Below are 224,445 nucleotides of genomic sequence, written 5' to 3'. Positions count from 1 at the left end.
CCGAGGAGGCCGAGGACTACTCCAGGGTCTGTGACCCCGGCGCTTTCCGCTCGTTCCAGCTGGCGACGGCTTACTGCCTCACCTGCTCTGAGGACTCCAGCGAGGGGATTACTATCCCGCCCGGGAGTGCTTCATGGTCCAGCTCGCGGACGGGCAAGACGACAACACCCCGGTTGATGACGGGAACGGCGGGGCAGACGCGCAGGCGAACCAACCGGTGGTGCCGCCTGCGCCCCCTTCTTCTTTGTCAAGCTCGGCGGCGCGGCAAGCACAGCTGGCGCAGCTCAAGGAGCTTCAAGCCAAGCTCGACGAGCAGCGTCGGCAGACTCAGGAGCTGCGCACCGCACTCGAGCAGCAGCGTACTGCGCGTGGTGCACACACCCTGGCGGCGGGACGCGTTGCCCGGGTGCGGATCCTAGCCGACGACAATGTCGACAAACCTCCGAAATTGAAAACAGCCGGCGAAAAACTTATTGCTGCGGCCTACCTACTCCAAGCGATGCCCGAGCCGTCGACGACTTCTGGTCGCAACCTGCGCCGCGAGGCATAGGCGCTCATCGAGCAAGCTGCCATGCAGCAGGCCGAGAGCTCTGCGTCTCGCATGCGCTCAATAGCCCCGAAGCCGCCCGGTGGGACTGCACGTCAGGACCACGAGGCCTCGGTGCACACTCCGCCAGGGGGGAAAGGAAAGGCAGCCGTAGCACATGACGCGAAGGCACCCTCGGTGCACGACCGCATCAGAAAGGCTCCCGCAAGGGAGCGACTCCATGACACGCGCGGGCTTGACAGCGACGCCCGCTACATCATCAACAGCAGGAAGTACACCCCTCATCAAGGCCTATTAAGAGCAACAGAACCAGCGAGCCCGTGAGGACTCGCTGGATCAAGTGGATGAGGCTCGAGACGTGACACTCCTGCACTCTGCGCACTATCAGCAGTCTTTGCGAAGATATCAAGCACAGAGAGTCCGGCGCCGAGACCTCAACAAAGGGGACTTGGTGCTGAGGCTTCGACAAGACAACAGGGGCAACCACAAGCTCTCACCACTGTAGGAAGGCCCATACATCGTTGCCGAGGTGCTCAAGCCCGGCACGTACAAGCTGGCGAACGAAAACGTACAACAGGGGCCACCACAAGCTCTCACCAACGCTTGGAACATACAGCAGCTACGTCGCTTTTATCCTTAGAGTTCCGAGCTATTTGTACATCGTTTGTACTCGCATTTTCGATTTCCCGAAATAATAAAGAAGTACGCTTTACTTGTTTATTTTTGGGAACCTTCCGGACCCTCGAGGGCTCGGATGCGCACGAACACTGAGGTATGTTTGGCTTTACCCTCGGCAAAGCCAATCCTCCCTCGGGGGCTACTATGGGGGGAACCCCCGAACGTCCCAAAAAATTGCCAACGTTTTTTCGAAAAATTTCCGTCTCTAAGTTTCTCGTACACTTGGAAAAAACGGACGTGAGACATAAGCAACTACGGTACGAGGCCGGCCGAGTCGTGGGGCCGCCTACGCCTCCGGGATACGGCACCCCCCTCACCACCCCACGCCTACGTTGCTTATGAACGCGAAATTCCTCACAGAAGTTTACCTAAGTCGCGTACGAGAACACGGAAGTAGAGTAAAGAAAACGCGGGCTCGAACGCACAAGGCCTCGACGGGCCACACTGTCGATTTCAATGATAACGAATTTCTTATATTCATAAATACAAAGTGCGATTACAACGAATACTAATTCATTACATGGGCTTCGAGGCCCAGTCTATCTATAGGTTATCATCCCCCCTCTGTGGATCTGCAACAGCATCGAACTAGGCTATCGGGGGGATGTCAGCTTCGAGCTTCTCGGCTAAGGCAGTGGCGAACTCCTCGGCGGCTGCGTTGGCGTCGTCCATGATAGCTGACGCGGCGTTCGCATCAGTGTCATTGGGAATGACGTACCCCGACGACACCCTCTGGAGATCCATGATGTAGTGCGTCGAGGCCACGGCGAGGGCCCGCAGGACACCGAGACGGAAGGTGCTCTTGGCATGCTCGGCGATCCGGCCACATAGCGCTCGCAGGCGGCTGATCACCGAGCTACCAGAGACGCCCCCCTCGAGCTCCTGGCACACGCTCACGGCGGTTCGCTCCAAGTCAGCGTACTCCGCCTGCGCCGCCATGAGCGCGGTGTTGACCGCCTCCTTCGCCGCAGTCTCGTCTGCCACTTGCTGCCCCAGCTCTGATCAAAGAAACGAAGATAAGCTACGAAAAACTAGAATCCAACAACGTCGAAATTTCAAACACTTACCTGCGATGTTCTTCCGTGCCTCTTCTCGTTGGACCCGGGCGGCCTCCTCGAGGGAAGACAAGGAGTTCTCCTTCTCCTTGAGGGCAGCCTCCGCATTCCGGAGGGCCTCCTCCCTTTCCTCGAGGGCTTTGCCCTTCTCCTCGAGGGTCCCGGTGAGCGTGGCGACGGTTGCCTTCTCGCGCTGGAGCTCGGCCTCCTTGCGCTGGAGTTCGGCTTCCTTCAGCTCGAACTTCGTCCTAATGCGCTGCAGCTCGGCGGCTTACGCCTCGGCTTCCTGAGCCTTCTGCTCCGCTGTAGCTCTCTGGATGTCGCGCTCACCGACGGTCCGCGCCAACTCCTCCACCAGCGCCTGCCGACACGCCTCCAGATCCGTCATCTTCGTGTTGGCGTCGACAATCTGGAGCACTAGGCCAGCGTTGTGCTACCCAAGCCAGCGTACCTGGGAGTACAGCCGGGTCATCTCGACGCTTTTCTTGCGCGAGATGTCCCTCAGCCGCTGCAAGAGGAAAGGCGTGGGTAAAACAAATATAATCATGGCCAAAATACAAACAATTCTCGGGGAGGAGCCGCTTACCTGGCTGATCTGGTAATCCGTCATCCGATGGAGCTCCAGGGCATGATCGAGGTGGTTTTGAATCTGAGAACCTGCCTCGATCTGCGCCTGCCATACGGCCTCCTCCTGTCGCTCATCGTGGAGAAACTCCGGGGGGGACCACGGACTGGATGATTGCCCCGTGTTGGGACCCCTCGGATGTCCCCTCGTCGACCACCTCCGCGCAGGCCGACGTGAACTCGGCGATCTTGTCGGCGGCACTTGCTGCAGCAGCGGGGTCAATGTCCCCCGAATCCCCAAAATCCTCGCTGCTGTCTGGCAGCTGCACCACCAGGATCACGCTGTCCGTCGCCGCTTGCGCCGTCACCGTCTGCGCCGTCATCGCCGCAACGACACCCTCGCCCTGGCCCTCTGCGGGCACCGGGACGTGGGCTTCCTCCACCGTCGGCGCCCTCAGCGCCAACTCCTCCTCTACGACTCCCTCGACCCCAACCCTCGGGGGCTCGGGGACGAGGGTCTCCACCTCCACTTGGCTGGCAGGGTGCTTCTGCGCATCCCCACCAGCTCCCTCCTCTACGACCGGCCGGGCGGCGCAATCCGCGCCGCTCCGACCGACCTCAACTTCGACGTCCGGCCGGGCGGCATCATCTGCGCCGCCCCGGCCGGCCTCCCCCACGGCGTCGGCCGAAGCGGCTGCTTCAGCACCGCTCTGGCCGGCGTCACCCCCGTTCCTCGGCGCTCGAGCCTGTTGGGCCACCTGGGCCTCGCGAGCCATCGCCTCCCGCAGCTTCGCGGCCTCCGCCACGATATCCACAACGAGCGGGGGCTGTGGCGCTGAGTGCAGTGTAGCTCGCGCCCCGGTCTTGAGGGCTTTGGTCGGCGCGAGCGGGGCTGCGTCCTTGGCAACGGCCCCGGAGCTAGAAATTGGGGATGGAAAGCTAAGGTTAGTAGGACTAGGGGATCGATCAAATGAACACAATGAACAAAACCAAAAATACTTACCCGGACCGGGCACTCATGCTACGTTTGCCCGTGCCTCTCCTTCGGGCCCGCGGCACGCCGACGCCCCTCGACGCCTGATCCGAGGGTGTCACCCTCGGAGCAGGCTGAGGCCTCGAGGCCGTCTGCGTGGACGTCTCTGCGCTCGCCGCGGACCCGTCGCCGCCCATCGATATCGCGGGTGCGGGAATCCCCTCACCCGTCGCTGGCAGGGACAACCCCCGCTCCGCCTCGGGCGCAGACGATCCTCCACCCACTGCCGGCATGGGTGACCCTCGACCCGCCGCCGACGTGGGCGACCTTTGCTCCGTCCCCGCGAGGGGCGGGTCCGCCAACGACCCTGGTGCGGGCCTCGCCTCATGCGGTGTCGCTGGCGCGTCCTCGTCGCCAGCCTCTTGATACACCAGCGGGGAATCCGCGCCTGCTGCCGCCTCGACATCACCGGGGAGGTTGGCCTCGGCATCCGAGGCGTCCTCCTCCTCGTCCGTGGACTCGGGCGTGGCGGGCCGCGGTTTCCCCGCACGTTCTCGACGAAGAGCTCGCCACGGAAGAGGTGGATCCACATATCCCAGTGGGCTTCGATCCCCAGGTACCCCTCGCAGACGACAACGAAGACTGCTACCTACGAGATGGAATTGGGGCCGAAGTTGTGCAGCTCTGCTCCGTAGTGCTCGCACAAGGCCCGCATGAACCTACTGACGGGGACGCCGAATCCCCGCTCGTGCAGACGCACGAGGCTCACGACGAAGCCCTCGGGGGGGGGGGGGTTGGTTTGGTCTCCTCCGGCCGCGGGGCAATCCACGCCGGCCGCTCCGGGCGGATGTTCATTGGTAGCAGCCGGTCGGCCGCCAGCTGCTCCAGAACCGCCTCCGTGGTGGTGGACTTCCCCCACGGCACCGGCTCCCGGATATCCGACATGGCTTTGAACTACGGGGAGGTGTGGGAAGACGAGCTTTGTGGCGGCAAAGGTACGCTCTCACTCTCTTCTTCTTCTTCCTCTCGCTCTTGGCTGTGGGCTCAGGATGCAGGGGAGGTGAAGAAGGCAAGGGAGATGAAGGCAAATGGCCAGGTGAGCCCAAACAGTCCTCCCTCTCTCGCTTTTATTCCACTACGGCGCGCGGATATGCCGCCACGGCCCGAATCCACTGCATTCAATGCGGTAGATCTTATCATCGCTGACGGATGGGTCCCATGACCGCGGAGTCTCCCATGCGCACACTCGGCAATAATTACGGCGCGGAAACCGATTGGCGCAGCGCGACTGTTGCGTTGTTCCATCCGTCAGCCGCCACCCACGCTGCTTCGTCTACCCGAGGCAGCCGCCTGAAAAGGCGCGCCTGCACTGCACCGCACGAATCAGGCCACATTGCCCACGACCAGCGGAAGACCCGCGCACATGACTAGCGACTCCGCGCTGTTTGCGAACCGTGACGGAATATTCCCTTCGGGGGCTTCACCCTCGAGGGAACCTTATTTCGAGGCCTTACTGATCAGGGGTTCGAAGCCTAGCCCATCGAGGGTTTGACAGGTGCCCCAGATCACCAGAGTCAGGGACTGCATGGATGTGCCGTACAAGCTACCCTCGAATGCGGAGTTCGAGATGTCCTACATAGTGTTCAAGACCAGTCGAGGGTGCCTAGCAGGGGGATCCCATCGAGGGAGAGCATCGAGCCCTCGGACCCTATCGAACGGGTCCGGGCCCCGCCTAGCGAACCTTCACGAGCGCTTTATGTGATGTGTCCACAGACCACGAGCCGACCCTTATCGAACGGGGCATGGACGTCCACTTGAACTATCCGATAACAGCTCACCGAAGCAGCCATAGCTCGCGGCCCGGGCATGGGTAGCATGGTGCGCTTCACCCCTCCTCCCTGCGGAAGGGCGACGAGGGCCGTAACCAAAGTCGAGGGTTCCCTGAACGCCTTTACGTAGGCCTGGGCTCGGGGGCTCCTCGCACACCGCGGCTCAGGCCTCACCCTCGAATAGGTCGACAACCGTCGATTGTGAAGTTCCGAGTGTCTAACCAAAACCCCTACTATTGACGCACGACTGCCTGATGGTTAAGCTGGATACTGGGTCACTGTGCCAGCACTGAGAAAGCCGAAGGCGGCTGAAAGAGTGCCGATGCCAGCTGAAAAAGACGCTGGACGGCCACCCCAGTGAAGCAACCAAGTGGGGCGACGTTTATAGCCCTTGGAAGAGTACAAACACTCCTCCAAGGCCTCGGGGGCAACACCCGCGGGTGCGCTGACGCGCCCCCACAGAGGAAACTTCACACATTCGAGGACCGAAGTTGTAACACCCCTGTGTTAATCGTGCTCGCTAATCACGTGTTTAATCGCTAATCATGGCTTAAGCGCGTCATTAGCGTTAACCGAGTTTGCGTGTTAAACATCGTTTTAGCCGTGTTCGACTACATTTTTCTCCTTGATCCGAGCCTCAAATCAACTTTCGCCCAAAATGAAAGTTGTAGCTCTCCTTTTGCTCTACAACTTCTGTTTTGGCCAAATTTCGGGTGCCAATATCAAATTTTGAGTTTCCGATGGTCAAACGCGAGTCAAAAACGGTCAAACTCAAACCCTGTGCTTCGCTGTGCTCCACTGTGCTCGGCGCCCATACTGCGACGACCGCCGGCGACTCCACGCGCCTTGACGCTTCTCGCCCATCCCCTTTCTTATTCCTTCGAGCTCGCGTGCACGTCGAGCCGAGCAGAGTGAGCAGAGCCGCCGCCGGCGTTGCTCCGGCCACCCCTCGCCGCCCCCGATCGATTTCCTCGCGCCCCGACCTCCCTAGCCTCACCCCGAAGATCCACCACCCCTCCTTGAGCTCGATTGAGCCGCTCCCCAGCCGAATCGGCCTCCAGACCGTTGGCCGCCATTGCCATTCCCATCGAGCTCCGCCCCGCACGTCGAACTTCCCTCTCCGGTCTCCCTCCGCCCAAATCGAATGCGTGGTGAGCTTCCTCGCGCTCTCCTCCTCCTCCCAGACCTCTTTCCCCCTTGATTCCGCGGCTGCTGATGCCGGGAACGTGCCGCCCCGCCGCGACCGCCCGAGCGCCGCCGCTGTGCCCGCCGTGCGCACGACGCGGAGCCGCCCTGCGCGCGCTGGCGGAGCGCTGCCGTGCGCCCCACCGCCGCCCAGCCACCCTGGCCGCGACCGCGCCCCGCTCCTCCATCGCCCTGCGCCACGCCAGCCGAGAACACATCGCGCCGCCATAGCTGCCGCGTTGCCGCCGCCCGCTCGTGGCCCGCCTCCCTGTGATGGGCTCTTGCGCCATGGCCGAGCGCACGGGGGCCGCTTGCCTCCGCTGGCACCACCCCCGCCCTTCCTTGCTGCCGCCCTAAGCCCCGCCGGCGAGGATGCCGCCACTGCCGCCCTGCTGGCCGCCGCGCCGGCCACGGCCGTGGCGTGCGGGCGCAAAATAGAGGAGGGGGGTGTGCCGTGGCGTGCGGCCGGCTGTCAACCCCCCTTTTTATGTTTTCCTTTATGGTTATTTCGGCTGCATACTTTTAAAATGTGTAGAAAAAGATAGAAAAATGTGAAAAATATAAAATAAATTTTGTTAGGTTTCTAAAATCAAGATCTTCAGAGGAAAAATACTGAAGCATGTGAAATGTCACTTTTGCCCCTGCTAAAATTTTGGTTTGCGTTTAAGCTAGTTTATTTGTAGCTGTTGTTCTGTTTGTCTAAAAATCCTGAAAATTTTGTGGTAGCTTACTCTTTGTATGTGTAGTCCACTAAAAAAATTTCAGGTGCATAGCCTATGTGCATCTTTGTGGATCTGTTAGTGTTTGATTTCCTTTCCTAGGGCTAAAAGAAATGCTTTTCTATTGCAATAATTGTTGGTATTTTTATTTATGCACTCCTTATCATTAGTTTTTCATGATAGAAAGGTTGTGCTACTAGATCCTTGTGGCGTGTTAAGTTTTGATCTTTAATTAGTTCCTAGCTTCGGTTTTTATCCCCGATTCTCGTGATTAGTTAAAATTTAAGCCCGTAGTTTATGTTCTCCTTGTGCTCTAGAGGTGCGATTAGTCGTCCTAGGTAAATTCAATAGCCTTGCTTGAAAGGAAACACTTCAGGCTAAAAGGAATTAGCAACTGAAACCCCATCTCAGCACTACACCATTCCTTGGACCGTAGTTTTGAGAGTGTTGTTTATCGGTCATGCCTATGCTTTTATTTGTGTGTGGTACATTGCATCATTTCATGAGTCTCATGCATGGCATATTTTATTCGTATAGACGCCGAAACCGAAGTCGCCTACAAGCTGATTGCCGAGCCGGTCCAGGAGCCTTCCGCAGGAGAACCGCAGCCAGGAGAAGTCGTTGATCAAGCTCCCGAAGAAGTCACTAACCCTGCTGACCTGCAAGGCAAGCCCCGGAGCATAACCCCTACTTTCAGTATTCAATGTTATTATTTAAGTATTGTGCATTAAGTTTTCTAGGAGTTGAATGAAATCCTAGTATGCATGTCTCTCCCCAGGTACCTATGAGTCTGTTGGCGCTCCTTAAGTACCCCTTTTATCCCTTGTTTATCCTTGATAATGGCATGAATTTAATATCAAAATCACTAACTATCCTAACCCCAGCCTAATTATTGGTCATTTTCACACTTGCACATATATTTTGGAGGAACTTCGTTTTTGCAGGTTTTTGGCCTATTTTGGAGCTTGAAATGATGAGGCCCGTGATCGAGCACTAACACGGAGAAAGACGAAGGCCAAAGCCCAAAAAAAGGACCAAAGCCCTTGTTGATTCGAAGCCCATTCATGCACATCCATCCTCCAAGAGAGCCCAAAGGACCAAGCCTACGAAGATGAGATCAAGATACTTTGGGATTAAGCAAAGCAAATGAAGATTTAAGGAAGGATTCCCTATCCTATCCTTTCCTCGAAGATATCTCCAAGATAACGACGTCAAAAGGGGTGCAAAAGTGAAGGACATAAACTCTAAAAGATGCGAGGAGTCTGCACGCGAAAGGAGGACACGAGATGGCGAAAGAATGAGCCAGGCCGGCTGGCCTAGGCCCATTGGGCCGGCCGGCCCAGCCCTTTTTTAGGTCGGTTCGACCTCCCCTTCGACCGGTGGCTTCCTCGGCTTATAAATAGCTCGCACCTTATTCAACTCGAGGCATCCATCCACCCAGAACTCGACGAAAACCTAGGGTCAAGACCGGAGGGAGACGACAGCCGCCGCAAGTCTTCGAAGTTGTCTAGGAGATGGCTTAGGCCGACCCTAGCCGCCGTGGCCTCCCTGCGTGGTTGTGCCATGGCGGAGTTCAAGAGCTAGTTGGATTCATCGATGGTGTGCACATGGTGGTGATAATCCAAACGAATATATTATGTGAGTAATGATAATCATGTCTTCCGGATCTATTAGCGATCATGTTCTCTCTTTCGATTTCATTCTTCTCTTTGGGTTTGCTTCATCTTAGATCTATTATCGAGATAGATCGCTTAGCATGATCTTGTAGTCATGGTGGCTAGAGGTTCATGGCGGAACTACCAAAGGGGGTTCGACTTGCTTCAGGGTATCTTGTTGAAAGGGGTGGCGTCGTGACAGGCCGTTGCCACTTAGTAGGTGGGGTATCGAGGGATCGGATTGGAGATTTTGAGTTTAAAAATGCTTTTGATTGAGATGCATGATTTATCCGCTCGTTAGCTTGAACTACAACTAGATGACGATAGGCCTAGTCATATCTTTGGTTTTGCTATGATTAAGCCTATGTTCATGGATGAGATCAACCTTCACATATCACTCATATCTATTAAAGGTTTACCCTTTATATGCAATCAGTGCTTCATGTTAGGATAGATCCATTAGATTAGATGGAAAACCTTAGGTAGTTCTTTGTCGATCCACGGATTAATAAACCTTGGGGGGAATACTCTAAGGGAAAAGCTACACGAACCGTGCGCTTGCAGTATACAAATCGGGGCGCTAATGAGCGTCAACAAGCTTTTCTGGCGCCGTTGCCGCGGATCGGCAACACGAACCCTAGGGCGATCTATCTAGTTTTTGGACTAACCCTAATTTTATTATTGCATATATCCTGTGTTTCTTGTTTGTGTCCATGAATGCAGGTAAAACCCTAGACACAAAGTGATTGAGAAGTTCTCAATGTCTGTACTTTGACAAGTCCAATCTCACTCAAGCAAGTTGATGGCTACGTGAAGACCCGCTCTTTAGTGGTAGGTGCTAACTTTTGTTAGTGGCCCAGCATCCGCTATCGAGTCCACACTCCCCAAAGCAAACGATGATAAATAAGGTACGCCGCTGTGTCAATTGATTTTAAAGACTAATGTTTTTGGGAAAAATTGTTTGTTCAAGCAATTGGTATGAAGCATGCCTGCGAAGAAAATCGTGCGATCGGATCATCATCATCTCCAAAGTGTTACTGTTGTAATGAGTTTTTCATCCAAGATCAGAGAAGTACCATGAGCAAATAATAGATTATTTTGAAGCTCCATAAAGTCTACTTTCTAACGCATCAAGAATCATGAATTTTGGAGATCGGTGTGAAGAGTTATGGTAAAATTTTTCATCGCTGCGCGTTCTGAAATGCCTCGGGACAAAGCGTAGTGCCGGAGTAAAACGACCATAACTTCTTCATCCGGAGTCCGTTTGGGATCAATGACCAATCGTTGAAAAGATAATTTCATAAGGCTTTCCATGGAGTAGAATTTTAGTACATGTTCTGTGCAGGATGATCAAGGAATTCAACGAAGAAGAGGCAGCAACAAACAATGGAGAAAGTGATGACGATGTCGCAAGATGTTTGGAGAACCTTATGCACAAAAGTTGATGATTTGAAGTTGACCAATGCTAGAGGCAACAAGATTAGAGGAACCATGATGCCACCCATCTTCTCCATGGGATGCTCAAGAAGCTTCTAGTCGTGTGCAATCAAAGAAAGAGACCGCTCTGATCATCGACACAAAGCATGGGAGCCTCCTTCGATCCCGACACCTTAGGAAAAGCAAGAACCATGGAGACAGACCATTGGAGCCATGCTACTCGCTGGTGAATCAATGGTGATGACCTTGAAGCCAAGGATGCACAACAAGACGCTCTGAAGACCACAAGATCAAGATCATCGATATCTTCGGATCGATTCGTAAGAAGTCATTGTTATCATCAATATTATGCTCAACCTCAGAAGCAAATAGCAGCATATTTTTAGATATTCAAAAGCTCCACGAAGTTCCCGTCCCAACGAATCAAGAACCAAGTCAATCGGAGATTCCTACAAGCGGGTATGGCCAAAACATTGAAGGTTGTGCACTCTAAACTTTTCTGGACAGCACGCAGCACTAAAGTAAAACAATCATAACTCTCTCGTTTGGACTCCGTTTAAAGCGAATGACCACTCGTTGGAAAGGTAATTTCACAAAATTTTCAATAGAGCTATATTTTGGTATATGTTCTGTTGAGTATACAGGAGAGATTCCATGCAGAAGAGGTAGGAGCAACGCGATGAGAACAAGATAGAAAAGATGACGATGACAACAATGAAGAGGAGCTTGGGCGATGTTTTCATCAAGCGTACATGATAAAATTCAGAAGCTTGGAGCAGACGAAGAACCCCAATGATATTGGCAAATGAAGGCACAAGCGGTCGACCTTCGACAAATGAGGATGTTGCAAATAAACCACGACGGATTACAAGAGCGCAACCCTCAACACATGGAGACGTGAGAAGCAAATCACGACGGACCACGAGGAGTGCTTCAAGATGACATCTCGCACAAAGCACCACGACTCCGATGAGTATGAAAAAGCTCCGAAGCTAAGGTATATAGTGAATTCTCAAGCTTCTATTGGTTTTGTTGATAATATTTAAAAATCTCATGCTCGAACTGATAGTCGGAATGAAAGTTTAAATTCTATGCCTTATTCTTTTCATGATGATAGGCTAGAGTTTCTTGAGAAGGTTGATTTCATGCTTAAAGAACCTCTGACTAATAATGAGTTCCGCGCTATGCAAGAAACACATGCTGCATTTAATTACACCATGTCTTGTTGATGAAATTTAATTGAGGATGTGATTATGTTGCATATGTTTACAAATAATTGCAAATCTCGATCTTGCTTTGCGTTTGGTCAAGCTCATGACCCTAAAAGAGCACATGTCGGGAGAAGCCCCGAATTTCACTAACCATGCAGGACATGAAACTCAAATGATGAGGAGGGAAACTGTACCCAAAATTTTGAACACCATCATCAACATCTTCAACTTTCAAGAATGGACGTCGCTAAGCCTCATCAATTTTGTGCGCAAGTCCAGAGATTTACAATGCAAGAAAGTTGAATATTCAGGATCTCCATCAAGTCCTCGGTTCAACGCATCCATGATTGATACAATTGAAGACCCACTGGAGGAGCTATGTCTCAAACATCGGAGATGCACGTGCTGAAATCAGCACGGAGCAGATTGCAGTGACGGAAAAAAGGGGCATAACTCTCTCAATTGGAATGTGTTTTGGGCAAATGAAGACTTGTTGGAAAGAAGATTTCGTGCACCTTGCATTGGATCAGTTGTTTGGAGCAATTCCCTATCTGGACAGAGAGGAAAATCCGTGAAAAGAAAGGTAGCGACAAAGGACAACAAAGAAGGAGGTGACCATGATGTGAGAGACGATTGGGCAAGTTTTCCATTAAGCGTGATTGATCATGTCCAACATGGGAAGTGGAATAAGAGCTGCATGGAACACCTTCACCTCTTGCATGAAGGACCATGGCTTCGCATCAATGAGAAGGTATGTAAGAAAGTCGAGCTCTATGACTCTAAATGAAGCGCTTTGCGGGAGGCAAACCGATCTTTTATTTTATATATATTAATATGACCGTCTACATTGCACTCTTTAATCGGAATATCAAGTAACATTGTACCATTGCTCTAATAAAAACCACAACTTCATATTGTTCATTCTAAATGTTATTGAGGGAGCACTTTGTTATTTGATCTTGGGAAACTTGTAGACCTTTTTGTGTGCCTATTAGTGTTTAGAGTCTTTTTCTTTGTGTCCCTTTTAGAGAGATTTATGAAGCATTGTACCACCCTTTGATTCTAAACTTGTGGCTAGTTAACTTAGGCTAACTTTTTGTTTTGTTTTAGACCACCTCATCATGTCATATCATTTTGTTCACCCACCCCGTGTTGCATTGCATACCATGTTGTCCGTCTCACCCTTGCATTGCATTGCATGTTGCATTTAAAAAAAACCTTTTCTAAAAACATTGACTAGCCTCGCTTTTGAGATCCTAAAACCCTTAGGAAAACCACTCAGAACAATCCCAAAACCATAGGGTATGTTTTTTATTCAAAAAAAAATCTAACTTTTGTTTCTCTCTAGTTTTTTTGAAACCACCTTAGATAGAATTTCTATACCTAACACTCTCTCTTCAAAATTTTTGTTTTAAGACCAAAATATAGGAAACCCATAAACCTACTTCTAAAACCTTGTTAGCTCGGTTGCTTGATCCTTTTTCGATAAATAACCTTTTCATTGACAAAAGCCTCACTTCTTATGAAGTGTCGCGAAGGCTTTTTGTCACTCTTAGCAATTGTTTTTGAATAAACTAGTTGCGGAACAACATCGAAAGGTCCTTTCAACCTTGCTAACACTTGTTTTTGCTAACTTTGCATTTGCACTTTGCATCCATTCCATTGTTCATGCCCTTATTTTGCTAGCTTGGTCTCAATCTTATTGATGTATGCTTTCCTATCCATGTAATGCTTGTCATGACAGCATTTACCTTTTGCAATCTTGTGTAAACGTGGTGTTTAAACTTGTTTGCGGACTTCCATCTTTAAGCTCTTTTGACCAAGATAACAATCCATTTTGTTCTCACGGTGCATTCGGTTGGTTTATAAGCTTTGCAATGCGCTTTATTTTTTTTTCTTGTGCTATGAAGGCTTTTTGATCTTGGGATAGACATGGTGTTTTGACCTTGGTTAAATAAGTCTTTTTGGCTATGGAGAAGTTCGGCAACCTAGTTGTAAACATGGTGTTTAGAACTAGGTGTAAACATTGTCTTTGTTTATATACCTTCCTCTCATTTGCATTTACACTAGCACACACGTACACTCACTAGGTTTTTATTTTTTTCGCTAAGCTAGCTATGCCACAATTTGAGATCTTAGGAATGGTAGGTTTGTTGGCAATTGTCTCTATTCCCGACTGTCACCTTGGGGGTAGATTGTGCACTTGAATTATTTTGCAGGCATGACAAAGCGTTCCCATGAATTCGTGATCAAAGAAGAAATCAAATTCGTCAACATCTCCAAAGTTCGAGAGCAAGCCCCGCTGTTTTCATCAAATTTTGCACATGGATAGAGATGTACAAGGAAGAAAAAGTTGATATTCATAAGCTCCATGAAATTCCCGTTCTAACGCATCCAAGATCAATGAATTTGAAGACCCGTACAAGGAGATATGGCAAAAACTTTGGACGCTGCGCGTTCTGAAATTCGGAACAGATTGCAGCGCTGGGATAAAATGGACACAACTCTCTTGTTCGGAATCAATTTTGGGCGAATAAGGACTCGTTGGAAAGGAAAATTCGTGCAATTCGCATTGGAGCAATGTTTCAGTACAGGTTCTGTTCTGGAAATTGAAAGAAAAAAATTCATGAAGATGAGGCAGCAATGAGACAACGAGGAATTGAAGGAGGCGACGACGATGTGAAGCAATGATTGGGACCATGACTTAGTACAAGAAGAAGTTGAAGGAAAATTGAGGTAACAAAGGTGAAGACACATTGAAGATGATATTCATACACATAAGGGAAGGACTTCAAGAATTGAAAGATGGTCCATCTTTTCCTTCCACGCCTAGCATCATGCTAAGCATGTGGGAGGATTTCATGGACAAGGAAGAAAGATCTCATGGAGTAAGACAATCACAGTTGCCACAAGATGCTCATGATTCTTCTTCCATGCTTAGCACAATGCTTAAGTATGGGGGAGGCCGCGCTACACTTCATTACGAGCATCGAGAAGGACGGTAATTCTTCCTCAACTCTCTCTTTTTCAAAATGCTTGTACATATATGCCTTCAACCATAGATGCAACCTTTGTATATATCTCTCAACCTATCACATGGCTTCTAGGAGGACAACCTAGTTTTTATTTTCAATAAGTGTAGGATCACCATCACTTTGCGCTCACCACATTGATACATTTTGGCAATGCCTTATGCTTATGGAAAAATGATGAAAGTTGCTGCTTTGTCTTACCTACGCTATGTTGTATATGACTTGACCATTTGCTCTCAATTAAATGGAATTAAAATGATTAAATACCGGCTCTTTTATTTGTGGAGGTTAAATGACTAAATTCTAAACCCACATATTCTATGTTGCTCTTTGATTTAAGTCTACCGATGACCTTACATCTTGTGTTGTTTAATTTGAAAACTTAATTCCTATGCTATCTACATTTATGAATCTCTTGCAAAGTTCTACCTACCAAAGCCTATACATACATATTCTTTCATGATGAAACCTTTAGATTGCAAACTTATATTTTGATGAGTTGGATTAAGATTGATTTCTTTGGTATGAGACTAAGAAGCTGGTCATTCCATTTTTTTGTGTAACCTTCTTTTTGCTAGCCTATTTATCCATGCATTGTGAGTTTCTACTTTGGGAATTTTGCAAACCTCGCTGGATATACACCCTAAACCAAAATTATCTTTTTGTGATTACCTCCTTGACCACAACCCAATTTGAGTATGGATTATCATTTCGACAGAATCAAAAGAATCAAGGGCACCATATAAAGAAAAATTTTGGGAGACAAGGCTCTCCGGAGATTAAAAGAGGTTCTACGAAGAAGAAGGTGAATTTGAGATACTTACCCTAGCTAGTTGGTTCTCCCACTATTCATACTCGAGGAGGAGCATTCGTTCAAACATGGGGGGATGGCTGTGTAAGTATTCTATGCTATCAAAAGTTCTAAGGAGCAAAAAGAAATAGAAAAATGAAAAAAAGGCGAAAAGAAAAGAAAAATGAAAAAAAAGAGAAGAATAAAATGCTCCTTAGTTCTTTTTGGCTTCATTAATTTTCCAAGTTACTTTGAAGAATTATTCCATACTCAAATCTTCCAACCATGTGCAATCCGATAACGAGAACTTCATTTGTGTCTCGGGATCATCCATTTGCCACTTGCACATGTCCACCTATATAAATGTGTGTGTTTCATCTTTCTCCCTCTCCAACATTATTTTCCAATGGCCTTTTTGACTAGTCTCAGTAAATCCAATAGATCTCTCTCTTAGTTTAACAATATTTCAGATATAATGTTCTGCTAGGATTGTTTTTACCTACCAAGCTCCATATAAGCCTTCCACTTTTATATATGAGTAGAATAGGTTGAAAACAATCTAATGTAGGCTTGAGCGACTTGATGAGATGAGTATTTCCATGATCTTTTGCAAGAGAACCTCACTTATGTTTGATATGCATTCTTTTGAAAACTCTTCACGATGAAACAAGGTAAAGGTTTGAAGTTCGCTTAAGTTTGAGAGCATTGTATTTATTTATTATTGTGGCTTGTTCTTTAATTGCTAGTCTATCTTCCATAATGAAAAAGTAGCCGGTCACAACATGAACTTAAATGCTAAATACTTGAGAGAGCAACATGTCTTGTTATGTATGACTAAGTGCAGAGAGGACATTGAGGGGCAACGCTGATTTCTTTATAAGCAAAGCTCTTGGACTTACTCGAGGACGAGCAAGGTTTAAGCATGGGGGGAATGTTGGCGCTCCTTAAGTACCCCTTTTATCCCTTGTTTATCCTTGATAATGGCATGAATTTAATATCAAAATCACTAACCGTCCTAACCCCGGCCTAATTATGGGTCATTTTCACACTTGCACATATATTTTGGAGGAACTTTGTTTTTGCAGATTTTTGGCCTATTTTGGAGCATGAAATGACGAGGCCCGTGATCGAGCGCTAACACAGAGAAAGACGAAGGTCAAAGCCCAAAGAAAGGACCAAAGCCCATGTTGATTCGAAGCCCATTCATGCACATCCATCCTCCAAGAGAGCCCAAATGACCAAGCCTACGAAGATGAGATCAAGATACTTCGGAATTAAGCAAAGCAAATGAAGATTTAAGGAAGGATTCCCTATCCTATCCTTTCCTCGAAGATATCTCCAACATAACGATGTCAAAAGGGGTGCAATCATGAAGGACATAAACTCTAGAAGATGCGAGGAGTCTGGACGCAAAAGGAGGACACGAGACGGCGAAGGAATGAGCCAGGCCGGCCGGCCTAGGCCCATTGGGCCGGCCGGCCCAGCCCTTTTTTAGGTCTGTTCGACCTCCCCTTCGACCGGTGGCTTCCTCGGCTTATAAATAGCTCGCACCTTATTCAACTCGAGTCATCCATCCACCCAGAACTCGACGAAAACCTAGGGTCAAGACCGGAGGGAGACGACGGCCGCCGCAAGTCTTCGAAGTTGTTTAGGAGATGGCTTAGGCCGACCCTAGCCGTCGTGGCCTCCCTGCGTGGTTGTGGCATGGCGGAGTTCAAGAGCTAGTTGGATTCATCGATGGTGTGCACATGTTGGTGATGATCCAAACGAATCTATTATGTGAGTAATGATAATCATGTCTTCGGAATCTATTAGCGATCATGTTCTCTCTTTCGATTTCGTTCTTCTCTTTGGGTTTGCTTCATCTTAGATCTATTATCAAGATAGATCGCTTAGCATGATCTTGTAGTCATGGTGGCTAGAGGTTCATGGCGGAACTACCAAAGGGGGTTCGACTTGCTTCAGGGTATCTTGTTGAAAGGGGTGGCGTCGTGACAGGCCGTTGCCACTTAGTAGGTGGGGTATCGAGGGATCGGATTGGAGATTTTGAGTTTAAAAATGCTTTTGATTGAGATGCATGATTTATACGCTCGTTAGCTTGAACTACAACTAGATGACAATAGGCCTAGTCATATCTTTGGTTTTGCTATGATTAAGCCTATGTTCATGGATGAGATCAACCTTCACATATCACTCATATCTATTAAAGGTTTACCCTTTATATGCAATCAGTGCTTCATGTTAGGATAGATCCATTAGATTAGATGGAAAACCTTAGGTAGTTCTTTGTCGATCCACGGATTAATAAACCTTGGGGGGAATACTCTAAGGGAAAAGCTACACGAACCGTGCGCTTGCAGTATACAAATCGGGGCGCTAATGAGCGTCAACAAGCTTTTCTGGCGCCGTTGCCGCGGATCGGCAACACGAACCCTAGGGCGATCTATCTAGTTTTTGGACTAACCCTAATTTTATTATTGCATATATCCTATGTTTCTTGTTTGTGTCCATGAATGCAGGTAAAACCCTAGACACAAAGTGATTGAGAAGTTCTCAATGTCTGTACTTTGACAAGTCCAATCTCACTCAAGCAAGTTGATGGCTACGTGAAGACCCGCTCTTTAGTGGTAGGTGCTAACTTTTGTTAGTGGCCCAGCATCCGCTATCGAGTCCACACTCCCCAAAGCAAACGATGATAAATAAGGTACGCCGCTGTGTCAATTGATTTTAAAGACTAATGTTTTTGGGAAAAATTGTTTGTTCAAGCAATTGGTATGAAGCATGCCTGCGAAGAAAATCGTGCGATCGGATCATCATCATCTCCAAAGTGTTACTGTTGTAATGAGTTTTTCATCCAAGATCAGAGAAGTACCATGAGCAAATAATAGATTATTTTGAAGCTCCATCAAGTCTACTTTCTAACGCATCAAGAATCATGAATTTTGGAGATCGGTGTGAAGAGTTATGGTAAAATTTTTCATCGCTGCGCGTTCTGAAATGCCTCGGGACAAAGCGTAGTGCCGGAGTAAAACGACCATAACTTCTTCATCCGGAGTCCGTTTGGGATCAATGACCAATCGTTGAAAAGGTAATTTCATAAGGCTTTCCATGGAGTAGAATTTTAGTACATGTTCTGTGCAGGATGATCAAGGAATTCAACGAAGAAGAGGCAGCAACAAACAATGGAGAAAGTGATGACGATGTCGCAAGATGTTTGGAGAACCTTATGCACAAAAGTTGATGATTTGAAGTTGACCAACGCTAGAGGCAACAAGATTAGAGGAACCATGATGCCACCCATCTTCTCCATGGGATGCTCAAGAAGCTTCTAGTCGTGTGCAATCAAAGAAAGAGACCGCTCTGATCATCGACACAAAGCATGGGAGCCTCCTTCGATCCCGACACCTTAGGCAAAGCAACAACCATGGAGACAGACCATTGGAGCCATGCTACTCGCTGGTGAATCAATGGTGATGACCTTGAAGCCAAGGATGCACAACAAGACGCTCTGAAGACCACAAGATCAAGATCATCGATATCTTCGGATCGATTCGTAAGAAGTCATTGTTATCATCAATATTATGCTCAACCTCAGAAGCAAATAGCAGCATATTTTTAGATATTCAAAAGCTCCACGAAGTTCCCGTCCCAACGAATCAAGAACCAAGTCAATCGGAGATTCCTACAAGCGGGTATGGCCAAAACATTGAAGGTTGTGCACTCTAAACTTTTCTGGACAGCACGCAGCACTAAAGTAAAACAATCATAACTCTCTCGTTTGGACTCCGTTTAAAGCGAATGACCACTCGTTGGAAAGGTAATTTCATAAAATTTTCAATAGAGCTATATTTTGGTATATGTTCTGTTGAGTATACAGGAGAGATTCCATGAAGAAGAGGTAGGAGCAACGCGATGAGAACAAGATAGAAAAGATGACGATGACAACAATGAAGAGGAGCTTGGGCGATGTTTTCATCAAGCGTACATGATAAAATTCAGAAGCTTGGAGTAGACGAAGAACCCCAATGATATTGGCAAATGAAGGCACAAGCGGTCGACCTTCGACAAATGAGGATGTTGCAAACAAACCACGACGGATTACAAGAGCGCAACCCTCAACACATGGAGACGTGAGAAGCAAATCACGACGGACCACGAGGAGTGCTTCAAGATGACATCTCGCACAAAGCACCACGACTCCGATGAGTATGAAAAAGCTCCGAAGCTAAGGTATATAGTGAATTCTCAAGCTTCTATTGGTTTTGTTGATAATATTTAAAAATCTCATGCTCGAACTGATAGTCGGAATGAAAGTTTAAATTCTATGCCTTATTCTTTTCATGATGATAGGCTAGAGTTTCTTGAGAAGGTTGATTTCATGCTTAAAGAACCTCTGACTAATAATGAGTTCCGCGCTATGCAAGAAACACATGCTGCATTTAATTACACCATGTCTTGTTGATGAAATTTAATTGAGGATGTGATTATGTTGCATATGTTTACAAATAATTGCAAATCTCGATCTTGCTTTGCGTTTGGTCAAGCTCATGACCCTAAAAGAGCACATGTCGGGAGAAGCCCCGAATTTCACTAACCATGCAGGACATGAAACTCAAATGATGAGGAGGGAAACTGTACCCAAAATTTTGAACACCATCATCAACATCTTCAACTTTCAAGAATGGACGTCGCTAAGCCTCATCAATTTTGTGCGCAAGTCCAGAGATTTACAATGCAAGAAAGTTGAATATTCAGGATCTCCATCAAGTCCTCGGTTCAACGCATCCATGATTGATACAATTGAAGACCCACTGGAGGAGCTATGTCTCAAACATCGGAGATGCACGTGCTGAAATCAGCATGGAGCAGATTGCAGTGACGGAAAAAAGGGGCATAACTCTCTCAATTGGAATGTGTTTTGGGCAAATGAAGACTTGTTGGAAAGAAGATTTCGTGCACCTTGCATTGGATCAGTTGTTTGGAGCAATTCCCTATCTGGACAGAGAGGAAAATCCGTGAAAAGAAAGGTAGCGACAAAGGACAACAAAGAAGGAGGTGACCATGATGTGAGAGACGATTGGGCAAGTTTTCCATTAAGCGTGATTGATCATGTCCAACATGGGAAGTGGAATAAGAGCTGCATGGAACACCTTCACCTCTTGCATGAAGGACCATGGCTTCGCATCAATGAGAAGGTATGTAAGAAAGTCGAGCTCTATGACTCTAAATGAAGCGCTTTGCGGGAGGCAAACCGATCTTTTATTTTATATATATTAATATGACCGTCTACATTGCACTCTTTAATCGGAATATCAAGTAACATTGTACCATTGCTCTAATAAAAACCACAACTTCATATTGTTCATTCTAAATGTTATTGAGGGAGCACTTTGTTATTTGATCTTGGGAAACTTGTAGACCTTTTTGTGTGCCTATTAGTGTTTAGAGTCTTTTTCTTTGTGTCCCTTTTAGAGAGATTTATGAAGCATTGTACCACCCTTTGATTCTAAACTTGTGGCTAGTTAACTTAGGCTAACTTTTTGTTTTGTTTTAGACCACCTCATCATGTCATATCATTTTGTTCACCCACCCCGTGTTGCATTGCATACCATGTTGTCCGTCTCACCCTTGCATTGCATTGCATGTTGCATTTAAAAAAAAAACCTTTTCTAAAAACATTGACTAGCCTCGCTTTTGAGATCCTAAAACCCTTAGGAAAACCACTCAGAACAATCCCAAAACCATAGGGTATGTTTTTTATTCAAAAAAAAATCTAACTTTTGTTTCTCTCTAGTTTTTTTGAAACCACCTTAGATAGAATTTCTATACCTAACACTCTCTCTTCAAAATTTTTGTTTTAAGACCAAAATATAGGAAACCCATAAACCTACTTCTAAAACCTTGTTAGCTCGGTTGCTTGATCCTTTTTCGATAAATAACCTTTTCATTGACAAAAGCCTCACTTCTTATGAAGTGTCGCGAAGGCTTTTTGTCACTCTTAGCAATTGTTTTTGAATAAACTAGTTGCGGAACAACATCGAAAGGTCCTTTCAACCTTGCTAACACTTGTTTTTGCTAACTTTGCATTTGCACTTTGCATCCATTCCATTGTTCATGCCCTTATTTTGCTAGCTTGGTCTCAATCTTATTGATGTATGCTTTCCTATCCATGTAATGCTTGTCATGACAGCATTTACCTTTTGCAATCTTGTGTAAACGTGGTGTTTAAACTTGTTTGCGGACTTCCATCTTTAAGCTCTTTTGACCAAGATAACAATCCATTTTGTTCTCACGGTGCATTCGGTTGGTTTATAAGCTTTGCAATGCGCTTTATTTTTTTTCTTGTGCTATGAAGGCTTTTTGATCTTGGGATAGACATGGTGTTTTGACCTTGGTTAAATAAGTCTTTTTGGCTATGGAGAAGTTCGGCAACCTAGTTGTAAACATGGTGTTTAGAACTAGGTGTAAACATTGTCTTTGTTTATATACCTTCCTCTCATTTGCATTTACACTAGCACACACGTACACTCACTAGGTTTTTATTTTTTTCGCTAAGCTAGCTATGCCACAATTTGAGATCTTAGGAATGGTAGGTTTGTTGGCAATTGTCTCTATTCCCGACTGTCACCTTGGGGGTAGATTGTGCACTTGAATTATTTTGCAGGCATGACAAAGCGTTCCCATGAATTCGTGATCAAAGAAGAAATCAAATTCGTCAACATCTCCAAAGTTCGAGAGCAAGCCCCGCTGTTTTCATCAAATTTTGCACATGGATAGAGATGTACAAGGAAGAAAAAGTTGATATTCAGAAGCTCCATGAAATTCCCGTTCTAACGCATCCAAGATCAATGAATTTGAAGACCCGTACAAGGAGATATGGCAAAAACTTTGGACGCTGCGCGTTCTGAAATTCGGAACAGATTGCAGCGCTGGGATAAAATGGACACAACTCTCTTGTTCGGAATCAATTTTGGGCGAATAAGGACTCGTTGGAAAGGAAAATTCGTGCAATTCGCAATGGAGCAATGTTTCAGTACAGGTTCTGTTCTGGAAATTGAAAGAAAAAAATTCATGAAGATGAGGCAGCAATGAGACAACGAGGAATTGAAGGAGGCGACGACGATGTGAAGCAATGATTGGGACCATGACTTAGTACAAGAAGAAGTTGAAGGAAAATTGAGGTAACAAAGGTGAAGACACATTGAAGATGATATTCATACACATAAGGGAAGGACTTCAAGAATTGAAAGATGGTCCATCTTTTCCTTCCACGCCTAGCATCATGCTAAGCATGTGGGAGGATTTCATGGACAAGGAAGAAAGATCTCATGGAGTAAGACAATCACAGTTGCCACAAGATGCTCATGATTCTTCTTCCATGCTTAGCACAATGCTTAAGTATGGGGGAGGCCGCGCTACACTTCATTACGAGCATCGAGAAGGACGGTAATTCTTCCTCAACTCTCTCTTTTTCAAAATGCTTGTACATATATGCCTTCAACCATAGATGCAACCTTTGTATATATCTCTCAACCTATCACATGGCTTCTAGGAGGACAACCTAGTTTTTATTTTCAATAAGTGTAGGATCACCATCACTTTGCGCTCACCACATTGATACATTTTGGCAATGCCTTATGCTTATGGAAAAATGATGAAAGTTGCTGCTTTGTCTTACCTACGCTATGTTGTATATGACTTGACCATTTGCTCTCAATTAAATGGAATTAAAATGATTAAATACCGGCTCTTTTATTTGTGGAGGTTAAATGACTAAATTCTAAACCCACATATTCTATGTTGCTCTTTGATTTAAGTCTACCGATGACCTTACATCTTGTGTTGTTTAATTTGAAAACTTAATTCCTATGCTATCTACATTTATGAATCTCTTGCAAAGTTCTACCTACCAAAGCCTATACATACATATTCTTTCATGATGAAACCTTTAGATTGCAAACTTATATTTTGATGAGTTGGATTAAGATTGATTTCTTTGGTATGAGACTAAGAAGCTGGTCATTCCATTTTTTTGTGTAACCTTCTTTTTGCTAGCCTATTTATCCATACATTGTGAGTTTCTACTTTGGGAATTTTGCAAACCTCGCTGGATATACACCCTAAACCAAAAATATCTTTTTGTGATTACCTCCTTGACCACAACCCAATTTGAGTATGGATTATCATTTCGACAGAATCAAAAGAATCAAGGGCACCATATAAAGAAAAATTTTGGGAGACAAGGCTCTCCGGAGATTAAAAGAGGTTCTACGAAGAAGAAGGTGAATTTGAGATACTTACCCTAGCTAGTTGGTTCTCCCACTATTCATACTCGAGGAGGAGCATTCGTTCAAACATGGGGGGATGGCTGTGTAAGTATTCTATGCTATCAAAAGTTCTAAGGAGCAAAAAGAAAGAGAAAAATGAAAAAAAGGAGAAAAGAAAAGAAAAATGAAAAAAAAGAAGAATAAAATGCTCCTTAGTTCTTTTTGGCTTCATTAATTTTCCAAGTTACTTTGAAGAATTATTCCATACTCAAATCTTCCAACCATGTGCAATCCGATAACGAGAACTTCATTTGTGTCTCGGGATCATCCATTTGCCACTTGCACATGTCCACCTATATAAATGTGTGTGTTTCATCTTTCTCCCTCTCCAACATTATTTTCCAATGGCCTTTTTGACTAGTCTCAGTAAATCCAATAGATCTCTCTCTTAGTTTAACAATATTTCAGATATAATGTTCTGCTAGGATTGTTTTTACCTACCAAGCTCCATATAAGCCTTCCACTTTTATATATGAGTAGAATAGGTTGAAAACAATCTAATGTAGGCTTGAGCGACTTGATGAGATGAGTATTTCCATGATCTTTTGCAAGAGAACCTCACTTATGTTTGATATGCATTCTTTTGAAAACTCTTCACGATGAAACAAGGTAAAGGTTTGAAGTTCGCTTAAGTTTGAGAGCATTGTATTTATTTATTATTGTGGCTTGTTCTTTAATTGCTAGTCTATCTTCCATAATGAAAAAGTAGCCGGTCACAACATGAACTTAAATGCTAAATACTTGAGAGAGCAACATGTCTTGTTATGTATGACTAAGTGCAGAGAGGACATTGAGGGGCAACGCTGATTTCTTTATAAGCAAAGCTCTTGGACTTACTCGAGGACGAGCAAGGTTTAAGCATAGGGGGAATGTTGGCGCTCCTTAAGTACCCCTTTTATCCCTTGTTTATCCTTGATAATGGCATGAATTTAATATCAAAATCACTAACCATCCTAACCCCGGCCTAATTATTGGTCATTTTCACACTTGCACATATATTTTGGAGGAACTTCGTTTTTGCAGATTTTTGGCCTATTTTGGAGCATGAAATGACGAGGCCCGTGATCGAGCGCTAACACAGAGAAAGACGAAGGTCAAAGCCCATGTTGATTCGAAGCCCATTCATGCACATCCATCCTCCAAGAGAGCCCAAAGGACCAAGCCTACGAAGATGAGATCAAGATACTTCGGAATTAAGCAAAGCAAATGAAGATTTAAGTAAGGATTCCCTATCCTATCCTTTCCTCGAAGATATCTCCAACATAACGATGTCAAAAGGGGTGCAATCATGAAGGGCATAAACTCTAGAAGATGCGAGGAGTCTGGACGCAAAAGGAAGACACGAGACGGCGAAGGAATGAGCCAGGCCGGCCGGCCTAGGCCCATTGGGCCGGCCGGCCCAGCCCTTTTTTAGGTCTGTTCGACCTCCCCTTCGACCGGTGGCTTCCTCGGCTTATAAATAGCTCGCACCTTATTCAACTCGAGTCATCCATCCACCCAGAACTCGACGAAAACCTAGGGTCAAGACCGGAGGGAGACGACGGCCGCCGCAAGTCTTCGAAGTTGTTTAGGAGATGGCTTAGGCCGACCCTAGCCGTCGTGGCCTCCCTGCGTGGTTGTGGCATGGCGGAGTTCAAGAGCTAGTTGGATTCATCGATGGTGTGCACATGTTGGTGATGATCCAAACGAATCTATTATGTGAGTAATGATAATCATGTCTTCGGAATCTATTAGCGATCATGTTCTCTCTTTCGATTTCGTTCTTCTCTTTGGGTTTGCTTCATCTTAGATCTATTATCAAGATAGATCGCTTAGCATGATCTTGTAGTCATGGTGGCTAGAGGTTCATGGCGGAACTACCAAAGGGGGTTCGACTTGCTTCAGGGTATCTTGTTGAAAGGGGTGGCGTCGTGACAGGCTGTTGCCACTTAGTAGGTGGGGTATCGAGGGATCGGATTGGAGATTTTGAGTTTAAAGATGCTTTTGATTGAGATGCATGATTTATCCGCTCGTTAGCTTGAACTACAACTAGATGACGATAGGCCTAGTCATATCTTTGGTTTTGCTATGATTAAGCCTATGTTCATGGATGAGATCAACCTTCACATATCACTCATATCTATTAAAGGTTTACCCTTTATATGCAATCAGTGCTTCATGTTAGGATAGATCCATTAGATTAGATGGAAAACCTTAGGTAGTTCTTTGTCGATCCACGGATTGATAAACCTTGGGGGGGAATACTCTAAGGGAAAAGCTACACGAACTGTGCGCTTGCGGTATACAAATCGAGGCGCTAAGGAGCGTCAACAGAGTCTCTACTAGTGTACAGGTCGTTAGTACTGCAATGCTTAATCAGGATTCGGTAGAAGTCGAGTGATTCCTGTCACTCGCGAGATATAGGTCCTTGTTACTTATGAAAGGGTTGCTAGAGAATGAATCTTTGGGAAAGAAAGGAAAAATGGAGACCGGGCGGAGATAAATTTGGTTATGGATATGGAAGGTATGGAAAGTGAGTCTCCGCATGTGTCGATTGAGGACCGTACCGTTGTGGCACTACTAATCGAGGATTGAACAGTACTAACCACATGCCGGAAGTAGGAGGTAGTCGAAACGGTAAGCTGTGTACCGCTTTACAACGATACTTTGAATCCCTACCTGCTACGCTGGGCGTGGGAGTTGGCGGGTGTTGGATGGATGCCACCTTCGGGTTCTTTGGGAGTTCGCCGTGAGGAGCCCAACACTTGGGTTTTAGCAGGCGTGATTCAGATGTCGTGGTAACGATGGAAACAGTTGATGCGTGTGGCCCGACGGGGTTTACATGTGTCGTGTTGGTTAGGTCTACCTTGCAAGGTCAAATCGAATCGATTCGCCGTGACTCGCGGATATGAGAACCTGGATCTCTCTGTCACATCATAGTAAATGATGGAATTGGGAATGGACAGTTGAGAATATGAGATATGGCTGTGGTACTCTGAAAAGATAATGTGATCAACCATGCGTGCTCTAGATGTTCAGGCAAATCTAGTCAGTATTTGTATAATAAACTTGAGCTAAAATACTGAAAGTAAGGATCCACTATTAGTAGCTTTTCAGCAAAACAACTCCAGAGCCAAACAGCTTTGCATGTCTAGGAGTCGGCTAAGTATATACCATAGTCGGGTAAGACTTGCTGAGTATTAGTATACTCAGGGTTGTTGTTGTAACCCCTTTGAGCAGGTTGTGTCTCCGCTGACTTCGAGGAGGTCTGTGCGTCTTGGATTGGACAACCACTTCCTCCTAGGTGGACTGTCGAGTGGGTCCCGTCTTCTCCGTGAAGGTCGGGCAGGTTGGCATCACATCAGTGGGCAGGATGTGGAGCTCACCTTGTATCGTCGTCGTGGTTGCATTATTGTATTCCGAACTCGGTTTTTAAACTTCCACTATGTATTTAAACTCTGTCGTTTGTTTTCAAACCTTTTATGTAAAATTTGTGTTGTAAATTAATTTGAGGTTTTCTGTATGCTTGTATCACCTGTGCTCGTCTTCGTACGGGTCTACTAGTGCAATTGTGATCCTGGAGTACAGTAGTTTAATCGGGATTTACCCGAAAGCCTGTCAGATTACACCGTTTTAAGTGCACTGTAACTTGATTAAGTATTAAGATGATGCTTAGTGCATTTAAGCCGGTTTAATTTGGGCGGTGCTGCTACAGCTGGCATCAGAGCTAAATTGCATTGGGGGTGATTACTTGCGTGCTTAATTAAGTTAAGCAACTCTTGCTTGCAAAACTTTTGGGTTTTTTGCAAAGTTGACGCTAGATGCGCTAAGGAATAGGATAGATAGTTCGTATGCCCTAATTATGTGTTACAAGTTAGGTGGCATCTAAGTATCTATTTTATTCCAGCACTTCCAGCATTTACTTTCCGTTAAACCTTATTTTTGTGCACAACTACTATTTTGTAACAACGCACCTACGCTGAGGTAAGCATTCTGGTAGTCCTTAGAATAGCCCACGTGTTTCATACGTGCGCGGGTCCCGTATGATGAGCATACGAGGAGGTGATAAGGCTCAATTCAAACGAGCATGTCGCTATCTGCCGTCTGATATGGAGTGTGGATTTCCTACCGTGTGATTGTGATCACGGCCATCTCGTAAGGCAATGTTACGAGATGTAAACCTGTCATGCGGTTGGCCATGACCGTGACCCTTGGGACACGTCTACCCTTGGATGTCCCGTAAGGCGAGTGTACGGGAAGTGAATACGTTGTTATGACGTATGAAGCGCTGCCCATTCAGTGTCGAACGTTTGGGTGCCATCTCTATAGTGGATGGTAATGTATGTGTGAATATGTGGGAAACTGCATATGCGTTACCCATGTGGCGTAGGACACATGGGGGTCATTCGTGTGTGCTGGCACGAAGGGTCCAGAAATGGATATTTATCTCTCTCTTGTTGTCTTGGTTTGTCTGCAGGGACACTAACTACGTAAGCACGTTATGAATCCTTGATCGTAGGAACGACTAGTATATATAGGGAGAGTACGTATTTGTGCCACTAGTCGTCTTCGTATACCATATTTTGGTACTTGTTTGGGTGAGAACGATAGAATGTGCATGCATCTTGCATTTTTGAGTTGGTTGGTCGCTTCGTAGTTAATAGTTGTGCAACCTTAGGACTACAACTTTGAGGCTAGCCGAGTTGCTAACCGGCTGTTCAAATTCGAATAGATATGGTTTCCAATTGAAGCAAGCCATTTTGTTCTCTTGGTGAACCATATCGCGAAGGGAACGATTCATGCTGTGTGTTCATATTAATTATGCACATTCTTTATTGCATGGATTAGTCCCGATAGCGGAATGGCTAACCAAGGGATGGTGCTTTTGCAGATGGGCAATAACAACACTGCTAACCATGGAAATGGGGGTCAAGGAGCACAGCCACCGTCACCTCCCTACTTGGCTCAGGCTATTGCGGCCCTTATCACCGACCGCAATGAGCAGACCGAATTGTTGAGGCGACTAGTGCAAAGCAATGCTGACAGAGGCCGACAAGCACCACTAGCAGAAACTGACTACGTCAGTTTTCTAGGCACCCAACCACCTCTGTTCCACAAGGCAGATGATCCCCTTGAAGCCGATGCCTGGATTCGTACCATTGAGGACAAGTTCAGTATCCTCAACTGCACAGAAGTAGACAAGGCCGCGAAGGAGAAGGAGACTTCATTGCTCTTTACAAACGAAGATTACAAAGGGCTACCGGCTTAAAGCGGTCGAAAAGTACAAACACATTGCCACTTGCGTGGCAATTTTCCCTGTCTTGGGGAGGAGCGAGCGACAAAGAAGAGCACCAAGCCCCTGGCTGGCGCGACGGCCAGGCTGCTGGGGATTGCGAAGAACAGCCCCCAGACCGTACGGGTCCAGCGGGATGCCCTCCTCGCAAGCTTTCTTCTAGCGTCTCCTCCACCGAAGACCATGCGGGGGGTCGAGCTGGCGGACAGCACTCTCCACACCGTCTCCCCGAGAGCAACCTTGTCGCCGGGGGGGACGATGCGAAGAACAGTCACCAAACCTAGTACCAACGCCATGGCCAGGCGTCTCCATCCCCCTTCAAGCTAGGGGACATCACAGAAGCAGGACCCCACGGGCCCAATGCTCTTCTGCTGATCCCACTGAAGCTAAGGGATGGTGCGCACGCCCTCTCCGGCTTTCCCCCGCCGCTCGCAAGCATTCTTCTAGCACCAAAGCCTAAAAAAGCCAGGCCACCCCATCTGGGGGCCGGTCGTGAAAGGCAAAGGAAAACATTACGAGACTTAGGCAATGCTAGAAGAAAAGCAGGGAAGTTGGAGAGGAAGGGGAGTCCCACGACCTCTATTTATAGCTGCGGTGGGCGCCAAGCTTCAAGACTGTCGAAGGGCGAAGGCTTGGACCGCCTGTGATGGCGCGGCACTCCACGAACGAGAGATGCCCTCGGACACCGTGCTGAGATACGACACAACAAAGTAAAGCTGAGCCCTTGGACGCTGAGCGGCGCAGCATCGGCACTGGCCGACTGCCCTCGAACGGCGCGCCGCAAGGCGACCAGGGAGAGCAGGGCCGAGACCCTGAGTGCGGGACAGCATGGCAAACGCAGCAGCTACAGAGCAGCAGGCGCCATCGTGGCCCTGGCCCGCTCGGCGCGCTGACGCGTCTTGTCCCCGGAACAAAACAAGAAGGGGCGCGCGCCTCGAAGTACTTTCTCTGCAAGCACACTACCCCGACCGACGAGTTGTCGCATCCGCTGGGCCGGCACCCAGGTGCGCCTGGCGGAAGCACAGCACCGATCGATCACGTCAAGGGGTAAAATCGCCGAAATACCCTTTGGCTGAATCCCTTGACTCGACCAAAGCCTCGGGGGCTACTGTCGGGTACCACGATTAGGGACACCCTAATCGGGATACTAAGATCACCCTAAAAACGCAAAACACATATTAAGCAACTGCGCCCATGAAGGCCCATGGCCTCCTTCCAATCTGGAAGAAAGGAAAGGACTCAAAGAAGCCCAGCATGCGGCCCATCCGCACCCTCCTCGAACCCGCGGAGCGATCTCCGCCTAGCTCGAGGGCTCCCATCGAGACCCTCGACTGCGCCCCGCATCTCCGCCTCGCTCGAGGGTAGCGAATCTACCCTCGAGCGGGCAAAACATCTCCGCCTCGCTCGAGGGTAGCGAACCTACCCTCGAGCAGGTCGAATCATCTCCGCCTCGCTCGAGGCCACCCGTCGACGTAAAGGACAAACGACCCTTCCGCTCACCCACCCGTCGTACGGGGGCATTAAATGCCAACCACTCCTCCACAGCACCCGGGACAGACGGCGTCAGGCCGCCATTCTCCACAGTGGCTGTGACCGGAGTCCCGTCCACCAACTCCGGTCACTGCTCCGCCATCCCGGACGCTGTGGCAGCACTGTGAAACCCGCAACGCGGGACGAGACGGGCTCGACACTGCTCCCGTTACTATTCTGCCAACTCCGGCCGTCCGGACTCCACCTCATCACACGTATAACCCCAGACCCGCCTCCTGCTCGGGAAGAGGTCCGGTGTCGCCACGCCCCCCCCCCCCCCGAAGAGGGATGCCCAGCATTAGCAGCCGGAGGCCTGGACCTCCCCCCTCGAGGGGTTCGGGATCTCCGTGAGACTCCCGGACCTCCTTAGTGCACACGCCAGCACTCTGTCTAGGGGGTCCGGGACCGCCGCGTGCCCCGCTACCGCTAGTGCATGTGTATATGTACAAGACCCTGACCTGCAGGGTCCATGGAGCGCCATCACGCCACATCTGGAGGACTGTACACCCTACAGCGACGACCACGCCGTTCGCTGGGGCTGGCAGGACGCCGGCGCGATCTCCGCAAGACCAAGGACGATACCCAGGACGACTGCCACGCCCGACGCCATGTCCCACAGTGTACTTCCCACAGTGTTCGATCACTGCACCCCCGCGATTTGGGGGAGAACGACGACTTCCGCGATCCCCTGTGCATGTACACCGTCCCTCCTTGTGACTATAAAAGGAGGAGGCATGCTTCCTTTAAAGGGGATTGTCACCTTTGACGTTCGCAATCATCCTCACACGAGCACAACGCTCAGCACTCGATATTGGCACTCGCCTCAATCGACTTCTCCTCTAGCAGAGACCTGGGAGCTTCCCTCCCTCTCTCGCCACGCCTGTACCCCCCTACTACAGGCACCTCCGGTGCAAGATAATACAGTGCCCTCGCACACCCCTTTGCTGGACGTACGGCCCCGCGGCCGGAACCAGGATAAACTCGTGCGTTACTGTGTTGCCTCTTGCATCAACATCTGGGACGAGGAAACACACAGTATTTACTAGTTGAGATCCGGACCCCCAGGTCAGGACACCGACAGTTGGCGCGCCAGGTAGGGGCTCGCTGCGTGACATTTTCTCCTTTGTTCCCATTTGATCTCTAGGGATGGCGAGCAGATCCAACCCATTCCCCATGGGCATCTCGGATCCGCTCCCAGCAGGATACGTGATCTGGTTCGGGAGCCTCAAGTTCAGAGCAACCGGCAACGGTTACCTCATGGAGCTCCTCTCGCCCAGACGCAACCCGGACATTCCGGCTTCACCAGCCCGGCGCAACAGGCGCTCGGGCCAGCATTCGCGACAAGCGCGCGCAGAGCGGCGCCGGGCCGCCTCACCTCCCCTACGTAGGTTGAGGTTGCCGTGTCGCGGCTCAGCGTCGCGGCTGACGGGGCCACCGCTTCGTCATCACGTGCTTCGGCGTCGGCAGCGCCGACACCATCACCGACTGCAGCTCTAGTGCCTCCCAGGGGGGTGCGACTGCGGCGTCGCCCTTCCCCATTGGGATGCGCAACACTGCGTCCTACGCTTCTTCATCCAGCACCAACTTCGCCGAATACGAGGACCTGCCTGGTCATCACCTCCTGTCGATCCGCAGCCTCATCGCATCATCTCCTAACGACTCCTACCCCGAGCGGACAGGTGACCTACAAATCCTACGGCCACACTGCAATGCAAGAAGTAGGTCGACATGCTCAAGTGGGGTGGAATTATTACCTCTTGTTTCTTGGTATGAAGACTGTTGACGCTCCTTAGCGCCCCAATTTATGTACTGCAAGCGCACGGATCGTGGTAGCTGTTCCCTTAGAGTACTCCCCCAAGGTTTATCAATCCGTGGATCGACAAAGAACTACCTAAGGTTTTCCATCTAATCTAATGGATCTATCCTAACATGAAGCACGAATTGCACATATAGAGTAAACCTTTAATAGATATGAGTGTTGTGTAAAGGTTGATCTCATCCATGAACATAGGCGTAACCATAGCAAAACCAAAGACATGACTAGGCCTATCGTCGTCTAGTTGTAGTTCAAGCTAACGAGCAAATAAATCATGCATCTCAAACAATAGCATCCTTAAATCAAAACCTCCAATCCAACCCCTCGGGAACCCCTCTACTCAGGCCACGCCCTTTCACGACGCTCCCTTTGGACAAAAGCACCCCGAAGCACGCTAGACGTGTCGAACCCCCATGGGTAGATCCGGTATGAACTTCTAGCCACCATAGCTACAAGAACACCCCATGCAATCTTATCTCGAGAATAGATCTAGGAATAAGCGCACCTAAGGCAAGAACAAAATCAAAAAGGAGAGACATGATCGCTAATAGATTCGGAAGACAAGATTATCATTACTCACATAATAGATGTGTTTGGATCATCACCGCTGTGTGCACACCATCAATGAATCCAACTAGCTCATGAACTCCGCCATGGCACAACCACGCAGGGAGGCCATGGTGGCTAGGGGCGGCCTAAGACATCTCCTAGACAACTTCGAAGACTTGCGGCGGCCGTCGTCTCCCTCCGGTCTTGGCCCTAGATTTTCGTCGAGTTCTGGGTGGATGGATGCCGCGAGTTGAATAAGGTGCGAGCTATTTATGAGCCGAGGAAGCCACCGGTCGAAGGGGGGCCGAACCGCCTCGGAAACGGGCTAGGCCAGCCGGCTCATGGGCCTAGGCCGGCCGGTCTACCCTCTTTCGGGCCCGCCTCGGCCTCATCTTTCGCGTGTAGACTCCTCGCATCTTCTAGAGTTTATGTCCTTCACGATTGCACCCCTTTTGATGTCGTTATCTTGGAGATATTTTCGAGGAAAGGATAGGATAGGGAATCCTTCCTTAAATCTTCATTTGCTTTGCTTAATCCCGAAGTATCTTAATCTCATCTTCGTGGGCTTGGTCCTTTAGGCTCTCTTGGAAGATGGATGTGCATGAATTGGCTTCGAATCAACATGGTCTTTGGTCCTTCCTTTGGGCTTTGGCCTTCGTCTTTCTCCGTGTTAGCGCTCAATCACGGGCCTCGTCATTTCATGCTCCAAAATAGGCCAAAAATCTGCAAAAACGAAGTTCCTCCAAAATATATGTGCAAATGTGAAAATGACCAATAATTAGGCCGGGGTTAGGACGGTTAGTGATTTTGATATTAAATTCATGACATTATCAAGGATAAACAAGGGATAAAATGGGTACTTAAGGAGCGCCAACAAAGGCAGGAGAGATTTCCGGGGAGAGACTTGGGATTGGAGTACTTGGTGCACTTGGTACATCTGACTGTGATTGTATATCCTCCTCTACTACTTCCTCTGTCGTTTTCTCCCCCTGTCCACCAACTCTCCGCCTCCTATATACCTTCAATTCCTTATCCACCCATGCTTTCTCCCCCTGTTCACTGACCTTCCGCCTCTCATATACCCTTACTCCCTTGTCTACCTCTCCATTACTTTGTGTTCCAGTCACGTGCCCTTCAATTTGCACGGAACATGGAATGGTTCCTACAACAACTTCCTCCTGGATGTTGCCATCTTCATTCAATTCTTCCCCCTCACTTTCTGCTTTCTCCTGTTCACCATAATTTGGAATTTTCCCCACAACTCCACCATCACCCATGATTACATTCTCCCTTTCTCTCCTGAGATCCTCATCATTAGGAGAGATTTCCTCCCAAAACTGAACAAGATCTTCTTGATTCTTATAATATGGCTCCCACTCACGGAAAGTGACATCCATACTTATATACAACTTCTTTCCAATGGGGTCCCAACATTTGTATCCTTTCTGGTGAGTTCCATATCCAACAAACACACATTTTATTGCATGTGGATCTAGTTTGCCAACCTTTGGCTGAAGATCCTGCACAAAGCACACGCATCCAAACACCTTTGGGGGAACCACAAATTCTCCTTTACCAAATAGAAGTTCAGCTGGAGATTTCATACCAAGTACCCTTGATGGCATACGGTTGATCAAGTATGCTGCAGTCATGACGGCCTCACTCCATAAAAATTTTGGTACATTCATCTGAAACATAAGAGAGCGTGCTACCTCTAGTAAGTGACGGTTCTTTCTTTCAGCAACTCCATTCTGAGAGGGTGTTCCTGGACATGTGGTTTGGTGAAGCATTCCCTGTTCTGAAAGGTACACAGCAAACTCCTTGTTAATATATTCAGTTCCATTGTCAGACCGAAGAATATGGACCTTCTTACCAAATTGGGTGGACACCATCTTGTGAAAATCTTGAAAGCATCTGATCACTTCATTTTTGTTTTTCATCATATAAATCCAAGTCATACGAGTGAAGCAATCAATAAATGTCACAAACCATTTAACTCCACTTAGAGAAGTAACAGGACATGGACCCCCAACATCTGAATGTATTAATATGAATGGTTCACAACTTCGAACACCACTAGGACGATATGAGGATCTTGTATGTTTGCCCAACTCACAAGCATCACACACCAACTTTCTTTTGTCTACTTTATTGAAAAGTTCACCATACATCTTACTCATATTTTGAAAGGATGGATGTCCTAGCCTATGGTGGTGCAGCAAAATACCTTCCTCCACTCCTTTCAGCCCTCCTTCTAGCGCCAAAGCCACATCTTCCTTGCCAATGTACCACAGTCCATTATGCCTGACTCCAGTCCCGATCCTCTTCCCAGTCCTCTTCTCCTGAAAGACACAAGAATCCTCATCAAAAAGGACAGTGCATTTAAACTGGTTGATAATGGAACTGACTGAAAGGAGGTTAACTGGAAAGGATGGGACATGAAGAACAGATCTTAAAGTGATATGTGGAGTGCATCCTACCGACCCTACACCTTTAATGGGTTATGAAGTTCCATCAGCCGTTTGAATAGTTTCTAGGTGTGTGTATGGTGTGTAAGATGCAAAAGTGTCAAATGTGCCTGTCGCATGTTTAGATGCACCAGAATCAATAATCCAATCTAAATGAGGATGATATGATGATGCAAGTACCTGTGCCTGAGTACCTTCGCCTGCACAGGCGTAGTTGGCAAAGTTACCAAAGTTGGTGGCGGGTGCTGTCACAGGTCCTTGTGTGGATATGCTTGTGGAGTTTTTTGAGGTTTTGCTCTTCTGCCAAGCTTCCCATTCTACAGCTTGATCACCAGTTAGAGTGACATGTGAGGTCTCTTCTGTCATGGCTGCATTAGCCCTAGTGCCACCACGACCTCTACCTCGACCACGACCTCCACGACTAGAATCATAGCCACCATGGCCTCCACGGCCACCATCAAAGCCACCACGGCCTCCACGGCCACCATCAAAGCCACCACAGCCCCCGCGGCCACTACGACCGCGTCCGCGACCTCCACGGCCACCATCATAGCCACCATAGTCCTCATAGCTATTGTAATTCTTTGGCTGAGGGCAGTTGTAGCTCAAATGATCTTTCTCACCATAATTGAAACAAATCCTATCATCAGCTATGGTGTAGGCTGATGTCACATGATTGCGGTCACCCATCACCCGCTGTCTAATTTCTTCTTGGACCATGGCTGAAATAGCCTCTTCCAAGCTAGGAAGATTGTCCTAGTGGCAGATAGCAGCTCTCCTATTCTCAAATTCAGGATTCAACCCTTTCAAAAATTGGGTTACCCTTCTGTCCTCCACCCACTTCTTCACAGCTATAGCATCATTTGGAGTTTCCATCCGGAGTGGAGCATAATGATCCAGCTCACCCCATAGGTACTGTAATTCACTTGCATACTGCTCAACTGTCTTTCCTTCTTGCTTCACTACATCGGCCTTGCCCTGAATTTCCATCATCATCATCACATTCCCTTTCCCAGAGTACATGTTACTCAGGGTCTTCCAGATTTTTGCAGCTTTCCTCATTGCTTCAACCATCTTAGCAATAGATGGAGACATAGATGCCATCAGCCATGCAACTATAGTAGAGTTAGTTGCATTCCACACTTTCCACTCAGTACTAGCTTTATCAATTGGCTCTACACAGCTTTCTTCCAAATAATATTCTAGCCCTTTTGCACCAAGGACTTGCACTCTTCTTGACCAGCTTAAATAGTTTCTACTCCCTTCCAACTTCACTTCATTTGGCACAAGCTCCAGCTTCACCTCAGGCAGTCCTGACATAACCTTAGGAGTAAGCAAACCCATTTCCATGAGCCCCTGAATCATACACCTCATCTCACTCATCATCTCTCTTAGTGATTGGTAAATCTCCACCACTGCCACCAGCAGTTCCCTTCTCCTTTTCTGCCTTAGGCTTCTCCATAGCCTCAATTTCTTCGGGGCTCATCATTCCCAGCAGAGCAGTGTCAACCGAACAAGCCAATAGAGTAGTACAGCTTCACCTTTCTCTTTCTTAGTTCTCCTACAAGCAGCTCTGCACCATGCTTCGACCTCCTTCCTGCACAGCCAGCCTCCACCTTACGCTTCATCTCCTCATCCAGAGTCCTCACGACTCGTGAAGCAGAGCAGCAGCCGGGAAGCGACGCATAGCAGCAAGTCGCCTCACGCAGGGGCGCAGCCACGCCTGGGTCCACGCGCGCCGCCCGCAGGCACGCGCCGGCGCCCCCGCCCGCGGGCCCGCGGGCGGCGTCCGACGCCGCACGCCGCCCGTGCACCTGCGCCGGCCGCGCGTCGCTCAAGCCCCTCCGCGCTGCTATGCATGGTGTCCTCGCCCGCATGCCCGGCGGCCGCGACTCGCGCCCACCGGCCGCGACGCCGGAGCTCGATACCCTAGCTCTGTATACCATATTGCAATTTGGGGATTTTCTGGGATCGATGCCCAGTCCCCCTTCCTCCTCTTTTATTATTCCATATGCAAATAGGTCCCTCAAGACTTACATAAATACACTACTGGCCAACAGATGAGAATTATGAGACAAATATACCAGACCCAGAATGAGTTCAATGGGCAAAATCCGGGACCCAGCTTTTCCAACCCAGTCTCCGGGGTTGGAAAAAACAATACTGTATCAAAAACAGCAGAAATAGAGTTCATACCTAAACATTCCTGTACTGCAAACAAAAGAGAGGACATATTCCACACACACACACAACTTTTCTTATGGGAAACCACTTCAGCATTACACTAATCATACAAAGGCTAACATTGTAGTGTACAATGTTTCTGTTTTCAATGTTTTCCGTGGTCAGACAACAACAGTCTAAGGGCCTACATTTCCTTTTCTTTCGTGAAAAGAATATGAATCAAATGAATTTCCATCAGTGGGTCCGTGTTCGTGTTGTACAACAGAGTTAGCATATTAAATAGCTGCATAAAACTGTTACCAACAACAGAACCACGGACTTGTGCCAGTGGAATCTCCATCCGGAGGAGATATTGTGTGAATTGACGGTATATGTTGCGCCTGTCTTGTCATCCTTAATGTTAATGCTCGATGAACCTGAAATTACAAGCAGATAATAAGAAATAAAAGGCAACCCATGAGCAGTGCTTTTTCACAATTCAGAGCAAGCAATGCTTGTACTGACCAACCCTGGCATTTTTCATTTTCCCCTCTCTTTATTTCAAAAAGGATGAAATTATTTTTAACCAGAAAAAGGAAAAAAAGAAAATAATTTAGATGATGTTTTGTCCCAAACCACAGGCAATGGCAATTGATGGGTAGAGAATATAAATTATTCCGTGTGAGCTCCTGGTTCCCAGTTTCATGGAATATAGTTGGAACAATAGTCGGTATTTCCAAAAGGATACTACAGCTGTAAGTTACTATGAAATGAACTTAGAATGAGCAGGTTTGAACATGCTAGCACTTACAGTTGTAGACGGTCCACCCGATGACTTGATTTTCCAAGTCATAGACAACTAACTTGTTTGAAAGAACAAGATCTGGGACAAAACAGACAGGGGCGTCAAAAACATAGCGTTTCAAACAAAAGAGGTTTGCTAATGCAGTCTAACCCTGACCTCCCAAAAGCACAATGTCCTTTCCATCCTTTGATTGTAATGCACCATTTTGAAATCCCACGCAGTATATGTCATTCTGCTCCAGTGAAAGAAAACATGGGATCATAAGAGTCATGGCCACATATTTTTCATGAAGCACTCATAATCACTGTTATTTCAAACCATTGTTGTGGCTAGAATCCAAAAAAAAAAATCAAAAACAGACTTTGATTAACAATCTACTGGAAACAACTCTTGACTATATATCGTAAATTGTAGAGTATGTATGCAGCCCAGGGGCTTTAACTGAATAAGAGTTCAAATGTCATGTATAAAAAAAGGGCATACCCAGTGCCATAGGCTTCCTGCACTGTGCGGGGTCTGGGGAAGGGTTGTTTTTAAGCCCCAAGCCTTACCCACACAAATGTGCAGAGGCTGGGGCTCGAACCCGGGACCTTCCGGTTACAGACGGTAGGCTCTACCGCTGCACCAGGCCCGCCCTTCAAATGTCATGTATCTATTCAAATAATGGCTTGATCTTCCTGAAAGAGAAGAGCTTCCAGCAACAAACATATAATAAAGAAAATGCATACAGATACAAACTAATGCACGATAAGCTAGATGTGCTACATATGTACTTGGGTTTACTTCTTGTACTCTTTGAGACAACTTTACTAATTTTGAAGAAAAACATGGGTGATAACCATGGTTAATTGATTAATTCCAGAGTTCAAGAATCTGGCACTACCATTACTCAAGTTGCACTTTGCCAACATTCCATCTAATGTCTCAATGACATGTGGGACCAGGCTCCCATCTGTCAGTGACAGAACTCAATGGCATTTAGGCAAAGTAGGTTTTACTAGAGGTATTTCAACAAATTTTCCGTAGTTTGATATAGCACCTTTATACAAAAGAATATAGCTCTGGAATTAAACAAAATTCTTTCTCATCAAGGACAAACAGACGATATTAGAAACCAGTCAAAAAGAACCAGCCTGGAGGTTTGATATGGAATGCTTAAGGAATTTTCGGAGAACAGAAACACTAACAAAAATACAGTGCAACTAACAGAAACAGAACCACCAGGAGAGAAATGTCATGTTACCCCATTTGGGAAAAAGTACTCATGTGGATAGACATGCAGTGCGAGATCGTCCTCAAAATGGAAGGTGATAGTTGGGAAACCATCATCAACACTGCAAGAGAAAAGAATATGTCAGTTAGCATCGTAATCATTGCGGGAGAAAATTATCCGTGGGCTGGTGATTCCTCTTTGTGTCAATTTAAATGAAAAAAGAGCAAGTATGATGAAAAGAAGTTGTCCATTCATGAACAAAGTACGAGAGGGCATTATCGCTATCAGAATTTTAATATAATGACTATTTAAGCATATAAGGAATGCAGCCTAGAAGAAATTGTAGGTAATAATTGGCATTCGTCCAACTGTAATTATATTGTGTGTAAAGTGTACCTTCCAGAGTATTGGAAACACATAAAATCTTGAACATTGTGGAATTTTATATCTTGATGCTTCTTAAATACCTACAATCAGTTGAGAAATATAATATGTAAGTATACATATCATCCTCCATTACAAGGGAAGAAAGAGCATGGGATCTTTGTCGTACCGCAAATATTACTTCTTGGAAAACCAATTCTGGAAGGTATGTCAAGGTTGTACCACTGTCAATTATGGTACCTTTTTTCTCTCGTGTTTCGAAAACACGAGCTGGTAGCTGTAATGTAGTACCACCAACATCAATTGATTCAAGGTTCACATTGTAGTGCGGCCTGGAAGGTAAAATTATGACAGGCTGTGAGGACGGTATAGATTAAGTGAAAAAAGCCCGCGGCACTGCATTGCACATCAAGTAGAACTAAGCACTATGTGCCAAGAATTGTGCATTCATAAAAAGTTTACTACAATGCTGCCATCGATGACATCTACCAATTTAAACCCACAAAACACAATGGTGTGTTCAAAAGAGGCCACGGGCAAAAACAAAAAGGAACAGGAAGCGTTACTAGCACAGCGGCATTGGTGAAACATCTGTTTGTAACATGACATGAATGCCAGTGACAGCAGACAGAACATTTGTCTAACAAGCAGATCTATTATACATCTATCTTTCTTTTCTTCGTACATGCTATACTATCAAATTTATTCCAGTTCTCATATCATTTTTTCCTTGTTAGTTGGACACTAAGCAAAGTGGCATGGACCTTCTCTTTAAGTCCCGCTGGAGCTTCTAGTTTGGCAAAATAACAGTGATTGTTCATTTTGTATTATATCATATGCAGGAGCGAAGATGCTTTCCTACCAATAAAAACACAACATGGTGCAAATATTATACTACCACATCTTTTTGGCCTTTAACAGAGAACTGTGTTAAGTCACTTTTCTGTCTCCCTATACAGAAGTGTGATAAACATCCTGAGTTCTGAAGCAAGTTTTAGGAATTGAACACTAACCAATAGAGAATATCAACATAGAACTCAGTTCAGGTTCACCATGAGTGTAACACAACCAAAGTAACAATTAGTATGACAAGGTTAACATACATACATGTCAGCTATCAATGGTGTTGTTTTTACATTTGGCTGCACCACATTTCCAATAGCAAAAATTCCACCTCCATTTATGGTATCCAAGCAATGAGCAAATATCTTCTTAACTTTACCAGCAGCAGCTAGCTGTGATAGCATTGATGTATTTGCTTGGCCAAAACCAAGAATTCCATCGAGGGCTTGATTTGAACTTCCCAAATCTCCACCTTGCTGAGCACCGCACCTACAAAGTAAAGGAGAATCAGTTATCCCCACTGATGTTTTCAGCATTATCAACACAAATTGATGCTTTGGTTGAACCTTGCCTCCTACTTAGTTCCTATACTATAACCTTATTGAGAAAAAGCATGTGATGAATATAGTAAACCCAACAGCAGAGTTAGGTACCTTCCCTGATACCAACTTTTTAATGAAGTAATAGCACAAGCACACAACCAAGATAAAGGGCAAAGAATACAACTTGATTACTCATTACTCCACACTAAGCATTAAAAATTCAAGCTCATGGTGACACAATCATATTAGCTATCTTTGTGGCAACGGTCAAGAATCTTTTGAGACATCAAAACAAGTTTAAATCCTACAACAACAACAACAACAACAACATAGCCTTTTTTCCCAAGCAAGTTGGGGTAGGCTAGAGATGAAACCCGAAAGAAATAAGTTCAAGGTTCAGGCACATTGATAGCTAGTCTCCAAGCGCTCCTATCCAAAGCTATCTCTTTAGAAATATTCCAATTCTTAAGGTCTCTCTTAACCGATTCATCACACGTCAGTTTAGGTCTACCTCTACCCCTCTTTACATTATCGACCCGCTCAAGAACCTCATTACGCACCGGCGCCTCAGGAGGCCTTCGTTGGACATGTCCAAACCATCTCAGCCGATACTGGGTAAGTTTCTCCTCAATTGGTGCCACTCCGACCCTATCCCGAATAACTTCGTTCCGGACTCTATCCCTCCTTATGTGCCCGCAAAACCACCGCAACATCCGCATCTCTGCTACACTCAGTTGCTGGATATGTCGCCTTTTTGTAGGCCAACATTCAGCACCGTATAGCATCGCCGGACGAATTGCTGTCCTATAGAATTTGCCTTTTAGCTTTTATGGCACCCTCTTGTCACAAAGGATGCCAGAAGCTTGTCGCCATTTCAACCAGCCAGCTGAAATTCTATGCCTAACATCTTCATCAATGTCGCCATCCTTTTGTAGCACCGATCCTAAATACCGAAAAGTATCCTTCTGGACCACCACTTGTCCATCTAGACTAACGTCTCCCCCCTCATGCCTAATCGCGCTGAAATCGCACATCATGTACTCGGTCTTGGTCCTACTAAGTCTGAACCCTTTCGACTCTAACGTGCGTCTCCACAGCTCTAACTTCCTATTAACCCCTGCCCTACTCTCGTCAACTAGCACCACATCATCAGCAAAGAGCATACACCAAGGGATCTCACCTTGTATATCCCTTGTGACCTCATCCATCACTAAAGCAAATAAATAAGGGCTCAATGCTGACCCCTGGTGTAGGCCTATATTAATAGGAAAGTCAGTGGTGTTACCATCACATGTCCGGACAAACGTCGTCGCATCTTGTACATGTCCTTAATGAGGGTAATGTACTTAGTTGGGACTTTGTGCTTCTCCAAGGCCCACCACATGACATTTCTCGGTACTTTGTCATATGCCTTCTCAAGGTCAATGAAGACCATGTGCAAGTCCTTCTTCTGCTCCCTATATCTCTCCATCAATTGTCGTATTAAGAAAATCGCCTCCATGGTTGACCTTCCAGGCATGAACCCAAATTGGTTTTGGGTCACACTTGTCACTCTTCTTAGGCGATGCTCGATAACCCTCTCCCAAAACTTCATCGTATGGCTCATCAGCTTAATCCCACGGTAGTTAGTACAATTTTGAACATCGCCCTTGTTTTTGAAGATAGGTACTAATATACTTCTCCTCCATTCTTCCGGCATCTTGTTTGACCGAAAAATGAGATTAAAAAACTTAGTTAACCATACTATTGCTCTATCTCCGAGGCATCTCCACACCTCAATGGGGATACCATCAGGACCCATCGCTTTACCTCCCTTCATCCTCTTCAAAGCCTCCCCGATCTCTACCTCCTGAATTCTCCTCACAAAACGTCTGTTGGTATCGTCAAAAGAGTCATCTAACTCAAGGGTAGGGCCCTCACTCTCCCCATTAAACAACTTGTCGAAGTACTCTCTCCATCTATCCATGATGTCCTCATCCTTCACTAGCAGTCGATCTGTCCCATCTTTAATGCATTTGATTTGGTTGATATCACTTGTCTTCCGCTCGCGGATCCTAGCCATCCTATAAATGTCATTCTCCCCTTCTTTCGTGCCTAGCCGCTGATACAGGTCATCATACGCCTTACCCTTTGCTACACTCATAGCTCGCTTTGCAACCCTCTTCGCTAATTTATAGCCCTCGATGTTGGCTGCACTCTTGTCAAGGTGGAGGCGCTTGAAACACTCCTTCTTCTCCTTAATAGCCCTTTGCACCTCGTCATTCCACCACCAGGTGTCTTTCTCCTCCTGTTTGCCTCCCCTACTCACGCCAAACACCTCTGAGGCCACCTTCCGAACACATGTTGCCATCTTTAGCCACATGTCATCTGTGTCTTCTCCTTCTTCCCAAGGCCCCTCACCTAGCATCCTTTCCTTAAACGCTTGTGCCGCTTCCCCTCTAAGCTTCCACCACTTTGTTCTCGCAATTTTGGCACGTTTGTCCCGGTGGACACGTACCCGAAGACGAAAGTCCGCCACCACAAGCTTGTGTTGAGGGACAACACACTCCCCAGGTATCACCTTACAATATAAGCAATCACGTATATCCTCCCTCCTAGTAAGGATAAAGTCGATCTGGCTCGAGTGTTGTCCACTACGAAACGTCACAAGATGGGATTCCCTCTTCTTAAACACGGTATTCGCTATCAACAAGTCGTAGGCTAACGCGAAGTAGATATATAGAGTAAGTGCGCATTGTTTCCTCACATATTCGTCATGTAATTGATAAAGCTTTTCAGCATAAACATCCAAAGTTGATCATGTATCCAACATCTATGATGACACATGTAGAGCTAATAATAACCGATCCAATATGGGCTGTCCGTTGGTCCAACATTAGATCATATGAAAATGATTGTAATTCGACAAACCGAAACGACGACTCACCCAAATGTGACGCTGGCGTTCCCAGGCTGTGTCTGCCCATTCCCGGTCACCTGGTCGAACTGCAGCACATCGGTGACGAAGAACCCCGTCGTCGAGCTGCCGTCACCATACACGACGCTGTACTCGCAGGGCACATTGGCGCTGCACCCCGGCAGCTTGCCCCTGTAGGTGGCCTCGCAGAACCCCTGGTCGCACGAGACCGGGCTCCCGCTCGAGGACGCCTTGGGATCGTAGAGCGTCAGGTCTAGCTGCACAGCAACGCCCACACCGCAATGTCACATTGAATCGAGCCGATACATCTGCAATTGGGACCCCAGGAGGGAGTGGGGAATGGTCAGTACCCCGAGGCCGCTCTTGCGGGGGCATCGGTCGCAGGTGATGCAATTCACCCAGAGGATGTCGCTGCCGGTGTCGACCTGCACGTAGTAACGCTCGGGCGGCGTCCCGAGCTTGATCTCCGTGAAGTAGAGCCTGCGCGCGGCGGCCCGGCCGACCCAGCAATCCCCACAACCACCGAATCAGCCACCCACCGCGGAGAAATCCACGAAAAATACACTAGCTAGCGAGCGCCGCCGAGCAGGAGGAGCGGCCGTCCGGTGCTCGCACGTACCCGGTGTCGGTGGGGAGGCCGAGGCCGCCGAGCGGGAGGTCGGCAGCCGCGAGGAGCCGGCCGTGCCGGCGCCCGTCGTGGGCGCGGAGCGCGGCGGCGCCTCCCCCGGCCGGGAACCTGCGGCGCACCTGGAAGACGCCGGGGGCCGCGGAGCAGGCCGCCACCAGCAGCAGCAGCGCGAGCGCGGCGTGGAGGAAGAGGGGGAGCGCGGCGCGCGGGGCCATCGGTTATTGGTCGCCGGCAGGGCGAATGGCGAATTCGAAACCGACCTGCGCCTGCGCGCAGCAAATAATTATTGCAGGAGGCAGGGCGAATGACTCCTCCCCGTCCCCGCCGACCAGGCAACAGCCCGATCCCTTCGCTGGAATCGCACCCCGCGCCCGCAGAACCACGAGGGGCCGCGGCGCGGCGCTCGGAACCCGCCTAGCCGAGGAGTGCCGCCGGGGAGGCGGGATGGGGCTCTGGGCGGCGGCGGCGGCGGCGGCGCCGGATTTCGGGTGCGACGAGACGAGCGCTCGTGTCGTGGTCGGAGGCGTTCCATGCCTTCCTTTTATCTCGGGCTTTGTCTAGACCGCCCGCGGCTTTGGGGAATAAAGGCGGTCTCCTGCCGCAAGTTTCCTTGGAATGTGAGGGTTCGTGATTTTTCCTGGCCGTACGATCATGGCGGCGGACGACCGTGATCCATTCGAAATCTTTGCGCCGTTTCTGTCTTGCAGCCTGTCTGATCAAAACGATTTCTGTAGTAGTAGTGCTGACGCCACTTTTGGCAATGCTCGCACTTTTTTTTTCTTTTGGAAATGCCCGTGCTGCTGTAACAGTCTGGTACCCATGGGCATCAAGCAGAACATAAAGTTTGCAGCCTCTCTCGTGTGAACTCACAAAAAAATGTGACGCGCCCTTTATCAAAGGGGAAGTTATAAATGGCTTCAGACTTCCAGTGATCTCTCCATGAAGACGGTTCTGCACTAAGTGTTACTGTAATGGGTGGTTTCAGATTTGGATCCAAGTGAGAGCATCTTCAAGAGAGTAGCAATAATACTAGTTAAATTTAGAGAAAAAGAGACTAGCCAAAAAATAAAAAACTTTATAAACTATATAGGGCAAACCAACAAACTCTCCAAAATCAGACTCTCTAAACCAGCATAGGCTCGTGGACCGCACATATCATCCTCTTTTCTTCTTTCTCTTCCCAACTCCTCCAACGCCGCCTACCATTGTAACATCCCAAAAATCTAGCAAGGCTAAATCACGCGCTAAAATACTTTTTCTCTCCAAAAGCATTTTCATCGTTGAGCTCGAGATTCTTCTAAAACCCTGAACCCCAAATCCCGAGATCATTTCTCTGTCCCGAACACCCGTTATCCCATCCCCCTCTCCGCACGACGCGCGCGTGGCCGACCAGCCGTAGACCACGCCGCGAATCCCGCCGAGCGCACGCGACCGTCGCGCGTGGCCGGCCGGGGCCGCATCGCGTCGGCGCGAAACCCGCCCTTCCTCTCTCTCCATTACCCTCTCCCCTCCTTTTTCTTTTTCCCCTTTCTTTTCTTTTTCCCATTTTCTTTTTCTCTTTTCTTTTCTCTCTCCTTCCCTCTCCCTCTCTCTCCTTTCTCCTACCCCCGCACGCTCGGCCCCCCTCCCTCTCTGCTCTGCCGCTCCCGTGCGCCGCCCGGCCGCGCTGCCCCTCTTGCTCGGCCGCGCGCACGCCGCACGGTCCCCGACCTCGCCCCACAGCCGCACGTGCCGTTCCCCGGCCTGCCCTGCCCCGCACGCGCACGCTCGGCCGCAGCAGCTGCTCGGCGCACCAGCCCGAGCGCCGCGCCGCTCGCCACCGCCTTGCTCCCTGCCCCGCACTCTACGCTCCCCTCCGCGAGCACACGCGCACACAGCGCGCCGAACCGCGCCGCCCGTCCCAGCTCCTGTGCGCGCGCATCGGCCCGACCACGCGCACACGCCACGGCCGTCTGGCCGCGCTCACGCGCGCCCGTACCGGCCACGCCACGCCCTGCACACCGTGCCCCACGCCGCTTGCAGCCCGCCGTTGACGCCCGAACAGCGCCGCCTGCGCCGGTCGCCGCCTCCTCAACGTGTCACATCCCGCCTCGCAGTGCACGCCGTCGCCCTGTGCACGTACGACGCCGGCGACCCTAGCACAGCGCCGCCGTTGACGCCGCCGCTGCCCTGCTCCCACCTCCACCGCCGCTGCCCTGCTCCCACCTCCACCGCCTCACTTGCCCTATAAACGGGACCATCCCGTCGCCCTCGAGCTTCACATCCCAAGCCACCACCGCCCGCAGTCCCCCTGGTTCCCTAGCACCGCCATTCACCATAGCCGCCGCTCCCGAACGCCGGCCATCGCGGGGCACCCCTCTCCGCAGCACCTCGGCTCGAGCCAAGGTAGGCTCTGGGATCCTCGAGATCCCCTCCTCCTTTTCCCCGGGGACCGGTCCGCCGACGAGCTCCGTGGCGCCGCCCCCAAGCTCGCCGTCGCTCGCCGCCGCCCGCCACCGTGGCGCCACCTCCACGGACCTCCCCCGCTCGAATTAAGGAGGGGATTCGACCTCCCACGTCGCCCTCCCCCTTTCCCCCCTACTCCGGCCGTTCCCGAGGCCCAGGGCCGCCGGCTGAGCGCCGCCGACGCCCCCCTGACCGCCTCCCCTGTTTTCCCGTGGAGAGAGGAGGAAGAAAGGGGCCATTTAGCCCAAAACCCCCTCCCTTTCCCTTGATTCAGAAAAGAAACCCCCCACTCCTTGCTATTTTTGCAAAAGAAACCCTGTCCTTTATCTTATTTTAAAATCAGACCCCCACCTCATGAAAACATTTATAAATAAGCCCCGGACCCTTTTAGTATGACCCAAGAAGTTTTTAAAATTCAAACCAAACCCCTGCCTTCTCGAATATAATCACAAATAGGTCCCTGAACCCCTGTTAGGCCCTAAACACCCTTTTGACCTATCATTTCATGCGCCTAAAGACCTCGGATCTACCCAAAACTTTACCACGTCTCTCTTAATATAGTTTTGACCATGCCATTAGAAGCACACCCAAAAATATCACTCCATGCCCTATATTTTATGTGTCCCCGTTTCGAGCTCAACGATAAATCGTTATTTCTTTGTTTTGATTGAGTGTTTTGTATGCGTTGTAGACCACGGAGTGAACGAAGGAGAGCCCGTCGACGAGCAGTACTGTGAGCAGGTGAACGAGGATCAGTTCCGCGACCCCGAGCCCGAAGGACAGGACATCCCAGAAGGCTTTGAAGACGGCAAGTTCAATCCCATCCTTTGATGCATGTTTCAGTCCTAGCTTTTATAAACACAACCCCATGGCCTGCTTTATAAAATTACATATGTTTTGCTTGCATGAAAACACGGTTGGATAGCCACCCCTTGATTTGTGATAACCATTCCTTGACCACCTAGATTAATGTCTGATTTTGCTTGAACGTTAATCGACACTAGAACGCTTAGGACTTTACTCATAATATGATTTATTTGATAAAGAAAATGTGTGTGTGTGGGAAGGGATAAAATGTGGATTTTCGAAAGATGAGTTTGGACGGGATGGACGGCATTTCTATGTGAATTGCCGATTGGTGTGCTTATGCCTGTGTGGCAGGGCAAAGAAGGGAGATATCCATCTTGTCGTGTCTAAGGACCGAGTTGGTGTGTCATCTCACCTAACTCCACTATCGTGCAAACCACTCGACCGTTGAATGGGCAACGGCGTAGCATAAATCCCACTAGTTGGTGTGGTAGCCATCAGGAGAGCTGAGAGCAACGGGTGGCTAAGGAAAAGGGATAAGCCCCAAGAGACGTATGCCCGGTTATACCTAAGTGAACGGACAATGACCCCTTGGTACATCCCGTGATGGCTAGTCAGGCTTAGCTATGGTGGGTAATGGCTATGTTGGGATCTACACCGACACGACGGTGTTCGAGTTGTGGTATCCTACTTGTGGGTAAAGTTGCACACCTCTGCAGAGTTAAGAATCTATTCGAATAGTCTGTGCCCACGGTATTGGGCGAGTTACGGTGTGGTCACATAACTAGTGTTTCATTTGGATGGGCTGGTGTGAGTTGTTTTGGAATTGTGTCCGGCAGTTGTGCCGTGTGCTACGACGGACGGGGAGTCCGGTAGCAGTTTTAAAACCTGAACTCTGTGTTACTGCCAAAAAAAACTGATTTCTAAAAGGTTTTCTTTAAAATAAACCCCTGCATAAAATATCGTTTTTGCTGCAAATTAAACCGTAACCTTATCCTTGATTTACCTATGCATATTACTCTGATGTAACCCCTCCGTGGGTGTGGTTGCACTTCCTGAGTACGTTTGTACTCACCCCACTCTTACTTTTTACAGAAGAAGACCCAGACTTCGTTCCAGACGACGCCGAGTAGGGTTATCGTTCTGCACCCAACTTTGCCTGTGGAACCGGCCCTGTCGAGATGCCTCCACTGTCGCAGTACTCTGAGCCCGTGCTAGACCCCATGTGGTTTGCGGTCTGGTGTTATGTCGTAGCTTGGTTAATTATTATCATTATCTGTATCGAGTGTCCTCCAAGGTTTGTACAGTTTTGAACCATTTGATGTAATAAATGTGGCATCAGCCTCCTGGGACTGGTGCTTTGTATCACATTTAAGTCTTCTCTTATGAGGGGACACTTCAGGTGGTATCAGAGCCATAGGTTGGCCGTAGGACGTGACCCTTGGAGCGAAACCCGTTTTCAGGACCTTTCACCTTAGGACTTTTCTATCTTTAATCCTTTCCTCACACAAACACTTACCTTTGGTTCTTGCCCTGTTCCAGATGGCTGACAATGGATGGATCGGCGGAATCTGTTTCGCAGAGCCCGGCCTTCCTAAGTTGTTGATACTCAGCCTGGAACGCATTGGAGTTGTGGACCCACCAGAGTTTCTCTATCGGGAGTACGACTCCAAGGGCACTCTTCGGTGTGACCTGATGATCTTCATAGCAAGGAGCACCCGCTACCCTGATGTGGACCCTTGGTTCATCTCCACCACTGGATTCCGTTTCCCAGATACCTATCGAAAAGCCGCCCGCAAAGCCCTACGACGTCTACGGGTAATCTACAGGCATCACCTCCAGCGGACTCCTATGGGATTTTTCCCGCCGACTGAAGGAAGAGGACGCACATGGATTGCCCGGATGAGAGGGCTTGGGAGAGAAGAAGAAGACCTGGAAGACACAGTATCCCACCTATCCATCTATCTCACCGGCCTGGATGAGCTCTACCGCGAGCAAGCAGCACAACTGAAGCAGCAAGTCCACAGAGCAGAAAAGGCAACCCAGGAGCTGGATGAACAACGGTCGAGGACCGTACATGCCGAGTATTCCCTAGCCGCCCTCCAAGTCCAAATGGAAGAAAAAGAGGCAGAACTGGAAGAACAACAGGCAAGAGTCACACGCGCCGAGAATTCTCTAGCCGCTCTCCAAGCCCGAATGCGGAGGTACAAGGCTCACTGGGGAATAGGTGGATGGATAGAGGAAGACGAAGAAGAGGAACCCGAAGAGGCTCAATGGGATGTAGACATCCAGACCGAAGAGGAAGAGCCCATGGAAACCCATTGGGATGTTGGAACTCAAACTGAAGAAGAAGAACCTGAAGAAACCCACTGGGATAAAGGAACTCAGACCGAGGATGATATGATGGATCAGTATCTCCCACTGAAGAAGCGCCCTCTCAAGATCGAGAAGAAATCCCCTTGATAGGAGTAGCACCCAAGTTAGAACTTTTGCCCTAATAATCGTGTACCCATGAAGTTGTACCCCACCATGTTGCAATAATAAATGTCATCTACCCCTTTTGTGTACCTCAAATAATTGTGCAAGTTTTTCACCCTATCTTTGTTTTCAGATGGCTGAGGAAGGATGGACCCAGGGCGATTGCCAAGCTGCACCTGGTTTCCCCAGCCTCTTGATCAATGCCCTGGAAAGCCTTGGAGTCACGGAACGCCCAAGGTACTACAGCAGAGAGTATGAGCATCATGGCACTCTCCGCTGCAGGGTGATCCTAGTCGTCGCCAGAAGTGACCGCTACCCCGACATCCTGTCATGGTGAGTGACCGCTACAGGGTTTAGGCACCAGGACACCTATCCCCTAGCCGTCAGGAAAGCACTTCGTTACCTGTGCCGGATTTTCGAAAGACACCTCACCCCCACACCAATAAGGTTCTTTCCACCAGCCATCAGAACTCCAGTTTGGGAAGCTCGAATGAGAAGCCTGGAACGGCGCCGCCATGAAGAAGTCCTCCTGTACCAAGTAGCTACCTATCTAGCCTCCTTGGATCAGCTCTTTGACGAGCAAGCCAACTTGCTGAGGGAACAGACCCGTCGAGCCGAGCAAGCAGAGCTCGCGGTAAGACTGCAGCAGATCCGAGTAGTCCAAGCTGAGGCAAGAGCCGCAGCCACGGTCAGCAGTGAAGCAGTTGCTCAGGAAAGTCTCAGACAAGCCCGGGACCAGCGCATGTTGGAATGGACTAGAAGTGGAACCCCAGTCCCGGCAATAGGAGAAGACCATGTTCTGCTCGGAACGCCCGTCATGGGATGGGGATCACTCGTTGGAAACCCACGAGCCCCACCCGAGAATCTTGGAAGGTCTACGGCCGCCGCCGCAAGAGAAGCCATGACACAACCCCGGGAAAACGGAGACCTAGAGGACGGCGAGCCAGGACCACTCATTTCCCCGGAGGACGTGAGTTCCCTTCCGAGGGAGGAACCCACTCAAGCCGTCGAGTCTGCCTAATGTGCTAGCAACCGTCAAGGAATGAAGCCGTGTGGTCCGAAGAAGTTCTGTACCCCCTTTTCTTTTGAAGTTCTGTACCCGGACGTGTAGTACGCGTTTGGCCTTGCCCCGTGTTGTACCCCCCCTTGCAGTAATGATGTTGTTGTGCTTGTTGTTTGGTATGTTGTGTGCTTGTGTGATTTTCGGCAGTAGAAAGATACTGCCTTTTCAAAAATACGAATTAAACAACTTAAACATCACCTAATCTTAGTCCCAATCCACTTGATCTGCAGATGGTTTCCCGGAGCATCACGAGGGCCTCCCGCGTCAGGGACCCTGCAGCCGCTGATGCAGGAGTACACCCTGACGGGCAAAACCATCCTCAGGAAGAACAAGAAGTGAGTCAGGGCAGAGGAGAAAATCTTGGTGCACAGCTGCCACCACCACCCTTCACGGATCTGGCACAAATAATCCATAACCAGACTCTCATACTGGAGACACTGGCCAATGCTCTAGTGAACAGGCAGCCACGAGAGCAAACCTTTAATGACAAGCTGACAGCTTTTCTGAGGGCAAAGCCACCCACTTTTGCCGGATCCAGCAACCCCTTGGATGCAGATGACTGGCTCCGCGTGATCCAGAGGAAGCTCGAGCCATTTGGGTGCCAGGATCGAGATAAAGTTCTTTTGGCTGCACATCAACTCACCGGGACTGCCTTAGCCTGGTGGGAGAATTACTGCGCTGCTGCCCGAGATGCCTCCACCATCACCTGGAATGAATTCGTGAGGGAATTCTGCCGTTACCACATCCCCTCGGCCACCATGAAGCGCAAGGCGGATGAATTTCGCGCACTTCAGCAGGGGAATATGACGGTGGAAGAGTATACACACCAGTTTATGGAACTGGCTCGCTATGCACCAGAAGAAGTGAACGAAGACGAAAAGAAGCAGGATATATTCAAAAAGGGACTGAACCCAGAACTCAGGACCCTGCTCACTCCTCAGATCTACCCTGATTTCAACACCCTGATGAACAAGGCAATCCTCACAGAGAGGGCCAAGATCGATGAAAGAAAGGATAACAAGCGCAAGTTTTTGGAGAGCAAGGTACACCAGCAGGATCGTTTCCAGAAGCCCAGAAGCTTCAGCTACAACGCACCAAGGTCCCAAGCCCCAATGCAGTACAGAACTCAGTCTCAAGTGACGGGACCACGGGTCCCTAACACCCAGCTCAGAAGCCAGAACACCTTGAGGGCCCCTCAGAGTAATGCAAGCCAGGTCACCAACAACAACAGCAATGTGAGGGCCTGCTTCAACTATCGGGAGACGGGTCATTTCATCGTCGACTGTCCTTATGCCAAGAACAAGCCGGCTACATCAGCTTTCTCCAACACAGTGAACGGACCTAAGCCAGTTCTGACCGGTGCCAACCGAGTGCCCCTCCGCGGCAACAGCAACAACAACAACAACAACCAGCAGAGGCAACCCCAGCAGTCTTTTGGACGAGCCCGCGTCAACCACATCGACGCACAGGAGGCTCAAGGAGCCTAGGGCGTAGTACTCGGTGAGTACCTAGTCAGCTCAACTCTTGCAATAGTACTGTTCGATTCTGGAGCATCACACTCATTCATATCCTCAAGTTTTGTGGAGAAACATAAAATACCTACAGTACTACTAAAAACACCCTTATTAACCCGGACGCCCGGAGGAGACATCAGGTGTCAACTGGGTTGTCTACAGGTAAGGATCAATTTAAGTGGGGTAGAGTTTCTAGCAGACCTAGTAGTACTTAAGTCAGAAGGGATAGATGTGATCCTTGGAATGGACTGGCTAAGCGAACACAATGGCCTCATAGGTTGTACGGACAAGGTAGTGCATCTAACAAACCCAGAGGGAGTCCGAGTGACCTGTCACACCCGGGAAAGCGGAGCAAACCCGATAATATTCAGTATGGAAGGCAAGTCCTTGGAAGAAGTCCCAGTAGTGAACGAGTATCCAGATGTCTTCCCGGAAGAACTTCCTGGTATGCCGCCAGATAGGGATGTAGAGTTTGTTATTGACCTTGTCCCTGGAACTGCCCCCATAGCCAAGAGACCTTATAGGATGGCAGCCTCCGAGTTGGCGGAGTTAAAGAAACAACTAGAGGAGTTGCAACGGATTGGCTTCATCAGGCCAAGTTCGTCACCTTGGGGAGCCCCGGTTTTATTTGTCAAGAAGAAGGATGGAAGTATGAGGTTATGTGTAGACTACCGGGCACTAAACGAAGTCACTATCAAAAACAAGTACCCCCCTCCCCAGGATCGATGATCTTTTTGACCAGTTAAAAGGAGCCAGGTACTTTTCCAAGATTGACCTGAGGTCCGGCTATTTTCAGCTCAAGATCAGGGAGAGCGACATCCCGAAAACAGCTTTTGTCACCCGGTATGGTCAGTTTGAGTTTACGGTGATGTCTTTTGGACTGACAAATGCACCTGCCTATTTCATGAACCTCATGAACAAAGTGTTTATGGACGAGTTAGATAAGTTTGTCGTAGTCTTCATTGACGACATACTTATTTACTCGAAGAGTATTCAGGAGCACGAGCAACACCTGAGGGTAGTTCTGGAGAAACTGAGAATGCATAGGCTATACGCCAAATTTAGCAAGTGTGAGTTCTGGCTAGAGAAAGTAGCTTTCCTTGGTCATATCTTGACCGCGGAAGGAGTAGCAGTGGATCCCGAGAAGGTCGAAGCAGTCTCCAACTGGCAGCAACCAACCAATGTCAGTGAGATCAGAAGTTTTCTCGGATTAGCTGGGTATTATCGGAGATTCATTGAGGGATTTTCTAAGATAGCCCGACCCATGACAGAGCTGCTCAAGAAAGAAAAGAAGTTCACCTGGACGGAGTCGTGTGAAAGGAGCTTCCAGGAGTTGAAGCGAAAATTGACGACAGCCCCAGTGCTAACCCTGCCGGATATTCATCGGGATTTTGTCATCTATTGTGACGCGTCCCGACAAGGATTGGGTTGTGTGCTAATGCAAAACGGGAAAGTCATTGCATATGCTTCCCGTCAGCTCAGGACCCATGAGCAAAACTACCCGACCCATGACTTGGAACTTGCAGCCGTAGTGCACGCACTTAAGATTTGGAGGCATTATTTGATTGGAAATAAGTGCAAAATCTTTACCGACCATAAAAGTCTGAAGTATATCTTCACCCAGCCAGACTTGAACTTGAGACAAAGGAGATGGCTGGAATTAGTCAAAGATTATAATCTGGAAATCCATTATCACCCTGGTAAAGCAAATGTGGTAGCCGATGCCCTAAGTCGGAAATCCTACGGGCCCAAGAATGACCATTTACGAGAGGAAATGGCACGATTAAATGTGCACATTGTCCCTCGGGGCTCCAGTCAAGTGCTGAACGTCCAATCCACTCTGGAAGAAAGAATCAGAAAAGCCCAAAGATCGGACAAAGGACTGATGGAAATCCGGAGGCAGACCGGAGAAAATAAGGCACCAGACTTTAGAGTGGATAAAAGAGGAATGCTATGGTATAAATATAGAATTTGTGTGCCCCAGAAAGGAGATTTCAGGCAAATAATAATGGATGAAGCCCACAATTCGGCCTACTCCATTCACCCAGGCTCCACCAAGATGTATATGGACTTAAGACAGAAATATTGGTGGAATGGGATGAAGGCAGATATTGCACGATTTGTCGCCCGTTGTGATACTTGCCAAAGAATCAAAGCTGAGCACCAGAAGCCGGCAGGATTGTTGCAACCCCTACCTATCCCGGTTTGGAAATGGGATGAAATAGGGATGGATTTTGTGGTAGGACTACCCAGAACACAGAAAGGACATGATTCCATATGGGTAATAGTGGACCGACTCACTAAAGCGGCCCACTTCATACCCGTAAGGACCAACTACGGCGGAGAAAAGCTGGCCAGGCTCTATGTGGAAAACATAGTGAAATTGCATGGTGTGCCCAGCCGAATTGTTTCAGATAGAGGGACCCAGTTCACCTCTAGATTTTGGAAAAGTTTGCATAAAGCTATGGGCACCAAGCTAGACTTTAGCTCCGCTTATCACCCACAGACAGATGGTCAGACAGAAAGAGTGAATCAGATTATGGAAGATATGCTGAGAGCGTGTGTCCTCACTTATGGCAAAGATTGGGAACAAAGCTTACCCTATGCCGAGTTCTCATACAACAATGGGTACCAAGCAAGCTTGGGCATGTCACCGTTTGAAGCTCTCTACGGAAGAAAGTGCAGAACACCGCTGATGTGGTCAGAAGTTGGAGAACGTGCCCTAGTCGGCCCCGCACTCATCAAGGAAGCAGAAGAAAGAGTCGCCGAGATTAGAGGAAAGCTGAAAGCAGCCCAGTCAAGACAAAAGAGCTACGCTGACAAGAAAAGACGCGAAATAAGCTTCAACCTAGGAGATTTCGTGTATCTCAAGGTGTCACCCATTCGAGGAACCCGAAGATTTCAGGTACATGGAAAGTTGGCTCCCCGATACATTGGACCATACCGAGTTCTGAAGAAAGTCGGAGCAGTAGCGTACCGTCTGGAGCTACCAGAAGAAATGTCGAATATACACCCAGTATTCCATGTCTCGCAATTGAGAAGGTGTTTGAGGGTACCCGAGGCAGAGCATGTGCCAATAGAAACGATAGATCTCCAGCCAGACTTGCGATATCAGAAAATACCAGTCAAGATTCTGGATACTGTAACCAGGAGGACCAGAAACTCCGAAGTACGAATTTGCAGAGTTCAGTGGAGCAGACACGGAGTAAAAGAAGCTACGTGGGAACGCGAAGACGCTCTGAAGAAGGAATTTCCCCACCTGTTTAGGAATCAGCCGAATCTCGAGGACGAGATTCATTTTAAGTGGGGTAGGTTTGTAACATCCCAAAAATCAAGCAAGGCTAAATCACGCACTAAAATACTTTTTCTCTCCAAAAGCATTTTCATCGTTGAGCTCGAGATTCTTCTAAAACCCTGAACCCCAAATCCCGAGATCATTTCTCTGTCCCGAACACCCGTTGTCCCATCCCCCTCTCCGCGCGACACGCGCGTGGCCGACCAGCCGTAGACCACGTCGCGAATCCCGCCGAGCGCACGCGACCGTCGCGCGTGGCCGGCCGGGGCCGCATCGCGTCGGCACGAATCCCGCCCTTCCTCTCTCTCCATTACCCTCTTCCCTCCTTTTTCTTTTTCCCCTTTCTTTTCTTTTTCCCATTTTCTTTTTCTCCTTTCTTTTCTCTCTCCTTCCCTCTCCCTCTCTCTCCTTTCTCCTACCCCCGCGCGCTCGGCCCCCCCCCTCCCTCTCTGCTTTGCCGCTCCCGTGCGCCGCCCGGCCGCGCTGCCCCTCTTGCTCGGCTGCGCGCACGCCGCACGGTCCCCGACCTCGCCCCACAGCCGCGCGCGCCGTTCCCCGGCCTGCCCTGCCCCGCTCCCCCTCGCGCGCACGCGCACACTCGGCCGCAGCAGCTGTTCGGCGCACCAGCCCGAGCGCCGCGCCGCTCGCCACCGCCTTGCTCCCTGCCCCGCACTCCGCGCTCCCCTCCGCGAGCACACGCGCACACGGCGCGCCGAACTGCGCCGCCCGTCCCAGCTCCTGTGCGCGCGCATCGGCCCGACCACGCGCACACGCCACGGCCGTCTGGCCGCGCTCACGCGCGCCCGTACCGGCCACGCCACGCCTGCACACCGTGCCCCACGCCGCTTGCAGCCTGCCGTTGACGCCCGAACAGCGCCGCCTACGCCGGTCGCCGCCTCCTCGACGCGTCACATCCCGCCTCGCAGCGCACGCCGTCGCCCTATGCACGTACGACGCCGGCGACCCTAGCACAGCGCCGCCGTTGACGCCGCCGCTGCCCTGCTCCCACCTCCACCGCCTCACTTGCCCTATAAAGGGGACCCTCGCGTCACCCTCGAGCTTCACATCCCAAGCCACCACCGCCCGCAGTCCCCTTGGTTCCCTAGCACCGCCATTCACCATAGCCGCCGCTCCCGAACGCCGGCCATCGCGGGGCACCCCTCTCCGCAGCACCTCGGCTCGAGCCAAGGTAGGCTCTGGGATCCTCGAGATCCCCTCCTCCTTTTCCCCAGGGACCGGTCCGCCGACGAGCTCCGTGGCGCCGCCCCCAAGCTCGCCGTCGCCCGCCGCCGCCCGCCACCGTGGCGCCACCTCCACGGACCTCCCCCGCTCAAATTAAGGAGGGGATTCGACCTCCCACGTCGCCCTCCCCCTTTCGCCCCTACTCCGGCCGTTCCCGAGGCCCAGGGCCGCCGGCTGAGCGCCGCCGACGCCCCCCTGACCGCCTCCCCTGTTTTCCCGTGGAGAGAGGAGGAAGAAAGGGGCCATTTAGCCCAAAACCCCCTCCCTTTCCCTTGATTCAGAAAAGAAACCCCCCACTCCTTGCTATTTTTGCAAAAGAAACCCTGTCCTTTATCTTATTTTAAAATCAGACCCCCACCTCATGAAAACATTTATAAATAAGCCCCGGACCCTTTTAGTATGACCCAAGAAGTTTTTAAAATTCAAACCAAACCCCTGCCTTCTCGAATATAATCACAAACAGGTCCATGAACCCCTGTTAGGCCCTAAACACCCTTTTGACCTATCATTATATGCGCCTAAAGACCTCGGATCTACCCAAAACTTTACCACGTCTCTCTTAATATAGTTTTGACCATGCCATTAGAAGCACACCCAAAAATATCACTCCATGCCCTATATTTTATGTGTCCCCGTTTCGAGCTCAACGATAAATCGTTATTTCTTTGTTTTGATTGAGTGTTTTGTATGCGTTGTAGACCACGGAGTGAACGAAGGAGAGCCCGTCGACGAGCAGTACTATGAGCAGGTGAACGAGGATCAGTTCCGCGACCCCGAGCCCGAAGGACAGGACATCCCAGAAGGCTTTGAAGACGGCAAGTTCAATCCCATCCTTTGATGCATGTTTCAGTCCTAGCTTTTATAAACACAACCCCATGGCCTGCTTTATAAAATTACATATGTTTTGCTTGCATGAAAACACGGTTGGATAGCCACCCCTTGATTTGTGATAACCATTCCTTGACCACCTAGATTAATGTCTGATTTTGCTTGGACGTTAATCGACACTAGAACGCTTAGGACTTTACTCATAATATGATTTATTTGATAAAGAAAATGTGTGTGTGTGTGGGAAGGGATAAAATGTGGATTTTCGAAAGATGAGTTTGGACGGGATGGACGGCATTTCTGTGTGAATTGCCGATTGGTGTGCTTATGCCTGTGTGGCAGGGCAAAGAAGGGAGATATCCATCTTGTCGTGTCTAAGGACCGAGTTGGTGTGTCATCTCACCTAACTCCACTATCGTGCAAACCACTCGACCGTTGAATGGGCAACGGCGTAGCATAAATCCCACTAGTTGGTGTGGTAGCCATCAGGAGAGCTGAGAGCAACGGGTGGCTAAGGAAAAGGGATAAGCCCCGAGAGACTTATGCCCGGTTATACCTAAGTGAACGGTCAATGACCCCTTGGTACATCCCGTGATGGCTAGTCAGGCTTAGCTATGGTGGGTAATGGCTATGTTGGGATCTACACCGATACGACGGTGTTCGAGTTGTGGTATCCTACTTGTGGGTAAAGTTGCACACCTCTGCAGAGTTAAGAATCTATTCGAATAGTCCGTGCCCACGGTATTGGGCGAGTTACGGTGTGGTCACATAACTAGTGTTTTATTGGGATGGGCTGGTGTGAGTTGTTTTGGAATTGTGTCCGGCAGTTGTGCCGTGTGTTACGACGGACGGGGAGTCCGGTAGCAGTTTTAAAACCTGAACTCTGTGTTACTGCCAAAAAAAACTGATTTCTAAAAGGTTTTCTTTAAAATAAACCCCTGCATAAAATATCGTTTTTGCTGCAAATTAAACCGTAACCTTATCCTTGATTTACCTATGCATATTACTCTGATGTAACCCCTCCGTGGGTGTGGTTGGACTTGCTGAGTACGTTTGTACTCACCCCACTCTTAATTTTTACAGAAGAAGACCCAGACTTCGTTCCAGACGACGCCGAGTAGGGTTATCGTTCTGCACCCAACTTTGCCTGTGGAACCGGCCCTGTCGAGATGCCTCCACTGTCGCAGTACTCTGAGCCCGTGCTAGACCCCATGTGGTTTGCGGTCTGGTGTTATGTCGTAGTTTGGTTAATTATTATCATTATCTGTATCGAGTGTCCTCCAAGGTTTGTACGGTTTTGAACCATCTGATGTAATAAATGTGGCATCAGCCTCCTGGGACTGGTGCTTTGTATCACATTTAAGTCTTCTCTTATGAGGGGACGCTTCAACCATCCCCTCCGGCAAATGAGCAGCGCCGCCGCCCCTACCTTCCCCCGACTAGAGCGGCGCTGCCGCCCTCTCTACGCGCCGCCGTGCTCCATACGCGCGGCCATCAGGTCCACCGGAGCTCCCCTCCACCATGGCCCAAGCGGGCCGCTGCAAGAAGAAGAAGCCCCAGGGTAGGGGCGGCGGCGGGGGCCGCATCGAGAGGAGCGACGCCGCCGTGCGAGTTCCGCCGCTCCGCCGCCGTGCGAGTTCCGCCGCTAGCAGAGGGCGGCGGCCGGAGGAGGCCAACGCAGAGGGCCATGGCGGCGAGCCGGCGGAGGGCGAGCAGGAGGTGGGCGGAGGAGCTCCGGGAAGCCACGCACGGGGAACCCGGAGGGGATGGCGAACCGCGCCGCTCGGGAAACAATGCGAGCGGAGGTGGTGGGTTAGCGAGTTGGGTAGCGAGCTCTAGACTTTAGAGAGTCTGTTGGATCCCATTTTTACTATACTTGTGCTATTTTTTGCTAACCAATTCATTTTAAAGAGGCTCTTGGAGATGCTCTTATGTTTAATAACCAAAAGTGCTAAAATTTAACACTAGTTTGGATGCACTAGTTCCATCCAAACAGTAATGCTAATCACTCTATTCAACTGTCTGTAGCTGGTGTGGATTTGGTGCAAGGTAAAAGTACTACTAACTGGCTAAACTTTCAAAAACTTAAAAATATCCGAACAGACTCTAAGTAATATCCATGCAGATCCTAAGTATAGTTATATAAATATGCTACGTGTGGGTTAGCATGTCGTGAAGGTTGTGGTGTTATTCTGTTCAGCTGGTTTGTCAGCCAGCCAGCAGTGTTTTTCTCTCACTAAAAATCAGAATTAGTTACAAGCCAGCAGTATTTTTCTCTTATAACAAATCAGCACTATCTACCAGCCCCAGCCAGCCGAACAGAGCAATTAATGTGTATATTGGAGAGTACCAAACTATAAACTGGGACACTAGGACTGCCACTTCCAGCACAAAAATCATGCTGGAAAACTTAGGTCAATTTCAGTGAGAGTGTCATGAAAGTATCATGAGCATTAAATTTGCTGACATGGCACAAAAGAGAAAATGTTGGATATTATGAGATGTGAGAGAAGTGTCATCACCATAGCACTCCTCCAACTCAATTTACCTAATTTAGAGTCTTGGCAATGGCAATTGTGCGATAACACTTTCCACTAAGACTGCCCTTATATCAACCGGTAAACAAAGCATGATCATCTCAGGCACAACTGATATGCGAAGTCAGGACGGCCTCCGAAACGAAATGATTTGTTCACGTCACATGATAAAATAATCAGTCCAAACCCAACTGTTCGTCAAAGGGACCGTCGCAAAGCCGAAGCATGGAAGCAAATCGTACACAAGGGTCACAATACAACTTTCTAAAACAGTCTAGTCTTTGGAAACTCGGAATGCGGTGTAGAGGGTTCATATGGGGTGTATTCCGGTCTAGATGTCCATGGGAGCGGCGTCCGAGCCCCTTTCCTCCTCCTGCATGGAGCTGGGCTCTGCAGGCGCCTCCTCAACAGCCTCCATGGAGTCGATTATCTCCTGGATCCTCTTTGCATCAATCGTCTCGAATGGCTCGAGGGTGCCGTCGTCCTTCCTGCCGACGATGGCCACGGTGCAGTTGGAGCTGGTCAGCTTCTCGCCTTGCAGAGTCTCCTTAATGGCAGAGAGGGCATCCTTGATGAGTTGCTCTGGGGTGTAGTCGTTGTAGCCCTCGAACCTGCGCTCGAGGAAAGTCTTGGCAGCTTGGGAGCGAGAACCGATGGCAAAAGCCTGGTACTCAAAATAGTTCCCGCTGGGGCAGTTGTAATACAGATGAGCTCCAGACTCATCCAGTCCGGCAACAAGGAGGCCAACACCATAAGGCCTCTTCCATGACCGCTGTGTGCAAACCTGCAACCGCATTTAAGAGAAGGTGACTACACATCCACTTAAAATGTAAAACAATGCATGTATATAACAAATATTGATTCTTGGTTCTCCTAAAGAATATTCTTCCTTACAAGTAATAGATGTTTATTGAAGAGATTATCTGATTCAGCATGGTGTTTGACTATAAAATGACCAGAACTAAGCTGATAACTGCGGGAAGAACAGAACTAGCCTGTACCCCAAAATAAAGCACCATAATCAAGAAAATACAAATACGTTTACATGAGTACATTCAAAATCAAGTGGAGGATGTGCACCAGACAGAGCAGACTTTAGCTTCCACAAGAGACTGTTTCCACTAAGACAAAGCCAAACTCAGGTCTCCTTTGAGAAAAGGATTTCCTTGCCGGTATCCTTGCCGGTACAATCTAGCTATCCTTCAAACGCTAGTTTTGTTAGACTATCCAAACCCCTTGCCCAACTAAGCAACGCTAGAAACATCTTTAGCCTAAGATCCCAATGCACCAGTACATGAGTACCAGACTCCAAATCTCTTTGATGTAGTAAGTTGCTTAAGGGTGAAAAATATAGATCCTAAGGAGACAGTAGCATAATTGAGAGAAACTGTCAGAATGGCTATTTATAAGTTACAATGATCAATGTTATGTAATTAAAATATAGCACATCATGGAAATTATTATTGCATAATAGAAAATGAAAATAACTAGAAGTGCCATGATATGCCACTAATCAGACAAGTGCAAGCAAGTTCAGGTAGTTCATTGTGAATAAGTGCAAAAGAATGATTAAGAAAAAAAATGAGCATATGAAACATAAGTACATAACAGGGAGTATAGATATCAGATTGCTGATTATGTGGTGCTCAATTGGGATTTGCCACTATAAAGGCCATTGCAAGGCAACTGCATCTATGCCATCATTATGTGTATATGCAGTACGGTAAGACCATAGGTTTGCCAAATACACACCGTTTTGAACAAGCAGCAGAAAAAAATAACTTATCATATCCTAAAATTCTTTATAAACAGCAACAAAGTAACAATGGAGAATAAAATGATGACAAGAGAAAGAACAGCTCCTGCTTGTTCGCAGTGAACCACAATACACTCTCATATTTGATGGGCCACAGTCAAAACAATAATTATTAATGCTTGAAACATCTTTCCTAACTAGAACAAGAATTCATTTTGTGATTTTATTTGTGATCTATATCTCCCTCAGTCTGTTGCAAGATATACAGATTAGTGAATTTATGTGAATCATTTTCAGTTGCTCTTAAGTTAAATCCTACCATGTGTGTCCTTAGTTCAACTTAGTGTCAGTGTCTCACAAGCTGCGGTAAAACCATAGAGCAAATTCAACAACATTCGACATAGTGTCAGCTTTTCAGAAGTGGCTGTAACACCAAATTCCACAACATTAGCAAAGCCTAATACCACATCAAGCTGATGTATACAGTTGGATTGAAGCAGTTAAGCACCTCTCGACCTGGAGTCGTGAACACACACAGACAGGACCATACTTAGCAAAGTCCTCAACTACAATCAGAATGTCACCAGGTGAAGATGGGGAGGGAGGAGTTCAGACTTCAGACATGGGGACTGTGACTTTTCAGTACAACCTTGATATACTACTGGGAAAAAAATCTATATCTGGAAAATTCTAATAAATCCCAACATGAAGCGCATCAGGAGAAGACCTTATCAAACTGGACCTCAGATCCTGACTTGCACGGCGAAAAAAACCATGGCAATCCTAATTTTTCACTATCGATGCGGGTTCGCATAAGGAAAAAGGAATGACGAGATGCGCATCGGGAGGAACGGACCTGCGCCTTGTCGGCGAGCCTGAGCGCGAGCCTGGAAACGGGGAGCGGCGACTCGTAGACGAAGGAGTGGTTGATGCACTCGTTCCGGAGGAAACGCGAGAGGACGCGGCCGTCGGCGGTGAGCCCCGCCAGCGCGACCCCGGCGTGGTCGGCGACGCGGAAGACCTTGCGCTGGTAGGACGAAAGCTCGGAGGCGGGCTTGTTGGCGGCGGCGAGGACGGCGTGGGTGCGGGATCGGAGCCCCACGCAGGCGGAGCCCTGCTTGACGGCCTCCATGGCGTACTCCACCTGGAAGAGCCGCCCCTGGGGGCTCCATGTCGTCACGTCGGTGTCGTATTGGTTGCGGAACATCCTCGACGCTCCTCCTTCCTCCTCCTCCCGCTCCTCCTCCTCCTCGGCTCGAGGATCCCGAGTGCGCGCGCGGGCGTGCTTGCGTGAGGTAGGGTTTGCGGATCTCTTCGGGTTCGCGTGGCGATTTTGATGGGGGGCGGCGAGTGCGGCTTCTTCTTCTTCTCCAAGATGGGAGTGGGCGTAGTAGAGAAGGGGGCGGGTTCGGTGGGGCCCGCGTGGCAGTGGAAGGGGTTTTTACATTTTTACTATTATAACGGATGACACTCATCAAATTATCACTCTTATAATGGCACCTACAACTATACCAGTGGAGGAAAGTTTGAGTTACATTTTTACCACATTTGCTGACGTGGCACGCCACGCCAGCCCCACGCACTGGCGCCTTGTCAGCAAACTCGGGTGAAATGTCCTCGTTGCCCCCTGATCTGCTCCTCTCTCTCCCTTCTCTGACAGCTGGGTACCGTAGCTCAACTCACTTCCATGTGGGCCCCACATGGAAGTTCCGTCTCCTACCTCCAGCACCTGAAGACCGACGACCAATGGCCGCTTGAAGCTTGGGCCAGCGAACTTCGGAGAGCGAGTCCCAACACCGGCATGGTGGAGAGCTCGTCGAACTCGCAAATCGCGATTGGCTCCGGCCATCCCGGCTGCGGCCGTCGCGGATCCCGCGCCCGCAAGCGCGGCGTCGCCCCCGATCCCGACCTGTCTGTGCCGCCGCGTACCCGTGCACCAACGCCACCCCGTACAGGATCCCGCACGCCTCTAGCACGTCCCGCCGCTGCCGGTGTCGCGCGCCATCGCCGCCGCGGCGTCCCGCGTCGAGGCCCCGCTCGCGACCGCGCCCGGCACGGACCGCAGCCTACGGAGGCAAGCAAGTCGTCGGTCATGTGTGGCGGCAACAAATACCCCCAGGACAAGGGGTCGCACACCGCGAGGTCCGAGGACAAGCGCCCCTGCTCCCTAATAGTGACAAAGCGCTTGCAGTAGAGGACAAGGCCATCTCGGACATCGCACGGCCACCTGCACCACCTGATGAAGCTCGCCGGCCCGGGCTTCAGGCGGCCATTGGCCCTCGGTCTTCATGCGCCAAAGGTAGGAGACAGAACTTACATGTGCGGTCCACATGGAAGTGAGATGAGCTGCGGGACCCATCCGTCAGAGGGGGAGAGATGATCAGATCAGGGACAAAGAGGACATTTCACCTGAGCCTGCTGACAGGGCGCCTGCGTGTGAGACTAGTGTGGCGTGCCACATCAGCAAATGTGGTAAAATTGTAACTCAAACCTCTCTCTGCTGGTATAGTTGTAGGTGCCATTTTAAGAGTGATAATCTGATGAGTGCCATCCATTATAATGGTAAAAATGTAAATACCCCCAGTGGAAGGAGGGAAGGGCTGCTGCGTCTAGGAGATGGGCTCCTTTTCGGAAAGGAAAACTGTTTACTGGACCGTCTGAGATGGAACTAGACTGGGCTTTAGGCCTCGGGTGATGAAAATTCAATCCGGTCTCGGGTCAATCTTTGCCTTTTTGTATTTGGGATGGAATTCAATCGCAGTTTGGAAGAACCTACAATCTCTAGCATTTGTATTCGAGTCAAAATACATTCAAATTCAAGTGTATGTGTAGATAGATTTCGTGGATCCATGACAGAATCGGTGCAGTAGTACAAGTTTACATCAGATAAATCCAACGCAAAGTTATGAGATGTTGTATATAGGGATATAGTTCTTCGCAAAAAGAAAAAAAGTATAGAGGCATGTAGTTGCAGTGGTATGTTAGAACGGAGTTGCAACGGCGCAGCTACCATTTTGCCAGAAATAGTGAGGACGACGGGGGAGGGAGAGACAGAGACAGGCAGGCCCGCCATGCATGCGTGAACCAAGCAGAGCTTGCGATCACCACCTTTCTTCTTCCTCCCTCCTCCCCCGCCTCCTCCCCTCCCTCCGCAATCTCCCAAGGCCGCCGTCTCCGTGGTAAGCTTCTATCAGATCGGCAACCCATGCGCTGCGGTTGCAATAGTTTCTTTGGTAATTTCTTGATCCTTCCGTATGTATGCATAATGCATTGTTCTTGATCAAAATCCGCTGTTCTTGGCCATTGGATTCTGCAATTATTCAAGGAGCTTCTCGCCTCTTCTTGTTTCGTTTCTGTGTAAAAGGGATTGATCATTAACACCTGTTAAAACCGATTGGTTAATCTGCTAAATGTTCTTTTTAATAAATCTGGAGGATCCCCGGCCGTGTGGGAAAAAAAGGAAATATTTTCTTGGTTGATTATTGATCTCGGCATTGATCGATGTGTTGATGGATCGCCAGGTCGGTGCTAGCTGCAGGGGCGCCCGGCCCGTCCGTAGCAGCCGCCGCTGCTGCAAGGCAGCACCGCGCGAGGATCCTGCATGTCCTCGGCAGCCGTGACGCCCACGGCGGGCGGCGCGATGGACGGCGGCGAGGGCGCGGCGGCGCGCACGCCGTCGCTGCGGCACCGCGCGATGAGCGCGTCGTCGAAGCTGCTGCGGAGCTCGATGAGCCGCAAGTCGATGGGCCGGCGCAGCAGCAAGGTGATGTCGGTGTCCATCGAGGACGTGCGCGACGCGGAGGAGATGAAGCAGGTGGACGCGTTCCGGCAGACGCTGGTGCTGGAGGAGCTCCTCCCCGCCCGCCACGACGACTACCACATGATGCTCCGCTTCCTCCGCGCCCGCAAGTTCGACATCGACAAGTCCAAGCAGATGTGGTCCGACATGCTCCAATGGCGCAAGGAGTTCGGCTCCGACACCATCATGGACGTCCGTGCTCCTCTCTCTCTCTCTCTCTCTCTCTCTCTCTCTCTCTCTCTCTCTCTCTCTCTCTCTCCTCCGGCCACCACCACCTAGCTCTCGCGATCGATGAACCAAACCTAACCAGCAGCAGGGACCTGCGCGCAGGACTTCGTGTTCGAGGAGCTGGACCAGGTGCTGGAGCACTACCCGCAGGGGCACCACGGCGTGGACAAGGACGGCCGGCCGGTGTACATGGAGAAGCTGGGGCAGATCGACACGACCAAGCTCCTGCAGGTCACCAGCATGGACCGCTACGTCCAGTACCACGTCAGGGAGTTCGAGCGCGCCTTCGCCGTCAAGTTCCCCGCCTGCTCCATCGCCGCCAAGAAGCACATCGACCAGAGCACCACCATCCTCGACGTCTCCGGAGTGGTGCGTCTCCGTCTCCGGCGCCGCTGCTGATCGCTTCCTGCCTGTGCCATGGTGTCTGTCTCTCTCGTCAGTTTCATTTCCATCACCGCGATGTGTGCATACGTGCAGGGGTACAAGAACTTCAACAAGGCAGCGAGGGACCTCATCGGCCGCCTCCAGAAGATCGACGGAGACAACTACCCAGAGGTATTGTTAGTTGTTACCACAATTACACTCCTAGTGATCACAAAGCTTGAAGGAATTACTGAAACTAACTGCCAGTGATTTCGAATCGATGCGCAGACGCTGTGCCGGATGTTCATCATCAATGCCGGGCAGGGGTTCAGGCTGCTCTGGAACACTGTCAAGTCCTTCCTTGACCCCAAGACCACAGCCAAGATCCATGTAACCTAACACCTCTGATCACCTCTTGTTTGCATTTGATCAGAGGTGGAGCCACGAAAGCCGTTACATTTTTGCGCCCTGCTCTGATGCAGGTCCTCGGCAACAAGTACCAGAGCAAGCTGCTGGAAGTGATTGATGCCAGGTCAGCATCATTTATACCATTGGAGCTTGTAGTCTACCCATTGTAGTAATGAACAGAGGTAGGCTCACCTGCTCGCTCAATCCTTCTGCACAGCGAATTGCCCGAGTTTTTCGGCGGCACTTGCAACTGCGAAGGAGGCTGCATGCGCTCTGACAAAGGGCCGTGGAAGGACCCTGAAATCCTCAAGGTTCTCATTTACTCCCCCTTTGACTAAGACAGATTAGCAATCACAAATTACAGCGTGTTCATGATTCATGTACTACCAAGTTCTGAAAATGCCCACTCAAAAAAAAAAGAAGATTCTGAAAATGCCTTGAAAGAACAGTAGTAGCAGTCTGAACATTTCTTGTGTTGGTACTGTGCTGTTTTTTGGTTCTTCAGATGGTTCAATGCGGCATGGGGCGGTGCGGGATGAACAGCGCGGACCCTCGCGAGGCCGACGAGAAGATGATCACCGAGGACGAAATAGTGCCCGTTCCCAAGGTGTGCAAGCTTCTTGCAAGCTCTGAACAATTGGCTTCAGCAATGTAGAAAACGATGTCGATTGCTCACCGGCGCAGCTTCTTCCACTTGCAGAAGCAGGAATCCATGCGCCGCGCCGCCGACTCCCCCAAGATCGCGCGCGACAAGATCGAGCACCCGCAGATGTCCCCCCTCCACGAGATGAAAACTGCGGAGCACCCGGTATCTGATTGCTAGTAGTTTCCCACACAGCTCTCACCTGCTGCCATGCTCTCTGTCACTAAGAAGGGACCCTACCAGCGTGCACTGACGCTGGCTGCATTTGCAGGCTCCTCAAGACAACAACCTCTTCCATGGCGTCGACTGGAGCGGCGAGGTCAGCGAGGAGAAGCTTCAGATCGCGCGAGGTTAGTCAGACTCAGCTCGCGTCTTCCTCCTCCCCGGCCCCAAAGCTTACTACCGACACCGGGCTCACCGTGGCGAGTGATCTTGTATCGGTGGCGCAGACATGTACGCGCAGCTGCCGGACGCGTACAAGCAGGGCGACCCGGGCGACCGGCAGGTGGTGTCGGGGTTCATGGCGCTGGTGATGGGGGTGGTGGCCATGTTCCGGGTGGGCAAGATCGCGCCGAAGCGGGCCATGGACGCGGCGATGGGCATCGCGACCATGGAGGCGATGGCCAAGAAGACGCGGCAGATGCAGCAGCAGCTGGCGGGGCCGGACGCGGTGGTGGTGTCGGCGGCGCAGTACCAGGCGCTGGTCAAGCGGCTGGACGACCTGGAGGGGAAGGTGGCCGCGCTGGCGGCGCGCCCGCCGGAGATGCCCCCCGACCAGGAGGAGATGCTCAAGGCCGCCGTCTCCCGCGTCGAGGCCCTCGAGACCGAGCTCGAGAACACCAAGAAGGTAACGGTCGATCTCCACCTTTCTGCCGGCTTGCTTATGACCATCGACACCATGGTGTGGTGTGTGACTGAGCATATTTGTTTTGTGCAACAATGGCTGGCTGCAGCTTCTGGAGACGTCGGTTGGCCAGCAGGAGGAGGTCCTGGCTTACATCGAGAAGAAGAAGAAGAAGCGAGGAATGGTATGTGATCATCTTACATTCTCTCTTACTACTCATCAGTTCTCATTCATGTTGTCTATATACTGATACCATTAAAGTTTTGCCTCCAACAGCAAAACCCGTTCCGCTGGTGAAGGGGGATGATCATCCATCAGCAGTGACCCTGGGGAGTGGTGGATCGCCGCGAGCAACACCCGTGCCTCCTTGTGCTTTGTGCCTCTGTGACTTTGTTACCTGTGTCTGTCTGTGTTCCCTCCTACTAATACGAAAATAGAATGAATATATTCAGTGAAAAAGTACAAGGGAAAAAAGAAGAGGTGTCTCTGAATCCCTAAACACTGCCGGTAGCGTAGAAAAGGATACGTAAATCGTTGAGCATTCTAGTTTAAGCTATCTGCCCATTGGACTGGCAAAAACCTCACGAGATCTGAAAAGGGATTCAACAAAGATCGTATGAGTCGGATCAATCAATGACCGGGGTAGCAAAGTCAATGCTGGAGGATGTCTTAGGCGTACTACTCTGTCAGCTAACGGTCCACCCACCTTGTCATCGGCGACCGACCAACCAACCAACCAACCAATTATTGCTATAACGAAACAAATCAAAACTCGAAACACAACTAATCAATTTGCCAAGTCTCAAGTGGATCCGGAGACAACCATGAACTGAAAGGGCAGAAGTCAAGATGGGGGAAAAGTCATTTTATTTCTGTCAGAATTTTCTCGATTTACAACGGAAACCTGTTGATTCACATGTCAAGAAAACGGACGCACCGCCTGTTACATCTCAATGCCATCTTTGGCATCTCATCTCAGAAGGCAGAAACCCAACAAAGGGTCTCTCTCCAGGTCCTAGTAGCAAAACATTGTTTTCTTCTTTTTCTACATTGGAGGAAGCTACACATTAGAGGCTGATAGAGATGCATGGCATAATGTCCTAAACATTATAACGTCACAAGACAATTTACAAACCTGAGCCTTGGCGATCTCCTTACTGTCGATGTAGGCAAGCAACTCCTCTTGCCTGATAAGAGCCTCATGCAAAGCCTACAGAAAATTCACATATACATATGATGAGTGATTAGTGAACTTTAGCCTAATCTGCTGAATAGAATCACAAGCAACAACTTGTAAAAATGTAGAATAGTGCAGCCCGAAAATTACCTTCTTTGTTACAATTAGTTCGGCTTCCAATGCATCCACACGGCGGACAGCAGCATTCAGTAACTCTTCTTTCTCACAAGGCATTTCAGAAGGCTTCTCTTGAAGCATCTGAACCTTCTCTTCAAGCTCTCCCAGCCTTTGCAAGACTGCGGAAAATAAGTCAGCTTCAGCAAACCCAGGAGTTGGCGAAGGAGGTCGGAATTCCTCTTTCGCAGTGGAGTCTGGATACAGTGTAGAGTAGCTTTCTTCTGAATCGGTTTTATATGGCAATCTCTTTGTAGCCAGATCTTTGACTGATCGAACCAAGACTACAACAGCCATAAGAGAAGCCATAAGAGTTGCAATGATCATATCCCAAGAGCTGTCAGATGGCATGGTTTCAGTTCTCAGAGAAGAGTCTGCTTCAAATAAAACAGCGAATGTCAGGTACTAGCAAGAATCCAGGGAAGTTTAGATTAAAAAATATATTAACAAGAACTAACCTTTGGGTGGTAAAGGTGTCTTTCGAGGTTGCTCTCTCTTCCATGTAGCATCCACGGCCTTGTCAACAACAGGCACATCATATTCAGGGAGACGAGTAGAAAAGCTAGTAGCCCTGACCATTTTGACCTAAAGAGAGAGAAAGACAACTTTAATTCCATCTGGGATAATCCATAGTTGTGCGAAGGGTAATGGGTTTTAGGCTGCAGCTCTGGTGGCATACACCACACACAATACAAGAAAAGATCAAATGCTAACCTCTTCACGAACTGGGGTCAACTTAGGATGTGATATGTAACTTCTGAGAGCTTTGGGGGAGGTAGAATCGTCAGCCTCTGAGCCAGATTCGGCAGTTGATGTGTCACTCCCTCGCATCTGTAATTCCATATTAAAGCAAATATTAATTCTAATGACAGCAAAGTGATGAATTTCTCATACAGATAATAACCTTGGAAACAAAAGCAATAAAGAATGATTCTGAGACATACGTTGTGGAGCTTCGACTTGGCATACGAAATAATTTTTTCCTCGCCATTGGAAATAGTTACAATTTGTCGAGCACACTGGACCTCACCACTTTGGACTATCTGGTGAGGTTAAAACAAAAATGAACTTGTGAGAAGGTTGTTTGCAAAGAACTGATTGCAGGAGGATCAATAACAGGCTCAAACAATGCTTGCCTTGAGTATGTTCGGGTCCTTCCATGGTCCTTTTTCTCCCTTAAGGCAGCCTCCATATTCAGGACATGTACAAGTGCCCCCAAGAAATTCCGGCAATTCACTGAGCAATTTTTACAAATGTAACAGAATTATCACAAGCAACCAATTAAGAAAACAAGCCCTGAAATGAGTACATTGAACATCACTTACCTAGCATCAATTATTTCAAGCAGCTTACTTTGGTATTTGTTTCCAAGAACCTAGAGAAACATAAGCATATCTTAAAATTTAATAACATTATCAAGCAAAAAAAAATAGTATTGTAGTCTACACTTCAGTGGAAACTCACATGTATCTTGGCTGTAGTTTTGGGATCTAGGAAGGACTTCACCGTGCTCCATAGCAGCCGAAAGCCCGGACCAGCATTGACGATAAACATTTGGTATAGAGTCTGGAGATGCAACAGATTAACCCAATATATTCCAAGCAAGAAAATTGGGCAACAAAGAGTGTAGAAGGAATTGAAGCTCGTACCTCTGGGTAGTTATCATTGTCAATTTTCTGCAGTCGCTGAATTAATTCACGTGCAGTTTTGCTGAAATTTTTCAACCCCTACAAAGCATAAGTGTCAAATTAGCTCTCATAAACCATCAAGTTACAGAAAGAGAAGCACCATGGAAGACTAAATCTTCAGTGACATACCACGCCCTGAACATCCAGAATTGTTGTGCTGGAATCAATGTGCCTTTTTGCAGCAATAGAGCAAGCTGGGAATTTGATTGAGAAGCTCCTCTCAAACTCCTTCACATGGTATTTTACATATCGGTCCATCGTTGTGACATTCATAAGCTTGCTAGGGTCAACTTTACCAAGCCTTTCAATATAAACTGGCCTCCCCTCTTTGTCAACTCCGTGATAACCATGAGGATAATATTGCAGAACAGCGTCCAACTCACTGTACTCGAAATCCTATGGAACAAGTATAATTCAAGGTTATTGTTTTGAAGACAGTCATACAGATGTTATATAGCCAAACAAAATTTAAAATGTTTTATGACTTGTGCTCAGCTAACTAACCTCAACAATTGTATCAGTGCCATACTCCTTCCGCCACTGAAGCATATCTGTCCACATTTGCTTTGCTTTCTCGATATCCATTTTCCTTGCTTTCAGAAATCTACAAACAAATTTAGTTACGTTTGAGCTGTGGATTTGTGCTATAAAAATGAGAAAATGCATGACAAGCTATCATAAAAGGCACATCATAATCTATAGGATATACCTCAGCATCATATGATAGTCATCATGCCTTGCAGGCAACAGTTCATCTAAAACCAGTGCCTGCCTAAATGCCTCAACAGCTCGCAGCTCCTCTAGATCGCGCACATCTTCAATAGATACAGAGAGAACCCGACTGCCACTTTTCCTCCTGGTCTTCTTTAAGGAATGCCTAATCTTTGTCGATGCATCTATTGCTTTCTTTTTCAAAGAGCCTATTCTGGTCTTCTTTTCATCTTCAGAGATTTCGAAGTCCGACTTATGGTCTCTACGTTCATCATGGCTTGAGCACCCTTCAAAACCTGAAACATTGCAATGAAAATAAATGAATAAGCCATTGCTGGTGGAACTGAATTGCAAATTGCACATTATTTTGCTGGAAATCCAAGTCAACTCTCGTCCAAAATTACAACACCAAGTTACTTCAACAAAAAAAACTACAGCTCAAGAAAATAAAACATAGCTTCTGGTTCACCTAAAGGTACACAATGCTAGCAGGAGCAGCGGCAGGCCATCTAAGGTACACAATGCTAGAAGGAGCATGGGCTTGCCGGTATTGAAAAGGTCAAAACAAGGCGTTGTCTCATGTGGAAATTGGTTTGAGACCTAGCGGCGGTTCTTCCCCAGGGATAAATCTCGGACACACAAATCAGAGAAGTTTATTTTTCTCAAATCAGACAGCCTAGTGGCTCCTTCATAGGAAGCTACGCGCCCATCCACAGACCATAGAGCGTTCGATGAGACCAAAACAACGCTAGTATTGAACCGGTCAAATAGAACACGCCGGTTGCCGAACTACCCGATACTCCCAATCGCCAGACAGACAAACACGCCGCGTGAAAGCCGCAAAAACGGACCAGCTGGTAGAAACCCGGCGAGCTCGCCGACGCCTCATTGCAGCTAACTGGATGGAGAGAAAAAAATCGAAACGTAAACCGTATCAACGCTGCAGATTACGCTAGCCCCATGCGGGCGGCCGATTCCTAACCCCACCAATCAACCATCCGCGAATCTCGGAGAGGGGTGGATTTGGGGAAGAAGGGCACGCCGACAGCAGAGAAATCTCGAACTCACATGGCCGCGCGAAGCGATCGAGATGGCCCGACATGGGCAGCGACGGGGGCACCGGATCCTCCTCTCCTCCGGGGCTCCGGCTGGGGCTCCTCCTCCTCCTTCCCCCGCCGCCTCCGAAGCCTGAAACGTAACCTGCATTCGCGTCAGGAACCCTAGAACTCCCCCTCCGAGAAAATCCAAAAACAAATATCCCGCGAAACAAGGGGAGCCACGGCTTCCGCAGGAGATCTCCACGCGCGCCGCGCTCCGTACCTCGTCGGCGGGCGGGCACCGGCGACGCGGGGGGCGCGAGGGAATCCGAGGCGAGGGGAATTTTTTGGGGAGCGGCGTCGCGGGGGTACGGGGTGGGATGGGACGGGGCGGGGGCGGGGGCGAGGCGGAGGAGGAAGAGTGGCTGGTAAGTGGGAGTAACTTTAAAGTAATGGAGGAGGGAGGGAGGAGGAGCTGATGGGAGGGAGAGAAAAAAAGGGGGAAGGTGGGGGGCGAGGTGGCTAAGTGTCCTCCGGAAATTCGGTGCGGGTGGAGTATCTTTTATTGCTTCCGATTCGTTTACGTTCAAGCCCCTGGGTTTTGACGCAATTGGAGTTCTTTCCCAGCTGCTGCCGCCTGCCGGACAGGATTACTAGGACAGAACAAAAAAGTTTAACCAATGGTACGATTTGTCGATTTTGATCGCTAGCTTATTTAGATTAATTTTTAGTTTGAAGATATTTTAGTAAATATATGTGTATGATTTTACACGTAAAATGTAATTTCTGTCAATGACGTCTTCGTACTCGTTAGTTTCATAAATGACAACACACGTCCTACAACACCTTGCTTCCAACCAAAGCGAAGGAGATTGAGTAGTGCTAATCCATTTAAGTAGTGCTCTATGCATGATGCGACTCTAGTGTATCACACCCCATAAAGTTTCCGGGTGGTGCTAGGATGGATTCTCGAAGAAATCCGAGCCGTGAAAGAAAAAAAGGTGATAGGAATTTTGAATTTTGGGGACGAAATGATGCTTCCTGCGCCCTTCTTGCGAAATGACTCAAACGCCAATATAGCAGTGCACTAGCAGTTGCACTTAAATATGCTATGTGCCATCGAGCTCTGTCCCCTTGCCAAGCATAAACCCGCATCAAAAAGGTTCCTGACGGCTGACGCTGACGGTGAGCACTAGGAGTGGACTTGAGAGATTCAAATTGGGTGAAGGAATGGCGGTGCAAAGGGCAGTCTTTCGGAACCAGAAGTTGAAAAAAAAAGGGTCTATTTTCAAAAAAAAAAAGGCTTGCCTGTGTGCCGAAAGAAAACAACGCGCGTGCACCGATCTTTCTTTCATTCTTCTTTTTCCTCTTTGGCAAGGATGCCACCCGCTTTCGCTTGGTTCGAACGCGCACCAGGAGCTTTCTTGGAACAACAAAAGTGAGCGAGACATGCACCCAATGAACGAGATCAATTTGCCTCCATCTTTGAGACGGGGATTCTTCCCCCCTGTTCCCGGTGACAAACCACGCCCCGGACGCAGGCGTGGAACGTTGGATTTGAGTGAGCAGCGTGGGAGCCAGATCGCCTTGAGGCTGTCTGCAGCCGTATCCTGAATAGATTCCTTGAGGAGGATTTACAGGACCAACACGTTGCAGCGGGGCATGCTACCGCGTCCGGAAAGCAGCGGACGCCGAGCGCACCTGCTATTCTGAGCGGAATCCCGGAGGCTCGCTACACGCCACGGTGGCACGGGGCCCGCCAGCCCGCGCGCGTCCCAACCGCCCGGCCGCCGGGGACGGCCGCCGCTGCCGCCACAGGGGAAGGAGAGAGGGGCGGAGCGCGACGCCGGGGATGACCGCCCGCGAACTCGTGGCCGGCGAGCCCGAGGCCAACTGAGTTGGGAGCAGGAAGGACGGCGCGAGGTCAGGCCGAGCTCGAGGCGGGCCTCTGCCGCGCCGCCGAGCTTGAGGCCGCCGCCGCCGTGGGGAGCTCGAGAGGGAGGGAGGGATGAGGGAGGAGGAGGGAGGAAGGAGGGGGGGGGCGCGGCGTGGAGGCGCCCAGATCCACCCTCCTCCTCCATGCGCTGCTGCTCCTCGGTGCCGGCGGCGGCAGGAGGGAGTAGGGGCCGTGGCCGAGCCGAGCAGAGCCGCCGCGGCCGGCCTGGTCCCGCCGCCCCGCGCCGGCCAGTGAGGGACGATGCTCGGAAGGAGGGAGGACGCCACCGCCCTCGCGCGCTCCGCCTTCGCGCCACCACCGCTCCGACGCCGGGGAGGAGGGCCGAGGAGGAGTGTCGGGGAGGAGCGTCGGGGAGGAGGGCCGGGGAGGAGGGCCAGGGAGGAGCGTCGCCCCGCGCTGCCGCCCGCACGCGGCGGAGGAGTCGAGGAGGGAGCTCGGCCGCCCAAGACGGCGCGGATCTCGCCCGCCCACGAGCCGCGGCGGCGCGAAGCTCCAAGGCGGCGCGGAGCTCGCCCGCCCACGGGCTGCGGCGGCGCAGAGCTCGCCGGATGAGGCCCAGGGATGGCCGGAGGAGAGGGGCGGAGAGGTCCGGCGGGGGTAGAGAGAGAGTGACGGGAGAGGGGAGTGGGTTGGGGGGCGGATAAGGAAGAAGGGAAACTGACAAGTGGGTCTCGTGACTGGTAGTTGGGATAGAGTAGAAATATAGAGAATCAATGGTTGCAGTAAAACTGAATATAGAGAAGAGAATCATGCTGACTAGGACGGAATATTCTGTTTAGAGGAGGAAAGTAGAGGTCCACCGGTGTCACGCGTGAAAACGACGCCAAGCGTTTCTTCCATTCGGATCCCCCAGCTTTGACCGCCGCCAGCGGCGGAGCCAGCGGGGGGCTGGGGGCCCCAGTCCCCCTACTGGCCGGCTGCCCATGGTGCCTCCAGGTTTCATCATCTTGTCTAGCATTCAAATAACAGTGTTTAGTCCCCCTAAACACAATCTCATGTTGGCTCAGCCACCCCCTAATCCTTCAGCCTAGCTGCGCCCCTGACCGCCGCTGCACGTGGCGCGCCCGCGGGGAGCGGGAGCCCCAGGCCCCACCGGCAGTCGGCTTCTAGACATTGTGGCGATGGGTGGCGCTTTCACGAGTAGGCCCCTGGCGGCGCGCGTAAACGCAGCGCAGGCCACCCCGCGCCATGATGGCGGCATCATGCCCTGCCAGGGCATCGGCGCGGGAAGGCATGCAGGCCCGCGCAGACCGGCAGGCAAGCCCGCAACGCCCTACTCTACTCTACAGTCAGCTACTAGCAGTGCTACGGCGCTAGGCACGCGGGCGCACCACCATTCTGTCGGGGCAGGTGCCCGCCTGTCCGGACGGCGCCTCCTGGGTCGATGCCACGCGGGCCCCGGTCGCGCCAGGGCCCGCACGTCTGTGTGACCGGGAGACGCCGCAGGGCTGCAGGGGCCAGGGGGGCAGGGGGGCGGGCCCGTACGCGGCCGTTACGCAAATGGAAGCGACGGGAACGGCCGCCGGGGTCGGGGTCAGAGCGCAGCTGGCCGAGGCGTGGCGATGCGCGCCTGGGATTCTCTGCGCCGGCCGCCAGGCCGGGCCCTAGGGTGATGGTGGCAGAGGCCCGGTGGTGATGGGACGGGGCAGCAGTGGCAGCGGCAGCGCATGGGGGCGGCGTGAGGCCCCGCGTGCACGGCCGCATGGGCGGTTGACCGAACGGATGGTCTCGGAGGGACAAACGGGGAGGCGCGGCACGGGGGCGGGCTGGCCGCTGGCGTGCAGCGGCGCAGGAGTCGGCGACCGGCCGGCGGCCGGCGGCTTCCAAACCCTGCGCCGCCGCAGGCCGCCGGAGCCTCCCGTGCGCGGCTGGCGGGGCCTTGGGATTCCTGAGACGGCGTGCAGCCAAGTCAAATCGCTTTCCGGTGAGGTGCAGGACGGCGCCAGCATTTCAGCTCCGGAGTTGCAGTTGCAGGGGAGGCGGCGGAAAACAATTCACTGGCCGTTTCGAAATTTCCCATCCTATTTTTATTTCTCTGGTGCAACGGACTGCCTCCCTTTCTTGACCATGCACAAGCTAGTTCACGTCGGGAAACGGGCGCGTCAAGAAGAAGGTTACACGGTGAACTGGTCTTGTTTGTTATTTGGATCACGCTAGAATTCTAGCGCATATGTTTCCCGAAAAAAAATCTCATATGCATGGTGTACTAAATGAAGTCTATTTGCAAAACTTTTTCATGGATGGATGTAACTTTTCGCGACGAATCTAATGACGGTAATTAATTGATGATTTGCTATAGCGATACTACAGTAACCATCCTCTAATCGCGCGGTCAAAATCCTCATTAGACTATTCAGGGTCACTAGCACGGGGTTCTGAAGTTGGTTTTGTAAACTGACTTTATTTGACACCGTAATTAGTGGTCAAAATGACACTATTCCTAGCACGGGGGAGAAACCAAACAAGACCACTGTTCTGCTCCAGTTCTCGGGTCAATACGGCAGTCAGTACTCCATACTACTACTAATACTATATACTGTACGTGCCATGGTGGCGTGTGCGTACAGGAGTCAGGAGTGACTGAGCGAGGACGTTGGAAGTCAATCGCGCCGACTCTTCTCGTTCCAAGCTCTTAGCTGAGATTGTCTGCACCGGGTGCGCTTACGCCTGCTAATGGGTTATAACCCGCCCCAAACCCAACCCCACCCAAACATAAGTAGGGGATTATCCCGACCCAACCCCACCCATTCAATTAGTCTCCTGACCCGACCCAACCCGCCCCATCTCAAATGTGTTCAACCCAACACGGTCTGGGTCTCCTCTATCCTTTATCCTCATCCTCATGGTCTGACGCCGGGAGCAGCATGGTGCCGCCGCCGCGCCCGCCTCGCGGCGCTCTCCAACGCCAACGCCAACGCTTGCGTCGGCGCCCAACAAGCCCAAGGGCAGGACAGTCGCCTCCCGCTACCTGACGCCCTCCCCCAAACCAACCTCCATCTCCTCCTCCGCGTCGGCCCCTGCCTCGAAGCCATCGATGTCGCGGCTTCCTCCGGGAGCGTGCCACCACGACGACGCAGACGCTCGCGGTCGCGTTGCGGAGCCCGGCCTACTCCCTGGAGACCAGCAGGGTGAGGTCCGCGTCGCCCGCCGCGGCGCCGGCGTCCCATCCCCACGTCGTCCTGTAATGGAGGAAAAGAAGAAGTCAGAGCAAGGCGCAGCAGGAAAGCAAAAGGCTCGATAGACCGTAGATGCTAAACAATGGGAAATCAAAGCTTGCAAAGATGTGAGAAAAGATCAAGAAAAGGTAGAAACTAAAGTAACCGGAAGCCGTAAATGTTTCAGAAATTATTATCCTGCTAGAGAACAGAGCATAGCAAGAACGATGGACGCGATGCAACAAAGAGCAGGGAAATGGCAAGCAGTCAGCTACCCGGTGTTGCTGCCCAGGGGTGGGCATGGGCAAGACGGTGGCGGAGTCGGTGACGCCGGCGGGGAGTGGCACGGCGGGGCTGCTGCTGATGAAGTCAGCGCTCGCCGCCCTGGCCTGCGGCCGCCCGACGAGGGCGCGCCCCGCGGGCTCCGCCGCTCGGACGGCAGCCTCGGCGTGCCGTCCGAGCCGGGCTCCGGCGCCGGCGCGGGCGAGGGGCCCAGCGGCGTCGGGCGCGGCGAGAGGTCAGGGACGACCACGGTCATGGGCACCTTCTCCTCCATTGCTCGCCCGGACAATGAGCAGAGCGACAAGGAGGGAGCAGAGCGCCACCAGCGCGACAAGGAGCGCGCGCCGGGGCTGGCGCCGTGTCTCGCCCGGCCGCGAGCCTCCTGCCATTGCTCCGCCTGCGTGGCTGCTCGTGCCGCGCGACGCCTCTTCCGGCCTGCGCTCTCTGCTGCGCACGCCGAGCCGGCGCACCTCCTCGGAGTCTTCTTTCCCCCACCCACCCCAGCCCATCTTATCCTTAACCCCAACCCGCCCCAACCCTTTGACATATAGAATCCGTTTCTACCCATCCACACACACCCGTATCAGAACCCGCCCCAAAAAATCCGTTTCCCCCCAACCCATTAGCACCTGGTACGCCACCATGCAGTACCGGTGTAGCGTAAAAAACGCTGCCCCGGGTACTGCAAAGGGGCACGCCATTTTACCGCAGCGCTGCGCAGACTTTTGCTGATTCCTCTGCTGGCTCCGGCTTCGGTCAACGTACGCTCCGCTCTGACGAACAAATAAACTAGCTCTACCATCTACCTAGACCTGACCAGCGGTTCCAAGGATTAATAGCTACAAGGCTATAACTATAACTAATAACTAATTGTCGCGAGTGGTGTGCAGGGCCCAGGATTATTAGCTACAAGGCAGCTCCATCATCAGCCATCATCATGGAGCCACTTGGGTATGATGCTTGCTGGGTGGTATTGGTCAAACACCCAAACATCGCGCGCAATTGCTTAATCTGCCCTAGCTAGCTAGCTTAGCAGCTTGCCGCAGCTCCGGCCGGCCGCCGGGCTGGCGCGGCGGCGGCGGCGGCGCGGGGCGTTTATTTCTCCGTGTCCCAGCTGGCCGGAGACCACCCAATCCCTGCCAATTGTCTCGCTCCACGGGTTCATCCATGCATACCCCTCCATATCCATCCCAATCACGGATGATGATTCCGATCCCTCCCGATCAAGCTAGCTAGCATTAATTAGCAATGCAAGCTGCTGCTAGCGTTGATCACGGCAGCTTATTTGGTTGGCGCGATCCACCATCCACGGATCCAGCTGCTGCTCCACGGTTCGTTCACACGGCCGTCGTCCTCGGTTTGGTGGTAAAATATAACCAGACACGGCTGCCAATGATTAGTAGGTGTTGGAGCGTAGTTGCTGGTAGGATTAACACATGCATGGATTGCAATGATAATGATACTGCCTAACGTGCCTTTTCTACTTGGAGAAGAAAACGAGTGCATGTCGCGTCAAGTTACATTGCTGAATGCGGCCCCACCCACGAAGGTTCAGAGTCTTCTCGCTAACGCAGCTTGTTTTCTTCTTTGATGGAATGGAATGCGCGTGCAGGATGATAGTTAATGGTACTGCACATGTTATTGTACCTTTCTGTTTGTTTGCCTTGGCCTGTTCCTGTGTCGCACGCAGTGAAGTTCGGACTAACAAAGAAGCCGTTGGGTGGCTTCCTTTGAGACAGTAAAGGAAAGATGTGGAAATCTGTTGGGCCAAATCATTCCCGACCCGTCTAAATCTAGGCCCAACCCAGCATCTCTCTCTTTCTCTCTAGTGGCCAAATCTGTTGGGCCAAATCATTCCCAACCCGTCTAGATCGAGAGATATTCCCTTTCCGTTTCCTTTTCACGGCCCAGTACAGATTTTCTCGCCGCCTGAAAAAGATTTTCTCCCAGATCTTGGTTGACGTCGGAGACGAGCCACAAAAGTTGTTCAAGGCAGAGAGGCAGTCACGACACAAAAACCATCACCACAGAAAGACCCCTCTCCGTATGAACGCTTTTTTTTAATATAATCCTGCACGCGCATCCGCGTCTCGCTGCCAATCTCGTCCAATCCAAGCCTATAAAAGTACTCCGTAGAGTGGATGGCTCCCTCGTGCTTCCGCCTCGTCAGCACTTTAACATGGTAAAAGTATATCATCTCAGTTCACCCTTGTCATCGTGATGGAAGGAGATAAGGGAGTGGCTTGTCGATCGTCGCGAGGAAGAGAAGAGGAGTCGCTTGCTGGGCATCTCACAACAGAGGTGATCGCACCAGCACTTATCAACCATCGCCGCTGAGAGAGCTCGTGTATTTTGAGTGAATTAGCTAAAAAAAGATAAAAAAATTCATATCCAATAGAAACTTCATCTACCTCGTCTTTTATCATTCCCCTGGGCATCTTTGCCTAGCGCTGAGCGCTAGACATTCCTTTTTAGATTTTGGAGAAGCTTTTGGATTTTATCTCCTTTTCGCTAGCTATTTGGTTTTACATAATAGCTAGCTATCCATAGATACAAAAGCTCTTGGAGGTGCTTTAAGGATGGAAAATAAGGAGTTACTCGTTGTCGATATATCTTATTCTTAGATTTTTTTTTTCCTTTTTTTAATAGCAATTTCAAACCCTTTTAGAGGAATTTTGTTAACTTAGTTCAAAATTCGATTTGAAACTTTCAAATCTTCGGTGTGGAGCCTTCCCTGTTACGGAAAAAAACTCGGAGTAATTCGTTTTCCTCACAACTTTTTCCTAGTGTTTTTGTTCGCGGTTGAACGGAGGAGAGGGGAAGCACCGAAGTAGTGACATCGCGAAAAGCGTCACGGTTTGGAAAAAGAACAATTTCTTTTTTCCAATTTGCAACAACAAAAAGGCCGAGCGCGTGGTGCCCGCGAAAAATATCCGACTTCCAGCGCGGCACCTAACCCGAGCAGCTCCCGCGGGCCCCGCGCGCCAGAGACACGCAATACGGGCACGTGCCGCTTTGGAGACAAACGGAAAGCGAACCAACGGCCACCGTTCCGATCCCGCGTGCGGCGTGCCGCCCTGCGTGGCGCAAGCTCCAACCGCACGCGTGGACGTGGCGCGGCAGCAAGTCTTCCAAACTTTGTTCAGAAGTTCCTATCACATTAAGGTGCCGTTTAGTTGCAAACGGAAAAAATTTTGAATGTCACGTCGATAGTTTGACCAGATGTCGGGAGGTTTTTTCGGACATTAATTAAAAAACTAATTTCAGAACTCACTTGGAAACCACGAGACGAATCTTTTGAGGCCTTTGACCGCGTCATTAGCATATGTGGGTTACTGTAGCACTTATAGCTAATCATGTACTAATTAGACTTAAAAGATTCGTCTCGTCATGTACATCCAAACTGTGTAATTAGTTTTGTTATTTAATTATATTTAGTGCTTCATACATGTGTTTAAATGGGAGGTGAAAATTTTTGGAACTAAACGGCCCCTAAAGGAAATCTTACTATTTTATAGTATTAAATAAAATCTGTTTATAAATGTTTTTTGACAGCTGAGTGCCTTTTCGCGAGACGAATCTAATGAGCCTAATTAATTCATAATTTGCTATAGTGATGCTACAGTAACCATTCGCTAATCATGGATTAAGATACCTCATTAAATTCGTCTCGCAATTTAACCCAAAGGTTCTGCAGTTAGTTTTATAATTAATATTTATTTAATACTTCTAAATACTAAAAAGTTCTTGGGACTTTTTTAAGTCCCTATTCCAAAACAGCCCCTAAGTCTCCTCCGCCGCGCCGCCTCCTGTTCCGTCCGCTCCAAGTCCACCGCGGCTGTGTTTAGATGGTGTGAAAAGTTGGGAGAAAAAGTCACATCGATCACTGTAGCACATATAGCACTTTTTGTTTTTTGTGTTAAATATTGTCCTACCATGACCTAATTAGGCTCAAAAGATTCGTCTCGCAACGTACATCAAAACTATGCAATTAGTTTTTTATTTAACTACATTTAGTACTTCATACATGGGTCATTTGATATATTTAATGTTTCGATGTGATAGGAAATGTGATGAAAAATTTGGAAAATTTGGAAATTTTGTGGAAACTAAACACACCCCTCAGGACGAACGGGTCCTTTCCACCTTTACCCCCTTCCGGGTTCCGGCCCCAATCCAACATCGGCGCAGGAACCGCCATCGAAAGCCTTGGCCCTTAAGCTTAGCCCCCCACCGACCCACCTCACCGCCGGGATTTCGAATTTTTCTTACCTCGAAAGGGGAAAATCCTGGTCTTTTCTTTTCTCTCTCGGGGGAGTTGGCGGCGGCGGCGGCGGGGATCGCGATGGGCGCCGCGAGGGAGGAGGGCGGCGAGGCGTACCGGTCGTGGTACCTGAGCCGGGAGGAGATCGAGCGCGACTCGCCGTCGCGGCGGGACGGCGTCAGCGCGGCCAAGGAGGCGGAGCTCCGGGCCACCTACTGCTCCTTCATCCGCGATGTCTGCATCAGGCTCCAATTGTGAGTGGTTTCCTCTCTGTTTTTCGTTTCTCTCTCTCGGCCCTCCTTCCCTGTCCCCTTTCCCCCAATTTCGTTTTGCGTTCCTGTCAAAAAAAAAAAATCGTTTTGCGCTGCTAGGGTAGATGTCGACGGGCCGCATTGCGGTTCGTAAATGCGCGTTCGCTGGAGTTTAATTTTACTGATGAAAGCTGTTTCTTTTCCTCCTCTGTTGTCGCAGGCCGCAGATTACAATCGCCACGGCGATCCTGCTCTGCCACCGCTTCTACCTCCGTCAATCCCATGCTAAGAACGAGTGGCAGGTAAAGATACGCGCAATGCATGCGTACATACCTGCCTGATACAAATCGGTCTCCGGATGAGGATGGTGCTAGAGCTTACTGTTGAACCTAGCATATGTGGGGGGTTGTTGCTCTGTACTTGACCTGATTTTGTGTATTTAGGTAGGATTGGTGAAGGGTATGGTGCTAGCCTTCTCTATCTCTAATTAACAAATTCAGGGGGTCAGACCATGATTTATCACTGATTATGATTTTTTGGCATAGTAATAATTTATTAATGCCTCATTACATGACTGTAGAAACCAGATGCTTGGCCTGGCTTTCACATGTATTGGGATAAGAGGGATGCCGTACTTACCTATCTGTTCCTACAGAGTCCCTAACTAACCATTTTTCCATTGTTTTCTTGAGAGATTAACTAACTTCCTTTTCTTGTGTAGATGCTTTAGAAGTATAAATATTTTTCTTTATGGCCATCAGACCCTAACATTACCTGACTATGTACCTTTGCGGGGTTTAGTCGAGGGTATTGTGTCATAAGAAAATTACACAAGTGTGTGGGTCTACAGATGCACTCAAGATGGCTCCAGGTGAAATATGTCTACGTGTGCACACTTGGGTATGCATTGTGTTGTATCGGTCGCTCGAGTGGCATAAAGCATGGTGGTTTTTTGTTTTTTAGTGAAAGATGTGTTGTAATTGTTCCCGAGGAATTGAACAATTTTTCCATCTTAAACAATGGGTCTGGATGTGAGTTTTAGCTTTTAGCAACTTACCTGGAGCATGTAAAATTGCAATCGTGGACGAAGGTGTGATTCTTTTGGAGCAACTTTATCAAACTTGAAGCAGCACTTACTAATATAATACTCTTGCCAGTAAGTATTAGCAATTTGCTGCACTGCTATCTAATTTCTATGTAGTAATATTTTTGAAATTATGTTTAAATTCTTCCTTCGGTCATGAATATATCTTCCTTTAATCTTGCACAAAGTTGAGTGCCCTAATTATAGCAATACCATTTTTTACTGTTCAATCAGTTCTGTTGATTTGCTAACACTTCAGGTTATTTTTCAATTATTTATTTTTTCAGACTGTTGCAACTGTTTGCATATTTCTTGCTTCAAAGATTGAAGACACACCTTGCTCATTAAAAAGTGTCATCATTGTGGCATATGAAACAATGTATCGGAAAAACACTGATGCTGCTAAGAGAATCCACCAGGAGGTATTTCAAACTTGCCACAATTATTACTCCTGACACTTGACTGTTGCTTTTGTAATGTTTGATTGCGGTGTTGTATAACTTTTTTAATTGAAAAGCAGGAAGTTCTTGCTAAGCAGAAATCCCTAATTTTGGTCGGGGAGACACTATTGCTTTCAACCATTAGGTTTGATTTCAATATACGTCATCCTTACGAACCACTAAAGCTTGCTCTGAAGAATCTGGGGATCTCCCAGAAGGAAGTGAGGCAAGATGCCATGAGTATCGTTAATGATACGTAAGTTGCTTGAGCTATTCTGTTAACTTATTTCTTCTTTTAACTGGCAATTTTTTTTCCTGAGCTGGTTTTACACCTGTACATGCAGGCTTCCGACTACATTAGTTGTGCAGTTCAAACCACACTTCATTGCTGCTGGATCGCTCTTCCTTGCTGCTAAATTTCATAACTTTATACTTCCTTCCCAAAATGGTAGAGTATGGTGGAATGAGTTTGATGTTGCACCAAAGCAGTTGCAAGGTAGTGATTTTTTCTTGGCATTCATTTTAACTTTATTAGTTTATTTCTCAGTTCCATCAGTTTTCTGACATGTCTGACTATCAATTACACTTGCAGATGTTATACAGCAAATGACTGAGTTATTTAAGAAAAGGGACCCACGCTCAATGGGTGCTGTTATCAAGCCAGTGCCAACTTCTACTCCGACAGATAAACATCAGGTCAGGCCGACTCCAAATTTAACTACGACTCGAACAAATAAACAACAGATCAACCTGGCTGTGACTCCGACGAATAAACAGCAGATCAAGCAGACTCCAACTCCGACTCTGACAGATAAACATCAGATCAAGCCATCTCCAGTTCCAACTCCAATAGATAAACAACACATCAAGCTGACTCCAATTCCAACTCCAATGTATAAACAGAAGATCAAGACGATTCCAGCTCCAACTCCAACTCCAACAGATAAACAGCAGATAATAAGCACTCTAGATCCTCCTGTGAGGCATACACAATGTTCAAGGAGAAGTTCTAGCAATAGCAATACAGAAGCTTATGGACACATGCTTTTGGGCAGTTCATTTGATGACAAGTCCACTGGCAGGTCAACAAGGTATGAAGAGAATCAGTGTCGGCGAAGGTATCAGCGAAAATACATAAATCATAACTTGGATCAGAGGTTAGGGGAACAGTCTTACCAGGGCATTCTGAAGACTGCTTGTGTTAATGAAGCAGGAATCAAGTCATTTGAGTATACCAGCAGGCCAGCAAGGCGAACATATGAAGAGATTTCATATCAGCGAACACACATAAATCATAACTTTGATGCTGTTGATACGGATCAGAAGTTAGATGAACGATCTTGCTGGGGGACTCTGAAGGCTGACTGTGTTAATGAAGCAGGAATCAGGGACTTGAAGAAAAGAAGAGTTCAAGAGGGCACAGGGCTGCAAACTATTCATACATATGATTCAAATGCATGGAGGTTTGAGAGGCAAGATAGCTATTTGAAACAAATTCATCTTGGGAGAAACAGAAGGTAGTGAGAAGATATATTATATAATTTCCTTTTATTCGATAATAAAAGACTGGGTTGTCTGCTAGACTGCTAAGTGAGACAAAGGTGTCTTCAAACATAAGATGTGGACGGTCTGTAAATTAAGTTACTCGTGCACATCAAATGCACCCAGCTTGCACTGAAATGCCAACAAATATTTTTGACGCTGTCTAAGGCTTCTTGTTGGTGCGAATGTACATAGATGAAAATAGCAGATTCTGGACTCTAATGTCATTCTTTTTTTTTTTGTGTGTAACCGAGCTGTATGGCTAAAACAAATTTTGTAGACCGATGCTTCGACCTGTATATAAATTTTTGTAGCAATGTTCTTATGTATGTATGTTAGATTGCAGTCACCTCGTAGTTTGAGGTCGGTGTCCCAATACTGCATACTTTGTGAGATCATCTCAGTTTCGTCGCCATTGTATCTGTTCTGTGCCTTGGAAAGTTTTGAAGCAGCTAATGCATTTCTTTTGTCAACGGGGAGATTGACATTCTTTTTTTCCATCGACACAATCTATCCTACACAGCTTATCATCACCTTTTCAATTAGTTTCAACATATTGAAATATATACTGTGGAATTGCTTTACATCTTTTCAATGTCTTTTTTTGTAAGCTTCGTAACGTTGATTGTTTTGGTTTTGTCTTAACTTTAGACGATTGTTTTGGCTTTACAAAACTAAAACGACCCACGCTCCGAATGGATCGAGTACTACTCGGTATGCAGATGGAGTTTCAACTTATACCCACGCTCCGAATGGATCGAGTACTACTCGGTATGCAGATGGAGTTTCAACTTACGCTTCACGGCGACGTTTGCTGCGACCTGTGAAAAGATTGTTCGATTCCTGCTCTGTTCTTGATAGAGGAGATCTTTTCTAGGCGCGCTCACAACACCAGTTGTTAACCGAGAAATTTGGGATTTGGCCATTGTCAAAAGTGGACTTCACCACTTTACCATCGTTCTCGTGGGCTTCGCTCTTTTGCCATCATGAAACGAGTGCACCCCGCTACAATGCATTTTCTTCATTTTCCTATTCATTTTGTATTTTTGTTTTATTTGAGCAATATGACCTGACAATTTTGCCCTTGAGCAAACCCTTACCCTCTCGTGAGTCCTCACGAGCACCAGAACCTCTCATCTCTTTCTTTCTCTGCTGCTCGTGCCCCATGGCCGCCGCCGCCACCCCCTGCACGGCATGGCCCTAGGGCTGGCGCCCCCTCCTATTCTCTGCTGCTTGTGCCTCCTTCCCTCCGCTCTCCACAGCAGCTAGATCTGGGCGTGATAGAGGGAGTTTGCATTGTGGATCTGCAGTGGATGTGTGGTGAGGAGAAGACAACGCCATGAACTGCGATTGGGCAGATCTTGTTGCTGGGTAAGTCCTTTCTTCAATGTCTTACTCGTCATGCTTCCGAGATCGATTAGTTAGTCCATCTAACTTAAGTTCTTCCGAAAGTTCTGCCAAGAACAAAGCCAAGAAAGCAACCAAGACAAATGAAGAAGCTTCCACCAGTTCTTTACCAACCCTGGAAACAAATAATACAAAACAGTCCTGGTAGAGTTACTAGAAGGTATGCTGCTGGGAATTGTTATTCTCATCACATTTTTTTTTCTTCTCATCTCAGTTTTTTGCTCATCTCTTTTTTTTTCTGCAGCCGACTTGCTATGCTGCAGGAGAAGGCACTAGTACCCAGCCCACAGTGGCAGCCTCACTCACCAAGCAAAAGACTGCAGCCAACAAAAGTCCTGCAAGGAAGCTGGCACGGCGGCACCTAAGAGACTGAAGATTAATTGAGCTGTCAACTCCAAGTCTTAGCAATTTATGTACCTGTGAACTTAGTGTTTGTGATCTAAATGTACATGTCAACTAAGTATTTGTGAGCTACTTGTGAACTCAGTATTTGTGAGCTAGCTACTCCTTTGCAACAACAATCAGTGCGACACACTCTGCTCCCTCTCTCTCTTCGAGCCGGGACAAATGGCGGCGGCGACGGCGGCGGTGACATCCAACGGCGGTGCGGCGGCGGCGAACAGGCTGTCGCCCGGGTGGCCGGCCTCCATGTACAGCGAGGTGCAGACGAGCCGCCTCCTGCACGCGCTGCCCCTCCCCTCCGTCCTCCACTCCGACTTCTCCGTCGTCGATAGGCCCGCCAGCTCCGCCGCGGAACTTGCCTGGAAGGACCAGAGGAGCCACGTCGAGTTTGGGGAGGGAACGCCGCCAGCCCGCCGCCGGCGCCGTGCGCAGGGAGAGCGCCGCCCGCCGTCAGCCACGAAAAGAATAGGGGCGAGATGAACGGTGCTCGTTCTGGAGATGGGATCGATGGGGCAGCGGCAGTAATGGAAGTTCCGGTCAAAGAAAGTGTGAAAAACTACAAAATGAATTGGAAAATGAAGAAAAGGCATTGTAGCGGGGTGCACTCGTTTCATAATGGCAAAAGAGCGAAGCCTACAAGAAGAATGACAAAGTGGCGAAGCCTACTTTTGACAATGGTTAAATCCCAAATTTCTCGTTGTTAACCCTTTTACAAGCATCTGCATGACTATCTCCTGGTCCTGGAATGTTTGGATGCTGGTGCTAATTAATTAATTTGAAATTCGGAACATATATAAATGAATTGGGATGATCATACAAATTCACAAAACATGGAATTGTAAAATCTAAATTCATTGGAAAATTAGGCACATTTCTTTTCTTTCACATGCTCCGCATGAATTCGGACCCATTTGGGTCCAGCCAACCCCAACGGCCCATCTCCACATCACCGAGCCGCTCCCACGTTCGCGGCCGCCGGAATCCGCCGCCGCATCACGCACCGGCGGCGGCGGCGTCTTCTCCGACTGCCGGACCGGCACCCATGTGGAAGCGCCTCCTGGAGGCGACCAAGCAGGCCGCCTCCTCCGCCTCCAAGCCGGCCATCCCCACCGCTGCCGTTGCTCCCAAGCCCTCGACCTCCTCCGCCGCCTCCGCGTCCAAGGGCGACACTGCGGTCGCTGCCCCGAAACTCTGCACCCGAAAGAGGCCCTTCTCCGGCCGCCGCGACGCCGTCACCCCAGCCACCACCGTCACGCAGGCCTCGCTCCTGCGGCTCAAGCAGGCTGCGGCCTCGAAGAAGACCACCTTGCCGTCCTCCCTCATCCAAGCTCACGCCCACGCCCTAGGTAACAAGCAATGGGGGAACTACCACCTCCGTCCTCTACCTCTATTCCATATGCACTAGCTTCTGGCTCCACTCTCAGCCTTGTTCCTTCTCCTGGGCAGACGAGGATGATCCCCCTGAGGCTCTCACCAAGGCGCTCATGTCCGTCCTAGATGGTACCATTGCACTTCCATATAACCCTGCAACAATTTCTGTTCCAACTGTGGCTGTGACTGTGAGTTATCATTAGTTCAATGCTCAGGGCCTGATGATGTGGAAGAGGCGATGCTCTCCGAATCACCAGTGGACTTGGAAGATGCTGGGGAGGTTGCTACGAGCAACAAGATACTGGACTTTGAGTGGTTCAAGTCACCGCCATCGAGGGACCCACTGATGCATTGGAGGAGGGAGGTGGCGAGGGAGAAGAAGAAACAGTACATATTCAAGAACGTCGAGAGCCGCCGCTACACGAAGCTGATGTGGTTGTGCGCTAATAAGCTTGGCACAGAGTCGACGATTGAATTTTTCGGAAAGCTGGGGAGGGAAACTGGGGTCAAGGAGTTCAATTCATTGATTAAGCTTTGTCTAGACAAGGCGAGGGCTTGCAAGGATGTTGACTCCGCCGTGGAGTACATTTACAGGGCTTACCACCTTTTTGAGACCATGAGAGATAAGGGCCTTAGTATTGAGCAAGATGTTTATGGCCCATTCCTCTTGTATCTTGTCGACATGGGGTTGTTGGAGGAATTTGAGATGTTCACTGCATTCTTTAAGGATGTGAATCCACAATCCTTCTCTAGAATAGCTTATTATGAGATGTTGCTTTGTATTAGAGTTCAAGATGAAGAAAAAAATTCAAGAACTTTGCCACTCTGTTGAAGATTACAATGAGAAAGCTCACTATGATATAGCAGGTAACCATCCAAATATCGTAATCAGATTCTTCTTTTCTCTTACTCGTTCATGATAATTTGGAAGTGCTAATTCAGATGCATAATGTGTTCAAGCTTGCATACTGACAGATGATTCTCACAAGTGCCCTATCGGACTCGTCTATTTTGCAGAAAGTTACATGTTAGCCTTTGCTGAAAGCGGCAGAAAGGAAGATCTGATCGGCTTGTTGGATTTGCTTGATCTAACGAAAGTTTCAGGCTCAAAATACATATCCAATATATTCAAATCATTGGGTAGGCTGGAACTAGAGAACTATGCTGATAAACTTCTTCAGGGAATGAGGTCAAAAGGTAATAAATGAAGTGCAGGTTTTCTATATTTAGCTCAAATTTCTTCTCATGTCAATAAAATGGAGATGGACACAAGTGCTGAAGTAATATTAGCAGAAAATCTTTTCACTGAAGTTGCATTTACCACTAAATAGTGCCGAGCCTTTTCTTTCTTCTGTTTTGTGGTTTGCCTTAAGACTGTTTTGTTTTGTTTTTTTTGTTTCAAAATCTATCTGCTAATTTTTTGATTTGTGATTTCAGGATGTTCTGATGGAACCATTTCATCCTCAATTTTGGGCTATGTCGCAAATATACCGAACATATTGGTGAGGAATCTTTTATGATGACTACTGGCAGTGGCGGAGCGCCGTGGAGGCGAAACTGGGCCTTGGCCCCCCTTGGCCCAGGAAAAACAATGAGGAGCCGGCCGGCATGAGCTTCTGGCGCGCGTCTCTCGGCAGCTTTCATTTCTTCTTCTTTCTCGAGAGCTCCTTCTAGAGGCTGCTCAGGTAGCCGCTGTACTTGTTCAAGAGGCGGTTCTTCAGCTCCTTGTCTTCCGTGCTCGGCCACTGTAGCACTGGCCCCCCCTTAGATTCAATGCTAGCTCCGCCACTGACTACTGGTAACATTCATAGCTTCTAATATAAAATGAACTATAAGTGCAATTTATTGCATCTGAACGAACCACTAGTTTCCTGTATCATCAATTTAGTAATAACTTTACAATGTAAAAGTTGTATTGTTTTACATTTTCTTCATACAGTAAAAGGATCATGCTAAACTTCGAAATTGAAGCCACTTACCTGTCAAAATACATTGCATTGGGAGTAATTGCTGAGGGTAGTAGAAATTATCCAAAATATTAGTCAAACCATTTAGAAGGATGGCATTTTTCATCATAGATCGCTACTAGGAACCTTGTGTCAGTATCTTGCCAACTGTCGATACACCTTGGGTCCTTGAGGTATCCTTATGTTTGATATTTGTGAAGTGATACACTTATTGAATTATCGTTATACTATGTTAATTGTTTTCCTTTCATGGTTACTACGTTAGGACTTCCTTGCAAAATATATTTTGCTTCCCCTGTTGCCTCCTTGCAAAGAAGAATTTCTCCATGTTTGAAAAAGTGTAGGAGGTTATGAAGTTAATGAAGGCCCTTATACCTAATAAACTTTGTTTCTAGACCACCTTTTAATGATGTTTTTTTCTTGAAGGTTGAAGAAATGTTAGTGGCATTTCATAAATGGCATGAGAAATTTGAGGTAGCACCCTCTATTGCTGCATACAACACAATCATCTCTATCTGTTGCAATTCATCAAAGGTAATGACACATGCATTCACAGCCTTATTGTAATCCTAGTTGAATGGATGATGTGATATGCCGAAGCTTTATCAATCTTTTTTAAAATAGCGGAAGTTGCTAAACTCCTGTCATTTGCCTCCCAGGCATACAAACATTGCTTCAATGTTGCCATATTGGTCATGTTCATAAGTGTTATTTTACCTTTGCTGGCTTGGGTATTACTGAACCAACTTTACGTTTCCAAAATGTGTAGCTTGGAGTGCATGGTTAATACATGTTTCACCTATTATTTCATTTGGCCATCTTCCCAATATTTTCTTTTTGTAATTTATTTAAATTGGGTTGGGTGTCAGAACTTCTACCACCACCACACCGAAGGTAATTTTTCTTCGTGCTTAAATGAATCTGGATTCATTGAAAATCCTTGGTTGCTTGGACCCCTGACTGATCTGGTTCTGGATATTGGGTGAGGTGAGAAAAGTGGTGAATATGTGATACTTGTTAATGCAATTATACGCAGTTCTCTTGCGTATTCAAGAAAATGCTTGATATCAAGTTAAAATACCCTTTTAAATCTAAATTTTCCTTTTGTTGACTCTAAAACATTTCTTGCAGTTGACACACAAAGGTTTGCATCAGTTGATTGCTAAACAATGATATTAACACTAGAACTTATTTATCCCACTTCAAACTGATATCACATATATACATGTGCTATGCTAAATCTGGAATAAGCTTAGCTTCAGTTCTGAGTGTTTGAGTTGAGTTCATCTTTATTTCTCAAAGCAATGTTGTAACTAATTTAAGACTCGTTGCAGATCAGCTTAGCTCTTGATGTAGCTGACAGCATGTGTAAATCCGGTTCCAATGTGACAATTGAATTGTTTCACTCAATCATACATGCTTGTGAACAAGGAGGCGAACTTCACATGGTAAGTACAAGAGCTTGTAAGTGCATCAAGCAGGTATCTGTTACTTGTTAAGAGGACATCTCTGGTAGGTCAGAGGAATCTGTCATTTCGAGGTGCACTTCCCTGTTGTAAATGATTGTATATAAATGAGGCAACAAGCATAAGCACTTATTTGACCACAAGCTTTTCCAGTATGAACTCAGCCTAACCTATTTTAAGTTAAAACACAAGTACTGCCACATTTTCTCAAGCTATTTCAGCATAAATTTGGATTGGAACATCTCTAAAGAGATAGCTTTGGATAGGAGCGCTTGGAGACTAGCTATCAATGTGCCTGAACCTTGAACTTATTTCTTTCGGGTTTCATCTCTAGCCTACCCCAACTTGCTTGGGAAAAAAGGCTATGTTGTTGTTGTTGTTGTTGTTGTTGTATTTCAGCATAAATTTGATTGTTGGTGACATTATGCCACCTATCACAAGTTTATAGCAAACTCCATGATATATGTGTTAGCGAAAACCCAATTTGTATTTCAAAGCCCAAAAGGCCTAGCCCACATGTAATGGGTATGGAAAGCACCCCTTCCACAAGATTCATGATTAAAAACTATTGGTAGTCTGGCACATAGCAAATTTTTTTTTCAAAAACAATCTTTTATGTGATCAAGTGACATCTTACTATGAGCTATAATCAATGTTTGCCCTAATTTTGCAGGCCCGCCCCATGTATGATTTGATCCGTCACCACAATTTGAAATTGAAAAGCGAAACATTCAGAAGCATGATAAGTTTATTTGTAAAAATGAAAGATGTAAGTCATGATGCTGGAAACCTACTATGTTTTTGGCCTTATGTGAAGCTGTTTCTTATCGATCCTTGTTTGCAGTTTGAAGGTGCTTACAATATACTCACAGATGCTGAAGAATCTGGGGAGATATCAACTGTAAGCCTGTATAATGTTATAATGCTCGGATATTATAGGGAGGTAAATTCTTGGATCACCGTTTCTTTCGTTTGTTTATCTTAACATTGCATACATTACTGTATTCATTGATATTCCTGAATGCACAGTGGCCCTATTATTGACCAGTATATTTGTTCAGTCAGTATGATGTGTTTACACCTACGAAATGACACATACTTCGCTTGTTTGCTCAGTGTTACTCGAATCTTTAACATGTATAACAACTCCAATAGTCATACATGCATTTTGCGGATCCTTCTAAAAAATCTGACTAAGTTGCAAATACTGCTGAGAATGACATTCTGAAAAATCTCCCTTTATTTTACCTCTTTTGGCACTTCTCTGTAACTTTGAGATTGTATGTTACGCAGAAAAACTACAATGGAGCACAAATGGTCATGTCTCAAATGCAGATTGCTGGAGTAAAACCAGATTCTGAAACATTCAGTTATTTGATACTGAACTGTGAGTCTGAAGAGAGCATTGCTAAGGTTTGCCACGTCCCAGATCATTTGTTATTGCCACTGTCTCCTTTTATGTTGTGGTTCGTGGAAAGGCACAAGTCTTGGTTCTGGAGAACTTTGTCTTAGCAAAAACGACCTAGTCTAAGCTAAGTAGTACCAGATCAATTCCTTCCGCTCACCTAAGCATATCTCTAGTCAATCAAAATTTCTTTTAATTGGTGAAGTCTGTTTGACCTTGGATAAGCTTCCATCCAGCACAACACATCCTGCACTATCATTACCTATAGTTTCCCACTGTAGTTCCATTGCAAATGATTGTGTGGAACATATATTTTATAAATTTATTTCTATGTATTTTTTCTAATGTTTTAACTGCTTTGACAGTATCATGACCAATTACGGCAAGATGGAATTCAAATGACTAAACATATATATGTGGCACTCATTAATGCATACACAAGACTTGGGAATTTTGATATGGCCAAGCAGGTAGATGATTTTTTGCTGATCAGAAAGTTCTTTCATTTAGCTGCTTTCGTGCTTCAATTCTCCCGTATATATTTTTTTTTTGAAAACTGTACAGCGGGGGAAGCCCCCCGCTGTGGTATGGTATATATATAAATAAGAAGAAAAAAGAGTAGAACTGTACAAAAGGCCGCCAACCACAAAGGGCCCTGGGGACCTAAAAAGGAGGGGTAAACCTCATAGAAAACTCTGAGAAAGGAGAAGAGAAACTTCAACTAAAGTTGGACATTATCAACCCTGCTAAGAAAGGCATGTCGTTTGTCTTCCTTGATTCTATGAGCTTGTAGTCTTGCCTCATCTATAAAGTTTGTAAACCAACCTCGGACTGTTGGTCTTTTCCCTTCAAAGATTAGATTGTTCCTTTGCTTCCATATGTGCCAGGTGGCTATTATGAAAACTTCCATGAAGAACCAGCTCCCGTATATTTCTCAGTATCGCGGAACGAGGGCTATGGTGTTTTTTGTTACATTGGCTATGTTAAACTGTTGTTGCCTCCTTAGGTTCTACTGGATAAGGAAATACCAAGTAAGCTACTCAGTGAAATCAAGAGTGCACTTGTAGGAGCACTGGCATCAAATGGCCAGGTATTGGATGCACTCCGCATGTATACCAATATAAAGCAATCTGGAGGCTCGCTAGAGCCAAAGGCTGCCATTGCCCTGATTGTGACTTTGTGAGTAGATCTGTGAACCATCTTTCCTGTTGAAATAAGCAAATCTGTGTAGTTTAGAATTAATTGTTGTCTCCATTTCTTATAGCATTTCAATTTGCTTCTGCAGGATCATATTCAAACAGAAGGTGAAGTGGATAGAATGCATCAACTTCTGGATGAGCTGAATGACTTAAGCAGCTGGTTTGACGGGTGTGGCAGAGCTGTTCTATACTGTGTTCAGCACAACTACCCTGAGTATGATAGCTGATGTGTTGCCTTTCTACATCATTAAGTCAAACTTATCACAATATGCTTATATTGTTAGGAGCTCAATTCTAACTCTCATTGAGCTGAGAGGATGACAATGAACTTGGGGCAATTTTCTGGTTTTCTCATATTCACAAACTCAAAGCCATGCCAACCCAAGGGGCTGGGGATACATACTTATAGGCAGCCAGGGCAGGCAGCCAAAAGATGCTAAGATGCTAGTCAAAAGAACTAAAGCTAGATGTTGTCCTAGCAAACTGACTGTCCTAGCAAACTGAAAGCAAACTGACTGTCCTAGCAAACTGAAATATGCTAAAGGAATAGATGCTCTGGTCCTTGCAAGGACCCTATGCCTTATCCATCCAGCACAATGACTTATCCATCATTCTCCCCCTAAGTCTTGTGCGTCGTCTTGTGGGAGGATTGGACCATCCCGGTCCTGGAGCAGAGCTCAAGGAACTTGATCCTCCCAAGGGGCTTGGTGAGCAGGTCTGCAAGCTGGTCCTTGGTGTTGATGTAGCTTGCCTTGATGCTCCCGTCCTCCAAGCAGCCTCGGATGAAGTGGTACCTCACCCGGATGTGCTTGCTCCGTTCATGGAAAACGGGGTTCTTCGCCAAGGCCAGGGCGGACTTGCTGTCCACCCTGAGCTCCACCGCTCCAATGTCTCTGCCGAGTAGATCACCAAGCAGTCGAGCGAGCCAGAGCGCCTGAGTCGACGCGGTGGAGGCCGCTATGTACTCGGCCTCGCAACTGGACAAGGCCACCACCTGCTGCTTGACCGACTGCCAGCTAACAAGGCACTCGCCGAGGAAGAAAAGGATCCCGCTCGTGCTCTTGCTGGTGTCGATGTCGCCGGCGTGGTCGCTGTCGCTGTAACCGACGAAGTGTGCCGCTCCAGGGCACCTCGGGTAGTGGAGACCGTGGTCGAGAGTCCCCGCAACATAGCAGATGATCCTCTTCACGGCCTGCTGGTGCTCCGTCGTCGGTCGCTGCATGAACCGACTAACGTAGCCGACGGAGAACGCCAAGTCCGGCCGCGTGTGGGCGAGGTAGCGGAGGCTCCCCACAAGGCGCCGGTACTGAGTAGCGTCCACCTCCTCTGTCGTGCTGTCACGGCTCAGCTTCAGCCTCTCCTCCATTGGAGTGAGAGCTGGGTTGCAGTCGGTGAGCCCGGCGAGCTCGACGACGCGCTTGGCGTAGGCGGTCTGTCGAAGTGTGATCCCGGAGTCGTCCTGGTGCACCTCGATCCCCAGGTAGAAGGAGAGAGGCCCCAGGTCGCTCATCTGAAAGGTGGCCTTCATCTCCTCCTTGAACGCCACCACCTCCTCATCCTTGGTGCCGGTGATCAACAAGTCGTCGACGTAGACACCCACTAGCAGGGCATTGCCTCCATTGCCCCGCCGGTAGATGGCCGCCTCGTGCGGGCTTTGCTCGAAGCCCATCCCCTTGAGCGTGGAGTCCAGCTTGGCGTTCCACGCCCTCGGGGCCTGCCGCAAGCCATAGAGGGCCTTGCGCAGACGTAGCACCTTACCCTCCTTGCCGGGGATCGCAAACCCCGGCGGCTGGTGCACGTAGACCTCCTCCTTCAAGTCGCCGTTGAGAAACGCCGACTTGACGTCCATGTGATGGACGCGCCAGCCCTCCTGGGCAGCCAGCGCAAGGAGAAGTCGCACGGACTCCATCCGTGCCACGGGAGCGAAGGCATCGTCGAAGTCGACTCCCTCCTGCTGCACGAAACCTCGTGCCACCAGGCGAGCCTTGTGCTTGACGACGGTGCCGGCCTCATCCCTCTTCAGCTTGAACACCCACTTAAGGGTGATCGCGCGGTGACCACGAGGGAGATCAGCAAACTCCCAAGTGCGGTTCTTCTCAACCGCGTCCATCTCCGACTACATCGCGGCATGCCATGCCGCGTGTCCCTCGGCCTCTGCGAAAGACCGAGGCTCGCCGTCGTCGCACGCGAGGTGCAACTGCGCCTCCAGGTCATGAGGCACCAGTCCCGGCACCGGCTGATCGCCGAGAAGGTCATCCATCGTACGGTACCGCAGTGGCTCACCGTCGTGGTACGCGTCGATGCGCTCCTCGTCGTGAGAGAGCGGAGTAGCGAACTCCACCGGGCTGTGCTCAGCATGAGCAGGTGCTGTAGTAGGCATGCCCGGAGGAGTGGCTGTCGGTGCTGGAGTGCGCGGCGTCGCCGGCTGTGGTGGTGCAGCCGAGGAACTCGGCGCAGCCGGAGTCGTAGCTGAAGAGCGTGGTGCCGCCAGTGTGGCGGGCGCCGGAGTCGATGGAGGCTCGGGGACCGGGGTAGGCACGCTCAGCGAAGAAGAGCTGCCTACTCCCCCGGCTCCCTCGAAGTGGACGTACTCGACGGTGAAGTCGTCGTACGTCGGAGCTGAGCTGTCGTCCACCGCCTTGCCCCACGCCCATTCTCGCCCTTCGTCGAACACAACGTCGCGCGCCGTGCGCACACGCTGTGTCTCTGGGTCGAGAATGCGGTAGGCCTTCGAACCCTCCGCGTAGCCGATGAACACTCCCGGAGTGCTCCTGTCGTCGAGCTTGCCGATGTGGCCAATCTCCTTGGCGAACGCGAGGCAGCCGAAGACCCGCAGGTGGGAGACCGCCGGCTTACGCCCATGCCAAGCCTCATACGGCGTCATGCCGTCGAGTGCTTTGGTGGGCGAGCGGTTGAGGATGTAGACGGCCGTCACCACCGCCTCTCCCCAGAAGACGGCCGGCATGCCCCTCTGCTTGAGGAGGGCCCGGGCCATCCCCACCACCGTCTGGTTGCGCCGCTCGACGACGCCATTCTGCTGCGGGCTGTACGGCGCAGAGTAGTGGCGCTGGATGCCCTCATCCGCGCAGTACGCCGTGAACTCGGCCGCCGTGAACTCGCCGCCGTTGTCGGTGCGCAGCACGCGCAACTTGCGGCCGCTCTCCGCCTCCGCAGCAGCCTGAGCACGCCTGATGGCGTCCGCAGTCTCTCCCTTGCTACCAAGGATCATCACCCACATGAAGCGGGAGAGGTCGTCGACGAGCAGCAGGAAGTAGCGCCGTCCTCCTGGTGTGACCGGTGTCACCGGGCCACACAAGTCTCCGTGTACGAGCTCGAGCCGCTCCTTGGCTCGGAAGCTCGCCTGCTGGGGGAAGGAGTGCCGCCTCTGCTTCGTCAGCACGCAGACGTCGCAGAGCTGCTCCACGTGGTCGAGGCACGGGAGGCCTCGCACCATCTCCTTGGCGCCGAGCCGCTTCAGGGCCTCAAAGTGGAGGTGCCCAAAGCGCTCGTGCCACTGCCATGCCTCGTCGTCCCTGCGAGCTGCAAGACAAAGAGGCTGGGCCACCCCGACATGGAGGATGTAGAGACGGTTCTTCCCTCGAACCACCCTGGCGAGAAGCTGGCGACGGTGGTCCCAGATGCGGAGGACCCCGCTGTCGATCACCACGCGGGAGCCGCTCTCATCGAGCTGCCCAAGGCTGATGATGGAGTTCCGCAGCGCCGGGATGTAGTAGACTCCGGTGAGCATCCGGTGCTCTCCGGACTTGGCGGTGAAGATCACGGAGCCCACGCTCTTGATCTCCACGGCGGAGGAGTCCCCGAACCTGACGGAGCCACCTACGTTGACGTCCAGGTCGGAGAAGAACTCCCGCCGCCCGGTCATGTGGTGCGTGGCGCCGGAGTCGAGGTACCAGCCATCGACCCTATCGTCGTCGGAGCCGTTGCCGAGGAGAACTCGGGCACGCGGCTCGTCGAGGTGGAGTAGAGCGGTGACAGGTGGTGCCGCCGGATGCGGCTCCATGTCCCCGTGGAGTAGGAACAGAGCCGGCTCGTCATCCGGCTGGGCCTCCGCGACGTGGGCTTGGCCCCCACGCCTTCGCTGCGGGCAGTCCCTGGCCCAGTGGCAGGCGTCGTCTCGTGCCGCCTTGGGCCTGTCAGCGGCGCCGCCCTGAGCATCTCCGCGGGCGCCACCCTCGGCGCGCCCTCGTGCCCCGGCTTGGGCACCTCCGCGCCCCTTTCGCGGCTTGCCGCGCTTGCGGCCGTCAGTCGAGGAAGAGGGCTCCCCCCTCCTCCTGTCACCGCGCCGAGCCTCCCACTGCTCCTGAGTGAGGTGGAGCTTCCCACCGATGGAGATGCCTCCCGAGGGAGGCTGTGGCTCGTCGCTGTCGACGACCTTGAGGCGACCTATCGCCTCCTCGATCGTCATGGTGGAGAGGTCCAGCAGAGACTCGATCGAGCGAGCGGTCTGCCTGTACCTCTCGGGGACGCAGCGGAAGAGCTTCTCGACGGCTCTCTCCTCGTCGTAGGTGTCATCGCCGAACTGCACCACCTTCCGCAGCAGAGTGTTGAGACGGAGGGCGAAGTCATCAACATCCTCACCTGGCTTGAAGGCCAGGTTCTCCCACTCCTTGCGAAGTGCCTGGAGAGTGGTCTTGCGGGCGCGGTCGCTGCCGATACGTGCCGCAGCGATGGAGTCCCAGGCCTCCTTGGCAGCTCGCTTCTTGGAAAGCGTGAACTACATCTCCGGCGGGGCTGCTGCGATGAGAGCATCCAGCGCCCGTCGATCCTCATCGTAGCCGACGTCGCCGTACCGGACTGCCTCCACATGTGCCGCACCTGGAGCTTCACCTCCATGACTGCGGCCCACTCGACGTAGTTGGTCTTGGTGAGGGTGGGCCACCCACCGCCAGGACCGACGTCCCTGACCACCGCCTGGAGGCCGTGGTAGCCGGGGGCGCCGCAGGCGCGCACCCCAGCCAGGAGCTCCGCCACGCCCTGCGCGACGCCGCCAAGGCGCGGGCCGCCGCCAGTGGCGCCGCCTCCGCCCTGCGCGCCGCCGCCGGGTGCGCGTCCCCCTGGACCGTCGCGCGGGCGCGCAGCCGTCCCGGCCCTCCTCCTTTCTCGCTGGCCCCTGTACCGCAGCCGTCGCCTCGTTCCCCTGGACCCTCCTCCTTCTCTCCTCCTTCCCTTCCGCCGCCGCCAGGGGTGGCTGCTGCCACCGCGCGGTCCGTTCCCGCGCTCTCTTCCTCTCCAACTCCTCAAGGTCCGCGTCGGCGGTGGCGTCGCCGGCGATGGAGGCCGCTGAGGCTGCCGCGCAAGGTCTCAACCTCGACCATCCGCCGCACGCGCTGCATCCTCCGCCGCCTCTGCTTCCACCTCCGCCCAGGCCGCCGCCAGCTCCGCTGCAGCCAGCCTGGCCGCCCTCGCCGCTGCTGCAGCGGCTTGTGCCGTCGCTTGCCTGCGCTCCTCTGCCGCGGCGAGCTCGGCATCTCGCTGACGCCGTGCGCTCGAGGCGACCGAGCGCTGAGACGGTGCGTCGGACATGGCGCACCTCCAAGGGGCTGCTGCGTGGAGAAGACGCAACCTCAGACGAGCTGCTGCTCGTCTGCTCGGGTGAGGAAGGTGGAGCGGAGGGTGCAGCAGGTGCTGCTGTGCTAGCTGCTGCTGCTGCGCTAGCTGCTGCTGGTGGCTGAACTGCTGCTTGGGAGGGAGAAGAGCAGGAGATGTCTAACCTACAGGAAAGTACGGCTCTGATACCAGATGTTAGGAGCTCAATTCTAACTCTCATTGAGCTGAGAGGATGACAATGAACTTGGGGCAATTTTCTGGTTTTCTCATATTCACAAACTCAAAGCCATGCCAACCCAAGAGGCTGGGGATACATACTTATAGGCAACCAGGGCAGGCAGCCAAAAGATGCTAAGATGCTAGTCAAAAGAACTAAAGCTAGATGCTGTCCTAGCAAACTGACTGTCCTAGCAAACTGAAAGCAAACTGACTGTCCTAGCAAACTGAAATATGCTAAAGGAATAGATACTCTGGTCCTTGCAAGGACCCTATGCCTTATCCATCCAGCACAAGGACTTATCCATCATATATGCTATGTCTTTTGTTGCCAGTGCTGCGATTGATTTACTTAAGCAGCTCAAGGAGAAAGATGAAATGAGTACTTATATGGTTGTCGATCAGGTATTCTTTTATTGGTCCTTTTGGGCTTTGGGATCCCTGATGACCTCCGATTTCCACAGTTTGATCAAAATCACCCTTGTATAACATACTGATGGCCTCTGATTTCCACAGTTTGATCAATATCTTATTGGTACTTGGTATTGCTTTAATTAGATAGATCTCATTACAAGCTAAAACAACAGTCTTTGTGTGACAAAATTTGAATGCTAAAACAATACTCATTTTGGGACGGAGGGAGTACACCTCTCTTGTGAAACGTGCAACTTCACACCTGTCTCTTGTGAAAACGTGCAATTTTTACCTTTAGTTTGTTGAAGAGTTATTGCATGGTATAAAATGACCAGGTATATCTATAATCACGCTTACAATTGCAATAATTCAGTTCTTTGCAATTGTTCCCTTCTTTCTTTTGCCTAAATACTAGAAATGGAAATCAACAGAAGATCTCGTGTTAATGCTGTTCTTTACTTTCCGAATTGCACACCCTTCTTTTTCCAGTGTGTTGAGAGCACTTTCCCCTTCTGTGCTGCCTGTTCCATTTGGTCTCTGTTTGTTTTCCATGGAACAAACGTTTTTTTTTCTTTTCCCCCCTTTTTTTGGCTTTGGTGAGCATTTCATGTCTTCTTGATGCGATCTCTCTTGTTTTCTGTTAGTTCGAAGAAGTCATTCCATTTGAATTGTGGTGGCAGTTTTTGATTTTAATGAACAATATAATTGTTCTACTGTATTTATTGGTAATGTAGATCCCTCTGAATTGTTTTCCTTAAGGATGCATTAAACGTTCCAAAACACATTTCCCCGTGAGCTACATGTTTCCCTTCCTTTTGGCTTCCGTTGTAACTTAACTTACGTGCTTGAATGGTTTTTCGAAGGTTTTTTGCCAAATATGGGAAATGGAGATCACAAATTTGGATCTTGGAATGGTGCTTCTCCATGCCGTCAAAGAGCTCGGACTTAATGTTTCTCGGACAAGCCTTGATTTTCTTCTCAGTGCATGTGTAAAGTCAAATAATTCACAGCGTGCCCAGCAGATCTGGTCAGAATATAAATCTGCTGGTCTTTCACACAACGTGCTGACTTCCTTGAGGTTGGATCATAATAATATATTTATAGGTTGATTTTTCTCGTGGAGCCATGTAGATTTCTCTGGATGTGATTTTTGTTACATTTGTGCCTGCAGGATGTATCAGGCTATTCTTTCATCCGGGGGACGGAAGGCAGCTAAGAAGGTTCTGAAAAAGATATCAGAGAAGGACGAACATGTGCGCTACATAATAGAAGCTTGTCATAGAACATACTGCAGTAAGGATTTGAAGCCTTCTGCTACCATTAGGTTTGGTGTAAAAAACAGAGCTAGTTCAAAACAAATAGCTGCAAATGAGGGGACGGAGGGTTAAGAGATCTATTTATTTTTACCCCTCCAGTTCCATGAAATACTGAAATGAAATTAAATCGATTCTTTTGCTTAGGCAAATCCGTTCTTTCTTGCTTGCTCCAATCGGCTTGGATCGGATAATTGCTGGCGTTAAACCATATATTTTTAAGGAATTGGTGGAAAATTTCTGAATATATCTTGTATGCATATCAAGGCCAATATGAAGCCTTCAGGCAGGCTGAAAGACAATAGTAATTTCAAATTGTAGCGTTACTGTTTGAAGTTGCTACATGCATTACTGTTTCTAGCTTGAAACATGCAATCATACATCCAAGGCATTGCCAAAAGATCATGAGACCACTAGCCATATTTGAGGCCCCCCTTTGGTGTGACCACAGGCCACCATTCCTGCCAGCCTCCCTTCCCATAGTGCAATCCATGTGACCACAAGAGTTTGGACACTGTGAAACAAGCTAGCAACACTGCCCCACAAGGTCTCAGTGCCTCAACAACCAGGAAAAAGATCTGTTGATTAGTACTGTGTTCCGGAGTGGCAAATTTGCCGTGGAAACCATGATTTGTTCATTTCATTACATGCAACTGCAAGAGAACTTGTGGCTGCAATTGTGTTGCATATGCATTGCATCATGGCTTCCTCATGTCAAGTCCCTGTCTGTGACTAATGGACCAGACACTAGCATTACCTTAAAACGTGCATACATGTCTAGACAGAGCAAACACAAAAGGGGAAGAAAACAACATTGCATTTTGCGATCTCCTTTTTCGCCGTTTCCTTTGAAACCCAGCTGGTACCTTGTATGATTCTGATAGAAACCTCACGGTAGCAGTGTTCAAGAAAATTGTGCACTGGCCCTGGAGACAGCAAGAAAAGCAACACCCACACTTGCACCCTAGCTAGATAAGATGAATGGTCCATACAAATTCAGGGTCTCTGATGATCTGCTTTTCTATGAACGGTGCGCGCATACAATGTGTGTACTTGAAGATACGAAAACATGGTCATGGAGTTTTAGAGATTTGCCGAAAACGCGCGGCCCGTTCGTGTCCCCAGATGAAAATCAGGAACCAGCAAGCTTAAGATGCACGACGGTTTGGCATATACCCTAGACATGCACACTCCTGGTCTTCATCGCAAAAGATTTATTTTATTTGCTTGCTTTGCACCCCTTTTCCTTTACAGAAATGTTTGCACTTTGAAAGGTTTAGGACCAGTGGTGGAGTGGATTGGATGTATCATGTAAGGTATCCATGGAACAGAGCAGGTTGGAACCAGTTAGGCCGTCGTGTCAATCCTTCTCTGATGCTCAATACATCCAAAACTTTAGCATCGCAACAGAATTGCATCTCTTTTTTACATCTTTTTGTGCCCTTTAACGACACTCAGCAATGCAAGACATGCATTTTAGTTGTCCCAAATCAAAACTTTTATATTCTCGACTAAGTTTGTAGAAACAATGTGGCAAATAAATGCACTGCCAAGGCATGTTTCATAATGAACTTAATAAATTTAATTTGATGCTCAAATGCTGATGTATTATTCAACACACCAGCATTCGGTCAAATTTAGAGAAATTTAACTTAGGACGAAACTAAAACGCCTTGTGTTCTGAAACAGAAGCATCACAAAACATTTTATATGCAACTGTGGCATGTCTGAGTTTTACATATGCACCCGAGATGATTAAACAAAATAACCTAGAATGGTTATTTTGTAGTTTGTCTCCCATACCGCTATCTACTGTTGTAGTTGTAAGGATGCCAAGGATTGCACACACAGAGAGAAAACCGCTTACATGCATGGTACAGGTGGTCTGGTATGTGTTAGGTGCGAAACCAGCCAGCACCCAGGTTTTGAAGCAAGCAGCATATGCATGGATGCCATGCACACCACCAGGCACGCCAGGCCGGGCATGCAGTTGATGAGCAGCAGAATGCAGCAGCTTGGCCACTAACCGGTTGACATGCTTAGCTTGCAGGTCGATAGTGCCAAGGCACTCCACTCCCTGCCAAACTAAGGGCATGTTTGGTTTGGCGCCTATGGCGCCACACCGCGCCTAACCTGCGGCGGCCGATTCGGCCGCCACACCTGCGGCGCGGGATGTGTGGCGCGGTGTGGCGCCGTAGGCCACGAACCAAACACGCCCTAAAGGTGCACAAGCACACAAGCTATAGCACACACCTTTCTCCCACCTCTTGAATCTCTGGGAGGAGATTCCACTTTTGCCATGTGGTTGGGTACCCCCACAAGCCATGCATGTAGGAGAGGGGGGGGGAGAGAGAGAGAGAGAGAGAGAGATGCATGTATTCTCCATGGCCATGAGCATTCAGCTAGCCGGCCAATGCAAGTTAGTGGCCAAGATGTGGGGGTCTGGATCAAAAGGACCAGCTCGCTCGATCTCGGCACACATTCTCACTGATCTCCTTTTGACCTGTGCTCATCTTGTTGAAGCCTCCAAACGAATTGATATTTTTCCCAATGTGTTCTTTCTTTGCCGTTCTCTTTGAGAAATTGCCATTACATTTGAAAGGGCAGCATGTCGAGTCGTCTGCACTGTTCATAGAGCAGACACCAGGCATGCATTGGCCCTGCTTGGTTCCCAGCGCTAAGTAGCGCTAGGAACTATAGCTAACTTTGACCGCTAATTACAGTGTCAAACTAAGTCAGTTTACAAAACCAACTCCAGAACCCCTGCGCTAGGAACTCTGAAGAATCTAACGATGCCTTTAATCGCGTAATTAGAGGATGGGCACTGTAGCATCACTGTAGCCAATCATCGATTAATTACCGTCATTAGATTCGTCGCAAAAAATTACCCATCCCTGAAAAGGTTTTGCAAATAGACTTCATTTTGAACTTCATGTATGGAAGATTTTTTTTTCCGGCTTGCGTGCGCTAGGAACAGTGGCTTGAACCAAACAAGGCCCTTGGCACCAACACCAGTATACTGATGAGCACAGTTCATATGCAAGTGCTGCTTACTCAAGCGCAGCACGCACGCACGCACCAACACCATGCATGCATGGAGTTGTCATGTCTCGCCCGTCAGCTGGAGCACCTCCAGCAACAACAGGATTACAGGGAGGCGCACAGCAGCAGGCCGGCGGGCAAAGAAGGCGGCCGGTGAGGTAGGTCAGGTGCTGGATCCTTTGCGTTGTCCTGTGCCCCTGTAGTTATGTATGCCTTGGGTACTAAGCTAAGCTACCTGATCTCCCTGAGCTAGTGGTGTCACCTCATCTCATCACCGGTCGGCACGGCGGGTACGCAGATCGATCGTTGCTCCTGTGGTCACCACATCTATCCATCCATGCCATCAGGATAACGCCCCTCTTTAGTTTCTCTGCCCTTGTTCGTTGTTCCAGAAGAGAAGAGGATATGAGGCGGTACGGTGTAGCTAGCTAGCGCATGCAGCTGGCTCATTGTCGACGACAGAGATGCATGCGTTGCAGTACTGGGGCTGATGGATCGATCTTGTAGTAGGTGATCTTGTATACTGAATAGACAGACTCCCGTGCCGTGTGGCCTCCTGGGGCCACGTATGTGATGATGCAAGAACGTTGATCCAATGGCTAATAAGCGTGCCACGCCATAAAAAAATGGGCGCCGCTAGCACGCTCGGCCCATGGAAAATATCTCTCATCGAACAGTCCATGCAACATCCAAAAACAGCACCTGCAACAAAGAAACTCAACATATGCAACATCGAAAATCAGTGTTTGCAACATTAGAAAAACATATTGAATTTTTTTTGTAGGATCTAAACATGCTTAGAACTTAAAACTTAAACTCATACGGGATCTACATCTACTCAAGTAAGCACAACCCTTAAAAAATACATGAGAGAGTTAGATCTAGACCAGCGAGAAGCGCCATCGGGTTCGTCGTAGACGCGTTGGCCATCTCGGTTGGCGTAGTCGTCGGTGCAGTAGTACTCGCCGGAGTCGTGGAAGTCCGCGGCGGGTACCGACGTCCTTCCGGCCTCCAGCAACACTGTCCTCTCTGCGAGGGGAGGACGAAGGCGTCGCGGCGGTGACCTTTAGGTGACTCCAGCGCCGCCGTAGATCGGGCGGCTGTAGGGTTTAGGGTTAGGCCTCTGGCTAGGTTTTTTTACTGCTGTCAAAGGAGCCGCCCCCACCCCCTATTTTATATGGCGCTGAGTGACCTGGGGTCACAACCATGGCTGGTTGGGCCCCCGATCAGGGCGCTTAATGGGTTTCTTTTGGACTTCTTATCCTTTCATGTTTTTCTTTCTTATCGGCGTTTTTGACCACCGAATATTCCAACAATTTTATCATCCATCCATTAATGACGAGAAAAATCCACCACAACATGAGTTTCACGTAGCATGGAACATACTAAATCTCTCGATGAAAAATGCAACATCTAGATAAAACAGTTGCAACATGCATGTAAAATGCGTGCAACATCAAAACATCCAGATTACTTTTGTAATATCCGTATGAAACACTCACAACATTGTTCTACAACATTTGATACACGTGAAGCATATGCTTGAAACATACAAAAACTTTGATTAGACTTATATAAAAATTAATAATATTCATGATACAAAATAAGCATAATTAAATCAATTATGAAATATATTTTTATAATAAATTTATTTGGAGACCTAAGCGCTAATAATATTGGTCAAGTTTGAACTAATTTGGTCAGTACGGAGTACTCTTTGTGGACGCAGGACGTAGACAACTATTGCTGGGAAAGAAAATTAATTAAGAGAATATCCGAAAGGAGTGATGGCGATCAGATAGATAGATCACACGTGCAGGGCTGTGCTGTTCCACTGGTCGTCATCGTCAGTCAGTTATATCCAGAGGTCGCAACCCAGCTGGTGGCTCTCAGCTCATCCGGCCGGCCAACTAACCATGAACAACCATGCAAGGCTGAGTAGCTGCAGGTACCAATCGTCACTTCTTTTTGCTGTGCGAAGAAAAAAAATACACGGTAAAATATTTTCTATGCACTCCGAAGAAAACACACGATAAACTGATCTTTACATATCGATCTATGCCATGCGGCATTTGCCAAACCTTTTGCTTTTTGTATTTCGATCACGGCAAAGAAGTAGTGCATGGACCACCAGAAACCTTCTGGAATCGTAGCGGCAGCAAGCTATCTAGCATCTCTTCATCGGCTAGCTTCGGCTAAGCTAGCGTAGCTGCCAGCCTCTGCCAGGCCACCATTGGTAGCTCGCTCCCGATCGAGGAAGGACTCGCTGCGCGAGGCGCCAGGATCGCGCGCGCCAAGCTTCGTTCGCGGCTGGATATGCATGTGGGCCCGCGTTGGACGGCGTTACGCCTACGCCCGGAACGGAGGCGGTGGACGGTGGTAGGGGCCGGCCGGTCTCGATCGTGAGAATGTCAGATCACGCACGATACGTCGCCGCCACTTTTCCCCGGTGCCGGAGCAGCACGTATACGCAGACGTAAGCAGGCAGTAACCCTGAGCCGCGAGCCGCCATTGCCGCGGGGTGGAGGCGCATGGCCGCCATGTGTGCCGGCCGGCGTCGCGCGGCGGCATGCATGGAGGTGACGATCCGTCGCCGATCCATCCATCTGGAGGCATCCGATCCCGACACGCCGCCGGCGGTGGTAGACAGATGTGCCTTCGCTACCAAGCTACCTAGCTGCTGCAGGGGCCGGCCGGCCTCAGGTGGAGCGTGACGTGCGGCAGCACAACCGCAGGCAGTAAAAACTAGACGGCCGCCACGCGCGCGCGCGCGAGGGCGGACCTATCGGGGCTCGCCTGTCCCTCATCGGAACTGGCGCCGCCCCACGGCCCACACCCTCCTGCAGCACATCGCATCGCTCCTGCATGTGCATGTGCAACGCAGGTGGAGCAGAGATCTACGCATGTGCAGCGCAGGTCGAGCAGAGATATACTCCTACTAGTGACCTGAATCGTAGGCACGTCGGCGCGGAACAAGCCAAACGATCGAGCTACCGCACAAGCACGCATGTGTTGGATTGTTCTATTGCGCGCTTTCTCTTATTATATTATGATCTTATTTAGATGCAAAAAATTTACATTTCCAATAACTGTAAACTTACATTCCAAAACTTCACAATCCAAATGGCTATAAATTTTACATCAAATATTTGAACACATATAAATATTTGCTAATGATGAATTAATTCGGTTTAATAAATTTGTCTCGCAGTTTACAGACGGAATCTGTAATTTATTTTGTTATTATTCTATATTTAATACTTCAAATGTGTATCCGTATACTTTAAAAACTTTACACCCGTGTAACCAAAACTTTTCATCCAAAACTTTACAAAGGTCTGTTTAGTTCCAAATTTCTAAAAAGTGATCTAATTTCAAAAAGTTTTGAAATTTTAGGTGCATCTAAACAATGGTTGAAAATGATTACTCTCACCATCCCAAAAAAAAATACTTTTTCCGTCTTCAAAAGAACATAATTATGAGATCCGTACTAATCAAACTAGTTCAAATTTGATCAAATTTATATTAAATAGTATTAGTGCTTATATCTCTAAAAAATTTATTATGAATATATATATAGTCTAATGGTACTTATTTTGTATCACAAATGTTTTTATTTTTTCAATAAACTTAGTAATTCTTTGAGGTTGACTTAAATCAAAGGTATATTGTACAACTCGCCAAAAAAATTTAGCTACATGACAATCAATAAAGCGGTGTTGAATAGTTTCATCACTAGAGCAAAAGCAGCACTATTTGGTACCATTCCAATTTCTTTTTATTAAATTATTTTAGTAACATCTCTTTTTAGATACCACATAAGTATTTTAATTTTAAGAAGTTTTTGAAATATAGGTTCATAAGTATATTTTGATTATATTGTTCAATTTTTTATAGGTGAAAAGTAGTAAAAATTATTTTTGAAGATTGTGTCGATATTCAAAATGATTTTTTTTCGGTAAAAAAAATATAAATTTAGTTAAATTTAAAATTGTTTAACTCCGTATTATAATTTTTTGGGAACAGAGAGAAGGACTAGTAAGAGCATCTCCAAAAGTTTGCCATATTCTATTTGGCAAATCAACTCTCAAAATTATTTATCAAGTAAAAAACAGTTCTTTCTCCAATAGTTTGCTATTTCGGACTTGACAAAATGAAAAAAAGGCAATAGACAGTATACAAGAAGGGAGAAGTCTTTATTTTCGTGGTCAGTACGCAGCATGCAAGTAGGAAAAGGATTTGCCAAGCCCTTTCCCAATTTGCCATATATACACGGTGAGGGATGGTTTTTGCCAAGTTGCCATATTTTGCCAAGTCGTTTTTCAAACTGTTGGAGTGGTGTTTTAAATGTTTTTTATCAAAATTCATGGATACCAACTCTATTTGCCAAATTGTTGGAGATGCTCTAAGACCTGTATTGCATAGGTCGAGCCCCGAGCCTTCGCATCCTTGCAGGGAAAGAGACAGCTAGACACGCGTCGCCCGCCGCTGTGCCACATACGCAGGGAGGGCAAGACCAGAGTCAGAGCAGAGGGCCTTGGCTACGTAGAGCTAGACCCTGTTTGGATGGGCAGATCCAAAATTTTGGATCAGAGAATCTAGTACTAAATAAAGTATAATTACAAAATTAATTGCAAAATTCTAGGATTATTTTTCGAGACGAATCTAACGAGGTAGGTTAATTCACGATTAGTGAAAAATCACTGTAGAATCACTGTAGCAAATCATGGCTAAATTAAATTCATTAGATTCACCGCGCCAAATTACATTCATTTTTGAAATTTTTTTACAAATAGACTTTATTTAATATATCATGCAAGATTCTTTGATTCAAAATTTTGAATCTACCCATCCAAACAGGGCCCCTAGTCGATGGAGGTCGGCACGCATGGCTTCCAGCCGCGGCCTCCACGTACGGGCCGGCATGGTGGCTAGTGGCTACCACTACCAGCGCAGCTACGACCCCCAAGAGAAGATGACGCGCGCTAGCTACTCCTTTTTGGCGACATGGAAAAAGGACGGACACGGCGGCATGGAGATGGAGCCGCGCGCATCTTTGAGGCTGTGTTTAGTTGTCCAAATTTTCCGTCACATCAAAATCACATTAAAATATAAAATATAGCAAATGACGCATACATAGAATACTAAATGTGATAAATGTGAGTAAATAAAACAACTTATAGCACAATTTAGATGTACGTGCGAGATGAATTTTTTTAGCCTAGTTAGCCCATGATAGAATAATATTTATTACATACAAACGAAAAATTCTGCCGTGTTTTTCAACTTCACTTTTCGCAACTTTTCGCAAACTTCTCGTATCTAAACACAGCCTGAATCTCGCTCGCAGTCGCAGGAGGGGCTAGGCTAGCGACCTGATCTGATGCCGCCCATCCATCCACGATCCATGGCATGCACGCTTCGGCGTCGCGACCGAGACCATCGACGCGCGCTGCTGCGCGGCATGCCGGCCGGCCGTGCCCGCCGGCCGGTTCGGGGAAAGCAGCGGCAGCGCCGCATGGGCGGGCGCGAGCTCCGGCCGTCTCCCCCGCCGCTTTCTGCCGCGCGCGTCCGATCCCGGCCGGCCGGCTCTCTCTTTCCAGTTCCAGCGCACGACGAGAACGAAAGAGGCAAAGAGCAAGCAAAGGCGCTCGTGCTCGTGTCGCGCATCTGGTGTGTGGTTGGTTGCCTGGAGTGGGCTCGACGGTGAAGGAACCGGCCGTGCTTTCGACCCAGTCCCAACTCCCAGCTAGCTTGCTTAGCCACCAGGAGTCCAGGATCCACTGACTGTGTGTGCAATCCTGGTAGCGCAGCTGGATCCTTTCGCCGTCTGCAACTTTTGCGTCTGGGTAGTATCTGTTTCCCCTCGTTCAGGCTTTGCAAGATGTGAAAAGTTTTAGGTGTAGAGTACTGTAGCTTTTTTGTTTATATTTGGTAATTCTTGTCCCGCCATGGGTTAACTAGGTTTAAAAGATTCGTTTTGCAAATTATAGTTAAATTGTGTAATTAATTATTTTATTTAGCTATATTTAATATTTTATGTATGTGTTTAAAGATTCTATGTGATGGGACATCTTATAAAATTTTGAAATTTTGAGTGCATCTAAAAGGCCTCCGTTTTAGTCTCTTCTGATATTCAGAAATCAGAATGGATGGTGCTGAGTGACGACCGGTGATCTCAACGTCCGATCCACATCCAGCCAGGGGCGGGCCTAGGATTTGGGGTTTGGGTATTCAACATTTTTTAAGGATGAAATGTTTTTGACCGCCGCTGCCCGCTGCGCTACGTTGTCCCCCAGCGACGCATGTTGCTTAGGTCTCATCGGCCAGAAGTGGAAAGGATGCGGCCACAAGGGAAAGGGGAAGTGGGATTGGGATGGATTGGTGCCGGTTGGGGGTTGCTATTGGGCCTAGAAGAGGTGAAGTGAGCCATTTGAGCACAAGAGGCAATATGAGATCAGGAAGCCTGTATTGTGACGTTAGATCATCTCCAAGAGACACCCTAAATCATCTCTCTCCACACCCTATCCAAATGCTTGCTATTTTAGAACCGGATCTTAGACCCTCAACCTTCAAATTTATGGGTCATATTTACCTAATATGTCAAGGTTCAAATAATAAAATATCCGGTACAAGGGAAGTACCATGGCGACACAAGAATACAAAGAGAAATAATATTTTGGATGATCCTCTTCTTAAAGGATATAGAGAGTTGGAGACTAGAATTTAAGAATTCTTTTAGAGATACCCTTATTTTTTATTTTAATACATATACATGTTATATATACTATGTATATAAATTTTGTTGCAAATTTTTTTGGGTATTCAACTGAATACCCTTGAATCAATACCAGGCCCGCCCCTGCATCCAGCAGGAATATTTTCTTTTGTTCCTGTTCACATTTCTCTTGGTCAGCTTCAGAGTCCACAGCAGTGCATCTTTTTTATCTGACACTTGTTTTAGAAAGAAAAAAAACTCGATGAAGACAAGTCTAGCTGAGGTTAAGGGTGTGTTTAGTTGGTGAAAAAGTTTAGGTTTTGGTATTGTAGCATATTTTGTTGTTACTTGACAAATAATGTCCAATTATGGACTAATTAGATTTAAAAAGATTCAGCTCGTACTAATCAGTTAGACTGTGTAATTAGTTATTTTTTCAACTTCATTTAATGTTTCATGCATGTGTCCGAAGATTCGATGTGACGAGTACTGTGCAAAATTTGTTGGGAACTAAACAGAGCCTAAGGTTAAAAAAAATTTATATAAAACTCTTGTTTTTTTTTTCTTTTTTGCTCTGTTCGTCTCGATCCGTCCGGGTCCAACCGTTGAATTCGTGCAAACAGGGCCCCTTGGGCTTTCACCACTTGCAATGGCGGCAGATTCTGCACGCACGGCTGCCGTGTGCTGCTCTAGATTCTCCGAAGCGGCGGAGGCTGGTCGGCTGAGCGACGCCATGCGATACCCTTGCCCGTCCTATCATATCCGCTCAATAATGTTCTTCGTCTTCGTCCTGGCCGATCTCGATCCCTGAGCGCATCTCAATTCACTCATGTGGATGACGCCCATGGCGAGAATGTAAGAGGAGGACACGCCGACCCACGAGGAGGAGGGTCGGGCCTTAGCTCGCATGTGGAGAAGACGATGGCGCCATGGCGGGCCGCCGGGATTGGTCCGTCCCGTCCGTTGAGGCATAACTTGATTCCACGCTAGTTTTCTACTCTGTTCATGCCTGCCTCCATCCATGGCGGAAAAGCTCGGGCGGAGGGAGCCGGCCTCGCCACCTGGCGGCAGCAGAGCGGGAGGAGCACGAGGGCCACCATGTCCTGCTGTTCCATGGATGCCTCGCCGCCGCTGCGTCCAGGTCCATGGATCGGGCCCGCACGTGCGGCCACGGCGCGCGCACGCTCGCACGGGCGGCCAACCAGCGTCCGCCGCGCACGCACGCGCGCGGATCTATCGGGCAGTGAAAAAAAAAGTGGAGGTGAATTTTTATTTACCGTGCTCTGCTCTGCCTGCAACCACGGCTGCTTTTTTTTGAAATAAAAAGCAGGAGCTCTGAAATAAAAAGCAGGAGCTCTGCTGCTCAATTAAAACGATAAAAATATATTTACAAAAAAATTAGCACAACAGAAAGCCAAAAGACTTCCGAAGGCCAACCCACCCACGCGACGCGGCTGAGCACAAACACGACACACTGCCATAGGTTATCGTTGCCGAGCATGGAAATAAAGCCGCCAGCAGCTCCGACTTTCCGTGGCAGGCCACCCATGAACCACGCACCGATGGTTCCGAAGCAAGCGATCACAACCGGTTATCGTTGCCAAACTCAAACCGTGAAGAGCAGCTCTGACTTCCGGTCATGACCCATGCCTCACCCGAGCGGATGAAGACCCCCAGCAGAGACCCCACACAACGGCGGAGGGGCGAGGTCGCTGCGCATCATCGTTGCCGAGCCGCGTCCCCTACGCAGCAACTCCGACTTCATGTTGCAAAACTCGTCTCCATGCGTCGAGGGGCGCTGAGAAGCGAGAGCATCCACCCAGGAGACTTCGAGGCCACGACGAAGTCTAAATACGACGCCTTCAACAAGGGAGCGACAGCAGGGCTGCCGCCGTCGCACGTCCACAAAGGACCGGATTTTCACCCATGGACGTCGACACTAGGGAGATATGTAACGCCCCCAGCAGGGAAAGCGGCGCCAATGGCGTCACCGTCACTAAGGCTTTTGCCCCGAAGACCCCACTAGCGCCACAGTCGGGACAAGAAGTCGGACCCCTCGCCGTCCAACACCTTCCAACGCCGCTGTCCCGCCGCCCCATGGAAGCCTCGCCAAAGGGCAACGACGCACCGGCTACACGCGGCAGCCACACAGCTGCGTCGACCACCACCCGCTCCGATCAGGTAGCACATGGAGCCGGACCTGCCTCCACCGTTCGCGTGACACTGCCGCACGTCGAGGCCGTCGCCGACCACCGCCGTCGCCACAAGCACCTGCCGCCGTGGCTGCCCACATGCCAGCAGCCACGGGCGGGCACCGCCGCCCGCCATGAGGGCGCCTGTCCCGGCCGCCAGGGCAACGGCCCCTGGCCGCCGGCGTCAGGACGCCGACTCTGTCACTGCCACCCGCCGGTGGACGGATCCCGGCCGGATCAAGGGCAGCACCGGCCACAACCTCAGGGGAGGGGGGGGGGAGATCCGCAGCGCCGGTCCGGCGCGCCGCCGTCTCCGCACCCCACGCCGCTGCCGCGCCGACGCCGCACCGGACCGGACCGCCACCACATCCACCAGCGTCGTCGGCCGATGCCCCCACCACCACGCGCATGCCCAGGCAGCACCACCATCAGATCCGGCCCGCGCCGTGCCGGATCCGTGGCCCCTCGAGCTCCGCCGCCGTGGAGCGCTGCCCGCGCCGGCGAGCTGCTTCGGACGGAGACGATGGCCGCGCCCGCCATAATCCGCCGGAAGGAGAGGAAAAGGGCCCCGCCGCCGCCCTCCTCGCGAGCCGCACAGGCTTCCGGCGGTATGCTCGGACGGCGGCGCGGCGGGCGGAGGCGTCGGTGGGGGCGGCGGCGAGGGTTCCCGAGTCGCTCGTGCGGGGGCGACACAGACGCGGGTAAGCCGTGGCAGTTTGACACGTTCACCACGGCTGCTCTTGCTGCTCGCAGAACCCGATGCGGATTCGGGTCGGTCACGGTCGAGCGAGATTCGCCGCCGTGGTTTCGCTTGATCAGCTAGCGGTAATGGTGAAACCAGCGGAGCCTCTCGCCGCCGTCGATCTCACCAGCCGGCCGCCCGCCGCCCTGTCTATCCGGGAACCGGAATCGGAATCGCCTTTTGCTTTCCATGCAGTCTCCACCCATTCCGATTCCCATTCCCTTCTCTGCTCTGTGCTCTACTATCTCGACTCCACCCTCGGAAACTGATTCCCAGCTCCCCCATTCCCCGCGGCTATAAATCCCCGCGTCGTCGCTGCGCCAACCCCCCCTCCCTCTCCTTCCTCTCCTCTTCCTCCCGGCAGATGCGCGGGCATCTCTCCCACCGGCAGGAGCAGCCGGGAGCCCAGCACCTAGCCTAGGTAGCCAGCCCCCGTCCACCACCACCACCACCACCGATCGAATCGGGTGCTGCTGCAGCTCCGGCCGCTTTATAAGGCCTGCACGCCCTGCTCGACCGTCCCCCACACACCGCCTTCGACCTCGCCGCCGCCGCCCAAGCCGCGGGCTGGTTGCTCCGATTGGGAGTGCCAATCGGAGCCAACAGCAGGGGAAGCACATGCTGCCGTTCGTCCTAGAGTTCCTCATTGATGTCGCCTGTGATCAGTGAGATCCTCCTCTCGGGGTTTATGATCAATTCCACACTCCGGCGACGCACCCACCTCGTCCAGTCCTTCTCTGTCGTCTTCCTCTACTGGTTCTATGTCTTCTCATAAACAACTCGCCCCCATCACCGCGCCCCTCCCTCCCTTCTCCTTCTCCTTCGCCGCCGTCGTCTTCGTCTTCGTCCTCCCCTCGTCGTCCTCTCTTCCTCTCTAGTAGCATCGTCCTCCTCCTCCTCTGTCGTGTCTGTCGTCGTCCCTGCTTCAGTTCAACAACTAGTAGCTTTATCAAGCTTTAGCTTTACATGCACTTCCCTACTTCTGCTGCTACCGAAGATCTTCAGTAGTGTCCTGTCCCCTAATTTACCAACAACAGGAAATCGAGACCAGCAATAAGAAGAGCTTCGATTTCTCTGCTAGTAGTGTGTAATAAGGAAGAAGAAGGAATCAAGGAGCAGGGAGCTGCTCTGCTCTGTTCTTGCAAGAAACGGCGGTTCTCGGAAGGAAGCAAGCAGCAGCGCCAGCGATGGCTTCCTCGAGCGGGAGCGGCAGCTCGGGCTCCCTCTCCGCGGCGACCGCGGCCCTCGCCGCCGCCGCGGGCACAGAGGAGGAGCTGCGCGCGCTCATGGAGCAGCGCCGCGCCAAGCGGATGCTCTCCAACCGCGAGTCCGCGCGCCGCTCGCGGATGCGCAAGCAGCGCCACCTCGACGACCTCACCGCGCAGGCCGCGCACCTGCGCCGCGAGAACGCGCACGTCGCCACCGCGCTCGGCCTCACCACGCAGGGCCTCCTCGCCGTCGACGCCGAGAACGCCGTCCTCCGCACCCAGGCCGCCGAGCTCGCCGCGCGGCTCGCCTCCCTCAACGACATCCTCGCCTGCATGAACACCAACGCCGCCGCGGCCGCCGGGGCCGTCGCCGTCTCCCTCACCGCAGCCGCCGCCGCTGTTTCCGCGTCCTCGGATCCCTACCTCGCCTTCGATGGCGCCACCGCCCTCGACGACCTCCTTAGATCCTGCCCGGAGATGTTCCCGCTCTGCTAGCTCAAGACTGGAGTCACCATGGCAGCTCAAAGCATCAAGAAGTAAAAAAAAAGATTCTTTCTTTTTTGCTTGTGATGTTTCAGGTTAGTAATTTGCTAGTGAGATGGAACTGAAATCAGATCACAAGGTGGTGAGCCATGGAATTTACTGTTACTGTATTGTGCTGCGGGTAGGCAACTGAGCAGTGAGCACTGCACCTAATTAACTAAGCTAGCTGCTGAGATTAAGGTTAATGAACCACTACTAATTGCCATATGTAACTCTTGAGTTCTGCTCTGGTCACTGTTTTCATGTACTGTGCCACTCCACTATGTAAGAATCAGAGCAGCAACTCTACTAGTATTTCTCCTTCAAACAAAGGAAGTGCAATATATATTTTACAGTTTACTTTACTGTTCCTTCCTTGCATCATTTTTAATGTTCGGTTCAGTACTATCAATTTTTTTCACTGCTTTGTTTCGAGCAAGATTTATTTTTTCCTGTGCCTCTGAATTATGCTGTGCTGTGATGCTGTCTGGCTGTCAGCTTCAGATTATAATAGCTGGTACATTTTTGTGATGCCCATGGGCAAGTGGTGCAGAAGCATATTATCTGCTATTCACTGCAGAAAATTCCTCTCAGTATTCCTTAAGGTAGTGGGAATAATCAGAGGGATAACAGCCAGTCTTTATGGTTGGAATAGAATAGAATAACTGGCTCGTTTATATTTCACTTTTCTTTCTGTGGATTTGGCTGAGTACAGTACCGATGGCCATTGTGCAGGGAGAAAGAGATTCTCCAAATTACCCTCTTTGTTCTCCCCCACTTTGAGCACTGTGTATTATGTTTGTTTGTTCTTGAGAGCTTGAGGCCCCGTTTTTTTTGAAATATTGCTTGAGGCCCCGTTCAGTTCGCAAAAAGGTGATGAAAAATTATTGTAGTATATTTCGTTGTTATTTGACAAATAATATCCAATCATGAACTAATTATGCTTAAAATATTCATCTCATGTTAATCAGTTAGACTATGTAATTAGTTATTTTTTCAACTGCATTTAATGCTCCATGCATGTGTCCGAAAATTCGATGTGACGGGTACGGTTGAAATTTTTTTGGGAAGTCACCGTACCAGTACCAGAATGGCTGTGTTTAGATCCGTAAAATGGTGGTAAAAGGGTCACATCGGACACTGTAGTACTTTTCGTTTGTTTGTGGTAATTGTTATCCTACTATGACCTAACTATGCTCAAAAGATTTGTCTCGTCGTGTACATCAAAACTATGCAATTAGTTTTTTATTTACCTACATTTAATGCTCCATGCATAAGGCAAAAGATTTGATGTGATAGATGAATAGTAAAGTTTGGATTGAGAAATTTTGGAACTAAACACAGCTAATACCACTTTCTAGTTGTCATGGACCAGCACTGTTGTACACTGGTACCAGTACAGTGATCCCTGCAAGCAAATGGCAGTAGCACTAGTGGTAGCCTTGGCCTAGCCCCCGGTGCCATCTATGTAGCCCTCAGCTCACCTCTCTGTCTCTCAGTCCCACAGCACACAGATATTTCATTGCATCGCATTCATCAGACCACTGCTCACATGATCTCTCTCTTGGTACCCACCAAGCCACATGCTGCACTCTGATGATTCTGCTGTCACTCACACACACCCACAGCCAACACACACATGAATCTGATCTTGCAGTGGCTATAACTGGAGACGCAGATCACCAACTACTCCCAATCCCCGAATGGCCACTGGCAAGTGTAATGCATGATGCTCTTGTATGGTCACTATCCGGGGTGGGCAAATTTAACCGAAACCGAAGAACCGAACCGAAAGAACCGGAACCGAAACCGAAATAACCGGAACCGAAAAATTCGGTTCCTTGTTCGGTTCCAGATATTGAAGAACCGAAATAACCGAAAAAAATTCGGTTCCTACCCTCGGGTAACCGAATTAACCGAAAGAACCGAATTACATAAACTTTGCATTTTGTAAGAGTATATTTAGTTTACATGTGATGTATCATACTTCAATTACCATGTATTTCTCTTACTATATTGTTATTATTCTCTTCTCAATTATTATTCGCTAAAGTAGAGGAATTATTGTCTAAATTTGCTATAGAACATGTATATTTTTCTTGTTATCTTAGCTTTCGGTAAAAAAATTCGGTTAGTTCGGTTAGAACCGAAACCGAACCGAAATAACCGAGAACCGAAATACTCGGTTCCTGAAATTTCTTGGAACCGATCGGTTCCTATTATCTAGGAACCGAATTTCTTCGAAAACCGAGGAACCGAACCGAACCGAAGAACCGAATGCCCACCCCTAGTGGAATGGACCACTGCACTGCAATTGCAATTGGTGCAATGGACCTGCAATGCCTGGGGCTGGGAGGTAGCTACATTGATGGAGTAGAGCCAGCTCTCACAGAGGGGATTGCTGCAGAAGCCATTTTGCAAAGGGGAAGGAATCAAGGGCAAGGAGGAGGTGGTCACCCTCATCTCACCTCACCCTCTTGCAGCCCAAGCCTCAGCCTTTCCTCATCTCCACCCACAGAGGAAGATATGTGAAGAACCGCCGGAATATTCTTCCATCTCCGGTCCTTCCGGTGTAGAGGTCGGGGTGGTCGGTGGCAGATGCGCCGACGATCATCCGGAAGTCGGTGGATAAGAAAAATACCTTACAGACAGTTTGAGATTTCAGATTCATCAGCATCGGTGCTAGCCTGATTGTTCTCTATGTGAATGCAGAGATCTCTTCGGGTGTATGGGCATGATTAATTTGAAAAGTAGTGCATTATAAATAAACGGTACATTTCTCAAATTTTTTCTGCATGGCCAAGTGAATTACCTTCCCATATTTCTGCTTGATCAGGCTAGCTGGTGTGTATATTTTTCTGCATTTTGTTTTTCTTTAATGGAGTGCATGTTGCTTGCAGCAGGAAAACTGGGGTGTCTGTAGATATATTAGGAAATGGCCCCTGGAGAGCAAGAACAGTGGAGTTTGGTTTTCTTGGTGGTAGTATCTCTCAAGATTCTTCAGCTACTCTTGTGGCACCAGGCCACTTGGTGTTTCAAACTACTGTTTTTTACATATAAAATGTGTGGAGATTGGAGATGTGAGAGAAGATATTTACTCCTTGTGCTTTGTACCTGCGATTACACATCTGGCACTTGCAATTTACAAAATATGAAAGCATAAGAGGAAAAGAATATCAATGCCGTTGATTGTTGTTTTTGGATCATAGTTCACTTGAGTCCAAGGGCAGGTTCATGCCATATACATGAGAATTGAGATGAGACTAGGGAAACCTGACAAGACACTGTTCCAAAAGCTACAATCAGTGGTCAGGAGACCGGGGTATTTCAATTTCTTTTGGGATTGGCACATTTGCATCTTATATATTTGCAGATAAATACTGTCGAAAAATATGAGAAAAAGAGTGGCATCATGTTTTTTTTAAAAAAAGGATTTGCACCACAAATATGACTAAAAAGCCTAGAAATATCTTAATCTGGAGATGCAAAGGTTATGCAGAATAAAAGCTTTTCAAAGTTAAGAGTAAATCAAGTAACCGAATAAGGAATTAGAATAAAGGACGCCTTAACAGTTCTCCATAGAATAGAGATCAAAAGTATATAGCACAAAGTGCACAAAATGCGGTATAAGACTATTTCTTGTCAATGATAGGAATTTATTAACAGTAGATTAGTAGCTCAGATCTTACTAGTCGGACGGTGATTAGTGCAGACACGATCCCTCACGCGCAGATATGGCCTGAAAAAATAAAATATGATCTCTGGATTCCTTCTTGCAGAAACCAAGGCAGAATTGTACTTGTGCCCACTTGAACACTTGGTTATGAGTTATGACCATGGGTTATGCATGCATTAGTCTGGCTTTGTGTCTCCTATACCCATGTGGCCGGTGAGGCCTGATGCTTCGCACTCATATGGTATGGGGAAGGCTGCAGACAAAGGCTGCTGTGTTCATGTTCAGTCACATTGCTCCATTAGTAATTGAACAGGCCCCTAGGTTAGATTCAGTCATTGTTAATTGTAAATGATTAGTAATTTGTTAATTTAAATTTGTTTGTGCATAAAATCCAATATGCATGTCTTTCCTTAAAAGGCTTTATGCCTGAAACTACATAGCGTTTGGGGTGCTCTCTTTTCCTTTTGAAGAAAAATAATATCGTGGATAGGTTAGTGAAGTTTCTTTTTTTTTTAGAAAGGATGCATGGAATTTCTGAATGGTTGAAAGTAACATTTTTGTTAGGTTTTGAAACTGAAAGAGGCAAGGAACAACTTCCTGAGCCTATTAGAACCATGCTTTATAAAGAAGATCCTCTGTTAATACTGGATGTATAACTGCACCTGGTGCTGAATTCTGGCGAATTTCTTAAGCTTTTCCCCAAGAGCATAAAGTGCACGGATTAAAAATTCTCAGACACGAACCATTTGATTCTACCTAAGAATTGCATAGACAATTGGCAGAACCTGATTGCATTTGTCTGATTCCCTTGCATTCCATGTTGCAGGTAACTATCGCCCATCGGCAACAGAGAAATATGCTTGGTCGGCCGGCTTTATCATTGTTTTTGGAGCAACTTTTCTGCAAATGGAAAAGATAAAACCAAATGATGTACACACTCACATGCACATTGCCCCTTGCCTTTGTACCAGATGTAGCTGATCCTGCATACACACTGCTCTGTAAAGCAGCCATGCTCCTCTCCACTTATAAAACTAACCATGCTGGTTTGCTACCCTCATTGTTTCACCTTAGTGTACGGTTCTGCCTACACGCTAAATGAGCAAAATGTTAGGTGAAAATGCGGGCATTATTGCGGCCTATGTATTGTGAATGGGGCTTGTCATGGTCATTGTGTGAAGGTTAGGGTTTTGTTTCTAGTGTTCAAGGGGGGAAATGGAGTGTGCAAAAGCATGCTGTTGCAATGCCAAAAGCATGGTGGCAGCGTGCATTCATGGGAGGTGAAGGATGGGATAGGAGTTTACCTGGAAGAGTATGCAGAGAGTGACCCCCAGTGCTCTCCACAGACATTTGGAGAACAGCCAATGAAGATCATGGCCTGTGACTGGATGCACAAACTGAAGGACAAAAGGTACAAGGATTAAGTCCTTGCTACAAGAATACTTTTACGTTCTTGAAAGGCTGTTCATGGTATTTTCAGTAATAAAGTTAACCTATTCCGACAACAGTCGCTCTTTGCATTCTAGAAAAGCAGGAATCTCGTATTTCAGGGTTTGTTGGGCGGACATGATTGAGTATAACTTTAGCTGCGTTTAGCACAAGAACCCAAACTTTTCTTTGGGGGTATTTGAAGCTTCTGGGTATCTGTTGGATGTGACTACTATGGCCTGATTCATCCACACCAACTGGCTAGAGGCATCGGTATGAACTCACAAATTTGACTCCATTGTGACAGTTGACAGTGTAGTGCAGTAGTGCTATGCAGTGTGGTAAAGCAGCTGTTACCTTACCCTGGAAGGATTAAAGCAACACTATCATATTGTGTGTACCCCTTTTGGCCCGCGTTGTAAGCTTTAAACATTCTTTCTTCTTAATGAAATGATACGCAGCTCTCCTGCGTATTCTCGAAAAAAAATAAATAAAGCAACACTATCATATTGTAAATGCTTTGTTCCATCCTTAATCGCCATTCTGCTCCAGAACTTTTACGATTCCCTTTCCCTCTCACATTTTCGGTCTAGCAAGAAAAAAAAACAAAGGAACTCTGTGTCTGGCACGTTCAGTTACTCTTACACTAGTGAAACAATCACTAGTATTTTCTCGGTCAACTAGTTCTTTCTAATGAATATAATTGAACAGTTTAACTGCTTGCAAAGAGTTACTGTTTTGGAGTATGAACACTAGTGTCAAGATGGTTCATTTGATTCCATGTGCCATCTCTGTCTCTCTCCCCATCAAGATGCATGCAAGAGAGTCCAAGAGATCGCAGAAACTAGGATACCAAACCCACTGTTGAACTACTGTGCTTGAAAGCTACACATGCTCGATCCCTCACTGAGAGAAGCCATCAAACAACTCAATTCAGTGATTGAGGAGGTGTACAGGTCAAAAAGAGAAACAGATTGCAATGCGACATATGTGGTCCTGTTTGGTTTGCGCAGGACGAGTAGCGCGCACAGAAAAGAATTTCACATGCATGGAGTACTAAACGAAGTTTATTTGCAAAATTTTTTTACGTATGGGTGTAACTTTTCACGACGAATCTAATGACAGTAATTAATCGATGATTGACTACAGTGATGCTACAATAACCATCCTCTAATCGTGCGGTCAAAGACCTCATTAGGTTCGTCTCGCGAAGTAGCGCAGGGTTGTGGAGTTAGTTTTGCGCTACTTGTGCTACTTCAAACCAAATAGGACATACGTATTCACTGATGTGAAATTTGCCATTCCATATCACAATCATGCCTCTAGCAACTTCCTCCTTGACTTTGGTGCAACCTTTTCATTCCCGGCTATGAAATAATCATGTTTTTGTCTGTTTGTCAACCAGAGTATACTCAAGCATATATGCATACGTATATATTATGGAAGAAAATTCAAGCCACGTTATTAATATTATGCATCTTAAACTTGCTTGAAATTCATTGGTTGCCGTGGTAGAATACTGTTGCAGCAAATCAGTGGATCTTGGCCCTTGATTATGTGATTAGGTAACGGAGAAGAGGCAATGCCACAATACTGCTCACCCAGGGCCAGAGGGCCCTATAGCCAAATCAGGAAGGTATTGACCTAACAAAAGGCTATCAAATTCAATTGGACAAGACCAGAGCTACTAACTCTGCTGAGGTACCCTCTCATGGGCCAATGCTCTCATTGAACTAGCCTATAACTGCTGAAGTGCTGATGCTTACTTGTGTCATTTAATAACATACTACATACATGCAATCTCATTGCTTCCGAGTCTTAGTTACGCAACAAACTGGCATTTGCATTCATGCATGAATTTATTAGTGAGCTAATCAATGCCCAAATTTAATCATAATCATAATGTCCCACCTAATCAAAGAGTTCGAGTCCCACTGGGACTCTCTGGCACGGAACAAGTGAACAAGTCACTGTCTCTAGCTCACATCCATCGCCATGCTCATGCGTCACCATCACAGTGCCATTTAGCTACTACATGCTCGCATATCATGGAAAGTTGTAGGTGGGTGGCATCTTTTTTTCCCCCTTGCCACACACGGTTGCTTCCTCCCAGGCTCTTGCCACAATCAGCTTTAGGATCCCCATTAGTGGGTCTTTAACTCCCAGCGAAGGCTTGAATCTTGTCTTAGCTAGGTCAATTAACTTGGAACCGAAGTAATAAAGTTCCTTGGTGATGTGAAAAATGAGAAAGACTCCTCCTATTTTAAGCACGGTGCACGTGGTGATGCTAGAACATGGTACTTTCGTCAAGAGCTAGGAAGTTAAGCAACTTGATCTTTGGCCGAGTTGCGTGCAGTTGTCCTAATACAAGAACTGGATGATTGGATTGGTCTTTATAATTGTTTGGTAGGAACCAAGACCCAAAAAAAAACATGTTGCTTCTTCGGCAGTCCAACCAAGCGGAAACCAGAGGAGATTCAGTTCAAGGATTCATGGGTCATGGCTAATTAACAGCTCTATAAGCAGGAGTTAGAAGAACACAACTTACAGTCTCCGTGGTGACATCATGGCATTTTCTGGAGCAAGTTCATGCAGATCCATGATGGCTATTCACCCACTTGACAGGCACTGAGGTAGCACTGCCTGGAATTCTCTTTTAACAAGTCACCAAGGGTCAGCTTCACTTTCTCCCTCACTTCACAATATACTATTAAATCTACAAGCCAAAAAGTTTGATTGCACTAATTCAAAACAGGGTCTATACATATAGTAGATTGGAAATTTAGAATCTTGATAACTTTTGCACATGAGATGGTTCCACAGGGCTGTTAATGATCACCACCTTCAGGTGCCTGCTGTATTATTAACAATGCAAGCATCGAGGCAGGAGTACCTCCTGCAAGCGTGCTCCTGATTTCAGCAGCACATCCCAAGTCCCAAGGTACTAGCAACCATAGAAAAAATAGAAAATGTAAGGAACAATGAAAAGGATGCATTGGTACAAGTGTAGCATGTGCAGACCAAATTACGAAGGCAGCAAAGTCAAGCAATCCAGCATAAGAGCAGCTCCAGTGCTTGTTCGATTTGTGCAGCCGAGGAAAATCGAACAGAGCTCATGTTCAATAGCTACTGTGTGAGCGTCGGTTTGTTGGACCCATATATAAAATAAAAAATATTCAATCTCTCGCATCTGCCTTCTCTCAATCTGCTACTATAGACGGGCGGCCCGGCCCGACACAGCCCGGGCCCGGCATCGGCCCGGCACGAAAGGGCCCGGCACGACGGGCCGTCGTGCCGGGCCTAAGCAGGCTTCATGCCCGGGGATCGGCCCAAGGCATGTCCCGTGGGCCGATTTTCGTGCCGGGCTGGCCCGTCAAGCACGGGACCAGACGCCGTGCCGGGCGGCCCAAAAGCCCGACACAAAAAACATCTCAACAGATTTCAAAAAAAATTCCAGATCTCAAATCTAGACATGAATTATTCACATTTCACATGTATTCAAAGCACAAAGGCAAACACCCCCAAATCCAAAAGGCCAAAACCACCAAGACAAACAGAGATAAGTTGAAATTATTAATGGAAGAGTTGTTTGTGCAATGCTGCCTCATTAAAAACCTTTCTAGGTAAAACTCACCCTTGTGAGAAACCCTAGAAAGGAAAAAAAAGAGTGTAGCCAGCCCAAGTTCAAGTTCAAAAGCCACCAGGCCAAATAGTTTTAGTGTCTTACAACAGCCGTCAGGCTAAATGTCACTCACATCTCACTCTAACTCTCATCCCCAGCAGCAGCACCAGCATTGTCCTCATCAAACCATAGGTTCTTGAACTTCTCCTCCAGCTCCAAGTCCTCTACAGAATGTTGTGCTCTCCTCGCAGCCAGCTCCCAGTCCTTGATGATGATCAGCTGCTCCACAGTCTCCGGGTTCAACCTTCTGCGCCGATCCTCTAGAATCCTGCCAGACTGACTGAAACAAGACTCTGAAGAAATAGTTGAGATAGGAACCGACATAATATCCTTAGCCATGATAGAGAGAACTGGATAGGTTAGTTTATGATCATGCCACCAATTAAGGATATCAAATGAATCATCATATGCCACAACATTGTCACTGTCAAGATAGACAGTGAGCTCACATGTACCAGCAATAGGAATGTTACTAGAAGGACCAGAGGTACCGGATCCTCCTGGCCCTCCAAAGATCTTACCCCAAGCCTGCTTCCTTTTACCTGTCAAACCTGATGGATGGGCTGTCCTTGCTGGCCTTGCTGCAGCAAACTTGTTTTCATACTTGTTATACAAGTTGAACAACTCATGCTTAACTTCATTAGCATACAGATTGTAATTGTAGGAAATAGACTTAGCAACCAAATCAAGAGCCATATGCAAATCTCTCAATTTAGCTCTAGAGTCAAGAATAAATGCAAATGAATATAACATGGGAATTTTTTTCCAGTACTTCTCAAACTTCATTCTCATAGGCCCTATAACAGTTTCAAGTTTTGAATCACCCCGACATTCATGGAAATGAGTAGCAATTTCAATTATATGATGCAGAACCAAAGGACTTGTGGGATAATACACTCCAGATAGAGAAGTTGATTCATAAAACAACTCAAGGAATTCACAAACCTTTTCAGCAACATACCAGTGCTCACCATTCAAAGCAGCATAGCCAATATTACCATTGATGAACACAGAAAATACATTCTTATATGGAATCAGGTGCTTAAGCATGAGATAGGTTGAATTCCATCTAACATCCATATCCAAACCAAATTTACGAGGTCTAACACCCTTAAGTAAACAGTAGTCTTTAAACTCAGCAATTCTTTTATTAAATGCATTCAAATAATTAATTGCAGTTCTAAAGATCTCTATATAAGGTTTCAGTCTTTTCAAACCAGACTTCACAATGAGATTAATAACATGGCAAGCACACCTCTGATGCACAACATAGTAGGTTTTCTTAGATGGATTATCAGGATCAGTATCACGGCCTCGTCGATGTCGTCCATGGCCACCGACCCCCGCGGCTCGTCAGATCCCCGCTCTCGGCCCCGTTCCTCACGGCGAATGCGGCATCAGCTCATCGCCGACTTACTGTGAAGAAGAGGTAGCTAGGGTTAGAGTTAAACAGCTAGGGTTAGAGAGAGGGGTTGAGGTCTTGAGGAGGATGTACTTGCCTGCAAAGCCGGAGCCCGGCGCCGGAGAGATGGAAGAAGACAAGCTCGACGGAGGACGGCGGCGAGGATGACGACGACGCGGTGGACAGAGATGAGCAAACGGGCGAGGACGAGGTGAGGGAGAAGGATAGAGGGGGGGAGGACGAGGTGGTGACGCGGCGGTGAAGGACGAGGCGGCGAGGCGAAGTCCAACGCAGCGACGCCTGACGGGTGACCGCTGAGTCGCTGCGACGGCGAAGGGTATGGCAGGCGGGGGCGAGGGCGGGTGTGGATGGGGATTACGGTTAGGGTTGCAAGGGGAAGGGGCGCCGCGCGGGGTTATATAATAGCCTGGGGGCGCCGTTTGGACCGGCGCGGGGAGGCTGGGCCGCGGCCGCTCCCGACCGTTGGCGGGGGCAGCACCGCAGCAGGCCGACCGTTGGGAGTGGCCCGGCCGGCACCGGGCCGAGGTCTTTTGGCTGGGCCGTGCCGCCCGGCAGGCCGAACTGGCGGCCCAAGCACGGCCTGGTGCACGGGCCGTGCCTGGCTCGGGCCCGGTGACTTCGGGCCCGTGCCGTGCTTGGACCGTGCCGGGTCGTCCGTGCTCGGGCCGGGCTAACGGGCCTCGGGCTGTACGCTCATCTATATCTGCTACGCCTGTGCTGCTCCGGCTGCATCCGTCGCACGCATCAATGATTTTTTAAAGCTCCTTGCGTCCAACAGAGTTTGGTGGTCGATTTCAAATCTGACAACCAAAGTTCGGCTCTCACTATGTGCATGCACGATCCAACTTCTCTGACTTCATGAAGCGAAGTTACAAAGAGGAACAGTGTTCTGAGCATGGATGAACAGTGCTCCTTACCGTCGTTCACTGTAGCAGGTACTGTAACGATCGATCATATCCATCCCACTGTTCGATTTTTGCACACACTGTGGGTGCCCTAAGTCCGCATCAATACCCATTTTCTGTGAAGTGGTGCAACGTATACAGACTTTTGAGCACATCCAGCTCTAGGGTACATTATTTAGTTGATCGTTTCGATGAAAATGATCAACTGCCAAAGATTGCGAGTTTGGCAATTTAATTTTTGCAAGGCATGTACAACGAACAGCGCATTTGCATCTTAGCTGTTATGTATTTATTGTGAAACTGAATAAAGAAATAATAGAAATATGCTACTACTTTACAAAAATGTCCATTCAGACCGGCATCCTAGCACTTCTATCATAATCTTTCTCATATGTTGAGATGTGTGATAATTAATGCTATTATCTTGGTTCAGAGCTATCAATCAAGCCTACAATGAGAACAAAGAATCTTCAAACTGCTTCAAACAAGCAAGACTTTTGCTTTTTGAGAGTTTATGGGCCACACAAAGGCCCATTTTTCATGTCTCCAGTGAAGTGGGTAATGAAATATGTATTTCTTGCAACATCAACCTAGGATTTGGTTCTGGTATGCTTTTTCCCTGATTCACCATCGATGTTTACCTGAAAAATTATATAAAGGAAAGTTAACACGAGGCAGAGTGCCAATAAACATATAGAAGAGATCACCGGTTAACACGAGGCAAGTACGACAAATGTAAGTGACTTCCCTACAAGAGAGTATCATAACTATTCATGACTTCTATAGATGGATGACAATCGAGCATGTGACTGTTAATTCTTAAACAAGTATACCAACCCATTTCTGGTAACTTCAATAACTATGGCCATCCTTACGCAGCTTTCTAGGCAGTATCGATCCAGCAGCTTGTACTGGATAACAGAGGAAACGGTATCTCATCATGAAATCAATACTGTATCTCAAGAACATTACATGACATGCCTATACTTAATCATTGCACCGACCATGACATGGAACAACTGAAAATAGTGGCAAACTGGCAAATGATAAGCAGCTCAGCACCATACACCTTTCACATGTTCTTCTGTTCTAATTGTTATTGAGCTCCCAAATTGGTGTATTCACACTTATGACTTATCAGACATCATTACTGCTGATACTTCAGACTATCAATTTACATCCATTGCCTTTTTTGCCAAAAAGAATGAGTGAGGGACATTTAGGTATCCTAAATCATGGTCCTAGGAGGGGACCAAAGAATTGATGCCATGTCTATTGATGAAGGCAACTCCTCATTCAACATTTAAATTGTTGCTATTGCAGTATTTTTAGGTCATTTTCTTTATACAGAATAAACAATTTAAGTAATTAAAATCTGTACAAAATGACTACGAAATATGAATCAAAACATTATGCATGACCATCATATGCAAGCTTTGCAGATCGGGGTTGGGAATTTGAATTAACCAGGTACTCTTTCCAAGACACAAGGAAATAAGGTAGAGTATGTCTGAATCTGGGCATCAGAAACCGCAGCAAACATGCCCAAGGAACTGGATCAAATTGGTTTTCAGTATATGTGGATGAAACCCAAATTTAGTAACTGCATGCATTCCTTTTGAGTCTGAAAATTTTGCCCTTGATATTCTATATTTCTAAATTTAATTCTTGGAACCAGTAGCCCATCTTATCTCATATCTGCAACTGCAACATCCCTATCCATCTTTGAGGAAACCAAAGAGTATTCACATGAAATTTTATCGATAAACTCCCAAGGTATTGACACATATTTTGTAAATAAGAAGAAGAAGGCACTCAAATTCAAGTCGAAGAGGACCCAGACTCTACACCAACACCTCCAACCAACTGAGCTAGGCTCAATTCCTCAGAACAGCTACTTATGGCATTCAAAATTGTAATGTTCAGTAGGAGCAACTTGGTAAACCATACATAATGTTCTTAGTAGAACCCAAACAAGTGTAGTGTCAGTTACTTCCCAGATGCTGCATGCATTGTCCAATGGAGGATAATCCCTGCAAACAAATTCTATGTCCATGCAAACAAATTCTATGTCCAAGGCCAATATAGATGAAATAGGTTTGCCGATCCATCACAACAAGTGTCAAGGTTCGCTAGTGCTACAGGAAAAAAACAAGAAAAGACTGGTGCTTGCTAGTGCTAAAGTAAGAGAACAAGGGAGAAAAAGCTGACACTCTTTGTTTTTGTTTGTTTTCTTCTCTCTTTTTTTTTTGGCATGCATCAATAGTCCTGGATATGCAAACAAAAGGGCTGGAGAAGTGCTTCAGATTTTGGAATCACGAAGACATTTATGAATCATGGAGAAAAACAATAATTTAGGCAACAGTCTCAAACAAAATCTGTAGAAGTTGATTGATTGTGGAGGTCTGAAGAAAAATCGGAAATGTTAAACATTTGAAGACACATTTCATGCGATTAATTTATGTTTGAGAGCTTTTTTACAGTTGCACGTACATGCTAAAAGGAGATACTTTTCTAGAGAAGTAAAGAACTTTTAAAACAGAACAGCTAGGTAAATATTGTAAAGCAACAAGAGCAACATTGCATACCTGAGGTTATATGCAGCTATATTCAATAGAGTCCCAATACCTTCAGCTCTGTAACATGGCTAGGATCAAGGTCTGGCAATTGATCAGCTCCTTCAAGATCCTCTACAATATACTCCTGTCACCATTGGAATATCAAATGCTATTTAATAGAAGTTCAATGGGTCAAAGAAGAAGACAATGAGCTAGAAAGAGAAAGAAATCAATCCAACTTGCTGAATTTTCATCTTTCCGTCACGGACCTTGGTTAGCTCTTGCTTTGCAAGAACATGGTAATGACGCTCTGTTATCCTCTGCCCACATATTATAGCAATGAAGAACCCATACAGCAAACCAACCAAAACAATAGCCAATACTGCAATTTGAGCAATTTTTCAAGCATTAATCTTTTTACTCAACAAATGTTTCATGTGAAGTACAGAAAAAATTCTAATTCATGTACACACACAGCAGTCAACACAGTACATATGCATATGGAGTACTTATACAATCAAATTTGTTCAGTTAAATGACAACAGGGAAGGGATGTGTGTCATTGCATTCTCATCCAGTCTGTCAGAGTTCCAGTTATAGGCTTTATGTGCTTTAAAATGATTTTATCTATTCTCGAGTTCCAAGCACATAAAATTTTGTGTTAATTATGTCCAACTATAATCTGTGGGATATCTTCTAAGTTATTAACTACAAAAACATTCATAGGGTCATAACTATAACAGTGTGTGATTAGTGGAGTCCTACAAGATAGTTTCCACTATGACACAAGTAACACTGAGCAACCAAGACCCACTAACATAAAACAAAACGAATTCTTTCTTTATCTTTAAGGCCCAAAGCTGTTACTGACAGTCTGATATATCATAGACTACACCAGGATGATAAGTCCTCACAACATAAGCTACACAAAGATGACGAATGTCCTCACAACGGAAAAGAGATACATAAAGAGATATTAATAACACACCGTATTCAAGTATCTATATGAAACATATTTCGCAAATAAAGGGTTTCTTTATAAAATTAAATGCCAGAACATATTGTCAGCATTGACAATTTAAATATAAATAAATTACTGGGCAATTCCAGTGAAACAAAATCCATTAGTATGGTACTCATTGAGCTTTGAAGATAAGCGGCTATTCGTGAAAGTTTTCCAAATCACAGCTGAAACAGAACTCCGACATGCATAAAATATAATTGTAGATGTCACTTTGAAAAACTATTAGGCTTACTTGCCATGGCGTAGAAAGCATATGGGTGCTCTTCATAACCAAACATTTCTCGCAGTTCATCTCCATAAAATCTGTATACCACCATACCCAAGAAAGCAACTACCTATCAGACAATAAGGAAAACCAACGATTGTAAGAGAAAACAGAGATTTATATTAGTCCATGGTGCATTATGATCAACCAGGCCTCTTTTTTATTATGTAAAATATTGTGTGCTGATTTCCCACGATGTAATGATAAGGAATACCATACCATGTTCTTGGTCTAGGTACTCAACCAAAGGAAAAAGGAAAAAGAAGTGAACTTAATTTAGGAAACCATGCTACATATGGTTTGGAGCATGCATGATGCATAATTTTCCCCTAATGCAGAAAACAGGAAAACTCGTATGGCTGCCTCTAGCTTAAGATAAATAGATAAAATTGGCTGCCTCTAGCTTAAGATAAATAGATAAAATCCAGGGGGAAAAAAGAGAAACAGTGATTTAGTGACAATTAATCCTAATGTGAGATCACTGACGAAAAGTAATCTGTTGCATTGAACTATAAAAGGTGTGAGCATCTTACCAGCTGCACAATAAAGAAGATCAGGGTGTGATCCCTAACAACCAGAAGTTGAAACTTCAACCTTAACCACCATCTATCTGGAGGAACATTTGCACGAAGCAAGAATGCAGCTCGACACTCTGTGCAATGTGAAAATGCAAAACCTTCCTGGGTGATGTGTAATAGATATACTGGTTAGAGCCAACTAGACTAATGATTAAAAAGTGTGAGATTTGATGCAGTGCAACCAATGACAGTTGAGTATCTACAAGTCTATGCAGTGTAGAGAAAAGATGCTCAGAATCCATACCTTTGTTGATCTCCAGTTATCAAGACAGGACCTATGGACATACTTCTGTGTTCCCTTGCAACGGCAGGGCGCAATCAAGTCATCACCTGCTCCAAGTGCAAAACAAAATAAATAAATATTAAAAAATAAAAAGGCATGTCAAAATCGTTAAAAACTGTCCAAGAAAAATAGTACAAGTCATGGTGTGAACCTTCGTTATCAAGGCAAATCCGGCATTGAGGAACATCTTGAATAACAAGGTGAGTTTCTTCATTGGCATCAATATTTTCATTGTCACCGTCAACACTAACTGGCTTGATTTCACATGAGGCTAGACATTCTGTGGATCTCTCTACAGTGTTTAGTTGTGAACTTATTGGCTGTGAATCTGACACTTCTGTGTGATCACAATGGGGTACAAACTGCATTGTTTCTTCTGCATGAGTGCCATGAGAAGCCAAGTGCATTATAAACAACACCCAAATCATGCCCAGACATCACCAAGAAAGCATTTCCCCAGCCATTTGATAAAAACAGTCCTGCAAGATTATAAATGGAAGGTCAAGACACCTGTCAATAAGTAACATGTAATTGAAAGGCTAAAAGTAAAACAGATTAACTCCTAGCTATAACAACATGACACCACATAAAATCAAGTCAATTAGAGAATGTTGCATAGAATTTATCATGATGATTTAAAGTATGTCTAACTGAATCCGAAAGTTTAGTTGGGAAACAGGCATATCAGATATAGAGTTTATAAGTTACTACAGTATACCTATATAAGCTATGTTAATCAGAGCATGCATTATTTGTCATGCTTTGTTTAGCTTGATTCTCAACAATTTTTTGGATAAAACCAACATATTTCAAAGCAAATCCTTCAGATTTGATGCCTAATTGTTTCCTCTACTTCACTGGAAGCCTTAGAGTCGACAACTAAAGCTATGGTCCTATGTTGGGGGCCTATAACTATTGTCTACTGATCTGACCAGGCTTAAGCAATTCCGCCGGATTCTGCACGCTAAACTTTTGTCAGTCGATAACCACAAATGCTGCAAAGTAACTACACGGGGACTGATGACAAAGGCAAGCCTTACCTTGACCCAGCATCAGCAGAACCTGAAAAAGGTGGGAATCAAATTCCAACAGTATCTCTGTTTGAACCAAGTACATCTAATATGTCATCTTATCCTAAAGCCCACTAAAACCCCGGTTCCAGATACCCATCCCCATCACAGTTACAGCCCCGATTCCCCCGAACAAATTGCCACGCTATGACGCTACCTATGATGCAGCGCGGATCCCGGGTCTTCAACTGATGGATTAGCAACACTTCTAAGTGCCCTCCAGGATCATTGACGAGACCGAATCGCAAATCGGAATCCTAAACACCCCAAGTGGGTGCGACGATCGAAGGAATGAAGTGCGCGTACCTCGTGCGCCCACGCAGGCCGGAGATCTGAGCGACGTGACGAGGGCGATGATATGTAGTGGGAGAGATGAGATTGGCCGCGGTTTTTGCCTTGGCCGTATATGGACGGGTGCGGCCGGCGGGGGGCGGCGGCGTCAGCGTCAGCGTCAGCGGGTTTCTCGAAGGATCGAGACCGGAGACTTGGAAAATCAGGAATGGAGGAGGGTTGGTTGGGCTTTGTTTGGTGGCTCGTCGTGTTCCCTCACTGACCTTGACTAATCAGCATGTGTGGGTGGGACCCCTCAAATCGGGCGGACGGGTTCGTCGCACTTGGGACGGCGCGGGCGAGGGCGAGCTCGCGAGGTGGCGACGCGGGCGCCGCAGAGCGAGGAGGGGCGACGCGGGCTCCGCGGAGCGAGGAGGGGCGATGCCGGCGCCGCGGAGAGGCGGCGGACGCCGGCGAGCAGCTACCCGTGAGGGCGAAGGCGAGATGCGGAGCGGCGGCGGAGGCAAAATGCGGAGCGGCGGTGGAGGCAAGACGCGAAGCGGCGGCGGCGGCTAAAGGGAGGCACATGCGGAGGCGCGGGCCGGCGGGGTTGGAGGCGCTCCGGCCTCCGGGTGAGCGGATGAAGAAGGACGGAGGGGAGAAGGAAAGACAGGAGGATGACAGGTGGACCCCACACGTTAGTAATGTCATCGTAAGATTGTGTAACTAATGTCATTAAATCATGAACATATCTGGTGCAAACCACAACTTCATGAAAATCTATGCAAACTACGGCAAAAAGGTCGTCTAAATTCACAAAAAAATCACACATGTATATGATATGATGATACACAATTTTATAAAATATCTTGTCCAAACTCCACTTTGTTTGTGAGATATAAAAATAACAAATTTCTAACAAATTATCTGGACAACTTTCTGGCTTGAAATTTGTTATTTTTATATCTCACAAACAAATTCGAGTTTGGACAAGATATTTTACAAAATTGTGTATCATCATATCATCTACATGTGTGATTTTTTTAGTGAATTTAAACAACTTTTTTGCTGTGGTTTGCATGAGTTTTCACAAATGCCATGGTTTGCACTAGATACGTTCCCATTGAAGTAAGGGCATGTTTAGTTTCCACCCAAAACCCCGTAAACGTAAAAAAAAGTCACATCAAATATTTCGACATATGCATGGAGTACTAAATGAAATCTATTTACAAAACTTTTTGCATGGATGAGCTGTAAATCGCGAGACGAATCTAATGAGCCTATTTAATCCATGATTTGCAATAGTGATGATACAGTACCCATCCGCTAATTATTAATTAATCATGGATTAATTAGCATCATTAAATCCGTCTCGCGATTTACAATCCATTTGTGCAAAAAAATTTATAAATAGACTCCATTTAGCACTTCAAATTATTAAGATTCCTTTGCAAAAAATTTTACAACGAAACTAAACACGGCCTTTAAAATATACGGAGTACATACATTACCTAAAACAACAAAACGAGCGCTGGTTAGTTCTCTCGAGCTCCATTTTCTTATTTTGAACATAAGCTATCCATATAATCGATAAAAATATTTTGTGAATATAAAAGAAGTATATCTAAATGTCCTTAGAAGTATATTTTGCGAATATTTTGTCAGGATCATCCCAACCCATAACACTACTAGTTGTTTTATACTTGTCATACCATATAAACACTACACATAAAAATTATACTCCCATACATGATTTCATCAAAATAAACTGATGTCTACTTATATCTCTTCTCTTCTTTCTCTCCCCAATCCTCTCTTTTTTCATCTTGGATTCGTGTGACATGTTTTTTTGCATGAGACATGCACTTTGTTCGCTTGGTTATGGCCGGTAGCTGTGGCTGATTTGTTATGAGAGAAAAGTATTGCTGGTTGACTTGTGACTGGTGTTGATTTGGTGTGAGAGAAAAGTACTACTGGCTAATTAGTTGAGATTGACCTTATTTTTTTCTTCTTATTAACTCTCTTGCAACCTCAGCTTTTTATTTACATGATAACTTATTTAATGCTGTGGGAACCAACTGAGTTGGAAGGTTAGAACTGTCCTCATGCATATTTGCAGGGAATTAGTATAATTAAAATATGCCTGCGCCATATTAATGATACGAATAAATATGAGGCACTACAAATAAAATGATATAGGTTCAATCAGCTCACATGATTTATTTAAACCTTCCATTCGGTGCAAGAGAACGTGTATTATTGCTATTATCTTGTTTATTGTGCTTGAAATACACGTTCCTAGGTAAATATTAAAAATGAACCCAACAATCAAAAGTCGCATAAAACAATTATGCACATTTTTTCCATGAGGCAATGGCATCGAATTTCATTACCAAGGCAATGAAATTACAAAGTTTTCTGATCCGAGTACGGGTAACAAACACCAAAAGCTAGGAGAAAGGTGCAACTAAAAGGAGTCACCAAAGAAACGCTCCATACACCCACAAGTAAACACAAGAATATCCTCGCAGCACACATCCGAGACCTTGTTCCCCTCTAAGGTCTAAACCGAGATTATCCTAAACCGAATGACAAAACTGGAAAAAACTGGGCGGATCACTACAACAGAACCACACCTGCATCACCTGGCGACGCGCCTTCATGGAGGAAGTGTAAGGCTGCATCCTTGAGCACCACAACTCCAGTCTCCAGCTGCTCGCAGTTGTCAACCTTATCTAAACCTGTCCAATAGAAGATAAAAGCAAAAGCCGAACAAACTAACTTAGTTGGAGAATTGACTCTTTTTTTTTTATCAAAAACAAAACTGTGTTCCTTGACTTCCATGTGAAAGTATTGGTGATTTGGTAAGAAAGCTTTTGCCCAGAGCCAAAATTGGTAAAAAAGATACCGATTTGTTTCCAAGGAATCCATATGGTGGAGTAAGATTTATCATTGTAAACCTAGGAGCTCATGCATATCCGAAAAATTGTACATTTGCTAAAGTTCCCAGATCTCTAGAACAAGTCATTGCATAGAGTTGATCTGCACCTAGAACTGAATTGACGCTTACCCTATGATTTTCCATCTAGCAAATCACTGGGAGGAGCCAAAGACAGCGATATAGCTGTGCCTTTAAATTAATGGAAAACTCTTTTCCTCGCAAAAAAAAAAGGACAGCCAACAACACGCGCGATTCAAACTCATTCGAAACACGCCACCGGGTGGTTACAGATCTCAGCATTCAAAATTGGAACCTGCGCATCTCTAGTCTATAGTATCTGGTCTCTAGTCTACCCGCAAATTCAAATCCCCACTTCCCGGGACTTCCACCCAATCCACTCTACTCATCCACTAGAGCCAGCCAGCCCGCTCCCGAGTTTAAAAGGCCCACGAGAGCCCAGCCGCAGCCAGCCCCACCACACGCCACCCCCGCGGCGCGTGCGCCCTCCGAAACAACCCCCACCTCCGCTCGAATTCAAAAAAAAAAATTAACCCCCGCAAAGCCTCCATAAATCCCCACGCGATGCCAGCCCCACCACCCCACCTCCTCTCCATTTCAAAACCGCGCGGAGCTTCGCGTCGCGTCGCGTCCTCCCTCTCCCTTCCCCCGCTCCCCCCTCTCCTCCAGTCCTCCTCCTCCTCCGCTCCCAAACCCTAGCCGGCCCCCGCCGCCCAGATCCCGCCCGCGCCCGCCGCGCCTCGCGGCCGGCTCCCCGATGGACCCCGCGGGGCCGGGCGCCGCCGCGGATCCCGCCGGATCGGGCGCGCCGCCGCTCCAGGTCGGTGGGCCCGCGCCTTGTGCTTTGGTTCTTCGTCTGGGGACGGCCGGCGATGCGCTGACGCGGTTTTTGGTGCGTGTTCGTGCAGGAATTCGACGGGAAGGGACCGCCCGGCGGCGGGGCTGCGGAGGGGAGCGCGCCGCAGCCGGTGGTGGCTGGACTGGGAGGTGGGTTCGGTGTTTTCTTGATCTTCTCGCGCTTTCGTTCCGATCCGTGCTCCATCCATGCCTTGAACGGGTGACGAACTGAAAAAAGAACCTCGCGTCTTTCTTGGGATGTCGTTGTCGCGCGTTGGTTAGTAGCACACGAATTCGAGAACGTCACAGTACGGTGCCTCAGGTACATGTGGAGCGGATCTAAGCATGCCAGTACATCCACGTTTTCCACTGGAATTTTCGTCGAGCTGCAACTTCTATTGGGCACAGTTATAAATGAGCAGCATATTCTCACAGCCTTGCAATGGCAGGACAAGCTTATGTACTTATCTTGGGTAGTTAGATGCATAAAATGTGCTTAATATCCATGCTCCAGAGAATTGCTTTCTATCTCTTTTTTTTTACCAGTTGCTTTGCGGTCCATGAACAAGAGGTTTTGTGGGAGTTGTTGGTGCCTCTATTGATACTCTACCCATTTTTAATCCAGCAACCCAATAAATTGAAACCTGGTTGCAACACACTCTTTAGTGGTCCAACTAGTAACTCATATATATTGCAATTCTGTTCAAGCTTTGACTAGTAAGGACTCAGTCTACACTCGCATCATTTCAACACTGTTGTGCACTGTCATAGTTTCTCTGGGAATCAGTTTTGAAAATGGAAAGAATGCTTGTGTCTTTGTCTTACGGATCACTTGTTTTTATTCTGTGGCCCTATATGCTCTTGCTTATTGGTCTTATAATTTCATCTTTTAGATCTGAGGGCAGGAATTACGGAACCTTTGGGTCAAGGCGAAGCATGCTTAAGCAAGAAGGATATTCCTCAATTGACTGCTGAAGGTGCCACACAACATGGAGATACAGTGTCTATATTGCCCCATGCAGGGTCACTTCAGGCAGAAGCTCCTTGTCTGACCTTGGGTTGTGATCCCAATGCAGTGTCAGTGGAGAAGCTGCACGGCGGTGATTCTCTGTCATGTGGTAAGGTGAACATTGGAACAGATCTCCAGCCTAAGCCTGATGCAGAACATGGTGAGAATAGGATGAGCGCTGCACGCCTTGGATTGGATCTTAACACAGTAGATAGTTCTGATGCAGCAGAGCTCAATCCCTTCTTCCCGTACAAGAAGCTGGGTCAGACGAAAGTCAGCGATCCATCGGAATGCGGCAGTACTACTGGTGCTATAGAAGAGAGCGAGTCGCACAGAAAGTGGAGAGAAATGAAACAGAATGGTTTTCTTTCTTCATCTCATGGAAAGGCAGTGGTGCCTAGGCCACGTGGTCGACCCCCCAAAAGGAAAAGGGATGATGAATTCAAGAAGAACACCTCCACACAGCATAGCCAGGCTAACAAATTTGTGAAGGTTGCTGCTCCTAGTGGCCTATTATCTGGGCTAAACCCTGGAATCATTAACCATGTGAGAAATAGCAAGCAAGTTTACTCCATAATAAAGGCTATGGTACACTCTGAGAGGCTTGAGAATGATAATCAACCTGCTTGTACTAGTCGAACAGGTGAAAGAGGGAAAGAAGTCAGTGAGAGAATTCAGGATCAGAAATATGGGGGTGGTTTCATGAATTGCCATTTCATGATGAAAGATAACAATGTGATGTTTCACCAAGCACTGCCTACCTCATCACAGTTCCTTCCACAGGATGATGATAATCTTAAACTGCAGCTCTCATCAGCAGTCACTATGTCGTCAGATAGGACCTGTAGTACATCAGCTGATGATCTTGCATCTAATCATGATTACATGACTTTATTGTCAGTAAAAGGTATGCTTCCTTGGCTATTTAACAAATATTTTCGTCTATGGATTTGCAGTGGGTACTGCTATGGAATATAATGTCTGATAGCTCTTTTCCTCTTTCAATGATCAGCGGCCGGTGTTGCTTCTCAGTGGTTGGAACTACTGCATCAGGACATAAGGGGGCGCCTTGCTGGTATAGTTGTGAAGTCTGAAGTAAATGCTGAAAGTTGTAGTCATGCATGGTTACTTAATGTATTTTTTTTTGTCTTCTCTTGAAGCTTTGAAGCGCAGCAGGAAGAGAGTCAGAAATGCTATTCGCACAGAACTACCTTACCTGATTTCAACAGAATTTCCATCTAATCAAGAGAATGAATCATGTATTGCGAATACTTCTGAGGCTGGGTGTACTGACAAAGCAGTTTCAGAAGCACATGTGACACGATGGAAGTCTCTCTTTGTTCAGATGGACAGAGCACTTCAGGAGGAGGGGAAACACTTGGTGAGTTTACTGATTGGAGTAGTTTTCTATGTAGGAAAGGATTATTTCAAATCACAATTTACCATTCTTCGTGGCTTCATTGTTTTTTGATGTTTAATTCACTGGAGTCATATTAACTGATCTTGATATATAAGCTACATTCATAATGCTAGTATTAGATGCACTCCTTTTGCATACATGTGCATAGGGTATGTATAGACACCTGAGTGCCTGACTGCCTAATACTTCTGCAGGAGAACCGATTGAAGCAAGTTCAAGAAATGCAATTGAATTGTGATAAGGGCCTCAAACACATGACCTGTGATGCTCCACCGCTTGGACCTTTGGCTGAATTATGGTTAGTTCATCATGACATTCAATCAAAACTGATTTACCTTCTGTTTTTATTCATGTTTTGATATACATGAAAACTCAGTTAAATCACTGAATCATTTCACTTCATGCTTAAGTGTCTAATCTAACTGAAATACATTAATCTGTCTGCTCAGGAAGCAGAAGAACCCGGACATTTCTCAGAGCGAATGGGCTGTGCAAGCTGCTGCTGCGTCAATCTACTCGACGTGTAACATGGTCATGAGAACTGAAAACGTGCCTTGCTTCTGATCTCCCATTTGTAATTTAGTTTCTTTCTTTGCTGATCATTACCTCAAGATTCCGTTCCCTTTCTTACCTTTAGCCTTGTGATCCCTTGTTCATTGTGTTGAGTGCAGCATGATGTAACGTGAGAAAGCTTGTGATGTATGTTGTTCCCAACTTACAATTTCACAGGCCCCGTGAAAATAACAGATTTTTTTTATATAAATGGAGCAGAATCAGCAGATGTTAGCGTTCTTGTTTGGTTAGTAGGTTGACATGGAGATTGCCAACTTGTCAAGTGTTGAAATCCACGGTTGATTTTTTTGATTGCCTGGTTACGCGAGTATTTTACTATTTTTCTCATCGTTTTGGGTGACGAGTCAAGTTTCAAATTTGTTCAATTTAAAACATCTAAATTGCGGCAATGTTTTATAGGGCATGGTATATCGATCCTGATCACTTTTGGATCTTCCCTGCTATTTTATGGCAACCTTCACAAGTGTTAGGCATTTTTAGAGCGAGCTAGAGAGTGGTTATGCTTGTGAGCTTGTGAGGAAACTGGAGGGTGTGTTTAGTTGGTGAAAATTTTTGGGTTTGGCTATTGTAGTTTTTTCGTTTTTATTTGGTAATTAGTGTCTAATCTTAGACTAATTAGGCTAAAAAGATTCATCTCATTATTTACAGCTAAACTGTGCAATTGGTTATTTTTTAAAACTACATTTAATGTTCCATGCATGTGTCCAAAAATTCGATGTGATGGGGAATTTTGAAAATTTTTGGGAACTAAACAGGGCATGAAGATTTGAAAACTTAGCTTAGGCCCTGTTTAGATTTTTACCCGTAAACCCCGTAAACATAAAAAAAAACGTCACATCGAATGTTTTGACACATGCATGGAGTACTAAATGAAGTCTATTTATAAAACTTTTTACATGAATGGGCTGTAAATCGCGAGACGAATCTAATGAGCCTACTTAATCCATGATTCGCAATAGTGATGCTACAGTAACCATCCGCTAATTATGGATTAGTTAGTACCATTAGATTCGTCTTGCGATTTACAACCTATCTGTGCAAAAAGTTTTATAAATAGACTTCATTTAATACTTTAAATTAGTAAGATTCTATTGCAAAAAAATTTTTTTGCGCTCTATCTAAACACGGCCTTAAGCTACAAACTACTTGAGGAAGCACATGACTTGAAGCAAATCACCTAGCAGTGTCAGCGGACCGGGCCGCTGACCGACCGCGCGCCCCACCGGCCAGCCAGCCCGGGCCGGTTTAAACCCATCTCGTCCGCTCCCACCCCGCCGGGCGCCACCCTCCCATGTCCTCCTCCCCCTCCGCCGCCAACCTGCTCGCGCTACTCCGCCGCAACGCTGCCTCCCCGGCCGTCGCGCTCCGCCTCTTCCTCCACCTCTCATCCGCGGCCTCCCCTCCGCCGCCGCGCTCTACCTCATTCCTTGCCCGCCTCCTCGCCGAGCAGCCCGCCGCCGACGCACTCCTCCCGCGCCTCCACCGCCACATCATCTCCTTCCCCGATCCCTCACCCCACCTCCTCGCACTCCTCTCCTGCTCCGACGTCCTCCCGCTGCGCCTCGCCCTCCCTGCCTTCCGCTCCCTCCGCGCGCTCGCGTCCGCGCCGCCGCCGCCCACCCCTGTCTACAACCGCCTCATCCTCTCCGCGCTCCGCGAGTCCCGCCTCGACCTCGTCGAGGCGCTCTACAAGGACCTCCTCCTCGCCGGCGCCGAGCCGGACGTCTTCACTCGCAACCTCCTGCTCCAGGTGCTCTGTGACGCTGGCCGCATGGAGCTTGCCCAGAGGGTGTTCGACGCAATGCCCGCCAGGAACGAGTTCAGTTTTGGGATCCTTGCGCGCGGGTATTGCCGTGCGGGGAGGAGCTTTGATGCCCTTAAGGTACTTGACGGGATGCCGAGCTTCAACCTTGTGGTCTGCAACACAGTGGTCGCAGGGTTCTGCCGGGAGGGCCAGGTGGAGGAGGCTGAGAAGCTGGTGGAGCGGATGCGCGCCCAGGGCCTCGCACCGAATGTTGTCACGTTCAATGCAAGGATCTCTGCGCTCTGCAAAGCTGGTAGGGTGCTGGATGCCTACAGGATTTTCAAGGACATGCAGGAGGAGTGGCAACAGGGGCTGCCGAGGCCTAACCAGGTGACATTTGACGTGATGCTGAGCGGGTTCTGTGACGCTGGGTTTGTTGATGAGGCGAGGATGCTGGTGGATATTATGAGGTGCGGTGGGTTCCTGAGAAGGGTCGAGAGTTACAACCGCTGGTTGGCAGGGTTGGTAAGAAATGGGAGGATTGGCGAGGCACAGGAGTTGCTGAGGGAGATGGCACATGAGGGAATCCAGCCTAATAGCTACACGTACAATATTATTGTCTCTGGATTGTGCAAGGAGGGCAAGGCGTTTGATGTGAGGAGAGTAGAGGATTTCACTAGGAGTGGTGTGATGACCCCTGATGTTGTGACTTACACTAGTTTGCTCCATGCTTATTGCTCAAAGGGGGAAACTGCTGCGGCCAACAGGGTTCTTGATGAGATGGCACAGAAGGGATGTGCGCCAAATTCATTTACGTATAATGTTCTGCTGCAGAGTCTATGGAGGGCCGGTAGGATCACAGAGGCAGAAAGCTTGTTAGAGAGGATGAGTGAGAAAGGCTACAGTTTGGATACAGCAAGCTGCAATATCATTATTGATGGACTATGCAGGAACAGTAGATTAAATGTGGCAATGGACATTGTTGATGGGATGTGGCAAGAAGGAAGCACGGCTCTTGGCCGACTGGGGAGTTCATTCCTTAGTGTAGTTAGTGATTCTTCCAGCAGACAAAGATGTCTTCCTGATCGAATCACTTATTCTATTCTGATTAGTGCATTGTGTAAAGAAGGGCGGTTTGATGAAGCAAAGAAGAAATTACTTGAGATGATGGTGAAAGATATTTCCCCTGATTCAGTTACATACGACACCTTTATTCATGGGTATTGTAAGCATGGAAAAACCTCCTTGGCTATTAAGGTCCTTAGGGACATGGAAAAGAAAGGTTGTATCCCAAGCACAAGGACATACAATTTATTGATTTGGGGATTTGAAGAAAAACACAAATCAGATGAAATCATTAAACTGATGAGTGAAATGAAGGATAAGGGGATTTCTCCTAATGTGATGACCTACAATAGCTTGATTAAGTCCTTTTGTGAACGAGGAATGGTTAGTAAGGCCATGCCTCTTTTGGATGAGATGCTACAGAATGAAATAGTTCCAAATATAACTTCTTTTGACTTGTTGATTAAGGGCTTCTGCAAGATGGCAGATTTCCCTTCAGCTCAGATGGTTTTTGATGCTGCTTTGAGAACATGTGGGCAGAAGGAAAGGCTCTTTTGCTTAATGTGCACTGAAGTCTCAACTTATGGTAGATGGATAGAAGCCAAGAATATCCTAGAAACAGCACTTGAAATGAGGATCTCTATCCAGAGTTTCCCGTATAAACAGATAATTGCTGGGCTCTGTGAAGCTGGGGAGGTGGATCATGCACATAGCCTTCTCAAGATGTTAATAGCTAAAGGATATACATTTGATCCAGCGGCATTCATGCCAGTGATAGATGTACTAAGTAATAAAGGAAAGAAGCAGGATGCTGATATGCTGTCAGAGAAAATGATGGAAATGGCAGAATTTAATGATGATCTTCCAAATCATTCTGGTAAGATTATCCCTGGAAGCTGGAGACATGAGCATGCCAAGAATGGTCAAAGTGATTGGCATGCTCTTTTGCACAGGTATGATCAGTAGCAAATTAGCAATTTTCCTGTTCTGTCTTTTTGAGATTTCTCTTTCTATTTCATTGCATGTTTTTTTTCTTTTGCAATTCTTAGGATAACTTGCTGTTTCAAAATGAATAAAATATATTCACAGCATATGCACTGAGAACCTAAGAAGACAAACTATTCTAGGAAGAGAATTGGTTCTCCTCGTTTAATCTATATATATATCTTGGAATTGTACTGCAGTGACTGACTGTATTGTTGATGTGCAGAGATGACAGTGCCCGCACAATTATGAAAATTACAAAGAGAGTGCGGACAGGATGGGGTCAATGGGGCAATGTATATGAGCACAAACAGCAACAGAATGATGAGTTTTATGTACTAGAGAACACTGGTTAAGTAAGTCTCTCTTTACCCTTCACAACAGACATGCATGGAAAAATCTAGGAACTTACTTGTAACTAGCTAAATTAACATGGGGTTTTGAAGATTCAGTGTGGTTAATCATATGAAGTAGATCTCGGCACAGGTGAGACCAGGGTGTTTAGTGTAGGTTATATCTTTTTACACCCTTCAGTTACAAAAAATCATAATCTTGGACAGTGAACACAGTCCTGGAAACATAATTACATTCCTATGGAAGTACTCTCCCCATCTGTCAATGTAAGAAGTATTTGACAAGGAAAAAGTTTAAAGTTTGATCAACAATTAGTCAAATTATATACATGTTTGGTGTATAAAAGAGCCAAATATACTTTCGAAGACCTTTCCTCTGCCAAAATATGCCTTCCATTGGTGGACAGAGGGAGTACTTTTCTAGTCATGATGTTTATAGTCAAATTTAGTGTTATTTGACTGCACACGACATCAACTGGTAGTCTGGTATTGTTTCTGACTGGGATGGCATACCATCTAGGCAGAGGGGCCTTCTATGGAATCACTTTTTGTTTTGTGAATGCATTCTATAATCATTTGGATATTCACTGATTTAATGATATGCTCAGGTTTAATTGAGTGCTAAATTTTCCCAAATTGGCATGCCATAGATATGATATTTTGTGATCGACTTGGGATGTTTGCTTATATGGTAACAATGTTGACACTAGCTGCATAGAACTAAATAATTATATGTCATGCATTATTTTGCTGTGCAGGTTTGTTATGGGATCTTATCAAACTTTTAAGAACTGCAACATTATATTTTTATTTACTACCCTTTTGTATAGATCTTAAGTTATTCTGTCAAAAAAAGGCCACGAGGAGGATCTTATCCTATGTCTGGTCGGTTATGCAATTAATGGCTTGACCAATTTTAGCACTGTTGGAAGCTCAGTTTATGGGTTATTTTCTGGACTTCATGTTTCAGCAAAACTATACACTTATTGTAGGTATTTACTACTGAGTACTGGCTCAGCACCACTTTAGAAGGGAAAACTATATTTCTAAAGGTCTACTTAACTTTTTAGCATGTTGGCTTATGCATTTGAAAAGATAGTAATTAGATTGTACTATAAGTTTCATATTCAGACATAACACTACGGAGTGTAACTCTTATGATGAATTTTTTTTTCTCTCTTTTTCTTTCTTTTTCTTGCTGAAGCTTTGATGTTTCACTTCTTTCAGTGTTGCGTGGTGTTCCAAGCTTTCAGATTTCCTTTGATTTGGTGGTAGGCTATATGTAAATTAGTTTTTACTGGTTTAGGTCTGATTGCTATTGGTTAGACGTAAAATCTCTGAGTTATCCTGACATGTAAATTGTTGTCATTTCACGATTTATGGTAACTTCCATTTGTACAGCCTAAATTTATTGCATATGAACAGTCCGTTTCCTGCTGCTTGCTGTACAGAGATTTGCTGTTGAATTGAAGGAAAGGATTAATGTTGTATACAGCTGCACACTCTCATCCCCATTGATGTTGTGCCAGATTAGCAACTCAGTGAGTATTACTGACCTAATTTGAGCTACCAGTCATGTTTCTTGTGCGTATATTTCACTTTGCTAGATTTTCATATCTAGTACATGCTCTGTTGATGAGTAAATGCACATTTCACCGTGATGCAAGTACAGCTCACGACATTTTACACCTGAAAGAAGCAGGGTAATCACAGGGATATTTCAAGTGCCACTATTTGGACCCTTTATAACTAGATCTCCCACGTGTCATCTACCCAATCCCCGTCTAAAACTATAGGGTACTTTGTTCCCTGCCATTCTTATTCTTCGAAGCTAGGCATATTTCCTGGCAGTTGTGTACTCCTCAACCTTGATCTTTGAGGTCCGCGCAAATAAACTACTCAACTTCTCCTGATCCTCTAGTGTTATCGCAATGAATGCTGTCCTACCGCTTATTGCCGATCTCAGATTCCAGGATCATCTACAGACCACAAACCGCCTTCTTTTCTGCCTCTCATGCAACTTTTTCTACAATTAGATATGCTTACACGTGCTTATTTGGCCGTAGGAAGGGCCTCAAGAAGGCAAGGGACGACAGGGGAGAACGAGCTCGGCAGATTCGGACATGGACATCGCCGGGCTCCCTTCTGATATCCTCGTGGAGGTGACTGCGAGCGTCGCGACGAGGTCCGCGACGCCCCTCAACGACATTGTCAACCTCCGGCGATCGTAAGTCCATATTGCTTCTGGATTCTCGTTTCATCTGCCTGCTTGCTGCCTGCCTACCTTGACATGATTTGGTGGACCTGCTTGCGTAGGTGCAAGGTGTTCCGCGATGCGACGGCGGCAAGGAAGGTCGGGCAGTGCATGGCCGTGCACAGGGAGTGGAGGCTGCACTGGTGGGACAAGGCGAGGTTTCTGTCCGTGCTCCGGCGGTGCGCTGCAAGTGGCAACCCCGAGGCATCCTACATCCTTGGATTGGTAACGTCTGGAACACAGATTCAAGCTAAATCGCATCGGCGTCTACTGAATTTTAGTTCGTCAGTCACAATTCCTCCGTCTCTTCTTGCAGGAGGAGCTCTGCAACCGGAGGAGAAAAGCAAGGGGGCTCCGGCGCCTCCTCCACGCCATGGAGCACGGACACACCGCCGCAGCCTACATGATCGGGATGATCACGTTGCACGACTCGCTGCACGACTCGCTGCGCTCGCCGGGCGGCGCCGAGCAGGCGCTGGAACGCTTGGACTGCTTCTCCTCCGGGCATGCATCCGCTGGCCCCAGCAGGACAAGGCGCAGGATGGCCTCCGTCCGCAGAGAGGCCGTGTCTGTCATGCGAAGGCTGACGATGCGTCGGTGGAGGATGACCGAGCCTCCAACACCCTGCTCGAATCCGTGGTGCGGCAAGGTGGAGACGAAGACAGCGGAGGCCTGGGACGGAGAAGGCGATGACGAGAGGTGGTTTTGCAGCCGGACTTTGTGCCGTGGCCGAAACAAGGTTGAAGAAGGGAAGAAAAATTCAAAAAGAAAATGTTGATTCTTATTTTGAAAGATGTTGAAGCTAATCCTGTAAGATGTTGAAATAGACCACAAAAAAAGTTGAATGTAGTTCGTTTTTGCAAAATGTTGATGTATATTTTCCAAAATGTTGAATCTACTATATTTAGTTATTTGTTCAACTAATATAAAATGTTGAATTTAGTATGTGAAATTTTTGTATATATTTCTAATTGGATCTAGTGGGCTTTAAACCCAAGTTATTTTACTAGCTTCCACAATCGACATATGTAGGGCCCTCGAGCTGAAGACCCCAATCTAGCTTCCACAAAATTGTTAACCACTTGGCATTGCAGTGTTTGAGACCTGTGCTATATGAGATGGTGATTAAAATGAGGTGAGGAGCAAACCATCCAGCATGGATCGGATCAGGTAATGAGTGGGGGAGACAATGTTGGTGGATGATGATCCTGCAATTTTATAGCCCCATGAATGTTAAATCAATATATTGAAATGTTGAATCAGTGTTCATGGATTGTTGAATCAGTTTTAGGAAAATGTTAAAACATGTGTCAAGTGGGGAACAACCTGGATAAGCGATGATCCTCGAATACCAATTTCACGTAAAATGTTGAATCAATTTATCTAAAATATTGACATAATATTCGCAGATTGTTGAATGAGGTATAAAGAAATGTTTAAATATGTCCGCGGGTAGGAGTTGGTGGGCTGCAATGGTTGAGTTCCATGGGCCGTTGGACTTTGAAGCTATATATCTCTTAATAACCTTTCTCGTGGAAGTCACATATAAGTTGGGGGAAGAAGAGACAAACAACATCAATAAACATCTTCCAGAAAAAGAAACGGCAAATGAGAGAAAAATAAAAAGTTTGCATCGTAAATTTGGGCAATTAATTTTTTTTCAGGACATCTAGTAGCACAATTTTGTCCAATGTAACCGAAGAAAATAGCGTGGGATGTCTAAAATGGAAATCTTGCTATGGCTCCGCATCTCAATGATGATGCGCACTAATTGTGAAAAATTGATATTCTCGGACCATGAGTGAGTGAAAAGCGAATCGTCGGCATACTTTGATCGACACACATGCCTCGAGAGTACTAGAAAAACTAACTAGTTTGCACTCAGCAAGAAATAAACTCTTTTACTGAAGAAGAAGAAGAAGAAAATTACTAGCTTGGCAGAGCTGTTGGCTCCTCGAATGTTCAATGCGGCGAGTGGCCGCTGCTGATCGGTGCATGCACCCCCATCGATCACCTCGTGGGGCAGTCTGCTTGGATGCGAATAATCACCGTGGCGCAGCGGTGGTGTCCGTGACTGCAGTCAGTCAGCCCTCTGCACATTGTACTGGCGCCAACTACTTGGCTGGATGCAATCAAACCTTGCCAGCCTCGCCCCATCTCGCAGCTTCCCTCCTCTCAAGTCCTCGTGCAGTCAATGCCTGCCGCCCGTCACTCGAATGGAGCAATTAGCTAGCTGATCTGATGAGCTCTTTATCTTGTCCCTGTACTCCGTAGTACAAGACTAACGGGTCACTGACAAGTAGTCTAGTAGTAGTAGTAGCTCTCTGACCAGGCAGCTAATCTGGAAAAGGGCCACGGATTTGCCGCAAAGCAGAGCACGCCGCCTGGTAATGGATATAAAATCTCAAGAAATATGGCTTAGAGATAGTAGATGAATCTTAAGGCATCTTGTTCACTGTTAATCTTTAGAACATTTCCTCTTGGCCGATACTCCTCTGACTCCCACCCCCTAACCAAAGTGATAGGAGCCAAAGGATGCCTGCCGGGGAAACTCGTACAGCCACCACCACATGATCTCATACTATGCTCCTAAACACATTCACCATCTACAGAGACAGTACAAAACCACTGCACCTAACGAACTGACTCTAGCAGTGTAGCTACCAGCTGCTAACGCCAATGCATGGCAGGCTATAAATGAGCCAGTAGACAGTAGTACTTGTAAGTTGTAACACCAGCTACCAAACCACCCGTGTTGGCGTGTTGCCGCCTGTGGCCTCGGATTCTTCTTCCTCTACTGCGGCCGCCGCGCCGGCGCGGCGAGCACGAACCGGGAGGCGAAGGAGTAGCCGCCGTCGCTGCCGTCCAGCGCGGTGCCGGCGCGGCGAGCACGAACCGGGAGGCGAAGGAGTAGCCGCCGTCGCTGCCGTCCAGCGCGGTGCCAAAGTCGAAGTTGCAAGAGTAGCTGAGCGGGTCGTACGGGTGGCACCGCGCGGACGACGACGACGCGGAGTGCCTGTGGCCGTGCACACCAGCATCCGGCTCTGCCGCCGCAGCTTCAGCGCCAGCCCGCACCCGCGCCCGCCGCGGCCGACGACGACGGGCCGCCCCTCGTGGCCGAACCGGCGGCGCTGCCGGCCTCCGCCATCCCGATCCTCTTCCTCCCGCGCGGCGCGCGCTGAATGAATCTTGGAAACGTACGGTGGCTCCGATCAAGCGGCGGGTTGGTTGGCTGAGGAATGACTATAGAGCGGTGGTCTTGGTGGAACGGAATGGGGGAGAATGGGGTGGTGGTGTACGGGTGGCGTGACCGGCCGTGTGATTTATAGAGAGCTGAGCCGTGGAGTTGGAGAAACGGGGAGCGCGGGGGGGGGGGGGGGGGGGGGGGGGGGGGTTCGCCGCGATGGTGATGGAGCGCGGTTTCCCGTTTGCGCCATGTGGTCCGGACGTGGTGCGTCGATAAAAATACGGTACGGCGTGCTGGGGGCAGTGTCGTAGACCGTAGAGTAGGTGAGGCGTTTTCGATTCTTTTTGGGTAGGATAAAGTTCAGTTCGGAAAAAATGGCTTCAAGCCTCGAACCACTCTTCGTAGCTATAGTACTCTACTCGACCTTTTATTTTTATTTTTATTTTTTGCCTCCAAAGGGCATGATTAGGGCTGGGAGCAGCTCACTAGCTAGCTCGCCGGCAGGACGAGAGCTCCAGGAATCAAGCAAGCTTGTGAGCTACTCCTGCTGGTGCTAAGGGGGGAAAAAACAAGATTATCGTGTGGACAGCAGGAATAAACCGGCTTTGGCACTGCTCTTGTTTCTTTTTTTGCTTGTGTGTCACCCACCTGTCACTCTCAGCTGGCGGAGGCGGATCGGGCGTCGTGAGACGCGGCGAGCCTCCCGACGAGGAGAGGACAGCCGGCAACGAGGTTTTTTTTGGAGTAGGAGTACCGAGGCCGGGCCCCGGGGAGGGGGAGAGGAACCTCGGCAGCCGCCGTGCACCACCGCCCGCCTCAGAGCAAGCTGGACGCGCCGTTGCGTCCTGTTGGTGGAGGGTGTCTCCGAAACGGATGGACACTACAATAATAATGAATGAACATGCAAAATAAGGAGAATAATAATGAATGAACATGCAAAATAAGGAGGAAAAGTTCTCTCTCTATTCCATTTGTCCCATCAATGGGCATGACAAGGAGTATTTATAGGTGGCGTTACACCTCCTAGATACAATTACGCTTTTGCACTCTTACAACGGTCATATTCTCGGAATATTCCTAAATGTACATGTAATTTTGCTAGGGCAACGTGAGTGCGCTACAAATCAGACGGGCCCGTACTTCCAGACGGTCCTCTTCGTCCATCTCGTCGAAGGTCATGGGACCCACTTGATGACTCCTCGCCCTGACGGTTGCGTCGCCGGGTCTTCGCGTATCTTCGTCAATCTCGTCGAAGATAAGAGAAGATGGATGTCCTCTACGTTTGCTCCTGGCGTTGGCTTCAACGCATACGCCGTCTGGTCTTCACGGACCTTCGGCGTCTGATCGGAAGGTGGTGTCCCCAACAGTAGCCCCTCGGAGCCTCGGCCCGACCTTCGGGAGGGGCGCGGCTTCGACCCCGTGGGCACCATCAGTGCCCCGAAGCGCCACCCTTCAGGCTGGACGACGTGATGGTGTCCGGCGAAGCACAGTCCGTGTTACCCTGCAAAAAATGTTATGCTTTCACCGAAGGAGCAAAGATTTTAGAATTGAGCCGTTAGTTTGTGCTCAAATTATCGAATTAAAAAATGCTTGGCGGGGAATTTTCTCTTTGACTCGTGGCTTTGAAAAGACAAAAATGGCCCCTCGGGTCTCTAATCTTAGACGCGTAGCGCGGGGTACTGTCGTCTTTCCACTTCGCGGCGCCGCGCGTGCTGGGTCTCGCGCTCGCCCTCTCTTTAAATAGCGGCGTCGCGACAGCGCAAAGCTACTTCACGTTGCCTTTGCTTTCCAGACTCCTCGTTTGTCATCTCGCGGAGGTTCTATCGGAGCTCATTTTTGTTCGAACTCTTTTGGTAATACACTTCAAGAGTGGCGACCGCGGAACAATCTGGATCTTCGGAGATGGCTCCGAAGAAGAATAACTCGGGAGGTCCGACGACCACCGTACTCGGTTTGTCGAAGATGACTCCGTCCCTCCTCGATGATTTGGTTCGTCGAGGCTTCGTCTCTGCGGACGATGTCCGCGCTCCTCCGACGGGTGAGACTGTTGCTCATCCCAGCGCCGACGAAGTGATTGTCTTCCGTGACTTGTTCACTGCCGGCCTTCGGATGCCCTTGGACCCCGTGGTGGTGGACATCATTCGTCTGCTCAAGGTGTACTTGCATCAGATGACACCTACCTCGATCGTGCGGCTGAACCTGTACATGTGGCTGGCGAAGACCTGCCGTCTTTCTCCAAGCGCCGAAGGCTTCGCTCGTGCCTTCATGGTGCATTATCAACCGAAGAAAATTTCTGTGCAATCAACCGGAGGTGCGGAGATATCAGCCATTCCCCAATATGTCTGTTACACCATCGCCTTTCACAAGAACCTTCTGAGTCTAGTCCCCGCAAGCAAGAATAGGTGGGCCAACGATTGGTCATCCTACTGGTTCTATCACAAGGTGACATTGGACCCCGTCACGAGGACCCATCCCCTCGTCGTCGACCGCATTGCTACTCTTGGCGATGTGCCGAAAGCCGTCTGTCATGTCCGAGCCGAAGATGAGTCTCTTCTCGCCCTGCTGCGGAAACTATCGAAGACCTTCAGCACGCGCGACATCATCGAAGAGTTCGTCGCATACGGCTGCTTTCCCGTCAGGGTCGGCTGCTGTAACACCCCGGGTGTCTGCACAGTAATTAAATAGGTGTCTGCACAGTAATTGTGTATGTTTGCTATGCATCATGTGCTTGATTTGCTTAAAAAGGATCTTTTTGTAATTATAAAAGGCTGTATGTGTAATTATGATTTTATGCAAGGTCCTTTCTTTAGTTATTTCTGTTTATAGCTTTTGTGGAGGGTGTTTTTGCAAAATTTCAGTGCATTTAATGCATGGCAGCAAAAATTTACTTTTAAGTCTATGTTTGAAGTGAATTTGCTTTGAAAAAGACAAAATTCCTAGAATTCAAAATCCATTCAATGATTTTAATTTTAGCTCTTGAATCTTTGGTCAAATAAATTTTTGCACAACATCAAAGTTGTAGATCTTGAAAAGTTGAACAACTTTCATGTTGGGCACTTTTCCATTTGAGCTTTGGATTAAAAGTTATCGCTGTTTTACAGTTTAGTCCCTGGATTTTTCAGAAATTGCAAAACGACCCTTATCCCCATCTCCCACCTCCCTGCTCTGCTTCTCGTCGCCGTCCACCGACAGCGCCGCCCGCCGGCGCCGTGGAGCGCCTTCCCGGCCATTAATTCGCCACGCGCTGTCACCCACGCGTTGCCCCGGAGCTCCACCCCAATAGCCCCCACCATTAGCCGCGCCTCGTCCTCGCGCAACTCCCAGGCCGCTTCCCCTCGCCCAACCCTCACCGGAGCACCCTCGCCGTCAGTCGCCTCCGCCGCCGAGCCGCCCTGCTCCGTCGAGCCGCCGCTTCCGAGCCCCTCCCCGCACCCCAAGACCACCCTGTGGTGCGCCTTGAACCCGTGGAGCTCCCACACCCCTCCACCCTCGCCGGGAAACAGCCTGTCAACCGCCGCCTCCCCTCTCTGACCCGGCCAAGGGACCTCGGGTTGAAAGGAAAGAAAACCCAGGGGGTTATTTGAATAGGCCTAGACTCAGATGAATAGTGCCTTAGGGGCTGCTTTGTAATGATTTTCAGTGATTTTTGAAATTCAATATCAATTCATAGAAAATTCGTAAAATAGCAAATCTTGATGTTTTGGAATCCTCTTGAAGAGCTCTATGCAGTAGAACCATAATATGTTAGGCTTTAGTTGCAAGTTTTTGCTGTAGAAATTGATTTGTGTTTCTAGTGCATAAATATTAGTTGTTTTCATCTTTTTCTTAACTACTGTATAAAGCCATGACTTGCAGTGAAACTTTTATGGTAGTTTACTCATGTGACACTAGCTTTGCTATAAAAATTTCATGATCAGTTCTATGTTGTAGCTATTTATTTGATTTAATCCTTGTTTAGTAGACTTTAATTATGGTAATTAGTTTCTGTTCTTGTTAAATCCTGAAAATATTCCTGAGTATTAATCTAGAGTATCTTAGCTTGTCCTAGATGTTTGAGCTTCAGTTCATGGCTAGATCAGGAGCTAAAAATATATCTTGCTAATATGTTGTTCTGTATTGTTTATTTTCTCTTATTTATTTCTGTGTAGATAAAATCATGAAAAATTCACTGTAGTTATTTCATTTCTGTATCAATCTCTTGTTAAATTTTGAGCTTCTACTTTGCTCTAGTTTGACCTGTATAATTCAAGCTTGTTCTAGGTGTAGTCTGAATGAATAAATTGTTGTGATTTAATGGTTACATGTCGTGGCATGATTTTTACAGGGTAACCTACTCTGTTCATGTTCTGTTTAGGATAATATTTTCTGATTTTATTGCTGAATGTGCTCTGAGTTGTTTATTTGCAAACCATGATTTATTTGTTATAGGAAATCACCCCCACTTGTTTGTAAAGTTAGCAGACTTCATTTGTGCTGTTGATCATGATGCCTTGTGTAGTTAAATTTGTTATTTAACTACTCTATAAACGATTGCCCATGTGTGTTTTTAATGTTGTTCTTGCATTACATATAGACACGACTGCCTTATCGGACGGGACGTACGAGCTGATCCCGGAGTCTGACGGAGGTGATCTCGAAGCTCAAGCAAACACCTCCGTACTAACTGAAGCCCCGGACCAAAGTTCGGAAGAGCCTAGAGCTGAAATAGTTAGCGACTACCGAGAAGGCAAGCCCCGGACATAACCTATATTTCAAATTATTACCATTTACTGTTATTACTTACTTGTGCATTTACAGTTCTTAGGATTTGAATTGAAACCCTAGGTGCATGATCCTAGGAACCTATGTACTGAACACTAGACTTGAGTTCGACTACTGCTAAGCTTATAGGACCGGTAAAAGTCGAGTGATTGCCTGTCACTCGCGAGCTTTATAGGAATTACTTGTTTACTTCTGTTATCAATATAAGGACGACGGACGGGGTTGTGATCGATATCATGACTTTATGTGAGACCTCGTCTGTGTTGATGAACTTGCTAAGGTCGCGGTGTGTGGTAGCGGTGGTTAAGTTTTTGAAAGTACTAGCCACATGCCGTCAATATGGTACGCGGCAAGCCTAGTAGCCGATTGGACCGGAGAGTGGATATACCTCCCACTCTCTCTTAGGGATATGTTTTATTTTTATGTTGCGCAACACTACGACTTCAAGGGACAAGGGTGGACCGGGCACGGGTGGACCTTGGAGCCCTGTAGTCGGGGAGAGTGGCACTATCCACAAGCCGGAAAGAAAGGTCAACGGTTGTTTGGAAACGACCCGACGGTGTTCCAAACGTGTGTGTTAGGTTTGTCTGGCCAGATTGAATTTCGATTCAGAATCGTCCGCCTCTCACGATGAAATGAGACTGCTTGATCCCTTTGCCACACAGAGTAATAAGAGCAATAATATTATTTATCAATATTGATGTTTGCTTAGTTTTCTACCATGATTGGTTAGTAGTTGCTTACATAGAATGGTTAATCAACTAGAATCTTGAAAGCTAAAACTTGAAAGTAAGGATCTACTCTTTATTGCTTTTCAGCAAAAAGGAAAACTAGAGCCTCACAAACCTTGCATAGTCTAGCTATAGTGGGCTACTTATACCCGTTGACGGTTAAGTCTTGCTGAGTACTAGAATACTCAGCCTTGCTGTTGAACCCCTTTTTCAGGTTTGAGTTCGAAGAGCAGATCGCTAGTTTGATCTATCCATGCTCTTTGCCTCCTGGCTGGTCTGTAGAGTGGGATACGTCTTCGGCCGGCAATGACCCTGGCGAGTGATACCTTGCTTGGGCTAGCTTGGTATCATTTTTTTTGCGACGTGTTGTAGCCGTCGTGTTTTATCTTCCGCTGTATTTAAACTCTGAACTTATGGTTATGGCTTGGATAACTATTTTACTAAGGTTGGTCTTGTAATAATGCTTTAGAACTAGTTTGTAATAACTTTTATGCCTGTGATGCAAAACTTGTGGTTGTAATATCTCTGGACTCGCCTTCGTGCGGGGTATGCTTGTTCGATCCGAGAACCGGTGGTTGTATCGGGACGTTACCCGACAGACCAAGAATTGTTCCGTTTGAAGTGCGTTTGTGCCAGTGTTGCCTTTATGATGATGGCCTGCGCACTTGAGTCGGGAAAATTCAGGTGGTTCTGCCACAGCTGGGACATCTCCAGCTGGATGGCCGAGGACCGCTGGATCGAAGGCATTCCGGTACCTGATTTCGTGACCGTCTTCAGCCTTCGGACCGACCGTGAGTTTTCGTGCTTAAGCTCTTGTTATGGATGTCTATGCTTCGCTCTTTCGCTTACACTTTGTGCCTCTTCGGCGATGCAGGGGTGGACCCTGTTGTTATCGAGAGCCGGGCCGAGGAGATGGTCGGGTCGGTCTCAAGGGACGAGTACAAAACCCTTGTCGGGCATCTTAGCGGGGCTCGACGGAACCGGGTGTTCCACGTCTTGGGCCTCGCCGCTCCTCAGCGAGCGGCCGAGTTGAAGCTTGCTGAGGGCCAAGGCGGCCCGGAGAAGGCGAAGGCTTTGGAAATGGCAAAACAGAAACGGGCGTCTTCGTCCGCGGAGCCGAAGAAGAGAGGCCGGCTCATTGACGCCATCTTGCAATAGTCTCCCCTGCAAAGCAAGGAGGACTCCGAAGACGACGGGAGCGAAGACAGCAACCGCGCGGCTGCCGAGGCGCCACCCTTCTCTGTTCCTAAAGAGGCGCCACCCTTGAGGGCGGTTCCTCTGAACCTGGACCTTGAGTTCAGCACCGCTCCGGAGAGCGATGACGAGGAAGGTGACAAGGAGGTGAACATCGTCATCGACTCCCCCCGTCGCTTGTCTGCGCCACCCCAAGTCTCTGCCTCCGGCAAAGATGCCGAGAAATTGCCTGAGCAGAACACTGCGTCCAGCTCTGGGACAAAAAGGAGTGCTGGCGAAGAGTCAAGCAGCACGTCGGACAGCAGCAGCTTCTTCGTGTGCAATGCTGACCCCGACGCTGTTGCCACGGAGCTCGGAGCGAAGCCCACGGCCGTGCGTCTTGGCGGCAAGATCATCAAGTCCCTTCGTTTTGAGTGCCGGGACCGTGAGCGTGAATTACTAGCGGAGGCGGGTGGCTCGTTTTGCTTCCCTCTAATGGAAAAAGACCTGATGGCAAGTGGACTGACGAACATGCTGGAGAGTGCGCAAGATTTGTCGCTGAAGGCCTTCGTGGCTGCGCGCTGTGCCGCTCGATAGTTGGCGGCCGAAGAGAGCTCAAGGGCTGCCGTCGCGGATCTGGAGGCGAAGGTGGCTACACTGGAGAAAGAAAAAGAAGCACTACAATGGCGCCTCGACAAATCTTCCGAAGAAAAGACGACCCTCACCACGGAGTTGCTGGCGGCAGCTGATTGGGCGGTGAAGGATGCAGCGAAGGCCGCGGAGTTGCTCGAAGACGACGCCGAAAAGCGGCAGACTCTTATGCATAAACGTTTCCATTCCTTCAAGGAGTCGGTGAGAGCGGGGGCGACCAAGCTTCAGAAAGAGCTTCCGGACATCCTGAAGAAGTACGGGCTTGATGCTCCTGATGTATCTTCGGGGGACACCGTTGGGGTGGACGACTTCTTCAAGTGGCTCCGAGCATGTATTGCTATGCTGGACGCTGGGCTCATTTCAATGAGGATATTAGCGCTGTTGTCGCCGTTCGCATGCTAAGTGCTGTGGTGTACAGCTTGTTCCCTTCCAAAGCTGTCAGCGCCAGCACTGTGACGAAATCCCAGCTCCGTTGCCTCAGTGATGAAGGTTTTTCCTGGCACGGAGAAGATGCAGTTCGCTCGGAGGCGCTGCCCGCTCTTGCGAAGAACATTGCCAAAAATTTCATGGACCACTTCTTCAAGGGCGAAAGCCGCGCGATCATGCATCGCGAAGTTGAACGAATGAAGGCCCAGGTAATCTCGTCTTCTTTTTGATGCGCGTTTTCTTCGCCCTGAAATGCATCTTAACATCTGTGGGAATTCGTGTTTTTTAGCTTCAAGACAAAGCCGACGCTGTTGCGGAGTCCATCCTTGCCGAAGCTCCAACTGTTGATGCCGAAGGTGGTGGCGACCACGCCAGCGGAGGCGCTACGTCGCCTTCTGGCGATGATGGCGGCGAGGGAGCGGTCGGCGAGGGAGGAAATGCCGGCGGCGGTCGTGGGGCCACCGACCGAGCCCCGGCGGCCGAAGACCAAGCCACGGGGGGCTCTTCTCACCCTGCAGCTGGCGAGGTGTGTGGGCCGTGGTCTTGTGACAGTCCACTTTTCTGTTGTAATTATGATTTTTTGGAAACTAACACCTTCGGTGCCTGCGCAGGACCCTGTGTTGGCCCCTGCGCAGGTGACCGAAGGCGTGCTACCTCGCCAGATGAAGCGTGGGAATTTCTATGTTGCTGGTGCGTCCTGGGCGAAGTTCCATATTCGTTACCCTTTGGTTCAATTTGAAGAATTTTGGGCAGATAGGGAGCGCGTTTACGATCTTCGAAACGCCGATACGAAGTGTTTTTTTGCCGAATTTCAGCGTGATCCCGAGAAACACGCGAAGATCCTTACTGACCGCGTGCTTCGTCACGAAATAAAATGGATTCTTGATACCGATAGGCCGTATAGTGCTTCCGCCGGTCTCCGTGAGCCGAAGCCGGAGCCGGTGGACGAGGAGCCCCTGTCGCCTCATGAATTTATGTACCGACTCAAAGGCATCTTCGACGAGAGCTCTAGTTAATTTGTGTTGCCCTCGGTTTCAGGGGACGACTTCGAAGCATTTCTTCGACGGACAGCCGAAGAAATAATAGATGTGGCGGTCCGGGGAATCATATCTGAGGTGGACCGCCTAGTCTTTGAGGAAGAGGCCTCGGATGTAACTATGTAATTTATTTCTTCGTGCCTTCGCGCGAAGTGTATCTTCGCGGTGTAATAAATCTGTACTTTGTGCGTAATAAATTATGAAATTTTTTGGCGTTTATCCTTCGACTGTGCACAAATATATTCTGCGAAGCGCCACCCCCCCTTTTGCGCGGGCGAGGTTACAAACGCCTTTTTGTTCGTTCATCTTCACCGGCGTCGTGCGTGTTTCTTGTTTTGCGAAGCACCACCCCCCTTCGCTCGACTGGCGGAGATGATGACTGTGAAACATGTTTTAGCCCCTCCGGCCTCTTGTTTTAATTATGCACGCCTTTGCCTTCGGCTTTGCTCGTGAGGGCTTGCACAGGGTTCTTCGGCTCTTTTGCCGGAGAGGTTCGCGCCTAGCCTTCGGCTTTCGCACGACAGGACTTTCCACCCTTCGCTTTCATGCGATGGGATTTTGTTAGGGGACCTTCGGCTCTTTAACCGGAGAGGTTCGCGCCTAGCCTTCGGCTTTCGTGTGACAGGACTTTCCACCCTTCGCTTTCATGCGACGGAATTTTATTAGGGGACCTCCGGCTCTTTAGCCGGAGAGGTTCGCACCTAGCCTTCGGCTTTCGCGCGACAGGACTTTCCACCCTTCGCTTTCATGCGACGGGATTTTGTTAGGGGACCTTTGGCTCTTTAGCCGGAGAGGTTCGCGCCTAGCCTTCGGCTTTCGCGCGACAGGGCTTTCCACCCTTCGCTTTCATGCGACGGGATTTTGTTAGGGGACCTTCGGCTCTTTAGCCGGAGAGGTTCGCGCCTAGCCTTCGGCTTTCGCGCGACAGGGCTTTCCACCCTTCGCTTTCATGCGACGGGATTTTGTTAATTTCTTCGGAAGTGAAGCTAAGAGGAGCGAAGCCCTTAATCGGGGTTGCGCCTCATGCTTACTTCTTTCAAGCCTTATGGCTTGTGCTTCGCACCGATGACTCCCCTCTTCGCTTTGACGAAAAGGGATAGACGCTTCGGCGCCTTTGCAGCGTGCCTGTTCCTTCGACTCTTTTGTGGGGGCCTTGTTTATATTTCACAAGGGGTTACATAGGGTTCCGCCTCGTTAAAAACCTCACACCTTCAGCGCCCGAGTGGACACTCGAAAGCTTCCCCCGTGAGGAAAAGAGTACGGGCCCTTCGGTACATTGTGCGGATCTACACATGAGAAAAAGGAAAAATGCAAAAAAATAAGAATTTGCCCTACAAGCCCCTTCGGTTATTTTCCTCCGGTGGCTTTTACACATTTCCTACACGTAGTACTTCTGTAGCATGTACTTGTTCCATGAATAAGGGTCTTCGGTGCCTTCTAGCGTGCGGAGCCTGCAGGCCTCTGGCCTTGCCATAGATGCGATGATGAATGGGCTTTCCCACTTGCTGTGCATCTTGCCCTTTTGCTTGGCCTTCGGTATTCTTCGAAGCACCAAGTCGCCCTCTTTGATGTTTCTGGGCTTCATTTTCTTATTCTTCCACCTTCGTGTTTCCTCTTGATATTTTTCCAAGTTGATTGCTGCTTGTATCTTGCCAGCTTCGATTGTGTCAATTGAGGGCTTGATGTCTTCTTCGATGTTTTCTGCCCTTCGGCTGTTCTCCAGGATTTGAGTTTGATTTACTCGGGTGTTACTGCTTCTTCACCATATAGAAGCTTGAAAGGGGTGAACTTCGTGGTCCTGGACTCTGTTGTGTTATGAGACCATATGACACTCGGCAGCTCATCCGCCCATTTCCCCATCGGCAACTCAGTGATGTTTTTCTTAATGCCTGCGAAGATGATGTCGTTGGCCCTTTCCACCGTGCCGTTGGACTGCGGGTGGTAGACCGAAGCGAAGCATAAGTTGGTGCCAAGTTGAGTGGTGAACTCCCGGAAAGTTGCGCAGTCAAACTGCTTGCCATTGTCCACTTTAACCTCCTTCGGGACCCCGAAGCGACAGACGATGTTCTGCCAAAAGAATTTTTGTAGGGCTCCTGCTATGATATCCCTGAGTGCCTTGGCCTCGACCCATTTGGAGAAGTACTCTACCGCCACAGCAGTGTACTTGTAGTTTCCTGGAGCTGTAGGTAGTGGTCCAACAATATCATTGCCACATCGTGCAAGGGGCCATACCGGAGGCAGTAGCTGCACCTGTGAATTTGCTGTATGGGGCGTGCCTTTGGCAATTTGGACATGTGCGAACCACATCGTGAGCATCCGCCACAGTCGATGGCCAATAAAATCCTTTGCGGAAAGCTTTGCCGACCAGGGCCCTCGTTGCGATGTGCGAAGAACACATCCCTACTTGTATCTCTTCAAACAGCTGTTTGCCCTCTTCGCGTGAGATGCACTTTAGGAGTGGTGCGCAAACTCCCCCTCGGTATAACTCTTTGCCTATGATTCTGTAATTCCTGGCCCGAAGTGCCATTTTCTTCTCTTCCTTTTCATCCTCCGGGACGAAGTGTCTGCGAAGATAGGCCATTATGGCGGCCCTCCAGTCTTCGCTGGTTATGGCGTTGACGAATTTGGCTGGTTCTTCGGCACAATTGACGGAGGCCTGCTTTAATGTTTCGAAGAAGACATCTGGCGGTAATGGATCGAACTGCGCTGCTGCCTTCGCCAGTTGATCAGCTTGCTTATTCTTTGTTCTAGAGAAACTGCGGATACTAAACCCGAGGAAGTATTTCTCCATGCTTCGCATTGCTGCCAGGTACTTCGCCAATTCTAGCTTGAGAGCCCTGTTTGACTTGTTTATTTGGCCTGTGATCAACTCTAAATCAGACCTGATCGTTAATCTTCATGCGCCCAGCGCTCTTGCTTTGCGAAGACCCAAGAGAAGGCCTTCGTATTCTGCGACATTGTTGGTGCACCCATTGAAGTCAAGTCTGACTGCGTACTTCAGTTGCGTACTCGATGGTGCTGTCAGGACTGCTGAAGCTCCTGCTCTGTCTCTCTGGTAAGCCCCATCACACTCAAGTTACCATATTGCTTCTATCTTCGGCTGCTCTTGCGAAGGTGCGACTGGGGTCCAGTCTGCGATGAAGTCTGCCAAGACCTGTGACTTGATTGCTGATCTGGAGATGAAGTCAATGGTGTGCTCGGCTAATTGCGCAGCCCATTTGCCTATCCTGCCGGAGGCTTCTCTGTTTTCAAACATGTCCCGAAGTGGGAAAGAGGTTGGAACCTTGATTTTGTGGCTCTGGAAGTAGTAACGAAGCTTGCGTGCTGCCATGACCACCACATATGCCATTTTCTCCATTTCTGAGTATAGCAATTTTGACCCATTTAGGGCTTCGGAAACGAAGTATATAGGCACCTGTGTCAATGCCCCTTCGATCGTGCGCTCTTCGACGAGAGCAGCAGTTACGGCTGCACCTGATGTGGAGATGTATAACAGCAACTCCTCCGAAGGGCTGGACATGACTACCAATTTCTCAATGTACTGCTTGAGGTCTTCGAAGGCCTTCGCCTGCTCTTCGCCCCATTCGAAGTTGCCTGAGCCTTTCAGCGCCTTGAAAAATGGAAGGCACTTCTCCGTAGATTTTGATATAAATCAGTTAAGCGAAGCCAACCTGCCTGTTAACTTTTGCACCCCCTTTCTTGTAGTTGGCGGCTTCATCCGCCTGATGGCTTCTATCTTCTCTGGATTTGCCTCAATTCCCCTTTTGGTTATCATGCATCCCAATAATTTGCCTCTTCAGACTCTGAAGACGCATTTCTCCGGGTTCAGCTTCAAACCATGACGGCGAAGGTTCGCGAAGGTCTTGGATATGATCCTCCTTCCTCTTGCTTCGGACAACGACATCGTCGACATATGCGGAGATGTTCCTCCCCAGTTGATCTCTCAGTACCTTCTTGATCATTCTGTTAAAAGTGCATCCGGCATTGCGGAGGCCCTCCGACATTCTCACGTAGCAATATGTCCCGAAGGGGGTGGTGAAACTGGTCTTCTCTTCGTCTGCCTTGTTCATGAATATCTGGTGATAACCTGAGAAACAATCCAACATACTGAGCATCTCCGAGCAAGCTGCTGCATCGACCAGGGTGTCATTTCGCGGCAGTGGGTATTCGTCCTTCGGGCACGCCTTGTTCAAGATTGTGAAGTCAATGCACATTCGCCACTTCCCGTTCTTCTTCGGTACCATGACAACATTTGCTAGCCACTCCGGGTACTGGACCTCGCGGATGACGCCCGCGTCCAGCAATTTTTGTACCTCGGCCTGAGCCGCTTTCTGCCTTTCTTCGGACATTGACCTTTGGCCCTGCTTTACTGGTTTTGCCTTCGGGTTCACCCTGAGCTCATGCTCGATGACTTCTCGACTGACCCCTCACAGATCCGAAGAGGACCAAGCAAACACATCTTGATTGTTGCGGAGAAACTGTATAAGCTTGGCTTCTTCGGCCTCTTCGAGCCCTTTTCCGATAATCAACATTCGGTCGGGCACATCTTCGCACAATGACACCTTCTTTGTGTGTTCCGCTGGGGATACCCCCCAGACTTCTCTGGCTCTTCGCTGTTTGCTGCCTCATTGTCCTCATTTGGGGTTTCAATGACATGGACATTCTTGTTTGCGGTTGATGCGTTGTCTTCGCATCTTCTTGCTTCTTCCTGGTTGCCGAAGACTGTGACAATTCCTCCGGCCGTAGGCAGCTTCATTCATAGGTACGACTGATGGATTACTGCTGCGAATTTGACCAAGGTGTTGTGGCCGAAGATGGCATTGTAGGGGTAGTTAATGTCGACCACATCGAAGGTTATTGCTTCGGTTCTCTGCGCTGCACCTTCGCCGAACATGACATTGAGCTCTATCTTTCCAAGGGCTTCGATTCTCTTGCCTCCGAAGCTAATGAGCGGATACTGTGACTTCTTCAGCGCTGTTTCTGTGAACCCCATTTTGACGAAGCACTGCCACACGAGGATATCTGCAGAGCTCCCATTGTCCACCAAGATTCTCCCTACATCATTCCCTGCGAAGTGCACTGAATTCTTACCGATGTTTGCCCTTATGATGAGGGGGTCATTATGTGGGTAGTGCTGCAGCCGAAGGTCTGCCTGCGTAAAAGATATTGGGACATGCGACCAAGTTGTTCGGAAGCATCTTCCCTCGCTGATGTGGGAAACGGTTCTAAAGTATTCTTTGCGTTGCTTCTTCGTCTCATGTACTGGTTCGTTGGATCCTCCGGAGATGGCACTGATGATGTTGACCCTGCTGCCGGAGGGTCCCTCACTTGCTCTTTCTGGTATGTGCCCCGGTTCGAGCTTCGGAGGTGGGGGTAAAGTTGTCGGGTCGTAAGACTGTGGCGTGGAGCTCCTCGACCATGTCTGACTATAGTGCGGAGGTGGTAGCATCGGTACTGATTGTTGCGAAGGTGGCGCATACGGTAGCGGATTGTAGTTGAAGACCGGGTATGACACTGGCCAATTTAGCGTAGGAGCCCAAGTGGTTGCCGTCGCCGAAGACTGAGGTGGCAACTGCGAGGTATGATTGACTGGCTTCGCTGGCTGGGAATTCTGCCTGTCAAACTTTTCTTTTCTTTCAATGGCGAAGGGGCATTCATTTGTCCAATGGCCTTTGTCCTTCCCGTGGAAGAAACAGAATGGAATTTTCTCTCTTCGACCACCGCTGTCTCTTCGTCCTTTGTTGTGTCGTTCTTCACGATGGTGACAATCATCGCGGTTGGATCTTTCTTCGTGGCGGTCCCTCTCGCCTTTGCCCCTGTGATGGTGTCTGTGCTCTCGGGGGGGGGGGGTACTTCTTCGGGCACGTTGTTCACTGTTCTTTTCTGCTTCGACTCATCAGCATGCCATGGTTTTGAATGGGGCCTCTCGCTGCTTCGCGACTTCTTCTGCTCGTTCTTCTCCTCGAGCCTTCTCCTCTTCGCACGGTCGGATATGCAATATTCTTGCATTATCTCGAACAGCTTCGTGACTGTCTTCGGCTTGCGCCGGGATATGTACTCTCTGCATGGTCCCAGGTTGATCGCCTTCACCACCGAATCGATGATGCTCTGGTCGGCAACATTTGGTGCTCTTGCACGAAGCTTCATGACACTCTGAAGATATTCTTTCAAGGTCATGCTTCCTTGCCTTAGATCGTGAAAATCGCAAGATGTGACTTCGTCGGGCCTCACGGCGCGGAAACTTGCACATAACTCGAGGTGAAACTGCTTCCAAGACAGAATGGTTCCTGGCGGGATGTTTGCATACCAACGCTGCGCCAAGGCCTTCAATGCGAGGACGAGCGCCTTCGCTTTACACACGGTGCCTCCTCCTGATGCTTCTATGGTGGCTTCGTATTTGAGGAGGAACTCTTCGGGGTCTGACTCCCCATCGAACTGCGGCAATATTGCTGGGTTGAGGCGATGAGGCCACTGCACCTCCTCCAGCTCTTCGGACAATGGTGATATTCTTTGATGCCTTCTTCGGTAATGCTCTTCGCCGTCTGACTCAGAATGGTCAGAGATCTCCTCGACCGGCACGAACTTTGGGCGGAACCTTGGTGGTTCTTGTTGCCGCGGGTTGACTCCGATCATCTCCTTCTGCGGTGGTGGTATTGGTGGTGCCTGCAATTTCTCGAGCTGCAGCCGCTGGGCATGGAGCTTCTCTTGCATCACCTTGCAGCGAAGCTCCTCCTCCCTCAACTTATTGTACTGCTCTTGACGCTCTGCTTCGGTGAGCATGGTCTGCTTCCCCTTCGCTCTTGTCGTCATCTGTGGCTCCGAAGGTTCTGCTTCCAAAGCATACTGCTGAGCCCTTCGCACCTCTTCGATGCGAGCGTCGATACGACGCATCGCCACGATGTCATCGGTTGAAACGCCGAGGTCCAGAAGGTTCACTTCAATCTGGCCATCTGCAAGGGCGTCGACGGAGACGCCGTCGCTGCTAGTCCCGTTCGCCTGTGTTGCTGCCGCTTTGCCCTGCGAGGGGGTTGTCGTCGTCGTCGTCCTCAGTGTCCTCCGAAGTGGCTCCGGTGGTTCCTCTCTTCTTCGTCGCCGCCATGTGGTGTATCGAACCGACGGGTGGGCGCCAAACTGTTGGTGGAGAGTGTCTCCGAAACGGACGGACACTACAACAGTAATAAATGAACACGCAAAACAAGGAGGAAAGGTTCTCTCTCTATTCCATCTGTCCCATCAATGGGCATGACAAGGAGTATTTATAGGTGGCGTTACACCTCCCAGATAAAATTATGCTTTTGCACCCTTACAATGGTCATATTCTCAGAATATTCCTAAATGTACATGTAATTTTGCTAGGGCAACGTGAGTGCGCTACTGCTCAGACGGGCCCGTACTTTCAGACGGTCCTCTTTGTCCATCTCGTCGAAGGTCATGGGACCCACTTGATGACTCCTCGCCCTGACGGTTGCGTCGCCGGGTCTTCGCGTATCTTCGTCCATCTCATCGAAGATAAGCGAAGATGGATGTCATCTATGTTCGCTTCTGGCGTTGGCTTCAACGCATACGCCGTCTGGTCTTCGCGGACCTTCTACGTCCGATCCGAAGGTGGTGTCCCCAACACGTCCGAAACAGCGGCAGGGCGTCGACGGGGCAGTCGGGTGGTGCAACACAGGCAACAGGGGAGACGAGCACATCAACACGTGCTCTGGCCTTGCAGCGATGCCGCTGCTTTCACTTCACTGCCGAGGTGACATGAGGATGAGGTAGTAGTCTCGAGTGTCAAGTCAACACATCCTCCTTAGCTGATGGTATTTTTATGAGTTAATTCCCTCAATGCCATTGAAATTTTCGCCAATCCCTTGAATGCCACTAAATGGCATTGAAGGGATTTTTTTGTGTCTATGACATGTGGGGTCAATGGCAATCAAGAGATTGGCTAAAATTTTAATGGCATTGAGGGAATTGGCTCGACATTAATCTAGGTGGTCAAAGAATGGTTATAACAAATCAAGGGGTGGTTATCCAACCGGGTTTTAGCAGCAAAACAACATGCAGTTTTGAAAACAGGCCAATAGGTTGTGTTTATAAAATTGGGACAAAATATGCATCAAAGGATGGGATTGAACTTGCCGTCTTCAAAGCCTTCTGGGAAATCCTGATCGATGTGCTGTCCTTCGGGTTCGGGATCGTGGAACTGGTCCTCGTTCACTTGCTCGCAGTACTGCTCGTCGACGGGTTCTCCCTCGTTCACACCGTGATCTACGACGTATACGAACAAGCACACAATTCAAAAAAAGAAATAAAGGTTTTATCGTTGAGCTCGAATCGGAAACATTTAAGATATGGAGATAGGAGTAATATTTTTGGGCGGTTCCCTAATGACATGGCCAAAACTATTTTAGGATTGGCGTGGTAAAGTTTCAGGTCGATCGAAGATTGTTTGGTGCATAAAATGATAGGTCAGAGAGGGGTTTAAGGTTAAATAAGGATCCAGGGGCTCATTTGTAAATAGTTTTGAAATAGAAAATGACTTAGTTGTAATTTCTAGAAATATCTGGGGCATACTAAAAGGTGTAGGGGCTTATTTAGTATTAAGTTTATATGGTGGAAGGGTTTATTTGTGAATATAATAATAAAGGAGGGCTTCTTTTGCAAAAAGGCCAAAGGGTGGAGGGACTCTTAATTAAAAATGGAAAAGTGCAGGGGGGGTCCGGGCAAAATTGCCCTTCTCCTTCCTCTATCTCGCGACCAAAACAGGGGAGGGGGAGAGGGCGGGGCCGGCGGCCTGGGCCGGCGGCCCTGGGGTTCGGTGGCGGTCCGGGGAGTGGGGGAAAAGGGAGAGGGCGCCACGGGAAGTCGATTCCCGGCCGCAGCTCGAGCGGGGGTGGTCCGTGGAACCTTGGCCACGGCGGCGGGCGGCGGGCGGTGGCGACTGTGGAGGCGGCGCTGCAAGGCTCGACGGTAGCCCGGAGCTGGGGGGAAAAGCACGAGGGAGCCCTAGGGATCCGATTCCTTCGCTCACCTTGGGCGATGGCGGCCTGTGGACAGCTCCCCACGGCGGCGGGCGGAGCTTCGGCGGCCATGGTGGCGGCGGTGGCGCTGGACAGTTCGAAGAGAGCTGTGTGGCGGCGGTGCGAGTTGTGGTGGTAGTGGGCGGCGTTGGGGCCCTTTTATAGGCGCTGAAGGCGGTGGAGGGGTGGAACGCGGCGGCGGCCGGCCGGTGAGCTCGGCGGGGCGCCTTTAATGGTGCCTGGCCCGTTGCGCGCGTCGTGGAACGGCGCGCGAGCGGCGAGGCCGGCTCAGGGTGATGGGATGGCTCGGGCAGGCGTGAGCGGGGCAGGCGGCACTGTGCTGACGGCGGAAGGTGCGGCGAGCGGGGGCGCGTGGTCCACGTGGGAGCAGTGCGCGCGCATGCGGCCGGCGGCGATGACGGGGCGCTGTGCGCGGCCCTGTTCGCGGCGAGCGCGAGCGTCGAGGCGAGCGAGGGTGCACGGGTGCGCGCAGAGGTGGGGACGGGGTGAGCAGTTGGCGGCCGCGCGAGTGGGGAAGGCAGTGGCCGGGCGGTGCGGCCGCGTGGTGCACGCGCGGCCAGGGACGCGCGCGTGGGCAGCAGCCGCGCGTGGGGACGGCCGGGAGCGGGGGTGCCCGCGCGCGTCGAGGAGGCCAGCGGTAGTGGCGCAGGCAGGGGTGAGGGCCGGGAGCCGGGAGCTGGGCGTGCGTGGGCCGAGCGGCACTCGGGTGCGCGCGGCAGGGAGGAGAGGGAGGAGGGATAGAGAAGGAAGGAGGGAAAAAAGAAAAAGAAAAAGAAAAGGAAAAAGGAAATGGAGAAAAAGAAAAAGAGAAAGAGAGAGAGAGAAAAAGAGGGAGAGATTCGCGGCAGCGACCGCGGCCGGACGCGCACGCGCCGGCCGGGCGTGACGCGCGGGACGAGGGCGAACAGGGAGACGGGACAGCTGTTGGATTCGGGTGTCGGGACCGGTTTTTCGGGAGATCGGGCGGAAAACGGTTTCAAAAAATCTGAGCTCAACGATGCAAATTATTTTTAGCGTTGTGATTTAACTTGGCGAATTTTTCAGGGTGTTACAGGGACCAACTTGACCCTTGGTGGAAAGTTGAGGGACCAGGATGCCTATTTTGCCTTTCAAGAATGATCCAGTACTTACTTTTGCTTGAATCATTCGCTATGTAGGTAGTGAGATAGAAGAATAATTTCGGGATCCGCCCATATTCCAACCCAAATTCAAAAACTTAAGCTGATGTGGAGAGGTGGGCAATTCACTTATATTCCAACACTCCGCTATGTAGGTAGTGAGATAGAAGAATAATTTCGAGATCCGCCCATATTCCAACCCAAATTCAAAAGCTTAAGCTGATGTGGAGAAATAGACAATTCACTTATATTCCAACACTCCCCCTCACGTGGAGGCTTCCTCAGACCTCAGACGTGGAATAGGAGCGAGCAACAATTATTTTTATTTAATTGTGCTAATTAGGATTCGAACTCGAGACCTCTGGCTTTGATACCATATTGAGTTGCATGCACCGACCAGTTCAACCCAAAAGCTTAAGTTGATGTGGAGAGGTGGTCAATTCACTTATATTTCAACAAATATTGTGCACAATGTGTTTCTTCTCCTGATTTGGCGCTGCAATGGTGTTTGACGACATATGTTGGAAATCTTCAGGAGTTGTCTGATGGTGTCCAACACTGACAGACACCAAAGTTGCTGCCGGTGAAGACTCTAAATCATCATCTTCAGGCTTCACTTAATTCATTCCATTCCTTCCGTGCCTGCCTGCAACGCATCAGAAACGGTTCAAACCTCTAAAACCCAAAAGCAGCACTGCTGTTGTATGTGACTGAAATGATGATAAGGCAAAAGAAAGATTAAAAAAGGTTGTCCAAGTATACTGTCTGATGATTTCCAAGTCTAACAGACCCCAAAACTGCTTGCCGTTCAGACCATTAGGTGCTGCTTGGTTGGACCAATTTGGTTCAGTCGACCGCATCAGTGGATATCTTCAGGAATTGCCTGACACGTTGATGAATCCTACTGTCTGATGATATCCAAGTGCAACAAACTCCAAAATTCAGCCCATGAACACATACGGTTCAAACTTCAGAAATGCAAAATGCTGCAATTGCGAGATAAGTTTCTTTAATTTTTATCAGATCATCAATGATCCACTGCTTCACTGTAAGAAAGTGAAGGATAAAGAAAAAAAAGGAAAGATTTGAGATCCTGGTGACCATGAACTTCAGAAATCCAAGTGTTGGTTACTGACATGCAGATAGTTTTTAAAATGCCTTCCGCTGAAAAGTTGCTAAGGCACGGTCGCGGAAAAAATGACGGTAAAAATGACGGTCGTGCCACGCTTTGATAGCTGACATGAACCGTTGCATTTTTTTTCATAATGTTGGGGTTGCATTTGGGGATGCCCGGTAGAAAGAGTAAAACTAGTTTTTTTAGAGAAAAAAGTAGAACCAAGAGTTGTAGTAGCGTGGCATATCTCCAATATTAAAAGTTGTAGTAGTGTTTTTTCAACTCTTAGTTGTAATAGTATTGTTCCAATTAACTCTAGAACTAACTAATCACACATCTGAATATACCGTCCAAGATCTACTTGGGTTGGGCTGGGCCCCACATAAACCTCGGAGGCTCTTGGGCCCGCAACTCGCAAGAGCCAACGGCAACGCCATGGCCGCCGCCGCCGCCTCCGCTCCCGGCGGCAACCACGCGCGCCGGCGGCAGTGGCGGTACACGTGGGAGGCGCTGGCCCACCTCCCGGTCCTCCGCCTCTACGTCTTCCCCCGCCCCGCGCTCCCGGCCGCCATCCCCTTCGGTGGCCTCTGCACCGACCTCCGCCTCGAGGACTCCCTCCTTATCCTCTCCTTCTCGCTCGCCGGGGAGGACCACCTCGTCGCCCTCAGGGTCCCCGTCCCCAGGGTGCTCGTCGACCCCGCCGCCCCCGTCGAGTGCCGCACCGCGGGGGACCACGTCGAGGTCCGCCTCGCGCTCGTCCTCCCCGTCGACCACCCCGTCGTCGCCGCCGCGTTCCCGCCGCCGCACGGCGCGGAGCCTCCCGCGCCGCTCGCGGTGCGCGATGGTGAGTCATACACTCGGCTGTCCCCGCTTGTCAGATTAGGCTTGGCCGGATGTTCACTGTTCAGAAACCATGCTCGTTTTTATCTCTGATTTTCAGATACTGGAAATCCGTTTTTATTACTCATTTTCATGGATAAATAGATATGAAGACTCTTTCTACTGGAGACGTTCATTTGTATTGCAAGAATTGCTCAGCAAGGTTGACAAAACAGCCACTGAGGTATGGAACATCTGCAACTTGTGACCTCTAGTCAGTTTATGCCTAGCATGTATATCCAGTGAAAGATCTGTAGAAACTTGACCTGGTTTAATCATATTGCCGGCTCAGATGGGGGTTCACACTTCGCCCCAGTAGACCATGGCATTTTTAATGTGCTATGTAAAATTAATCTGCACGTCTATTGCATCAGTCATTAGCAAAAGCTGAATGATAGTTCCTCTGCTGTACAATTTTTTCTCTTCTCGCTTTTTAGCTTAGATGGGCTATGAACTATGTCTGTAAGTATTCCTTCTCTGTGTTTTTAGTTTAATAGAGTTTTTTCACAGCGAGGGCCTCCCTCACTGTGTACAGTTTCAAAAAAAAAAAACTGAATGGTACTGTTTGGTCGTTTTTCACCTAAGTGTATCTTGCTTAAAGTGGACTAGCTGTTTTTTGTTTATTGTGACATTAAACAACTTCTCACTTCTTCACAGCTTCTGTGAAACCTATGTTGTTCACATGTTTACTCTTAAGATTGCCTGTGCTATAGTATTTTTTCCTGGATTTTAAGTTGGAGAGATCCTACTGTTTATGAGATGATGGAATCCAGCTTGAGTGCAGAGGTTCTCAAAGTTGCAATGAATCAAAATGTTCAAAGAAGTGTTGACAACTTGACAAAGCCATATCGATAAATTCTTACTGCAAGTAGTAATTTTTTGTTTTTATAATTTTTGGCTACTTAGGAGCTACTGTATATTGGTTATCTTTTGCTCATGATTTCCTATTAATATTTTTTAATAACTATGCTTGAGGACTTAGGTAAAATAATTTCTTATTGTGCAGAAGTCTGATTTGAAATTGTCTTGGTGGTTAGTTTTAACAATCTAGATACCCTATTCCTCCCAGGAAAATCATGGAAATGCCATCTGTGAACTGGGAAGAGGTGGCTGACAATTGGTTCGGTGGATGTTGCACCTCGTTTGGTGGTGCAGGCGAGAAGCTTGTAGCTCAGTTTATTAACGCATATGGTCGTTTAGAGGGAACAAGTCTACTGGATACAACTGCCATTACTATAGAAACAGACTCTCTTGAGGCAGATTTAGTGGCTCAGGTAGCTTGTTCGGCGCTTAGTAGTGATTTTGTTGATGTAAAAGAAGCTACATCTGATATTAGTGCAGGAAAAGATCATACCACTGGGAAGATAAAATTGAAGAATTCAGAAGAGCAAGCAAATATCACTGCTGCTCATGCACAACCTCCATTAATTTTCGACGAGGGACCTAGTGTTAGTAGTAGTGATACAAATGGAGACACTCTTCAGACTGATCAATCTGGCACTTGTCAGATGGAAATTGATATTGATCTGAACTTTATGAAGTCTAAAAATGACTGTTGCGTTGAGAACATGGATGAATCTAACAAAGAGGTCGATTTGTCGATGGTAGATCCATGCAATTGCTGTTGTGCCAATGAATACAGTGGGAAAGTTGAAGGCAACCCTTCACAAATATCCTCAGTGAACCAGAAAAAGCAGACTGTGTTGGAGACTAAAAGGGATTACAAATTAACAAAAACTATTTCTCTGGGTAGTAGCTTCATCGTTAAAGCATCTAACCTTTTGAATGATTTTGAGTGGGTTGAACTTCTCTGTGGTCAATGTTCATCACCTCTTGGGTCATACCCTTCTCAGCCTACGCTTGTCCCGGCCGATGGCCGTGTACGACTCTTCAAGTGCTACACATCTACACAACTTCCTGTTATGGGGCCTCATGATGTGTTCAGGTAACTTTCTGCACTGTTTCTTAATTTTGAGATACATGTTAAACCTTCATACAGAATACTGATTATACTGTAAGAAGGATAATAGTTAAACTATGATGCTCCTTGCACTGTTGAGATATTCCACTCTCGCGACTTGCTTATTGCCAGTACGTTAATTTCACCGCTGATACAGGGACATACATTATTTATGTGCAGGGGACATACATTGGAAAGAGTTTTTGTCAATCTGTTGCTTGAAGTTGCAGAAGATGAAATATCTTTTCGCACATTAGTCAGAGATTTGAAAACCAAAAGGCCCATCCTGCAACTAGTTCTTCTTAGTTCAAAAGCATGGTTAGCTTCTGGTTGCTGCTACGAAAATGATATCTATGGTTCACATGGAACAGCAGATCTGCAGCCTAGTGTTAAACTCTTGTATTCGGATTATAGCAATGCTTCAGAAGCGGACATAAGGTATGATGTAGCACACTTGATAGGATGTTTGCTATCTAACTATGTAATTGTTTACAATACTTTTGAACACCTTGTTTTTCCATTATTAGAAGAATGTAATGTGCATGTTATGCCATAGTTACTGGAAGATTTAATCTTATTCTAGTGTTGCAGTGAAAAGCAGCCTTGCTCAAATTCTTTAGTTCCATACTGTTTTTACATAGATGTCTAATTCTTGTAGTTGAAAAAAAACATACGTAATAATTTGCGCACTTCGGCTTAAACCTGTCAGATTTTGTTGGGTGCATTAGTTCTGTTTGCACTGTTTAATCATTTACCACTATCATTTTGTGGGGACCAGGCATTTGGTTTTCATTCATAATTAATACTCCCTCCCTTTTTAAATATATGACATTTATGACAGACTATTTACTTAAAAATGAACTAATTAGCATGTCCTAAACGTCACATATTTAAAAATGGAGACTAGCATTTTGTCTGACGTTTATGTTCACATCGTCTAATGATGTTTGAAGGCTATATTTGGTCAATTGTATTTAAAACTGATATCTGAGGGGTTCCATTCTTTTGTCAGATTCTTAAATCAGAAATTATTGCAGATCTATAACATCTGTTGCATGTAAAGCTCAGTTTGCCAGATTCTGACAATTATACCTCATTATTATTTCCTTTAGCTGTATTGAAAACTGTCTCTGCGATCCCACCATTAAGTCTGTTAAGGTGGTGTGCCATGTTTATGTACTTTTCTTTTGATGTCACTGTTATTTATGTTCTGCTGTTTCAGGATAGTAGAAGAGTGGTCGTCCAAGTATCGGGCTGAAGAGTTGTACATGATGAAGCGTCAAATAGATGGACTTACTGAATGCCTAAGCTCAGCAATGAACAACTTTCCAGTTTCTTGTTCTTCCCTTGAAGGGATGCACCTTTCATCTCTAAGGCGCTGACTTGAGTATATGATAGAGAAATTTTATTTTTTGTATCAAGAGGGATCTACAACATAGAATCCTGATAGGCATACGAGATCATCCTCTGTTTCTTCTGACCTTGCAGCAGGTCCCCTGATCATCTCTTATTTAGACTGCAAAATGCTGTGGCTTGTCCTCTGCTCTCAGAAAACATGGTGACCCTGAAATGGAGTAATGGCTAATCAAGCTATGCATGACTTTTTTTTCCTTTTGTCCAGCTAGCCTCTGGTGAATGTTTGGCATCATGTTGTAGCTATGAATGTTTAAATGACCAACATACTAACCAACTCTTATTCCCCATATCATCTGTTGTGTCTTTATTTTATCATGTGGAGCTATTCGGGTTCTTTCAACGTGAACTTGTGGGGTGACTTTGTTCTTGGAGCTAAGTTTGCAATGCGCAGTTTACCTAAGTTCCTACTGATGTCTGCAAACCCAGAGCTCCTGGATGACATTTGTGACTATTGTGATATAAACCACAACATTCTTGGTCCATTTAGGAGCTCAGGATATATGATTTTTTTTATGGGATCCAGGACATATGATTAACTGGCACAACTAAAGGAAACAGTACTCTGATCTGTCATGCCTGCGGCACAACCTTACTGGTGTAAAACCACTGTGCCCTTTTATGGGATAGAAGAACTGAAGAACTAGCTGTGCTTGTGTAACATAACATCAGCACCCCTGGAACATACATATGATGCTCAAACATGACGGGTGAACTTCAGAACTTGTTCATTCCTACAGGAACCTTTTCACTTTATAATCTTTGCATCTAACTGCATACATGACTCTGCATGATGTCACCAGTCACATGATTCTGCATGAACAGAGCAGCACTTTACCATACCTATCAGGCTATCATCTTTGCATACATTTTGCATAGATGAAAAGGATCCATTCAAAGCTAGAATGTGACAGATTAATGAGGTGCATCATGTGTGCTTCACATGTACGTGCCCGTCCACCGACTTGTCTGTCATGGCACTGTTCATGTGTCGTCCACACGTTGCTGCCGTGTGTTTCGGCACATGCCCATGTCATGGCATTGGCAGAATCATTGCCTAGACCCTTTGCCAAAACCATGAAAGTGTCACGGACAGGGCTCCTGCGTGATATATCAGGTGTTGTTGCACAAATGGTAAGGCATGGGTGAGTGGTGAACATTGACCTACCTACTGATCCCAAGACGTGTCACATTCTCTTGCATTGCACTGCACAGCTGGAAAGAATAGGTCGACTACTGTAGGCTTTTGAATTGGTTTTGTGATGATTGCTCTCGTCTCTAGCTCCTAGCTAGACATAATGTGGAGGGAAAGGTAGGTGACTGGATGATTACTGATTACATTGCAAATGAACTTAGTTAAGCATTATAATTTCCTTTTTTTGTGTTCAATCATTATAAAAGCTAAAAGGATTATATATAATCAAAGTTAATTAATTTATGGATGGTACAGAAAGAAGTAGACAACAGCTTGCGGTGCAGTGATTAATTGTTAATTATTAGTACATATTTTTCATTCATGCATATAATGGGGGTTGAGCTTGAATTTTCTAATGCGCGCCGCATTTGGGCCAAGTCCGCCCTCGTGCATGTATTTCAACAAAGAGCTTGGATTTAGTTTTCGTCCTTATCACTTACTAACACCAGTCTAACTGAAGATTAGCACGGCTACCGATACATGATAACATTTTGGTCCGGTGGTGTTGGTCTTGGAGTTGAGCCCTAACACACATCTCTAGCTCCTTGTCCTTGTCTCGCTCTCTTTCATTTATCGCATCCAATCCAATGCAATAATTGGATCACCATATATCTTAGTAGAAGGATCACGACAAGATTTCCTGTTACTACATCGAGGTACATGCACCACACTGAATAATTGTACTTCTCCTGGTGTTCCTAGTAGTTAAAGGGGGAGAAAAAGTAGACACCATGAGTCAATTGATTATATGCATACATGCATGTACGACGGCCCTATAATGGCAGACATAGTTGAGTGGAACTAGTCCCTCTAATCATGTTCATCACGTACCCTTAACTGGAGCTTTCATCATTTGGACTGTACCCAACCGAAGGCCATAATAATAACGCAAATGGATCAACTAATTAATAACCTTAGCTTTATTTCATGGTTAAGATATCAACCTAGCATTAAAATCCCTAACTGTTTTATGCTACTTCAGCCATTTTAAGCACCACTTTTCATCTGGACTCATCACAACTCATCTATTTTCTATTTCTATTCGGTTTGCAACGACGACAATACTTGGTTTAGGTAGATCCAAGATCCTACAATTTACTGTCAGCTCACAGATCAGGATGATTTTATTTTCTGTGACCTTGTTCTGCTGTTCTGCTCCAGCACCAGCCAATAGTGTTTTTCTCTCACACCACTCCAGCAGCAGCATCTAGCCACCAGCCAGCCAGCAATGTTTTTCTCTCACACCACTCTAGCAGCAACCTCCAGCACCAGCACAGCGAACAGGGCCTGTGAAATCATTTTCGCTCCGCAGAAATGCATGCAAGCCTTTGACTAATACAGTATACAGAGAAAAAAAATACCCATTCAATTAGCAAATGATCTTTACACTCACACAGTGCCTAGGTAGTAAAGATATATAGGGTTGTAAAGTTGACAGTGCCTTTTTCACTGGAAAAAATACTTGACCGTGCAGGTCAAACCAGGCTTAGCGGGATGCCTTCTTTACTAGGCCGGTGGCTTTGCTGGGCAATGTAGGGGCCCAGACATGGAGGGATCCAAGGGAGGAAAAGTAGACTACCCAGCCCTAGTGGAGCCGTTACACTAGTATCCGAATTCTATATCGCCAACTTATCTGCCTAGTTCGTCAGATCAAACTGTGATGCATACAGCCAGCTGCAGTATCTGAACTTGAATATTTAAAGGGCTAGAACATTCGATTATATACCGGCCGGCCTACTGACATTAGGTTACATGAGGGTGTGCTGATCTTCTTCTTCTTCTTCAAGGGTGGTGACAAATTAAAAAGAAACATGTTCACCACAAGAGAATGATCAAGTTTTGGGTGATGCTTTACATATGATGACTCGTGGTAGCAGCAAGGAAAACCGTCATAAAAATTGCATTTTGTGGGAAGAATACATAAGTAATCATCGACACTATATTGGATTGCTGTCTTAGTCTGCCTGGAGTCTATAAAGATTTCATTTATTGGGTATAAAGAAAAGTTTTTGCTCCTTTAGTTCATTTTGGGAGTAGGAATAATGAAGGCACAAAGAGTTATTATGACATTAGTTGTTAAATGTTTTAGTGCACGTACGAGTGGATAACTCTGTGTGAAATGCACAGCACAAAGAGTAGCAACTTGCCAAAGGTCTTGTTTAGACTATTGAGTACTTCAGATTGGGATCCTCACTTAACAGTCCTTTTTTTTCTTCTCATAGCTCGAAGCTCGAGAAAGCAAACAGCTTTAGTAGAGCAACTACTGAGTATGAGTATATCAAACTCTAAAGTGATTCGCATGTTTCCGGGGATTCAACCAGATTTTTTTGTTAGGAATTCAAATTTTGGCGGGACAGAGCTTGCCATTGACAATTAAACTATGGAAGTACTATACAATTATATCGCACGCCCACATACATTGTTCAAAAAATGTTGCATTTTTTTTGTAGAAAATGTCATCAGAAAATACCTGAGTCTATCTCTGTTAGAATATTCGTAGAAATTTAGCTAGTTCAAGTACTCTTTGAAGCGGCCTATTACTCTCTAATAAATCATGCATTGTGTTCTTCACTATTTTCCACTGAACATAAGGAAATTACACTCCCTTATTCCCTCTAAATGGAAGTGGTCTCTCAGCGATTGGCACAAATGGTCAAGGATTTTTTTTATCCAGGCACATGGGTGACAATCTAGTCTACTGATTGATAGTCATTAGAGTGCATGTTTCTTCTCTTCATTGATAGGCTGTGTGCTTTTTTAGCAGAGGCTGGGAATTCATTCAAGCATTGTTGTACCACCTCGATGTAACACTACTTGATATTAATAAAATTTCCCTTTTCGAAAAAAATGGGAGTGGAAGAGACTAGTTGATATTAATAAAATTTCCCTTTTTCGAGAAAATGGAAGTGGAAGAGAAGAGTTTCACAAAAAAGATACCATTCCATCCAACAAAATTTCGCACAAAAAAGATAGCAAATTTCAGAAGGAATGCCATTCCATGCAACAAAATTTCACAAAATGAAGACTCACATTAACATGTGCCACAAGAGACTTTGTACAGCTGCACTCACTCTATCACTCTCACTCAGGCACCCATGCACCAATAAGTCACCAGCAGATGCGTTGCATCACTCTTGCTGGAGCCCTCGATCACTGCTTGAACTCAAGCATTACACTGACGCGCGCGCGAGGCCGGCGCAGGTTGCTAATTCGCCTTGGCAGCTCGGCTGACAAAGACGGCCTCCAAATCCGCGGGCACGCGGAAGAACTCGTCGAGCACCTCCCCGTCGTCGCAGTTGCACCGGCGGCCGGCGCCGCTCCTGATGATCGACACCGCCGTCCTGGGCTTCTTGGGCGCCGGCGGGCACGTCGTCGCCTCCGCCGGTATCCTCCACCCTTCCCCCCTCGGAGTCACGGGCTCTTCCTCTCCCTCTTCGTCTTCCCCGCCGGCGTCGCGCTCCTCCTCGCTGGCGTCGTGCCGCCGGCGGCCGGTCTTGACGGGCTTGAGCTGCTGCAGCGGCAGGGCGATCCCGCCGATCCCGGACAGACCCAGGACCCAGACCTTGGTGCCGTCCTGGCTGCGGTCTTCCGCCACTTCCACACGCGTGCCATGGCGGCGATGCTGATTATGCAGCAGCTTCTTCACCTCTTGGAACCCCATGTGTATACTGCTAGTACTATGCAGCTGATGAATGAGAAGGGTAGCCTTTGTGTAGTTGTGTTCTGAGCAGCCAGCTAGCTGAGAAGAATGCAACCAAGGGAAGAAATGCAATACAATGGAGAGTAGAGTGGGAGAGCTTTGAGCACTGAAGAAAGAAGGTACTGCTGGATGCTAAATAAGTGAGGCTTTAGGCTTTCTCTGCTTGCTTCTTTTGTCAAAGCTTAAGGGGTTACTCTAGTCTTCTATATATAATGTAGGCATGCATGATGAAGCCAAGGAAGGAAGAGAGAGACTGGGGCACAGTGGCAAAGAGGCAATCAATCATCAATAGCCCTTTCTCAGCCATTAGTGACAAATGGCCCATTATCCATGGGCTGCCAGTGCCAGGCCCATGGAGGAAACCGGGGACATGTTGCTAATAACACGGCCCAATGTAAATCTCACTAGCTGACAACACTAACTTTCCTTCTTGCTTTGGCTGTTCGGCACAGTCAGATCAGTAGCACTCACATAGTCACATACTGTACACTGTACCAGCTTCAACATGAGAAGAGATGTGACTGTGGTTGCTGACCGGCCTAGATGCATGAATGCGTGATGTATGATGACCACCGTCCTGTCCATGTCTATTAGTCCATCACAGAAGGAGAGGCTAGCTGCCATCAAAGGTTGTTAGTAAGCCCCTAGCTTAGCTTAATTAGCAGACCTGCACACTTAACTCATGATCACTTCACTAACAAGTGCACTGAAGTTGCTGAACCTGTTGCCATCTAGCTCTAGCATTTGATCTCACTCAGCCTGTCAACCATGATGGTGAGTGCTGCTTAAGATCTGATTCCTTCCTGACATTTCAAGCCAAAGCAACAATACCCCTTCCTTTGTTGCTGCTTCTGCTGCTGTTGTTGGGAGCTAGTGACATGGGAGCCAGCTCGATTCTGCTGCCCAGCATATGGCACAGGGTCACCATGGCAACCTACCTTTTGGTTTTGGCGACCGGCATTATAATATAGCTGCCATCTCTTAATCTCGGGCACCTAATTTGGTGTCAGACGGTGAGACAGAGGAAAATTAGGGAAGATCTTGTGTACCTAATTGGCGTGGTGGGGCCCAGATGACGTTATCGCCATGCGCAGGGACAGCTCAACCACGAGAGGCCACCACCGTTCTTTCAGAAGGAGAAGAAGATCGTTTCTGCCTGATCTGTCTGTGCCTGCTAATCCAACATATGATCTATCAATCATTCTGTCAGAAAAGAGAGTACTCCAGGACTATGAAAATGGAAAATAAACAAACAAGTAGAGCAAACAGCGCATTCCAACTGCTTTTGTTTATTCCTCTGCAAATGCAGTCAAGTAGAAAGACTATGTTCAGTCCAGTGTGTCCTCTGAATATCCTTGCATTTGCATGTGCTATGTTGTTAAGCAGGTAGTAAGCTCAAGCCGCCATGCCATTTTCAGGGACCCACACTGGAGAGTGTTGGCCCACTAGATCCACTCTGGAAACCAGCCTCTTTCATTTGCTTTGTGATTTCCATTTCATCATCCTGGTAAAAGGTGGCTGTTCCCTCGGCCAACTTGACCACTTGCCTGCAAGTGCACAAGATTTCATCAGAAAGCTTCCCTCTTTGCCCCCTTTCTCCTCCCTAGAACCTAGATGCCTGTTTGGGGGACCCAGTTGTTAGCATGCATGCCTGATCTGCAGCCGGGATCAGCTAGCATGTCTGATCTGGCAAGCGGGGGAAAAATACAGTATCGTCTTCAAGCACTGCTTACTGCTACAAACCAGCTTAGGCCTTTTCTGTGGTGATCATCACAAGCCCCAAGTCACACAATGCACTCAAAGAAAAGAAAGGAAGACGACCAAAAGGGGTAAGATAGTACTGTAACCTTCTCTAAACCAACAAGGCAGTCAAGGAACAAACACAGGTTCTATTTTTTTTAAAAAAAAGAAAACATAGCAAAATATGTAGCAAGTTTAAGAGCTGCTTTTTGGCGGGTAAAGTTTAAAAGCTGTAATATATGCAATTTGAGGTCTCGTGGATCTAGACGAGAACGCAGGACAAGTTTACACGTCAATGAACTATTAACTGGTAGTAGCATGCCGGCTTCTTTTCACTGCACTGGAGGGGCCAAAGATTAGCATCGCTGAGTATATATATAAAAAAAGATTAGCAATACCATCATCATCATGCTGCCAGCCTATCCATGGTGCTTGAGCTGGATGGATCACTCGCTCGGAAGCTAGCGTGAGCTACGAGTTAGACTCGTACACGATACCGGCATTGGTGATTGGCTGATTGCTCCACGGAGCAAACTGACACCCTGCGAAAGCTGTGGCAGCCATTGTCAAGACTTGGAGACCATTTGCAACACAGGAGATCATATATATTTTAATTCGCAAGAATTTCACAAGAAAGCAAAGCAACCTTTGTAGAACCAGAAAAAAGTTCATTGACCAATATAATAGAGATTTACTCCTTTTAAGATGATTTAGATCTTGTATTTGTGTAGGTCACCCAACATGAACTGTTGGATCCCGTCCAAGATTGATCTGTGTGTCTTGTTTTGTTTTTGGTTTTGTTTATTTTTGTTTTGTTTTGTTTTGTTTTTGTATCTTGTTTTTGTGTCTAGTGTTACAAGTGACTTACGGGAATGCAATATCTAAGTCACCTGATGAGGAGGCAGAATAAGCAGTGGTGAGATTTTGCAAGAATTTTACAATTTTTGGATGGATTCTCATAAAATTCCTGGCCGTAAATAAAATTCCTACCTTCCAAAGGAGGCCGTATTCCAGGTGGGTCCTGGTGACTCACTGGATACAAAAATGTCCCTTGCACCCACGATCGAAGGAGCTGGCAATGGAAGATGCTCTCAAATACATGAGCACTTTTTTATAAAAAAATATAGTAGAGTACTTTATGTGACGTGGCTTTTGTCCTGCACATCGTTCTCAAATTTTCCGGGGCTGCCTCAAACTGCTTGAATTGACGTGTCCTATGCTGGATGACGTGGTTATGACTTTGGCGGCATAAAAAGACAATAAGGCTTTAGCATGGCCGGTGCCGGTGTTGGTGACTTGGTGTGGCCTGGTGTTCATTCCCAATCACCACCTCATATTCCCAGCTGCTGTTGCCTTCATCCAGCGAAAATTGGGCACCACTCCTTTGCTTTTCCAAGAGAGAAGAGAGATCCATTCCCTTTTCTGCAACGCCAGATCATGTCATGTGTGAAAAATTCGGAGATTTTGGATATATTTGTTAGATATCTAGGCAATCTTCGGTATATTTTAATTCCAAATATTAATATCAATTTTATGATATAGATGAGTGATAATGTGTGTACAAGATATGTGCATGTGTTCATGTTATTCTCACTAATAAGCATGAACAAAGAATTAAACCAGAGTAAGTTTAGTAAGTACCCCAAGGCGGGACCAGTGCCGGAGGCACCGGTTGCGCCGTTACCAGCTGGAATAGACATGCTATTCGACTGGTTTTACTCGAAGTAGCCGAACTATGTCGATGCAGGAAGATGTTCGCAGTGCAGTCCCACGAACGGTTACGCCGGGAAGTAGACGAAGTAGTCGTTCGCACGAGCGGTTACGCCGGGAAGTAGACGAAGTAGTCGTTCGCACGAGCGGTTACGCCGGGAAGTAGACGAAGGAGTCGTTCAGGGAGCGAGCAGTCGCGTCAAGACGCTCCCCAAAAACCTAATTGCCCGCGTCCCGTGCAGGACCTTCAGCGAGCAGAGGTTCCGGAGGCCCTGCTCTCGCTAGACCTGTGCGCGCAGTGCTAGCGGTGGGGAAGGCAGAAAGCAGCTGAGGGAGAAGGGAGAGGTCTCCTGAAGAGGAGTACCTGGATGAGTGCTTGAGATGAGTGAGGATGAGAGGAGAGGGTGCTGGTTTATATAGGCACGATATGCCTCAGGTTCAACGAACCTGGACGTCATGAATGGCTTTGATGAGCGGCAGTTAATGTGCCTCAGGTTCAACGAACCTGGACGTCGTAAAGAGCCTTCAATGTCCGGTCATTAGTGACGACATTAACCCTCTGTTTTAATACTCTTTACTGCAAAACATCCTTCTCATCTCAGCACATCACGTCGCACCGCACCGCACCGCACCGGCACCTGCACGTCACGTCCGGCCGCGCACCGCACCGCACCGTACCGCCTGTCCGGCCGCGCCGCGCCGCGCCTCGCCTCGGCCACGGCCCGGCCCGGCCCGGCGAGGCGAGGCGAGGCGAGCGAGCACGCCGCGCGTGTGGTTCACCGTCCTCCTCTTACCGGCTTCACAAGTGGTGTACACGAAGTCCACCTTTTAAGTCGGTTGAGATCCTCCTCAATTCCCGGTACGGAATTAAGCATTGATTCCCTAGCATTAATAGTGGGCTTTAAATTCTTTTAATGTTTTAGAAGTAATGGGTAAAGCCCATTACTCCAACAATAATATCATATACAAAAATGGAATATACTATGTTTTTTAAAAACAAAATGGACACTGTATTTACTCTGTTCGCTTGGCTGTGGCTGGTAGTTGGTGCTGATTTGTTATGAGAGAAAAGTACAGCTAACTAGATGGTGGATAGTCGCTGGTACTGATTTGGTGTGAGAGAAAAACACTGCTGTCTGATTGACTGACAAACCAAACGGACAGAGTGATTGGCTGGTGTTCGTTTCCAATACCACCTCATATTCGTAGTTGTTGTCTTCATTCAGCGAAAATTTGGCACCACTCCTCTGCTTTTCGAAGAGAGAAGAGAGATCCATCATCTCTTTTTCCTGATCCATCTTTTCCCTTTTCTGCAATGCCAGATCATGTCATGTGTGAAAAATTCCGAGATTTTGGATATATGTCATATACAAAAATGCAATATATTTTTTTTGAGAAAACAAAATGGAAACTGTATGGTATGCACAATAAACGTCGTTTTCGTCTGTCTCTGGGTTAGAACAACTCCAACAGATTGATTTTCCTCTTTCCCCTTTCTCATCTTATAGGAGAATCTCTCATCACAATTTTATCTTATTGGGGAGATGTGTTCCAACAGATTGATTTTTATGTTTCCTCTTTAATTCATGAGTGGCCAGGATCTTCTCATGCATGTGAATCTTGTGGCTAGAAAAGAATGGATAGAAAGGGAGAAGGTGGAATTCCCCTTTAAAAAGGGAGAGAGGAGGAAAATACAGGGGAAAGGGAATAGGGGAAAAGGGAAAATCAATCTGTTGGAGCTAAATTTTCCCCCTAAATCCCCTTTATGGCTAAAAAGTGAAAAGGGAAAAGAGGAAAATAAATCTGTTGGAGTTGCTCTAGACTTCGTGGTAAACCAGAATTACAGAACGATTATGTATGGCATTGGGAAAAAAACCTGTGTTGATTAACTCATTGCCATATGCTTATTGGTCTGAACTCTGAAAGGACCCTGATTGATGATATATTCCAAGGGGCAAAAGCTAACAGTTCCAGGGAAAAAAAAAACACCAGCCTCTGAAGGTTTTCCAAGCAGTGATAGAATCTACGTACGGTGCCGAGTCAGACCTGATAGCGGCACTAGGGCGGCTGGAAGCTTTGCCGATAAGGATTTGCCTAGACGAGAAACATGTCATCCTCCAATGGCGCCATGAGCTTCCTTCTTTCGGCGCAGCGATATACTAGGATAATAGCACAAGCGCTTAGCATTACCTGCCTCAGGTTTTCATAATTCGTAGCAGGTGATGCTTGTACCTGGCGGCGAGGCTTCTTTTTTCTGCTGGAAGAATTTGGACCACGTGAGATGGATCCAGCGTGGCGCTTGGGGCTGGCCAACTTGGTATTTTCTTGTCCAGAGCGGTTGAACATGTGGAATTCTTTTGCTGCAGATCACTGTCAGCAGCAGCCACTTGACTGAATTCAATATCCCGGGGCTTCTAATGCACCACTTTTCTCTGTCATTATGCTTCAGTAATATTCAGATATCAGTCCACAGTTAGCAACTTCAGAACCATAATTCTGAATGCTGGAATGGGTTAAGAGCTATTGATCATAAGCCACAACAATCACTTCATTTAAGATTCAGGACTCAAGGTGTATAAAGATTGACATATTAATAACATAATGTGCTGGCAGTCTGGCACATTAACTTGAAAGGAATCTTTTTCTTTTTTTTTTTGAAAAAAATGGAAGAACAGGACATAACACAGTAAGGACACCAAAGGCAAAGTTACTTTCATGCTGTTCTGCTTTTCACTTGATTTGATCTCAATAAACTTTCTATGGGTTGCAGAAACATCGACTTTAATCCATTGTTCCCTTGTGCTCCAAGTGCAATCTGAGGTAAGATGAACGCAGCAATTGAACAAATAGTTGAAAGTGACTAAAACATACAAGGGCAGCCTAACCAGTAGGAGAAAATTTGCACCATAAGGAACGTGTAAAACCAATCATTTTACCCAATACCGAAGCCAAGCAACAAAAAGAGCAGATAACAGTATTTTCACACCAAAACTTAAACTTTTCTTTCGAGCTGCACTCAGGAAAGAAAGAAAAAAGACAACGATATCAAGGATCCAAGGATGATACTCCCTGATCAATTATCGATCCAATAATGTCACACAGAAAAGGTTCTGTGGGTCCATCAATGCAAGAACACATACACACTGGTCCAGCCACCACAACCATGTGCCGCACGTACCAGTTGGCATTTTGGAACCTAATGCTGACTATCCATGTTCATTGAACAGCGGTTTCAGGAATAACTACTGTCGCTTAATCAAGATTACACTTAAGCAAGTGCTAACTCCCTGTCAAGAGCAGTGTCAGTCTGTCACTGCTTCCTAACCGCTGCTCAGCAATAGAAAACATATTGACAGGGGGGCAAAGGAAAGGTTGGTATAAAGACCACCAGCTTTTCGAGCGCCCACAAGCCTTTTTCAGGGAGAAGCCACTCCATCTTTCTTTTTTCCTTTTTTCCTTTCTTCTTCTTCTTCTTATTCTTCTTCTTCTTCTTCTCCTCATTCTGATCTGGAGCAATGGCGACCGAAGACGAAGCACGAGAAACAGCAGATGGGACGGTAAGAAATTGCTCCTCTTAACCTCTGCATCACTTTCCTTGCTTCTGTTTTCCTGCACGCACACATACTTTGTGTAGTTGTAGAGCTATGTAAAGAGCTTCATCAGCGCAGCTGTGTATCAGCTGTGTGTTGAGGAGCATGCTTCTATCAATTCAGTAGAATTCGGCCAGTTTGCAAAGAAACCGCTATGGTACAGTGGTACCTTATTTCTCGTTCCACAGTTGCTACATGTTAATCTCATTTCAGTGTCACGAAGGATTCTTCTTCATGTAGTAAACTCTGTAGAAATGGCACTGCACTCATTCCTTTCAGTTGTTAAACAAAGATCTTCAAAAGCAAAGAAGTTTCCTTAAAGAATGGAAGAAGTGAATGCCAATAAGAAGAATCATCATGTTCTCCTTGTTTATAACAAACTTGGTTAGATGTCTACCTTCAAATTTTGTTCATGTTCTTGATTTGATTAAGAAAAAGGTACATGTGAAATAGGTTAGTATTGTATTATATGGTTGAAGGATCAATGGATCAGAAAAATAACTCGGTGGAGAAGTAAATATAAGTTACAGTTTCATAGGCTATTACCTGTGGTAAGTATCACTGTGATATGCTCTTTTCTTCTCTTTTCATTACTTATATAGTAGTAAATATAATGGAATTACCTCAGTATCAACCTGGTACTGCTCTCCTGAATTGATAGATGGCATGTGAATTCGCCCAATATTGAGAAAATAATGTTAATCAATAGATTATATAAATTTTTCTTTCTTGAAGAAATATTCACATTTTCGGCTCCTACAGTTCAACATATCCAGATGGGACAATATTAACAATGAGGATAGGCAGTTTAACAGTTTGATCAACTGTTGTGACATGAATGATAGAACGACGAGGTTAGGTTAACATGCATAAGCAAAAACACTAATTTACACTGAGCGTCAACCGTCAACCAACCAGTGTGTTGATAAAAGATAGAGAGGCATGAAGTGAGAAAAAGTCTACTTAAAGCATGCCAAAACAGATAATCGCAGCACTAAAACACTTGATAGAAACATTCAGTATTTCTGACTCCTCCATGCAAGGCTGAGGAACAACTCAATCAGTTGGGATGCCCATGTGCAATATTGCCGTGGCAGAGTACCATTTGACAAGCAGTCAGGTTTGGTTGTTGACCACTTGTTGCAGTACTAGAACCATGAAATGGAAAATCATGCGTGCACTAACCTACATGTGCCATTTACTAGTAAAACAGTTGGCCAACGAGAAATGGCAACTGTCATGCAGGACAGTGTGCTTGCACTTTTGCAGTGCTGTAGTACACTCATGGCTGGATTTCCTTTTGAGTAAATTATGGCTGCAACTGAAAAAGTTAATGGATGGTGAATACAACTTATGTATGTTAACATTTCCTTTTCTCTTCCTACTTCTGCTTCATGACTATTATGGAAAATATAAAACCTAAAATACACTAACATTCATTATTTATGTTAGCCAAAAATATCTATTAATATAATGACTATCTGATGCTGCACGAAATGCACTGCTTAAATGCTGGATTTGTCAATACCTTGCTCAGGAAGTCCAAGTGGAAGCTGTGGATTTAGGATCAGCCCATTTTCAAGCACACCCGGAAGTCAAGCTTCCGACTATCATGGAGAGCAAGAACGTGGGAGAAATCATCAATTTAACTGAAGGAACGTTGAAGATTCCAGAGGATCAAGTTTTAGTAGAAGCACCCTCTGAAGTCGAACTTCCTCCAGAACATAACCTAAATGGCAAAGCATCTTCTCTGAATGGTCATGTGGACAAAGAAGAGAAGATTTCAAATGTGCAGACGCATGAAAACAATCAGGAAGAAGCAGAACTAGATGGGACAAGTGCCCATCAGAGCAATGGAATCAATAAAGAAGAGATGACTGATGGTTTAAGCCATGTAGAAAGCATAACAGAAGATAGCAGCCTTCGGAAGCATGAGAAAGATGAAGAACCTAGGGATGAGCAGCAAGATTCAGAAGGTGTTACAGTGGATGATGACTTGTTGCAGGAAGACACATTGAAAACTGACAGTTCTATTGAGCAAACAGATGATGATCAACATGATCAGAATCAGGAATCAGAAAAGACAAATGAGGACACACAACCATCAAGCATTGCAAACAATGCTGATGTTGAGGAAGCTGAGGCACCTACTGGTTTCCAAACTCTTGTGGAGCCACATCTGGATGGTTCTGGTTCTGTTCCAGGAACTATTGATGAAAAGATGGAAACAGAGGAACCAGCTAAGGCAGATGGTGTTATTCATCCTGACGACAAAGAGAGCTTTTCAGAAGATACATCTATTGCAGGACCCACAGAAGAGGTGGTCAATGTAGACCAACAGATTCAGCAATCTGATACGATGGATGCAGATGTAGTCCAGGAAGAGATGCTTAAATGTGAGGAAACCCATGTGCAGGAAGAGGTGCCTAAATCAGGTGCTCATGAGCCAACAACCAATGCTCAAGAAATGCTGAATAAAGAATCCGCTGAAGAAATTTGTGACCCAATGAATGAAAAAAATGAAGAAACTGTACACCAGAGCAACATGGAAGCTCCAAAGGAGACAAAGCCAGAGCTTGAAACTACAACGAGGGTGCCACCAGCAAATGTTCAAGTGCAGAACCATGAACCATCAGAACAAATAGAAGATGCTGAACCAGTTGATACTGAAACAGAGAATCAACAAAGCAGTGTTGCTTTTGAGGATGCAATTCTAGAAGATCAACCAAATTTAGGTGTTGCAATGGACAATGACACAGTGCCAGAGGACATAGTGAAAGCTGTTGAGCAAACAGATGATGGTCAGCAAGACCAGGATCTAGAACCAGAAAAGGCAACCGATGATACACAACCTGCAAGCATGGCAAACACTCCTGATGTTGGGGTTGCAGCTGAAGCACCTTCTGGAGTCCAAACTCCAGTGGAGCCCAATCTGGACAACTCTGATGCTGTTCCAGATTCTATAGATGGAATCAAAGAAACTGATGAACCAGCTAAAGCAGATGTCGTTCATCCTGACCACAAAGAGGGCTTTCCAGAAGATGCACCTATTGCAGAATCTACAGAAGAGGTGGTCAAAGTAGAAGATCAACAGAGCCAGCAAGCTGATGCAATGGATGCAGATGTGGTGAAGGAAGAGGTGCCTAAATCTGAACACGCAGATGAGCCTTCAACTGATGCACATGAAGTGCTGAATGAAGAATCTAATGAAGAAACTGATGGCTCGCTTAATGAAAAGACTGAAGAAACAGCACACCAAAGCAACATGGCGGCTCCTGAAAATGACACAACAGCAGGGGAGCCACCTGTAAATATTCAAGTGCAGAACCAGGAATCAGTAGAAGAAATAGAAGATACTGAAGCAGAAATGCAACAAAGCAGTGTTGCTTTTGAGGAGGCAATTCCAAAAGATCAATGTAATTTAGGCATTATGATGGATGGTGACACAGTGCAGGAAGACACACTGGAAGCTATTGAACAAACAGAAGATGATCAGCAAGACCATGAACCAGAAAAAGCGACTGAGAACACACAACCCTCAGGCATTCCTGATGTTGAGGTTGTAGCTGAAGCACGTTCTGGAGTCCAAACTCCTGCGGCGATCAATCTGGACAACTCTGACGCCGTTCCAGATGCTACAGATGGAAACACAGAAATAGATGAATCAGCAAAACCAGAAGGTGCTACGGCAACAAGTGAACTAAAAGTAACTGAAATAGAAGAACCTAAGGACAGTGAAGCCACTGAAGCTCAAGAAATTACGGAACACGACCATGTCAATGCTTCTAATGAACTTTCAGCAGAAGATGTTTCGACAGCAGATGAGCCATATAATGATGATATCCAGCCTACCCTTGGACAAGATTCGGTTGAAGTTAAGGAAACTGTTTTTACTTCAGAGGAGGCAACTGTGGAAGATAATGTAACAGTAGAAGAGCCAACATGTGATAGTCAAGAGGTAGATAATGCAGAATCAACACAAGAAACTAAGGGAAACACGCCTAAGAATATTGCTGAAGTCTCTGAGGTGGTGATTGTTGATGAGGCACAGACTGAGGATATTGCTGAAATGCATATGCGGGAGGTAGAACCAGAAGAAACAAAGGACACAGAACCTATTGATTCGAAGGAAGCTTCTGATCAGAGGAATGCTGTTTTATTCAATGATTTAACTCAAGAAGATACACTGGAAAGTGAGATGCAGCAGACAGGGTCAGCAATAGAAACCACTGAAACTGAAGCAGCTCCCCAGGAAAGCAATGACTGTGTTTCAGAGGAGCCTTCTCCAGAAGAACAAAAGATAGAAAGTGAAACAGATTGTGACACTCAGGAAGTAAGTGGTGACAAAGACATCATAACTGAAGGAATCTCTGGCCAAAGCAGCATGGTTTCTGCTGGGGAGCCGGCTCAAGAAAACGATGTCCCTGAAAGTGAGCCAACTGCTGATATTCAACCTGTGCAGGAGCTGGAACCAGAAGACGTAAAGAATACCGAACATGTGGAATTGAAGGAAACATCCCATGAAATGAATAGTACTATCTCTCAGACGCCAGCTGAAGAATATAATCCAGACATAATCGATCTGCATGAATCAGAAAGAGGACTGAGCAACATTGAAGCCACAGAAGCGGAAACCCAGCACCAAAGCGACGCTGCTCAATCAGAGGAGCCAGCACCAGAAGAAATAGCAAGTGAGCCACAAGTACTGGAACCAGAATCGGTCGAAGAAATGAGTGAAACTGAAGCCACCGAGCCTCCAAATGTTTCCCAGGGTAACCAAATCTCTACCTCTGGGGAGTTTGTCCCAGAAGAAATTGCAACAGAAGATACCACCACTGAACCAGATGTTGATCATCAACAACTCCAGGTTCAAGAATCAACCGATATCAAGGAAACTGAAGCTGATAAACCTGAAGGAATTGCTTCATCTTGCACTCTTTCTACTTCTGAGCAGTCCACTTCAGAAGACAATGGAACAGCAATAGAACCAAGATCTGACACTCAAGAAGAGAATTCAGAGCCAGCAGAAGTCACTGAGGGCGCTGAAAATGCAAAAAACAGCACTGCTCTTGCTGAGGCAGCAGCTCCAGAAGAACATGTAGAAACAGATGCAACTGCTGATACGTCACCAGTGCAGGAGCCAGAGATAGAAGAGACCAAGGATGCTGAACCGGCTGAAACAGAGGATATTATGACATCAAGGGACTTGCCATCAGAAAATATGGAAACCATAGGGACTGAAGCTGTCCCTCATGAGAGTCATGTTGAAAGTGCAAAAGAACTCACTGAAGATGATGCTGAGCCTGTTCTGGAGCTAGAATCAGTTGAAGACACGAAGTGCACTGACACAATGGAATATCCAGGAGAGCCCAATGGTTCTACTTCTGATGAGCCTACTCCAATAGAAGAAAATACAACAGTAACAAAGCCAGATTTTGACACAAAGCAAGTGCAGAATATGACATCTCAAGAAATCAAGAACAGTGAAGATGCGAAAACAGATGAATTCTCAGATCTCAGTAGCTTTCCTACTCCTGAAATGGCAGATCAAGAAAGTAATTTATCAAGGACTGAATCACCTACAGATGTCCAACAAGTGCAAGAACTGGGTTCAATGGAAGAAACCAGAGATATTAGATCTGTGGGAATTGAAGATCACCAAAAAGTTTCTACCCTTGAGCCAGTAGACGGTGAGCCCAATGTTGATGATCAGCAGCTGCACGCAGGAGTCAAAGAAAAAGAAGCAACGGAAACTGAAGAAGTTATCCGGCAAAATAATATTGGCAGTCATGTTGATGCAACTAAAGAAAGGAGTGAGCAGAGAAGTGACCCAGATTCTTATGTCCAACCAGCACAGCAGGTGGAATCATCCAGAGACGGTGAGATCAGTCATCTTGTAAAGGCAGAAGAAACCTCTGGGCAAGTCAACGCTGTCACCATTGAAGAAACACCTACAGAAGATAGTGTTGTGAGTGAAATTGAACCACCCGTTGATATTGAACAAGAACTGGTGGAAGAAATCAAGGGCATTGATGCCAATGAAGCTGAAGAAGAATTTATTACAAGCCAAGTTGATGCATTAGAAAAACCAGCTTTAGAAGGTAATATAGCATCAATAGAGCCAACTTCAAATATTGAGCAAGAGAATGAATTGGAAGTAACAAAAGAAATTGACGGCATTGAAGCCATCCATGATGAAGAGCCAGCAGAGAATGCTACTTTGGAGGACCCATCTCCAACAGATAATGAAACAACACCAGAAGGACATCCTGCAAAGTTGAATGAAGAAACTATTGGGAATGAAACTGATAATGTAATGTTGGTGCCTGGACTCAAAGATGAAATACAGACGTCATTGGAACTAAAGGTATCTGTATTTTATACATTAACCCCCTTAGGTGTAGGAAGTGCTTAACTTGTTTCGGAGTTCGATTTACTTGGAAACATGAGATTTGGTTTCTCATGAAGCATCACACAAGGTTTCCTTATATAAATATATGCACTGATTTGAAATACCATGATAAACCTAACATCACCACAGCATAAACAATAAGAGGCACATAAAAAATGTAGCCCACAATTTCGTAAGTACGTAAATACTTCAGCAGGAGCTTCCCCTGCTGTACAGTTTTTTTTTAAAAAGTACATAAATACTATCAGATCATACATTGATTACAGGTTTTTATCTTACATGAAGGCACCTGTCAAAAATAGATCAACTGTTAACCAGTTGCAGTCAAACTGTTTAGTTAAAGCAAAACAAAAAGTTTGAGAATCAGCATGCTCTATGCCAAAATCTGTGAGCTAAAAAGTAAATTGTAAAGTGATTGAATAGCAAAAGTATACCTATCAGTAGTCACACTGAGGAAAAACTGTGCCAAAAACCAAACTTAAAAATATATGAACAGAACTAAGTATTGCAGCCTGAATATTACACTACTAGTTCGAATTTGGGCATACCTTGCAAGACAACTGACAAGTGTATATTTTATTCAGGATGGTGCATGTGACTTGGGTGAAACTGTTTTAACAACTCAGGGAAGTGAGAATGTGACCGATGAAGATGCTGTTCAAAGTGCTGGTGATGATATACTAGAGACTTCAAACAGTATTGATCAAGTCAAAGAAGAGCAAAAGGATGAATGTGAACATAATTCAAGCGAAATGTCAGGTGCGCAGAATGAAGAGAACATAATTCATGTTCAAGATAGAGACATCAGTGTCGAACTTCTCACAAAAAGAGGCACTGATGAAGAAGCATCACATGCTTTATTTGAAAGTGATACCACAGAAGATGGTGAGCAAATTAGTGATCTTAACAGGCAACCAGATGATGTAGCACTTCAACTGCAATCATGTGAGCCAGATGCTTTATCCATTGGGAGACAAGATGAGGTTGTGCGAAAGGTTAACTTGGATCAAGAACAGAACGAAGATGAGCACATTCAAAGTCAGAAGGAAGAACTCCAGGTAGATGAACAGAAACATGATGACAAGGCGGGTGATTTCACCACAGAACCATTTGCGGAGCCCGAGGATATAAAAAATGGCACCACAAACAGAACAGAAGACACTGATGCATGTGAGGTAAATTTCTCTCTAGGACTCATTGGATGTGTTACCCTTGCAGGATTTTTTTTAATTAAAAACTCATAAAGAGTAAATTCCTAATCAATGCAATCTTGCAGGCTGAAGAAACAGAGGCAATTATTACTGAAATTCTCAAGCATGAAGAAGCCCCACATGTATACGAGGAATCCACCCCAAGCAGTATGGATATGAAGGTTGATTGCGTTAAGGGAACAGAAGATGTTGATGCTAAAAATGATAACAAAGATGAGGAGAGTGAAGAGAAGGATGATATATTAGCAAAAAATTCTACTGACGAACAGGATGAAATGACTGCTGAAATTACAAATGGAGAGGTCAGTTCAGAGTTTCCATCTATGAAGTGTGAGAAATTTAGATCCACATTCCTTTTTTTAATATATTGGAGTTGGATTCCCAAAGTTCAAATTGACTTTCTAGATTAGAAATGTAGACAAAATATAATGAAAGCTTGATAAAAAAATGAGTAAGAACCTTCCTTATTATTGGTCCATTAGCCATCTGTTGGTGTATATTGAGCCCATGTATAGAGGCCCATGTATAGGAACTATATATCCCACCCTTCTAGGGTTTGGAGGAATACAAGGCCATTATTCTCTCCTACACCATCGCGTCACCATCTTGAGAAAACAGCCAGAGACTACTCTTAGTGCATCAAGTTATTATGTGAGCTTGCTGTCAAGTAGAAGTAAAACTAACTAAGGAGTAAATATAAAAGAACAGCATATACAGAGACCAAAGAACAATGTAGTGGTTATTTGGCTAAAGCTTCTCATTACCCATATTAAAAACACTGCTGCGTTTTACTCATTGTGCAGCTTGGACCTGGTTTGGCATCCTCTGCTCAAGAAGCATCTGACCCGGCCCCTTCAAACGATGATATACTAGAGAATGTAAGATCTAATGGACTGAATATTCCCCAAAAAAAATTGATCAGACAATGCCAATGATGTTTTGAAAGACAATAAATGGTAGCTGTTCTAAACTCCAAAGGTGCATTATTATGGAGTCACTTTTCCTTTCTTTCTTAGTTTCTTTTTTAAGAAATATTAAGAGACTCCCATAAGAAAATTGTTAAGTGATAGGAACAATAAGTGGCATACATGTAAAAACAAAATGACAAGAAAACAAAGAGTGGGTTTTAGTTTTGCAGTCCATAGAAAAAAAAATTCTCTGCAACTTCAGTGGGTGTTCATCACTACACAGCTTTTTGTAGCTTCCAATGGTCAGATGGCTCTTAAATTAGGTCATTATGCATCTGCAGCAGTTCCAGAAACATCCATAGAAGTAATTTTTCGTTCAAATGACATCATAATAATCTGAGGAGCTATTATTTTTTGTTGTGCAGGATGCTGCAGCTGTTACTCAGAATATTGAATCAGGAGAGCATAGAGAGGATAAAGAATGTACGGGCAAGGTTAATGATGATGTCCACACTATTCGAGAATCAGAGAAAGAGATTGCAGATGAAATACATGATAACAAAGAAATTCGAAATGAAGACAATGCTATCCATCATGATGAATCCCAGATAAAACCTGAAGAGGAAGAGGCGTCAAAACCTGAAGACAACGCTAAAATAATCGATGGTAACGCAAGTATAAAGCCCAGAGAAATTGAAGAGACAGGAGAAAACAAGGGACTCGAATCTACTTCCAATCCTTTTGTAGAATCATCCATACAGAACAATGTTGAGCATGACTTACATCACAAGGTCAGTACTTATACCCTTAACATGTACTGCTCTTATACACCTCGAAATTCATTTTTATTGTCAAATCTTCTCTTAGTAAAATTTTATGTCATTTTTCTTCCCACAATCAGGTTGAAGATGAAAAGCTTTCAATGGCAGAGCAGAATGATGTAGATAATGAAGCCATGCAAGAAAAAGCTGATGAATCTGCCTCAGATATAAATCAAACGAAGCAATGTCAGGAAGGAATTAATACAGATGATGTTCAGCAACTTGAAATAGAAGAAAATTCATTTGATAAGATTGATGAAACTCTTTCACATGAGAAAACAGAGACAAGAATTACTGAAGTAAAACTTGGTGACAATATCACTGATAAGGTCAGTAAGTGAGAAGTGTCAATGAATATTGTAGTTTACATTCAGCATTACTAAGCTAATTTTCCATTTCTCATGTAGGCTAGTGGAGGCGATGGTGGACCATCTGATGAAAGTCTCGAAACCTTTAATGACACTGGAAGGGATCTTGATGTTTCATCTGTAATTACAGCATCAAAGGAAGAAAGCATGAATGAGAACATGGAAGACCATAAGCTTGCTCTTCCTGCACATACCGCACAGGATGAAAAGACCCCTGAACAGGTGCTCTGGTTAGAGAACGCAGAAAGAGAGATGCCTTCATCAGAGAAGCTCCTTCCCACTGAACCAGAAGGCAATCAAATTCCCAATGAAAGCAATGAAGAGGAGTTACAGGATAAGAATCAAATTCCCAATGAAAAGAATGAAGAGGACATGCAAGACACAGAAATTGGAGATGCCCAGAAAGATGTTGAACAAGATTTACCTTTTTCTCATTTTCTGATGAATCTAATATTGGGAAAAAATAATGCTGACGCAGATGAAAATTCAGAATCTGAGGCTGAAAGGAAGGAAGGAGAAACCACAGAAGGCGACAAGTGCGAGGTCATTTCTAAACAAGAAGAAAACATGGGGTCACTTTCCACAGAAAATAAGGTGGAAGACGATCTCACCTTTGAACAAGAAAAACATGATGTCAAATGCTCCGAAGAAACACAGGAAATGGTCAAAGAACAGATTAACAATCCTAAGCTGGACATGGAAATATCAACACAGACTGATGAGTTCAATAAGAACACTCGTGATTTGGAAATACCAGCATACCAAGGTACTACCCAAGACAAAATTTCCGGTGAACTGTTATCAGAAGAAGCAGCTAACCTTTCTACAAAAATGGAAACTAGAGATATTGAGATTTTGAACCTTGAGCTCGATGACAAAGTAGTTGATAATGTCTGTCAGGAAAACACAGAGGTTTCAAAAGAAATTGAAAATGGAAGCTTGAATAGCAACATAAATGATTTAACAAATACAGAGGCTTCTGAAGAGGATACTCTAGGGGAAGGACAAACAGGACTCTTGCATGACTCTTTACCTGAAGATAAAAATGCTGATGCAGTGTCCGAGCAAACACCCTTGTTGACAGAATCAGGTATGATTGATGCAAAAGATCTTTCATGTGACGCTGAGGCTGTCCAGAACCTTGCCTGTGAAAAAGAAGATGAGACCACTGAATCTTCCACCATGGAGGCCACAAGTATTCCTCATATTCAAATGGACTGTGAAGAAGTAGAGAAGAAAGAAGAGGAGCAGCATGCAAGCACGGACACAGACAAAGTTTCTGAAGAAGCTGTAGAAACTTCAAATGACAGTCCTCAGAAAAGCACAAGGTCTGAAGTAACACCTGATGAGCAGGCACCTCAAATAGCAGAACCAGTTAGCGACACTGAGAAGATTTTGGCTCATGAAAAGGAAATTTATGAAGGCTCAACATGCATGGATGAGAAAGAAAACTCTAACTTCTCAATAAAAGAAGTAGAAAACTTTCAAACATCATTTGAAATTCAGGCTGACGGTCCAAACATGCAGATCAACCAAGATAAGAAAGATGAAGTTGCTGACAACGAAACTGCAATGGGGCCAGAAAAACTAGAGGAATCTGAATTTCAGGAGCACCGGGAAACTGGTACTGAGCAAAAGTCTCCTAAAGCAAGTGATGAAGGGCATCACCAATTTTTGGTCGAAAAAGAGGACATGAACAAAGAACAGTTGGTGCCCGGAACAGTTGAAAGCCATGAGCAAACAGTGAGCATAAAATCCAATGAAGAGCAAGAACTGGTTGCCTCAAAGATCCAGGAACGTGATCTCAATGTGGTTTCACCCAGAGAAGCTTCTGAGCCTGAAGAAAACTTTGTGGACGTAACCAAGCCAGAATTCAACACAGATGAAGACCAAAGTCCAAAGGCTGATGCAGAAGAGAAGGCTTATAACGAGAAGATAAAGAACATAGAGGGAACTAAGAATTTCACTGATGAAGCAGAAGTGAAAACTGAAGCACCAGGAGCAACACAGAAGGCACATAAAAAACTCAGCCTATGGTCTGGCGTTGGTTCAAAGGTAAAGCACCAACTAGCAAAGGTGAAGAAAGCCATTGTACGTAAGCCTGGGAACACAAAACCAGACTCACCAAAGTCATAGAGCTGCATTCACCTTAGAACAACTATACTATTGTAATGTTTGTACTTTGTGAGCTATTTATTTGAGTGGTAGAATATTCGCTATGGGATAGGAGAAGATCCTCTTCACACCTATTGCGTTGAAACTCGTGTGATGTTACTTAAATACACTTGTAAATATGCCAGTGTGTGTAAATCTTTGAGGTAGAGTCAAGGACATGGACCTGGTGGATTGCTTGTATTCTTTATTGATATGCACATGCATTTTGTGGCCATGATACAGCATACTCTTCATTTTCCTCACAAAAAAAAATTAAAACATGTTCTGTCACTCTGTGTCTTACTCCTGTTTTGACCCTCTTCGGAAGTAAAATGCGGTATCACAACTCCAATCAGATCATGCTAGTGGAAACTAGAACTAAGCAATCAAGAAATGACAATCGAGTATTACATCTAGCAGTACTATAAGCCGGTTAAAATGTGGAGAAACACTATGGAAGCATGATAACAGGCTCCTCAAAGCAGACCAAGCGGCATTGGCTCATGCTGTTCAACGGATTCCCAAATATTGATGGGCGAAATTCAATCCATGGAGTGGGGAGATGAGATGTGGATACCTTGATGTGAAGACCGAACACGGGGCGGCTTTTCTATGTCGCTGCATCCGCACAGCGTTGCGGACGAAACCACCCGTCGCGCACTCCGCAGCATCCAGGGCCGCCTCGCCGTCCGCGCGCGCGTAACGCTATGCTCCGTCCCCCGCTCGAGATGAGACGGCGGCGGACCGGGCATGGGCCCACCGCTGAGGTGCACGAGCGTCAAGCAGAGGCGGCGATTTCGAGTTTCTCGGCGACACGGCTCCCCCGCCCTCCGCCGACACCACCCGCACGGCCGTCCCTTCCGCTCCCTTCTCGAGCTTGGCGGCGGCAGGAATGGCGGATGATGGAGACGACGCATTGAATGCGCGCGAAGAAGACCGAATCAAATTCATCAACCGGCGGCGGTGGTCCATCGTATTGTTTCAAAATATTTACACGCCTCTCGTGTTTCAATTTCAGTTCAGTGAAATATAGTAGAGGCTAGATTCGACATGTCATATTGTGCTTGGATGTTGCTCCGTATTCTCCTTCAACGACCGTGGTGAATTGATAATTGTTCGGCTTACAGGCTCCTGCATTGTTTCCATTATCTTCCCCTAGTTGCAATCCTTTTAAGTAAAAGTTTCCCTTTCCATTCATGTTACAAATGTACCCTAGTCACCGTCTCCAGGAATGAGGACGGTTGCATGATCTTGTAATCTCAGGTTTGAAGAAATGAAATTTGTTGATGTAGGCTTTCCCTACCCCCGTTGACTCTTGAAAAAAAGAACTCAACGAGGCTTAACGTAGAGTATTTACTTCACTATGGGTCTATGGCAGTATAATCTGGTATTTGATTTTGAAGAAAATTTGCACATGTCACACTTACACAACATCAACTTCACTCGGGGCAATACAGCAAAGCATCCTTGTGGCTACCCTTCTCAACAAGCTACTGTTTCATTTTGACCGACTTATTGACAGACCCTTCCAAGGGAATATTCATGCACTGGCTCGTGATATTGAGTGGCAAAGGCACTCAGGGAAGAAGGTATTCGGTCGTGACTTGGAAACCAAAATTGTACAGCCAGCACTAAGTCAAGACTCAAGATTGGGTCACTTTGTGCGAGATCTTTATGTAACTCATGAGCCTTCTCAGAGCTTTACCACTATCAATGGCTTCTCTCGCCCGGTCAAGCGCGGTGTTGATGTCCTCAGCTCCGCTGCAGCCCAGTAAGTGGTCAGCCATAGCTGCATTAAGAACTATTCGGTCATAGGCTGCTCCTTTCTCACCGCCAAGTGCGGCAAGACCCAGCTCCAAGTTCTTCAGGATCTGATTCAGTTAGGGGATTCAGTCAGAAGCATAAACCATGCTGGCAATTTCTGGGTGGGCCACATAGTATTGGCAAATATAATGTATAATGGCCTGGGGCAATGGGCAAAAAGGCTTACTGATCTATCAGTTCTTGGAGTTTCCGTGGATTCAAAACCAAGCTCCTGTGCATTCACAATGACCCTGAAACTCTCTCGAGCAATACCTGAAAGATAAGAGATATAAGCTCATCAGACTGAAAGCACTTCATAATAACCAATTCTCTTGTGCATTTCACTAGAAGCTACCTGGAGTAGAATTGTCTGTGCTTAGTTATTGATGCCATTAACAAAGCATACTGTTTCATATGAATGATGGCAAGGTAAAGGAGAATTCTGAGAACAATTCACATATCCCTAACATACATATCAGTAGCATAATTCCTTTTAGCATATGAGTGGTGATCTGTATCAGGAAAGTGTAAGCAAATGCCCTATAATTTCCAAGATATGCTCAGTGATCACTACAGTCAGTATAAAGTGGGAAAGGTATTCATTTCTATACCATCAGTCTCTGATGAATTTATGCTGTTTGGTGTCCGGAACCCTGAACAGTGGTTAACTGGAAGCCCTTTCGACGCATGAGCTGATCTTTCCTTTGTTGTCATTGATAGTGCACCTTCCTCCCCCTACATGAGAAATATATATTTGTCTTAGATTCTTGCTGGGGTAATAGTCAATAAATTTGAGATGACAAACGATTTCTTTTATGACAAAAAGACAAAGGGACTGAAACTGTATTAGCTGAAAAAAAGGTGAAGCTCTTATCCATGAGAAATCACACTCAAAATGATTTAATTTATTCAAAAAAAGAAAAATTAATGAGTCCTACAATAAAGGCACCACAATAGATCACACTTACCTTCACAACTAGTCCAGCATGAACAGTTCTCCTTCTCATAAGCATAAGCAATGGATCTTCATAGCCTTCGTGATAAAATCCTGCAATCATTGATTCTCTTCCCCGTGCCTGGCAACAAAAATAAGACCAATAAGCCATTTTCAAATGAAATAATTGAATCATGGACCAATATCTCGCTCTCCAGCACGTCCAAGAAAAAAAATCATGGATCAATACAAGGCCAAGCGGCTTTTACAATTCTTTTTGCAACAGAATAAACATGAAAAATGTCAAGTAATGCTATGACATTACTCATTCAACTGACAAAGAATGAATGAGCACTCCCAGAAAAATAGTAGGCAGTACAGATTATTTGCCTCGAAATTCTTCTGACACTAAAGTGTACTATTACAAGAAATAACTCATCTTGATTGCCAGTAAAAGTTGAAATTCTCATGAGATTTTTATCTAAAATAACCTATTGAATAAATATTTTGAAAACCAAAGCTACTAAACCGCCAGGCAACTTATTGTGAAAGGGTAACAGTATATTTTACTAAACCTTTACGTCAGTAGTTCATTGAATTTTTGTAAGCTATAAGCTTCCGATCAACTCTTTTAAGAATTAAGACCAGGTTTCAGTCAATACATGGTATTCATTATCCAAAACGGTAATACAAAATAAGCATAGTATCCTACAAACAATTGAACAATTTAATTACAGGCATGCTCTTGCGCTCTGTTATTTCAATAAAACATCACAGGTGGATGAGAAAGAGTAACCCACTCTCACAAATTGTTGGACTTTCTCGGAGGTAGCCAACGGTGGTCGTTTCTTAATATGCTCCCTGAGACCAATTATTGAATATCTGCAAGAATGCTGAGTTAAAAAGTGTCCCTTCATGCTGTATGAGTATATGACTTCATTTGAGCACGCATCCAAATGCAAATTGACAATTTTATTTTGATGAACATAAATGTTTCTTGCACTTTTAATAAGAAAAGCTGGTGATTCCATCTCTACAGGAATTTGAAGAAATGCCTTTGGTATCAGGATTATAGAGTTACTAAGGCAATGCCAACTTACAGTGGTGGGCAAGCTTCTTGAAGATTCAAGTATGCAAAACCAGCATTCTCATCCTAGAAAGCAACCAAAAAGTCGATATAATTAGAGCAGTTAGCTGTGAAATAAAGGAAATATACCGGGTTGCACAAAAAGTGGCAGAAGGCATAGAGCTGCTACCACACCTCCAACAGTGTCTTGGCCTGTGTTGGAGATAAGTGTATGTTTGCACCCATGAATTTAAGCATCTGTCCTTCTGTTATTCCACCCTGAAAACCTTGATCATTAAGCAATACAAATGGTTCTCGAAAAATAACCAACAGATAAGTTAAAAAACAACTAAAAACTCTTGCAGATGACTATTGCTTCAGGATATGTATAGTAGATTGCTGACCTTGGGTGGCATCTGTAAAAAGGTAGAGGGAATAGGGAAACACCGCACACCCTATCCGGGGGGGTGACCTCTCATTATATAGCCAATGTGGCTTGCAATACAAGAAGGTGTACATGCCCAACATGGGCCGCCCAATATGGGCTACACGCCCAATATGGGCCTCAAGTATACGCACACAGCTATACATTCTATCAGCATCCATTCAACACCATGAAGGAGGCAAGATTCACCATAGCAGGCTCTAACTGCTGCAACAAATAGAGTACTCCTAAAAAAGCGTGTATTCCCATCATATGGTTCACCGTAGTGTGTCAAGGACTTAACATCAGCAACTGGAGGAGGACCTGATAACAACCAATGTCAATGACACCATTGATTTCTCTATTGAGTTTAAAAACCCACTTGGTGTTACCTAATTTCTCTGAAGTTACCTAGTTCATCATCAAAGGCTAGACAATATGCTTTGAGTTCACGATCAGTTTCTCTATTCATCCGCTGTCCAATCAAAAATGCTGCTAGAAGCGCTTCACTAACCACTGTTGGACTTGAATTTGATCCAATTGGCAAAATATCCTTTAGTACACACTGAACCTCCTCATAACCTAAATGGCCACCAGCAAGCACTTCCCTCAATGCACCAACAAGTCTCATCTCTCCAGTTCCTTGACCGACATACCGAGGTCCTGTTAAACCATTTGCACCCATGATCGTTCCTTCAGGGTCTGCTATAAACTTCACCTCAGGAGGAAGAACTTGCACAAGGCGTGGCCAAAATATGCTCATGGCTCGCCATTCACCCTCACTCCATTGAGTGGCCTCCGGAAAAGAATTAGCTCTTATTGTCATGCCAGCAAAGAATGCACCCAGCTGTGCACTGGAGACTGGCTCCTCTTTGAGTTCTCCCATTGCTACAAAATTTACAAAGAAAATGCCAAGTAAGCTTCTTATTTAAGGCAAGGAAAATAAAGAAATTCACAGCAGCCCTATTGTCTGCAAGCACGCCAGTTAAATAAAAACTAGCCACTAGCCAGTCACAGAAAGTCCTGTCTTTTATGCAGATTTTAGGGTTTTCAAGACAAACAATGAGCACCAGGCTTGCATCAAGCTTCAAAATTCTAACCATACACAGTCAGACCTCCACCAAAATTAAGCGGCTAATTCATCAGCAAAATCAGCTCGTTCTCAAGCGGCCCGCGCCATTTCCAAGGAGGAAGAGCTGACTGAACTCACCGGAGCGGAGGATGGTATCGAGGACGCGCATGGCCTGCTCCTCCCCTAGCGGGCGCGTCTGCTCGGGCCCCGTGCACACCCGTCCCTGCGCCTCCAGCACCGTCGCGTTCGGCCGCGGCAGCCCCGCCGGCCGGTACGAGTCGGACACTGACGGGTTCCAACGCCCGCCCTCCTCCAGCACCGCCACGCCCGCCTCCTCCATCCACGACGGAGCCGCCGACGCCGCCACCGCCAGCCCGCGGCGGCATCTCCGCCCGCCGCCGACCAACGCCGCCGAGCTAAGCCGCCCCGCCGCCGGCGACGGCGAGACCCGGCTCCTCGCGCACAGGCTCGGGCCCGGCAGCGGCGGCCTCAGGAGCGAGTTCATGGTGGGGGCGAGCTGAAGTCACAGCAGAGGAGAGAGACGGAGACGACGACCCAAGCCAGGTCACCTTACCGGTGGGAACCGGCGGTCAAACCGGTCCGGTCCGGTTCTGATTTGGGCCGATTCCAAATCAGTTCAAATTCAAAATTCAAATTTGAATTTAAAAATAAAAAAATTTAAAAAATTTCTAAAATACTCCAAGGTGCGACGAATTTAATGGTGTCAAATTTTCTCAAAAAATTATTTGTTTAACATACTTTTCGAGTATTTAAAGTTAAAACAAAAAAGAAAAGAAAAAAATGAGACGGCCCATTAAGACCCACTTGGTAAACCGGTCAAATCGGCCGGTAAACCGATCTAACTGGCCGGTATACCGGTCTAAATCGGTTACCCATGCGATTTTAAATTTGGATTTGAATTCAAACCGGCCGGTAAACCGGTCTAACCGGTACGAACCGATTGAACTGAGTTTTTTGAATTCAAATTTGAATTTGACCGATTTCTACCGTAACCGGTCAAACCGGTCCGATTTGCTCCGGTTTGGGGTGTCCAGTTGGGAAAAAAAACCCTGGCCACGGCAGCCAAGCGACGGGAAGGAAGAACCGAGGCGGGCTGGACGGGCCCACTGGATGGGCTGGGCCCACAGCGCCCTTAGATTAGGGCCCATGCTCCCAGCGCACCCCGGGAGGCCGGGCCAGGACCTGCTGCGGATCAACGCGCGCTTTCAGATTCGTGCAAGGGTCGCGCGGGGCCCTGTCGGAACGGACGGCGGAGAGCAGCGGGGGAGCAGCCACAAAGCGCAGCGCTGGCGCCGCCCCCATTTCTCCTCTCTTCCCATCGCCATCTCTCCCCCTTTCGCTCTCGCTCGGAGATCGAAGAGAAGCGGAGGCTCCTGCCCTAGCGCTCGCCGCCTCACCAGCCATGGCGATGGCCGCTCGCCTCGTCTCGCGCTCCCGTCAGGTTCGTTCGCTTGCTCGCCGCCCCTCTGTGTCGCGTCGGGGGGGGGGACCCTAGTATTTTCTCGGTAGATCTGATCTGGCGCCGTCTGCATCGGTGTGCTTGCGCGGTTTGCGTGGTATGTGTTGGTCTCGTGTAGAATTTATCCGGGCCATCGATCGCAAATGGTGTTTGGTGTTCGAGCCCGACTTATCTTTACGGCTTCATAGTTTGTCGCATTGACTATACGAAGTGTGGCAGGATCTTCTAGATTATGAGGGGGAAATGTTTGAGGCTGTTCTCTAGATTGGGAATTGGAGGGGCAGAGTCGGGACGATGCAGTATCATGTTTACAACAGCTCCAGATCCATTCAGTCCGAATACAAATTTCCTTATGGACATTTTGGCAGATCGAACTTCACAGGGAAACCATTTCTGTATCAATAGAGGTGCTAGCTCTGGGCATTGCGGAACCCCGGACATAAATGTTCCTTGTCCATGGCTCCATGCAAATTGTGTTTTCATTTCTATTGCCTTTGAGCTCTGTATCTAGTATGCAGGTGTATGTTGTTATTGACATGGAGACAACGGACATACCAAGTATGAGACTACAGGAACCATTATTTTGTTATGTGAATGCGCCCATGGTTAATGTGATTTCAGTGTGGGGTTGTTTAGTATCAGCATATTCTGCTACGGTGCTTGACCTTCTATACTGCTTGCTATGTTTTGCGATACAAAGTTTATTTGGTGATGCTCTTGCAGTTATATTCAGCTCAAGCGGCTTTTGTGAATGGAGGTGCCACTCAAGCTCGTTCCTTCGCCAAGGTCACAGCTTCTGATCGTCCTCCTGTCAATGGGGATGGTAAGCTTCTGATATTTTTATTTTATGCGTTTTGAAGTTTGTTTGGAAAACAGCTTTGGTCATACTGTTTTGAAGTAATGTATATGCGCTTGAACACTAACACTTAACTCTTCATCTTGATCTCATGTTGCAAGATACTAGATTTTCATACCATGTCTTGTTGGTACTGTAATGTGTCCTGTTCCAGTATCAGAAGCAGTGTTTACACATGGTGTTATGATTTCGAATAGAGTATCATGAGAATTTGAAATTTTAAACTATATACCTATGGTGTTTGCCATGTTATTAAAGTATTCTGACTTGTCTAAGCTGTGTCTTTTAGTGATCAATTGTTCAATCTGTGCCTTGGCATGAAGATGCTGCACATTGTCATTTTGACTTTGTGTTGGATTTTGTTAAACTAAATTTATCTTGGACGTTTTTCTTTATTAATTATGTAGAAAACGAGACTGTTTTTTTATGTGTTGCACGTTTTTGAGAGTTGTCTAATTTTTTTAGTACTAACTTGACTCTTTGATGCTATCAAGATCTGCTGAAGGGCATATTCTTTGAGGTAAAGAAGAAGTTCGAGACAGCTCTTGGTGTCCTTAAAAAGGAAAAGATCACTATTGATCCAGATGACCCAGCAGCAGCTGCTCGTTATGCTGAAGTTATGAAGACTGTAAGGGAAAAGTAAGACAACTTGTGGCCATTACTTTTCACTGTACTTCCTTAGATTTTATCTTTGCTTTTTCCAAAATTTTCTGAATATGATGGGAGTTGGTAATGCTAGAATTCCTGTTAATTTGATTTATTAAGCAGTATAGCGCATAACCATGAGTATCAATAAAACGTAACACTTCACTTTTACGGGCTGTAATAGATTTTGCCATGCATGTTCTGTGACTTCTGTTGATGTTGTTTTGTCAATCTGTGTCAAATCAGTTTGAAATCACATTTGTGAATGGAATTGTATCCTCCACTGAGCAATCATTTTTTGATCCTCTATAGTTTTGTATAAGCTCATTAAATTTCACTAATTATGCTACCATTATGTAAATGCAGGGCGGGTCTTTTTTCTGATTCTCAAAGAATTAAATATACTATTGAGACATTTACCAACGGCATCCCTGATGCACGGACTTACCTGAACACTCTTCAGGAGATCAGAGTAAAGTACGTCCATTGCCATTATCAAATAATCTTCCTTTATTTCCTAAAGGTTGAATATAGCTGCTTGATTTCTTTGCGTAAATTCTTGCATGTTCTCATGTAAAATCTTACAGTGTATTTTCTTGTTATTTTCTTTTTCACCTGTATGTATATTTTGAAATCTATACAGGCCTCATACATCTTTGAAGATAGAGATGCTAGTGTCTCATTGTGTTCTGTGATACAGGAGTGGCCTTATAGATCATCTTGGTATTGAGCCTTTGATGATGGAAGCTGTTGAGAAGATCGAGAAGGACATTAAGAAGCCACTTTTGAGGAATGACAAGAAGAACATGGCCACCCTCATGGCAGAGTTTGACAAGATTAACAAAAAGTATGCCTCAATCCGTATTTCATCTCTAGCATATTTTCAGTTTGCAACTTTGTTAAATGAGTTGTTGAGATTTTCATGGCTTGCTCTCCCAAGGGATGCTTCTGTGATTATTAATGGTTATCGGAGGTTCTGTATTGTTTTCTTTTTGAGAGAAGGATCTGTATAGTCTCGATCAAATACTTGACCACAAGGCTTTTTATTACCTGAATAGCTTTCCTTTGACAGTTACTGAGACATTGCATGATATTTTAATCTCTTGCAAAGAATGCATAGATTGCAGGTTTGATCTGTCAGGACTGTCTGTTTTTGTATCAAAAAGATAACACTGATGATGGCATACATGGCCCACTTATTGGCATATCCAGATCAACTGTAGGGATTTCTGATCTAGTGCTTCTTTTGGATAGGCAGAGATTAAGCCTAATCCTGTCAGATTGGAAGAGAGAATGACTAATATCCCTGCCAATATGTAGTGATTAAATCTGGTCCCCCACCAGTGCAAAACAAACCTGTTCAAGAAACCATTTTGTTTGCATTTAACTGTGCTTCCTTTACATGTCCTGCCTTATTATAGTTAATGTCAATCTCATGTGTTCCTTTTCCTTGGTGAAACTTGAAATAGGCTTGGCATTCGGAAGGAGGACCTTCCCAAGATTGAGGAAGAGCTTGAATTGGAGATTGCCAAAAGTGAGCTGACAGAACTTAAGAAGGATTGCATTGAAGCGATGGAGACTCAACTAAAGAGGTGTGCCCCTTAAGTAATAGCACATTACTTGCATAGAAACCTAAAGAGGCAACTCTTTCCATAGTGTGGTTAATCTTACTAGACACTAAAGGTATACTATTTGTTGTGTGTGCATCTCTTATATTGCATGATTGATTAATACTCATGCTGTCACTCTCTCTTGACCAGGGAGGAGTTTAAAGATGAGGAGATGCCTGATGTCAAGACGTTGGACATCAGAAACTTCCTGTAGGCCTGATCGATGATAATTCTAGTGGCATTTTGAATTGCCCGGCCCACCCATGATTTTCTTTGGTTTTGGTTCCAAGTTGACCGGTGCTGTAAGCTACACCTCTGAATGCTGCTGCTCCCTTTTTTGTAATAAAAACTGCACCGTGGTACAAAGACATCAACCGTTGTATTGCTTCTTGCCTCTCCGCCGCTCTAGTGGCTACATCTACAATGAGATGTCCTTGTGTGATAGTACATGAACTGATTGTGATAGAGGCATTTAGGCAATGATACCTGTTGTTTAACCATTATTTTGATCTGTTTAATATCTCTTTAGAGATTGGTTGTCTTTGTTGTTGAGAGTAAAGATCCATTTTGGTTTTGTTCAGTTATTATTTCTTCAGCATGTTGTAACGAAACCATTTGGCCTTGGCTTGCGAGATAAGCAGCCTGTGTTTTGTCTGGGGGAATGATGCAGGAGTCGTCTTTTGTTACCACATGTGACTGAAATAGGCAGGGTCTGTAATAACCATGTTTGGGGTTCACAGAGGGCCCATCTTGATTAGGCCCAGTTAGTAGTTTGGCCTGAACGCCCGTCGGGCCTGACCTGGTTTTAAGTTTGAACACCATCTCTATTCGCTATTTGTTTTTACTAGCTCCGGCTCCAGTTGCTATTTGTTTCATACTGGTAACTTTTGGACGCAATGTTTACCATTCGTCTTATTAAAACTATGCAAGTATTTTTATTTCTTTTGTTGCGATGTTATCATTAAAGTTACTTTTATTTTTGCATATTTGCTAAAAACTTTTAAATAAGAATAGTCAAATGTCGTGACGACAAGTCAATGGTGTCAAACATTTACAACTTGTTTATTTAAAAAAACATTTACAACTGGAGGATTATAGCTCTTAAGAGAGAGGGAGAGAGAGAGAGTGAGCAACTATTTCGTAATTCCACATTGTATGTGCGAGATAGCACTAGGACCATGATCTGTTACCACTCTGATGGCAAAGGCGATAAGCTACCATTCGAGTTAAGAATCCAGTCGGTAAACAAATCAAAATCACACGAGCACAAGCTAGACAACCAGCTCTGTAGCTAGACAGCAATCGACATATCACATATCAGCCATAACATCCAGTACAATGAGTACGCAGCATCAGCATGGAACCCCCTACATGGAGCTGGTTATCATCAATCTGACAATCACACATGAATGAGGCATCTACGTGGAAGCATCAGCCAGGTCCTTCCTGAACGGCGCCGGCTGGTCGGCGTCGGCGGCGGACGCCACGGCCTGCGCCCCGCCAGACTCCACCTGCCCCTGCGCCCGCTCCGACACCGGCACGTACGTGGACACCCTGTCCCTCCTGACCGTCAGGTAGACGACGAAGACCAGGTAGGCGGCCGTGAACGCGGAGACGACGATGGAGATGAGCGCGTTGGCGTACTTGGGGAGGTGGTTGTGCACCAGCCAATCCACGTAGGTCCACACCAGGAAGTAGGTGTTGACCACGATGAGCGCGAAGCTCAGGATCCACGCAATCACCACCGTCTGCATTCATAAATCCATCGTCAGTCCATGATCGTAGCCTAGTTTATCTTTTTTTTTTTTGGTGAATGGTTTCACGGATACGGGAGCTTACGTAGATGGATTCCTTGAGAGGCCCGACTTTCTTGCTGCTGTTGCAGAATTTGAGGAGAGGGATGAGTGCGAACGGCATCTCAAACGACAGCACCATCTGCCCAGAAATTTTGTACCAGCAAGCATCATGCATTATTGCTCTGATTTCCAATAGCGATGCAGTGTCGGAACTGTTCAACGGTCAAGGGATCGTCTTACCGATGAGATGATGATCAGCTTTCCAGCACCTTTTGGACCGCTGACAATGGATACAATGAGGCTCGGACCAATGGCGATGACTCGTGTGATGAGGTTCCGTACCCAGTTCTTCATCTTCATGTCCAGAAACCCCTGAAGATGCATCATCAATGTTAAGGAAGTCAGTTAGACTTCACCGAATAAAGCTCAAAAATAGACAATCATTGGCAGGCCTTAGAAACACTTTTATGAACTTGAGGACACCTGGATCAGTAGAAATTGATTACCTGCATGATAACCTGCCCTGCGAATGTGCAGCTAATCGTTGTGCTCTGCCCAGAAGCTAGCAGTGCAACAGCATACACCACTGAGCTTGATCTCCCCAAAATATTCTGAAAGGAAGTAAAGAGCACTCAGTTCGTCTGTATTTGCTGGTGACCCTAAATGAGCCAACATACCCTGAGCAACATAGGTGTGGACTGCAGAGTAAGGTCACTGCACGTATTTGCATCCACTGGTGAAAGATTGTTTGCATTGCAGATGCTTCCCGCGACAACCACCACCGAAACATTGATGAGGAATGCCACTATGAACGCGAGGCTACACTCGATAAGGAAGTATCTGCAAGCAGCCTATCCAAAACAAAGCCATTAGGCATTCAGCAGGACAACAGCCATGGAATCGTGACATCATTCTTTGATCAGTTGTAACCTACTCTGATGCTTTTAACTGAACGTGGGGTCTTTCTTGAGAGGACGAGGGCAGAGTGCAAGAACAAGTTGTACCTGGAAGGTTGTCACAAGGTTATCATGTTTGAGGTTTTAAACATGGATTGAATGGAAAACAATCTTAGTGACCACACAGCTCAATGGGTAGCAGATTGCTTACGGTGTGATGATAGCGCCAAAGAGCGCAATTGCGTTAGCAGCAGCTTCCTTTCCCTGGAGCGAGGGAACAAACATGCCCTTGACGACCTCTTTTGCTGATGGCCTCAGGTAGCTCAATTCTCCGAAGAAGCAAGCCGCCATGGTAAACATGAAAGCAGCTATAATGAACTCCAGTTTGCGGGCCTGTGTGGTGCACATATATTAGGTAATTAGGCCAAACTATCAACAAGTTATTACTAGTATTTGTGTTAACTATGCAGATGTCCAGTACACAGTAGGGTGCTTTGTACCCCAAATCTCTGCACCCCAAGGAGCAAGAGGGTGCTGAATACTGTGAGGATAACTCCAGCCCACACTGGAATCTTGAGCAGTATATTGAATGCAAAGGCTGTGCCCAACACTGCACTAGCGAAACAATACGTTACTGAAATGCAAACAGAGCACATCCAAGAAGAAGAAACAAAACTAATAGTCTATTGATCAACCTTCAGGGATATCATCAGATATCACTGCAAGCTCGGCGATGATCCACAAGCAAATGTTGACGAAACGTGGGTACTCTTCCCTGCAGAGTTCAGCAAGATGCTTCCCTATACAAAATTGGCCAATAGGATGAATCTGACGAGGTTATGCAGGATTTTATATAAAGAGACTAAAACGGATGTCAAGTGAAAGGTACCTGTCTTCACTCCAAGGTTGGCAGCTAGTGTTTGGATGAAAAGTGCAAAGATCATTCCAACTAAGACCACCCAAAGGAGCTGTTTATCATAAAATTACATTACAAAGTATTCAAGATAAAAAAGGAATGACCAGTTAGTTTGCTACTCTGAGCCATGTTGGTTAGCTAAGGTCTGGGATGCAGCATTGGAAATGAAGTTCAGTAATAAGCACTAAAACAGGCAGATTCTCATTGATGCGGAGATGTTTTTAGTTGAGGCGAAATATTATATGCAAACCATGTATTTTTACCGAGAACTAAAAGTACACTAATTTAGCTACTAAGTCTGCCATAATTCTGAATGTTGACAGGGCAGTTATGAGTAATCTATCAAACTTAAATTTTAAATTCTAATACGGACTGATTGGAATCTCAACTAGGATTTTTCAGACAATAATATGTTTCTTTTTCTTTTTCTTTTCCTTTTGTATTTTATTTTTCAACTTTGCTAGAAATTTCTCTTTTTGCATCGATTTTGCAACTAACAATTGCCATTAAGATATTTGTTTATGGGATGGGTCTTCAAAAACTTGACAATAATTTGCTACAAAAACTTAATGGTCAGTCAGTGCAAGAAGCCAAGAACTAAGTAGAGTACCTCATATTTGAAGTCAGCCCCAGCTTGCATATCAGTTTCCACTGTCAAATCATTGTTCCGAACCAAACATTACTACTAAAATTACTTTCTATTTCTTCTTAAGAAACAGCACTAAATAATAAACAGTATGAAGCTCTTAGAAAAAGATGAGAGCTTACAGTTGCTAGGATCCAGGAAGCCAATGGCCACAAGAGCTCCAGGTCCAACATGAGCCAAGAACTTCCTCCATTTTGGCTGTTACCAGCAGCAAAAGTTAGCTGGGAAGAAAAAAAGGGACTGAATTAGAACTGCAAACGTGGACACAAGTGATTTATGTACTGCACCTGGAATTGCTCATCTTTTTCGCAATCAACAGTTTTGTCTTTGTGTTCTCCAATGTCACTGCCACTCTGAAGCACACCTTCATGGAGAGCTTCTCGTCCAATATCTCCCATCTCACCCGCCCGCTCCATATTCTATATTGGTAACAACCCTACTCCTGGAAGTTCACAAGAGTCTCGCTCTTTTCAACACAGCCACATGCTTCTTCTGTATTTTATAGGCCAAAGACCCGTTGAAGACTGCCCCATACAGACACTGAAATTTCTAGTACAGTACAAGAGTCGGGTGACTAGCTGCCATGATGGTTCTTGTCCTGATTCCTCACTTATTAGATGCTTTTGAGATCGGAACTCTTGCCTGAAGAAAATGTATGGCTGCGATAGTAACTGCATTGATGGGATTAACATAGCAGGCAGCATGTTGTAGCTTGTAAAAGGTGCACTGCAGTTTTCACTCACCAAAACAATCGAACGTGCTTAAGCTGCTAGAAGGCAGCAATTCAGTAATACTTCAATCATCCCAATGACACAGTGATTGGCTTGATGTGTCAGTTGCTACACTAGATGTAGGGAAAATTTGCGCACCACAGTTTTGGTGAAAAGAACAGGGTATTTTTCTTTCCTTTTAAAAAAAATGAAAAGAATGGATGTCAATGGAAGGTGGGACAATGCTAACGGTGGCTTGTGAACTCCACCACCACAATGCGGGGGGGGGGGGGGGGGGGGATGGATACAAAAAAAAAAGATCAAATGGGATGGGAGCAGGAGCAAGGCTCTTGCTACGGAACTTGTGCGGTATGACACTGAAAACCTGTTGGTCCTCTGCAATAAAGCATAACAATAGAGGAGGCCATGTCCATCCCTGTAACTCTAAAAATATTTAAGGATAACAAATCGCAGCGTAAAGATCCATGAAGAACATGAATCTGGTCAACTGTTGAATGCGGTAATCTACCAACTAGAAAAAATTAAACACAATTATATGTATGTCCATAATGGTACCGAGTCTCAAGTCCTTCAATGCTTTGGCTCATGTAGGAAGTGTACTGTGTTCCTTTACAACTAAAAAACTAGATGTTCTCAGGAAAAGCAGTAAACACCTAAATGCTACAAATGTGGCTTTTAGTGGCTATTTCCTGCCTAACATTTGGAGCCTTGCGGGCAGCCATCTTTTGGTGAAGGCAGAAGAAGGAGCTCAAACCTGGTGCAGCCCATACCTGTCCATTATATATTGTATCCATGCAGGTGATATCCTTTAGAATACGAATGGCAACAGTTGAAAGGACAAGAAGCGAACTGTCACATTATATTAAAAACTCTATGATTAAGGCCGTTGAACTCCTCTTTATTGAGATCTGCACTCTACTCATCAACCTGGAACTAGGAAGTGGAGAGTGTGATATGATATCGGCTCCGCAGAGGTTAGCCATATTCCTTTCCATAGACCATGCCTCATTGACTGTCACTGATATTTCGAAGAAAAGCAGAGTGGAACTGAGGGCCTGTTTGGCAGGGCTCCGGCTCTTCCAAAAACAGCTCCGGCTCCGGCTCCTCAGATGGAGCGGCTTCTCTGGTGGAGTTGGAGCCGTTTTAGAAAATATTTGGCAAAACAGCTTCACTTGTTAGATTGATGTGTAAGCCACGTGAAGCCACGATTTCATGGCTTCACCTTGCCTGTGTAAGCCGCCGATGGCTTCAGAACCGGCTTCACACGTGAAGCCAGTTACAAAACAAACGTTTGGGAGGGCTTCACCTGGAGCCGCTCGTGAAGCCGCTCCAGAAGCCCTCCCAAACGGGGGCTGAGTGTTGTGCCTATCAGTGTCTTCCGTCAGGCGTCAGCTCACCTTATCAAAATGGACGGAGCATTGGATGTATTACTACAAAACGCTAAGCTATTCGGTTGCACACTATGACACTAATGAAAACTCTCGTGTCATAGGAGAAATTTCAGAATTTGGGTCTCAATTCGCAAGCCTTTCAGAATTTGACACCCTGACCCACATGTCAATGACCCAGGATGACCCCACATGTCATTGTGATAAGGGTGTCAAATCCTGAAAGGCTTGCGAATTGAGTGCCAATTTCTCCTATGACACCAAGAAATATGGGGTGAGATGGCATTGTCCAGTGATGGAGGCCAGGAATCACGGTGAGGGGGCAGATATACCAAAGAAACCTAATGGAGATCTTTTGTATGGTAGCCAACCACTACAGGTACAACGCGCCTGCTGCAGCAGAGTTGGAAACATCAGTGGTGGTGGACTGTTGGTAGGTAAAGCGGCAAGCCCCCAGGTAATAACACTGTCAGAATGGGGATTGGTGAGCTCCATACCGATCAGTGATCGCGGACGCGTGATCGATGCCGCCGCCCTGTGCATGGGCCACGGGCGTGGCAGGGCCAACCGATCGCGCATTCCGTCGAACGATTGGTGCGCAGCTGGTGGCCGAGCCGTTATCCAGCGCTGGAATCCACGGACACCTTGACCCCCCCCCCCCCCCCCGCGGCCAGCGGCCCCTCCCGCCATCCCGGGCCGCCGGCGCCTCCTCGGTCGATGAACGCGGCGCCGATTTCTTCAGTTTCCTGGCTCGCAGGCTGCAAGTAGTAGTGGCACAGGAGAGATGAGATGACCGCGTGCGAATTGCCGTCTTCGTCCAACCGGCAACCGCACGCGATGCTCCGAAGTCTTTTTTTTTTCGTTTGGGCCGTTACACCAACTATTCCAAAATGCGCTATTGGGCTCAGGATTACACCAGCTGCCGGCCCACAAACCTAAGTTGAATTGAGTCACATAAAAACCGAAGCAAAACCAGCTATGTTCTCGCCGCACTCCGTGGCACGTCAAAAATCCGGCGGCTCTAAGTTTGATCCTAAAGCAGTTGTTGGCGGTGTTTGGATGCTATTGTTAGTGTTAGTGTTAGTGTTAGTGTTAGTTTTAACCCCTCCAAATAACTCTTCAAAGAAATAGCACTTACTAGTTTGGGTCCTAGTGTTATTTAGCATTTAATGAAACTTAAAGAATCAATGCTCTTGGAGGGGTTAGAGTTTTATGGTTACTAAATAACACATGGATCCAAACAGGGCTAGCTATTGTCAAAATGTTACCTTACAACTAAATGCAACTAGATTCTTTTGGACTTTCTTAGATTCTTGTATACGATATTTTTTTCGAAACAATTACAGACGTAGACGCTTACACACAATCTTACATTTATGAGCACCTCCAAAAGACTGAGCCAGAAAATTCTCACATACCCTATTGTTTATATGATTGTATAAGAATCCGAAAAAAGTTTCAAGAATCCACTTTAATTTGCTAAAACAACATAAGGCCTGACAATTTTATTTTAATCTTACGAACTTCAAAACTACTTGCTCCACTGAAACGAGTAAGGTGAAAAGCTTCGCATCACCAGGTCGTGTCCCATATTCGTTCAGTGTCCTCAGATAGATAGATAGATACTACAGTGAGGATCAATTAAAATACCCGCAAAAAAAAGTGATGATCAATTAAAAATGGGCGGAAACTACCTAACCAAGATGAAAATGAAGGCGTGCATATTCCGAAACTAGTTACGCTTTCAGCGGCTGCGTCTCGAGCCCGAACCCGAACGGGAACAGGGGGTCGTAGTGCGCGTCGCCGACGTTCATCGGCAGCTGCTCCACCGTCCGGAACCACGTCCTCGACAGCTTCCCGGTGAACCCGTAGTCGCCGAACAGCACGTCGGCGACGCCCTGCCCCTCCGTCCCCGGCAGCCACGCCGCCACCAGCGCGTCGATGGCGTCGATGTACGGCTCCACCACCAGCGGCCGCCCGGACACGAGCACCACGACGCACCTGATGCCGCCGCACACGTTCCGGATGACGCCGGGCCCGGGCGCCGGGATAGTCAGGTTCAGGTTGTCGCCTGCCGTCTCGGCGTAGGGATGCTCGCCCACGACGACGACGGCGTAGTCGAACCGAGCCTTGTTCCGCTGGATGAAGCCGGCGTCGGGGCTCTCGGAGTAGACGACGTCGGTGCCCGCGGGCCCTACGGCGCGCTTGATGCCGTCGAGGATGGTGGTCCCGGCGGTGAGGTTGTTCCCCGTGAGGCCCTGCCACTTGATGGTCCAGCCGCCGCACTGGCGGCCGAGGTCGTCGGCGTGGCTGCCGGCGACGAGGATGCTGCCGTGGGTCTTCTTGGGCAACGGCAGGAGCGGCTCGTCGCCGGGCTTGCCGTTCTTGAGCAGGACGAGGGACTTGCGCACGGCCTCCCGCGCCAGGTCGTGGTGCTCCTGCTTCCCGAGCTCGCCGGCGAGGCTGGTGTCGGCGTAGGGATTCTCGAAGAGGCCCAAGGTGAACTTGACGCGGAGGATCCGGCGGACGGCGTCGTCGATCCGGCTCATCGGGATGGTCCCGTTCTGCACCAGCAAGGTGAGGTCGTCCCTGAACTCCTTGTACTGGTATGGAATCATGACCTGCGAGGACACTCATTAGTGACGCATGATTAGCCAAACTACTATATGTATCTTGCTTAATCAGCTCCAATCAGAAGGCCGTTATGGGTAATGGCTTACCATGTCAATGCCAGCAAGAATGCCCAGCTTCACGGACAGAGGGTAGTCAGCATGCTCTGGGCTTGTGATCCTATCAAGTCCTAGCCAATCGGAGATCACAAAACCCTGAAATATGCACATGGGAAATTGAGAATTTACTCTAGGTATGTATACTAGTAGACAAACCTATACATTCCCCGTATATGTTGTTCGATTGGCTTGTCAGTTAATCAGTCAGCAGTGCTTTTCTCTCTGACCAAATCAGCACCAGCCACCAGCTAACCAGTAGTATTTTTCTCTCATAACAAATTAGCACCAGCTACCAACCACAGCCAAGCGAACAGAGTGCAAGCTCATAATGAATGGTCTGAAGGAAAAAGAAGATGATCTTTCACAAAAAGGTACCGTACCCTAAATCGGAGCTTGTTCTTGAGGAAGTCGGTGACAAGGAAGCGGTTGGCGTGCATCTTGACCCCGTTCCAGCTCGAGTACGAGACCATGATGGTGGAGACGCCCTGGATGACGGCGCTGTAGTAGGGCGGCATGTGGATGCCAAGCAGCTGGTGGAAGGTGGCCACCGTGTTGTTCTCGTTGATCCCCCTGGTGGTGCCACCGTCGCCGACGTAGTGCTTCGCGCACGCAGCCACGTTGCGCTGGCCGGCGATGAACGGGGCGCCTAGCCGGCTGCTCGCTGGGATTTCTCCTTGGAAGCCTGAGATGATGGAGGTCATCTGCTGCACCAGCTTGGAGTCCTCGCTGAAACTCTCATAGCACCGTCCCCACCTCGGATCTCTGCACACCTACAAAAAAAAAACAATCAAGGATAAAGTAAAAAAATGGCCATTGGTTTTTGCTGCAAATTTAGGTTATTAGATTGGTGAAATTGCAAGGCTTTAATTTTAGCATTGTTACGTACCGCCAGGCATGGAGCGAATATGAAGGGGATTCCGGTGGCCCTGACCTCAAGTGCAACTGCTGCTCCAATCTTCTTTGCCAGCTCGGGGTCTCTGAACCAGAGAGTAAGCTACGCTTGATGAACGTTCTTCTGCCACATTACCCTTAAATTTCTTTTATTTCATGGTAGAACAGCCATGGAAAGCATTGTGAACAACCGTGGAGTATTTTAACTATCAGCATTGTGTAATGGAAAGCGTAACCCGACAGCTAGCTAGCATTCTCAAAGTCCATAGAGTATTTAGGAAAAATTACATTTAGAAATGATTCTATGTTGTTCTATCATACTGAAATATTTGTCCAGGATGCATGTCATAGGTTAGCTGACCAGCCAGCAGAACAGAGCCATAATCTGAATCCCTTACATGGGGGCAGTACATGAGTTGCGTGCAAGTGCAAGATATATAAAAAAAAGGGTCGAGACAAGATGTGGTCAAGCTGTTTATCCATGTAGCTAGCATGACTACAATGATTCATAGAGGTGCAAATAGGTGACCCTAAGGGCACCGTTCCCCTTTAGTTCAAAAATTTGTACTAGTTTTTTAAAGTGGAAGATCATTTTGAGAAATCAGTACAATTTTTAAAACTAAAGAGAGAATGAATACCCTAATAAGAGGCACCCATTTGCACCTCTAATGATTCACATTCATGAACCGAGATGGCAAGATGGAGCTAAGATTGACAGACAGCCCTAGCCCTATATGTATGATCGATCGGTCAAGGTGCGGCGCACTACCTCGACCCATATACAAAGAATAACAAGACCCGTTGCACAAGAATCTTCACGTGGTAGTTGGACTTAGACCAGTACGTACGTAGCTAGTCTGTATATTGATGCTAGCTGCTAGCTGCCAAGCATCAGCATGTGGGCACTTCAGATCTTGGATCTCTCAAATAATAGCAGGGCCGGCCCGGGGTATACAAAGACTCGGATGCCAATGCAAGCTTACTAGCTTGCTAGAGAGAGCTACCTGGTGTAACCGAGGCCGACGTTGTGCGGAAAGACGGTGGCCTTGTAGACGTAGCCGTGGCCGTGGATGGCGTCGATGCCGAACATGGCGGGGATCCCCAGGCGCGTCGACACCGCCGCGCTCTGTATCGTCTCCACCATCTCCACCCACGCCTCCGGCGGGGCGTCCGCCGCCGGCACGCTGCCGCCGCCCCTCAGCACGCTCCCTGCATCAGAGCCGTGATTCAGTGATGGTTACGCAGGTTACCGGGGAAGAACACCAGCAAAGATTAAAAGCATGCATTTCGAGGATTTCTAGCGACGCACCTATGAAGTAGTTGCTGATGACGCCGGCGGTGGCGTTCTCCTGGTCGATCTGCGACATCTGCCCGATCTTCTCGGCAAGCGTCATCCGCCGCAGCAGGTCCTCGACCCGCGCGTTCAGCGGCTGCCTCGGGTCCTTGTACTTGGCACCCTGCTGCTCCCCTCCGCCTCCGGTCGCCGCGGCCGCCGCCGGAGAAGCGCAGCAAGAGCTGAGCTGAATAAGCAACACGAGCGAGGCAGCAGCGGCGACCACCCTGCCGCGGCTGCTGCCAGTGCCGCCTCCAGGGACCCCCATGGCTCAGCTCTGATGTTGGCGGTGTGGTTTCTTCTTTCTTGAGCTGCAAATAAAGCAACAAGAAGCATTCAGTTGACACCTACTACGGCTCAGTACATGTGGACTGGAGACTGGAGTTCCTAGCTTCCTCTTCCTCTTGTTTTGTATTTGGGGCCATGCTGACTGAGTGACTAACCAAGTATATATCCATACAAAGGGAGTTTGGTTTGAGGAATCACATGCACCCATTAATATTAATTTTGGTTGGATCAGATGACTATATCCCTCATGCTTCTGATAAACACAACAACATAACGCGCGACTATATCCCTCATGCTTCTGATAAACACAAGAACATAACGCGCGCCTTCGCGCGCTCTATCCACATGTTTCTGTTCTCTTGTTATCTATGAAAAGTAAGTACGGTGCAATTGAATTAATACTAAAATAAATATTATAAATGATAAACTTATAACAACATCTTATGCAAATATCTGAACAACATTTGCACTGCTGACTGAATGACATATGCGGACTTTAGATTTTGTCAAGTCATATTTTCCATTTAATTATCAGTACCGGTAGCTACTAAATATTTTGGTAGATAGTTTAGAATACCGGCTCAAATAAGAGTGGAGTACCAAGATACTAAAGAGGAACTAGAAAATAACACAAATTGCAGTCACGAGGTATTGAAAACAGAGATAATTGACGCTGAGAACATTAGGTTACAAAAGGGTCGAATAGGGTAGCATAAAGCAACAAGTCTTCACATGTAGGTCGAGGTGTGTGTGTGTAAACACAAAATGAGCTAGAGAAAAGAAAATATATAAGTGCGCTTCAGACACAGCAAAGAAGCATGTCAAGTTAAAGCAAAAAGTTTATTTTAGACATGCCAAATTCTAAGAACATGTGTCAGACAACTTAATGTTAAGTTCCTTTTCATAAGAAACAAAACAATTCCGATCTATATTTCATAAAATAGAGAGCAAATACTTTGCTGCAATTATTATAAGATTCCCAAACACTCTTACTCATAATTATCTGGTTGAGCTACATCAATCTAGTTATGTGTGTCCTGAAGTTGCCTACTTATCTTTCATTTCCATATGTATAGTCAACTTATTTAGAATGAATGCCTCATACATGGGCAAAGCTTTACGGATGCACTTTCACTAAGCTGCCTACCTGATCAGTATGCTATAAACAACAAGGGCGGCATGGAAGGCACGCACATACGGGAGTTGCGCTGTGCCGCACCGCCAGCGCTTTGTTCTACGATATTGAACGCTCTGGTGCAGCAAAGAGAGAATCCAACGACGGGCACTGCCTACCGTGAGACTCCATGACCCTGCCTATGGCCTATCCACCGGGAACGTCTACATGCAGCGCATGCATCTGCAGCCATCATCGTCGCAGAAGATCAGCCCACTACTCAGATGTGTGCGTGGGCCGCCAAAAAGTAATGTTATCTAAATTTATGATAAAACTATTTGAGAGCATAAAGTATTATTCCAAAAATATTATTTCTAAGAAGAAATGTTCATCATAGAGAAATGGTTCTGAATATAAAACAAAGTATTGCAAAAAAAACGAAATGTTATAAGAATAAAGAAAAGTGTTCGAGAAAATATTTAAATATTTTTAAATGTAGGTAAGTGTGATCTAGTTTTGAAGATCTCAACGCAAGGATTATTACGGTGTAATCAAAACTTGATTTGGATAATTGTTTGCAAACTATAGTAATTACAGTTTGAATATCCATTACACGGAAACCAAGACATGTCAACCTCATCACCCTATCCACCACAGGCCTCTCCTTTTCTTTTTTTTTCTCAAGCTGTCAAGCACATGTTCCATGCTCTTTCACCCACAGCGACTGACAGCACGGCAACCAAATCTCTGGTCCACCGGTCATGCAGCATTGTTGTGTCTCGACTGAACAACTGCACGACCAGGGGAGGGGGAACCGCGCGGGCTGTGACCTTAAGGGGAGAGTCTGTCGTCCGAGCCACGTGACGAGCTGCGCATGACTCGCAGTAGGCGTGAAATCCTCTCGAGCGTCCGCGAGGAACCGGCCCGATTAGCTCACTAGCGATGAGGTGGTGACTGGTCAATCTGAGAGATCAAGTTTGAGATGTGCCTTGAGCCCTTGACCCATTTTATGATGAGTGATTGACTAGGTGATTTGAGGTGTTACTGGTTGAGTCAATATTTCATATGTGCATGATTATGCTAACAGCTAACCAGATGTCACTACAGAATTATGGGTTTTAGTACCGCCTCTAAACCCAACCGGTACTAAATGGGCATGCGGCCAGAAAAAAATCAACCCCTCTGTGGGGTTCGAATTTGCGACCTTTAACTTCATGTGTATCTTCCCTACCATCCCACATACGCATCACTTGTGATTGGATAGGATATGTTATTCTTTTGAAGTAACCCCAGGAGAACCATTTAGTACCGGGTCATAACACCACTCGGTACTAAATGTCCGACAGCCTCCGGGTACCCTGGGGACCATTTAGTACCGAATTTTAACACCACCCGATACTAAATGGTGGCATTTAGTACCGGATGGTGTTACAAACCGGTACTAAATGATCTCAGGGGGCACTATGCTATATAACCGGTATTAAATTGACATTAGTACCGGCTCAAAAGCAACTGGTATTAATTGAATAAGGACGAATGCCACTTTTTCTAGTAGTGTGTGTTGTGTTGTGTGCGTTGTGTTAGTGTAAAATAAAAGATGTGTGATTGTATCTCTTGGCTCCTGATGTGCATTTGTAGGATGTGACATGGTGGTCCATGGCACGAGGTGAAGGTCAAGCAAAAAGTCCAGGGTGAACATGAGTAGATTTGGACCAAGGGACCCAAGGAGTCTGGGGGAGTCATAAATGGTCCACATGATGCACTGAAAAGCGAGAGTGCATGGTGTAACAAACATGGCCCCATTTAGACTATTTCGAGTGATTTTGGTGATTGAGTGACAACGCAATCAAAGGGACTAACGAGTTTGCGAGATCATATTC

General features: G+C 47.3%; 17 protein-coding genes, 2 long non-coding RNA genes and 2 pseudogenes across 30 annotated transcripts; 10 read left to right on the top strand and 11 right to left on the bottom strand.

Annotated features, from left to right (window-relative positions):
* Positions 1–37,808: 37,808 nt before the first annotated feature.
* Positions 37,809–45,662, bottom strand: LOC120654580 (aspartic proteinase 36-like). The gene is made up of 10 exons (XM_039932157.1): positions 45,124–45,662; positions 44,855–44,984; positions 44,514–44,761; positions 41,310–41,534; positions 40,372–40,534; positions 40,215–40,285; positions 39,849–39,939; positions 38,762–38,837; positions 38,612–38,683; positions 37,809–38,237 (listed from the first exon to the last, which is right to left on the bottom strand). The coding sequence occupies exons 1-10, from the start codon at positions 45,345–45,347 to the stop codon at positions 38,089–38,091; spliced, it is 1,449 nt and encodes a 482-aa protein (XP_039788091.1). The 5' UTR covers positions 45,348–45,662; the 3' UTR covers positions 37,809–38,088.
* Positions 45,663–61,458: 15,796 nt separating this feature from the next.
* LOC120654579 (proteasome subunit alpha type-1-like) lies at positions 61,459–64,518 on the bottom strand. Its single transcript, XM_039932155.1, has 2 exons — positions 63,954–64,518; positions 61,459–62,125 (listed from the first exon to the last, which is right to left on the bottom strand). Exons 1-2 carry the CDS (start codon positions 64,302–64,304, stop codon positions 61,673–61,675), a joined length of 804 nt encoding a protein of 267 aa, XP_039788089.1. The 5' UTR covers positions 64,305–64,518; the 3' UTR covers positions 61,459–61,672.
* A 2,106-nt stretch (positions 64,519–66,624) lies between these two features.
* On the top strand, positions 66,625–69,850 carry LOC120654300 (phosphatidylinositol/phosphatidylcholine transfer protein SFH12-like). The gene is made up of 12 exons (XM_039931804.1): positions 66,625–67,088; positions 67,227–67,493; positions 67,602–67,679; positions 67,776–67,877; positions 67,970–68,019; positions 68,113–68,206; positions 68,401–68,502; positions 68,596–68,703; positions 68,801–68,888; positions 68,988–69,385; positions 69,492–69,566; positions 69,659–69,850. Exons 1-12 carry the CDS (start codon positions 66,699–66,701, stop codon positions 69,677–69,679), a joined length of 1,773 nt encoding a protein of 590 aa, XP_039787738.1. The 5' UTR covers positions 66,625–66,698; the 3' UTR covers positions 69,680–69,850.
* A 380-nt stretch (positions 69,851–70,230) lies between these two features.
* Positions 70,231–74,698, bottom strand: LOC120654577 (phosphatidylinositol/phosphatidylcholine transfer protein SFH6-like). 4 transcript variants are annotated; one of them, XM_039932153.1, is made up of 15 exons: positions 74,453–74,698; positions 74,201–74,320; positions 73,131–73,428; positions 72,926–73,025; positions 72,551–72,817; positions 72,383–72,460; positions 72,198–72,299; positions 72,059–72,108; positions 71,870–71,969; positions 71,678–71,776; positions 71,448–71,564; positions 71,192–71,318; positions 70,710–71,107; positions 70,518–70,592; positions 70,231–70,427 (listed from the first exon to the last, which is right to left on the bottom strand). In XM_039932153.1, exons 2-15 carry the CDS (start codon positions 74,232–74,234, stop codon positions 70,398–70,400), a joined length of 1,875 nt encoding a protein of 624 aa, XP_039788087.1. In that variant the 5' UTR covers positions 74,235–74,320; positions 74,453–74,698; the 3' UTR covers positions 70,231–70,397. The 4 variants fall into 4 exon arrangements, with proteins under 4 accessions (XP_039788087.1, XP_039788085.1, XP_039788086.1 ...); XM_039932151.1 differs by having other exon boundaries at positions 70,710–71,110; positions 74,453–74,599; XM_039932152.1 differs by having other exon boundaries at positions 70,710–71,110; positions 74,201–74,332; positions 74,453–74,597.
* A 4,465-nt stretch (positions 74,699–79,163) lies between these two features.
* LOC120653900 (vegetative cell wall protein gp1-like) lies at positions 79,164–80,041 on the bottom strand. The gene is made up of 2 exons (XM_039931572.1): positions 79,557–80,041; positions 79,164–79,305 (listed from the first exon to the last, which is right to left on the bottom strand). The coding sequence occupies exons 1-2, from the start codon at positions 79,835–79,837 to the stop codon at positions 79,233–79,235; spliced, it is 354 nt and encodes a 117-aa protein (XP_039787506.1). The 5' UTR covers positions 79,838–80,041; the 3' UTR covers positions 79,164–79,232.
* A 3,665-nt stretch (positions 80,042–83,706) lies between these two features.
* LOC120654576 (cyclin-T1-1-like) lies at positions 83,707–87,542 on the top strand. Of its 3 annotated transcripts, XM_039932148.1 has the most exons (7): positions 83,707–84,081; positions 84,299–84,380; positions 85,450–85,584; positions 85,683–85,858; positions 85,947–86,098; positions 86,195–86,298; positions 86,383–87,542. In XM_039932148.1, the coding sequence occupies exons 1-7, from the start codon at positions 83,909–83,911 to the stop codon at positions 87,121–87,123; spliced, it is 1,563 nt and encodes a 520-aa protein (XP_039788082.1). In that variant the 5' UTR covers positions 83,707–83,908; the 3' UTR covers positions 87,124–87,542. The 3 variants fall into 3 exon arrangements, with proteins under 3 accessions (XP_039788082.1, XP_039788081.1, XP_039788084.1); XM_039932147.1 differs by having other exon boundaries at positions 83,709–84,081; positions 86,195–87,542; XM_039932150.1 differs by lacking the exons at positions 83,707–84,081; positions 84,299–84,380 and adding an exon at positions 84,454–85,234 and having other exon boundaries at positions 86,195–87,542.
* A 708-nt stretch (positions 87,543–88,250) lies between these two features.
* LOC120653899 lies at positions 88,251–89,072 on the top strand. Its single transcript, XR_005666890.1, has 3 exons — positions 88,251–88,515; positions 88,597–88,711; positions 88,796–89,072. It is a non-coding gene; the product is annotated as an uncharacterized LOC120653899 (long non-coding RNA).
* Positions 89,073–89,876: 804 nt separating this feature from the next.
* Positions 89,877–104,119, top strand: LOC120654575 (annotated as a pseudogene).
* A 12,762-nt stretch (positions 104,120–116,881) lies between these two features.
* Positions 116,882–118,667, top strand: LOC120654574 (bZIP transcription factor 11-like). The gene has a single exon (XM_039932146.1). It carries the CDS (start codon positions 117,754–117,756, stop codon positions 118,267–118,269), a length of 516 nt encoding a protein of 171 aa, XP_039788080.1. The 5' UTR covers positions 116,882–117,753; the 3' UTR covers positions 118,270–118,667.
* Positions 118,668–129,660: 10,993 nt separating this feature from the next.
* LOC120654573 lies at positions 129,661–136,088 on the bottom strand. Of its 4 annotated transcripts, none has more exons than XM_039932144.1 (8): positions 135,495–136,087; positions 134,270–134,597; positions 134,080–134,165; positions 133,791–133,937; positions 133,225–133,327; positions 132,238–132,350; positions 131,999–132,113; positions 129,661–130,051 (listed from the first exon to the last, which is right to left on the bottom strand). In XM_039932144.1, exons 2-7 carry the CDS (start codon positions 134,544–134,546, stop codon positions 132,021–132,023), a joined length of 819 nt encoding a protein of 272 aa, XP_039788078.1. In that variant the 5' UTR covers positions 134,547–134,597; positions 135,495–136,087; the 3' UTR covers positions 129,661–130,051; positions 131,999–132,020. The 4 variants fall into 4 exon arrangements, with proteins under 4 accessions (XP_039788078.1, XP_039788075.1, XP_039788076.1 ...); XM_039932141.1 differs by lacking the exon at positions 135,495–136,087 and adding an exon at positions 135,346–135,488; XM_039932142.1 differs by lacking the exon at positions 135,495–136,087 and adding an exon at positions 135,159–135,296.
* Positions 136,089–139,006: 2,918 nt separating this feature from the next.
* On the top strand, positions 139,007–142,469 carry LOC120654571. Its single transcript, XM_039932140.1, has 7 exons — positions 139,007–139,237; positions 139,326–139,404; positions 140,148–141,170; positions 141,276–141,338; positions 141,424–141,644; positions 141,878–141,981; positions 142,133–142,469. Exons 1-7 carry the CDS (start codon positions 139,175–139,177, stop codon positions 142,245–142,247), a joined length of 1,668 nt encoding a protein of 555 aa, XP_039788074.1. The 5' UTR covers positions 139,007–139,174; the 3' UTR covers positions 142,248–142,469.
* A 1,048-nt stretch (positions 142,470–143,517) lies between these two features.
* LOC120654570 (pentatricopeptide repeat-containing protein At2g17140-like) lies at positions 143,518–148,524 on the top strand. Its single transcript, XM_039932139.1, has 4 exons — positions 143,518–146,018; positions 146,276–146,405; positions 147,854–147,943; positions 148,469–148,524. Exons 1-2 carry the CDS (start codon positions 143,548–143,550, stop codon positions 146,403–146,405), a joined length of 2,601 nt encoding a protein of 866 aa, XP_039788073.1. The 5' UTR covers positions 143,518–143,547; the 3' UTR covers positions 147,854–147,943; positions 148,469–148,524.
* Positions 148,525–151,084: 2,560 nt separating this feature from the next.
* On the bottom strand, positions 151,085–151,982 carry LOC120653898 (annotated as a pseudogene).
* A 20,282-nt stretch (positions 151,983–172,264) lies between these two features.
* Positions 172,265–176,433, top strand: LOC120654569. The gene is made up of 5 exons (XM_039932138.1): positions 172,265–172,730; positions 172,871–172,949; positions 173,835–174,710; positions 174,906–175,163; positions 175,948–176,433. Exons 1-5 carry the CDS (start codon positions 172,322–172,324, stop codon positions 176,105–176,107), a joined length of 1,782 nt encoding a protein of 593 aa, XP_039788072.1. The 5' UTR covers positions 172,265–172,321; the 3' UTR covers positions 176,108–176,433.
* A 3,870-nt stretch (positions 176,434–180,303) lies between these two features.
* On the bottom strand, positions 180,304–184,475 carry LOC120654568 (cyclin-dependent protein kinase inhibitor SMR6-like). Of its 2 annotated transcripts, none has more exons than XM_039932137.1 (3): positions 184,415–184,475; positions 183,172–184,195; positions 180,304–182,580 (listed from the first exon to the last, which is right to left on the bottom strand). In XM_039932137.1, exon 3 carries the CDS (start codon positions 180,992–180,994, stop codon positions 180,539–180,541), a length of 456 nt encoding a protein of 151 aa, XP_039788071.1. In that variant the 5' UTR covers positions 180,995–182,580; positions 183,172–184,195; positions 184,415–184,475; the 3' UTR covers positions 180,304–180,538. The 2 variants fall into 2 exon arrangements, with proteins under 2 accessions (XP_039788071.1, XP_039788070.1); XM_039932136.1 differs by having other exon boundaries at positions 180,304–183,324; positions 183,764–184,195.
* Positions 184,476–187,507: 3,032 nt separating this feature from the next.
* LOC120654567 lies at positions 187,508–195,949 on the bottom strand. The gene is made up of 2 exons (XR_005667104.1): positions 188,243–195,949; positions 187,508–188,092 (listed from the first exon to the last, which is right to left on the bottom strand). It is a non-coding gene; the product is annotated as an uncharacterized LOC120654567 (long non-coding RNA).
* Positions 187,652–200,187, top strand: LOC120654565 (microtubule-associated protein futsch-like). 2 transcript variants are annotated; one of them, XM_039932132.1, is made up of 8 exons: positions 187,652–188,040; positions 189,611–194,440; positions 195,070–195,660; positions 195,762–195,998; positions 196,500–196,574; positions 197,030–197,395; positions 197,506–197,754; positions 197,833–200,187. In XM_039932132.1, the coding sequence occupies exons 1-8, from the start codon at positions 187,999–188,001 to the stop codon at positions 199,927–199,929; spliced, it is 8,487 nt and encodes a 2,828-aa protein (XP_039788066.1). In that variant the 5' UTR covers positions 187,652–187,998; the 3' UTR covers positions 199,930–200,187. The 2 variants fall into 2 exon arrangements, with proteins under 2 accessions (XP_039788066.1, XP_039788068.1); XM_039932134.1 differs by lacking the exon at positions 196,500–196,574.
* A 1,122-nt stretch (positions 200,188–201,309) lies between these two features.
* LOC120654566 (anthranilate phosphoribosyltransferase-like) lies at positions 201,310–205,797 on the bottom strand. Its single transcript, XM_039932135.1, has 11 exons — positions 205,385–205,797; positions 204,586–205,062; positions 204,353–204,498; positions 204,155–204,166; positions 203,946–204,029; positions 203,785–203,837; positions 203,485–203,566; positions 202,719–202,826; positions 202,362–202,485; positions 201,938–202,023; positions 201,310–201,818 (listed from the first exon to the last, which is right to left on the bottom strand). The coding sequence occupies exons 1-11, from the start codon at positions 205,749–205,751 to the stop codon at positions 201,591–201,593; spliced, it is 1,767 nt and encodes a 588-aa protein (XP_039788069.1). The 5' UTR covers positions 205,752–205,797; the 3' UTR covers positions 201,310–201,590.
* Positions 205,798–206,544: 747 nt separating this feature from the next.
* LOC120654564 (probable ATP synthase 24 kDa subunit, mitochondrial) lies at positions 206,545–210,378 on the top strand. The gene is made up of 7 exons (XM_039932131.1): positions 206,545–206,708; positions 207,450–207,549; positions 208,077–208,221; positions 208,594–208,704; positions 208,928–209,074; positions 209,697–209,819; positions 209,988–210,378. The coding sequence occupies exons 1-7, from the start codon at positions 206,670–206,672 to the stop codon at positions 210,049–210,051; spliced, it is 729 nt and encodes a 242-aa protein (XP_039788065.1). The 5' UTR covers positions 206,545–206,669; the 3' UTR covers positions 210,052–210,378.
* A 701-nt stretch (positions 210,379–211,079) lies between these two features.
* On the bottom strand, positions 211,080–215,868 carry LOC120654562 (metal transporter NRAT1-like). Of its 2 annotated transcripts, none has more exons than XM_039932130.1 (14): positions 214,835–215,868; positions 214,379–214,762; positions 214,214–214,289; positions 214,056–214,096; positions 213,419–213,497; positions 213,225–213,329; positions 213,030–213,139; positions 212,741–212,922; positions 212,568–212,637; positions 212,311–212,484; positions 212,140–212,244; positions 211,874–212,005; positions 211,677–211,772; positions 211,080–211,585 (listed from the first exon to the last, which is right to left on the bottom strand). In XM_039932130.1, the coding sequence occupies exons 2-14, from the start codon at positions 214,505–214,507 to the stop codon at positions 211,256–211,258; spliced, it is 1,629 nt and encodes a 542-aa protein (XP_039788064.1). In that variant the 5' UTR covers positions 214,508–214,762; positions 214,835–215,868; the 3' UTR covers positions 211,080–211,255. The 2 variants fall into 2 exon arrangements, with proteins under 2 accessions (XP_039788064.1, XP_039788063.1); XM_039932129.1 differs by having other exon boundaries at positions 214,379–214,733.
* Positions 215,869–217,709: 1,841 nt separating this feature from the next.
* On the bottom strand, positions 217,710–221,492 carry LOC120654561 (beta-glucosidase BoGH3B-like). Its single transcript, XM_039932128.1, has 6 exons — positions 221,140–221,492; positions 220,835–221,039; positions 219,826–219,916; positions 219,320–219,709; positions 218,931–219,035; positions 217,710–218,831 (listed from the first exon to the last, which is right to left on the bottom strand). The coding sequence occupies exons 1-6, from the start codon at positions 221,429–221,431 to the stop codon at positions 217,947–217,949; spliced, it is 1,968 nt and encodes a 655-aa protein (XP_039788062.1). The 5' UTR covers positions 221,432–221,492; the 3' UTR covers positions 217,710–217,946.
* Between the last annotated feature and the right edge of the window lie 2,953 nt (positions 221,493–224,445).

Source organism: Panicum virgatum, chromosome 1N (genome assembly GCF_016808335.1).
Source record: "Panicum virgatum strain AP13 chromosome 1N, P.virgatum_v5, whole genome shotgun sequence".
Taxonomy (NCBI): Eukaryota; Viridiplantae; Streptophyta; class Magnoliopsida; order Poales; family Poaceae; genus Panicum; species Panicum virgatum.
Note: the sequence above shows the minus strand (reverse complement) of the source record. Positions and strands in the feature narration are given on the sequence as shown.

Coding starts and splice junctions, on each gene's coding strand:
- LOC120654580 (XM_039932157.1), bottom strand. CDS start 45,347: ATGGCCCCGCGCGCCGCGCTCCCCCTCTTCCTCCACGCCGCGCTCGCG. Junction 39,940..40,214: donor TGTTTCCAATACTCTGGAAG/GTACACTTTACA, acceptor TTTCTCTTGCAG/TGTTGATGATGGTTTCCCAA. Junction 38,838..39,848: donor AGTACTTTTTCCCAAATGGG/GTAACATGACAT, acceptor TCACTGGAGCAG/AATGACATATACTGCGTGGG.
- LOC120654579 (XM_039932155.1), bottom strand. CDS start 64,304: ATGTTCCGCAACCAATACGACACCGACGTGACGACATGGAGCCCCCAG. Junction 62,126..63,953: donor GGCTCGCCGACAAGGCGCAG/GTCCGTTCCTCC, acceptor ATGCGGTTGCAG/GTTTGCACACAGCGGTCATG.
- LOC120654300 (XM_039931804.1), top strand. CDS start 66,699: ATGTCCTCGGCAGCCGTGACGCCCACGGCGGGCGGCGCGATGGACGGC. Junction 67,089..67,226: donor GCTCCGACACCATCATGGAC/GTCCGTGCTCCT, acceptor ACCTGCGCGCAG/GACTTCGTGTTCGAGGAGCT. Junction 67,680..67,775: donor ACGGAGACAACTACCCAGAG/GTATTGTTAGTT, acceptor ATCGATGCGCAG/ACGCTGTGCCGGATGTTCAT.
- LOC120654577 (XM_039932151.1), bottom strand. CDS start 74,234: ATGTCGGGCCATCTCGATCGCTTCGCGCGGCCAT. Junction 73,026..73,130: donor GACTATCATATGATGCTGAG/GTATATCCTATA, acceptor ATTTGTTTGTAG/ATTTCTGAAAGCAAGGAAAA. Junction 72,461..72,550: donor TTCTGGATGTTCAGGGCGTG/GTATGTCACTGA, acceptor TATGCTTTGTAG/GGGTTGAAAAATTTCAGCAA.
- LOC120653900 (XM_039931572.1), bottom strand. CDS start 79,837: ATGGAGGAGAAGGTGCCCATGACCGTGGTCGTCCCTGACCTCTCGCCG. Junction 79,306..79,556: donor CCCCTGGGCAGCAACACCGG/GTAGCTGACTGC, acceptor CCTCCATTACAG/GACGACGTGGGGATGGGACG.
- LOC120654576 (XM_039932147.1), top strand. CDS start 83,909: ATGGGCGCCGCGAGGGAGGAGGGCGGCGAGGCGTACCGGTCGTGGTAC. Junction 85,585..85,682: donor CTAAGAGAATCCACCAGGAG/GTATTTCAAACT, acceptor ATTGAAAAGCAG/GAAGTTCTTGCTAAGCAGAA. Junction 85,859..85,946: donor ATGAGTATCGTTAATGATAC/GTAAGTTGCTTG, acceptor CTGTACATGCAG/GCTTCCGACTACATTAGTTG.
- LOC120654574 (XM_039932146.1), top strand. CDS start 117,754: ATGGCTTCCTCGAGCGGGAGCGGCAGCTCGGGCTCCCTCTCCGCGGCG.
- LOC120654573 (XM_039932143.1), bottom strand. CDS start 134,546: ATGATTTGGGTGTTGTTTATAATGCACTTGGCTTCTCATGGCACTCAT. Junction 133,328..133,790: donor TCTTCTTTATTGTGCAGCTG/GTAAGATGCTCA, acceptor ATTGTCTGATAG/GTAGTTGCTTTCTTGGGTAT. Junction 132,351..133,224: donor TGCTTTCTACGCCATGGCAA/GTAAGCCTAATA, acceptor CTCAAATTGCAG/TATTGGCTATTGTTTTGGTT.
- LOC120654571 (XM_039932140.1), top strand. CDS start 139,175: ATGGACCCCGCGGGGCCGGGCGCCGCCGCGGATCCCGCCGGATCGGGC. Junction 139,238..139,325: donor CGGGCGCGCCGCCGCTCCAG/GTCGGTGGGCCC, acceptor GTGTTCGTGCAG/GAATTCGACGGGAAGGGACC. Junction 139,405..140,147: donor GGTGGTGGCTGGACTGGGAG/GTGGGTTCGGTG, acceptor TTCATCTTTTAG/ATCTGAGGGCAGGAATTACG.
- LOC120654570 (XM_039932139.1), top strand. CDS start 143,548: ATGTCCTCCTCCCCCTCCGCCGCCAACCTGCTCGCGCTACTCCGCCGC. Junction 146,019..146,275: donor TGGCATGCTCTTTTGCACAG/GTATGATCAGTA, acceptor GTTGATGTGCAG/AGATGACAGTGCCCGCACAA.
- LOC120654569 (XM_039932138.1), top strand. CDS start 172,322: ATGGCCGCCGCCGCCGCCTCCGCTCCCGGCGGCAACCACGCGCGCCGG. Junction 172,950..173,834: donor TTGACAAAACAGCCACTGAG/GTATGGAACATC, acceptor TATTCCTCCCAG/GAAAATCATGGAAATGCCAT. Junction 175,164..175,947: donor GCTTCAGAAGCGGACATAAG/GTATGATGTAGC, acceptor CTGCTGTTTCAG/GATAGTAGAAGAGTGGTCGT.
- LOC120654568 (XM_039932137.1), bottom strand. CDS start 180,994: ATGGGGTTCCAAGAGGTGAAGAAGCTGCTGCATAATCAGCATCGCCGC.
- LOC120654565 (XM_039932132.1), top strand. CDS start 187,999: ATGGCGACCGAAGACGAAGCACGAGAAACAGCAGATGGGACG. Junction 195,661..195,761: donor AAGACACTGATGCATGTGAG/GTAAATTTCTCT, acceptor GCAATCTTGCAG/GCTGAAGAAACAGAGGCAAT. Junction 196,575..197,029: donor ACGATGATATACTAGAGAAT/GTAAGATCTAAT, acceptor TTTGTTGTGCAG/GATGCTGCAGCTGTTACTCA.
- LOC120654566 (XM_039932135.1), bottom strand. CDS start 205,751: ATGAACTCGCTCCTGAGGCCGCCGCTGCCGGGCCCGAGCCTGTGCGCG. Junction 204,499..204,585: donor AGCCTTTGATGATGAACTAG/GTAACTTCAGAG, acceptor GGTTGTTATCAG/GTCCTCCTCCAGTTGCTGAT. Junction 203,567..203,784: donor CAAGAAGCTTGCCCACCACT/GTAAGTTGGCAT, acceptor GCATTCTTGCAG/ATATTCAATAATTGGTCTCA.
- LOC120654564 (XM_039932131.1), top strand. CDS start 206,670: ATGGCGATGGCCGCTCGCCTCGTCTCGCGCTCCCGTCAG. Junction 206,709..207,449: donor TCGTCTCGCGCTCCCGTCAG/GTTCGTTCGCTT, acceptor ATGCTCTTGCAG/TTATATTCAGCTCAAGCGGC. Junction 208,705..208,927: donor CTTCAGGAGATCAGAGTAAA/GTACGTCCATTG, acceptor TCTGTGATACAG/GAGTGGCCTTATAGATCATC.
- LOC120654562 (XM_039932130.1), bottom strand. CDS start 214,507: ATGGAGCGGGCGGGTGAGATGGGAGATATTGGACGAGAAGCTCTCCAT. Junction 212,638..212,740: donor TTTGGCGCTATCATCACACC/GTAAGCAATCTG, acceptor ACAACCTTCCAG/GTACAACTTGTTCTTGCACT. Junction 211,773..211,873: donor AGCTGATCATCATCTCATCG/GTAAGACGATCC, acceptor ATTTCTGGGCAG/ATGGTGCTGTCGTTTGAGAT.
- LOC120654561 (XM_039932128.1), bottom strand. CDS start 221,431: ATGGGGGTCCCTGGAGGCGGCACTGGCAGCAGCCGCGGCAGGGTGGTC. Junction 219,917..220,834: donor GTCGGCCTCGGTTACACCAG/GTAGCTCTCTCT, acceptor TCTCTGGTTCAG/AGACCCCGAGCTGGCAAAGA. Junction 219,036..219,319: donor AGAACAAGCTCCGATTTAGG/GTACGGTACCTT, acceptor TGCATATTTCAG/GGTTTTGTGATCTCCGATTG.